The sequence below is a fragment of the Xiphophorus maculatus genome, chromosome 8 (genome assembly GCF_002775205.1).
Source record: "Xiphophorus maculatus strain JP 163 A chromosome 8, X_maculatus-5.0-male, whole genome shotgun sequence".
NCBI classification, from domain to species: Eukaryota; Metazoa; Chordata; class Actinopteri; order Cyprinodontiformes; family Poeciliidae; genus Xiphophorus; species Xiphophorus maculatus.
In genome coordinates, this window is record NC_036450.1 from 16,236,642 (window position 1) to 16,511,367 (window position 274,726).

Here is a 274,726-nt window from a genome sequence, read left to right on the forward strand (position 1 = left end):
GTAAAGCTCCTGTAAAACTACATGAGGTAGAAAAATCCCATGTAGTATGTCAGATATAAATGGGATATTCTACGAAAAAAAGATTTTGCCCAGTACAACAAAACTGCTTTTAGTTTTCAGACATACCTTTTGTCAGAGGTTTTTGTCTGACATATTAATTTGTAATATAATATAATATAATATAATATAATATAATATAATATAATATAATATAATATAATATAATATAATATAATATAATATAATATAATATAATTGTAACGGTCCGACCAGTAAGGCACCAGGACAAAGGCATATATAAAATAATATTTTCTATTTGTTTTTCCAAAATTCTTCACAAAACATCAAATCTCAAAACTATAACAAAATGGGCCCAAAAGAAATCAACTAAGGCATACCTAACCCAGGATAACAAACCAAAAACTGACCTCACACAATGAACACACTGGGAAATTTATACACAAATGCTAGCCTACACAAACGAGGAGGGGTGGGAGATGAGACAAAGACAAACAATGCATAAACATAAATAAGTAATTCAAACCAACACATTTTGACTACAAAACAACTGTAAAAACAAAGCAACCTAACACCAAAAATGTTTTAGCAGTTATGTTAGTAATAGGGAGAGAGGCAGGTTCTTTAACATCAAGTCTCCTGCTTCCAGCAGCCTGATGGTTTGTTCCACTTCCTGGTTTGCCTTTCAACCAGTCCTCTCACTCAGCCAGTCCTTCAAACTCAGCAAAACAAAATAGTTAATTCAAATAAACAAAAGGAGTTTACTAAATGTGTGCACCCATAACAGTAAACAACCTAATGCAATAAACACAAAAGAGGGAAATTCTAAATATATTGTGTGAAAACATTTAAATAAATACTAACACTGGGGAAAAGATGGAGGAACCTCCACAATAATGCTATAAAATGCATGGCAGAAAAAAATTACCTATGCTATATAACAAAGCTGAGCTGAAACTGCCCCACATTTTGCACATCCTCTCACATGAGTGCCTTTTTAGTTGTGTGGTCATGGAGTCTATTCTGAGTCACAGAAACATTATGTTGCACAGAATGATGTGGTAGTGCAATGTCACACCTTCATTCAAAAGATCCGTATTGAGAACTTGATCTTCTTTTCTATTCCTCTGGATTTTACCCTGATTCCCAGGACTAGGGCAGAAAAGACAGATGGAACATAAAGATAAGACTCAGAAATCCTTTCATTCACCACCATGTTAGAAATAGGAAATCAATTCACTCCTATTACCCATCCCTTTCAGAAACAACAAAACCAGAAAATATAAAGTTGATCATATGCCTTAGAATTTTTCAATGCAGTGAAAAACATTCACCCTCTTGCACATTTATTCTGCTTTTGCTGTTCAATTAAAGAATTTTAATATTATGATGAAAAAGATGAAAAAAATACATTTATCATTTTTCAAACAATGATTTTAATGAGGGTGTAAAAAAAGCTGCCATATGTGAAAAATAAAACCTAGTAACTGCTTATGAAAGCCCTGGCATCAAAAAAAGATTTATGGTAATAATTGTAATGTGATGCACACCCTCCAAAGGTACAGTCTTTGTCTCTTCAGTCCACTGAATATTTTGTATGTCAGGGTTTATCAGGGTAATTTATATATTAATATGGGTTAGCGATACTGTTATTTTTGGACAGCAGTGGTTTGCGCCTCAGAGCTGTCCTCTGAGGGCCACTTTTTAGCCAAGTCAGTTTTTTATTGATGATTTTTAAACATTAGTCTTAACTGAGGCAAGTGAGGTCTGCAGCACTTTAGTTGTCCTCAAGTGCTTTTTGACCTTGAGGATGAGTCGTCTGGATGAGTCATGTACAGTCCAGGGCTAGGAGTCAAACCTGAGACAGAGACTGAGATAGTTTTTGTAGATGATGCACCTGCTGAACCACTAAGCCACTCAGCACCACACAATTACTTTTTCTTTCAAGGACAAATTAGTTTGGATATTTTTTTTTTCTCTTTCAATAAATTAATCATAATTTATTAATTGCATATTTGTTGTTTTATATGTTGTCTTTGTCTGGTATTAAAAGGATCCAAAACATTTAAGAGTAACAAAAGCAGAAAGAAAAAAATGAACAACAAAAAAAACCTTGGAACTTTGTAAGGCAGGGAATACTTTTTCACAGCATTGTGGCAGCATCCAGGTGTGAACAAATAAATCATGCATAGCATTTTGCAAGCCTTCCTAAGCACAGATTGGAAGATGACTTAGGTTTGACCCCTAACAGTTTCCCACAAGGTGAGCATGCCCTCTCTACCATGTTCATCCCGTAGCCCCATACATCAGCACTGACACTGGAAAATTAATGTCAGAGAGATCCATAGCTCAGTAGTGCCGCTGATGGCATCTTGCTCAGTGGTCAGACACGGTAAAGATCAGCAAAGTTCATCCTTGCCACCGCATTCAAATTAAAGGATAGATGATATAAAGCTTCCCAGTCTTTGACTGCTCTTGTCAATAACGTTAAACGCTGATGTTACATTCTCCCCCCAAGTTGTTTTACCATTATATAGCACTTTATTTTTTCAACTTTATTCTTAAACATGTCATGTATGTTCAAGGTCACTCCTGAAACTCTTGGATCATCCCTGCATTAAAAATGAACCCAGATGAATGGTGATGATGATAACATCTTAGCATTTTGCATATGAGGAACTTGCAGTGCGAGGTTAGGAAAACTAAAGCAATAATATTCGCAATTCTTGGCGCTCCCACACTCCCACCCCTCCATTTTAATTATGGTGTCATTAATAAGACATTACGGATGGGTCTTAAAGAGAAACACTTTATCATGTAACGTGATGGGTTGCAAACACGATGAAGCGATTAAAAGCTAATGTTTTGTTAATGATCATTACCATTCAAGAATTCAGCAGCACAGTGCTCCTCACTGTGGTCCATTCTGGACAGTTATTCAGATGAGTACAATGTTTAAAAGGTTTTCATATTTATCCTATTCGTATACATATAATTTTCTTTTAATTCATAATTTGCACATAATTTGTAATATGTTCTATTTTGCCGCCATGCATTTGATTATTTTCTTAGTGTAGTGCAGGACTACTAGGACTTTGTACTATTTGAATGGATTCTGTATGTTATTGCCATTTTTTATTTCAACTTTTGCATAATTTTTAAATTACACAAATGGCATTGCTTTGCATGCTGTAGGCACAATGTACCTATTTCATTTGCATTAATTTAGTTTTATTTATTTTGCAATAACCAAAAAAAACATAAAATTACACTTGGTGTAGAGATCTTCTCGCAATTCCTTTAGAGCATAATATTGTTATAGTAGCTGCGTTTCTATTGACTACAGTACACAAATTAGAATTACAAAAATAAATTTGCTGAATTCAAAAATGTCAATTCTGAAAAAACTCCTGTTTTTTAATTTTTACACTAAAATGATGTGGGTTTTTTTGACTGTCTCGAAATTTGTGTATTTGTGTAACCACTTTTCATGAGTCATGTGATCAACAGCTGGGTGTTACTACTGGTGGAAAGCATGAAGATGATTACAGAATATTATAGGAGGATGATCATATTGCATCTGTTGGATGAACAAACGTATTCATGTGACTTTAACTGCGTTTCTTATTTAACCATTCAAAAATGGTTAAATTATTCTTGAATTACAAAATTGCAATTTGTCTGCATTTGCGGAATATCTGCAAAGTTTTGCCCACATTTGTAAAGGAAACACAGCTATAAAGATAAAAACAACTACGGAGTAACAAAGAGAAAATTTCTGTGAAAAAAACAGTGTACAGTGGACTTAATATCTACTGTATTGCAGTTATGGATGATTTTAGAAAGGATGTTAGTTAGAATGCTAAAGTGATAAATGTTACTGTCCAGCAAATACTATGAAACAATGACTTCTATTAAATGGTGGAAGCATAAGCCCAAACTTTTGCAGAGTGGAGAATACATTTACATACAGTGATTCCCTTTTCACAGTGGAAAAAAGATCAAAATAAATCCAGAATAAAGAAATAGGCTTTAGTGCAGGAATTTTAATTTATTATCAATTTTCCCTAAACCACACTAGCCAAATTGAAATAGAGATTAATCGTACAAGGCTAATCTATTCACACTGATAACTGTTAGTCTTTTACATTGTTACATTGTTAAAAGAAACTGATGTTTATCAGATCCTGAGATAATTTTGGAAGGATATTTTTGACAACTGAAAATTTATCAAAATTACTGGAGCTCATTAAATTAGTTGATTTCCTTTCTTAAATCTGGCCTGTGATTATGTTTCGACCATCTCCTCCCAACTCTTAGGGAAGGTAATCCTGATATGACAGGATATCAGGATTATCTGATACCTGATAACCTGATTTCCAGAATATTCCAGAACTGAAATATTCTGAAATGATTTTCAAAATGTTTCACAAATAAAAAGAAACTGTGCAGTGCATTTGCCACTTTTGCTGCATCTAGAGTTTTCCGGTATTTCCCAGACAGGTCGACAGTGGCTTTGCCTGTTTGAAGTCCCATTCCATTTATCTCAGTTGTTGTGTCCTTGTGCAAAACACTTCAGTAACCCTGCCTTCTGGTGGTCACAAGACCCAATGGTGCCAGTGCATGGCAACCTCACCTCTGTCAGATCTGCCCCAGGTCAGATCTGTAAGCCTTACCTAATCTGGAGCAAGATGGGGTTTCAGATAAGTAATCAAGCACATGTAAGAGTAGCACGTCTGTACTAATCAGTTAAAAGCATGATCATAAACGATATCTATGGATAACTAAATGCTTATGTGGCCTTAAAGTTTGCTTTATGTTCACTTAAATTTATCGATATTTACTGATATTGCTGGACTATAAAAATGTGTTTTTTGTAGAGTATCCTTGTGGGGGTGTATGTTTGTGTGTATGCGTGAATGGGTGTCTTCTAATGCATTTCAACTCAGTATCAGCCTTTTATCCCCCTTATTATTCCTTTAAAATGTGCTCAAAAGTCAGCTGGATCAATAAGGTGTCCACAACGTCTGATTAACACTAACCCATTGAAATAAAATGTGTGGCCTGATTACTGACGACTAGCCCCTCAAACTGACATACATTATGTGCTGTAAGAAACAAGTATGTGGCATGCTTAGGAAAGGAGGCAGAATAGGCAACGTTCCAGCCTGCAGTAACCTTGATGACACCCTTCATTACTATGTGCAGGCTGACATCCTGACAGCAGCATGCAGCACCAGATGGAGGGGAGGGACACAGCACCATTCTCTACCTCTGCTGGGCCTTGCTAGATTGGCATCTGGAAGGAAGCTTGAAAGGTAAAGAAAGGAAGAGGACAGCGGTCTCTTTCATGCACAGCTTGACCAGTGCTGCTCTGGCTCAGCTCTGCAAGGCTGCCCTCGTCCTTGTGCTTCCACAGCAGGACGTCTAAACTTTGGCTTAACCTTGCCGTATGAAAGACCTTATCCTTCTACTCTTTATGGAGTAGTAGAACTATCCCCCTAAGCCCTGTACAGTTTATAAACACCCCCCACAGAAACATTAACATCACCAAGCTCCATTCATTTAAATATTAGATCAGTACACGCATTTGTTTTTTTGATAATTGCTGCTAAAAAAATGTCTTTGAATTCTTTAATAAGACAAAGAAAGCTGTCCAACAGTTCCAGTGTGGTTAAAAAAATACAGTCGTTGTGGACTGATCAAAGCTGGCATTGCCAGCATGTCCCCTTTAAGGACATTGGCAGTTAGCACAGGGCCGCCCAGCCTCTTTGTCTTTCTGGCAGCCCTTTGATGAGAGCCCCTCGGGTGATTCACTCTTACTTACAGACGTGCACAGGGCTGTTAAGAATTGGATCAAAACAGATTGAGCAGAGGCTGAATGCTCAGCAAGGAAGAACAGAGAAGGGGATTAAAAATGGGAGATAGATGGAGGGGATAGTGACGTAGTTTGTTTTAAAAAAAAGTGAAATGGAACATGGGACAGGAGGGAGGGTGGCTGAAAACATTGATATACAAAGTCCCATTTAGCGGTTTATTGTTGTCGAAGGAAAAGACAAAAGGTCACTGTATTTGATGGCCTTTTTGTCCTCGGGTGGCTGACGTGGAGTATGCAATTAACTTGTCAATTTGGGCAGTGAATCAGTCATGCTCATCACTGCGTGGCTACATATCAGATATAAATGCAGATGAATCCCTGCCCTACTTTTACTCAGTCCTAACAGTTTTACAAGCACTTCACCAGTCTCTATTACATTATTATATTGCTGAATGAGTGATGCTCGTTTCTGGGGTTAGATGTCATGACTTTGTAAAATAAATGCTTCAATTAAGATAATTTGAATATCTTTCTAAGATTTTCTTGATAATAATAACCATTGTAGCTTTTTCTTATAAAACACATCTGTGTATCTTAGTGGTGAAGAAGTAAATAGTCTTCAACTATTCACAAAGAAATGTAATAAGTGAAATTAGCAACTGCAAAGTATTTACAGTAATTTTGTTTTTGACCCACATAACTGACAATGAAGCACTCTGTCTATTTCATTTATCTTTAAAAGAAAAGGTATTTTATTTCTATCTTAAAACTGCATATTCATTTAAGTTTTTTCACCATTGCTTATTTTTTTCACATTTGCTTATTAGGTCTACTGTATTTATTTCAATTCAATCAATTCAGTTCAATTTATGTAAATGGCATGAATAGTACATGTTGTTTGAAGGTTATGAAAACAACCTTTTCTGTTAATAAATGATAAATAATGATAACTCAACTTTACATAACATGAAAAGTGCCATGCTGACAGCAAATTAGGAACAAAACTGTTCCTGAGAAAACATATTTCAATGTTTTTAACATGTGCAATGTTTCAAGATTATGTACGTTATGAATCTTCATCTCGTTTTTCAAATAACATTACATTACTGCTATATGATAAGGATTTTAGTCATCAGAGTAACTGACGTTTCTCAGCATTCCCCATTCTATTTTACTACTACTACTGTATAGATTTTTAAGATGCATTAATGGATTTTATTTTAGTACCATGGAGTAGAAGGTTATTGATATGTGTGGTCAAACACACACAGACTCCATCAATTAGATAGATTTTTGAAGTCACATGTTATGGAAAACTTTTTCCTGGCAATAGCTGCCTGCAATTGGTTATGCAATGTACATTCCTGGAAAGGAGCAGAATCAAATTAATCAAGAAGATGAGGATAAAAAGCTTCAAAATCAGACTTTAAGCTCTTTTGTGAGGTCAGTTTACTATAGATCAGCAGTGTCCAAAGTGGCCTGATGGTCATGACACAAATTTAACCCATCCATCGCAGCTGATGGGTAGAGATGGAGACTTTCTATTTGTAATCAGGGTAAAATTATTACGAAGATTATTTTTTTACAGAGGAAAATGTGAAGAGTAACACAAAGGATTTGTCTTTTTATAACCAAGTTTGAATGATAAATGGAATCAAATGTATCCAAAAACTTTGCTAAAAAGCTGAGTTTAAAACACCCAAATTTTATTTAACTTATTAAATTCAATTAAATATAGAAATATTTTTGAAGGAAAGTGACCAGAACCCTGTTCTTATATGGATAAAAAAAATTTCAGTCAAAAGAAAAGAGATGCATTTTTCTTTTAATATAGCAAACATGCAAAATCTTTATTTTTTATTTTTTTATTTTTGGATTTATATCCCTTTCCTGCAAAAGAAAAGGATGACTATACTTGACTGATTTTAGTGTTATATCATTTTTTTCTAACCCGTGTGTTCTTTTGACTTGATGATTTTGGCCCATGTGACAAAACGTTCCTGGTCTCTGTTATAGACCATGAAGAATGCTTTTATTTTAAATCTGTTAGGTTAGTTTTTTGAATAGGGTTTCATGTTCACTTCTAATATTTTAGTTTTTCATCACAGGAACATCTATTTTAAAATTGTTGGTTTGTTTCTAGACCTTTTATTGGATTTCAGGGTCATGTTTTGTGTTTTAATTCAAGAGAAGACTTAGAAAACTGTGACGAAGCTGAAATTTTGCTGATTTTACAAACACGAGACCAGCTGTTTTCCCATCATTGCAGAGTAAGCAGTCCCTTAGTATTTTTGGTGGAGTTGGTGTGAGGCATATAAGCAGACTTCGCAGTTGACTGGGCCCTCCTGCAGGCCTGGGACCCCCAAAATACTTGAATCTACAAAGGGCAGGTTTGCAAATGAATGCTTTTTATCAATGCATCACTAATATTAATATGGTGATTTCACATTCTGTTACCTTAGTCTAATCTTTATGAACCTGCTCTAGGTGTGTCAAGACTTATGAAAACAACTATCCACAAGTACAGTTTTGTTTTCCTTCTTGGTGCACTGGAGCATGCTTTGTCTATTAAAGATGCCAATTAATGTGCATATATTAACATATCAACGAACAACACTTCTAGTGTATGTTTCTCTTAACATTTTGGAGTCATATTATTTTCTTGTGGATGCTTGTGATCAAACGGTCTTAAATGCAACGAGCATAGTTGTAAGTAGGCCCCCAAAATAAATCTTAAGGCCTGGTATGTTACACATCTGAAATTGAAAAACCATGTAAACAAAATGAAATAACTTTGCTGCTTACATATAGATAGAAACAAAATTAGCATTCTTTCTGCTTTTGCTATGTTTGTCCACATTATGGTATGTCATTGTATCATTATGGGCAGCAGCACTGGATCCTGGCCATTAGTGCTGCAGCAAGAGGCACATATTAGACCTGCTGAATTTAGTGGCAGATGGCAAAACTGTGTGCTCTCCCAAGGGGTGGCAGCCAGCTGGCTTCTTTGCCTCTGTGACTAGGGTGAGCAATAAAGTTGCTACTTTATGTACATAGAAATGATTATATGGCAAAGTTTTTTTTTCCTGCTTCCTTCTGTGCACTTATTGTACAATGAGTCATGTCATAAATTTGCCAGATGGAACCTCATTTTGCATAGTTTTCTATTGTACATTAATGTTGTTTAATATGTGGCATATCTCAGTGATATGGGAGGTCAAGTGCATCAAGTGATTGGCATTTGAAAAATGTCTCGTGAAATGGTTGAGAAAAAACATTGAACAATAAGAATTAAATTGGTAAGTGGGAAAACCTGAAAAAAAAACATAACAATGACTGTGTGATTCATTTGAATGCCTTTCTCTTCATATTGCTTGCTCTGAATAGGAGGCTGTGACTAAGCCAGTTGCAAAATATTTGTGTCCAGGCCTGTGAAGCACTATTTTTAAACTGTCTGTTACTAAAGATTTAGACATTTTATGAAATTCACTCTTACTGTGTCATTTAATGTTTGATAATGATTTTCATGATTTATTGATAAGCCTTGTACAAATAATAGAATGTGCTAAATGGAAAGTCATAAAGAACAAAGTTTTGAAGTACTTGCTATCTAACTAACTAACTAACTAACTAACTAACTAACTAACTAACTAACTAACTAACTAACTAACTAACTAACTAACTGGGCAGTAGGTGGAAGTTGAAGCAGTCCAGGACAGATTAACAGTCCATGACATCAATGACAGACCTAATGGCAATTGAGTGACATGTAATAAGTTATTTGATGTATATTCAGAATATCTGAGAACACAGATTTGCATTTTTCAGGAAAATTTCAATGGGGTTATATCATCATATCTCCTTCATTTAGAAGGGTGAAATTAAAATAATAGATTTTCTTTCACCGGCCTTGTGTCCAGAATCTCCATTGTGACCAAGTGCTTGTCCCAAGCCATTCCAGTATCACTGTGGGTCTTGGCTTAGGTCCAGATGTCTTACTGTTTGATGCAGAAGCACCCTTTAATTGACTGTGGAAGTATGTCAGCTGGTAACCCACTTGTGCCTGAACCTAGATTGAGAAAGGCTTCTTTACGGTCTATGAAATATACAAACAGCAGCCCGTTACTTGAAAGTTTACATGCTACATGTATTTGCAGCTGTAAATAACCAATTCTTCCATTCAATGGATGAACATTCCAACATTGAGGGCTGTGATATATTTATGGCATGATTTTGTGTGTCGCCACTCTGCTTCCTCAGCAGTCAGCTATGCAGTGTTTCTTCCACAGGGAACCATTTATATTCTTTAATACATTATAGAAGGTCATGATTTTCTCTATAAAAAAACCTGAAAAAACCTTGGATGCAATGCATAAAGTCTAAAATAAAGATAGTTTTCTTGGAACAATAAAGGCTGCAAACTCATATGTCATTGCTGTCTAACCTGAGCTCACCCAACCAGAATGTTAATGTGTTGTGGGGAGAAACCAGATTACTGGAAGTAAACCTACACATTCAAAGGGGGGAATAAGCAACTTCACATAGATGTCTGAGATTTAAATCAACACTTTCCACAGTGAACCAGCTAACAAACTTTTAATTACTTTTTATTAGATTAAGCAATAAATATTACCCTTTACAATAAGATTTCCCACTGTCAAAACACAGCTAAAAGTCCAATGATAGAGATCTTCTCTCAAGCAGGGCTTAGCCACAAAGCAGTAGTGTTCTATTTGTGCCTGTTAAGCCTGGATTGCTGGTTCATTCATACTGATTGTATTTGCTACTAAGTGCATATACACAAGCTCAAAGTATTAACTATTCTTGTATGACATGAATTACCAGAAATAATAATTTTAAGAGCAGTGAAGTGTTTTATTTTAAGGGTCCATTAGAAGATAATTAAGAGTTGACCTGTAACATTAAAAAACTATAAAGGAAGTCAAAGAGCTTGACATAAAATTAGCACTTTTTCAAATTGAACTGCCAACTAAACATTTTTGCAAGTCTGTAAATGTATGAATGTATGAAAATTAGATCATGAATTTGCTCTCATCCTGACACACTTCCTATTGTCTTCATATGACATACATCTGTGATATAACCACAGTCTAATTATTTGTTCTTCAACTCATAATATGTTTTCCCTAATATTCTCCTCGGTGGCAGGCAAAATAAGGCCAAAGGTATTCCCATTGATTAGTGTCTTGTGAACTTGGCACCTTTCTACAACAAGGTGAGCATGCCATCCCATTGAATTAATTAATTACCATTTGTCATTTGGGAACCATTTAAATTTGTAAAATTGTGCCTGGGCCAGGCGAGGTTAATTGGGCATTTAGCTCTCAGAGCTCCCCTCAGCACCCACGAGGAGCTGGTTCCTAAAACAGAAACAGGCTCCTAATAGAGATGACACAGTGACCCTAGCAATAGAAAACATGAAGTTTCACATCTGATCTTACCAGCCTGTTACTGATAAATGCTTATGAATCCATCTTTATAATCTCATTCCATCCTGCATTTCTTGTTAAGATGGAAGCGAGAATGCTGGAGACGTTACTGACTCGTGTTTTGTAACTGTGGTCATGTTCCATGTGTGTTTGTCTTTGCCCTGACAGAGACAGATGGACTGGGAGCCACCATATTTACCAGAGGAAGCGGTTTATAGAATACTGTCAGGGGAGAGCGAGTAGTTTCTGAAATACAGCTTTCAAGTCACAATCATCAATCTCTGCACTGCTTGTCTGAATCAAGCAAGCTAGAGAGCTAGTTTATTTGTGATTTTTAAGAGAGGAGTTATGCTATGCTATTCTAGGACCTTTGAGACACAAAGACAAAAAAAGGCCCTAGAGTAACCTCACAACAACTAAAGGAAAAGTAAAACTAACATAAATTAGTATGTAGGTAGTATGTCACTTTCTGTCAATTACATAGTAAAAATAGGACAATAAAATTGGTGGCACTGTGTTATTGAAATGCCTTTTAAGATTGTCAGGAAAAGTTATTTGAATACCATTTTATGTTAGACTCCTGTGCACATTTGCTGTACTTTTGATTGAAATATCATTTAGAAATCATAGAAATACCTTGAAGGCATTGATAGATAGATAGCTAGATAGCTAGATAGCTAGCTAGATAGCTAGCTAGATAGCTAGCTAGATAGATAGATAGATAGATAGATAGATAGATAGATAGATAGATAGATAGATAGATAGATAGATAGATAGATAGATAGATAGATAGATAGATAGATAGATAGATAGATAGATAGATAGATAGATAGATAGATAGATAGATAGATAGATAGATAGATAGATATGTGGTGGTGTGTGTTGGTGTGCGTGTAAAATTTCTAAGGCTTTGGCCAAAATAAGTGTATATTTGCGAGTATTTCAGTGTTTCTTATTCTGAAGACCTACTTTGATATATCATTTCATCTTTCCCTTGTAAATTTGTGATCCATTTTTCCACCTGAAGGCCACCATAAATAACTCCAGCTGAACAAAAGCACATCTTGATTTCAAAAAAATGTGTATCTCGTGTACAAAACTGCATCAAGGTGTTTCAAGTCATTTTCCTTCGACTCTGAGCTCTCTGACAGCATTTTGCCGCAGAAATACTTTATTCTCTTATTTTTTTGTGTGTGACCTGTCACAATATTCACTCTGTAGAATACCCTTAACGTCAGCACTCATACATTTCTGTCATCCACAGCTGTTAACAAGATTCAAGAATAACAACAGCCTTAAGGTGTTTACGGTGTAGTGTCTTCAATTATCAGGAGAGCTACCTGCCAGGTTGTGTCTAATTCCTTGCAAGGCGAGAGTGTACACTAACAAGTGTGTTTATTCCTGTCAGCTGTTTTTCTGCCCAGAGGAAAGCACAAACTTAGGCTCACCTGTTCTCTGTTAATAGGCTTTATTTATTTGACATTAATTTAACTTAGACTGCCTTGTTCCCCACTTATCCGTTATTACACTTTCAGTCATTCAGGGTTTTTTTCCCTTTAAGTGGAGACTTTGGGGTTTTGTGAACTTAATGGAATTAGTTTGTCATCTTTATATATTTTCTTGACTTTACAGTAGAATCCATACCTGAAAGCTGTGCTGTTAAAAACAGGAATCATGAAAAACCCAAATGAGCCTGAAAAAAAAGAAACATGCAAGCCTTATATAAATAAAAAAAATTAAAAAAAACCCAGCAAGTTCTAACACCAGGATATACAGTTATACTCTACAATTATAAAACAGAAGAACGAAGCTGAACCATACCTTGTTGGAAGCAAAAACTTAAATAAATGAGAAAAGTATTTAGTACTGTACAAATTATTTTGATTACTTCAGGTGTGTTATTGTCCTCTAAATACACTCGATTTATTTATGATTCTGCTCTACCTGGACTCACCCAATACACAGTGCTTCCTTACTTTCACTGAGTGGTGTAAGATTTTGTAGAATTTTAATCACATCTGACAGTGCTGATGCAAGGACAGCACTTTATGAGTGCTGTCTTCTTGCAGTTTTCTTTAGGCACCAGTCTGTTTTTTTGTGTCAACTGCTGTTTGGTAATTAACTGGCATCTAACACTCTTGCTTGAGCTGATGTGGGAAGAGAGGTAGCAGGCTGTGTTGATTCAGATTAGACATTGCTGTGTACTCATTTTAGTAGTCAGGAAAAGTTTGCATTCCAAACTTGCTAAGACCATGTCTTATCGAAAAGTAGGGGATTAGTGTGAAAACTGCTTAATGACCATCATAAAGCCATTCAGGGCATGAGTCTTTGCATTCAGCTAATTCTGTTACTCCTACAGTCCTATGAAAGACTTCTCAGCATATTTGCCAAGTGATATCAGCTGAAGTATACTTTATAGACATAGCTTGCAATACATTGTACAAAAATATATTTTTAGTGAAGTACTAAATCATGTTAGTTCTTCAATTTCTATAGAGAAATTGAAAATAAGTTTTCATTTCTCTACAGTGAATCACTTTTTGCAGGTGACATGTTACAGTTTTCAATTTTTTTGGAAAGTATTTGTGTTTTTTTGCTTTTTAAGAAAGATGGCAGTTTTGACTCCTCCATGAGTATGTAAACAATAGATGTGAAAAAAATATACTGGATGAATAAAAGCTAAGAAAATAAAACTGTGCAGAGAAAAGAGAAAATAGAAGATTGAAATAGTCCATCTTAAATTCTTTCTCTAGGCACTAGTTCAGCCCTTAAAACTAATCTCTATTATTTTTTTCATTCCATATAATAATCCCTTTATGGTTCAGAAAAGCTTAGAATTATCTCCACACCTTTGACGCATTTTGCTAAGGACTGTATTATGTAAAATAGTCCCATGTTTCCCCTCTGCTGGATGTATCTTGTCTTTTGTACAAGCCGTCTGTGAATAAGACTGGTCTGTTGCTCTGAGAGAGGGAGAAAATAACCCTTATGACATTTCCCAATTTGCAAATCCTGGCACTATCTCCTCCTCAACCATTCTTCTAGAGTTTTGAGGCTTTGACAAGGTTTCTATGACTGAGTGCAAAAACTGCTGATCTGTTCATAGTCAGACTATTTTTGGGTTGGTTTCACAATAACTATTTGACTCATGGGCTTCCATGGGTTAGATTCTCCAGTCTACAGTTGAAACCAGACGTTTGCATATAATGTATAAAAATATTATTTTTTTCAATAACATTAAATTAGACTTCTTTTCCATTACTTTAGGTCAGTTCAGTTTATTAAAATCATAAACTGAACTGTGAAAGTGAAAGCACTGGAAAAATTGGGAAACATTTGTCTTGAATGTAATCAACAAAATAAGACAACTTTGGTAGCAAACTTCCTTTTGATATATATATTTTTTTCTCTTCCTGCTGCACAGAATAAAGTGAGGCAACCTTATCCCTATCTTTATCAAAATTCTTACTAAATAACCGATTAAATTCAACTATCCAGTCTCTCTAAGTTCAAGTTCTGACAAATATCAATTCAGCCAATAGATACAAGGTATTTATTAGATTGTTCCCCAGAAAACTGAGAGAAAACCTAAGGTCTGCTGACCATAGAGTGATGCATAACCTTGGTTTCATCTTCTTTATTCTCTCTAATCCTACTTTATCCTTTACATGGATTTTGGGGAAAGCTGGTAATTATCCCAACGATAATTGGCCAAGAGATGGGGTACACGCTGGACAATTTAGAGATCTTTGTGCTTATTCTATTTATTGGAAGAAAGCAAAAACTTTGCAACATTTCATACAGATAGGTAAGAAAGTGTGCTTCAAGATTAATGTAACTTTTATGACTGTTGCAAACCGCCAGCTGTATGTAGAATTTACTCTATTGGATGGGCAGATCAGAGGGATGTACTACCTTGTTATATAAGAAACAAAGCATCAAACCAGCAATGTTGCTTTACCAAACACTTTGTGTAAAGGTCAGTTCCTTGATTCAATTTGTGCCTAATACAGAATTGGATGGATGGACACAAACTGCTTTTAGATTACACCCTTAAGACATTTGGCTAGTAACATAATTTAAATAGAATATGTGTATTTATGAAGATCAACAGATGCTATACATCTTTGTCCTAATCAAACATAAAATTTGTTGACTTTCCTTTCTAATGATCTAATTCAACAATCTAGGCCACTCACCATATCTTTAAGATTAAATGTTTTCCAAATTTAAAAATGCAACAGTCCTTCAAATGTTCTTTTTTTTCTTTGCAAGGCTGAGAAAAGCTCAAACTTACACAACAACTTAAGCTTTACTTTTGACATGACTCTTTTCATTTTACAAGATGTTGTATGCCTTTTGCATACGACACAAATTGGGCATTAAATGATTACAAAAATAAATACAACAGTGAGGCTGTTTCAGTAGGGAAGTCTAACTCCATCTTGTCTCAACAAGCTGGATCAGTTATAAACCCTTTAGAACTGTTTCTGTCTTGTCTTGAATGAATTTTTTCTGAGTCACAAAGTTACACCATCTTTTGAAAAAGTTTATTTATACAATAGAAAAGTAACTCGTTCTATAAAAATGAAAAATTGGGTCGAATGATAAACACAGGAATTAGAACATGGTCGTCAATAGGGCCCTGCAGACCAACAGCAATTCCCAGTGACAGTTCCACTTTTACCCATTTCTTAGAGCACTTTGACCTACCTTAAAAATTGTATGGTACTGTGAACTTTAAATGTGTTTAGAGCAAAAGATTATGGATATGTAGCTTAGTTGTCTTTGAGCAGAATCTGTATAATGGGGTGGTAGTTAGGCTGGTAGCAATAGCAAGAGCAAGGCAGTTTTCAGTCTAAATCCGTGTACACCTGGGCCCTTCTGTGCAGAGTTTGGAAGTTCTCTCTTTCCATACAGTGCTGTGAACAAGTACTTAGATTTCACCCTCAAACAAATTGCATTGTAAATATAAAAATGCAGCTTTCAGGTGTTGGTTTTATTACTGGTCAGTCAACCCGGCACTGTGATAAAAGCTAACCAAGTCAACCCGGGGCTATGTTGACCTTATCACTAGTCGTGCCACCCTTTGCAAAACTGATTGCAATCAAATCTTTGCAAAAATTGTCAGTCTTTTGCATCAATTTAGAGGAATTATTGCTCATTCTTTTTTGTAGAACAGGTTTAAACCATTAATGACTTATAGACATTTCACAAAGTCTATATAAAGATTTTGACAAAGTTACTCCAAAATCTTCAAATTATTGATCTTGAGCAATTCACATGCACTTGCTGGCATGCTTTGGGTCATTGTCCAGTAGCATAACTCAAGTGCATCTTATCTTTTGGCCAGGAACTGATGGCTAGACTTCATCCCATTAAACTGTCATCTCAAAATTTTGTGAAACATTTTAATGAGAAAATAAATACATTTTATTGATTACTCAATCATATTATCACTGAGTCATATTATTGAGCTCCCCTTCACCAGTACAGGAAAATGTATTGAGAAACATTAGAATTTTATGTTGAGGTCTCTCTAAAAGATTTAATAGAAAAAATGTAATTAGTCTGTCAGTATAAATGCAGCAAATAAAAGCATATATATGAATGGATTTGATCATTATCAGCAGCTATTCAAAATAATATCACATATATATTCTAACTATAACTATTCTTATTTTCACAAATTTGCACTCAAAAAACAAGCAGATCATCAATTCAATTGTGAAGATTAGCCTGGATTTGAATAACATTGCTGATATCATGGCAAAGCCACACTCTGTTATGAACATCTGCATCATGGCATTTACATGACAGCTAATTTACTATTTACTACTACCTAAATATCTCTAAAGGCCAGTTATATCCCCCACTTATAACAGTACATCTTTACTGGATTGCATTAATTGGAGCCTAAATAAAACTTGCATACCAGTGAGATGGGATTTTGTGGCATCTGTGAGAACCAGGCTTTCTCTGCAGAGACCTCCGCCCACAGTCCACATGGCCAAAATGATCTTCTGCCAATGCTGTAGAACCAAGGATACATCTATAATTGTTTTGTCAATCCTTACAATAAATGGAGCCGTTTTCACAAAAAACTCAAAGAAAATCCTGGGAGAGCATGCACATATTACACAAAAAGTCATCTGCCAAGATCAGAAGCTCTTTAAGCATTGATGCAACAGTGCAAAGAAAATGACACTACCTAGTGCTCTGATGTATGTCTACTTAAATGCATTTCTGTCAGTTTATTTTCTGCAATCTTAAACACAAGATGATACAACTAAATCCATTTTAATAACCCATTAAAACACACTTTTCAACATGTGTAAAGTTAAAGCATTTCTAAGGAAATACCTAAAATCATAAATTAAAGAGCAGTTTACTTGTTCCAAATTTCAGACTTATTTCTTGTTCACACATTGGCGTAATTTGATAGCACTTATGGGATGGTCATAACTTGTCTTTACATGGGGTACTGCAGTGCGGTCTCAATGATAAAGTATGGAATTTTATTGATATAAATTTATGCAATAGTTTTAGGACCATTGGAAAAACAAAATCTGAGTTTAATTGCACAATTTATACTTCTCCTCAGAATTCTGACATCAGTCTCAAAATTCTGGCCATAATTCTAGATGCTATCAGCTCCAATGACAGCTAAGTGAGTTATGGAGAAGAAGACCTAACCTTTTGCAGAAACATGTCAGATTTAAGAGACTTTTTTAATGTGACCAATGGCTCTTGGAAGATGCAGTTTAGTTAATGGAAGAAAGGCAGAACTCCAATAACTTGTTAGCATAATACTTGCACTACATTGACGAAAAAAAACCATATAAATAACTGGTTGGCCAGGGACTAAATAAAAAAAAGTAAAGTTAAAGCATGTTAATTATTCAACAGAAGAAAAGGTTGTGGTCAGAGAATGGATTTTGCTCTTACTGACCTTGCCACCACAATAATAGTAGGTGATTTTTTAAAAATAAATGTCTTAAATGTATAATGCCTTATGTACTAAACACCAGTAGATTCTACAAAAGGAAACTGTACAAACAAGCCTTTCACTTCTTATTAAATATAACATTTTAATGAGAAATAGATTATTATATGAAACATTCATTTAAAATTAGCTGATATAATAATCCCAACATAAAGGCAAAATAATTACATAGGCAAGTTATTAGGTGTAAAAAATGCTCAGACATAATCATGGATACATGTACAATAAGCAACACTGTGGTAGCAAAATGCCATACAAGTAAATGTGCTTGTCTTATGGACCTTGCAAGTGGCTTAAACTAAATTGCAGTATACAGTTTATCATATAAAACAGTCATAGATGGTCATGAGTCTAATCAGTTATATAAGACATGGCTGCCCTGTATTTTGTGCTAATGTACTTGGAGGGCATTTTTTGAAATAATCTTTGCATTTCCTTTTAGTATTGATAATTTATCATAGTGTTACTGTAACACAGTGCCGTTACTGTGATAGAGATCCTATTTACACATACATTGTACAACAGGGGACAAAAATATGAACCATCCCGTTGAGATATCTGTTGGCTTGGTCTTGTAATCAATCCCCCCCTCATGCACAAGCCTCCTTTTAAGGTGTACTCTTCTGAAGAAGTTGAAACCAATATATTTGACCTACATTTATGATCCTAATAATGAAACTAAGTTATTCTCCTTTTTTTGTAAAATGTACGTTTTTCAGCTCTTACCATATTAAAGGGATCGATAACAGGCACTTAATAATAATAACAAAAATGATAATAATAATTTTGTAACAGTTTATTTGGATAGTCCAATACTGAATACTTAATAAATGTTGGATGCATTTTTGTGGCCAATTAGTCTGCTTGTTTTACTTTTTACTGTGTCTCAGTGTTGATACTTCTGTGTAAATGGATCATCTTTACCTTCTCATTGCTTTATACAGTGAATGCAATTTCACAATTTAGCTTTTTATGTCAGAATTAGGTTTTAAAGCTTGGGGCGCCAGGGAAGTGAAATGCAATGTTCGACCATGATTGCCGCACTGGTCACAGCATTTTGCAGACATGTTGAGCCTTTGAACATACATCTACAGTAAAACTACAATGGAGACAATAGCTTAACATGCATAAGCACCAAGTAATACCACAACACATGTACTTTCAATGTATGGCATTGTAGCAGCATTGTTATGGTTGTTTCTTTACATAACCAAGTAACCGACAATCAGTGGTGATTATACTAAGCTATTCACGCTCCAGGGAGTTTATTCAAGAGATGCCGCAAACCTTCTTTTTTGTGTGAAGTCACTAATGCGCTCAAGAAAGCAGGTGTAACATGGAAATATATCAACTGAGACACAGTGTTTCTTTTCCATTGGCTTGCAAAAAATGAGAAATACTGGAAGTGTCCAAAAAAGAGCCAATAATAAGCTAAACTTTTTAGAACTAAGAAGTCTTGTCTTAAACCTTACCTAATAGCTTTTTGAATGAGATAATCCAGGTTACTGTTTGCTAATATGAAGGAACAAATCCTAACTCTCATCTTTTCAAGGAAATTAATAATGTTGAGATTTGTTGCCTAACAGTTACCAAGCAATTCTTGATCTAAAGTAGAAAGAGGGCTTAAAGACAGACAGACAGCAGGGAAAACAAAAAACACAGACTATTAAATAAATAAAAAATGTGAAATTATGATGACACCAAACCAGAAATGACTGCATTACATTAATTCTAGAAGCTCATCCAGATAGATCAAGAAAAAGCTGGTTTTGTGTTTCAAAATGTATTGAAATCGACTGAAATTGGAGCTCCCAAAACCAATTTTATTAAATGTTTTTGTGATTCCAATTTCATTGTTGCTTGCATCAAGTCCTTCACAACACAGGATGATTTGCACATCTACGTCTTAAAATGTTTCCTAAAAATTTGTCTCACAACAATAACAGCAGTTATTGGTAAAGAACACAAGAAAATACATCACAAAAAATACACATCATGATATTAACATACATTAAATTAACGACGCAACAAAAAACTAATACATAGGGTTTACCAGAAAAAAAAAAAAAAGATCTTTTAAAAAATATATGAGTAGGTATTTTTTTTAAAGCCAACACATTTTACTCCATAAGCTCATTTGTGTTTCAGGGGACAGCAATATATAATATATTTTTTTATGTGACACTTTGTAAAAGAAAATATTGGATTCATACAACATACCAAGTTTGTTTTTGCAGTGAAGATTTAGTGAATGAGTCCACTTGCAAATATTAATCACATCATTGTGTTTCAGTATTGGATTACCAAAATAAAATGTGACCATGAAATACATAGGTAGTGTTTTATGTTTAAGACTGAGTGTGTTGAACACAGTTGCAGTTCTTTTTATACCTCCAGCAACATGCAGAAAATGTCAAACTTCTTAACTCAAAACAAAAAGAGAAATTTTTACATGTGGTCATAAAAAGCTTACAGAGTAACACTTTCAAAAGGTATTATAAGCTTTAATATAAGATTTTCTTCTTTTTTCCTGCAGCACAAAATACAAGTTCAATGGCTTTAACGACACAATTTCACTCAACATGTTATGTCTCCACTCATCATATTCCTTTTTGCTGTGCTCTTGTCTGAAATCTTCTGAGAGAGTTGAACAAAGACATATAAATGGAACAGGTACAGGGTGAACTTCATGACTTACTGTATGTCTACCTCAGGGAAGTGTATGGCTTTAGGTTGTCTTGCAAATGTGGCTGAATGATGAATGTTTACATTTTGCTCTCAGTGCTGAAAAGCTCCACAGATCAGCAATCACAACATGTACATTTTGCAAAGCTGTACAAAATAGCATTGATTGTTATAATCTTCAGACCACAATATTGCATTCACGCACCAGGAGGTATACTGCCTTGTGAAAAAAAAACAAACAAAAAAAAACACACAGCTGGAATTTCATACACGGTGGGGGAGAAAAGCGTTCAAAATGCAAGATTCAGCAGAGTCTTGGGTCAGTCTCAAGTGACACATTCAATTAACAAACGGCATTAAGCGTTAAGCCAAAAAAAAAAAAAAAGAGGTTTACAGACACACTCGCATACATTCACCCACACATATGTATATATAAACAGCTGGCTTTTGTTTTCAACATGACTATCCATTACTGCCCTGCTGTGTGCCTCGTGTATCAGAACAATGACAGTGTTAAATACCTTTCTAAAAGCAATGCAGATTCACTGTGGGTTCTGAAACGTAAGAAATGTGATGACTACTTACTCACTAGAGCTTTAAATTTCTTACAATGTATAAACATTTTAATACTAAACTGTTTGTTATGTTTGAAATACTTTGCCCAGTAGGTGAAATAAACTTATATCTGGTCTGCCATTGTGTTTTCTGTACCTTTAAAAATGTAATCTTTTTTTCTCAAGAAAGAATGGCAGTATCAGATGCAACCTTTGATCCCTTATGTTATAATCAAGGCCTCCTTTTCATCCAGTACATAGATATACTTGTTTTTTTTCACTTTCTCTTTTTAAGGTTCTTTAAGGGAATTACAGACATGCTGGGACAAGTATGATACAGTCCATACAGTGTTTCCATTGATCTTTTTTTTTTTTTTTAATCTGCCAGAAAAGCTTTTCATCACTGCCTCTTTCTCTTTTTTAAGAATTATACTTACAAAGTTAATATTACATCAAAAGGCAGAAAAGGTCAAAAAAGAAAAGAGAAAAAATAAGACTAACATCCCCTCATAGTTAATTAGTTGGGTGTTTCTCTGTTGCTTACCGTCCTTAACATTAATGTTTTACTCAACAAAGTTTTGCAGTCAGGTGGTCTGATTGTTTGAGTATTTCTGTGCTGTACATGTCCAAGGCATGGTTCACTCGAATCATCTCGCTGTTGTTGAGCTTCAGCCTATGCTTCAGCATACAAGAGAAAAGGTCCAGCTGTGGTTTGCCGGGTGCAGAAGGGGGGGCTAAGCGATTAATCCGATCCCTAATGTCCAGCAGCAGTAGCATCACAGATGAGGACGAGTAGAACTGAGTTCCTTGTGTATATGACTGGTTAACCTGCTGCACGGCGCTTCGCAGCAGGTCAGCGTTAAACCGCAGGCTGTAACCAAACACCTGGATATCGGAGATCTTTATGTAGATCTGCCGCTTGTTGGGGTCTGCGAGATCCACTGGACCCTGTCCCGTGTCATTACGGAGCCCAGTCGGAACCTTAGCACGGCTGCGCAGGTAAATGTGCACAGTCTCAAAGAAGGTCTTCCACCTGTTACCCAGCAGGAGAGTCCAGTTGAAGCACTGTGAGTTCTGCAGTCGAACTTTTTCCCATCGTGGGTAACCGTGTTCACCAAAGGGCATGCTCCAGCCTTCTGAGTGGCTGCCACTGAATGGGTTAACATAAACAAAGAACATGGGATCAATGCTGCTGTTTCGCATCTGACAGATTTTCATTGACAAACCGATGATCATGTGGAGGTAGTCCATCCGATTTTTGTTACTTTTCAGAGTCAGGGACATACGCTTGCGCCATCGTGGGTCAAAGAACGTCTCCAGTCGGATCTCGTTGCTGATGAAAGTGGTGTGTATGTACAACCGTGAATCCATTTTCTGCAGCAAGTATTTCAGCTCCAGGTCCTGAAAGTCCAGATCAGTTTCAAAACTGATGAACTGCTCGCTGCGTTCTGAGTCCACATTCTGCGGCTCACAGCGGCCACGGTACAACTTGTAGCCTTTGTTGCAGGAGCCACATTGTGAGATGTTGGCCAGGCTACACATGGCACAGCTGTTGTTGCCGCCTATGACACACGGGATGGGTCGCTGACACAGAGTTGCACCTGTGTGGCACACACATGCCTTTTGGCTCTCCAGGAAGGTCCCCCAGAACCCATTCTCATTGCAATACAGAAAGGACTGAACCCTGTTGAGCCACTGCATCACAGATCTGGAGTGACAGAAGGAAAAAAAGAACAAAACCATGAACAGCGAGTAAAATTTTGATTAGGTCAGATATGTGTTTCTGTTTTGGTTGTTGTTTAGTTTTGTTTTTGTGAAATGGCTGCTCTATATATAACACTCAGCATAAAGTTTGGAAGAAAAAATATGATGTCCCTCAAGGGAAAATAATTGCATTACGATAGGAAGCATTAATTGCTATTCTTATCTAGTGTATTCTTTCCCTCCCTCAAGGCATCTAGCCTTGTCATCTTGACAGTGCTGTAACTTCTTTTCTGACTAGAGGAGGTGACTTTTTCAGAGAGGCTGACAAGTGAAGGTTAGTTTATATATTATTGAAGTTTTGTATAATAACTCTGACGTTTGACACTGCATTCTGAGCAGGGCAAGTAAAACCAAAGTCTAAAATATAGTTTCATTTGAAAATACACAGAACCACATATTGCTTTTTGCCGTTTTTTGATCATACTGAAAGGCAAATGAAAATCCGTTCTCTGGTTCTTATTTTCTTATTGCAGACTGAGAATTGGAGAAGTGTTGGGTATTATGCTTTCTTCAAGGCAATCAGAAAAAACCTTATAGATGTTAAACAGTTTTAAAAATGCATTATTTTTTCAAAAGTGTTGAAAATACGCTTTCATTTCATGAACATGTCTCGTCAAGGCAAATACATTGACAGCAATGGTTGTTTTTATCAAAAAAGGAACTTAATGAAATTCTAAGACAAATTAATTATTGATCCCCAGCAATGCCAACATATTCTTGATGTTGGCATGATCTATGTAGATTTATATTTTTTAGAGTTCGAACACTAGAAAAAAATAATGATTTCCAGTGAGGTTTATTTTTTAGAAAGCTTAATTTAATTTGGGATAATTCTTCATTAGTTCCTTTGTGTCTGTGCTGTACCACTGGCTAGCTCTGTTAGCTCATCTTTGTTTACTGACATTTCCTTCATATAGGGTCAGAGATACAATTCAATGTTTAATCAGTTATGTCCATTTGCTTGTGTTTCTCTGTATGTGTATCTGTTTTTCTAAAGGCATTAAAAACTTTTGGCAACTTTATCTTACAGCTTTTTTTTCTGTCAATAAAATTTCAACTTATAAATGTTCTGTTCTTTGCCAAGTTCTACATTTGATTAAGCTTACATTCAAGTGTACAAATCACACACCACAGACTATTGTGTCAACAATATTTATACTCACACTCAGCTCAAATGTACTTATTATTTAAGGTATATTAAAGAATGAAAATGTAGCAGGGTGTATATCAGAAAATAATGTAATAGTGGCTGAAAATGTAACACATGCCAGGAGAATAATTCTTTTTTGTCCTTTTAATAGTAACAAAGCTAATAAAACAATAATGCATCAGAGATATTATAATGTGGCAATAGGAAAGTCATATTTTATCCATCATGTTAAATGGTAATACATTTTTCACTAGTAAACACATTACTAATATAGAAATAAAAGTGATTAAACCATCACCAATAATGGCGTAACACAGAAACAGGACTACATAACTTGGAAATTAAAAATCCTAGTTTTTTATGGATTTTGCTAATCAAATATGGGTATCTTAATCTTCCTGTTAATTCATTAAGGGTATTGTGAGTGACGACATAGGAAGATATTCAACAAAACCTTTAATTTAAATATTGGGGCTTTGTGGAGATAATTCAGTAATTGCATGTAAGGGAAATGTAGATATTACATTATTTTTATGCCACACCATTATTATAATAACGCAACCAATGGTTATTACATCATCTGTGGGCCAATTACTTTATGATATTAATGGCATGTTATTATTTTATTACATATACATTTGCAAAATGATTGTTATTGGTCAATGTCTAAGCAAACAAATAATAATAATAATAATAAAAAAAAGCTCATGGTTTGAGCAAAAGTTGTTAGACTGACAGGAAAGAATTCTTGTTTGACACAAACCTTTCTGTGTCCGTTTTTGCAGTGGACATTTTTATTGATTCTAAGTTGTTATAAAGAGTGAAAAATGATCTGATGAAAAAGAAATGCAATCAAAAATAAATCTTTGTTATCCCTTTTGGCCCTATGACAAACTGAAATACTATAATTATATCTGTAAGCTCAGGAAAAGCATTAATGAGGACACGGCAGCTGTTATAAATCTGTCATTTTGATTGGATTAGAACAGAATGTTTGCTTTAAAAGGAAATGGTGCTTGGCATCCTCCTTCTTGTCTTAATCGTGGCTGACTTTCAGAAAACACATGCTAACAGCATTGGCTTGCTTTAATAGGGACTTCACAGGTCAAATTATTCAGTTATTGAATCACCAAGAACTTCAAGAAGAGAGTTTGGAGCTGCGAAATATGACTTATGAACACTGATTTTACATATTTATTAAAACTGTCACTATTTGCTGATACATGATATGAGACACATGATCTGTGAAAAAAAATCAAGTTCCTCTGCCTCCCCCATGTGGTCCTACAGCCACTCGGTCAGAAACAACCAATCAGAGTCAGGAGGAGGGTCTTAGCACTTTTGTCTTGCAATCTCAAAGCTGGGGTTTTGATTCCTTCCACATGTCGATGTGCCCCTTGACAGATGGGAAGGAAATTTGGGGTTGCCTACTGATCTCCAAATCAGTGTATGAATCTGTGCACATTTGTCAAATCGATTGGTTGAATGTGGCTCTATGAGTGTTTAGTATGACCACTAGCATTTCTAGACATAAAAATGCTTTTTCCTATGATTGGCATTTCTAGAAATGCTTTTCTTTGAGTAGAAGCATTTTCAATGAGTCCTGTGACATACCAAAAATAAAGCATTCAGAGATCATTCATTTGTTAGGTACCTCTCATCCAAGAGAATGGGACTTTTCTAATTTTTCCCCAAAACACTGTCATGAATAAGTGGGGATGAAAACAAAATGATGAATGGCTCTATAGTGATAATAAGAAAATGTATCTTACATTCATTTAATTGAAAAATACAAATGATCTAAGATATGTTTACTGAAAACCTACCTACAAAGGACTTATGATATGTGCCATGTTAAGTAGAATTTATGACTCTTTTGTTGTATGGAGGCTGAGGTATTAAAACGGGTTTTACCCTGGACATGAATAATTAAACCGAGCATATAAACTGGATGCAAATTACTTGGCTCGGAATGATGCAACTCCATATCTGTCACTATTAATCATTTACTTGAAGATTCCTAAGTTCATTGTACCTGAAGCAAGCTACTAATAAAGAAAATGCACTTGTAAATCTATTTAGGGGTTCCACTCTGAGTGATCACAACAAGAATTTATGATAGTTGTAATGAATGAAAACATAGACCGGAGCTATGGTAAACTTTCTATGTGTAGCTTTAATTATAGCTACCCAATAATACACTACCTTCCTTACATCAAGTGAAATATATTTACTTGCTGACTGTAACTTTCTTGAAATGGGATAGCAAATAGTCAAAATTCTAAGCTGTAATTTTGGATAGTTTGCTCTGTGTCATTGTGCCTAAATAAATACAACAATGAAGTTCCTCTTTTATTATCATGAATCCATTTTGCAATTAAACTAAAAGCTGCGAGGGACCTGAGTGATCTCCTGAGTGATCTTTTGGCCCATTAGTACGAATACATGTCTGTGCAAGAAAATTAAATAAAACCTGCTTCTTTGAAGTTTCATTAAGCCCAACTACATATTACAGTACTTCTATTTTTAACTAAGGTATGAATATGCTGTTTATTTGCTCAATATACAATGCCCCAAGCACTGAAACACCATTAAGTAAGTTCCCTTGGCAACACAGCATAACAGCAGCTTTTACTATTCTGTTTTCTCATCTAATTTTCTCCTGCAGAACATTGCAACACTTACACAAATGCAACTCAAGACCGCCTAAAAAGCATTGGGTTCTTATGTCTTTTGTGTATGACATACTTATATTTGCCACCAAGACAATGACATTGACATTCTCTTCTTATCTCAGTAGCATCAAGCCATTAGCCCTTTGGAGGGTTCAAGTGTGTGGTCATGTGCATCTTTTAAAATTTCAATATGTACAGTAGAAGTGTTGTAGAGGTTAATAGGAATGCAAGTGAGTTCACATGTATAACTGTCAATTTTACATGGTTCCCATGAGGACGTCCACTATTCCTAACTTGTTTATTAGACAGGTATAGTTCCAGAGACTGTCTTGTAGGTGATGCAACATGTAATAAAAGGCCTCTCTGCAGTGTCTTTATTTAAAGGTTGGAAAGTCTCTTACCATAGGAATGCAGAATATCTCAAATCCCCAATTAACATAACATTACAGCATATTTTCAAGTAAAATTTTAATGCATGTATATTTTATATATAATGTATGTCACTGATTTCGTTGCTGTCCTTATTAAGGGATATATGTAAAAATTGGAATAATTCAAATGACCTGATATTGGAGGGTATGTAGCTAATGTGTATCAGGTCAGCTGCCTTAACAATTTTTGATTTTTATTTTATTTTTATCATGTTCTTCAATGTTAGAGGTTCACCTTCATTTTCTTGGTATTTGTGTGTTCCCACAATAGTTTGCTGAAACGTTTGGTATGTCTCCTGGCAGAACAGTTGCAACTGAAGCAGGTTTGTAGGTCTTCATATGCACACCGATCTCTGCCCACAGATTTTGAATGAGACTGAGATTTGAGCTTTGTAATGGCAATAGCTAAGAAAACTTTCTAGCTGTTGATATCTCATGATCCTGCCATCTTCTGTGCTTCACAACTAGGATGGTGTTCCAAGGCTTGTAAGTTTTTCCCTTTTTCCTTCAATTGTAACGATTGCCTTTATGAACAAAAACTTCAGGACACAAGACATGTTTACAGAGTTTGTTTTTTGCATTTTTCAACTATAATCTGTCTCTATTATGTTCATTGATGGAGACAATATTTATTCCTTTTTGAGTGTCTGTCATGGCTACTTATAATTAGCTCCAAAACAATTAATGTCAGAATAGTTTCTGAGGAGGAGGTTCTCGGCACACTAAAAATAAAAAGGACTCGCAGAGGGGTTTCTGGTTCAACTTATAAAAGTAACAGAAATATTCTCCAGGTTGACTTCATACAAAATTCAAATATAAACTTTATTTTGTGATACAAAAATTGTTTGAGTTCTCACTCCATCACTGCGTAACAATCAGACCAAGCAGAGCAGAGCAAAATTATTTCTTTTCTTCTTAATCACAGCAGGAGGTTGACCTGACTAGGAAGAGGCTCTAAGCAAAAAATAAATAAGCAATAGCGCATCTACCATCTGTAATCATGGGCATCATTTTGGATCAATAATAACATCATTTAGTAAATAGGTCATTTGTTAAATACTTAATAGGCTCCAACAGCGGCCTTCAGGTTTTTGTGTGTGTCTGGAAGGATTGTCTCTGGTTTTAAGTCTTTTTGCAACTTCATAGTGATTTTCTTTGGGACTGCTGTTAATTTAGCTCTATCCGTCTTCTCTTCAACTCTGATCATCTTGCATCACTGATGCACAAAAACATTCCTAAAGAATCCTAAGGATTTCTTTCAACAATAATCCGTGCCACTCTCCTGCTGTATAGGGATAATATTTGTCTTGTTAACAGGCTCCCTCACCTAAGCTTTGGAGCTTAGCACCTCCTCCAGACATACAGTACTTTGTCATTATTTTATCAGGTCACATTTATTTGCTGCTTTGTGTTGCTCTGCCACATAACGATTGACTAAAATAATGGTTGTAACATGAAAATATAAAACAAAAGTTTAAGAGGTAAACATACCCTTGTGGGCTGATATGTACTGAATACGTTTTGCTTACAGCTACCTGTTACAGGCTGCAGAGGTAAGGCATGAGACTTAGAGCCTTTACTGGTAATAGAAGAGCACTTTATTTCAGTAAGAGAGAAAGGTAAAGATGAGAGCTGATTTTAAAAGATTTATGGCATGACTGCCAAGCTAAACTCGCATAGTAGGTGAAAAAGCCTTTACACAGCTTTCTAGCATTGCATCTTTGAAACAGTCATAAAGGTTCAAATACCTATGTTCTAAAATGAACAATGAAAAATGAACATGGGGAGTTTGAGTCTGAGGGGAAATTGCATTGTGCACAACAACAGCAACTCCCCTGCAGAACATATATGAGACCTTAAATATACATGATGAAATCAAATAAATACACCATCTGATGCAAAGCTGTTTCACACAGACAAACAAATAAACAAGCTGCTCTTATTTCCTGTGCCATCAGGCACTCTCGATGTTTACTCCATGGAAGAGGAAGCACACACTGCAGTTCTTTGATAACACTTCAGAACAGACCCTATGCCAACTCTCACACAAATGTGGGTGTGATCCTTTCTGTCAGGGACTGAAGACAGTGGCTGATTTTCAGGCCACTTAAATTAATATTTTACATATTCTTTTCCCTTTTTTATGGCAACATAACTAATGCTGGACAGTTTTTGCTGGCATTTCATTTGGCACTCCCCATTTTGTGTTTTTTTGCATTGTGTTTTTTGATTTGTGAGAGCAGATTGGGGAAATTCCTGGCAGTTCCTGACGCTATGGCACATCAGCAGCAAGGCTCTTAAGCTGCAACTGCAGTACGTGGTGACAGATGTGTGCAATGACCTAACAAGAAAACTCCCACAGCTACATTTTCTTTTAAGACTGCTAAGTGAAATAACAAGAGTAAGCTGAAGCGTTTTGTGCATGTGCAAGTCTCAGCACTAAATAGATTTGATATAAAGTAAAAGCACAACCTTGAAGAAAAAATATATTAGGAATTGCATGTTTGATTTCCATGCTATACTGAAATACAAAAAAGTATCTCCGGCGATATTATTTTCTTAAAAAATAAATATATAAACACTAAATCTTTGGTTTAGTAAATCCCCATGGATATTATTTTTACTCACCTCTCTCTTGGCATTTGGTGGCTGGGATTGTGAAGACAGCGGATGCTGAGGCTGAATAGCTTGCGGGCGGTGCGCTGGATTTTGAGCCGCTGGATCTCCAGGGAACTCTGAAGGAGTCTGTAACGGGCCTGCAGGTCCCAGTCGCTGCCCCACAAAAGATGCACACTGCTGATGGGCAAAAAATGAGTGGACGGGAGTCTCTTCAGGAATGACTTGAACTCATCTAGAGAACAGTGGAGGGACAAGATGGGACAAAACAAAATGTAACGCAGGATAAAGACTGAAATTAAACAGAAGTAATTTGTAGCCAGATGAAGACAAATTTACTGACGCAAAACATTTAACGATGACTAGTCCTCATTACACAGTCTCTTATAAATCGGCCAGAGTCCTGAGTCCTCTCTTTTGCACTTTATTCTTTAGTATAACCCTAACGTATTAAGGTTTAGGGACTGACATGACATAGGAAGAAGTTGCTGAACAATTTTATTGTTGATTTAGCAGTATGTTTTTAATATTTAGTGATGTTTTCTTCTGCATCTTTGGTTTGAAAACTTAAGGCTGATTCTGTTGTTCAAGTGCAGAACTGGAAGTAGTAATCATCCTCTCCTCTCCTCTCAGTTCTTGGGTACCAAGATTACTGCCCCCACAATTTTTCAGCCAGCCTTAGTGATTGTCCAAGTGGTTATCATCAAGCCTAAGATAAAATGTTCTTGTTTCCTCTTGAGACCACTGTTTTATTTTGTTAATTTCTTAGCAACAATTGATTTAAGATGTTTCTTAAAATTTCTTTAAATACAACCAAAATCGTTTTATTCCTGTTCAGATTTTGATATACTAATATTAAATGATTCAGAAAAGCTTTAATATGAACTAAAGGATTTTAATCTTGAATAAATGGAAATAATTTATATCCTAAATGCTGGCTCATCAAGACTGAGTTGAAGATGTTTGCCAAATACAATAAGAACTGTTCTAATCCTGTTCAAAATCTGAAATGTTAAAATGAAATGTTTTTTTTCAAATGTAATATTTTCTAAATACATTTAATCTTGAATACTAAAAGCACAAGTTAAAATAGCTCAACAATGCCAGCAATATTTAATGGATCATTTAAAGAAGAGACAAAACACCAGAAATCTCATATCATTAGACTTTTACAGTTAAGGTGATGTAAAAATGTAAACCTAAAAACAAACGTACGGAATGAATAAGAACACTGTTTAGCAGAAATGCAAACCACAACAAGCTTTGGCACACTCAGAACATAGATCCACATTTTCAAGAAATGCACCTGCAAAACATGCTGGCACTCTCCTAGACCTGTCCTCAAGACATTTTAACAGTATTAACCAGAGTAAAGAGGTCTTTTTCAGTCTCAGCTGTGAAATGTCAGAAATTCCTCCACCTTCCTCCCTGGCATGTCAGAACTCAGATTTCCCTTTTTCTTCAAAGGAGCCAGGATCCATCTCCTCCTCCTGTTTTGAACTTGCCACAAACCTCCACCCAGCTTTCAGAGAGATGACATAAACCTTCTTTAATTCCTTCCTGAACAAATCTGAGCAACACCAGCACCTAGCATTCAGAACTCTGTCAACATGAAAAAAAGAAGCTACATTATCATATTGTGCCCCAGTGGCAGATATGCAAACCCTTTTATACAAGCTTCAAAGAATTCAAGTATCATTTTCCTTTACACAGCAACCAAATAGTTCACATGGTGGTTCTTATCTGAACCCACCCAGCACACCTTGTCGAAAGATTAGAACTCATAATTTAACTTTTCCCTCGTTTTATATCAACGTTTGCTCACATCAGCTACAAATATTTGAACTGAAAGTTTTTTAACCAGCCAGATGCCACTTTATAGTGGCAGCCACCAGTTTGCTGGCACCTCTGGCAAAGGTGTAGATAAAGCCTTCAAAAAAGCTCATATTAGAGTAGAAAAATATCACCCTGAAAATTTTAGAGGATACCAGTTTTTGAGTATATTTATTTAGTAGGAAAAAAAAAATCATATTTACAAATGTTTGTTTTTCAAAAAATAGAAATCGTTTCAAATCTCTTAGTACTTTCTACAATCCCCTCTACAATCAAAAGATTGTCTGTCTGTCTGTTGCATGCTTTGCAGTAGTTAACTAGTTTCATTGCTCTTCTCATGAGCATCTCACAAACTGAGACAGACCTTAGCTGTGATTACTGTTATAACCATAACGCAACGTGTGAGTGTGAATGCAGTGCGTGTCTTTTTGTAATAACGGGAGAGACAATTCAACTAATACTAACAGCATGCAGCAATTTAGCATGCACTGTGAACTGGCACAGTATGCACAACGAACGTGTTGTCACTGGAGAAACTGGGCTACTCCTGTGAAGCAATGGTGGGATGTCTGTCATATCTAATAATTCCCTTTTAAAATCATTGAGACATTTAAAGCCTAAACAGAAATGTGAATATTGTTGTCAACGTTATTGATTGATTTTTTGTTTTTTAAAGATTAGTTGCCAAAGAGCAATATATACTTTCATATACCACAAAATAATATCACACCAGCTTTATCCCAAGCAACTGCTAGTATATTAGTGAGCCTCAGACCACACAGTTAGCCAGAGCAGCAGCCGCAGCTTTCCTCACAGCCAGGGAATTTACACAGTCAAAGCTCTTGCCTTGTGATAGGATTACCAAGCAATGGATGTGTCATGTCCAGTGTGAGATCATCTTATTTCTGAACCTAAAGAACATATCCCTATAGAGGCAGTGTTGAAACAACTGACTATTGATTCTCAGAAATGTAATAAATGTTGCTACAATGCAATGCAAATTAATTTCTAAAACTCTACATCTTTTATCTTTGCTGTCCTCATTCATGTCACTTTGTTGAACATTAACATATACGTATGTGTATATGTGTCTCAAAGAGTTTACACTAGGAACCCCTTCAATTCACAATGATATTTAACTTATTAATCAAACAGAGTTAGACATAAGTGGTGCCTTGGAGCAGCTATACTCTTAAAGCTAATATTTACATTCTTTTTACAATGTCCACATTTGACATGTATTTCCATCACTTTTTGTTGAAAACAGAAGCCTCTACAGGATAACCCTTTTTCTGCATCTTTTGCATCTTATGTGCATGGGTTTTTTTTCATACTTAAAAAGATCTCACAAAAATAAAAAAATAAAAATGCCTGTAAAAGGAATAACAAACAGACTTCAAGTCTTTTGATAGTCACAGAGGTGAGTCAGGTTAAACTATTTTGTAGAAGTTTTCAGCTTACCAGAGTTTTCAAAATCTTTATAAGAGGCTGCCCAGGACTCAGACATCACCAGCAGGGTGTTTTCCATGATCTGGATGTCAGTGATGGGACAGTTGCACTGGGGATAGTCATCAGCACACTGACAGATGCACTGGTTGTTGTGGCACACATATTCACCCTCTCCGTTGCACATGATGTAGCTCAGAGCTGACTGGACAAATTTCTCCTGCAGGTATTCTGGGAATATGACCTGAAGGCCTGAAACAAAAAAGCAAAGTTTTGCTTGAAAAATGCCTACAACATCCATTCTTCTTTCTTTTTTTTCCCCAACAATATACTAGATACATGATTGAGAAAACAATAATCTTTGTTTAACTCAAAGAAACCGAAAATAATTTCTGTTTCTTTGAAACAGAACATTTGAGAATAAATACAAATGTTCTGTTTGTATTTATTCTTTTGTTTGTATTTATTGTGAAATTATATGTAAACATTTTGTTGTATTTAAATAGTAAAGAAAAAAGAATAAATCAGAAATAAATAAATAAATAAATAAATAATATGTAATCAGGTCATGTTAATATTTTGTGTTATATGGTAATGTGTAAGCAAAATTTTCTACAAAGGATAGCAGCATTTATACACAGGAAAAAAGTTAGTTTGGTAGTCAGGGTTTAAAAGATCTGAGGTCCTTACCAGGTCTTCTGGTGACCCGTAAGAATAATCACTGTAAATACCCAACTGAACCACAAGGGCCCTACAGAAGTAATGTACCCCATCCTGACAAAGCAGGACATAGGGAATTTTACACCTCATAAAAATTGGTGTAATTTTTATATGTCGTAACATAAATACCAACATAGGTAACATAAAAAATGAGGTTGTATCAAAAGAACAGAAATACTACAAAGGCATCACTGCAGAAAATCCTTCCCAAAATTTTGTTTATATATTCATGTTTATGCCTATAAAACACATTTTTAGCATGCAGAACTACACAAATTTAAGATGGGACAACCACATTCTTTATATAGAAAATACTTTTTCAGTTTTATTGAAGTAATATAAAAAAGAAACTGTTTCATGCAATTTAAATATTGGGATTATGCTTTTCTCCACAAACTGGCCTGTTTTGAAATCAATAATTTTGAGCATAATTTGATGGTTGAAGTTCTGATTTCCCCAGACCTGGGACAACTCCCGTACTTGCCATCCCTCCGATCATGTCTATGTTTTAAGCAGTTGACCATTTTATTTTTCCTGAAGTACGCAAATAATTAATCTCTTTTCTTTGAGCCGCTTATGGTGAATCACGTATAATGTGACAAGGAATGGGAAAGCCTGATGCTGGCTTTGACATATTTAGCTGATATTTTTGTAATAGTCTAATTTGTGATTTAAAGATTCATTTAAAGTTTCAGAGTTCTAGCTATTCATTCTTCAGTATCAATGACAAACTTTTAATAATTCTTAGACTCCCAGCCAATCCATATCCCTTTGGGGATCTCACCGAATTAAAGCTTGGACATTTTGCAGTTCAGGCTTCCACTTCAGTTCAGACCGGAAAAAATAAATCCCTTACTCTACAAGCCACTGGATTGGAAAAGAACTAAATAGATTTTTCCTTCTCATATGAAACAACATCTTGGCGAGACCGTATTTTCTTAATAGCTTTTCCTTGAAGACAAACTGTGCTTCAGTACAAAACATATGCAACCAGGAACTAGGACACAACATGTTATTGAATGATGAATAATTACATTATTCCTCCTGCTCACAATTTATTTTCACCTTCGGGTGAAAGGCGGAATCCACTTATGCAAAGTCAACTTAATGTGGCTAAAATGAAAGGAAAAGTAAGCATATAATTTCATATTGTACACATGAATCATTTTCCGGGTGTTGTCAAAGAGTCAAATGGTATCTCATTATGCATTTGCATGCAGCAATTAATCCTCCTTATTTTCACCCACAAACAAACGTTGAACATTACTGTGGGTAATTCAGAAACAGATAAAAGCCGTAATGGTTTGGATCTGAAACAGAACACTTCAATAGTCATCATCATGATGACAGCCTCTGAAGAGAAGTAACATAGTGCGCTTTGGTTGTTCATGGAAAAAAAAAAAATGTTTTGTATTTATTCTCCAAGCTTGGATAAAGACAGTCTTTATTTAAATCTGTTCATGAGATCAAATCAGACTACTCAAAGGAATTCTTCCACTTGCAGCTATTCAAACACAGTCCCTACACCTTGCACCAAAAGTCTACAATGCATACCTCTTTTTTGCATAATCTCTTCTATTCCCCACACCTCATCAGAAGCCCTGCCCATCAGTGATGAAGGGAACAGAAGGAAGCAGGGATGGAGCAAGTAAAGAGGATGGATAGATCATGTCTGACCACAAAAGAGTTTGGTTGCCCAGGGCTTTTTCTCCATCAGGCTTGTCTGGATCCAATATTCATTTAGCTTGATGTATTCCTGGGCTTGAAACTTTAATGTGATTTGTGGGAAAATCCAGATGGCAAGTTCACGGATCAACGCTGCTCCCTGACAGTGCTGGTGCCAGCGGCCGCCTGCACAATAACACCGATTGCCTCAGTGCTCCCCCAACGCCACGATCACTCCCACCACGAGACCCTCCCCCATTTCCTTATCTGTATAACTACACTGCATACCCCAGCTCTACCAATGCACACATATACTGTCTTTTTCATATTGGTGCATTAGTGCTGAAGAATTGAAGAAGAAACCATTTGAGAGTCTGACATTCAGCTCAACTCTATTGGTCTTGCAATCTCTTGTATTTCACTCTCCTTTGCTCTCCGTGTTTCTGTCCATTCTCTTCCTTTGCGTCTATCTTTGCCTCTCACTCTGTCTTTGTACACATCTTCTACTGTCTTACTTCATTATAGTCACTGTTACTCCTACCACACACATCCATGTGCCCCCTGACTCCCCCCATCATCCTTTGGCTTCCATTCACTCCATCAATCACACTCTTCATTCCTGTTTCTTCACCTCTTCTGCTCTCCCCTTCATTTTCTCCTGCTGAGTGTGCATTCAGATATCAGAAAATTCATGCCCTGTGTTGCCCTGTCTGCTACTATGCAGAAATGATGTCACGTAATAAAAGTAAATCTATCAACATTTGTTAGAGCATTGTCAAAATGAGCAAAAGTATGGGAGCCCACAGGCTACAAATAAAGAGAGAAACCAATCAGATATAAAAACATTTATCTTGTGACTTAGCAAGCTTTTCTAGGTTAGCGCAATAACACGTGACACAATTGAAAATGATTGAACCATAAAGCTAGTTTATTGGATTATGAGTCAGGCATGTGTTGGGGGAAACACTAGATACTGGAGTATAGGTGTTACACTTACCGTCATTTAAGAGGAGATGATGAAATGAAAGGTACATATTGCAGCAGCTTTGCTGCTATTTGATAACCTCCAACTTCATGCTCTGTCAGTGCAAATAATTCTCTTCAATACAGATGCCTAGCTTGCTCTAAATAAATAGTGCTGCAAAATGGCACATAATCATATTGCATATAAGCTGATAGATTTTGCTTCTCATATTTTGATGGATATAGGCCCACAAACGTTCTATGAATGCTAAAAACGAATGGTGACTTTGCCTTTTCATTATGTCTCTTTCATGTGTGCTTTTTCTTCTTTTTTTTAACATAGTGACATATAGGGAGTGTAGGCCACAACTGAGGCTTGTAACTGCTTTGGCAAGCATTTGCCTACTTACTGGAATGCCATGCTCCGCCTCATAAGTTACAGTTTCATTAAAGATTAATTGACCATTGTGTAGCTGCAATTTCACAAAATAATCATTACTTAATCCACTGGTGCAATAAAGTGCGTTACCTCAATGGGGGCATTAAATTACCACAGGAGGTTATTGTTGCAGCTATAATACCATTCCAAAAAGCTTTGGACAAAAGAGACTCCTAAGTTCACGGTTGCACAGGCTTTCTTGTTGATAATACATCCTTGATGTGAAAGGGGAACATAATTTAAAATGTTGCTGTGTTTGCCAGTTTTCACATACAGACTCCTTGTCTTTACGTATGAGGTAGAAGTGCAGCTGAAAAAGCTATTTATCCACTTTTCTTTTTTTTTGTATAGAGTGTGAGGTGTGTGTATTGGGCCAGACAAAGGATAACATGTTCCACTGGAGCTGTTCTGAGCTCTCAGAATACGTTTGCATTTTTTAAAGTTCAGAATGAGCTGTACTTAGCATTCAAACAGATAATGTGTGGTGTGTCAGTGCAGAGTAGATTATCGTAGATTATCATAAGTGCTCTAAGCACTCGAGTAAGCAGAAGCGTGTGTTGTCAAACAGGACTGTTGACTCACAATTTAGTATTAGTTTTATTTGAAAATCCCTGTGGAACAGGAAGTTTTATTGTTGGAATAATATTTTTTATTTCTTTTTGTAAAATGTCCTGTTTAGTTTTAGAATTTTTATAGAATCCTTGTATACCTTGTGGGAGCAGGGCAGCAGAAATAGATGCACACAGCATCTTGCAAAAGTATTCATACCCTTGTTTTCACATTTTGTTTGTTGCAATCAGTTGTGATTTATGTGATAAAAATAAAGTAACATTAATGCAAAGTGAAAGGAACATTCATAATATATGTAGATCTTATTTTTATATATATGCAGAAAATAAACTGAAATGCATGGCTTGTAGTTTGCTTTTTTTAATCGGTCTCTCTGATTTTACCTTTTGTTGCAGTAATAACAGCAAACATAAATATGTGCTTGATCTAAACTAGAGATGTTCTAAGTGCAGTCTACCATTCAGAGCCATAGGAATAATTTTGTGTTGCCCTTGACTGCAGCTTAAGAATGGTACAAATCGGCCACCCAGAAAAGATAGTTGATGTAGATGGAAGCGTTTTGTGATTATTATTATTACTATTACTTTTGATGACAATTTTATGACACATTTCTACAATCTTAAAAATAAAATGTGATACAGCACAGCCACTGATTTAACTTGGGTGAATACAGTGAGGGTTTGCGAAGACAGTTGTCTTTTTGTTGCTGAAAATAGACTAAGTTTATTTTCTAGATCAATAAAATGGAAAAAAAAAACCCATCCAGTTCGAAAAGTTAGAAAACTGCAAACCTTCCATTGACTGAGACAAATGTCTGAGGGTATTTTTCAGACCAACAATAATTTCCTTTTATTGACTTTGTTTCATCTAAATACGGCATGTTTAATGTATTGCTGTGCTGGAGTTGTACCTTAAGAAATAATCAAAAAGCTTAAGAACAGAAACAATTTTATAATAGCACATTTAGACAATTAGTCTATCACAAAGGCACAATTTTTCTAATTCTCTTAGTCAAATAAATAAAAAAATAAGACAAAGCAATTTACTTTGCATGAATTAAAACTTAATTGCCAAAAAACGTATTTCTGAAAAAAAATAATAAAGAAAATTAAAATAAAATGTCTCAACCTATATGTTCTCTTTGATTCCAGTCAAAAACACAGCAATGGCTTTGTCCTGTCAATAGGTGGCAACAACATCGGCATCAATTCCATCAAAATTCAACAAATGAAAATCTTGAGATCTAAATCGTGCTTTCTCAGACAGTTTATGCTTTTATTCCAGTCATTAATTCCGTAAGTCTGAAAAGTTTTTCAAATGTTTTTTTTTTTCCATTTAAATTTAAGTGTCTATTAACAATAGGCACAAACTGTGCGAAAAACATCAGTAAGGTGAAATACCAAGATTATTGCAGATAAAAACACTGATATAGCTAATATTCACCTACTGTAGGATACACATTCTTCTTTTGCTCATGTTTAAGCACATACAGCAACATACAGTGTCATTGTAAGTTACGAAGACAAGACAACAATAAACTGAAAAGGTGCCAAAAGACAAATCTGCTTTAGACTGGAGAACACTTAAAAAGATGATATAGATGCCTGCCAGTTTGGAAGCAAACTAAAACAAATTAGGCATGGTTTAAAACTTTTGCACCATACTTCAGCTTTTGTCTTGATGAAACTGAGCTTATATATTTTTATCTTGCAGGTGTAGCAATCACAGTAAGAGCATAAATTACCTAGGAAATAATCTTGGCATTCGGTTTGCTGTGTTTGCCGTATAAAAACAAAATGCTGAAATTGCATGTTGGAACAAATGTGATTGTGAAGGGCAGGAGAAGTAGAGAGGTAAATGAGACCTCCATGGCGCTGAATCATTACCTGATATTTTGCACCCTGAAAACAAAGATATACATGTTGAGTTATAGTAAAATAAGTGAATGATTACTTTTATTCCTCTTTACAAAATGTGGTGCCCCGCTATGTGGCAAATCACGTTTTTGGACTTCTAAACAATAATGCAGGTTTCAAGAAGTAATGTTAAATTCACAAATTGCAGCTTCACTCAGTATTAGCTGTATTGAAAAACAATGCTTTGGTGTATAGTGGGAAATGTGATTGCCTTTGGCTGCTCATTCAGTGTTCAAGCTGTTCCGTCATGTGTTGCCATGTGTCCCCTCACAGCAGTAGCGGTAGACCTCGACTGGCAAGATTATTGTACTTGTCTCACAATAGGCACACAGACTGAAACCATGCACCCACATGCACACACGTAGATCCACAGCCTCCGTGAGCTATTGCAGAAATCACATGTTTTACAAGAAGCCCAGAGAGGGGGGGAGGAGAGACATATGACAGGCTCTGACATTTCCATTTGAGCTAGAACAGACACAACTGTCCTCAAAGTGTCACTGTGTGCTTTATGCACATCTCAGATCAAAAGCCCAGAGTTATCACAGAGAAGATATCACATATTCGTAAAAGCAGTATTAGTGTTTATCTTCACGCTTTGATCAAAATGGACAGAACTTAATTCTAAACAAAGTCTTGCACATTAACTTAAATAGATGCAACTGCAGTTTAAACTGTATTGTAACCTGAATGTGAAACCCTTTTAAAATACAAGTTTTAATTCCTCCAGGATATTCAAAGTGGTAATGAAAGCCACTCGACATGAAAAAAAAGAATTATTAAATTTCTCATTTAAAAATTGGAAATAAAGAAATTACTTTAGATACAGGAAAATATTGTGAAGAAATCACAAACAGAGGAGGGAAAAACGTGTGATATGTGATCAAGCTGGTCCAAGTGTAAATTAAAGATGTCCTCATGTACAGGGGTTTTCATCATATTAGAGAAATATTTTAAAAAATAATGTGCTGAAAACTCTATGTGCTTCCCACATGTAAGGAGGATAGTATCCACCATTGAAAAAAAAAACAAAAAAAAAAGAAAACAGAGATTTAAAGATCAGATTTTTTTTGGTGCCAGACTTTCATCAAACCTTCCTCCGGGAAATATATTTCAATACTTAGAATTGGTCTTAGAGTATTTTTCTGATGTCACCAATCATGGTCACTTTATTTCAAATTGATCATCTCGGCAATCTTTTTTTTTTCAAAATACATAAAAACTAGCAAATTCTTAAAATGTATTTCTTTGCAAGATCATGTGTGAAGAACAGCTAACTAACTAAATAAACCCTATGTGAAGTGAGTATATTTACAGGACAGTCAAAAAAATATATTAATGTTAATCTCATTTATAAATGTAAGACAATGTTGCTGAGGCTGTGCATCTTGAAAATCCTGGATAGGTACAAAATATGTAGCCTAAAGGTGAACTTGTTTCTATAAACAGAATGCTTGTCATTTCAAAGTGTCAAAATCTACAAAACAACTAAATTCATTTTAGCTTAGTTGTTTGATAAGCTTTCAAATAAGTTTTTCTTTCTAAGAGAACACTTTAGGAAAGAACATGGACGTTGATAAAATGCCTGGGTTTATTTTTTTTCCCTCACCCAATATTTGCTCTTCATGTTTTGCATCAAATATTTTGTCGTCAGTAAATAATTCTCTGCTAACCAAAAGCTTTTTGTTTACTGATACTCCCGTCTGCACATCAAATCCTCAACAAGTCCATCACAGAAACACCCAATTGATTTGTCTGTTTGTTTTACTTTCCCAAACTGTTTACAGCATTTTTCACTCTGAAAAAAGGGACATGCATTGAGGAACATAGCAATGAGTATCTAATTCATCACTCTCTGCATGACTCGTCAGGGCCAGTTAATTTATTTTCACTTTCCCACTTTGAAAACTGTTGGCTCAGGCTATTCTAACATATTCATAAATCTTCCAAGATAGGCTCATGGCTCTTCCAAGATAGGCTCTTGAGGAGACTGGAAAAAGAGAAAAGAGAAAAGCAGGCGTTGGAGATTGAAAGAGGCAAATTAGTTTGCTTTTGTTTTGGTGCTAATTTATGACAGCCACACTAAGGGTGATAGGGTCCTCACAGGGTAATGACTTGTGGAGGTTCTGGGGCCTTTTATCTTTCCGTGCTGGAGCTAATATATGTAACCAATTTGCAAATCATCACCTCCAATACACAGTTGGTCTGTTACTTCTGAAAAAAAGTGTAAATAAATATGTTTTAACATTCTGATATAAAATACCTCAAGTAACAGCTAAAACGTATTTCCCTACAGATGCCACAAAATTACACCTCAGGTAACAAGAAAAAATAAAAATGAAACTCCTTTTGTGTTTAATCTCTAAAAAATAGGCTTTTATAAAGAGTTTTACAAACCCATGAAAATCCCGACCATTTAACCGTGTGCTAATACCCTCTCTCAACTGATTCCCAGTCCTCAATAAGCTATTTTTACTTGTAGGTCTCAGTGGAGACTGAAAGTGAGAATCCAGCCAAATGCAATATCATCAGGTTTCTAAGCTTTAGCCTGAAGAAAGGACAAACAAAGAACAAATTAATACGGGGGAGTAAAAGTTTATCTAATTCCCAACAGCTGTAAAGCTAAATTGTGCAGATCTTTCATTTGGATCAAATGAAGCAGAATAAACAAGCTAGAAAATGTTAAAAAAGAACAACAACAGAAAAAAAACAAAAAACAAATACAATCATCTACATGACTAATTCAGGGAAATTACTTACTATCCATTTAAGTTATATATGTGAGGGAAGTTTAGACTTGCAAAATAATCAAAGACCAGTGTAATTTTAAACAGTATGACATGCACTCCAAAATGGCATTACATACATCCAAACTGTGAAAATATGCCTTAGTAGGATTTACAGGAACTTACAAAAGTATTCACACCCCTTGAACTGTTCTGAATTTGGTCATATTGCAACAGTAACGTTTTGTCAGTGTTATTTTAATTGCATGTAATTGTATGTAATTTTTCATGATGTAATACATCAAGGGAAATTGGTACATAATTGTGAAATAGAAAGAAAATGCTACATTAAGCTCAAGTCAGATTGGATAGTGTGTTACTGAACAGCAAACTTCAAACTTCAAGCCTAACCACAGTTTCTCTGTTGGATTTTGGTCTGGAGTTTGAGTTATTTCAATACATGAATAAGCTTTTATCAAAAACTTTTCAATTTAGCTAAGCATATGTTTGGGGTCAGTGTTCTGACAAGAGATAAACCCTGATTACAAGTCTTAGACTCTAATAGGTTTCTTCTTATTGCCCTGTATTTATTTCAATCAGTCTTATAAAATGTGAACTTCTCCGTTCTTGAGAAAAAAAAAATCCTCTCCAAGACATTTTACGGCCATCATCATGTATCACCATGGGGGCTGTTTGTTCCTGGTAATTTGCAGTGCTGGGTTTCCTCTGCACAACATTTTGCCCCCATTTGACCAAAGCATTTTCTTACACATGCATTCTGTGTCTCCCATATGGTTTGTGGTAACCTTTAAATTGGGACTTTTTTATGGCTTTCTTTCAGTAATGGCTTCCTTCTTTTCACTCTTTCATAAAGGAAAGATTTGTGGAGTACATGACTCCACGAAAAAGAAAGAAAAAAAAAAGATTCTCCTGCCTGAGCTGTTGAACTTTGCAGTTCCTCCAGATTTTCCACAAGCCTCTTCACTGCTCAGCTAGCCTCTCTGATTAATGCTTCCCCTCCCCAGCAGATCAGCTTAGGTGGACGGTTAGGTCTTGGAGTGTTTGCCATTCTGGTGTACTGTTTCCTTTTCGAGGTGATGGATTGCACAGTACTTTGTGAGATGTTCAAAACCACAAACTTCTTCAAATCTTTAAACCTTATGAATTGACCTGTCGGTTATCTTCCTCAGTGTTTACTAACATCTGCTTTTGTACCTAGATTAAATTATATAGATTCTTACTAATTATGTGTTGTCTGGAGGCAATAAGCTGCACTGTATGATATTGAGGGAGGAGAGAAAAAAAGAGAGTTGAATGCTATGCATGCTAGATTTTTTGGAAAATCCTATATCATATTTTTTCCATTTCACTATATGCCACTTTGTGTTGATCCTTCACAAAAAACAAACAACAACAACAAACTAGTAAAACAAATGGAAGCTTGTGGTTATAAGACTAATATGACAAAAGTATGGGGACTGTGGATATTTTCCAAACTTTAATGCATTATGTTGAGAATAAATAATGCTATGTTTTTCCTTTGTGGAGAATTAGCCATTCTCCATGCTGAATTCTTGATGCATGAGGTCAAAGAAGAGTCAGTGAGTTGAATTCATGAATTCCATTTATTAATACCAAAATACAGCTGGTCCATTATGACCTCCTACCTTTAAGAGCTAACAGACCAAAATGGAGCCCAAGAACAGATCTCCTTTGTTAGCCTCCATCTAAGTTACGCCCCAAAGAGGGCCTTACCTAGGTCCTACTATCCTGTAATCTTTGAGGGTGTTTCCTAACATGTCATTTCTTTTAGCTTTAGCAACTAGCTAACAGAGACAGAAGGAAAACACATAACTATTTATTCTCAACACCTTCTATTTCTCTTAGCTAAAGCTAAAGCTAAATTAAATGACATGTTAGGAAACACCCTCAAAGTTAAGGTTAAGGGATAGGACACACTAGGGAATGCCCTCTTTAGAGCATAGCTTAGATAGAGGCTAACAAAGGAGCTGTTCTTGGGTGCCATGTTGTCCTGCTAACTCCTAAAGGTAGCATGAGGAATGGACCAGCTGTATTTTGGAATTAATAAATGGGATTCATAAATTCAACTCGATGACTCTTCTTCAACCTTATACATCAAGAACTTAGCATGAATAAATTCTTCACAATTAATAGATTAAATACTGCTAAATCTTACAGCAGTGTTTGTGATGCTGTCAAGGACAAAAAAATGGGAGTAGGGGGATGGGTGAGGGTAAGTAGCACAAGGAATATTTGCCAAACATTTGACATACCAAAGCCATGATACAAAGGAGTAATATCTGATTTTAGGTTGTTAGGTTGTTCACTTGATGTCAGAAACCACTACAACATTCTAAACTAAATCTAGTGCGGTAATGTGGAATATATGATTTTATTGAGCAGTATGTGCATTTTTGCTTTTATTGTGGTGTCAGAGTTCAGCATGTATTTTTACTGTTGTAGTGTATTTAATTATGGTGGTAACATTGGTTAGGGCACAATTTCCAAGACAAATTTCCCCTATGGACGGAACAAAGAATACATTTATCATCTACATCTATCTATGTAAAAGCAAAGAGAATATCTAGGCAGCATCAGATTCACTGTGTTATCTGCATCTCACAGTACCACCAACTCAAAAACAAAACCACAGGGGTGAGAACAAAGGAAACACATTCTCCTTTCATAAAACTTGTGTATGTGGGAGAGAGGATAGTCAAATATCTAAAGAAAACTACATTTAGAAAGTTGCTTATTTCTTGCCTTTTAATTCAAAGTCCTGTCTGTGGTATTTCCACACCAAATTCCATCACAGTGAGGACAGAAAAGCTTGATCATAGTGAGCATTAGTAAATACTTCACACTATAGCTCTAGAGTCTTATGTGGGTATGGCGGTGAACAAACTGCAGCAAAAATTATAATAATAAAAAAAATATATAATGACAATAATAATAAATCAAACTAGCTAAGAGAAACACCATGATTAAATGTTTAATTACTGGAACAAATCTAGGGACATTTTCTATTAGTGCATCCTTGTTGTAACTCATGTGATTTTAACATACCAATAAGATCTTATAACTGAGCAATTAAAAAGACTAGATTTATTATATTTCAAGTTTTCATTTTTTGCAGTCCATAAAGAATGAGCATCAGTATTAAACTAAAACAAAAAACAACAAAAAAAAACACAATTAAGTTCTGTAAATTAAAGCAACCAGAGAATGCTGTTGCAAAAGCTTTAAGCAGATAAAATAGTCTGAGAAGTGTCACCATGGAAACTTCATGTGATTATGATTAAAAGTGTGGCTCTAAGCATTGACAAGAAGAAATGCATTAGTATCTGATTCAGCACACCAAAATGGTCAAAATACTTTTGTGTCTGTCAACTTTAAGTTGAAGTGTGGGTCTATACATCAAGGAACTGACTGGTTGGAACGCAGCCTATTCTCACTTTCTCTTTTGCAGTCTCTCACCAGTGTTAACGGAGGAGCTCGACTGCTGGGTAGAAGGCTTAAAAATCTTAAATCAGTCAGGAAACTTTGTCAAACTTGGTCTGAAAAGCATCTATGAATCTCATAGTCTCATTTCTTAGCAAAGTGCTGGAGGCAAAAGCCTACATCAGGGTGAAAAGAATCAGAAACTCTCCTCAAACAGGGTAGCAAGGTATCACTCTGGTTGTCATAGACCTAAATGGTAGGAGAAGAGAAGCAAATAAAACAAAAACAAGAGAATAGAGAAGAAAGGAAAGAAATATAATGATCAGTCACAATGGAACTTATTAGTGACTAACCGTGCCTCGAGGATTCCTCAAGCAGAAAAAGAAAACTGCATAAACTAAATATTATTCTTCAATAGCTGTTTCATAAAGTTGACTGCAAAAGGAGACTATTAAATTTTTTTTCTTACTGTTTACCTGAACAATGAGGTCAAACAAGCATATTTTTAAAGACCAGAATGGTTATGAATAAAACAAGGAGATTGGTTATGAATAATAAAGTAATTTAATTTCATTATTTATTCTAACCTCCAAATTTCAGTAGCCTTTTACTGCATATGTCAGCAACACTCATAACAAAACTCATACTGTGATGCTTTCTGGTGAACTTTTTAGGGTGGGGTGGGACAAACTTGAACATTTCGTTCTGCAGTGCAAAACCGCTTTTTAAAATTACAATAACTATCATAAATCCACACAAATCTGTTAAAGAATGAATGTGGCTAGATGAGCGTATAAAGGTCAGAGAACAAGGTAGCAATTTTACAGCTTGATTGTATCTTTTCAGAAATTTAAAAAGGTAACATGTTTCAAGTAGATTAGTTAAAATATATATTTTATTGGAATAAAAAGTAGCTGAAGACTGCTGTCTGAATTTTAAATTTGTCCCACATCATTTGGGTATGATCAATTCTATACATAAGCCATGAGTGGCCCTAAATACTAGTTAAATAATTTTTTTGTATAATCAGAAAATATGTAAATCCTCAAAGGTGCAGACAGAGTCTCTATAGAAATTAAAAGGCAGGTATTTAATATTGAAATAGAAGTATTAGAAGCTGTTAGTTTTAAGAGTTCATGTTCATGCATGACCGATTTGATTTAATATGCCAAACCACAAGTTGAAACAAATGTATGTATTTGGTAGGTCACAAATAAATTTTCACTATATGAAGTGAACTATTTTTATAATAAGTGCAAATATTAATAATAAATATCATAAAATAGAACATCAGAATTTTGGTCCTATAAATTCAGGTATATTCATTGAATGCTTCTTAATCTTTCTCCATGTTTTCGTCTTCTTATCATTACTGTTTTTTTTACTACTACTACTACTACATATTTGCCAAATGTGTCATATTTACCAAATATGACACATTTAGTCATCCATATAAAAACACAATTTCACATTAGAAACTGCTGCTGGTGATCTGTGATCATCCACACTGGCCAGATGTGACTCCTCCCTGCAGTTTAAATGCCAAAAGTTAGCATTTTAGCTAATTGTCTGGTAAAAGGTCAATAGGCATTTGTAAATGAGACACATGGCGGGTGTTCATTAGAAGTGCTGAGAGCTGCTAGAGCTTATTAGAGTAGCACAGGGTCCAGCCATTTCGGTCTCTCTCAAGGGAAAGTCTATAAAGTCCATTTATGCTCTGTAGTCAAAGAGGACAATGCTGTCAAAGCTGTTATTTCTTGGCATTGGTTATAAAGACCAGTCAGGGGCCACAATAAACCTGTTAGTGTTTTTGTATGAATGAAATGTAGTCAAGAAGGGAGCACTGTGAAGTCCAGAGGTAGTTCCAAATTTTTAAGTATTATCTTATTTGCAAATTTTTTTAAAGTTTACTTTGTTCTGTGCAAAACATTCAAACACCAGCCTGTCAGTGTAGCTCTTAAATGGAACAATTGATTTTTTTTATCTTGAGCCAATTTCTTCTCAGCTATTCATCAGTTTAAGTGGAGGCAGTGAAAATAGTCTCTGTAATTGTAACATCGGACCCAATGTTTTCAAGAATGCTTTGTGCGATATAAAAGAAGGCACTTGTTTGGTCTACTGAATAAATGTTGTATTGATTCAGGTGATAGGAGAAGCTAAAGTGACCTATTATCTTAGTTGTTTTTAAAATATAGCTCAACAAAAGAACACACATCCTGACATTCACTTAAAAATCTAAAAGTGCAAAACAAATACTCTAGATGTTTAAAAATATTTGTGAACTAGCAAAGCTATTATTTCTTCCTGAAACAATCCATCTAAAACATTTTGCTTACATTAAATCCTAACTCTCTTTTTATTTGTAGAGAACATGCACATGTTATCTCATTAGTTATCCTGGTGAATTGTAGAGCTTTTGATAGAAATGTCAAAATTCATTATATTTATCACCACAAAGAGTGTTCATGTCTGACACAGTTGAGGTCACTTTTTTTCCACAATCTAGTTTTGAATTCATGATGTTACATAAAGGGGCAAACTAGAATTAGAAATGGAAATAAAATTTTATTACAATATTGTGTGGTATTTGTTGTAATATTGATAAAACAGTAACAAATATCTAAACATTTATCAGTCTTTGATTATTTGTAGTGCTGTGATTGTATGTCACTGAATGTAGCTTAAGACCATCAGACAAAAATATTGCTCCTAAAAACAAAATGTATACATAATCAAAAAAGCCTGTCTTAGTATACCAGTTACATTGGAAACTGCAACTGTGCTTCTAAGCTGCTCCAATTAATTCACTTTATTCATGTATTTAATTATAGAACCAATAGTGGAAAAAACAACTAAAAGTAACAATTCCAGCCACAACAATAACCAGTGCTAAATGTATAGCTTCAAATCATAACGTAGACATAGCAGTTTAATCAGAGGATATGCCTCACAAAGAGATAAAATGAAGACCAGCACTTATATCTACCTTAATGCCAAAGTGAGAACTGTACGGTGATTTTAATGACTAGAAGTAATTAGAAATCTATTTGGCAGCAAAAACCTTAAAAGCTCTTCAGTGTTTATATACCTCTTCATCGGTGGTGTGAAGTGTATTACTTTGAAGAGCACTATTATCGTTCAGCAAGTTACACCATCAGCTGTGTTTGTAATTAATGACAGGAATAATTGCTCTTAAAAACGCATTTTAAGGAAATCTCTTATCGTTCATCCTTGCACCTCGGTAACAAGCAGATTTTGGCTCAAGTAGAAAATCCTTAGCTGGAAACCAACTCATAAAGCTTTTCCTTTCTGTTACGGGTATTATCACAGAGTAAAAAAAAAAGCTTTCCTTACTCTGTCATCTGTCAGCTGGGTGCCAAAAATTCTTCAACGTATAATGCTAATAGATTTGACGCTGGACAATAAAGCTTTTTCTCTTTTTTTTCAATTTTTATGAAAAAAAAAAACTAAAAAAAAAATTGAGTGCTTAGAATAAGAGGCACTCAAGGACCTAAAAGTGCTTTTTGACAAACCGCATTGGAGTAAAACTAGGAGGCGTGTGGATTAAAGAGAAGTCTCTGTGATTCTAGAACTGGTGTTAATATGTATGTAAACTTAACTACACAAATAGATCAATCATTGCTGTTAAAATCTGTCATTCCTTTCCCTCTAAGTGCCTGTCACTGCATGTGATTGTTTTTCTTGTGATTTCTGTTCTGATTGTGTCAGTGTTAAAAGGGACAGTGTGACGTAAAAATCAGCTTTTTGAACTTTACATCATCATCATCACTTGATTATTCTAAAATATGGCACTATGCAAAATTACATTATACTGCCCCTTTAAAATTTTTTGAGAAGAACATACTAATGAGTAAAAGTCGCTGCTTAAATTTTGCTACAGTCGGTGAGCCGAATGCGATTTTTTTACTTTCCAACGTAGACCATCTTTGACAGTGACTTACATAATATGCTCATTGGATAAACTCCTACAAATCAGAATGTGGTTCGGAATTAATAGGACAGGCAATGTTTTACACTGATTGCATACACCACACCTATATATGGAATTTCAGTTCTGAAACGAACAAACTGTTTGGTACTTGGGCCTGTCTTTGATCAGCGCTTTAAGGAAGACTTAGGAACACAATCACATTAGAACACGAACAGACATCTATAACCAGAAAATTGTACTGCAATCCCCCAGAGGGGATTCGGGAGCAAATCTATTCCAAACCCAGTGCCAATTAAAAAGTGCATTGGCATTCAATTCTTCAACAACCACAAACCATTTTCATACGTCATGTGTAACCATAGATCTCCTTTAATTTTAACAGGCTCCTGCCCTCTTATGTCCAACATCCTTGGAAAGCATGGGGATGTATTTGATTTGTTTACCTTGCAGATGAAGCTTGCTCTCAGGGCTCTGCAGGAGGATCGAGCTAACTGAGTCCAAATTGTCATAGCTGCTGCATCCCAGCGGCCCTGTCCGTGTCTCTGTCACCTGCAAGAGAATTAGGAGTTTAATGAAAGCCACATTACAAGGAAATGTAGGTGTAAGTGTCTGCCTATATATTACACCCAATGAGTAGAAACGCTTTCATCTTCAGCAGACATGCTGTCATCAGGTTATGTAGCATTTTTCTCACTTCCCTCTATGTTGCAGCAATGTATTTCAAGTCAAAAAAAGAAACGATCACAAGACTACCCAGCCATTAACAATGTCAGCTTTTTATTACTGCCGTCAGCGAATAACATAACAGTTATTAGATGCTTTTTTCTTTTAGAGAGCCTTTCATACATGCTAATTACACTACATTCATACAAGTAAATTTGTACCCCATGGCCTGCACACAAAAGAGCTTTGATTGTGCAGTTTTACCATATAGTTTAAAGCTTCTACAACCAAAGGGATTTTTTAAACCACTCTTAATGCCTTCACCTACTCATTTCTAAAAAGAAGTCTCAATTGCGAATTTAAGTAACAGCTGATTTACACATAACATTCTTAATTCAGATGGCACAAATCTGATATTGGTCGCTGTGGCCAGAAACGCAAAAAAAAAACAGGGCAGGATAACAACCAATAAAACTACAAAAAACTGCCAATATGTAGCATTAGTGATTTGTGCATGAATGGTATCCATTTTTTAGACTGACAAAATTCTGAAAATTAATTAAAAAAAAATAAATACTTGAGAAAATAGACAGGGAGAGATAACAGTAGACCCAGAAAAATAAATGTATTACTGACACAAATTCTGAATCAGAATAATATCTTTGTGTTGTAATAAGAATCATATTTTGTAAAAAATTAAGGTCACTTTTCAAAGAAAGTAAAAACAATAACAAACATCAAGAAACATCATATGTATCAGAAATTAATTTTGGGAAAGTCAGTCCCTTGTGATGCACAAAATCCTGCATTAAGGTGATTAAACTCGATACATCACAAGCCAAGCTCCCATTTTCCTTTATAAGGGTATGAAAATATGTGACGAAACATATCTTATGTGCTACTCATAGATAAGCAGCACAAAACTGCACTGCCCTAGACATGAACTCATACAGTCAGACTGAAGTAGAAACGTGACTGATGTTTGATCTGTTATTGAATGTAATGCTTGTGTTATAGCACAATAATATAGTAAATTATTGTAATTTTTTTTTCAATTATGACAGTGCTTTATTATGTTTGCCTTTACATAAAACACTAGAATAACTAGTATAACGGTTAATAATAACTTGCCAATACTTTTAGAAACGTCAGAAATATACAGCTATTTATTATTTAAAAGTGTTGATGGCTGAGTTGCAGTCATTTGGGGATTCCTTTATTTTTTATAACATCCATCAAAATAGACCAGAAAAACCAACTTTATCTTCACCATCATCACAACATTTGACCTCAGTAACTTTAGTAAGCAGCTCTACACTCTGTGTGTGTGTGAGAGAGGGAAAAGCAAGAGACAGGGAGGGAGGGAGAAGAGAGGGAGAGAAAAGAAAAAAGTAAGAGAGAGTGAGAGAGAGAAGCTGAAGTGGGATGCCATTTTTTCTGCCTTTATTGCTGATACTGTACCAGATGGTGGGCTGACAAGCAAGAAATTAGACAGATGTATATCTTACCCTTGGCATCAGGCGATCAGGAGGAGGGATTGATGAGGAGGTGTGGATACAGTTGACAGACAGGGCTAAAACTCGCTCGGAGTAATATATAATTATAGTATTCAATCCATTTGGACTTGAATAAATCCTTCACCATTTTTTTTCTTATCTTTTTCCACATGAAACAGCAGAAATAAAGAAACTCAACATTTCACTCGATCATTTGTGATTTACAAAGAATAACTAAATGCAGGGTAAAGGATACACCACTAAACTTGGACTGGTAAGGATAGCTGCATTATTGCAATATAATATTTACTGTCATGCTGGATAAAAAAATAAAAGCTGAATCTTTAATGAAAACCGATAGCATGTGGCTAAAATATTCTTAAAACAAATAAGTGTTGTCTGGTGCAAATGAAATATAGATAAGATGAAGAATGACATCAAAGTCTGACTGTTTCTTACAGAAGCTTTTGGTTTGATTATTTGCAAAGAATATTGCTGCAATGTTCTGCTTCCTGATCTTCTCTGCTATAGTTACTCTAAAATTATATTGTCTGAACACTTATAGAGACCAGCAAAAGGATTCACATCACTGCAACTCCAAAGTCTCTGCACTGGCTCTGTCTTTGTTTTGGAAATGATTTTCAGATTCCTTCAAATCTGACTTAATTTAGTTGTCTCATTTTTTTAAAATTCCACTTCTAAGTTTGACTTTAAGTAGTACTTGAATTCCTGAAACGTTGGGCATTATCTAAAGTTGAATGAAAGGAAGAACAAAATATTTTCAAATCACAAGAGCAATTTTTTTTCATAACAAATCCTAGAAAATATAACTAATGTTTGAACTGTGAAACTTTACAATTTTATTAATGAAACTATCATTTCAGATTTGATGTTTCTTTTAAGTCTCATAATAGTTGGAACAGAGGCAACAAATGGCTGGAAAAGTATAAAAGGATTTATATGTGAGAACAAATAAACTAGTTAAGTTAACTCATATCAGGTATGCAGGAGAGTGGAATAACTAGCTAATGCATTTTATTATTAGTTACATACAGTCCTACACTACAGAGTGAAGTTCACTCAGTGAACAGCATCTACAGAGAAATTTCTTTGAGAATTTTCATTTTAAATTAAGCACAGACAAAGCCATCTTTACGGATTAAAGACTAGTGGTTGTAATCTGAATGACCGTAGGAGAACAGTGTGTGGCACTTGTCTTTTCCTTCCCTAGCACACGCTGTGCAGTGCATCAGATTATGAAAATGGAGTTAAACGCAATAAAAATAAAAGGAGCAATCAAAGGATTGAAGTGGGCCGAGTGGGACTTAAAGGATTTGGATTATTGAGCAGAACACAACAGTGGAATCCCACCAGGCTGGGAATGTATCACAGCACACAGTCAAAAATCACAGTTCTGGAACGTTCCCTTTAATTGTCATCTGCCATCAGGACTACCATCTAACTGGGTAAATAAGAGATAATGCACATGAGATCTAAAGTTTTCTTCAATATATTCAACTGTCTTTTTCCCAAAAGCCCACAATGTTAGAAAACTTTCTTCATTTATGTAAACTTTTCAGTCATAGAACAAAAAAAAAATTCAAATAAACCCTCTGGGCACTTAGTGTCTATATTTGAATGGGAAAGAGAAAATAGATTACTTTGCTTACATCTATGACTATGTATCCCATATGGGCCATTGTTTCTGGTGCACTAGTTAATCAATTTGACCTCTAGCCCAATTACCAGTTGCATCCCTACATCTCACAATGCATAAATTCTAAACATCAGAAAGTTACAGCAAAAATGAACATATTATACTTTAGGAGAAATTAGCCTGATTGACCAAATCTGTTTATCCATATAAGAAGTAACGAATAGCACATGATTTCTACATTACATCTTCTGCTACATTTCACAAAAACATGCTAAGAGACATAGCCTCTATTAAAAGTTCAATTACAACTCTCTTTAGGATTTAAATGTTGAGATGTAAACTCAGAAGGTGAAATGTGAATGCAATGGCCGCCTAATGAGGCATGAACACAGAGCAGAATAAATGATTTGATGTAGTGCGGCATAGATATAAAATTACATTGTTCTAACACGGTAAGGAAACAAGCATAGACCTTTGCTATATATATATTTGAGTGTAGGTGTGCAGTTTACGTACGTGCACCCTACACACGAACATATAGGAGTGAGAGAAAGAATTTTTCTAACTTATTTTATTGGACATTACCCTTACCCTTGGTTGAATATGTACTGAATGTTCAGTGTGCAAAGACAAACAAACCAAACTAATTACAGCAGCATGCAAAAAAACTCATTATTTTTGCAAGTACCCATGTGCTTGTCATGGAAGTGGTATCTTCTTACTTGTGTTTTTAAAAATATCCTTCACAAGATGTGTTCTCTGAAACCAAGCCTCACATGACGCTTTGTGTCTAAGTTGTAATTATACTTGAAAGACCCATAAGGATAAAAAACAAACTGATTTGTTATTGTACAATAACAAAGAGAAGGAATGAAGGCAATGAGATAGATGAGAGGGACTGGGACGAATACCATGAGGTTCAACTGTCTCCATTACACATCTCCTCTGCTGTGCCTCTCCTAATCTGCCCGTCACCTGCCATTTTCTTAATGACTTGCTATTTATGGCAACATAGAAAATGAAAAGGCTTGCTCTTCAGTAGTTCTCCTATCCTGGTCGTGGAAAACCTCTGAGGACATTTTTTCTCTTCAATAATTCAGAAATAGTGCATTTGGCGCCGGTGTTCCTGCCAGTCTCACAAGGAGGTGGCGCTGTAGGGACGTAGAGGTAATGAGGATAAATTTTATGTAAATCAGATTTTTTACAAAGTTAATTGTTACAAAAAAAATGTCTAATTACAACTGTGGTACATTCAAGTTTTAAAGCTAAAGCAGCACTGCACATTAAATATATTTAGATTTTCTTAGTACATAAAATTACAAATAAAATGCTTCAAACTTTGTAACTGTTTTTTTTTTTTTAGAAATCTGGGTCATACTGCATACATGTTACATATTTAACCTTGCATGAGATTCACTAGACTGGAGCATGAAATAAGAGATAAGATCATTGGCTGTGGTTGGCACACCACTACCATCCACAGCACTGCAGCATCATCAGGAAGTATGCATATTGATTGCTAGTGTAAATCTGCCCAGTGTGACTGTATGAATAGGTGACCTTGTGGTGGTTGCAGCAAGCATATCCTCCACTCATGGGGAAAGCACACTTATTTACTATCACACATCATGCATGAATGGAAACAACCATACACAGTCAGCCGCACACTCACATACATGCTGACATGGTCATGAAAGCAAGCAGGCTCCCGTGGACAAACAGCCCAGTTAATTCCTCATCATACTTTTTCCGGCATCATCATACATTCCTGCAGAAAAACACTCAGTCGTAAAATTGACATTTTCTTTCCATTACAACACTTCATTGAGTATCTTATTTCATTCCTAAATGACCCGACCCGCTGGAGTCCTAGCTTGAAGCATTCAAGTTCAGCCGCACAGAGACAACAACCATATGTCATTTATTTCTATCAGCAAGGGATGGTATTGTTCACAGCAGGAGAAGCTGCATCTTTCTACATACAATAAAAATGTGCCAAAATTAACAGAAAAATGTGTTTGGACTTTTCTTTAATAAGAGTTGAAATACAATATTTAAAGCAGTATATTGTATATCAATATGACCATTGTGTCAAAGGAGTTCTGTGATTTATTTATTTTTCTGTTTAGTGAAAGAGACTTTCACCAAACAGTGAAAGTCTCTTTCTCACCCCACATGTATCCTGTCCTTTCTCTTTACACAGTAACCCCAGGCCAGTTTGAAAGCTGCTTGTTTGTCTGAGTATATGCAAGTTTGTGTGCATTAAAAAAAACAGAACAGAGAAGGACGCAATCAAAGTGAAAAATATTATTTGTTTCCTTTCATAGTAATATAATTATTATATAATGTGAGTAGTCTGTAGGAAACATTTTAAGTCTGAAATACTTGATTCATTAAGGTTGCTAATGTGCACAGAGTCAGTCATCAAGTCAGTCCATTTATAGGAGGACAGCAGGATGTTATAGGGAGGACAGAATTTTTAGATAGCAGTCCACTTCTGCTGAAATCACATCTCAAACTTAGCACTCTGGACATTACTGGTCATTATATAATTTCATTCAATAATAAAATAAGTACTCCTTAGTCATCAATTTTTATATAAGAACTTGAAAATGTTATATAACGAGTTTTCATCATTTTAATTGCTGCAGCTTGCACGGTATGCTAAACCTGTTGGATACCAACAGCAAACAGATAACTGTTTGCATATCTTTTTGATAAAAAATATAGTGCTTGTAAATGAGGACAATTATTATGAGAGTCGGCACAGTTGCCTGATGTCATCAAAGACTGATTGTTGCATACCCCGCTGTCTGTCCTGATGTTCACATAGTTGTCTACTGCCTCATTAGTAGTCAAATAAAGACACAATTAGTCATCTAAACCTGGCAGTCATTTTATTTTACAATACATTATTCAGATTTTGCTATGTAGGAATTATATTTGAATCATGCAATTCAACATTAGCATTTTGACTCATCTTTAACCTTTATTTTGTTTGGGATTGAAACTTGGTGACTTCACTTGTACATTAAACAAAATTTTGACTGACCTCGTAATATACAACCGTCATCTAAATATGCACATTTTTGTATTCAAATAGTTTTTTATTACTATGAGGTAATATTTCAATTTTAAGGGTTGTGTTCTTAGTTGTAAGTCGAACATCATCAAACTTTACAAAAATAAAGGCTTGAAAACATTGGCTCGAATGAAATCCATGTAATGTATTTAATGTTTTTCACTTAGTAAAATGTAAATATAAATTCATTTTACAATAATATTCAAATTTATTGAAGACAATGGCAATCCATGTATAAATTTTAATAGAATATACAACAAAATAACCACTTCAAAAGGGACAGTGCTGATTTTTTGGACATTTTTTAAATAAGACTCTGCCCATTTTTGAAAATAACATGCTGAAATCACTTTGGAGTTGCTTTGATTTTTACACTTCTTATGTAGCAACTGTACTGTTGAAATTGTTCTGTAAATATGTGTAGCCCCAGATATTTTTGTCCAAACAAGCGTACGTTTTTATGGTTGATTATGATTACACTAATCAGCTCTAAATTATTACAATAAGAAAATATTTGACAAATCTTGCACACCATCGTACAGGAGTGGAGTAGAAACGGGTGGGCCCTGTCATATTGCATGACAAGGTAAGCATTATAGTCAACAAGTAGGCTTTCTTTCCATCATTATTTAGTTCTACCATCTGTCACTCAACATTTCATTTGCAGTGTATACTTCAGAAACTTGGCTATCCAAAGTTGACCACAAAAGTTTTTATATTAAGCTGGCTTATTTTTATTCTTCAGATCAACCGCTAATACTTAAAACCAATAAAAGACATACAAACTTGTACTGATGAATTGACTGGTTAAACCAGTATCATCATACATTATATTATATTATATTATATTATATTATATTATATTTTCTATTGTATTATGTTACACAGCTAAAAGCAGGTCTTTAGTCAGACCAGTTTAGCAGAAAGACCTAATTGTTTTGACCCCACTTGTTTGGTTACTAGGCTACCACATGTTGCTACAAACAACCCCAACATATTGTCCAGTATTAACTGTGCTCATAAGGTTACCCATGCATTATAGTGAACAAAAATGCCCACAAAACAGCACAGGCTGCCTTTTGAACTGTTAGCTAATAACAAGCCAGATGGTCCTTCTCCCATGTTAATTTGACATAATTGCTGGTATCTAAACTGGCCTCGGGTCTAAAATTAATATTCATTGTAGATGTATTTTATAAAAGAAAGCCAATATATTTCAGTACAAGTTGCCAGCATGAACAATAGTGAATACTATTATAGAATTTAGTTAGAATTGTAGTTTTTATCATTTAAATCTTAAAACACATCTAAACTAGTGGTAGATCTGCCTTCAACTAACTTATTTGCAGACAGAAAATGTCTGAAACATTTTTATTGACCAATAGGTTTTCTTTATTTATTTTTCCTTTTCGACTGATTGGACGTTTGCACTCCAAAGCAGGTTTCACCGACATACCAAATCAATAGTGAAGGAGAAAAGGCCCTGTTCTCTGTGTTTATAGATCTGTGCTTTCTGATGGACTCTGCCTCCTCTGTACATTCTGATCATCGTCTGTCTGTTGCCAACGTGACTGGTGGGATGGTGTTGCCTTTGTTACAGTTCACATATACTATTCATTATTCAAGTATTTGTGTTCCACATTCCAGATGTATTTAAGCATAATGATACTGCATTCAAAAAGACCATTTAATTTCACTGTATAGATTATTGCAAAAAGAACTGAAAAGGAATAAAATAATGGTTGGCAGATACTATTGTTATTACAGTACAACACAAATATTACCTCTATTGCAAGTCTGAACCAGAGTCGTCTTGGAGTTTACATGATGTTTCTACAGTCACGTCTGCACACAGTCATGGACTTTTGCTACTTCTTTTGTTTGCTAGTGCACATTTTTCTGACATTCATAAAAAACCTTAGATGAGCATCGTTTTCAAAAAACAAACAAACAAAAAAAATAAATAAAAAAGCTCATGTAGTTCTCTAAGTCAGAAGGTAGATGTTCTCTCTGGGGAAGACCACCCCAGGTCTTCTGGGGTGCATCTGGAACAGAGTGTGACAAATGCCCTACTTTTTTCAACAAGCACACAACTTATGTGATGAGATTATGGTAGTTCATTCTCTTGATGGCAGTATTAGGATTAGGATACTAGATCCTGAGTGGCAAATCCTTGTCGCAGAACCAGTCACCTATCCTTAAGGTGAAACCCATAAACACCTGTTTTCTTGTCATCAAATAATTTGAAAGTCTGTCTATGCTGGTCTCAAATCAGTGTACCAATAATGTCTAAATCAAGCTGGCAGGAATTGAAGCAATTGATTAATTCCCCCCATGGTGATGGAACTTCAAGATAAAGTCCCTTCTTTTACTGCTCAAGCTGCAATAAAAAGGATTTCACTATGCAATTAAAACAAACAATCTACGAGCTCTACAACAAAAACTACAGTGGCCTAACCAGACCATTTCAATGTAGAGATTGCTTTGTGTTGAGCTCTCAGTAAAATATACAGTAGCTTATAGTTTTCAAATAGAGACCATTCTGCAGTGGGATCTTATTGGAATAAGACTGACAACTCTGTAGAAGCACACACACCTCCAAATTGTAAATAAGATGGTTGACTATAGGATTTGTTTTTCAGTATAGATATGATCTAGATGTAAAACTGTATTAATTGGCAGGGAAGGCTGGTGTGAAGAACTGCAGTGTCAAAATTGGTTTCACACTGGATATAGGTTTTCTTGATGTGCCATATCTCAAACATGTTTGAATACTCATGGAGGTCCTGGAGACCCATGTTTGAAAGATACCCATCTTAAAGTAAAACCAATATTCTTCAACATTTTTACATGAACAGAAATGTTCCGTTATGTGTTTGAAGAAAAACACCTTTTAAATCCTCTGAAGGCTAAATATTTCCATGATAAGAACATAGAAAGTTTATCTCGTATAACATTTACTAACTTCCCCCTTCACTTCTCACTGATGCATTTTAAGGTCTATTCTGAGTGCAGGCAAGGCCCCATTTCTTCACATATGCTATAGCTCCATCAGTTTTGATGAACAGGCACAGAGTCCACTCTGCTTTGCAGTGACATGTGCGTCAGTGCGTGTGCCGCATCGAGGCTCTGTCTTCCCAACACCACTTGCCTTGCTTTCCCTAGAAACTGACTCAGCAGCAGTCGCTGTCAGGTCTGCTTAATTTTGTCATGCTTGACTTCCTGCTACCTGAAGTCTCATCTGCCAAAGCCCCTTAATCCACTTGTCACTCAAAACAACAAAAAGCTGGAAAGGTGCTCCCTAAATGAAGACAGGGTTGTTAAGCTTTGGTGGGGTGAGCATTGCGTGTACTTGCAATTGTTTTGCAGGTGTGCAAGCACAGATATGCGACAACGTCGATGAGTTTTTTTTTTTTTTTTTACTTTTATTTGATTAAGTTGAGACCCACATTTTTATAGAAAAGGTTTTACTATGTCCCCTACAGAGTTTTGTTGTGATCTTGAAAAACAGAAGCATTGAATTTATGTTAAAATTTTGGTTATAATTCAAATTTTTGCACAAAATATAATTTATTGATGCAACTTTGTAAAGTCCACTATAAAGTGTTTTCAATGATTATATGTAGTATAATAAGGCAAACAGGCGTAATCCTTGGCATGTTTCAAATTTCTGTTAGTTCAGTTAGAAATTTTATCAATATTGAGATTACGTTTTCCTCTCATAAATTAATTTAATGTAATTTTCAAATACTAACAATTGACAAACATATGTTGTCAATCTGTAATTAATCAATTATATGTTGGTTGGGTTGCTTGTCCTGGAATGGGACATCACAAATATGCTCCAACTCTGATGCATTGTGGGAAAAATATATTAGTGTGTCTTTCAAAAGTGTCTGTCATACTGCCCCATTTTCACGGATGGAGAAAAAAAAATTCCACAGGTTGGGCGTTTTTGTAAATACATGCAAAACTAAACAACTACGATCAGCAAAGCTTGAAATTAACAGCAGCCAGCTTTTTCTAGAGTAGGTGTCATTTAACTTTGGGCAGATGACACAATTCTACCTGCAGCTGTGTTGGCTGAGGCTGCTTTACTCTCCATACACACCTTCAGTAGTATTTTGGCTTTGCTTGATATCATCTTTTCCGTGTTGTCTCTCCTTCTTAGAAAGAAAATAAATAATTATGATTATCTTCACTCTTATTCTCAACACAGTTTTTATGTCAAATTCTAAATGTGTTATTATGTTTAGCTCTCAAGATTTTATCCAGAAGCATGTTTTTTGTTGTTGTTCTTTTCTAGTATTAGAACAATTTAAATCAGAACATTACTGCTAGGTGGGTAAAGGGTAGAAAATAGGAAGATATATTTTCAGGTGTTAGATAACAAATGTAAATTGACCAGGCATGACATTATGACCAGTACAGTGAAAGTATGTCTTTATTAAAGCATCTATTTGTAGTATATGTATATAGGGCTACATGTGAAGACCGTATCCTGATACTGGCTAAGTATAAAGATCTGAACGGGTTTGACAAGCTATGATGACTCAAAAACTGGGTCAGACCAACTCCACAACTCAGGTCTTGAAGCATGGTCACAATAGCCATCTTTTAATACATAATATTATGTATTTCTAATATAAAAAAGGCATATACAGTATATATATACACACACACACACATACACCGCTACTTGTTATGCCTCATACTGTACATGCTAGTTATGTATGAGGCTGCATAGATACAGACAAGTCATAGTCATAATATTATGCCTTATTGTCATCATTGCTATTATGCAGACTTGCTAATCAAGTTAACTGCCAAATATGAGAAGTAGTTATATACTCTCATGTTCACTTTAATGTTGTTCATGTATTTATTAATTATTTTTGTTTAAATGCATGTGTTTGTTTTAGCAATCTAATAGATTCAATGTCAAGGAAACATGGATCATAATAAGGTCACAGAAGACAAGGAATGTTATGACATTGCCATAACATCCCTAAATATTATACAAGAATATTAATATTAAAAGAAAGACATTAATTTATACTTGCAGTAGACCTTAAAAATGTAAGCTTGTCATTTTAATCTACAACTCTTAAAAAGTACGGTACATAAAAGGTGCTTAAGTGTAGAATTATTTTTTTATACTATTTAACACCATCCTTCTTTGTGCAAATCAAGAATGACCAATTGGCTTAATTACTGAAACATGGTCAGAAAGGAGGGATCTTTCTAAAGGCCATTTGGTTGTGGTTGATAATATTGCTCAATGGTATTAATATTTAATTGCTCTAGTTTCTAGCTCCATTGCCTCAGTGTCTGCAGACAAATCAGTCAGTGAGTGACTTCATTGCTCAAAATGTTTCAAGCAGAAGTCCCACCTAAATACAAAACATGAATATTATAATGATAAAAGTAAATTAACCTGGTATTTAATCTCACCAATTCTGCTTTAGGAAGACAGAAGTACCACTGAATTAAAAATATGTAAACAAATGAAATTCTGAAATATTTAACTCTTTTACCATGGAAATGTTTGACACTTTTTTCAGTTTTTTTTTTTTTTTTTTTTGGAGGGAGTTGAGGGGCCTCAGTTTAATTTATCATGTTCTGACAGCACAAGTAAGGTGTCAATTTGACTAATCTGACATATTTCTATGTCCTTGACCAGCAATCTGTTATAATTACCACTCATCAACTCAACCACAACAAATTATGCAGGTCAAAATAGTAATAGTAATAGTAATGAAATGTCTTACAGCAGGGGCCACTTTAAAAAGGTCGTGGATCAGGTCGTATGAAACTTGCTTTTCAAAATGGCTTTTCCCTAGGTGTCATGAAAAACAAGTTAGGATCATTACATTTTTATATTGTTTTTGCCATTTTTTTTAATTCCTTTTTTGTGCAAATGTGCGTTATTAGGCTAATGAAAAAGCACTATGGCTAGTAAAAGCAAAATTTCCAATCTTGAACAAAAGTACCCTATGTAACTATGTTCTCAACATAATTCATACAAACAAATTATGTTTTTCTGTGAATTCTGTTTTTCAGTCATTGTATCATAATTGTATCATGTTAATGGTGCAGTTATGATGCAATGGTAAAAATATACATTGCATGGTATATTAATGGTAAAAATATACAAACCTTGATGGCATTTGTGGAGATCTGGATCTCATGCAACTTCCTCATTGTACCATCACGGTCAATAAAGTAGGATGATGCCAGCTGATGGAGGGCTTCCACATTCTGCGTAGCATTAACCAGCTTTCTGTCCAGCTTGTTCTTGGCCAGATACATGGTCAGAGCCTCTTCCCCTATAAGTAATAAATATTAATTTGATGAGTTCTATGCAGCTTTGATTTTTGTTAAAAGTTTGCTTATATAGCAAATGCGAAAGGATTGAAAACATTTCAATTTATTAAATGTTACCATGTCTATAACCTGCAAAAAGAGTTCTTAACACAATATATAAGTCTGAAATTAGAGTATCCAGGCAAGCAGTTTATCTTGAGAAATTGGATGTCCCAGTTTTCCAGAAAGTCCCTATATTTGCTGTTCGTCTCCATCTGGCGCATTTTCATATACGTACCTGGATTTACGGCCATTGAAATCGCATTATTTTCAAGAAAAGAAAATTATTCTCACTTTGACACCATGGGGCTTTTCTACTGAATGTAAACCAATATCTTGATTTTTTTTTTCTTCTTCTTCCAACTAGTCATTAAGGCAGTAGACAAAGAGCAAATACACAAACACAATGTAAGAGAAGAGACTATGCGTATTTATTCAAGGCAAAAACAGTTTGAAAATGAGGTAATGTCAGAAAGGGATCTGCAGCATGTGGGATTATAAGCACATGGTTTAGGTTCTGTGACTTGCAGAAAAGACTGCATCACCATCATTATGATATTGCATCATGGGCTGTGCCAATCATTTACTAATGTGCTTGCACCAGTGTGACTAGTATTACGTATTAGCATGGTTAAATCACATTAATGAGCTCGAGTTGATATAATAAAGCTGTGGTGGGAAGTGCAGAAGATCATTTCTCTGTTTTGTTTTTCTCTCATTACTGCAATATATTTTTATTCCAACACATATGCTTCAAATCACAAAAATATCAGTGTAGAAAAAGGCATGAAGTCATAAAAAATACACACTTTGCCACAAAGTACTTTGTTGTTCTCCCACAGTCTAATAAAACCAAATCAAACACCTAGGATAAGGCATCCATAATGAAAGAAAAAAAAAAGTTTTCATTGTTGTAACTGTCTATTGCATGTGTTGCAGATAACGGTCTGTGTTTCTGTTTTTGGTTTGTTCAACAAATGGGTGGTTGCATTTTGGGATCACCTTAGCCTGGTGTTCCCAGTATAAAAGCTTAGAGTGGAAATTTCTGAATCCTAACACACCAACCAACTGCTTTGTTTATTTTTCTCATGCAACACTTTACCCACCAGTGTTTGGCTCATGCCTGTACTTACATGCTACTGATTAACAGACTGGCACACTTCATGACATTATTTAGGTTTATTTAATTAAGTCAAAGTTAACAATCCTGTATCTATGACAACTATAACAATATATATCAAATCATATAAAATGTTTTGTGAGACTCTGCCTTAAATATGAACTTCTATTTTTTATCACAGTGAATGCAGTGAGGTCACACGAACAATGTGAAATAATTAATATATGGCATCACAAAAAATTATCTGTTATTCTATATCCATTTACATGACACAATGGGACAGTGCTCAACACCTCTTTGGTTACTCATATGTTTTACTCTTTGACCTTTAACATGTAAACAACAATTTAAACAAGATCAGACTGCCTTAAAATTACAGCAAGGCAAACCTTATGGCTGGGTCTTGTTCAACATTCTGTCACATAGGTTTTCTAAATAATTATTTAGCCCCAAGAAATGAATTGGAATTGGTCACTTAACTGCCTGTGACCGTGACTAAGGGCAAGTAACAGTCAGGGCAAATGTCTCACGCCTGGTTACAACCACTGAGGATATGAAGGCCAATTCTGATGATGCCATGCTCTCTCTCTCCCTCAGGGGTTTGCAAAGTTACTTACACACAGTTGACTTACACTACATAACAAGAGTAATGCTCCAATATAAAGTCCTTCATCTGCCATTTTGTATCTGTATTGCAACTTAGTGTGGCACTTACCTTATACCATAAAGGTTTTGTAGGTCATGCTGCTGAAACTGCAAGCTTATAACAAATTTAGCTTTAAAAATCATGTGAGTGCATCTTTCTGTAAGTAATACCTTGTTACATTATTACTCCGCACCTCAGAGACACTGTGCCAGAAACAATTAGTGCATGCAGAGCTTGTGTGTTTGTAGCTGAAAGGCATTTAAAGGCAATGCTCTTTCCTTTCCTTTTTTTTTTTTTTTACCTCAAATCAACAAAAGGTTGTATTTGTGTGTGCAGCAGCATTAGCAAAGTATGCATCTTTTTTGTGGATCCACGTTAAGGTCAGTAACTGCCAGAGGAGGAAATGAGATTTTAAGGTAACCTGATGGCAAGGTAGGACTCTATTATCCGTAATTGGCACAAATCCTGTGGGTCATTTTAATGGGCAACATTAAATTATATTGCTTTATAATGTCACATCTAGGAAACAGGCTAATGAAATTACATTTTCTTAAACCACCAACGTGCACAAAGACTATACATACTGAGCACCAAATTGTCATCAAACTGTTATTATCACGGAATACATTATTGCTGGTTTCAATTTATCAAATGAGAACAATTCCTTTTTTTTTCTTTTTTTTTTCAGAAATACAAAAGTAAGGTAAAAACCTCACCACCAAAAATAATTCAGTATTTATTGGCAGTAATAGGATGTAAATAACATGATTTAATGTATAAACTTTACCGTAAACTGCTGAACTCTCGATTAAATACTTAACATACATGTCAGCGCTTATTTGAACTGTACCTGATTTGTTACAGTCTCATATAACACATACTTTAAAAGTCTGGGTGTTATTTGCGTATAAATTATATAATGTTCAGTCCTGGTGTGTCAAAAAACAAACAAAAACACTAAAATACTAACTGTTTTAAGGCATAATAAAATAACACACGATTAAAGCCCTTATTCCATATTTGAACTATAGACTCTGACTTCAGTTGCCAAAATTAATTTTGATTGCAATTCTTTTGGCTTAGTACTGAAAAATGATAACTCTTTCATTAAAAAATTTATGATAATTGGCCCAGCTGCAGGGAGAACATTTACTTCAAAATTTACTAGAGAACAGGGTTCCCACTGGTGCACAGAGTGGGCCGGCACACACAAGTTTTAGATTTGAGCTAATTCTAATTAACACAGCTGTAACATCAGGCAGACTTAAGGCTCCCACATGCTTGTGCATACTGTGCATATTCTGTAAGCCGGGTGGACTCTGCACATCAACAAGAAATGTTAATAAATATTAAAGGCAGCCCAATAGATTTAACTAACTAAAAAGGAGGAATAAATAAGTGCACATTTTCCTTTCAAAATTAACTTAAATGGGTAGCATTATGTATGTATTTCACATGTGCCACACTGGTAGGATTATTCTTAGGAACTGATAGAGTTTGAAGCAAAAATTCCAAATTTTATCAAAATAAATCAAAAGAGTCAACATAAAACAATTTACCATTAAGCCTAGTAATTCCATGCAGCCCAATAAATCATGAATTTAAACTAGTAGCCTGAGAAATAGAAGACATGTAACAGAGCAACAGTGTGAGCCTGATGAACAGACAAACTACCGATGGAATAACAAAAGACAGGGCAATAGACAGAAACACACACAGGGGCTGGCAAGACACACTAAACAATTAAACCCCAACAGGCAGAGACAGGCACAAACCAAAGTTGAACAATGTGTAAAAGCTGAACCCGACCTACTCTCAAAGGAGAAATATTTATAAAAAAAAATAAAAGAGAGAGAGAGAAAGAAACATTTGAATACCACCAAAATCAAGGAGCGTATATGGATTTACCAGAACAAGCAAAACTAAAATTCCCAAGCTACTAACTTTGGCAAAATGAGGCATACAGCATAAGAAATAAACTATCTAAATTAAGTTCTAACTGAGGGGTTTAAAAACTAATTTGCATAGCTCCTAAAAAAGTTAACCCTTAAGCCAACCTCATTTCAATTTATTCCTTAGTTTAATTAGGCAGGGACTAGTATTGGATGTCAACAAATAAACACTTCAAAGTTTGTAGCCATGGCTAGTTTGCAATAGTTGTCCACTGTTATTTGGTGTAGAGTGCTCTGTTGCTTTTCCTTTCCTACCTTTCTTTGACTCTGCATCTCATCTTTAAAGTGGCCAAAATAAATTTGCTCTAAAGACAGAAATAAGTATATTGGCATAAAGGTCAATCTCTTAAAAAATGCCCTTTCTGTTTTCAAAGGACCAAAATCCAACAGAAAATGTAAGAGCATGTTTCTTAACTGCACATGTTAACAAATGAGTTGTGCTATGTAGGAAGAGTTTGTTTAAACAAGATATCAGCCTCAGCATCACTAAATGATCAGCTTAACGCTTTCCAATATACATTTGAAGCTTTGTGTTCTATAAGCAGAATTCATTGACAATCAGTTACCTCTTTTGTGGTGCAATGTCCAAAAGTCATGAATCCACTGAAGCAAAAGAACTTCAGTGGAATTTATGAAACGCTTTAAGCAAAACAACAGATCAAAAACTTCCATATTGAGATTGCCATATTGAAATCCTAGAAAATGGAATAATAAGTACAAGAAAGAACAACACACCAGATGAAGCCATTAATATTAAAGACTCCTTCACCTACAACTTGTCCACTTCTCACAAAAAGTCACAAGAAAATAGCATTTTTTTTTCCATAGTCCTTCACTCCAATAAAGAATGATTGATTTGGTTACATGACAATGCAGCTATCACAAAGGTATATCCAAATAAGATAATATCATAGATAATATTGAGCTAAGCAAGCAAAACATTATTTTTTTAGTGGCAAAGTAAGGGAAAATGATGACAGCTTTCTAGAAATTGGTTCCAGATTAGAGGATCATCAAAACCAAATGTTGCTTCTCCATGTTTAGTTCTGATTCTGGGGATGCAGAGTAGACTAGAACCTGAAGACCTGAGTGGTCTGGAAGGTTGATACAATTGTGACAGGTTTTTTTATATGTTTTGGTGTCATTTCATTTACTGATTTATAAACTAGCAAGAGAATGTCTCGTCTCTGAACCATAGGAAATCAGTGCAGAGAAGAGTAACTGATTTAGCTCTGGATTGTTAGTACCAAATCATATAATGTCAAACAAAATAGACTTCCGATATGAACCACAACAATATGTGTTCTAGAATTCCTTGGCATTAGGAAAATTGTAAAAAGAAGCTGGGGCCCTAAATTGGTAGTTTGTTATCTGCAACAAGTCATGCTTAGAATAGGTTCCGTTTGGACAAGTTGTAAAAACCTAAATAACTGTAGACTGGTTGTAAATGATATCTAAAGAAAAAGTAACAGCAGTGTAAAGCAGTGTTATATAGTAACGAAGTAAAAATACTTCACTACTTTACTTAAGTATATTTTGGAGTACTTCATACTTTCCTCGAGTATGAAAATTTTTGATGACTTTCACTTTTACTTCACTATATTTCCGAACTTAATTGCGTACTTTTACTCCAATACATTTTCAATGTGTGGTTTAGTTACTCGTTACAAAAAAGCGAGAGAGAGAAACGCAAGTGTTTTGACCCCACCTACTGATTAGCAAGTAGCAAGCAGGCTACCGAACAAAGTCGGTAGCCTGCTTGCCTGGGCTTGTTCATCACCACCAATAGGATACACCTGTTTCGCTTCTCCCATTAAACACAAAGCAAGTCTCGCAATCAGCAGCAGCCACATGGAGGAGGAGACGGAGACCACAACGACTGCAACTACGTCGGACACGGCTCCAGGGGAACCACCAGCTGGTGACGAGAGCCCATGGCCTTATTTAAACACAATATACTCTTTCGTGGGTGTTAAAGATTCGTCGTACCGCATGTAGTGTATGTTATTCCTGCCCGAAGATGTGGAAATTCTATCTTACAAAAACTCCCCGTCCAACTTGAAGAAACACATCGAGGTAACGTCTTATGAAATGCTTATAAAATGCTTATAATCCTGTTTCAGTAACTATAGCTTGGTCACTAGGCACTACTGTATTGTGAAACGTTGACCATAAATGAACTTTGTTTGGCATTGTTTCAGTTCCACACGTGGTGTATTTAGCTTAGGCTTAATGTTGACTGTATCAGGCTACCTAGACTCCTCTGTTCAAGGGGGGATAGAAGCCATAGCGATAGCAATTTAGACTAAATTTAACGAATATAGGAAAGGCATGCAAGTTCAAAACCAGGTTTACAGATGCCAATAAGCTGCATTTCCCTCCCAATTCTTTTTTTCTTTTGCATAATGACCAGTTGTGTGCACCACCTACTGACTGTAGCATTGACTGATTCACTGATTTGTGAAGTAGAGTAATCGTAACAGCTCTTTTTCTTCATGTGGGCCGCATTTTCTGTACTATTTATTTTTCTCATTTTCAGCACTGACCTTACTTGAAGGGAAAACTTAAGGCTTACAAAAACTTTGTATTTTCTGTCCTGGAGGGTTTACTAAGAAGCTGGTTCAGTTGTAAAGCAGGTTAAGTTAACCTTGTGCTATAGGTAAAGCACCTAATTTTCTTAACTAAATGATGCCTGCAGGTATATCTATTAGCAGGTTTAATTTTGCCTGCACTTGGTTGTGTACATTATTTTAAATGTATTTGACAAGTTTACCAAAATATAAAAAATGTCATTCAAACTGCATTTGCCTTGTTTTACTTTTTACTTGTACTTTTCATTACATTACTTGAGTACATCCATTTTTACAGTAATTTCCATACTTAAATACAAGAAGTTTCAGATACTTTAAGACTTTAACTCAAATAACATTTCAGTCAGTGACTTGGACTTTTACCAAAGTCATATTTTGGAGAGGTACTTATACTTTTACTTGACTCTGAGATTTCAGTACTTTATACAACACTGGTGTAAAGATCTATATCACAGCTATAGCATCAACTGTCACAAGGTTTTTCATAAAGAAGTTGCTTTAGGACAGGACATTGACCGTCAGAACATTTCTGTCATTCTTCAAATTGAGATTATGCAGAAAGCTTTTTGCTGCAGGTAGGACACTGTTAGGCCATAATTAAACATGCCTATGGCTTATGCCATAGGCATGGCTCAGGCTTTAACAAATTGCTCGTGTTCAAGCTATTTAAACAGAGGCGTGCTTGTAGTGGACTTCATGGAATTCAAAAGTAAAGTAATTCAGAGAGTTTTATTGTTTTTTTTTCTGCTTTGGAAACTGGATATACAATATTAGGTTGAAACATCATCTGACACTGAAGTGCAAATAGGTGTTCAGTGGAGAAATACCAGAGCCATAATGCACCACAGGGCTAAAACTTGAGAATAATTTTTAAAAATACCTAAATTATTATGGTTTTCTTTTCAACCACAGCATCCTTTTTCATCTTCTTGTATTGCATCTTTTATGTGTTTCCTGTCTCTCTTTACATTTAACCTCTGGCTCGTCTCCTCTGCCTCTGGATTTTTGCCATGTTCCCTTTAACCTTGGGGCCTTTTGTTTCAAGTTATGTGTCAGCACACTTTTATCTCAGCCTTTACAGATGCTCAATAAAGGACACCGCTATACAAAACAAAAATGCACATGCAGGATGAGCGATAAAGTTAGAGGAGGCTATTCTCTCTTTAACAACCTGCACTTTGTGGTCTCATGAGTCACATAATTGAAGGGGAAGAAATGAATTGTCCTTCTCCAGGGTAACTTAAAAGTTGATTGGTCAGTTGTCAAGAACCCCATTAGAAGTCCTCCTTCCTTTGAAGTAAATAGAAATGAATGCATCCTTTTTTTTCTTAATTTGCTTTAATGCTTTTTTATTTACATAGGAAATAATAAAGAAAATAATTAATTATGGTGCATAGAGTAGTACATTTATAAATTCAATGGTCACACTACCATCTTAATTCCAGTAGCCCTAAAGAGATAACTAAATTCAAAATCTCATTAAAGCATGTTTTAGAGCTATTCAAATGTGATTTCAGGTCAGTCATTTTTCATCTTTTGGATATTTTGGAAACATATAATGAAAGCAGATGTACCTTGAGGTCATTTAAATAATGCAAGAGAACCATAAAAAACAAATGCTGCATTACCCAGAATGGTAAAAAAAAAAAAAAATGCATGTGAATGAACAGTTGTACCTGTAACTAACTGTTTGGTGCTGCACTTGGTGATTTTGGGGGGTTTTCTTGAGTACTCTGGTTTCCTACCATGTTTCATAGTTATTCTTCAGTATGCCTAACTATGAGTGTATCCTTAAATTGTTGATGAATTGGCAACCCATGTAGGATGTACTCCACACCTTCTCTTGACATCTACTGATGTCCAGCCTTCTTGCAACTCCGAACAGGACTAAGCTGTTATGGAATGAATTGATAACCCTCCTCTGCTTCAGCACCCTGTTAATACCCATGTGCAGTTAGCTGAAAAGATTTAGTTAGATTAGTCTATTATTGACTATTCTACATCCCTCAGTGATTGACACAATTTCTACTGGGCTCCATAGCAGTAGGCTAGGGCCAGATCAAATGTTCCAAACAGAATCAAATATATTTTCCTTCAATCTCCTGTTGCTGCGTCTTATCTTAGAACAACCTGTTCTGTTCACAGTGAATGTTTTGGCAAATGACTGTTTGAACAGTTTTACTGGCAACTGAAGAGCAACACAACAGTTCCAAGAAAAGTAATCATACTTCCACTCCAAAACAGAAAAAGATTACCAAAAATGGCACAACTCAGATATAGAGTGGTAAACAAAACAAAACAAAAAACCTAAATCAGATAACCTGTTGCATCAAATAACCCAGACAGAAAAAGATAAAAACAATACATATGCTTTTTTCAGGATGCAGAAAAAATTGTGTTTCATTTGAACACATTCCACTCTTTCCAAACAATATCAGCTTTTATCTGCACGGTCTTAGTTGAACAGTTTCCCTACTGTTTGTAATTTTCTTTCAATTCAAAATATTTTATTTCTCCCAAAAGGAAATTAAATATTGTCATAACTTATATAATCCAAATATCTTCAAAGAGTCATTGTGGATGGTGATGCTATGGGTAGGCAGGATTACTGGTAACGGACAACCTTGCACCAAATCTAAAGAGGCCGCAGACTGCTATATGACAACAACATGATTGTCATGACATGCTCAATACAGAAGAGAAACACCATTTCACAGTAACACACCCTGGGTGACATCATTAATTGTTACCAAGCACTGCTAATTTACTTCATTTTGCTTTGCCACTCCTCTTTAAATCTCAGTGTAGCAGTATGATTAGAAAGGCAGAGAGATGGTGGAATGGGGGAACATAATCTTTTCCTATTATGACTGTTGAAATACTGTAGTTGGTTTGAACTTCCTGTTCTCTGTTATTTGGTCCTGACCTGCATCCAGGAGAGGCCCATTTTCAACTCCTTTGAGATCATACTTCTGGTATTATTTGAGCATTTGAGATGCTAATCAGCTGCTACCAGTTGTACAAATAATAGCGTATTGCCAGGTTATACATCATAACAACTCGGTGAAAGTAAAAAAAAAAAAATGTATGAGCAAAACTCTTTTCAGCTGCAAAACATCCAAACCCAGAGAGAACAATCTCTTTCTCAGCAAATCACACAAAAATGGGAAGCAAACACAAAATAGTGATGAACCTTGTCAAGAGTGACTGGTGTACCAAAACTATTCTCAAGCCAGTATCAACAACTCATCCAAGAGGAGGTAACAAAGAACCCATAACAACATCTAAAGCACTGCAGACCCCATGTCCTTCAATTAAGAAAAGTGTTTATGATCCAATAAAAAGAAAAAGCAGGCCCAAATGCTATTCATGTGAAAACCATCTGACCTAAAATAATTTAAAAAATGGTCTAAAGCTGCTCTGTTGCTTCATGCTTCATGAACAGGGCTACTTTTCATAACTGATGGGTAAAAGAAATATGTTCGATACTGGAAAATCCTGAAGAAAACATTCACCCATCAGCTTATGATCTTAAGCTTAAATGTATTTAAGTTATTAAAAACATGATTGAGTCAAAGTTTTTTGTCAATTTAGATTTAGATGTGTGGTGAGACCTGAAAAAGACATTCTTGTTTAAAAACGGTTCAGTGTGGCTGAGTTATAACAATAACACAAAGAGGGATGAGTCAAAATTAATTTGAAGTGGGAAAAGGAACTGACTTTGCAAGCGCTTAAGGGCATTTTAGTTTTTAGGATGGTACAATCAATTAGATATAGGGGACAGTTACATTTTCAGATAGAGCTAAGTTAGTTTGGAAAGATTTGTTTTTGTCTGACAATCAAAATTTCATAATGTTTAGAAACGTTTACATATTATTATGAAAAGAAAAAGTGAAGAACTCTGTAAGTAGGCAAAGAGTTTTTACAGCACTATGAGTGTATGTCTTTTAGTCCAACAAGCTGATCATGTGAAAGTTGTATAAGCTTCTGCAGCATTTACGAGCATCTCAGACTGGATTGTTGAGAAATGTGACAGTTTTTTTTAACTAATGACATTACATGTCATAGCATTTTTATCCCGTTTAGATACAAGTAAAACTACAAATATAAGTGTGATATCAAACCGAAGCTCCTAACTATGCAAATATCATAGTGTATTAATGTCAAGTAAGTCCCCATTGAAACGAGTCTTCAAGAGAAAAAGGTTGCTGCTTTTTCTGAGCACTGACAGTATATTTCGAAGACCTTTGGGGGGGTAATTATCATAACTTCCTAAAGCAATTTTACCTTTTGAAACATTTTATCTTCCATATACCATATGTGAGTTCTATTCAAATGAGCCATCAAGAGATGTGTTTTCAAATGCAACATTTTACTGCAGTCTGTGCACAGTGTATGTGGCATACTTTGCATTGTGTAGAGATAATAATATTTAAATTTTACAATAAAATGCACACTGAGCAGGTTAAACTTAGTCCTAAAACTGAGCCTGAAATGCACGTAAACATGTTGACATATAAATGATTAAAACTTCTCTCACAGCAATTGAGGACAAAGATCTGCAGTACATTATGTGCACTTACAGCTGAATCAGAACCGTTCTGTTTTTGTCATTTAAAATAATGGAGTCCTTCAACAGCCAGGCCTCTATATAAATGGTTGAGGTTATAGCTTTTAAAAAAGTGTGAAGGGTACATTTGCATTCATCTTAAGCTGTGAGGAATACATTTTTTCCAAGTCTGCCCCTCATACATTTAAAATAAGTTTTTCACTTCAAGGCATAGAAATGTTGTTTTGCTTTGGATTTATTTTATTTTATTTTTGAGTTTCCTACAGAGACCAAGTGAAGGAAAACACAAATGTTCACTTAACTTTAAGAAGAGACAAGTAAAGTTGTACATAATTGGAAGATCATTCTAAGAGTTATTTCTTTGCAGAAATGTATACAACCACTGGTTATAAATGACCATGGTCCATCCAAACACAAAAATGAATAACATTTTACTGATTGAACAGCTTTATCAAGATTGTGAGTGATTCTTTTTTGTATGCGTGTGTTTTCAGAACTGTACTAGCATCATTTGTACTCAAAAAGCTACTTTCTCGTCACAAGTCATAGGCGATACCTTTCTTAGCTAAACAAATAGATAAACACAATGTTGGCAATATCACAATGTCAAAGGAATGGGCAACAATAAAACACATGTCATTGTGTCTTCAAGCACTATACTTGGCATGCCAATGATGTAAGTGACCATTCTGAAAGACACTTAAATGATTTATCCTGATCTGATGAGTAGTTAAAAGATACATATTGAAATAGGGGTAAATGAGTAATATATGACTTAATACATTTTAAACAGATCGTTAAATCTTGCCCTAATTGACTGCTACAATGCAGTGAACCCTCACTATATCATGGTTCACCTTTCACGATCTCGCTGCTTCATGGATTTGCATTGTGCATTGTGTTCTGCATTCTGATTGGCTAAACAGTCTCTCCGCTTCTTCTCTACCTGTGGGTCGATAACGTTGCGGTTTAATATGTACACATACGTAAAACAGCTTGCCAAATTTAAGTTTGCAAATTCTCTTGCAATTTCAAGTTTCTCTAAAACCCATAATATTGACAAAACGTTCTGCACCAACAAAGGCCCTTGCGGTCGGGCCCAAAAGTCAAAGGAAGATCCTAAAAAGAGCGACAACAACTACCGATAACTATGTTCTTCTCTCAAAAAAAAAACAGACCTGCACCGCGGGCATTAGAAGAAAAAAACGCTACAGAGCTGATGCAGCAGCTCAGTCAGAAGAGCAGTGAAATACACGTGACTCACTATTTTTCCTACTGTACTTTGTATTTTTTTTTTCATAATCATTTTTCATTTTCTCACATTCTAATCCAATTACTCGGGTCACGGTGGGGCGGTGCTGATCTCCGCAATTTGAAGCCTTCAGTTCATATTGATGATTAAAATTATTATTTTACAGTACAGTAGTCATTTGTAAAAAAAAAAAAAAAAACATTTATACAGTACTTTTATTTGTTAAACAAATGCTTGGGCCTGTAAAAAGGTTTTGTTCTTTGGTTTCAATGTATTATGGAGTATTTCATTGTATAATAATTGCAAAAAAAACAAAGGTTACTACTTCACGGATTTCGCCAATCGCGGGTTCTTTTTGGAACGTAACCCCCGCGATAAACGAGGGTTCACTGTATATTAATATTTTTTTTCACAAACCAGTATTTTGTTAATTGTGACAGCAGCAAAATGAAGTCAAAGTGATGTTTAATTCCAAATATTGGCAGATGTGATGGTATAAAAAAACTTATCAATTTTACTTTAGTTATTTTATCTTTTTACATTTTGTCTCTCTTTTTTGAGTGCATTCCTTAAGATTTTACTTTTAAATTGTTGGGAGTTTTTTGTATACTATATTAACACTACTTGTCTTCTATCACATCTAATAAGTCATTCTCCTCAAAACCATCTTTACCAAGAATTAGACTCTAAGATACTTTTTATATATGTATGCATTACAGTGAGAAAAATAGTGCATGAAGTATTCTGAATATTTGCAGAAAGTCATTGATTTTGCAATTTAGACCCAAGATATTTTACACAGTCTAACAGTCTATCCTATATACAATTACACAATGCAGACAGAGCTTAAAAAAAAGAGTGGTTTATCTTGATAATCACATCTTTTAAATGCAGTTGCCAAAGTAATCGCTGTTAGCTGCCTTCATGCATCATCCTCAGAGCCCAAGATAAGATAAGAGATTAAATTTAGCCTTGGATAACTGAGATGCTTAACTTTTGTATCAAAATAAAACTATGCCCATCTATCAAAATAATTTATTGTATTCCACATTGATCCAGCTATTGGCATACTTGCCAACATGCCTGAACAGGCAGGATTTGGAAACTAAACTGTTTATTTCATGACAAGGTAAAATTTTGCTGTTGGTCTATAAAGCAATAAATGTTCGTACACTGAAATACATTTCTCAGTTTCTTGTCAAATTTGTTTCATGTGGTCTCCTCAGGCTTTAAAAACCATGCTTATGAAGTGTTTCCAGAACCGGATCTTTTGGGACAGCATTTTATTTCTATCCTCCTCTGCTCTGGGACAAACTCCCTCAAACTCTAACATATTCAGAAACAATTAGTTGCTGAATTGAAACTGAAAACGTTATTCTTTTTCTGCATTTTTTTTCTCACTTATTAACTATTTGACTGGTCACTGATAAGTAATGAAGCATAACTTATAAGATTATATTACATTTCAACACTTATTTCTGTCTATGTAATGCTTTTAGAATCTTTTTTGTTTTACAAATATTATACCTTAATTTAAATAAATCACTATGTATTGATATATGCATGATTAGTTGCTAGTGCTTAAATTATAATGAACTTCATTGTTCATATAAATATATTTTGCATTTCTTTAATTTAATTATTTATTTCAAACTGTTATTTTAAAATTAAATAAAACAAGTAACCAATGTGACAAGAGAAAGGATGTGCATAACCAAGAACAAAATAATTAGCTTACCACTAATTTTCTCTTTTAAAAGGAGTAGGTAGAAGTGAACTCTTATTTAATCACCCCATTTTATGCATAGTGCATTCAGATGATTTTGGTTATTGATGAACAATATAAAAATAAAGTTAGAACTGACTTTTCAACACAATAATAAATAGCTACTAATTTTATATTTCTTCGTATATCAATTACAATGTAAAACACATTGAGCCTCAGTTTTTATGAATGCCTTGAAAATGTTAGAAAGCCAGCGGTGTTAGAATACAATGTGGTGCAGCACTATGCCGTCTTTGTGTCCCAGTCTTTTGTGAACTAGAATGATTCATAGGTCAATTTTAAGTGGCTTAAACAAAATTGCTAAAAATATGTACAGGGGCTTGAGAACATGGGGAAAAAACAGCTAGAGTTGCTAGTAGGACTGTATACTGCAGACAGATGCCAGATACTATGCTGCCCAAGAAAAACAAAAAAAGTACGTAGTATATATATATATATATATATATATATATATATATATTTATTTTTTTTCTTTTTAGGGCTGTGATTAATCTGAAGATCTTCATGTGTTAATAATTCACAGCGGCACATTTTGGGCTCAAAAGGAGGAGCTTGCCCAGGACACAATTCCTGCAGGAACCACAACTGCATATATTGCAAACTTACCAGGTTAGGCATAATGACTAATCGTGATTAATCACAGTGCCAGAGTGTGATTAATTTGAGTATATTTTTTAATCGATTGACAGCATTAATATAATACGACAGTATGATGCACTAAAGTTTTGTTTTTCTGTTATAAAATATGCATTTACCTGTAGTCATGTTTTTTAAATGTGTATATGATCTGACCTCCAGGTCATAAAATTGTTTGTCTCAAGCGTACACTGACAAATTGGATTCACATGCACAAGTTTTGGATATGTTTAAATTAACACCAAACCATAGAATTTAAAAGTGCATACTTTTTTGCTACATGAAACCTTGCACTTAAAGCAGATTATACTGTCTGTTTAGGATGACTGTAGGTGAGGATTTCTGCTAATTTTCCATGCTCTCATGTGATTTGCTGCAGTTTGGTTTCTCAGCAACTTGGAGCAATAAATTGCCTTCAAACTAATTAAATGAGCTTCACTGACAATGATGCAGTTAGAAAAAAATATTCAGCAGAGCAAGGTCGCATTTACTCAGGCTAATCAAACAGGGATAAAGCATTTTTTTACGTTTATTTGTAGGCATTTATGTTTACTATTTTAGTTTTCAAAAAATTTCCAAGACTCACCTATTATTTTTTTTCCCCAGATAACCTGTACAAAACATGCAAATGTGGAATAGAAAAGTCAATCCCCCACCAAGCACCCATTATTAGTTAAAGTATTTTTTTATTTTTATCATATGAAAAATATGCATTTCCTCTATGTAAACACATACACACAAACCACAAACCCCATGGGAAGAGCATTTAGGTAATTGTGGGAATACTTTTAATCCTTGCCCTGAATAATTCAAACAAGTAAAAATCTCTTACCTCCTAGGGTGGCTGAGATGAGAATGTGGGTTCCATATTTCTTAATGATAGTATCAATAAACTGCTGAGTGGTGGGTCTTCGGCCCAGCAAGCGTACGCTGCGCTGGAACTCAGGCATGAGTGGCACGGGGTTCCGGATGAGGTCCCTTCTCTCGATAGCAGTATTTCTCACCTTCCAACGTGCAAATTCCCTGATGAGTTAAAAGAAAAACAACTGCTCTCATGTATATTGTCTAGTATGTTCACACACAAAAACATTGATTTGAATTAAATATTAAACAAAAAGACTAAAGAACTATACCTTGCATTTTTAAAATGTTTTGTAGTAATTTGTGTTTTCTTTGTTTCATATCACTTTTTAAAATTGATGCTGCTTTTGTTGTAATATGACCATCATTCTGCCGTATTTAACAGGATGTGCTTTCATAAAAAAAATCTCAATAGCATTCTCTATTATGCATGCCTATTCTGTTACAACAATAAACCAGACAAGCCTATTAGCATTTTAGCAGAGTATCAAAAAACTGAGGGCAAAATTGCTCCCTGATCTGCTGTTTCTTTACATAATGCATTGTAAAAATATATTGTATTTTGCAGAAAGAAACTTTCAAATAGTGCTGCAAAAGTTCTTTTGTGGAGTTTTATAATGTTTGCTGCCAAATTCCCACGACACATGTGGGTAACACTTTTTTAAGTGCACATTAGACATCGTTCAGTGTGAAAGTTAAGAAAAAATACCATGATTTTTAACTGAACATTTTTGAAAACTATACATTACTTTTTTTCCATTTCACAATTATTAATCAGTGTTTGCTATTGCTGTGATGGATGGGTGACCGGTCCAGGGTGTACCCTGTCTCTTGACAGCTGGAGATAGGCACCAGCACCCCTCCCAACCACTATGGGATAAAGGTGTAAGAAAATGGATGGATGAATGTTTGCTGTTCTATCACATAAAATCTCAGTAAAATATCTTAAACTTACTGTTTGTGACATGACATAATGGGAAAAAATGTAATTTATTGTGCTCATAACCAACCAACCATCCAATTTGTTACAAAATTGTCCAAAACTGTGACTTTGTCAAAATAGACCTGTCTGAGGAAGTTAGATTGTTTTGTTGCTTTTTTGTGGTAAATTACATTTTCATTTAAGTTATACAAAGGTACTGGAAAACGTAATTCACTAATTATTGATGGATCAATAGGTGAATGGATCAGAATTGGTATTATGATTTTATATCGCATATTTTGAGAAATTGAGGAATGATTTATTTTTTTTTGTGTGTGTGGGGGTGAATAGGCGTGTGTGTGTGAATGATAAGATTAATTATGGCAAGTGTCTGACCTTAAAGTGCATTCAAATCTCCGCTGGATAGGAAACATCCAAAGGGCATCATATCTATAACTTAATCCTAAAAGCCTGCTCTAATTAAAATCTGAGCTGTGTTTATTAAATAAATAGGTAAACCCACTCTATAAAAAGAAAAGCAAACCCCACAAACAAATGGAAATGAAAAATATATAATAAAAATGCACATGTGCAGATGCTGGATTTATTCCAAGCTGCTTTTTAAGAAGATTTTCCAATTTGTTTAGCTGGGTTTTAATAGCCCTAAAATATATTTTTTATCAGTCTTAGGAAAGATGAAATGGATGATTGTTTCCTTTCTGCCTTACAGCAGAAAAAAAAAAAAAAACAACAACTGTGCAAGCACAAACTAAGTTCTTTGTAGGCCAAATGTAGAGATGCTGCTCAATCAGTCAATCAACCAATCAAACAAGAAAAACAGAGAATGACAGATGTATGGCTATGCATTATATACATTGGATCCTTGTCTAATTGTTTAGATTTGAATATATCTGTTTGGTTGTCTTTATATGAAATCAGTTGCCCTGTAATGATTATGTTCTGAATTTTCACTGCTACAATGCCCTAATCTGATGTTTGAAACAGACAGAACAAACTGTCTTGAAGGTGTTTTTTTGTTATTTAAACAGTGGTTTTAAAGGTTGAGATACTCCAGTTCTCATACTGAAATTTAATTTGAGACCATACTTCAGCTCAGAAAGGCACCAAAACAGACCCAATCAAAGATATGTTGACCTGAGAGGTTAACCTCTCGGAGTTTTTCCTGATTTAGACAGTGTAGCTGAAGTAAACTCCTGCTTAACACAAACTACACAAATTATTTCACAGTAGTGTGTCTCCTGAGATATATGCACGGAGGTGCTAGTCCTTGTCTATCCCATTTCGTGCGCTTAATGTTCAAACAGCATCCACCTTTCCTTGAACGAATGCAAGGTACATTTTAATAATTTATTGCACATGTGTCAAACTCAAGGCCCGCGGGCCACATGTGGCCCGCTACGTCATTTTATGTGGCCCTCTCCCCCCCACCACCGTTTTACAGCCCCATTGATTGACTTAAAATAGGTTTTGAGCACGAATTGACTACAAACTACATCTCCCATAATGCCTTCCGATTCTTACCAGCCAACATTACGGCTTCTCGCCACTAGAGTGCAGCAGAGTCACCTCAAGCTGATTATTAATTTTCCCAGCGAATAAAACTGAAGCATCGACAAGCTAACAAGCTAAAGAGCGAAGTTCCAAGATGTTTCAATCGAGGACTTTTACCGTCTCCTGCCCCCTGATTTGATGCCACAGCTTCGACTCCATGCAGCTCGTGTTTTTTGTCCATGTTTGGAAGCACCTATCTGAGCGAATAGATGTTTTCAATAATGAATTTAAACAAGACCAAGACCAGATCGTGCATTACTGACGAAAACCTACACGCCATTTTGCGGATTGCAACAGCACAAGAACTAAAACCGGACATCGACGAACTGACCAGGGGAAAACGGTGCCAGACATCCGGCCAGAAAACATTGGTAAGCACGAACAAACTAAATTTAAATAGAATGAATGTATAACCAAAACTCAGTATACTGGAATATGCATATAGTTTATTGATTTTGCTTGTTTTGTGTTTATTTACACAACACAACACAATGAGGATGTGTGTGAGTTGGTGACAAGGTGAAGAGGATCAGCTTTGTGTTCAAGGACAGGCAACATCACCTCATTGTTTTGTTCTTATGTGAAATACATGTTGGTTGTGTAATAAATAACGAAAAGGTTTTGTGAATGAAGTTGAGAGTTAATATCAAAACTTGTTTTTATTCTTTGTCTGCTTATCTTTAAAGCAGACAAAGAATAATTTTCCCAGCGAATAAAACTGAAACATCGACAAGCTAACAAGCTAAAGAGCGAAGTTTAGCTTAGCATATTTTTAAACTGCTCAGTTTAAAAAATATTGTAATTTTTAAACTGAGCAGTAATTTTACATCCATGCAAACTCAAATGTAATATTTAAAACTTGAATACATAAAATCAGTTATTTAACAATGTGAGGTGTTGTTTAATTTATTTTTAACATTGTATTTTCATACATTTATGCTAGGGTTGCCCAAGTCTAGTTTTCCAGACCTATCACTCTGCAACTTTAGATGTTCTTTCTCTAACACACCTGGATCATTGACTCATTCATAGGCCTCTAAAGAACCGAGTTGCTGCTAATGAGGGAAGTCAACTTTTTGTCTGGGGTATGTTTTAGCAGGGACGCATCTAAAAGTTGCAGTCTGGAGGACTGCACTTGGGCATTCCTGATTTATACTGTCAATGTGGCCCGTTGAGGGTGGCCAATATGCTGAAGTGGCCCTTGGTGAAATTGAGTTTGACACCCCTGATCTATTGTTTTGAATCTGCTTTCTGTTTTAGTACGAAACTGCATGTGAACCTAGGGTGCACCCTAATCTCCCACTATGAGTTTTCTTGTGTTGTTTTTGTTAGTAATTATCCATGTTTCGTATTATATTATTGCAGGTTTGCTTTTACCCATGAATCACAATATGCTATATGTCCTGGCACAAGGTGGGTAATATGTGGCTATCATATTGTGGCAGCATTTGTTTTGTCAAATGGGGTCTGTCCTCATGGGAGTAAAGAATAACTTTGATGATTTGGGTGATCTCTAGGATTAATCTTTTGAGAATGTATTAGACAGAAACTATTTTTGTCAGGAAATCTCGGTTGTTGAAAATTATTCAAACAGTTTTGCACATGTTTTGTTTTTGTCTTAACTTGTGTATTCTGTTAGTGCGTGTAACCAGGGAATGTTTTTCCATTTGTCTAAATTCACTTTTATTTATTTAAAGATTTATTTAAAAAAAAAAGACCTTCACTTCTCCCTGTTACTTGGTCTCTGACACTAACAACAAACTTGAAAATAAATACAAAATAAGGTAAAATCATCGTCTATTAGAATTAATTAAAATGTTTAGATACTTAAATTGCAATTTTTTTATAATGAAAATGTCTAAGAATATTACCTACTAGCATAAGCTAAAGCTAATGTTAGCCACAAAGTTTAAAGGAAGTAAAACTCACCATCGTGTCTGTGAAAGTATAAGGAGGCGTACATCTTAAAACCCTTCTCCAGCTTACTTGTTGGGGCTTTGGATCGAGGTGCATCATTAATTGTTACCTGGCTTAGGCAAGCCCTGCAAGCATCTAGTTAGTAAAATGCCATTTTCAATAGACTGGAAACGACCAAGCCGCTTATCCCCGAACGCGGAAGCCGACGTGCAAAGAGCCCATAGACAGCTGCTGCTGTTATGGCAGCTGCTCACCGGGCTAGGTGGGAGACGCTGTCCGTCGCTGTCGCAGGTAGGCTTCTAGGCGTTTGTAAGCCTCTAGCAAATGTTTGTATTGCTGCCTCTCACTGATATGCCTCTCAACTTTTAGATGTGTGATTGTGGAACAAAACATTCACACGGTTTGACAAGTGGGAACTGGCGTTTGTTTGTTTGTTTGTTTGGGAGCTAGCATGCTAGCGCTAGCCTCCTGGTGATTGTTTGGGCTCTGTCAGTGTAAACCAGTGCTTCTCAATTCCAGTCCTCAGCCCCCCCTGCTCTGCATGTTTTAGATGTGCCTCTATTCCAGAACAGCTGATTCAAATGATTGCATGACCATCAAGTGCTGCAGAAACCTGTTAATCACCCAAAGATTCAATCCAGGTGTGTAACAGAAGGGAAACACCTAAAACATGCAGGGCAGGGGGGCCTGAGGACTGGAATTGAGAAACGCTGGTGTAAACTAACTTGAAATGAGCATGTTTTGTTACCTTGAGGCATTTAAACTGAAAATACTTTAAATGGTAAAACACTATTTATATTGTATGCTAAAGTGAAATATTTAGCATACAATAGGAATAGAAATTTAAAAATGAATATTGTGTACTCACATGAGTTTAATTCTCTCTATAATATAAACTTATTTACTATAGTGACGATAAGAAAGAAAAGACATGTATATGTATAATATAGAATGATGTTTGATATTGACAAAACCCAGGGTTGATTATCAGGCCTGTTTTACACAGGCCAGGTTCCTGTTTCAGATCCAGTTCCAGATCCTTGATTCAGATTGTCTGTTGCCAAGTGGACCAGACTGGCGAGCTAAACCATACATCCACTCAAGAGAAACGTCACATCCTGTCAACTCCTTCCAATCTGGTAGGAGGCATTCAAGCCCACAACCACACTTTCATCCTCACTCTGGACTGAACCGAACTGAATTGGATCTTTTACCATCATAACGCTCACCTCCGTCAAGGAGCTGAACCTGTTAAATATTGCCTTGGTTAAAGGGGGCTGGAGGGTTTATCTCGGGGATTTCATGAGCTATTTGAAGAACTTGTCTGTATACAGTATATTGTAAATATAATTTAATACATTTCACTAATTTTGCGCTAGTTTGTTGTCTGTGTGTTTTTACAAATTACACACAGATTTGTAAAATCGACCAGCAGTCAAATCAGATTTTTCTGATCTGATTTCATTATTTACTCACTCATAATTGGTCATTTTAATATCCATATAAATAATACATTACATGCGTTGTACTCTTTTTTTTTTTTGTTTTATGAAAAGTTTTTTACATTTTCTACAACTTAATCTGTTTAAATAGAAATGCCCCAAACTAATACTAGTTGTCAACTTGGAGTCCCAAACACTGCTTTGTTTGTAATGAACAGTATGGGAATCCCTGGGATAACTTACAAGGGCTGGTTGTAGCTCTAATGTCATTACCAGCTGCAGAATCTGTCTGTTTTTGTGTGCCCAATTTGATGATCCAAAATCTGTGATTCTCTATCAGTTGTGTTTTTTGCCCCTTTACATTAACATTCAACATGAAAGTGCAACTGCAGCTGCTGCAACACATATTTCTGCCTGCAATTGTGCCTTGATCAGTTTACATGATTCAACATTTCCAGCAGTTCAATTAGAGCAGTGACTTTCAAAGCTTTTTAAAGAACTCCTTATTTAGTCTTTCCTGCATTTTTTTAAATGCCTACTTGATTAGCTGTCAGTTAATTTAAATATGTAACAAGTTGAAATATCAATGTCTTGCGTAAAAACAGCGTGAACATGCTAATATTAGCTTTGTAAAGGCCTGATAACTATAAACAGTGTATTGTCAGAAAAAAAAAAATAAAGCTATTAGTGTTTCAAGTAAACAGAGAAGTGTTTTGCAAACACAATGCTACTATGCCATAATGTGTAGTGAGATACTTTGTTGATTTGAATAAAGTCTGGCATTAAGTTTAATGTCTTAAATGAATCATTGGCATTTGGAACAAAAATTACTGATAGAAGGTAGGCTGTCAGTAGTTTTATTTTTAAATTTTTTGTCTAATTTTTGTTTCATGGTAACAAGGCCATTTCATGCTTTTAAAATAACACCATAAATTGGCAGCTCAAAGAAAACCTATAGACCGCAACAGAGTGTTTTACAACATATACATCTCAAGCTTTGCTCACAAATAGGTATCTGCCCTCAAATTGACTGGCTCTTAGTTTTTGGGGTTTTTTGACACACATTCACCAGTATGCCTGACTGTGTGTGACCTGAGCTTGTCTTGATTGCAGCATTTTTTATTACTCTATTCAGCACTCTTGATTAGTCTTAAAAGTACCATTTCTTTCTTCCAGTGGACTGTTAAACACACAACTTTACAATGCTACCAAGAATTTACTGAAAATATCCTGACAACCTTCTCAAGTGACAAGACATTTGTCTGCATTTACGTAGTAGAGTACTGCCATTGACTGGTAAGAAGTGAACGTGATGCAGCCAGAGAGAGAGAGAAATTATGGATAAAAGTACTCTGGACTATCATGTCAGATGTATGTGTAATGAGGTGATGAGGAAAACAACTAAACTGCATGCAGAAAGACAGGAGTCAGGGAGGTGATTCAATAAAACATTAGAAATAAAACCGTGGGTATAAACGTAAACCGAGAGAGAAGAAAACTAACAAAGAAGTAATGAGTATATCAGACATGCTTTCTATGTGCAATGAAGCAAGATTTACATCAAGTTGAGAATCAGTCATCACAAATGTGGTTCTATTTGAGCCATGCTAAATCACTATTGTAACACAAGCTGAATACGTAACCTGACCCAGACACTGTTATGAGTTTATCGCTTTAGTTTAAATTGTCTGTAAAAGGTACATCAATTCATTTTTGAATTTTTTTGACACACTACAGACTTAAACTCTGGCAGAAATACTACTTCCTCTATCATTCCGCAGATGTTTTATTTATGAGTGACCGGACAACTTGTGACACCGATTGTCTTCTTCTTAAATTAAGCAATGATTGAAGTTTCCACTGATGGATATTTAGTTTTTCTATTACATTATGTGTACAATACATATTGCAATTTTTTTTTGTGTGTGTGTGTGAAACAACAAGCAATATACCTCTTTTTGTTTGCGAGCTGCGAGTCAAAGCATAACCACATTGGTAGTACCTGGTATTTCTGAGCAGAAATACGCAGTTCAATTCAATTTTAAAAATACAAGGGTTTTCTTATCTCGGTCAGAATTAAGTGAAGTTTTATTTTTTTATCTAAAATTGAAAAACTAATACATTTGTGTAAAACAAGTATTTGCTTCCTTACAACTATATTTTAATTATCCTTTTTTTAAATTAAACTTAAATGTTTCAGATTATCGGACTCATTTTAATATTAGAGGAACATACCCTGGGTAAATACAAAAGGCAGGTTTCAAGCAATGATTTTATTCATTATGAAAAAAACAGCCTCGCCCTATGTGAAAAATTCTAAGCACATGAGTAAGTTGTATTACATATTACATTAAAACAAGATGTGCAAGATTGTGTTAAAAGTCATAAGGTGAAATAGGAATTTTAACTAGTGCTTTGAAATGATCATGTCAGTTTCTTAACGGATTGACAGTTATTGAAAAATGGAATATTGAAATTAAACGAAAACACTCATTCAAAGACGATAAAATATAGATCGCCACAACTAGAATGACTTTCTATTTTTTACCGGATTTAACATGCAGTTTTTTTAAGATTGTTGGAGATTATTAGATGTCTCTCATGTATGAGCAGCATAAATATTATGGTAGATCAGGTCTCATTTTTACTTCCAACATATCCTGCATATCCTGATCTTGCTTCTGGTCTTGTTCCGTAACTGCTTTTGGTACAAGTCTCAGACAGCTGTTATTTCAGAAACTGTAGCGAGTGTTTAAACTGAGAGACCTTTGAGATACTTAGGTTCACAACAAATGTAGTATTTATCTATTTTCACTTTGCTCACACCACCTACACTGTGCTCATCTCTACTTTCATTTTTCTTCTCTTTGATATCAATTTATTGTCACTGAGAAACTCTCATGGTCCGGTCACTTCAATTGTTGTAAGGAAAGATACGTGGCCGCCAAATGGACTTGAGCCCTTCTGGCCTAAATAGAGCATGTCAGCAGATGGAACATGTGGCATGATTCAGTGCTTTACTTCATAGCTCCAAGACCACTTTAATGACCCATCAAGTAAGTTAGGAGTAGATAAATGGCATTACGCTCCATAGATGAGAGATAGGAACAGAAGTGATTATCTCTTTATGATATTTAAGTATCTATAGTGGGAGGTCAGGACTATTATGTTTGTCTGCAAAAAAGTGCTTTTAACCTTCTTATTATTTCAATTACATGGATGACAGCCATAAAAAAATAACAGACAATGTCAGATTTTTTCTGAATATGTCAGTGAGTCAAACATGACATGCTATTCAGCTTTTCCTCCAAATATCCTTTAGTTGGAAGTCCATGGTTAGAGAAATGGAAAAGTTTATGTATTTATCAAAGACGGTAGATTGCCTTTAGGTTTCACGGTAAAGCGCCATTCAATTTAGTTTCCATCATACCAACTGTAAATCTGTTATAAGTTTAATTGTTAGTTTAGTCATTTTTAGTGTTCTCAATTGATTGAAACATTTAATCAGGCCTTGTGATTAATCACGATTAATCACAACTGTATAATGTATTGCCATTGCACACTAATGGCAGTACAACGTAAAAAAAGAAAACAAGTATCGTCTTAATTATAAAACGAATCAATTAAATGGATAAAATGATGCAACAGATTCAACTTAAATAAATTGTTTAAGCTTCAAATGACAAAAAGGCATTTAAGTATCTGCAGTGGGAGGTTAGGTCCCACTACAGATTTTCTTAAACATTTTCATGAAACATTTTCATAAAATGTTTAAGAAAATGTTTTGTTGCTTCAAACCAAATAGCTCAGTTTTCCAGGTTTTCTTTTTCAAGGTTTAAAAGAAGCCCTTTGAGATCTTAAGATGTAAATAACATTATAAATAAAATACATTATTATTACTATTATTATTAAGTCAGTTGGCAGAAGATAATTCACTGTAACAATAAATAGGATTTACTATACTGCCTTTGTTGTCCATTGCAATGTTTTTTGGGGTTTTTTTTGGTTTTGTTTTAAAGTATTTTTCGGCAGTAGTGGACATTATGCTTTGAACTCACTAATCATCCACAGGAGAGAAACTTTTTGGTCAAAATAATGCAATTAATCTGAAATATTAACGCATTCAACGTTTTAGATTAACTGCATGCATTAAAACATTAATATTGACAGCACTACTAATTTTACTACACAGAAGACCAGTGAATTTATGATGCGTGCCTGAATGACTTGCATTAGGATTACCCTAAGTTGATTACTTAATATTTGAGAAAAAGTTAATCAGGAAATAACAAATGTTTAAGCCAATTTAATCTTAAATTCTGAATGCAGTAATATTGTGATGCATTTGTGTTTAGCATAGGTGACTATGATGATTTGAATGGAAAAAGAGACCAAGCTTTGTTACTATGAAAGCCCTAGCTTTAGTCTCATCACACATTGCTAACCTATTAATTTGGCTTTGTACTACGTCCCGCAGGCAAGAGAAAAAGCAAAGGGAGCAGACTGAGGCAGAATCAGAAACAGAGAGAGAGGAAAAAAAAGAAAAATAGGATCAAACAGCCTGGCTGGCAATGAACTTGGAACTGGAGAGCTGGAGCACATGGCAACAAAGACATCTTGGCAAAGAGCACTGGCTATGTACAGATAGCATAATAGAAATACATTCACGAAAAAAGAAAAAGTCTCCTTTGTTTTTGGTCTTTTTGGGGGGGTTTTCATGCACCTTTTTCCAAATAGTTCTGAGGCTTTCTTTGTTTTTTTTTGGGTTTTTTTCCTAACTCCGTACAACCCTCAAAAATCAAACAGTGGTTAGCTGATCCATGGCTTGGACCAAGCTGTAATTTTCTAATCAGTTAACCAACTTCAAAACGATGCCTCCCACTTATTGTGTGGTCTGCATATTGTGTGCAGACCACGCAATATGCCAAGGTTCTCTCAAATAAATACGATACTGTGTTCCTATTATTATTAGTTTGACATTTGCCTTGCATCACAGAAATATTGCTTACAGATACGTACAGACAGAGACATATACTGCCATAATCATGTCTGTGCACAGCAGAGGGTAGTTTTGTTTCACTCACTGGTATTAATTTCCATCCTGTATCCTGTTGTATATGCTTTGGAGAGAATTGATTGGTGGGCTCTGTGATCCATTAAAAGAACAAAAAAAAAAAAACAGTTAATTTTAATTCTACTTTTATTTTTTTTATTGTGTATTGTTGACTTTTTGGCTATTGCATTATTTTTTTGTGAAGCACTTCTTGATTTTTTATAAAACTATGCAATTTGAGTCATACTATTACTATGATTTATTGTCAGTTCTATATGTACTGAGTATTTCCAATGTATGTATAGCCTAAAAATATAATACTATTGATTTAAAGGCTTTTAAGGCAGGAACAAGGAAATTGTGATATTTCAACTGACATCAAGAAAGGACAAGCAATGGCAATTAAAACGACAAGAAAAAAAAAGTTAAAGTTAGAAACAAATCCACACCAACCTGGAAAAACAATAATTACTGCAGATATTTTAATTTCCTCTAATTACAGGAACATACTTATATTTCTTTCTCGTTATTTTTCCTTTCATGCTATTTACGTCTTTGTTTCTTCTATGTAGTAAGTAGGGATGCACGTACTGCAGAGGCTGCAGAGCAAAGAAAAACATGTGGGGTAAAGGGAAAGTCCAGATGTAGCAGGTAAGGCTAGAATGAAAGTAGGACGGGGTTGGAACAGCATGTCTGAAAGATGAATTTCTTGAAGAGACAACAGAAAAAAATGAGTGACCACATCAATCAGGTTAAAGGGTAAAGAGGCTGGGAATCCTATCAGTTTAACAAGGAATACATTGGTATTTTGTATAAAGGTTTTTTGGGGGGGGGGTTTAAGCTGCTATATGTAATTTTTTGAAAAAAAAAAGAAGTTTTTATATATTTATAAATACTGCTACTACCTGTGAAAAGCTCCACTGCGTCCTCCCAGCGCTCCTGCTGTCATCTGCAGAAATGCACCGTTCAGTCAGAAGCAACCAATCAGAGCCAGGCAAGGGGTCTCAGCTCTGTCAATCAAGCTCACGTACGGCTGCTCGCACCCTTCCCCTTGTTCTCTGCTACACTACAGCAAGGTCACACACCAGAGTCAGTCCTGACTGCTCAGGCTAGTAAATGCGACCAGTGATGATGGTGGATAAACAGTTTTCCTGAAACAATATTTGTCTGCCATTAGCACACTGATAACACGAGCAACAGATACACGAAGGGGGTTGACAGTGCTAAGATACTCCTGTCTCTGATTGGTTGTTTCTGACCGGGAACCGTGTACTTATGCAAAAGTAACCCTGGGAGGAGCTTGATTTCTTTTCACTGATTATCTCTCCTATGCACAACATGGTGACAGTTTTAACTAGTATGTTAAAAAAAAAAAAACTGATTTTTGAAAAATTACATACGGGAGTTTTAATGGTAGATTTTTTGCTTTATTTTACTTTATTTTATTGTTTTTTCTTTGAAGAAATAAATTAAATTATTAATCTTTTGGTATGTCCCTTAAAACCACCATCTCATCAGTTTTTCTTCTAGTGTTTGTCTCAGCATAGTTTAGTCAGAAAAGAAAAACATGCACAGTGTCTGCTAAATGTCTACACAATCAAACATCCAACTTTTATCTCTTAAGCATAGTAATATTAAAGTGGATTTTTTTTTAGAAGAGATTATTTGATGTTAGAAATGTATTGGTCTATAATCAAAAATAGTGGAGAGGGGCTTAAAGCTCATTAATTTCTTTCTCTCTACACTGAACTGGGATTCAGTTGATTTATTCAAAGAGAAGTGTACTGACTGTATAAACAGGACAGAAACATATGACATAAAATCAGTGCAAAACTTATGCCATTTTAATCTCTACCTTAACAAGAGCAGATTAGATGATTGTGCAACAATTTACAATTGTGTGATAAAGTATTTGCCTCCTTACATCTTTCATCTTATGATTTTTACATGCGTTGGATAATCATATACATATATCTAAATAAAATGAAAATACTTCACTAGGAAGGTAATAAATCATAATTTTATCCATGAAGCTAATATATCAACATGGCCCTATATTTAAAAAGTAATTGCTCCCCATAAATCTAATAACTGTGAGCTACTGACCATGAAGAACACGTTTTTAGATTTAAAACGATGCAAATTCAACATAGGTATGCACCATATTCAACTAAACTAAAAATAAAATAAAAACACATTTAACAAAATAGACAACTGCAACACGGTATGGTCCTGACTGTTTCCCCTTTAATCGAAACTAAAAAATACACAAACAACTGTATGTCATGCTGATGAACTTCAAACTGGTGTCATTTAAGTGTGGTGATAAGGAAAATATAAACTTATGCACCACAATCTGCTGATTAACCCCTTAACTGTCTCGAGGACAGCAGTATACTCATGGACCCATTGGATAATAAGTAGGCATTTTTGAGGTGACTATTAATTTGCATTTAAATTGTATTAAAATATATTTTTTTAACTATTAGCGTGAACATTCTTTCTTACAGGTTGAAAGGGACCACAACATGTTTTCATTTTCTTGTTTCCATTGAAACATCTGCAAAACAGATTTGAAAAATGGCTTCCTCAAACTGTGATGAATTAAAGCACAAACATTTTTAGACTTTCCTCTTTTTTGAAGTATTGCATCATTCAAAGAGAGGCGAAATATGAAGCACGGAACTTGCTTCTAAATAGCCAGTCATCTTATTTATGTCATTTTAAAAAAAGTGATTTTAAATGCGTACAAATTTTAAAGGTTCACATCTCATTACACTGCATGCCTCAATAATTGCAGCTTGATTACACCATCAAATTTGACTAAACACTACATGCTCAGAGAAAATTCATGAAAATGTAAGAATTTTTGCTTTAAGTGGCAATTCTTTGATATGTAGTCCTCCTGCTACTCTTAAATGATGATGTAAACTATTCTAAAATCATCCATGAGCTACAACTACAGAAATTACAGCAGAGTTGAGTCACCATCTTTCTGACTTAAAACTGTGTAAAAATAATTTGGTTTTAAGCTTCACAAATGCACATGGAGTACAGATGTATGTGAGATTGATTCTCCTTGCCCTCTAAGCTGTGTGGGATTGGGGACTTGTGCTCATCTACAAGTGAAATTGCACTGCCAACATACAGCTTTACATATATTTATCCAGATTTGTTATTCCTTAGATTTTTAAACCTGCCAACTGAGTTTGTATTCATTCTCACACTATAAGTTTAGATTGTAAATTGTTCAAAAAATGGATCTAGTTCAGTGACTGCACTTTTCCACAATTACTCATTTTCAAGAAAAAAACCCCTCAAGGAATAAAATGCCTCATTTCTTATGGAAATGGTGTATGAAACTGGAAAATTTTTAGTGTTGTTTTGTCATTGATAGTGATAAGGCATAACATTACAAACACCTTTACTATTAAGCAATCAGCAAATAGCGAATGACTGCGTATCTGCCTTTCAGAATTATTTGTTTATTACTGTATATAGTGACCAATGCAGACAATGAACACCCCAGAAAGCATCATTTAGTCATATTTACCCCAAACATGCTTATATAATCAAGCTGGTCCATTTTTCTGCATTTAGCACATCCTCTTTGAGGTCAAAATGTGTCTTCCTAATAGTGGGCTTTGAAAAGGTATTTACTCTCTTTTGTATTTGCTGTTTTTCGTCTTAAAAGTTTTAGATAATAAAACAAATTTTAATCAAACAAAAAAAAAAGACTGATTAAAAACAAAACCTATTCTCCCCTTTATTTGGGTGCAGAATACTGTCCTTATGTCAAAAAATATTGCTCCCTGAATGCTACACCTGTTTGTGCCTCTACTGGTGGCAGCTGCAATTAGTTATTTTTACATCACTGTGGAATTGTTTTAATTCAGTTATATAGGAGGGATTTTGAGAATCAGAAGGCAGTTTACGCCATGCTACAGCATCTGAATTGGATTCAATGCCAGACTTTGACCAGACCGTTGAAAAGTTTATTTGATGGTTTGGTAGATTTCTGACATATAACCAGAGTGGGCTTCAATTTAAGATGAGTAACTTTTAGATGAACAAAATATGAAAGTGATCTGAAATATCCAAGTGTCATAATAAAGTAAAACTAAAGACAATTGTTTCATAATCTTATCTCCCTAATAGGTGCCAAAAATAAAGAGATAATCAGTGTTACAATTTGCCTGTCAGTGGTCATAATACCATCTCTAATTGGTGAAGAGCTGGAGTGGTTATGAAGCACTGCTGTTATTATTTTTTCCTAATTTGGCAGCTGAGCTGACTTGTTTAAAACAAAGAAAAGGTATCCAGGTAAAAATTATGTTTTTAATATACTGAGTACCAAAATCTTCATATGGTATCCTTTGAATAGAGTTAGTGATTTATCCCAACAGTATCACATTTGTAGATGAAACTAGAATAACAATTATTATTGTTTTTATTTTTGTTATACATTTTACTAGCTTTAAGTGGAATAAAAAGTTGCCGGTATTATATTTCTAGCAACAGTACTGTTACAAATGTGATTTTTACCACATGGAGACACGTCAGGATCTACCAGGGCGGCACTTGAGTTCCTGTTGCATTTGACTGTGAACACTTTGATAGTTCTACAGGAGAGCACACAGAAATAGGAATCAAAGTATTGTAAGCTGTTTAAGGCACTGACAGGCTTGCTTTTTAAATCATTTTCTGATGTCATTTATGAGCTACCCAGGAACATGTTGTCAGAGACCTGTGCCAATTCCACTATTCACCTCATTAATTAGGGATATTCTTCCATCAAAATGTGCCTTTCTTCCCTCTGTACTTCTATACCTCGACTCTGAATGTCTGTCATGCTCTCACAGGGTGTTTTAATCTGGGCTCCATCATCAGGATAAACTAAGTGCACCTGCAGTGACACTCAGTATGATGGTCTTATCTTGCCACTGTCAGACTCTGAGGGAATATTCACTGACTGTCTAAAAAAATGTGGTCTAATTGAAGCAGACACCATCCAGCCCCGGAGGTGTTAAGACATGCAGTAGTGATATTTTTTTATTCATTATGGTTACATGCAGCTCCATTATTTTTGAAACATATTTCAACTTACAACAATGTAGAAGCATTCTAAGTAATCATAAAGAACAATAACAATAACATGCAATTGACTGTTGTCTTGCGCTGTTAGTATTTTGGTACTTCATTTATAAATACTGCACATATGCTCTAAGCAGATAGCAACAAAGTTTGCTACAGCAGGGCACCTAAGATAGTTGAGTTGATTCATCCACTCACTGCAAATGCATTATAGTCGCACCTGCTTATTTAAAATTAAGTCTTTTGTATATTGTGGACGGAAATTTAATCACAGTTTTAATACATTATGCGTTAAAATCAATCAATCACTTCTATGTTGCTATTTCAGTTGAAAATATTATACATAATAAAACCGCAGTAATTGAGTTAGCTATCTCTAACCTGGAGGTGGAAAAGAGTTCACATTTTTAGGAAGTGCAGTCTGAGGCAGGCCTAGTCATTTTTGATTTTGATTTATGAGATGAAATTTTTACGTGTTACTGAAAAACAAGACGGGTATCTGCAGGAGACAGACTATATGTGTTCAAAACACCAAATTATTTAGTTGAATTATTTAATTATTTTGTTTAAGGGTTTCTTAGGTAAAAGAGGCTGCACTAAGCAGCTATACAACAGCTACAGAATCTATACCAGCTTTGCTTTATTTTAGTGAAGCTAACCAAAGAAAATCAAACCCTCAACAAAACGTAGCTGTCCCAAATCTGAAAATTACCACAAATACCTGACAAAAAGCATATGTTCCTACCAATCAACATTTGGATTAACACTGTTCCTTACTAGCCAGAAAGTCAAATAATGTGTTGTGTTTTGTCATTGATAGACAATGGCTATTTTATTCAAAGCTTTTTTGTCACTTTCTATTTGCACTAAGAATGTGACACCAAAATATTTTGATTAGTTTGTGAAGTATAGCTATTTGAAAAAACAACAGAGAGGATAGAATGTGAACAGCTTAATTGTGAGCATCTTATCCTTTTCCAGCTGTTTTGGGGTAAATAAAACAAACAATGAAACAGATGTTCCAGGAGTTACAGATTAATTGACTTTAGCTTGTAGGAACAACACAGCTCTCCTGCTAAACGTTATTAAGCTCAACTACAACTTACGGGATATGTTAAAAAGGTTAGCAAAAGCTAATACATTGAAAACATGAACTAATTCATTGTCTATTTACATTTTATTAAATAGTAATTTACACACACACACACACATTACGAGGATTATTCATTAGAGAATAGCTGTAATTTCTGTATTTTTCTAACCAAAACCATTTCTCCATGTTTTTCTGTGACACCCTTACAATGTGTATAAGCATCTATGATTGAAGCTGGCCAAGTTTTAAGTACACGGTGAGACTTTTATCTAATCTTGTTAATTCCCACATGAATCGCTTTGCATAGTGATTTTGTGTTGCCGGATGATGTTGACTAATTGTATCTCTATAAAATTCTGTAGATGTGCCCATTCAAAACAGCACTGCATGATCTTATGTCCTTACATTTGCTATCTTCCAGAGACAAAGAATGAATGTTATGACATCTATGCCAATTTTCAGCCCAGCAGGATTTACGCATAGATGTACTGCAATGTGGAGACTGCCTTCCACATATACTGAAGTCATGAAATGAAATATCTCCTATTTGTTCATGTTCATGTTCACAACCCAGCGGCCTTTCTTAAAAGTTCATAGTTCTGAAAGAAGTCTTGCCTTACTGGCCTACATTACCTGCTCCATAAATGAGTAATGTTGGCACAAATTTTATCTCTTGAACCTTTAAGTCAATGCATAGATGCACAACTGTAACATATATTGACTACAAGTCAAACAGTTGCAGATCCAGAGGTGAGCAAGTTATACTGTGTCTCTGTCATCTAAATACAGTAAGCAGAGACTATGAACACCACATACCCCTAGTGGATAATATAACATAGTTCATATGTGCAGGTTTATATTCCCTGGAGTGGAATAATAGGATTTATTTCTTCAGGAAAGAATTGTGTTCCAATAGGGCATCAGTGTTATGTCAGAGCCTGATGGAAAGTTAGGGGAAAAACAAAAGGAATATTGGGAGGAGATGAGGGATACAGGACTTTCTTGGTAATGAGGGGATAAAGCCTAGTGATAAATCAAATAGACAGAGATACAATTGAAATCCTGCAAAGAAATTCAATCCCACAATATCACTGAAAATATTATGAAATGAATCTTAATCTTATGCTCCAGTGCTCAGTGAAGAGCTATGCAGGAAGAGGTGTGATATTAACGGCGATGTTCCTTGTGCTTCTTGTATTCACTTCAATTTATTGGTCTGATATGAGCAGTTTGTTTCTTAACCTGGAGAATAAAGTAATAAAGTATTTTACAAAATTTTAACAAAGTGACATAATTTCTTAAAGTATTTTTGAAAAATTATATGGGATGAGAGACTGTTTTGGCTGCTGTAGCTCCATGTTTGTTTGTGTAATGGGAATGGGTTTGATTGAGATCATACACAGGTTTTGAATTCTGTCAAAACATTTGACAAAATCCCAAGCAAGATAAGTTTTTGAAGCAAGATGTTGTCAGCCATATTAATAACAAATAAGATCAAAGCAGGGAGAAAATATGCAAGCGTTAGTGTAGTGCTTTGACTTCAGAAGAAAATATTGTCAGCAGAAGCAATATGTGAGTTTATTGAAGCCTTTACATGTTGTGTCAAAAAAAAAGTGCATTTTAGATTATTATGACCTAGTCAGCTTGTGCTGTTGTAACATATTTTGGTCTCATGTAAAACTCTTTTCTTGCTGTTAGGTGAAACAGATACAGTGTAGCATGACTGTCTATCTGTTAGACAGTCATGCTAGGTAAATGCATAAAGTGAGACACAATTGCAATAAAAATGTGGAGCCTGTACTACTAACGAAATGTAGTTTGTTGTCTAAAACAAAGGACCTTATTGCTTGAAATTGTATTTTGTTGTTGAGTTTTTGAAGGCAAACACTAGAAACTGGTCAGTTCTTAATATTAATTATTGATTACAATCTCAAACATTTTAGATAATCTATGCCTATTTAATGATACTAATAAATGAACATTGCTAAAAATCAAGAGTTTTTCAAATAAACTGCCAACTGTTCATAGAACTTACTTTAAGTTAGAGTAAAGGGCTAATGCACCGCATAGATATAATGCATGCAGTTAATGCATTCAAATATGCTTCACTACAGTAGCTTAGACCTACAACTGAGTTATTCTTTGGATTTCCATATGTGAGAAATTTACACTGAACCAGTGAAAATATGCATGACACAAGATGCCTCATCTATATTCAGATGGAAGCATCTACAATACTTTTACCGTTAATGGGAGCATATCAGAAAATGGAACTTGATTGCATCTGATTGCTGGCTTAATTGTTAGGGTTCTTTGTAACTGTGATGAAATAGTTAAATGAAAATTCATCTAATCAAAAACAATCTTCTAATTCACTTTAATCTTAGAAATTTGATAGAATACGGAGCCGGAAGCTAGTGAATGGGTGGTTGACACAAGCATTTGTTTGAATCTAATTAGCTGTGTAATGTGAGAAACTGTACTGTTGATGAACTAGGCCAAGGATGAGTCTGAGGACTGGAAGGCAACTCTCATGGAGTCAGTACAATAACTAACATAATAAGACTCTGACCTTTACGCACATCTAAGTGACACTTTTACAAAGTCATAAGATTATAAAAACAAAGTCTAGTTAAACAATCAAATTGGAAATTAAATTTGAAGTATTTACATCTGATGGATAATATTAGTTAATTTCTTGTTTGTTGCATCAAATGATGCTATAAATTTCAGTCATATACCAAAACAAGAGACGTACATAAGGTTTTCACCTTCTCCATATAGCACAGGTATCAAACTCCAGTCCTCATGGGCCGGTGTCCTGCAGTTTTTAGATGTGCCACAGGTACAAAACACTGGAATGAGATGGCTTAATTACCTCCTCCTTGTGTAGATCAGTTCTCCAGAGCCTTGCTAATGACCTAATTATTCTATTCAGGTGTAATGCAGCAGAGGCAAATCTAAAAGTTGCAGGACAGCTGCCCTTCAGGATTGGAGTTTGACACCCCTGGCATATAGTGTAATAATTAAAACAAATTATTTTTTTCCAAAATAGTTGCTCCCTTTTTCTGCCAATGACACTTATCTCATTTTATGTTTCATACAAAAATGTCAAAATATCATAATCTGAGCGTTTTGTTGACACAGATAAACATAAGACATTAGTACTGTCAGCTTGTCAGGTGAAATGCAACACAAACAACACACTAAGACTCTAAAGAGGCTTTAGGAGGATATTTACATCTTAGACAGCTTTGGAAAGTTCTCTTACAAATATTTGTTCACATTTAAGAAAGATAAGTAAGAAAAGCAAGAAAAAAAAAAAATCAGTTTGTAAACTTAATGAACAATATTTTTTTTAAAATATATATCTTTTTTGGATTTCTCTATAAAATAATTTTGTATTTTAGCTTATCTCACCATCAGGTTTGCTGGTATCAAGTAATTTCTACTTGTGACATCTAAGTTCTTATGAATGTATTAGTTTGCTTATTAAACACACACAAAAATACAAAATTCAAACAAGACATTACTTGACAAAATTTTATATCTATATTGTAGACATAGAATTACCAGTTTATGATGAGATTCTGAAAATACAACAGATATTTGAGCAACAGCATTAGTACAGACTTTTTCTTGCACTGCTCCTCCTGCTTTTGTGTGTAATTACATAATCCATAAAGACATAACACCATATTTAACTCACTGGCTACCAGCATTAATCATAATCACTTTATTTTTGTATTGACAGTGTTTAATTCCAGAAAGAGGAACTACCATCCCACTATTATACTTATTGCCATTATATTCAAGTATCATCTTGATCAAATTAGATCAAGGAAACCCTGCAGCAGGCAGACATTTATTTCTATTTGAGCATTTAATGTAGACAGATATTTGTGTAGCTGTCATTAAATATACTGTAAGAGTAAGAAGGAAGGAAACTATCCATTCTAGGGTTTAACAGTGTAAATGGTCTGGTCTTTATGATGTTTTGTGTATTTTCTAATCAAAGTACACAAAACCACACACCACAGATGCCATGGTGTTTATGAGGCAAATATGCAAAATTCAGGGGAATAAACAAATCCCCAAAACCCTAGATTCAAACTAAATTGGTAAAAGTATAGAATTTAAAGTAAGCGTACTTTCTTTTTACTATGACAATATAAAAGTTAAATAACTAACTGTATCTATATTTTGAAAATAAATTACATAACTTTATGGTAGTTGTGTGTGTGGGTTTCCTTTCAGGTCTCTAAATAAACAAAACATAATTATCTAAAACAGAAAAAAATGTACAAATGTATTCTTTTTTAAATCAAATATCTTTATAATTTATTGATTAGTATAACAAACTCATAATTTGTTTAATGAAATAACTCATGCTTGTATTGTCCAAACTTAAGAAATACATTTTGTTTAAACAGGAAAAGAAATGAAGTTAAAGATGTTCAAATGCTCCGGGCAAGAAACAGAATTATGACTATCTGTAAGTTTCTTCTCTGTGTCTCCTTTCAGACATGCTAACCTCACATGTCAGTACACTTCGTTGCAGACAATTCTCCTGTGAAATCAAATCACACCCGGACTGGTAGATAACATGGCTCAGGCATGCACAAGTCAGTAGTAATCTATAATACCACTGCTGCTTCACTGCTTCAAGTCTGAAAATAAGAAACATGTCATTACTTGTTAAACCTACTTATCAGAACTTTGCTGTGTAAGCCCCCTGAGATCAAAACAACCTCACTGAGGATATCATACTGGCTAACTCGGTGTTCTCTTTCTAAAGCAATCGTTGAAATACAACATTTTAGAAAAAAAGAAAACTTGGAAGAGCTCGTTAAAACTTTTCTTTTGTATATAAATATTGTTGAGTTTGTATTTTATTGGCCACACATTTTCCAAATGTTCCATTTTAAATAAACATTGGATAATGTTTAGTTTTGCAGAGGTTTTGCCTTACAAACATAACATAATTGGTGGTCTGTTTCTAAAATATAACCCTCTATACTTGCAAAAATAATTAACACATTCAAGTTGACAGAAAATCTTAAAACAACTATGTTATCTTAATTTGCTTCTTAAAATTTGTCTTATATAAGTACCACTTTCTGCTTGCTAAACTCTCTTCTCCATTGGTCTGCTTTAGTCAGTTCTCCCCCAGTCCGCCCTGGCCAGATTCGTCTCCATTTGCAGATCTTGCATGGTTCATTCCCATTTTCGTAACCATTTCAGGGGTAGTACAAGCTTTTGTATTGCACAAAAGCAATTTGATTGACATCAGACTGCATTTGTGGATTGGCTTGTGAATTACATCACTAAATGAGTGAACAACAACATCTCAACCACTGTCATGGACTGGTGGATATGGCGTCTGCAATCCACAGAGCTGCTCAGTGTGGAGGAGCGCAATTATGAGCATCATCAGGAGCACATACATCTACTTTTTAAGTGGAGTAACTGTGATTTCACAGCCCTGAAAGCACCACGTCTCCCGCAAGAATGGGCATTCTGTTGAAGTGTTTTTTTTGTTGTTGTTTTTTTGCAGCTTGCAGTTTGCGCTGGCTGGTGGGAGACACCAAAACTACATGACATTAGTTTGGAGTGAAATGTTTTTATGCTTTCTTTAGAGTTTTTTTCTTAATAATATTCATGTATGATTGTTAGTAGTGTGCATCTTTTGATGTTTAAGACACTATTAAGTGACACAACATAAATGGATTTGAAAGTATTGCAAATTAATCAGCAAATCCTAATTGTTGCCATGTGTGGGCCAGCAGTTAATTTCTAATAGACAACATTAATCATACAGGTGTTTTTGAGTCGCTCGTAATAACAGTCTCATTGTCCACAACATTATTTTAAGCTTCAATATTAATAATTGATATTTTTTGTTGTCTGTCTTTTAAGACGAAATGAAATATCTTGGTTGATTTGAAGTCATCTAAACCACAACCTTGAGGTTCTCCATTGCAGAGTTCTGCTGCAAACATAATTGGAGCTTCAACCACAATTCATGTGCACTCAAGCCTCCCCCATCTTCTTACATATATTCACTCCCACAATAGTGACGAACACACACTACTGGAGAGACACTCAACTTGGCTTGAACCTAACCAAACATTAACTTGTGTGAGTTTTGACAATGGCTAAGGGGCTTAAGTGTTTGGTAATGCCACACTTAACTACATTATCCTCCACTGTTAGGTTAAATGCCCCATATAAACTGTATTTATTCTGAAGGGCTCAGGGCCTGCTAAGCTTTAACCTGAAACAAAATATTCCTTGGAAATATTACATTTGAGCACACCATCTATGAAACAAGCATACTGTGAATGAGTGCTAATCTTTAGCCTACATTGTAATCAACAGAAAAATGTCAGCTAATGGTTTTATTGAATATTACAAAAGGTCTTAATTGGTAATAAGTGCACTCGAGTATCTGTTGTCATCATAGTCGCCATCTTTTTGTTGTTTTAAAAAAAAAACAGTAATTATTTTGATGGGATGTGTTATATTTACTAAGTAGCTTGGATCACCACATCACTGAACTGATCATGAAAGACATGGCTGCTCTACTATCTCCTCCAAGGAGCTTGTTGCTTTTGTGATGACGTTGCAATCAGTCTCAGGGGAGAGTGGCTCAGGCGTCCCACACAGTGAATTAGTCACTACTTAACCCTGACAGTTTCTTCTAGCCTCCTGCTTCTCTACTAATTACCTTCTCTTCCTTGCCAGTAATTAAGTCATCCCACAACAAGGGCTTTTTATCGCCACATTGTAAATGGTAGAGGAAAGTGGCATGAAATGTTACCCTGGATAACCTCTTGTTGACTCTTCGTAACCTACACCTGGGAAATACAGATCTAGACACAGGTTTGTCCTGTTCAGCTGTGTTACCCTTAAGTGTTTGAATGATGTAAATTGAATTAAGTAAATGGAAATCAAAAGAAATATAGTTCAAATTCAAAGTTCTTTTTAGTAGTTGCCAATTTTACAAACAATATTTGCTATTTCAAAGGCAGGAAACATCTTAGGGTTGCTGAACTTTAACTCATAAGTTTAAATGAGTGTCTAACTACCAGTTTGGAAGTTGTTTCCGCTGTGAGACATTAAGTTTTGTTTGTGACTTAAAATATTTTTATAAACAACTAACAAGGGGGATTAAATTTTTTTAAAGTTTGGTGCAAAGTATGCATGTGTATATTTTTCTTTTGGCTTTTCCATTTAAATTCCAAGTAAATTCACCAAATGAGCAGAGGAAAATAACTACATGGAGAATAAAAATGGGATAAAATTTTCTTCCAGTGGCCACTAAGCAATTGCCAAGAAATAACAAATGAAAAACCTACGATTTAGCAACAGCTATGGAAATATAAACACATAACCTTTTTGTGTGCAAGGTTATTCCTGTTTATGTATTTGTGACTCATTTAAACCACCATAGTTTTCTGTGTTCTGCATTACCTTGAGTTTGACCTCAAAACTGGCTTACCTGTCAGTATCAGCAATCTTTGCTTTTATTCCAAACTCATTGGACCCTCTAACCTCTTGTCACTAAAACTTAGATATATTTTCTTCATTATAGACTTTAAGCACAGTCCTGCCTCGCTGCCTGATGGCATACCGAACCCCTCAGTGTCTCTGTCCTCTTTCTTCAGTCTGTTTCATCCTTCCTGAAATCCCGACTGCATTGCTCCTTTCCTTCCTTTTGGCTGGAGCCTCCTGAATTAAACATTCCCCTGGTCGTTCCTTAGCAATTCTGCCAAGTATATCAAATCATCCTCTCCGCTCTCTATCCATTACAAATGGCTCAGTCAAACTAAAGCTAGACCCGAGTCTGCAGACTCTGACAAATTTTACATCTTGGTCTTGATTATTTTTGTATTCACATATTTTGTTATTTATGTTCTGGATGATAAGCTGCAAGGCTGCAAAGAAAGACACATCTGGGCATACCACAAGAGGTAAATGTATGCAAGGATTTTAAAATAAAACAAAAGGAGATATGGTGAAAGAAGCCAGAAATATTCTTAAAATCAGAGTTACCTCTAACATGGTATACGATTAAGACTAATATTTAAACATTTATTTTACAAAACTGATAGCAAACTCTTGCATCACAGAATCCTTCAGCAGAAATCAAGAATATTTTTTTACTGTACAACTTGACCAGAACATTGATCCACTATCATTCCTTTCCCAGTCTTAGGAAAAACAACTTTTAGTTGACTTGGATAATTGACTTTTGACTTCATAGTCATAGTTTCTTAGTAATCGTTCTTTTTTGTTTGTTTGAAAATGACGACACTACTGCTAAAATAGTGTAGCAATTCTATCAACCCACAAACATTGATCCAAGGTCATCTTTTCCATCAATTCTTCCTTGGTGAATGTACCAGACCCAGCTCCAGAGGATTCGCATATTAGCTCATACTTTGTAGAAATCTACGTAGCTAATATTTCTCTGAAATAAATCTATTCAGGAGCAGTAATAGTTCACACTATTAATCAAGTAAAAGTAAAAAGTAAAACTGTTACTGAAAAAGTTACTGAAATATGACCAATCTCAGAGATAACAAAATTGCAACTTACAACCTCCATACTGGCATGGATTAATAACTAGTTACTATTTAGCTAAATTATCTGCATTTGACATCATAACTTATTAGGCTTGTTTGGAAAAAAAACCTTGCAAAATTTAGTTTAGAAAAACATATGATGACATTTTGACAACGGATTAAATAATTGTAATGTCTAAAAATAGTGTGGGGGACAGAGGAAACATCAGACACAGCTGATTTTTTTCCAGGCAATGGCCCTGGATGCCCCCCATGCCTGCCCATGCCACCGGGGTTGTACTGTACCCAGTGACATGGGCGGTTGCAACACAACTTTTTGAGCCAAGTATACAATTTTTCAGGGGATTCCTTGGCTTCCTTGGTTTTTTTTTTTATAAGAGTGGGATTATTTCTCTGTGAATTTCATGCTTTTCCAATACAGCGGCGTTCACTTTATCATAGTTCACTGTATTCAATGGATTCATGGCAACAAGAGCACTTTTGGCCTTTCCAGAAAGCAATGGAATCAACTGAACAGCCCACTATTGTTGTGGCCAATTATAGACTTTAGCCTCAGCGAGTGGGAATAAAACAAATGAAACAGCGAGTAGTTGCTCAGCGAGTGGGAATAAAATGGTTAATGTCATCAGTCTCTTCCAGTTTTTGCAGCAGGAAGGCACTGCAAAAAACTGGCCAATATTCTGCTTGTATTGGAGGCTGAATAGACCTGGCAGATTCCAGATCCAGCTTGAGTAACTTGATGATTCAGCATTCTGTATTTTTATTTTTGCATTGTAGCTTCCTTTTCTTGTTTTTTTTTTTATTTATTTTTTCTTGTCCATCTGTAGGTGCACAAAACTCTCAAACATCCTTGGCAAAGGGACAAAACTCAACACATGAGCTAAGGGTAGTTCCATTATCAAAACCCTTTGCAACAGCACCTTCAGGAGTTGTTGTGCTGATATTTTGACTTTGGTTTTGTCCTTATAGCCAAACATCTCTTTGCTCTCAGGATATTGATCCTGAAATCCCACAGTGTGTGTGTTGGTTTGATTTCTTGTATCTAGCCCAAAAGTAGCTTAACACGACACCTGATCCATTTGCAGATAAAACCTAAAAGTTTAAGACATGAAACTATATAAATGAATACAGTGTAAAAAAAAAAAAGTAAAGAAAAACATAGTAGAAACACATAGGAAAGAAACAGGCAAACAAGCAGTGTCATATGTAGTCAGTCTTAAACATGTACTAAAATGGCATCAGAGATTTTCAATCACTGATGGGAGCTGAAGGCAACCAAGTGATGAATTGAGATATGGTGCCCAAATTCGAATGAGCACATCCCTTAATGGGATATTGAAAGTGGGTCAAACAATTCTAGGGAAAGCTTTTCAAAAGAACTTTTTGCTTGGTTGTTTTCTATTCATTCTAATTTTAAAACAATCTGTGATGTTTAGGTCAGATAAAAACTGTATTGATCCCTTGAAGAGGTTCCCACTGGGAAATTTAGATTCTAGCAGAAGGTCTATAATAAAATGCATACACATAGTATGCCTGTATCCATAAATTGACACATGCGTAGACGCATAAATAAACAAACAATAGCAGATTTTTTCAAAATAATGTAATTTTCCAAATTTTTAACAAATATATTGCTGTCAAAAAGCAATAAATGCATTTTTATTAGTCTACCTCACACACACAAACTGAAAATATTTCTTAACATTTGCTGCTATGTCTGCCAAACTAAATCTTGATAATGCTTCTGAGCTTCAGAAACTATTTTTAGAACAATACTTTGGCTGTGTAATCAACAAATGTAACATTAATGGCACTTTCTGTAGAGAAGCACTTCTTGTATAAGTGAGAAACACAAACATACACGGAAGGGAAAGAAAACAGAACTTAAGTTTGAACATTTCTGCTTTCGTGTAAAATCAAAAACCAGCTCTCCTGGATAAAAGCTTTTTGAGAACTATTAAAATTGCACCAATAATGTTGATGTGTTTCTCCTAAAGCAGTCTTCTTGGTGTCATTTGGTAATGGAATGTGCAAGCAATTTCAAAAAGCTTTGAGCCGGTAATATAGGATAATGATAACTAGCACCATTCTGTGACTTTGCAATTATCTGAAACAGAACAGCTCAATTTCTTTCTTTTTTAATGAGCTTCCTTCTGCTTCTTGGCTCACACATTAACCTTTCATACTTGTATTTTATATATATATATATATATATATTTTTTTTTTATTCTGAGTCCAAAAGATGGAACACTTCTGAACTATTTCCCTGAGCATATTGGTTTAGTTTCAAGCTCGTGTTCAAAACCTTTCTGAGGTTTTGATGAGCCCTCGTTCAATGATCAGTGTGTTCTCTTTCTCTATTCATTCACATCTGCATTTCTTTTCAAAGTGAGATCAATCAGTGCTACGTATTTTCATAAATATTTTTTATTCTAAATAACAACCCTCATCTTGCTTTTTTGATTACAGTGAAATGCTGATTTGGGGCCTTTAAAATGCATTAATGGCTACCAGATTTGCATTTATATTGGATTTTTGCTCAGGCAGACAAGAACCTGAGATAGAGTTTTGCAAACAAAGACCAAACAGAAAGCACGCATCATCTGAAACACATTCAACCCCATAATAGAGTACAAGCAAAAGAACGACAGATGCTAGTGTGAGCAATACAGGCCACCAAATTTTTCACTCTGAGAAAAACACACACCTTATTCAGATCAAATCTGACACAATGATGATATGCAGGTTGAGGTGAAAGTAGCTATATTGTGACTGATGAACACTATATCAAGATACATGAAAGATAAAAAAAAGAATGTGACATGGAGATTGAAATCAAATGGAATAGAGTAGTTACAATTACTCCCACAAAAATAGTAAAAAAAAGTTATTTAAGTGAGAAATTTAGAGAGAAGAAAAGTAGTGCTTTGCAGTCTCCCTTTCCCCCCAGAAGTGAGAGTGACATTTTCAGACTTCTACACAAAATACTGGAACCTTTTAATTCAGCCCTTATTCGTTAAACAGGCACATTGCCAATGTTATTAAAGATGGGGCAGATTTGTTTGCCGCTGATCAAGTTGGCATTGTCCATACGTCGTTCCTCGGGGGTAATCTTTCTTGATAAGTGAACCCAAAAGGAATGGATTCTTTGTCTCTATGCGAATCTGATTCAACCACTTGCCACCACTAAATCATTGAGGCAGTGAAAACCCCTGGGGAAATTTACAAAGCGATTCAGTCCTCATTGGTTGTTAGACGAGAGCATGGCGGCACAATCATGCACCAGGGAAGACTGAGGGTATGTATGATTTCATTCCAACCAAACTCCACACCAGCTGATGTCACAGATTTCTTACCCTTCAATGCACTCTTACCCTTCAACACATCTTGAACCCTTCAATGGTTCAGGATGTATTAATCTTTCAAATGAACTGGTGGCCGAGCTTTGAAGAAAAATCCTTTAAGGATTGCTTACTTGGAAATTAAACTCATGTTCATCTTAAAACAGTTTTTATTTGCTTTACCAGGGAACATTGACTGTCATGATTGCCAAGAGTTTTCCTAGGAGCTACACAGTTGGAGAGATAAATTTAGTGCTACAATATAAACAAAATAAAAGTCCAATCTTGTCTGTAAAGTGCATTTGATGAGTGCTTTATAGACCAGATAGGGGAGATTAGACCACAGATTCTTTAATCTGATTATGTAAATAACAAATCGATTAGAGCAATCAGCAAATGTATGTGGAAGTGTCTCAAAATGCCAAACCTTTCAGTGCATGGTGCTTTTGTTTGAACTGCAGTTTGTACCATAGGAACTAGTGTTGACATGGGTAAGACAAATTACATCGATGAGGGTGACTGGCACTTACAGCAAGATAATGTCTCCATGGCAAGCAAAGCAAAATTAGATGATAATCTTATAGGTGAAGTGGATTGTTTGCCTTATTGATATCAGTTGGATCAGAAACCAAACTGGAAATTGCAGTCTAATTCTATCTCCATAGTGTTAAACAGTATGTAAATGCATTGTTTACTAGTCGTGCAACAGCCTCAAGATACAAAGTCCAGTATAGATCAGGGGCTGTGGCAAGTTGCTAAGAAATATGGGGAAAAAAAAGAAACAAAGTTCAAAACAAGGTGGAGAAAGAACTGTCACAGCATAAGGAAATTTATATTCTCACTGTTTCATTCCTATGTACGTCTGAGATACCAGTCTAAAGTGGGATTAAGAAAACATTGTTCTGAGAAGAAGAGGTTTTAGTCGTTTAGTTTTATACATCCGATTGATTTAAACTGTGTAGTGGATTCTTTTTCAGACTCAGAGCTGCATAGTGGCACACTTGTTAACACTGTTGCCTTGCAGCAAGAACATCCTCTGTTTCATGCCCAACAAGGTTAGGCAAATGTGTCTTTCTCAGTTGCTCTTAGGTGTGTGTGCGTTTGTGTACATGTTGTCTACATGAGTATGCATGCATGCATGGTTGTCTTTCCTGTGTCTCTGTGTTGTCCTTTGATGAATTGATGACCTGACCTTGGTGTACAGTAATATTTGAAAAGTTTGAATATTACTGAAAATTGTATTTATTCCAGTAACTTAAATTACTAAGTGACACACACTATATAGATTCCTTTCACAAGAACTGATGTTTTCAAGCCTTTGTTGCTATTAATTGTGATGTATTTCTCCTTACAGTTGATGAAAATATGACTTTTAATTTTATAATATTATACCAAACCAACAAAAATATTTTGTTTCATTACAGAAATGTGGGCTTAGTAAAACGTAAATATCAGCTTAAAGGTACTTTTAATCAGACTTTAACTCTAAATCTGATCCCATCTAAAGACAAATAACGTATTAAATATGAACAGAAATTACAAGTATTTTGTTCACAATGCTTTTGTTCATGCTCTTTATTGACCATCCAAACAAACATATGTTTGTAAAATTTTGCATGCAAGTAATTTCTATTTTAGAAAAATCAATTTTGTGACTTATAAAATGTTCTAAATTAAGCACTGAACTGTTTCACTTCAATTAATCCAAAAACTGCTGTTGCTGTTTTCTGTTATCCTGTTTTATGTGGACATAACACTGAGGAAATGAAGCAGATTGATATGGACCTTCAAGTCATGTTCTATGATTGTTTTCATTGATATAACCCTGTTTTCCATGGTGCTTTTGCAGTAAGATGAATGGTGTGGAATTCACAATGTGGTACTTTGTAAGGACTGAATAGCTTCTTACTTTTTAGAAGACATATTATTTAGAACATACACTTTATGAGTACTTCAAGTAGTCAAATAATCATTTGGTAAATAAATCAGAAAGTTTGTTGAAGTGTTGTTAGTTCAAAGATTCAGCCAGGTTGAGAAAGTCATAATTAATGCAAACACAGCATTTCCATGGTAAGATGAGATAAAGTGTTATTAGGGAATTGAGGCAACATTTGTTATTTGACATAGTCAAAAACATGCCTGGCCTAACTGGAGATCATATTGTATATGCCACAGAGAGAAAAGCCCCATATGGCAATGCTGGAGCATTATTTAGTTAAAGTGGCATATTTTTAATTCCCATTGAAATGCAATGTAGGAATATTTCTGAGAATTGTTCAGCAAGGTGTGCTGAGCAGTGGATACATGGTGTCATTGTTTAATATAATCAGCTATGGTCTGCTTAATAAGTTCATGTCTACATGGCAGGTGATTTTCTCCCATGTGGGTATGTCACTGCGACTGTTTGCTAAATGGTTTTAGTCACTTCGACACAATAAAATGTTTTCAACAGGTTCATCAAATGGCATCTGAGCGCCAACATATCCGTTAGTACTGCTTGTGCCAGAAGTCGGCAAGAAGTGGGACAGTAGTTAGGATTTCAGCAGCATCAGTTTGCTACTGGTGACATAGATGTGACAGACAGAGAAATGAGGGCAATTGACTTTAACATTGTGGCCAAATGGGAAAGAAGGAGGGCACACCTTTAGACAGATCATGCATCCACTTCAGGGCAACACAGAGGCACGCAGGACAGACAAACACACTTTGTGTGGCCAATTTACTTAGCAGGCATTTTTTGATGATGGAAAGAAGTGAATGGAACCCAGAGTAGGTATTTTTCAAAATCTTTTTTTAATGTGGACCGAACTCTGAATGCACAAAACTAAAAATCTGTAAATATTTCACTTAAACCTTCATCCCAAAAGTGGGGTCTTTGTGTGTTTGTCTTGCAGACTGTAATTATGCAGTTACACCTTTTGCTCATTTAAAATACACCAGAAATGTTACAAATTTTCTGAGGAAAAAGACTAAAACTACTATTGTAGAAAAATACTTAATACTAATAGTAACGGCAAAGAAATGTTGATGTTTTGTCTTTTCTTGGCAATTTTTCGGGTACTAAAAATGTGTTGTCTAAATAATTATAATTATACTTTTTTAATGTGGATAAAAATTGCAAGTTTAGTACTTCATATAGCCTTTTAGATGTCATTAAATAATTGCTTTGCACCTTACCTCTATATAAAGTGCGCTATAATTTTATTCCACATGCCTTACATACTACCAGTTTTGTCGGTTCATGCTAAAGTATTACTCACAGGTACATTATTGGCACAGATATCATGGTTTGTTATCTCTTAACACACATGTGTCAAACTCAAGGCCCGCGGGCCACATGTGGCCCGCTACGTCATTTTATGTGGCCCTCTCCCCCCCCACCACCGTTTTACAGCCCCACTGATTGACTTCAAATAGGTTTTGAGCATGAATTGACTACAAACTACATCTCCCATAATGCCTTCCGATTCTTACCAGCCAACATTACGGCTTCTCGCCACTAGAGTGCAGCAGAGTCACCTCAAGCTGATTATTAATTTTCCCAGCGAATAAAACTGAAACATCGACAAGCTAACAAGCTAAAGAGCGAAGTTCCAAGATGTTTCAATCGAGGACTTTTACCGTCTCCTGCCCCCTGATTTGATGCCACAGCTTCGACTCCATGCAGCTTGTGTTTTTTGTCCATGTTTGGAAGCACCTATCTGTGCGAACAGATGTTTTCAATAATGAATTTAAACAAGACCAAGACCAGATCGCGCATTACTGACGAAAACCTACACGCCGTTTTGCGGATTTCCACAGAATAGAACTAAAACCAGACATGGACGAACTGACCAGGGGAAAACATTGGTGAGCACGAACAAACTAAATTTAAATAGAATTAATGTAAAACCAAAACTCAGTATACTGGAATATGTATATAGTTTATTGAATTTGCTTGTGTTTTGTGTTTATTTACATAACACAATGAGGATGTGTGTGAGTTGGTGACAAGGTGAAGAGGATCAGCGTTGTGTTCAAGGACAGGCAACATCACCTAATTGTTTTGTTCTTATGTGAAATACATGTTTGTTGTGTAATAAATAACGAACAAGTTTTGTGAATGAAGTTGAGAGTTAATATCAAAACTTGTTTTTATTCTTTGTCTGCTTATCTTTAACGCAGACAAAGATTAATTTTCCCAGCGAATAAAACTGAAACATCGACAAGCTAACGAGCTAAAGAGCAAAGTTTAGCTGAGCAGTTTAAAAATACTGTAATTTTTAAACTGAGCAGTAATTTTACATCCATGCAAACTCAAATGTAATAATTAAAACTTGAATACATAAAATCAGTTATTTAACAATATGAGGTGTTGTTTAATTTATTTTTAACATTGTATTTTCATACATTTATGCTAGGGTTGCCCAAGTCTAGTTTTCCAGACCTATCACTCTGCAACTTTAGATGCGTTCCTTCTCTAACACACCTGGATCATTGACTCATTCATAGGCCTCTACAGAACTGAGTTGCTGCTAATGAGGGAAGTCAACCTTTTGTCTGGGGTACGTTTTAGCAGGGACGCATCTAAAAGTTGCAGTCTGGAGGACTGCACTTGGGCATTCCTGATTTATACTGTCAATGTGGCCCGTTGAGGGTGGCCAATATGCTGAAGTGGCCCTTGGTGAAATTGAGTTTGACACCCCTGTCTTAACACAAAAATTTACTCAAAGAACTGATTGATTTAGAAGAACTAAAGAGGTAATTATATTTTAGTATGTTTTCAATGCATAAAACATCCTCTGACTGATGCATGAAAAGTCATTATGGATTAATTAAAATAACTGAATATTTATTATTTTTTTATCATAATTTTTTATCTGTATTTAGCATCTTTTAATTCCCTTTTGCTCATTATTTTTTTGCTAAACACCAGCTGTGTATAGAGGAATAAGATTTATCCAGGATAATAGTAACTGTACCGAGAGTTTGTCATTCTGCTCAAAAGATTTCATAGGACCAAAACACACTGTGTCTAAATATAAAAGTGTGCGTAATAGGTTAAATCTATACACAGTTCAGCTTTTTGCAACTATATGCTCTTAAAATAGATAAACCATTAAAACAGACATTCTCCTAAAAAGCATGAGTGGCATCAGCACGCAGGCTAAAAGTGAACTCACCTATAAATTTTATATCTGGTTGTAAATCCTTGGCGGAATCTTTCCACAAAGGACAGATAGCTCCGAGAGTGGTGGAAAGGTCCACGGTCAGAGATGAGCCAGTCATATTGCTTGGTGACATGTTGTTCAGCAGCCAACAGGTCCTGGCGGGTAGACTGAACTGTTATATGGTCCCATATAAACAGGAAGCAGATGACCTCAATAAACCTCCAGTTCATGCTTTTTCTTAAGCCGCTCTCTGTTCATTCTCGCTCCATTATGTGGAGACCTGATGGGATAGAAAAGAAGGAAGGGAGAGAAGGGTTGGGGTAGGGATGCACAAAAAAAGAGCTGTTATATGACAAAGTCTATTTTAGCAGTACAAGAAGGTCCAAGAGTTAGGTTAATTGTCTCCTGCTGAACAAATAAAATAGTGCCCTTGTCACTGTCGCTTTACTGTGACATGAAGTGTGCTTATTTTTTTGACTTTCTCATATTGTTCAGCAAATATTCTTGTCTGCAGTATTCAGAAAGTGTGCGTCGCTGCATACAATGGCTGTTACTCTTTTGCAGATCAGTATGTGGTTCACCCTCAGCTATCAGGCTGTCTGTTTGTAATTGGTGTCATGATAAGCTCTGACAAGGTTAGAGGACGGCTTTATGATATGTTATGACACTCTACAGCCACTAATGTGGAAAAAACCCATCTCCCCTTACTCAGTGGTGTCAATTACTGCTGGAGGAAACGTTCATCTTTTGACATTGTTGTTGAACCTATCCATGCCTGGATTGGCCAACTAGCATACAACCCAGAAAATATTTTAGTATGTGTTTAATACCAACTAAAAAGTAATAATAATAATAATATTCTTTAAACACTTTGCCACTCAATGGAATCTCACAAGTTGTTCAAGTTAAACTGTGACAAAGAGAAAGTACACATCTAATAATGATATGTCGCAGATAAAAGATTTTCATCATTAATAACATTCTAGTTCTAAGGCCCCTGGGCGCAGAACAACACTGCATGTTATTAAGTGCTGCTGGTTGCATAAGATGCTCCAATTTTTATGGCTTATTAGACAATAAAACATCATAAAAGAGCAAGAAAAATTTGATGAAGCTAATCTTTCTGTTAAGTACAAGAGGAATTGTTGGCATATTGATGGAGAAGATCCCCTTTCGTCACATCACAAAATTGATTAAATTAATTCAAAATGTGATTATGTATGACAGATTTAGCAGAGTGCTACAGTACCATCACTACCTAATAATAAAATAAACATACAGGTTTACCTTTCAATCATACTCCTACATTTTTTTTTCTTTCTCCCCTCCAGGGCTCTCATGTCCCTTATGTGAAAGTAGGCTGACAGAAAAGGGGGAAGGAGAGGGAGGAAGACGTACGGCAAATATTGCAGGCCGCGTCGAGGACTCAAGGCCTCCAAACGTGGGTTGCGCTATCCCCTACGCCACGACAGCACGCCCCCATACTCCTACATTTAAAACAAAATTACGTTCTTAATCTGAATTATTTAAATTTGGCTCTCATAAAATATCAATTGATAGATTAAGTAAATATGAACCCATCAGTAATTCTAAAACTAACTTATTTAAAATTAGTTGCATTAACACAGTACAGTATGTGTTTGTACTTTAAAACAGTGAAACATTACAATGCTTTTTTTTGCATCTTAGTATCACATAATAAATGGAGAAAAAAAACGGAACAAAAAACTGAATACCAATGATAATTTTACTTCAATATCCATTTGGGTCAGTGTTAAAAAACCTTTAATGTGCTTGGTACGCTATTAAGACTTGTTTTTCAATTTAAGGACTGAGTACAGACTGTTTTGAAAGCTAAGCCAACCTGATGCTCTAGATTGATTTGTAAAACACAGCCGTCTGGCAAAACATTTTTAGAAACTTTGGAACAGGGCAGGCACTTAAGAAATAATATTGGCAGGTGAGAGAATGAACAGTTTTACTATCACCATCAATTAATGTTTGACACTTAAATTTCAGCCAATGCGGTCAATAAAGTGGTGTTGGTTGCTAACATTACATTCTTGCCAAAAGCACTTAGGGGAAATGTACAAACCATCTTTTTCCACAGAGTGTTACTGTTTGGACTTCACACACAAAACATGCTCTCTGTATCTAAGATTAGTGGAGTAGGTACATCTACACTGATCTTTTCAAAAACCATTAAGACATAAATAAAAGCTTTTGCAGATAGATAACCCAGAGCAAAAAAGCCCCTACACATATGACTGAAAGGGGCCTAATAAGAAGCAACAACACTAAGTTACTGAAAGATATAAGCAGCCAACACCAGCCGTTGTGGCAATTAACAAACAAAAATGTAAATGAAAAGAAACAACCTAAGAATGTTAATTGCAACATAGAAGTAAAAAGTTTTTACTTCTATGTAAAAACATAGAAGTTAAATGAGTCTTTGCAAAAGACTCATTGTGTCTTTTGCAAAGCCACAATGAGTCGGATGGAGCGTGAATTGAACCGGCAGCCCACCAATTTTGGGATGAACTCCTATCACCGGAGAAGTGGTCCATTGCTTTCAAACAATTACATTGACTATTGTTTTGACTTAACTGTCAGAAATCTGATGTGAAGCACATGGTTGTAGCTGGTTTATAGTAAATCGATATTCTTTCCACTTCTGGTTCAGAAATATGTCTGTATCTTAAGCTACCATTGAATTTTGCAACCAGGTTGTGAAGGTTTTGAGGGAGCAAAATCTTGAAATGGAGATATGTCACATTCAATATCCTGGTAATGAAACATCTTTTTATAGGCCATTGATTCACACTAAACCAGCTGATATTAATATGCTTTGATGGGGGCAGGATCTCTGTATTTGTTTATGAGGCAGACAGCCGGTCTCCACTTCGGACCAGACTTAAAAGTTTTCTCTTTGATGGAGCTTATGGTTACAGTGACTTCAGTTACTATTGCTATTTTTTTTGCAACAAAAAGTTTTATGTTCTCTTTCAACAGATGATATAGTTTTCCCTTTTAACCATTTCTCTCTCTTGGATAAATTACCAGAAAGCACCATCACTGCCCCTAACTGTATGTTGTTGTTTTTTTTTACTACTGAGTCTGCATAGCTCTGTTATCTGCTCAGGCAGGACAAGGGATTGCAGCACAGAGTCTGTGACTTGTTGCAGTTAGTTGGTTTTATGGAAATCCAGCCAAATGCAATGTAATACACAAAACACTTTTTTCTTTTTTCTCTTGCCAATTGGCATAGTAAAGCATTGACTTCATTATAATTATGACTGTGATATATGTAATTGATTTTAATCTAGCTAAATGACTGGTTTGATTGGTCAACATACTTCTGCATATGCATTGCATTTGTTCTGCGTATTTGGCTTGAGATGGTATTTGCTGTAAATCACCTAACAGAATCAATTGCTTTGCTTTCTAAATACTGTCAGATTTTGGTGAGTTTATGCCTTTTTTGGGACCTCCTAATCCTGTTTCCAGTGCTAATTTTATGTCATTCCACTTTTTACACAAAACTTTATTATAGAACGTCTTCTGGCTGATTTCTTTGGGAGGTGATAATTGCTTGGGTTACTGACATTTGGTGTTATGTACACCAGCCAATTTAATTGCTAAGTAAAAGTCTTTACACTGACTCCCTATAGCTCAGAGAATGGACTTTAAAATACTTCAGTTAGTTAATAAATCACTGAACAGTTTAGCACCAAAATACATTAAAGTCATCTTGTTGTTTGTCAACATAACCAGACCACTCAGGTCTTTTGGTTCTGGTCTGTTTTGTATCCCCATAATCAGAATCAAACATGGAGAAGCAGCAGTCAGTTTCTATGTCCTTCAAATCTGGATCACACCTCAAGAAAACTACAAAACAGCTGGAACTCTGATCTCCTTTAAATCAAGACTTAAAACCCACCTGTTTAGAGTTGTCTTTGATTATCGGTAAGTGGAACATTGATCAATATATTTGATGTATATTTACTTCATTATTTTCATGATGGCATTTGGAAAAACTTGACTTGACTCAAATATGTGACAAGTTAATTGACAAAACAAAAGAGGTGTTGCACAGGTGTTGATTAAAAGAATTAGTGATGTGTTATAAAACAATATTCCTTTTGTCTGCACAAAGAAAAAGAGAAAAAAAACCTTATAACTATAACGAATGTATTTTTCTTGTCTAACAAGATGTCCCAATTAGAGAAAAGATTGGCAGATGATCAAAATGGATATAGTTCTAATAGACTGCTTATAAAAAATGAGAACCCCCTTTTCCCTAAATCAATTCACTTTAGCAAAAAAGCACTGTCCATAACAAGCTGGATGATGGACTATTTTGGGGTTGGAACCATGTGGTGCATAAAAGCAGCAGCAGAGCTAGAAATGGGCAGGCATTAGAAATCAAAAACATTTTTCTTTTCCAGTTAACAGATAGATTCAACTCCAAGAGCCTCTTGCAGTTTAAATGAGGAAGCTTCCAAGAGATGCAGTGAAGCTTTTAGTACACAACACAAGTTTCTTATGAAAACTAAATGTCCAAATGCAGGAAGTGCTGAGTCACAGTGAAGAAATTTGTCTGTACAGTAAATAGGATACTGAGGGTGGACTATAGTTAATTGGTTTGGGAGACAACAATAAATCTGATAAATAGCCGTTAGCCAAGTCATTTGAGAACTGTTCAATGTAGGAAGCCGTCCTGTGCTGCCACAGGCAGAGACAGCAACTATGGCTGAAAATCAAGGAGATGGTTTAAAATGTGTATGGGGGCAGTAACTGCTATGTCTCTCTTTTATACTGAGGAAATAACCTTCCATATAAGTTAGAAATTCAACTCTATAGTAGAAAAAGACACTGACAATATTTGGCATTTATTGCTAAATGAATTTGGGGTTTTTTTTGTTGTTTTTTTTTGTTAGAAAATTGTTGAAATGACTACGATCTAAAATGGGCTACAAGTAATTTCCCCAACATATTTCTGCTGACTGCGAGTATGATTAATGTTTTTCAGTGTTTTTCAATTTAAAGCTGATATAAAATTTGTGGAGGGTGGTAGAGATCAGGGTGACGGTATAGAAGCCTTCTAACACTTGGAGTTTATCACCAACAATAAATAGTCAAAATACCAATTGAAATGTGGAAAGCTGGTCAGCAATTGTGAGGAACATTTGATTGAAATTATTTTTGGCATTCAGATTTATTATACCTGTCTCATTTCCAATAAGAGCCAAAATTGTTGCTCACACTCTCCCCCTTCTCTCTGCTACACTCCACGAATGCTCAGGCTAGTTAGCAAGTTAGGATAATGCAGGATGAACAGGTTTCCTGTTATGGGAAGTTGTTGTCATTAGAACATTGATCAGTGTGTACACGGGCATGACTGACAGCACAAATACCTTCCTCGTGCCTCTGTTTCTGATCGGGAGCAGTGTGTTTCTGTAAAAGACAATAGTAGACATAGGACAAGGTGGAGGAGCTTGATTTTTTTTTCACACGTCATCTGCCTCGTTCCATTCTATCACAACATAGTAACACTTTCAACAAATATGTAAATAACTTTTTTTTTTCATAGAAGTTACACAATGCAGCTTTAAGTACATCTGATGTAGTAGTTGTTTTATGGTCATCTTAGCTTTGTTTCTTAATTTTCTTCCAGTGCTAGTCTAGTCTTCTCTTAAAGTAACCACAGAGAACAATTTCAAAATATGTGTGTGTTTTACATATATACTTCTGGGGGCGCTACATTTGCTATGACAATTTGTGTTTGTGTATGTCTGTTTTTTGTTACTTGAGCATATATGTCATTTTCTGAGCAAATGAGAAAAGAAGAGAAGAAGGCAGAGAGAGTGGATCACATTTACCCTTGAATAAGCAGGGTAAAAAAGGGAGGATGTCTGCTTCAGAAAATCAGCAGGCAGGACAAGGGAGGCTTGTTTTCTCCATCCTCTTTTTAAACAGCCTTATTCATGCCGCAACTCCTCCTTCAGTCTGGTTCTTTCAAGGGGATTCAATCTCCATTCTGGTCTTGTCACCTGCTTTGCCAATCAATTCCCTTCTCCCCTGTGTGGGGGCCTAAGTGTTCCTCTTTATTCTGAAAAGTTCATAAGAATGGAGAGGCTTGTTCTGCTTATTTGTATTCTAAATCCCGGAGAGGCAAGGGTTCGGGAAGAAGTGAAGCTTTTTATGGGGAGACAGGTAGTCTTGAGGGAATTGCAACAGACTATACTATATTTCCATATGCTTTCCAATCTTGATTTATGGACGTGGATACCAATATGTATTATTTATACTCTACAATATTTGTCAAAGGAACTGTATGGATGTGAGCAGATGGAGTTCTCTCTGAACTGTTATCAGCACAGCTGCCTCAGAGTGGATTTATTTCCCAGTGATACTGGTATAATGCACGAAGTGAAGCAAAACCTTTGACGTAACGTTATGGATGGTTGGCAGTCTCAAAATGAATTTGTACTCCTCTGGGATATTTTGACACACTTCATATTAATATGACCTCGAGGGGACCAAAGGGTTTTTGTGAGATACATGCCAGATTCATGGAGAGGGTTTGACAGAATGAGGGGAGAGCTGGGTTGCATCTAAATATGCTAGGACACATCTGAATCCAAAGAATTTTTACTGCTCAGGTTACAGTTATGTCTAGAAATGCACGGTAACGGTCTGCCACTTCCAATTGCTAGACAGCAACAGGAATATGTAGGCTGGCTGTAGCTAATTCCATTTGCAGTGGATTCTCTCCCTGACCAACTATCTCGCCTTGGTTGTCTTGTTTCTTGGGGGGGGGGAAGGCTGCAGTGGCACCCTGACCTTCAGAAAACATGGCTGAGCAAGCAACGCTCTGTTTGATAATTAAATTCTCTGGTTGGTCAGCAACCAATCAGCTTAGCTCAGGAATCAATGGCTGATTTTTAAAGCGCAAACTAATTCACTAATGGTCAGTTATTCCAATTTACCTGCTTGCTGAATTATTGTATCCAAACCTATTCTGGTTGTGGGAGAATCAATGAAATGCAGAGGAAGAGAGAAAGAGAGAGGAGGCAGATGGGAGTCGGTTGCATCTGTCATGTGAAGCGGTGCAAGGAGAGTGCTCCGAGGTTGATTTAATAGCTGCCCGGTTGAACAGAGGCAATGCAGGGGCGGTTTATGAGATGGTTCTAAACAGGAGTTGTCTATGTCATAAAGCAAACTAATTAATAAGGTTTCAGCGTAAGCAAAGACTTAATAGTTGAGGTCCAAGGTTTGTTTTCTGCGTGACTCAGAAAGATTATTCACACTGGCTAAGCAAAGGGCAATTAAATTTAGCATGAAATAAAAATGGAATTAACTTCTAAGGCAGTGGACTTGGCAAAAAAAAGACCTATGTGACAAGGGATCTTTTTTAATTTTAATGTACATGCTTAACCTTTTCATTAACATGCCAATGGAAACCAAGAGATTATCACGACAAACACTTTATATATTTTACTCTCAAAGTAAAAGTGCACAGTTTGCTCCTGTCTTCATTTCGTTCAGAGAAAGTGTGCAAAGAGCTGATAGGAGAAACACAACATCCTCAGCCGGCATCACAGCTCTGCACCAAAGAGAGTGAAATGCAAGGTAGCACCAGGCAGCCATTAGTCACCACATCCGCCACTGCTGCTGTTGGCTACAGTGGCAGGGGAAAAGATGAAGATTGATCATTTGTCAACATGCAAATTGGCTTTCAAGTGCTTTCTCTAATTACTCTGTGGTTTTATTGATGAGAAACCAGCCACTGCTTCCCTTCGATTTACCTTGCAGGGCAAAGTCTTTGTTTTGAATACATCATCCCACACCTATCTTTCAGAAGCCTTTAGAAGGGTCAAATGAAATGAGGCAAAATCTTCCAGCCTCAACAGAGTTTACATCATAACTCATTTTACAACATTTCAAGGTAACAATGTAGGACTAAATGTAAAAAAATATATACATATATAAATATAATCCCCTCGCTGGTCACACTGAAAATTTACCCACAAAACTCTGTGAAATGAAACAGGCCTTGAATAAGAGTAGGTGGGAAGATGTAAATGACACTGTTCGCACAGAAGCAGCTCCTTGCTCATGCATGTAAATGTCAAGTGATGTTATCTACTGTATGGTTCTCGATGACAGGATCCAAAAGGTCTGCGCCAAAGACAAGCTTGGACAAGTATCTCTCTGAGGAAAGTCAGAATTGGTAAGTACACACTCTGTAAAGTAATTCAAGCTTTTTTCTCATTCAGTTCAGTTAAAGAAAAAAAAAAAGATTCTACTACCCAGCTCACCTCAGACCTTATTGAAGAATTGTTTGATAAATAATTACCAGCAGAATTAAACATGCCTATCCGCCTTCCACTTCTCTCTATTCTGTGACTTTTTCTTGTCATAATTGCCTGTGTCTGTAAAATTGTTTTATTCAAATCACACCATCAGTGCCACAGAGGGTGTGAAGAAGTGTTGCAAGGCTGGTGCACATGGTTTACGTAATTGCATATTATTTTAGGAAGACATATGTGAGGAAATCTCATGCTATCAAGGTGAGAGTGTGATTTTCTTATCCTGTTTCAGTGAAGGCAGTGAGGATTCTGCTGGGAAAACACATGGTACTTGTTTTCTCATGCTGGATTTCACCAGTGTTTACACAATATGATGCTTGCACAACACAGTATGTCTTACCCAAACTCATCCCAGCCGTCTTGCTTTGTGAACGACTGTCACTTCCTCCTGACAGATGTGTAATTAAAAAAAAAACCCATAAATACAGTAAAAAGTGTTTTGCAAGATTTTCCTATTTAAAGCTGCTCTCCTTAACCCTTTGCACTAGACTTCATTATGTTTTTTTCACATTTCTGAAGGATACTCACTGACATATACATAACATCTGCTGTTCTCTCAGGAGAGTAGCCCACTGGCATTATGCAAAAAGAGTTTCTTTCCTTACTTTTTCCCAGCTGCAGTGGGTTATTTTTGTTTGCTTTTGCAATCCTTATTAGCTCCCTGAATTCTGATGCAATGCCATCTCTTAAAATACTGACCTCGTTTTCATCTAAATATGAAGCTTTCGCTCTGTTTATCCTCTTACAAACAAATAAGCAACGCCACTTTGGTTAGAGTCTCTGGACAACCACCTGGCTCTTCTGCAATGGAAGAAGCAGGACATAAAGGGAGCGGTCTCTAATCCTACTGTTTCTAATTTAAAGCCTCAAGTTTGTGAAATGCATGAATCAGAAAAAATCTGCAGAGATACGGAGCAGATGGTGGAAATTTAATAAAAAGAGAGAGAGAGGGAGAAAGTGTTCCTTTCAGCCCAATTCAATGCAGATTAAGCATCACAAAGCTTAACTGTTCTGTATTACTATGTTTTGTGACTGTACTGACCAAGATATCAGAGTTGAAAAGATGGTGTGTTCTCAGCCAAATTCAATCTCACACATAATCCATCAATAGAGATGCATTTATCTATTACTGCATTTAACATTACAAACCACAGAATGAAGCATTTTTATTTGCTTTCTTCACCCAAATTTGTAATGTAAGAATCCTCTGTGTTGCACCAAAAATGTTTTTGCAACACTGCTTAAGCAATGACATGAAATCCTACAATTTATCAGCATGCACTACAGGAACATAACAATAAAGGGATTTAGGCCTATGTAAAGTTACTCTTTTTAATCCAAAGAAATATATTTTGTGAACTTTAGGAATTAAACATGTTTTGTTCAAATAAGGATTTTTTTGTGTGTTATAGAAAACAAAATGTAGCAAACGTGTGCACATAAATTGATCTATGAGTACTTCAAATATTACAAGAACTGTTATAAGGCTGCAAGAGTGAGCATTTTTAGTCAAAAAGACTCTTCTTTTTCTGGTCTGTATTTTGTGCCTCTTTTTGGGAGGTTATCGTTTGCAAAAATGAGTCCTTGATTTAGGTTATTTCAGCCAACATGTTCCTATTCCCTGTGTTAACTTTGAAAATAGAGTGCTCTTGACCTCTTGTCTTTGAAATTCTTTCACTGTCGCTGAATTTCTCACTTAACGGTCCTCTTTTTAATGCTGCTGCTCAGAGGCTTTTGCCACAAGGCTAGGATCTCTATTCCCCTTTCTTTAGTAGTTCGCCTCTCCCTGTCAGAAGCGGAGGCAAACTTGTATGTAAGTCTTGTACGACTTTCATCTCTGGACAAGAATTTAGCTCATCTGTTCAAATATGCTCCAAATGAAACCCCAATGCATGATTTTTGATTGCAGCTTTTCCTTACTTGCTGAATAATTCACAAATCAATTCTTTCAAACTTCTGCTAGGAGCCCCAGAGCAACAGGGGTGATTTTTGAGGGTCTTCTTCAAATGTTTGCATTCAAAAAGGCAGCAAATGTCACATTGTGATTCAAATTTTAATGAGGCTGTTTAGGTGTAAGCTATGTTTGCCCTCTTTAGTATAAGGTCTGCCTATTCTAATTTAAATGTTGACTAAAATGTAGAATTTATAATAAGTTGTAGTTATTATCATAATCATGATCATATATGGTTGCAGAAAAGCTATGAAACTATTTTATTTTCCCTAAGAACGACAGTGAAAGTAGTCGTACACAAGTAGTAAAACGTTTCACTTTTACAATCACACAATGTTTTCTTTTTCTCTGAGCAGGGTCTTAAAGAAATTGAAATGGGAAGAAAGCCTTTTGATTTTGTCAAAAAAGTGTCACATCATTAAACATTTAAAAATGAGATAAAATGCACTTTTGTGGCAAAAATTATTCTAGTGTAGATATGACAAACAGAAGAAAGGAAAACAATACATTTGACCTAATTTTAACTTTACTTTTCAGTTAGTAGAGTAGACCAAAGAATTGAGACCATAACTCTAATCAGAGAAATCTATTGTCATCGGAAGCAAGAAGTGTTAATTATGACTTTTGATACATTGTGAAAATGAACAAATTCATGAACCAGAAAAGGTTAAAATAACTTTGAAGTTGTCACTTGGCAGAAAGAAAAATCTGTCAATTGTGAGTCCAATCACATTGTAACAAGGTTCTCAAACAAAAGCACTGAGTGTGGAGATTGATTTGTGGTTCTGTGCATTTTATTTGGATGTAAATTCACTTTGTCTAACAAATAAGCAGCTAGCATCATTTAAAGGTCAAGTTGTGCACGTGATGGATGCTCTCAATTCAGTGAATACTTTGTCTGCAATTTACCAAAAAGAATGGAAGTGAGTGTCGACACAAATTGGGGCTGTTGGGTCCTCATGTTAGCATATGTTCTGGACTATTCAATCACAGGTAGAAAGCAATCAATACCTAGGATGGATTGAAGGCGCTTTCACATCCTATCCATCAACCCATTTTCAGAACTAGTTTGGATACATGAAAACAACCATGACTGAATTTGTTTATCATTCCTCTTGCAAATCTATCCTGTGCTGCATTCATGGAACCCCTACTAAACTAATGATCTTTACTTTTGGGAAACTTTAGAGACCACTGCGGTGTGATTCCTTTCCCAGTTTCCCGCCAAAAAGGTTTAAGACAAAATTATTCACATCTACCACTAATTTCAAATAATGCAACTGATGCTAACTGAAATATAGCAAATTCAATAAATATTTTCTTATCATTTTAAACATTTCCTAGGATTGGATTTTTGAGAACCATAACAGCAAAATTAAAGATTACTTTGTCGCACTCAATGACAGGATTAATAGGAGACTCAGTTATGTGATTTTGTTTTCCTTGTTATTGGTAATAGCTGTGCATGCTGTTTTCATTTTATTTTAAAATACTTTGAGTACCAACACTATAACAAACATGAAAACTTAATCATACAGTTCACATAATAAATACAAATGCATGTCATTTTTATGTACGACATGCATATGTAAAAATGCATATGATAACTTTTTTCAAACTGTTTTACTTCTTTCTATTGTTCCTGTGGGTACAACCAATGTTGAAACATTTATGTAATATGTGATTAGACAAAAATGCATCTGCTTAGATCATGGTTACTGTGCATATAAAAACTGCTATGTTGTTTGTTGGGTTGTATGATACTAGAGTGCTAATTGGCTAGATTTAGTCGAACATTAGTCAAATGGTTTGGAGAAGAAACCAGAAGGGACCTTGTTATTCTTCAGAGACCTTTGTTTTAAACTGTCTAGCAACCTGATTTGACTTCACTTAGATGTAGAAAATTGATTTATGGCAGTTTGGTGAAAAATGTTTTATTTTAACATAATTGCTTGTTTTAGAATCAGAGTTATAAGTTATTATTTTCAAACTATTCTTTCTATTCTCATTCAACATAGCTTTGAATGCACATATCTGTATCCCTCTTTTTGTGTGAAAATCCGGTACAATCAGGTATATTGTGTAAAACCATGAACTACCAGAGGCTTTATTGCTGCTTTTTGTTACACAGCGTATCGCCCAGCTTTTGGTCAGCAACATAAACTTAATTGGATTGTTTTTAACGCTGCAGTTTGTATAGCGTGTGACACAGATGAATGCTTTTTAAAAAAAAATAAAGCAGCTATCTGATATCCGACATTCAAAGGTCCCCGAGGAGCACATTTATCTACAGCTGTCTGCCTGTGGTTGGATCAAGAAGATGCATGTTAGCATCAGGTTTAAAAAGCCACACTGAGTCTGGTGGGATAAAGGAGTTAACCAGGAGGGCACTGATAGGTGCTCTCCTTTTAAAAGAGAAGGAGGGGATTTTTGGCCTATAGTATTTAACAAGATGAAGGAAGGCGAGGGTTTGAATTTCAAACCGATAATGGAAGAAAGGGGGAGAGAAAAGACTGAAGCTAAAAGGCGTGGCTTAGGAGTAATGAAAGCAGAAGTAGCCTGAGGTGAAAGAATTAAAAACGAAAAGGTCCCCTCTATTAAACTTTCCTAAGCTCAATTACAGTGATAAAAGACTTCTATGATGAACCATTTGAACAAAGAACATTGAAACAGAACATCAAAGCAAAAGTACATTTTGCAGAATATTGCTTGAACTCCATAACACACTGAAAAACAGAATGTGAAGTCAGTCTGGTTTTCTTCTCCAAATGTGATCTGTATTCCCCTGTAGTGTTTCTACACTGTAGGCAGACTCCACTGAGGGCTGGCCAAAGGCTACTACCACTGCATTTTTCCCCTCACCCCTGTGAATCTGCTTTGTTGCTTCTTCTCTTGCCCTACATTGGTGTCTTGTTTGGTGTGCTGAGTATACAAAAGCACCAGAGAGGATTCTGCTAAAGTCAGCCTCACCTGCACTGGCCTCTCTATCATTAGAACTTACATCAGTAAGGCACCACTGAGGTCTACTGGGATGGTATACAAGCATGTTCTTTTCAAGAATTTGTGCAACGGTATAAGGGTGTACTTGTATTTGTCCCCTATAATAAAATCAATACTTTTCTGTTTGAGAGTAAGCAATTCAGGAAAAAAAGTTAAGCATGAGCAAGCACATATTGGTTTTGAGCTGTGCTTTATGTCAGTTTTGATTTATAATGATAGATGTTTAAGAATTGTGTTTTTAACCACACTTTTCTCAATGTTAGGTTGCATGTTCTGTTTAGAGCTTCTACAAGTACAACATTATTAGAAACAACATTATTAGAAACTCCAAGCTTGTATTTACATATTCTTTGTTAACCGTAGGCCAATTCAGTTCAAATTAGATTAACTTAACTATTTTAGATTTTAAACAAACAATTAAAAAATAAACTACAAAGTAATATCAATCCCTCTTTATTTAGGAGTTAGTGGATAGCTCAGATCAAATATTAACTTTAGCTTATATAGCTATTTGTTGTGTCCAACACAAACTGTTTACAGTGTTAGAAAAACCCAGCAGCGGCCATACCTCACTTTGTCTTGGCATACAATAAGCAATAGAAAACTCCTTTGGCAACGACTAATGGGTTTCCTGAGAGTTTGTTGTGCCCCTTCGGCTGTGCCGCGCTGGATCATGAGTTTTATTGTCTACATCAAGGCAAGGCAATGCAAGACAAGTTCATTGTGCTTTGCATAATGAAAACATAAAAAAACAAGCAACAAACATTACATTTTCTCAAATGTAGAGTGACCAAATGTCCTCTTTTCCCGAGACATGTCCATTTTTCATGTTTTGTCCGGGGCATCAGGGGTCTCTCTGTGATTGATGAAAATTTCCAGGTTTTGATCATTTTTCAGGGGACAAATAGCCATACTTAAATTGACTGGAGTTACACGCAAAATACGAGACCCTTTTTTAAGTGTTTATGAGGTCCAATAAAAATTATGCATTAACAAAATCTCTGTTCTTTAGGTAAGAATCAAACCAGTCCAACCCATCTCTTCAGTCACATAACTAGACTACAATGGTAAACAGTGTCAAATGCTGCACTGACATCCAAAGCAGCACTATGGTTCAGCCTGTATTTATGTGGATGTCATTGAACACTTTGGCAAGAGCAGCCTCATAAGTGTGGTGAGCACAGACACAGAACTCAAAAACATCAAAGCAGGAATAACACCTGATAAGAGTGATGAGTTTAGTGTTTGAATTTGATCAAACACAATTACAGGCAGAAGGTTGTTGAAGAAAAATATGGGTGAAGCTGTTGAGACAGCAGGAGGAGGTGTTTAATCTGTATACAATATCAAATAATGCCACTGGGGATGAGTTAGTCATATGATGGTAAATTCTGGTTAAAAATTCTGAATAATTGAATGTTTAACTCTTGGATGATAGCTTTTTCTGAAATATATATATATATATATATATATTTGTAAAGTATTACAACCCACATCCAAGAAGACATATCGCATTTTTATCAAATTGTGTTTCAGAAATTGCTATAATTTTCTATCACAAGAGATGCAGGAAAACAAAGTGTCAAGAGTGACAATAATTTGGTTTGGTTGTGTTTAGCCTAGAATAACAGAACTGCACCTGCAGCAGATCATTGCCAGTCAGCTGGAGGGAGTCTACTACCTCCTCCAGTCTACTACTGGAGGAGTAGACTGGAGGTCTACTCCAGTCTACTCAACTATAGTTAATCAACTCAACTGTATATCCAACTAACCAGATGAAATTGTGTTTTTTGTTCAAAAAAGCACACCCTTTTTTGTTTTTTGCAAAGTTATCACACTGAAAATATCACACCATTCCTTGCCTACACGCAAGACATTTAATTTATTTAGGAATGACTTCTTCTTAAAAAGTTTAATTTGAGGACCAACAACCATGCCACAGATTAAACAACGACCATTAAAAATAGTTTGACCCTCACTGTCCTTCAGGACTCTAGCAGAACTTTCACATTGTCTCCATAATTCCCACAGTGTAAAGTAACATATGCTACTACAGGTTCACAATAGCTTTCTATTTACAGAGGCTGATTAAATAATGCATGAGATACTTCTGTGTGTACAGTGAACAGTGTGTCTCTTCTCCCATGCAGTCAGCACACCATCAGCACTTTGATTTAAACACCAATCTGAGTGAAACACAAATCATTTCCCTGTCTGGCTCAGACATGCTTGTCAGATTTTGTTGGGCTTTCTTATGCGAAAATTGCATCTCAGCATAACAAATAGGCCCACTGTGCTAATCTGTGATTCTGTGATTATTCATAGTTCACACAGTTACACTATTATGCTGTGCGTCTGACTCCGTCCGTTCTTGTCTAAAGAAAACCATTTAAGGTGGATCAAAATAAAATTTTGGCACTCAGTGTTTTTATGTAACTCCAATATGCAGAGAGGACTGTTAATGGAGTGAGGCGCCAAACTGGCACAACATTGGCAGCACTGCACTCAATTGAGAAAACAAATTATTCATGTTAAGAGACTCAGTCAGTGTACTTCCATTGGCTCTGCATTTTGATGGAAGGCAAAAAGTGTATCACACATTCAAGTGTTTGAAAAGAGAACAAACTGATGTGTCTTCATTCATAGACATAAAAAGGGAATTCAATCCCTTTGGGGTTTTTGGGTCTAAGAGTCAAAAGAGACATACACTTACAAAGACCCTCACACTGTTTTGGCTGTCAGACTGAACATACGTTAAATGCTGATGTTACCTTTGCTTGTATTTCCATCATTTGATTTATATTATATGATGAGTAATTATATATTATAACGTATAATTACACTCAACATTGCCTGGATTGTGTTTGACTCTGCACAAAGCAAGCCTACGGGGAACAGTAAGAAGGTCTGCTTTACAACTGAATTTCACATTATTACACTTGTTTTAGTTCATCTCAGAAGGCAAATTATCCACATGTCCTTTGGCAAGACTTTTCTTTTTTTATATTCAAAAAAAAAAGATGTTGAGCTCCTCTCCCCTCCCTTAACCCCACTTTTCTACAGAACCTCTGGAGTTTTGAAAACGAGTTCTGTAATTGTCCTCACTCCCTCAGCCTTCATCTCGTGTCGACCCCTCACTCATGTATTCCCATACTCCATCTTTCTGTCACCCCAGCTCCCCTAAAGGAGGATCAAGAGAGAGGCCCCTTTCCAATTTCTCGCCGCCTCTAATAGGCACTTTTCTGTGTTACATGATCACCGGGTGTCAAGATTAAAGAATGGCTACTGCTTCCAAGGGCAGACATGGATGGGAGACAGAGAAAATAGCACTCCATAATTACTGATAAATCGAGCTCCCCCCCCTCTTTCCACTTTGTCCCTATCCACCTGGCCCTGGTGTCAATGCGAGAGGCTGAGCAAGTTAAACTGAGGAAAAGGAGTTGACCACGCCAGGCACTTTTTGTACTGCTGATGTAGCAGTTAAGTTCAGGCAATTCAGGGCCAATTGAGTGACTTGGAGCTTTTATTCACCCTCTGTTTGTTCCTACTTTCAAGTGGAATATACAGTCCCAGACACAAGGAGCAGCTGTAGCCGGAGCACAAACGGCTCACAGCGCAGCAAAACTACATTCTGGTAAACTCTGTAGCAAAGACAGGGAGGCACTTTTTTCTTTCTTTGATCTCTTACAGGGTTATAACCTTTCTGAGAAAGCATAGCAAGCATCCCTGTCCACTAGACACCACACAAGTGCAATGTAAGAGACAGTGGTGGATTAAAAAGAAAGAGAGGGGGCAGGGAAGCAGCTGGAGGGGTCTCTTCTCTCCACCAGGCAATTGTGATAGGTTGCCAAGTGGCAGACCACTGCCATTGTTCATTAATAATCCAAACAGCCACAGTGGAAAACAACATGATGTGAATTGAGTCCAACAGAGCATGAAAGAGTCTTCTGCAGGAACATGCGTTAGTTCTGTCGCCTCACAGGAAATAATCTGAATATTTAGTTCAGTCAGTGGGTGATAATGAAACCCTGGACATTACAATCACCCACAGTCCTTCTATAGAATGCTTCATCTTATTGTGTAGATGGGCTCAATCCACCCCAACTAATGGGCCATGAGTATAAACTTTATTGTCCTGATAATGATACAGAAAAGTCATTTCTCTTGATTTATAGCAAATGAAAGTGTGTCCCGGTTTACCATTATCTGCTTGGGAGGGGGATTATTTTGTTTTACTCCACTTCATCAGGAGCAAATGAGTACTAACAATTTCCAGAAAGTATCACGGTGGTGGGGCCATTAATGGCCATTTTATCCAGACTCCCTGGTTCAGCAAATTTAATGTGCCGTCTAAGGCCAGGTAGATGTAGGCCCTCTATATCATAGAGAACAGATCAATTAATATTTTGTAGTGGCCTTTTTCAGATCACACCAAAATCAGCTAAGTCCACACTTACAAAATAAACTAACAAAATAATTCAGATTGTATGCCTAACCAAATAGCAACATCTGCAATTGAAATTAGGTACACATACTAAGTGACACTGTATTTGAGAGAAAAAAATAGAATCAACTCCATCTACTCTGTTTTACTGTTTGCTTGCTGGATGGCCCTAAATTGCTTAGGAGCATAAATTGATAAATTGTTGCCTGGTTAAAATGTAGCTACATTAATATAAAAGTACAGCTGGATTGTAAATTTTTGCCTTGCTCTAACCTTCTTCATTACTATTGATTTTAAGCCATATAAAAATAAATTGTGTTGTAGATCTGAAATATATAATAGTAAAAAAAAAAACTGCAGCTTTCCTCCAACATAAATCTTTGACTGCATAGTGTTAAGAAATGTTCTTGTTCATAGAACATATAGATGGAAAAGTTGAAACATAAATAAAAGCAAGAATTCTCATTTTTAGCACTGCAAATGTGAAACATCTCCTATTGTTTATTTTTATAAGTTTGTCTTTTGCTTTAAGCACTTCTTCTTATACCCAGACCTTTGAAGATTGTTCTGACAGTTGATCTAACCTTTTTTTTCCTCCAAACTGTCCCTGCTGTTTAGGATTGATCTTAAATTACTAAGACAGCCAGTCCTCTCAGTAGACGAAAATAATATCTGTGCCAAATTCCTGAAAATGAAATTGACATTTTTCAAGGAGAATGCCCTCTACTGCATTTCTAAACTGCAATGGATCTGGATTTATAAAGAAATGAAAGCAAGTGTTGATTTCATTGATATTACATTTGAGTTATCATAATGAGCACAAAAAAGACAACAGGGTAATGTGTGCCTTTCTGATCTCAGTTTAGTTGGTTTCTTGCAATTAAAACCTGCTTTCTTAGTTCACTTGCAATGTCAGCAGACAATGCAAGTGTAAATGAGTAGGGATAATTTTTAATATCCAACTTTTAATGCTTTTACTTAGATAATACGTATGTGTTAATTGAAATGCTTTCAAATACATTTTGCCACAATCAGAAAACAATGAGTTGAGGAGATTGGAAACATAAGGCAAGAGCCGGGGGTATGACTTGAAACTCAGATCCTCAGTTGGAATCAAATGAGGAAATGATATGACTCTGTTCCAAGCACAACCATTAGCTATAGACTGTACTTCAGCCTATCTTCACATTTGTCACCTGCTACTTTCATAGTCATTAAAGAGCATTAGATCAGCTCAGATGTACTGTTCCGCAAAGGGACTGTTGCTTTGAGCATGCATTTTCTGACTCTTGTTCAAAGTGCAGTTTAAAGAACTTCAAGCCATCTACAATGGAAGCTGCTCTGCAAAATAGTTGCCTCTGGGTAGTCCCTTGTTTGTACATTTCAAAATGTGCACTACAAATGATAGACTATGGTTTGCATACAGTGCAATTTATTCGTGTCTAAATCATAAACACAGAACATAAAGATCACTAAAACGGAAGGCAATGAAAGCAGTATTTTATGTTTGAGATGATGTTTTATTCATTCACATTTTTTATATATATATTCTTCATCCTGAGGCTGAACTAGTTTACATTCAGCAAGAACTTGAAGAATGTTACAATCTGTGAGATTAACTTATCTTTAAAACTCAAGTAGCCCTGGAAATGTAGCTACATTCAAAGAAGTAAAAAAGTTAAATATTAAAGTGCTTTTTCTTTTTTTATTTAAAAGTGTACAATGTTGTTGGACTTACAAGTAGACATGAAGCTGATCAAATAAAGAAAGAGAATGAAAGAAAGTTGAAGGTATATGACTACATAGCAAAAGCTCTGAAAGTCCTAAAGGCTTCGAATGCAATGCCCAGCGATCACAGGTATAAAGAAATCTCTGGTCAATCAATGTTTCTCAAGCTACATATGACAGGATGTGGCGCTTAAGTAGACAAGCTCACATACAAGGAATGCTAATGGGCTCCTGGTTCACCCACTGGGAAATGCCGGACTGGCATTAGTGAACATGAGGCATCTATGTTTAGAATGCTAATTAATATACATGTCTGCTGTTGTGGCAGATTTTCAGCCGGAGCCATTTAAAATATGCTCTATGTGCAAGAGACACACACGGATATAGACACAGGCAAGGTCAGGTACATAAAAAGGGGGGAAAAAAAATCTATAGGTGGGTACTTTTGTGAAAGTGCTGTGTCAGGTCATTTCATGTGCTACTTTTGGAGTCACAAGCGCAACGCCTTTAACAGCACCAAAGCTGTTGAGGTATAAGTATGCAGTACTAATCAGGCACATTTCCCACAAATTATGCCCCATTTTGCTTAGCTGGTTAGATCTGTGGCAGAAGACACTGCTGCTCTGAGAAAGCGTTTCTTTAACAGATCAGGAAAAGAAACAAAACAATTGTTTCTGCATTGAAACATCCAAAACATCACCCGCCATTTACTTTTATTCACATAGACAATAACAAATTATTAATATAAGGTTAAATATTAAAATACATTTTACTCATTCATTGCTTTGAAGTTCTTCTTCTCTTAGCTTGTCAGTTATATTTATCACTAACTTTTCATTTTCCAAGACATTTAGTCAAAGAAATGAAAAAGCTGCTTCTTCCTTACTGTTTTTTGTTTTTTTTTTGTACTACACTTCATCTTCAACTTGTGCAGATTTAGGGTCTTATCTCTGGGATTACTGAAGACTTTGAAAAAGGAATCAGCTTTCCTTCGTGTAAATAACTCTCCTGTTGACATGGTTATGTAAGGCTACAAATGTTATAAATGCCAGAATTACAAGAAAAGATAGCTTGAACAGCACAACATTCCCAGTAATGTTTTATAAGTACTGAGCAATAAAGAAAAAAAACTAACACAAAACATTAGTAGAGCTGCTGTAATTGAACTTAAAATGTTTATGAATCAGTGTAGTATTTTTTAACAGTTTTTGATCTAGATTATAACTGACGCTGAAGAACAGACGATAATATATAGCATGTTTTGAAGGAGAAACTATCTGGCCAATTGTTAAGGAGACAGAAAGATGACCAACCTGACAAAGCGAGGATGCTTCAAAATGCCAGAAAAATGGAGAGCGGGCAGTGAAGCAGTAGCTTTGTCCTGGTCTGCAGAAAAAAAAATCTACACTTTCTTTTTTTTCACTGCTAATGTTTGTCCCTTTTGTAACTGTATAGGTAACTTGTATCTGAGAGCACACAAGCAACATGTACACCCACAGACTGACTTAAAGATTTAGCTGGATGTTCTTTCATTGCTATAAATTAACGCCTATAAATAAATTTACAACTACACTCATCCAAAATGATCTAAAAAGCCAAGGAAAACATTTTGGGGGGATGAATGTGTCCTTGCCACCACATTGAAGCTTCTTCTGGAATCTGCAATATTATTTCGACTCCAGTTTGAATCTGATTAGTCGTTTGCAGCTTTGCCGATTGCTACTGCCCTAAACAGCAATATAGGTCACTAATGTTGGGAGCCCCTGGCATTGACCAACAGTCCTCTGAGTCACCCGCATCACATCGGCCATGGGTCAGTTTATGCCTCCAAACTTGCTAAAAAATAACTTCTAAGCTGCTTAATATTTCAAAATTGGAGCATACTGTATGTGATAAAAATAGCCCACTTCACATTTTCATCCAAGCGGCATATAATAAATCCCAGATGATCTGAAATACTACAGAAAAAGTGGCTTCATTATTAAGAAATAATTAGGGGCACCAAATATGTTCCAGTAGCAAGTACTCCACACTTCTTAGTCATCATAGGGAAACCTGGAAAGAGTAATACTTTCTCTGCAAGAGTCCTAATTAAAAATTTTCAGCCAGATTATCTTCCCATGATTTTTCACATTTTAAAGATGCCAGTTTCTGTAAAGACTGTTAAGTGAAAATAAAAAAAATAATTTAAAAAAAACTCTTCTTGACTTGTAAAAATGAGAGGAAAATTTGACAATTGTACTAATGAGTTGATTATGACCCCACTCCATGTTATACTGGAGTCTTAACAACTTTGTTGGATCAATACATTTACGGAGGGGAAATTAGTTGTTCTGCAGGACTTATAAATTTCTGTATTTTCTTTGTATGAGTTCACTGTCTGTGGCATTTTAAAGAAAGTACTACTTGTTTACCTGACAGCTAGAAAATCAAGACAAGTTCAGATTGTCTCTACTGAATATTAGAAAGTGAAACTTAACTTTTGACATGCTGTTCTATTATGTAAATAAAAACTTAAAAATATGCATTACTCGTTTAAATTATTTCATTGTCTTCTTAAAATATCTGTCACATTTAATATCAGAAGCCTTTGAGGTTTAATTAAAAATAATTTTCAATCTAAAGCTGCTACGGGTGTCAGTTTTCACTGAAGAAAATGCTTTTATATTAAAATTTAGCATTTCCATTTCCCACATTTTCCTTCAGTGTCCAGTCAAATAATTTGTATTACTAGTCATAGATTCAGTCTTGAGTTTGTTGCTAAACAAATGCAGCTTATGCCACTTTTTAATGCGTTTTTTTTTTTGTTAGTTTGGTTTTTTTCTAGTTACATCTGGAATCAGTGACTTTCACAGAGAAGAGGAAAACTGAGACTGCTGGTAATTCTCTCTGCCTCATTACCATAGACCCTCTCTCACATTATAAAGTCCAGTCAACTGATACATTGTTAATATTAGGATAATAATAAATGCACCTTTAGCAACATCCTAATTATGTACTTGTCAAATATTAATATATTGCTAGAGAGCTCTTAAAAAAATACAAAGATAACATTTTTGTTGGCACAGTTTTGTTGAAACATGCAGGTTACACACATCAAGGAAAAAGCTTTAAACAAGTATTAAATATACTTATTCTGTACTAGAAAGAAAATCTGACTTTAAAAACGTTAAATATCAAAGTTGAACTTCACTGACAATAGTGAAGAGATTTCTTTTTTTGTACGCAGTATGTCAAAAGCAATTTGTATAAGAGTGGATAAACATTTTTATTGCTTTAGTAAGGACGAGAACCAAAGAAGAGGAAAACAAGATACAGTCCTGTCTATAATTGTCCACCAGGGCAAACCCCAGAACATCAAGACATCATACTCCCTGTTGTAAAGCGAGGTGAAATTATTCCAATAAGTGCATAACTAGTGCTGTCACTAAGCCAGCAAAACCAAGGAGGTGTCAGGCAAGATAAATGACTGTAGTTACTTCTGTGTTGTGAGCGTTATCATATTTGAGCACTAATGACTTGAGTTTCCTGGCAGTACATAATAGGTCCGGGAGGCAGAGGCTCAGTTTAGTGTCAGTTTTCAGTCCAGTGTCTCCATACCTGGCAAGTATCAAGAGTTGGGTAAAGATATGTGAGCGTGTTTCCCTAATGTAAGTCTCCCAAAAGCACAAAGGATTCAAATACAAGAAAGACCTTGTGAGTTTTTTTTTTTGTTTTTTTTAATAAATCACCCACTGATACATTTTTAGCAAAGTAATCATGCTGGAGCAGTCAGCCTTCTGTGTGAAGCACAGGTGTGCACAAATCTTAAGAAGGCATACTTACCAACGACTACCTTAGCATATTTTATAGCATTTTCTTCTGACTTTTCAGTACTTCTTTTCTGTCAGACTTTTAGACATAACAATTTAAATATATTGTCTAAAAATGAACATGCATGCCAGTCAGAATAAGGAGATTTGTTTAGCTCCAACTGCTTGGATTGGTTCATTCACAAATATTCAAACTGAAAGCAGCTGGTGTAAATGAAAAATAGGACATGGTGAAGAACTAGAGATATTAAATTTTCAAGCTGCTGATATTATACAGTTATAATTGTTGTGATTTTTGAGTCTGTTTTAAGTATGCATGAAGCTTCACACATACTTTGGCTTTGCAAAGCACTTAATTGGCTTATTCCTTAATAACAAAAACATGGCTGCCTTTTAAAAAATGAATATTACTTCACAGTTCTATTCAAATGAGGATTTTCTTTGGGACCTGCAACGAAAAATAAACCACAGACTTTCCTTGAAATTTGCCAAATTATCCTTAACATGGGTAAAATCTTGTATTGACCAAAAATTTAATTATTCACTTGTACTCATTTTATAAAGGCTTTAATTAAGAGCCTTGAGATAAGAACATTTTTTATTAACAATACAAAGCACTGTTTGACCCATGTGGTCTCATACAGCTGTCAGCTGTAGCACAGGTGAAATGGTATCCAAAGGAGGTCAACTAAATCAGTTGCCTTTCTAAAATATTATGGACATGCCGCTATTAGAGAGTTTATGTCAGGTGTCATAGTTTGTTTCTAATAAAAAACAGATATCTTTCCAAAACGCTTGGGGAGTAGCCTGCTGGCCGCCACAGCTGCATCCGGCACCCAATGAAAAACAGCGACGCACCAACACAAGAATACTAAGATAGACGGAGAGACACAGAAAGAGGTTGACATCGGTGCTAGACATGTCTTGTTACCAAACTATTTTAAAGTTTGTTTACGCTGTTGTTTGAAAAAAAAAATTAAGATTGAAAAGACAGCATGTGCAGAATATTTACCATGACTTTCAAAGGAATAAAACCTCCTTGAACTTTTACATACTTTACCATTACATAACCACAAATATCAGTGAATATTGGGGAAAATCTCTGTGATACATTAATACATAGTACTGCATGTTTGTTAAATGGAACAAAAACTGTACACACTTTATTTATTTTATATTACAAGTAAACATTTTGAAAGCATAGAATATATTTGTAACAAGCCATAGACATTACAGTTTTAAACTCCCCTTAGCAACAACAGCAGCAAGTAAGACTAAATTGTAGAGCCTCTGTATACAACAGTTTTCAAGTCTACAGATTCTTAAGTAGAACTTAAGTCTGGACTTTGATGAGATCAGAACAAATTTATTCTACCCAGGTTTCCTGATGCTGCCACCACAGTGTTTTGTGGTGCTTTTGTTGGAATGTGTAATTCAGGTTGTTCTATGTAAATTCTCTGACACTCTTTAGCATTTTGTATGTAGCCCAAACAGCTCAATGGGTTGTTGGGGCATGACATATTGTTCCAAATGTCTGTTTGGTTCCTACATGACTTGTGACAAAATGTAATCATTGCTGTTGGGTTTCTTTAAACAATTACCTTCTAATTCCCACAATTCCATAAAAGGCCTAATTTGAAACATGACTCGTATTTGTCCTATCAACAGATTATCTCACATGAGCTGTGAGTCTGTGCAGCTCTTGCACTTATACTGAGATTAAATTGAGTCTATGTGGAGTTACAAATAAGTTAACTTTACAAAGTAATTGACTACACTGGATTTAACTTTCAGGTATCAGAGAAAAGGCATCAGAAAATACATTTGTGCCACTCTTTTCAGAATTATATTTGTAAAACATTTAAAACCATGTGTCGTTTTCCTCCCACGTGATGACCACAAGTTACCATGTCTGAGTCTCCAATCACAATCATTGCATGAGAAAAAATGTGGAGAAGATTTTAGTTGTACGATACTTTTGCAATACACTGTAGGTAAAATTCTGCTGTAGTGTAGTTATTTTTCACAGCAACATGGTTTGAAAACATTTTCTCTGTGAAAGAATTTGAAAGAACTACTGCTGCTACATGCTCTCATCTCAGCCTCTGGAAGCATGATCAACATGGGGTCATCTAAAGCCATGACACAAATATAGCTTTAAGCTACTGCTGGCATTTTCATTTTGGAAATGTGATTTAGACAGCTTTCCTTTTGGGAGTGATTACACGTTGCCAGCATTTTACCATTGGAAAGGCCACCAAATTGAATGAAGCATGCTGGATAAGGCAGCTTTTCTTCTGAAATTTCAGCTGCCAGAAGGTTTACTTATTTATTTTTATGTATTTTGCACTGCATATGTGGAAAAGAGGGCAGGACAAGAGAAAATTGACCTGCACTCACAAATATAATTTCAAACACTGGCTTAACATTTTTAGTTAAACTCAAACAAATGCCCCCTGCTTTAAAGTTGCATTTTAGGTCACACTTGCCCATATTAATGCAGCTCTCCTAAGAGAGTATCATTAAGTATCATCCAAAATGTCAGATAGAAATTGCAGCAATTGCAGATAAAGCTTCCGGGCTTATTTCAAACAAAAGCTGGTTCTCTAATTTCATAGAGTTGCTATCAGTATCATCCAGAGTTATCTTGCCCCTGGCCACATAATGACAGACGGTGTAAAAGAGCAGGAGCTCCCCTCGCAGTTAGCGGGCGGAACAGCAATCAGAGCAAGTTGATGGAACGGCAACTTTGCCTCACCGATGACAGGCTCACACGCACAAGGCAACAACAACAAATTCGTGTACGTGCTCTAAAGCTCGGGACAGGCCAGAACTGACAAAGAGGCAGAGATTTTACTTAATTTCAAGCTTTAAACACCAAATAAGATGGAGGTTGCAGATTAATAATAATGACAACATGACTCCCATTGATTTTTTTATACACAAGATGTTAGCCTTAGGTGATGGAGAGCGCAGTTTCTTGAGTGAAGTGATCAGCAAAAGCCACTATAGAGTGCATTCGGGATATGATTGCACAGAAACGGTGTTGCCGACTGCTCGGTGATCCGCAGGCCCGATCAAACACCTCCATTCACAATGTTACCTTTGTAATTTTTGTCTACTGAAGCGGCATTACATGCAAGCCTTAAATATGAGATCCCTGTTCCATGCCCTTTTATAACGGCGATTTCACAGCATCACCTCCACGAGATGCTGCCCCGCAACATCGCAGTGGAGAGCGCACGTAATTTGTAAGACAAACTCATTTGCATAAGCTTCGGAGATGAGCGCTTTATAAGAGTGTGAGACTTGTCTACGTTTTATTATTTACCCGATGGATATTCGTCGACATTCTGCCCGGGCGGAGCTTGGCAGGACTTGTAGGGCGAATATTTAAAGGTAGCTTCACCAAGAGGGAGACAGAAAAAAAAAAAAAAAAAAAGAGAAAAGAAAATTTCCTCCATCCTGTAAAAGGACACCACCGACCACCCCAGTAACATGCTGACCACGCAACATCGCCATAATTGTGCCACAGTGTAGCCCTGCCTACCCAACCACAACCTCGTGGTCAGACGATGTGCAGAAAATATATGTATAAAAATGACGCCGTCGTGTTATGTGAGAGGTCCAAGTCGGAAGAACCGCACTTACCTAAAACTGACTCTCCCCTCTTTGCTGTATTTGTGCTCCAAGATTTCTTAGTTCTCTAGCCAACAACTTCTGCTGGAGCATATGTATCCAGGGCTCATGCTGGTGGCTCACTCGGTGATGTTGGATTGCGGATGATTTGGCAATCCTTCTCATGCTCAAGAGGAAAAAATCCGTCGTTTCTGCGTGGTCTCTGGCATTGGCGCGCTGAATGTATAAAAGTGCTGAAGTCCGTCGGGAGGGCAAGGGGGAAAAGGGAGCTAGAGTAGTGATATTTATGTCGACGTGTTTGAAACTGTTCTGTTCTCTCTTTTTTTTTTCTCACCGTAGGAGCCGTTTGCGGGCGGAGAGGTGTGGGATGGATATCTAGAGAGGGAGGCTGGGATTCACAGACTGAGGGCGAGAAAGGGGAGGTACAAAGAAGCCAGTATGGTATTGTAGAGGACGGTCATGGCAGACAGTAAGGGGTGGGTCCGGACTCTGTTAGACAGAGGGGCAATGGTTCTGAAGGTTGATGCGTCGTGACTTGTTTTGAGAAAATAGTAAACATTACTAAATAACACGTAATAGATAGTTTAGTCATTTAAAAAATAAGACAATTGTGTGACATTAAAGCTTATGAAACTTAGGAAATTTTCAGTAAATTTGAGGCTTAAATAAAGTAAAAAGTTATCAATCTCTAAAAGAAAAACTCTCAGTACACATAAAAGAAAAAGATAGTCACTAAATATAGTTTCAAAATGTAATTTCTATACTTACAAATACTGTTAAAATTGAGATTTTAGGACATTTCTCAAAAACAAGCAAAAGCGTAGCTGTCCGTGGTGCTGAAATAATCTGTCATTGACATTAAGCTGCTGTGCGCGATTTCAGGACTCAGACTGACATTGAGCTGTCCATTGTGCTGAATTTTCAGTCTGAGATGTTTTTCAGATCCAGCTATATACACACAGTGACCACAGTGTTGAAATCTACTTACCCTGTATGACGTCAATGGTGATATTTAGGTCTATACACCAAAAAGTTTTAACAGCTGAATAAGTGGATATCTCGTTTCCATGGCACTTTCATGAAGATTGTGGTAGTAACACTGCAAAATGTAAAAAATGAAATAAAATTAAAAAAGGAAGAGGCATTAATAATTTTGCAAAACACTATGATTATGAATCAACATAATTATCACTCTGTTTGAATTCCACCAAAATGTTTGATGTAAAATCAATTCAAGTGTAATATTTTGTCATCAATCCACCCTGAAAAAAAGTACAGTTTAAAAGAGACCATATCATTTTAACAAAGCATATCCCACATAAATAACATAATATGGAAATGTAATATGTGTAAACTCCCTCTCCAAGCAGAAGAAACCACCACAAAAGTTACAGACACTATTTCCAAGGTAATCAGAAGTTTGATATATGACTTGTGTCCCTCTGTTTTGGCGATTAGTTTGTGTGCATGTGTGTGTATGTATTAAATAACTAATATCAACCATTATATTGGTTATTTCCAGTATTTAGAGGCAAAACCTAATTATTTATGCAGAAGAAGGCACTTTTACATCATAAATCGATTTTGACATCGTAGCATTCATTCCCAGACAGATGTGCAACTCACTAGCTGTTCAATGGTCCACATGCAGTCAAGTGCTTGACACATCTTGACATACCGATGGCCGGAGAGCATGTTGTGAGCAATATTCCATAGAACTCAATGAGGCCAAATGGATAAATGGTGCCATTACGGTCATTTGCCTGAAAGTGGTGGTGACACGTAGCAAGTTTCTTTTGAAGCCAAGGAAATTAAACGTCACAGGGATCACTGAATTTGCTGCATTTAATAATTCTATTAGTTGTAACTTTTACTATGAAATCATCCTTTTCTTTTGTTGAAATACTGTTCATGTGGATTTTTTCTTTCATGACACATTATTATTATTATTATTATTATCATCATCAATAATATTAATACTAATAATATACATTATTAGTAAACGATCATCAAAAGCCCTTCCTTCCTTAGTTAGGACCAGATAACCTATATTCCTCTAGAAACCAAGGTGCTTGAGGAATAATAATACTAATATTATTAGTATTACTAATACTAATAATATTATTATTATTATTATTATTATTATTATTATTATTATTATTATTATTATTATTATTATTATTATTATTATTATTATTATTATAAAGCAAATAAAGTAATGCAAATCAGAAAATACAGCTTATTTTTGTGTTACTATTGCTGGTACAGCAGCTTAAAGGGTATAAATTTAGTGATATGTAGGTGTTTTGGTCAAGATGACCATGGTGACTCATGGGTGATACTGTTTCACCAGGCATATATTAATAAGAGTAGGCTACTTTATATATTCACATCCTTGAGTGACAATTGTGTGTTGGAGGACGCATGATCCACAGATTTCTCTGGTCTAAAATGTTTTATGTTTTAATGTTTTAGGAGTGGAAAAAAGTAACAAGCTCTCTATCCCCTGTTTTCTAGTCACCAACTATAAGTGAATCACTATGTATGTCTCTGTAGTAGAGAGAAATACTCTCAATCTCCGATGCAACAACTCATTGCATTCTCTTGTTTTGTAGTTCTGGCTGCAAAAGTTGCAGCAAAATGTTGCCTCACTTTTGCACTCTGATAACCCAACCCTTAATTGCAAAATTTTAGTGATTCGAATTGCTAAAATTAGTTTATGTTAATAATATTCTTTTTTTTTAAAAATGTATTCAATTTTATTTTTGTAAACATGAAACCTGAAGCTTTAAGATGGAAAACCACCTATTTAATCTAAATAGCCTGACTTTTAAGAAAACTAAACACCTTCTGCACAGCTACCAACCACATATTATGGGCTCAAGATCTTTCATTCTTTTTGTTTGTGCTTCCTCCTTGTTCGTGATGAAGCAGAACCTGTAGGCAAACACACTTCTTGGACATTCGGCAAGGTGGGAGCTGACGACAAAATGAGCTGTTCTCTTGTTCTGACTCGACATTGCTATCAGACTAATAAATTTGAGGACCGCTTGCCTCAGGCTGTGCCAGCAGACCAGAATCCCTGATATATATGAGACCCTTTTTGGTGAAGTTGTAAAAAGGCTTATATCAAACTGAAGCTCAGTAAAAATTAAGGCCTGTTTTCAACTATATTTTCTCATATCAGGCTGGCATTTGTAATGTCAATTTATTTCTTTCTATTTCTTCTTGATTGGTGTAGTGAATTTAATTTCCTTTTTAATGATGAATTGGTGATGTGGTATTACTCACATTCTCTTTGTATTATTTATTTTACCTGTTCTCTAAAATACAGACCTCAAGTCAATATTGTTTGGAAGTTATAGTAAAAATTCAAATTCTCAATGTATGCATTTAATGATTTTGTAATTTTTTAAGCAATCTTAAAGTCAAATGTCTTGACTAGTGTTTTTTGTGAATTTTAAATGAATAAAGTTAAATACTCTTATCCCATGTTTTTCTATATATGGTAAGTCTGGGGATTTAATAGGATGCTATACAGATACAAATATTAAATAAAGAATATATATTGAACATTCAATTACATAGCTTGAAAGTAATGCAAGTGTTGAATTACTTAACATGTTTATTTTGCTTTGATAGGATGAATCTTTATTAAATGCTATGTGATGGGACTTTACCTAAATGACTTTTATGACCCATAAAAGTGGGTCATAGTTGTGATCTATTTCTTTATTCACATGTTCTAAGATAGTAAGAATCACAACAATTTTCTTGATTAAAATTTCAAAAGAAGTGAAATAAATGACAATATTTAAATACAATATTTAAATATTGTATTTCAATCAAATTGAATAATGTACAGTTGATCTGAACTATTCTCTCTAACTATATATTTAGAACTGTTATCTAGTCTGGAAGCAAACGTCTGCTTTTTACTCCAGTCCTGCATTTTGTTCCATCCATTATTCTATCATATCTTAACAACTTCCCTTTCTTACATCTGAAAAGTAAACTACCGTAATACTATAATACTTTATTGTTGGTAATGCTTCCATGCATACTTGACCTACAGTATGTTCAAGTCATTGTATGAGCATTAGGACAATCAGTCTGGAACATAAGATGCACAATGTATGGTACTCTAAAACCATTCAATTGTCTTGGACTTATGTCTTTCATTGTTAATTATGTAATGTTAGAAATATAATGGTGAAACTGTTGCAGCCTCTAACACTGTCTGTTAACTGAAATATACATAGAAGGTTAAATACAATAACTACTAAAAACATGTAAAAAGTTTCTAAACTTATATGTGGACAAAACTGTTACAAAAAATTATCTCAGACCAGCTGTCACCTTATTTTGCAGGATTTAAAGCTACTAAGTGTTGAATTACTTAAGGGTAAAATAAAGGATGTTGGTTAAAGACAGTCAAGCCATCATAGCCAGTAAATGACTGAACAAGCCAGCAATCCTGTCATTACAGAGATCGATAAGGCAGAACCCCCAGGAACAAACTATGTTCACACCCACGAGGGTGACGTCATGACCAGTGCTTGGAAGGTGAATGTCTGAAGCAAGGTGGTTAGATGAAAAATGGACAAAGCACCTCTGCCCAGCATGTCAAATTAGGAGTTACCATCAAAGCATTCATCTTCCACATTTGACAGGATCATACTCTTGGGAAGAGCTGCTGCAAGTAAATACATTTAATACTTACCAGAAAGACACTTTGATCAGCATGCTGTAAGTCAACTCTGTGCCACTTGAATGGCATAGGAAGAAAGCTCATTTGTTGAATTATTATTTTCTTGTCTTCAGCACTCACAAGAAGGATGAGGTCTGATGGGATGTAGAGCGAAGGTTTTGCGACAAACCTGTGCAATGTGATTCCACAAAATGCTGACACCACTGTCCTCTCACCAGTCAGTGCTAACAGTGGGTGGGTGAAAAGAAGAGCAATGACTTCTGGAGGCCTGACATGTTGGTGTGCAATACCATTTGGCAAAATTCACCTTCAAGCTGTATGCCCCAGGATTCAGGACTAAAGACGACTCTAATGTCTGTGTCAGCAGTGTGGGTGGTGACAGTGACAGTGAAGGAGCCTCTAACTGAGTGGATAATTTAAATTGGAATGCTCTTTCCATTTCTTTTGGAAAATCGGGCTATCTGAGAAAAAAGTTTCTCTCTGTCCTTTTTTGGGATGTTTGCTTAGTTTGCCTTATGGTGACTGACCATCTTCAGTTCTTAACTCACAAACAAAATGTAGGACCTTCAGGTTAGCAAGGGAAAAATGTACTGAATCCCCAACAGATAAGCTCTGCATGTCACAAAATATTTTTTGTAACATTAAGATCCAGTTTAAACATGAAGTGTACATACACAAAATAATAATAATAAAAAAAACATACTTACATCAGTTTCCCTCACAGTTTGAACTTAAATCAGACCAGATTTATTTTGTTTTGGGTCAGCTAGATTTACCAATTTTTCTATTGGCTAATTACCACAACAACGAGGGAAATAGGTAAGAAATGTCTTTATTTGTTTTCAAAATCCAAGGTTTATATACAGAATGATTATAATCTCTTTAAGCAAGTACAGAAAGCCAAGATGAAGCTGTAATGCTTTAGAAAAGTCTTAAGTGATTAATCTGGGTTGATTGGAGGCACACCTCTGGGTATATTTTACAGTCACACCTTGAATACACTGTCTTCTTGCTTGACTGTCCAGACCAGAAAAGTCAAAAGATGTCTGCTGAGGTATCAAAAAGATAAGACAATTCTGGTTAATCCTTGGGAATAATTTCCAGGTGCTTGAAGGTACCATGTCCATCTGTTCAAGCACAATACACAGGGACATAAATGAGGAGAGTGTCCAACCGTAATACTGCTCAGTAAAGAGAAGAGTTCTATGTCTAAGAGATTAACATGATTTTGTATGAAACGTGCAAATCGACCCCAGAACAAACGCCAAGTACCTTGAGAAGATGCGGTGATAAAACAGTATCATTATCCACAGTGAAATATATCTTTCATTGACATGAGTTGAAAGGTATTTCAGCGAGGAGGAAGCCATTACTCCAAAAGAATCATAAAAAATCAGATTGTAGTTTGCAAAAACACACAGAAAAAAATCCCTTCATCTATGGTGATGTCCTGTGAGTAAAACTGTTTGACCATAATGACCATTGCTACATTTGAAGAAATTAGTTTGACAGCTGTAAGCTTGTGAACACCATCCCAACTGTGAAGCAGCATCATGTTGTGGAACTGTTTTGCTGCAAGATAAAATGAGATAAAGTAAGGTATTTAAGCTGTCATGGCAGAAAGTAGATGGGGAAAAAAGAGGAACAGAAATGAAACATAACAGAATAAAAAGCAGCAGAATAGGGAAAAAAAACATAATAAAAGCTAAACTATAAATATAAATATAAAAAACAGCAAACTATTATGAGATGCTTGTGGAAGGACACCCAAAATGTTTCACCCAAGTCATGCAGGTCAAACACAGTGCTAGAATATACTGAGGAAATGCAGGTAGATGTCTTATTTTGAAGAAATGGATAAGTAAATCTCTGACTTGCTATTCTTCCTGTTATTGGGGTGTGACAGTGAGAAAAAAAAGTAAGAGTGTCTTTTTATTCTGTGCATGTAAACATCTGGTTTGAACTGTGAGTGGTGAAGAAAGGTGAGCTTTCTCACCAAGTGTTTGGTGTAAATATTTGTCCAGAGTGGAAAATAATATTTGTGTTAGTGCCTGAGTGCTAAGGAAATACAACATTCTTCTAGGCATTATGTCATCTCACCCTATTTAAAGGAGCTGGTCCAAAAGACTGTCAGCCATGATGAATATTTGAAATGGTTTCTGTCCAGAGCTGACTTGTGGCATATGCTGCGCAGGTGCCTGCCCAGAGACACTAATTGCTGGATAAGCTCTGATGCAACCACAAGAAAAATTAATACAGAGATGAATAAGATATAAATAGTATAAATAAAATAAAATTATAAAATAGCAAATAATTTGATTGTGTCAGGAAACCAGCTGCTGTGTTTCATGTGGGCTCTCCTAACACTATGTGAAGGTCTCCACCTGAGGGCGCCAAGTAGACCGCCTGCAGTACTGGGTTCATTTTCTGCAGGTGTACAGCTGCTCACCTGAGAATCATCAGGTTTATCTCACCCTGTTTAAAAGCAGCTGGTAACCAGTCATTTGATGTTTGATTGTTAATCATTGTGGTAACTCCAAGCCCTCCAGCGTATCTTTTGGATGCCCGTGAGCCTTACTCTGAATAACTCTCCTTGTGTTTTTCCATGTGAATATTTTTGCTGTACCTGCCCATGATTCTTCCTGAATTCACTGCTGTCAGATGAAAAATATGCAAGAAACGCTTGGCTCATGGTTCATCAACTTGTAACCTTAAGGTCCTTCATCCTGAATGTCATCCATACTGCCTATCTGCCCTCCTTTGGTCCTTCAGCAATTTACCTTCAGGTTCTCCAACCCTGTCGTCCTCCTCACCACCAGCTCACCTGCAAAGACCACCATCAGTCCACACAAGTCAACAACTGCAGAATCCACTTCCCCCTCCTCTCACTAATCTTTATCATTAGCCCTTTACTCTATAGAACTTCTAGTTCTTTTCCAATGTCCCTGCAGTAAGTCATCTATAACAGAGCTCTGTTCCCCATGTTTCCATTCATCCCTGCATAAACAGAATGGAACATTTCTTTTGTAAATAAACATAATTTATTAGATTCATTTCTCCTGAGTTTCTTGTATGTGGGTCAGAAGCCTAAACAAAACAATGACTATTTCTCACATTGTTATTGTTGATTAAGTAGAAAAGCATGAATTTAACTGAAATAGTGAACTTTTTTTGCTCCCTTTTAAATATTCTCAAACATAGCTGTCAGATATTCTTGAACTTTGTCTTTATTGCTGGTTAGGATTAGAGTTGCTCTACATTTTTAATAGTAAGATATTGCTAAAATAGTTTGTACTTTTCAATTGTAGGTCTGCGCTTGTCATACTATATGCTGAGGGTCTGATTTTCTTAGTCTACCTTTATTTCAAGTGATGTTGCTTTGTGCTTGTGTGGTTACTGGAGCTGCTGTGTAATTAAGCGAAGTGCAACATTTACAAATCTAAGCTTGACTAGGCAGCAGCAGAAAAGGAAGACATCTGAAGAGCTCCATTACCATCGTTGTGTTCAAAAACAGAAGGACTGATGCATCCCCAAATGGGTATCAATGTTATTGCTCTATTCCAGGAGTGCCCACCCCTGCTCTATTCTATGCTACTTTGCTTTCAGTTTCAGACCACTATGCATTTAGCTACCATAATCATGGACCAACCCAAAGACTTGAATTCACACCACAGAATTAGTTGTGTTGGTAGTGGAGTATTCATATGTGGATGCATTCTGGAGCTGCTTTTGCCAGTCTCTACTACAAACTCATTTTTACTTTGACACAATTGTGCACAAAAGTGAACTATTTGACAGCATAGTAAAAAACTGAGAACACTCTTAAGTACATTTTATGAGAAATATGCTACAACTCACCGCTAACATTTAACATATTAGTTAGAATGTGTTCCTGAATGTACAATATTGCTAAAGTTTATAACTTGCAGCAGACTGTGTGTATAGAATATCACTGTCAACTAAAAATATACAGTGGAGATTTGACTCCATTATCTGCACAGCGTAGCCACAATAATTGGACCATATTCAACACCAGCACAATACCCTTACAGGTGCTAAATTTATCTGGACTGTAATAATTTCACATCCGCCTCCTTGTTAGAAGCCAATAGGTTGAATTTTCCTTCCAGGTGCCCAGAAGACTGTTACAGCGTGCTAGATTGACAACTTACTAATGGCTGATCTCTAAGGCTTATAGGCCACATAGATGTTTCTACCCAGTGTTAGTACACGCACTTGCACAGGCCTGTCACATTGTACCCAAACCTCTCACTGACAGGGCTATGAAGATAGAGACATGTGTCCAAATAGCCAGGAGGTCCATCAGTCAACCGGATTTTTCTCTCGCTGGACATAAAACAGGGGGTCAAGTGGAAGACACACAGATGAATGAAGATGGCATCCTTCTAGTCTCTCTTTTTTCCTAAAGTTTTCTCAACAAGAGGACAGTCAGAGAGTCAAATTCAAACATCTGAGACACAACAAATATTTTACGGCAATATTGAGGACACATTCCGAACGATAGACAGTCAGACAACAGCAGAACTGGTATCCTAATTATCACTATGAAGACCTAATTTAGCAGGCAGACATGGTGTGCTAGTAATTCATTAGGTTTTTCAAGTTTATGTGGGGGTTAGCATTTCATGGTGACTCACCTTGTGCAACCGGCCAATTAAGATATATTACAGAATCTAATTTTGGTTTTAATTTGTGCCTTTGATCGTTGCAATCGGTTTGGGTTACATACTGTATTTCAGGAAGTGTGGTGGGGGATGAGAGGAGTTCGTTGTGTTGTCTTGTTCTTAACTTCATTATTCTTTTTTTCAACTTTTTATCTGATTGGTTTGCATTTTTCATTTGCTTTCGAAGTTCGTTCTTGTTAATTTCCCCCCCATTGTTTAACATAACCAGACACACAATAAATATATCAGCTTTCTTTGTTTTCTGCTGAACTCTAGTTTCAGCCACCATTGTGTTTTGTTGTCTGGTTATCGTTTGTCCCAGGGTGTCATTAATTTATTGGGTTTATTTTTTTCTTCTTGGATCCTTTCTTTCCAGTGCATTTGTCTTGTTAAGAAAGTTCTTTGAGTATCAACCTCCCTCTAGAGCTGAAACTGCATTGATTTTCTTCTCTGCACCTTGCTTTGCTTTCTTAACTGTAAATGAAGCACTACAACCTAAGGTGAAAAAAACAAAAAAGAATAGCTGCATTAATGATAAGATTTATTAATGAATTTCAATTTGATCCTCATATTCAGTATCAAATTCTAATTAAGTTTAGCCTAGCTTTTAATTAAAGTGCTATAAGTCACTGGAGTTCCAAAGTCTTTAAAACTTGCTGTGATTATATGTCAAAAGTTTTATGTGTGAGACAAGCAATGAGGCACATACAGTGATCCATTATGAAGGTTGTCACAGGTAATCTCACCACATGTGGCAATGTTGTTACCAGTATGTGGGTAGCTGCTCAGCATGCACTTACCGTATTTCTAATTGCCCATCTGGCATAAAAGCAAAGCATTGAACATACTGTGGTTACACAACATCACAGTGTTTATCAGAGCATTAAATACATTTTATGAATAATTTGAAAGTATTATTTTAAATAATTTGCCAGGGTGTTTGAATGATTTTCTAAATTTTGTAGCATGTGAAAATACGTCATTAATTATTTCCAACTATCTTCATCTCTATTCATACTATTTATTTATGAACAAAGAGACAGTAAATCATAGTTGGATCTTGTGTACCTGTTTGATGTGATTCAGGGATTCAGGTGGACTTATTCCTGTCCAGCTGACATTGGATGATAAAAAAAAGTGCACTTTGTTTGCTACCACAACGAGCCATGCAACAATCAGCAGATCTTCAAAGCACAAACCATGAGCACTAAGAAAAATAGGCAGAGTGAAAAAAATATACAAGGGGATGTTTTATTTGACAAAAAACACCTGAAATTATGAACAAAAATAAAGAATTGATTTTATGAAATGTTCTACCACTAAGGCAACCTTAACATTCTTGTCTCATGTAACATTGGCACTATGTGACAGGGATCATGAAACTACATAATTTCAATCATGTTAATAAATGTACAAAGACAGGACATTTTGTTGTTTTCTTCATCCAGCCATTGTCTACACAGGGAAGTTGCTATAAAGGTGTTTCTGACTCAGTTACACCTCGTCAGATTGTTAAGCACAAGTACTAATGGATTCAGTCACACATCAGAACCCTCTTATATCCAGCTCTCTCCAATTGATCCAAAACATATGATGCAAAATTCATCCATATACACCTTTATGTGGATGTGAATCACATTCTTTACATCAGACATATATAGTTTTTTTTTCAATCATGCACACACAGCTGCAGGTACACCTCCAAAATTCTTCAGTTCAGGTATACAGATTTTGTTCTACAACTCACAAAAGTATGAAACTTCTGCCCTAATATTTTTTCTCCATCTAGAACAAACACGGTTTTCATCATATGTTTTATGAACACAAACAGACAGCAAATGCAATCGCACACACATGTTGATGTGAGACGCAAATATTGCTTTACAAGTCACTTTTTTTTTTGTGGTGCACTGCTATTTTGCACCATTTGTACATATTTGCATAATGCATGGAGCAGAACTGTGACCTGAAGGTAACTGCAACAGAGGGTGCCGATTGCAATTAAAGCCTTTTGTGATAAGTATTATTCATTTACTATTAAGAGAACCTTGTCTTGGAACCTGCATAAATACAGTGATTGTTGACATAGTTTGAACAAAGTTATATGACAAGGAGGTCTTCTGCAATCCCAATGATCAATGCACCAGGCGAAAGTCTTGGACAAACAGTCGTTCATTCTGTTGCAGATGTCAGGGAGCGTGATATGATCCAAATACCAGAAAGGTCTCAGTAACTGCTTGACTGATTATGAACAAATGGATGAAGGATTTGTGATAATATGATCTGCAACTTGTTGAAGATGAACTTAAAATAAATGGAAACAAATATTGCTGGTAAAAATAATTCTTAGATCCAATGTAGGAGTTTCTTTTGAAACTATGAAAAACCTTGTTATAATGTGAACAAGACAATCACTGAATAGACTATGATCATATGATAATTGAGTTTTTAATAATGTGGTATTTTTGTTCAAGTATTATTTTAAATATTTAAATCAACTTACAAAGTATTTAAATCAAATAAGAACATTTCTTCATAAAGTCAAATGAAAGGCAAACATTATGGGTGCCACTTGTTGCAATAATAATTGGATGAAAGAGTCACAACAACACTTCTACTAGTACCGTAGTAAAATAAATGGAATCAAATTTCTTACATCAGACATAACTATGGCCAAAATCTCATAGCAATGACAGATGAAAGGGCATCAGCTGTAACCATGGTGCCACAAACATTTCCTTACACCCTGAAAAGTGTTGTTCATTTTTTTTTTTTACCAGTTTGCTGCCAGGTAAGTGACAAGCTTTTAAAATTATCCATACTTCCTTTCCTCTTTCTATATTATAATACAGATTTCCACCATAGCATTTAGTTCTACATGACACGAAGTGTTACATTTCATGAAGTAGCGAACACAAAATCAATACAACTGCCCATTTTGGTTAGGAGCTGATGCCGCCAACTGACTGCAGACACATTTTAGATTACAGCTCAAGTGAGATCAGTATCAACTAGGACACCTTCCTTGCAGTCTTGCCCACCCTCCACATTAAGGCGATGAGGAGTGCCGAGGGAACTTGTGTTAGAGGTCATTTGCTTCTATGTATTCTTCTTCAATGTAGACTTATCTCTGTGTTGTCATCATCTACTGAGATCCTCTCCCAGGTGGATGAAAGAGTAGTGGGTCTGAAAGAAGCAAAGGTAAATGTTTATAAACAACAAATACTGGCTCAGTTGACCATAAAAAGGCTTATGCTGCTGTGAGTCAAGGACAAACCTTAGAAATAAGTTATTTTACTCTGATAAGGGTTTGAAGACATGAAAACCTTTGCTTGGGTTTTGTTAAGGCACAAGCCATTAGACCACTGGCAGCGAGGCATGCTGGAATTAGGTCTGGAAGCTTTTTTCATGCAAATACCACACAGAGAAAATTATGTTCCACTTTGTAAAACCAACACTTACAGAAATATAATAAATTACCGTTAATTAGACTGCTGCATCTTGAGTTAAACTTATCTAACTTATATGTAACTTTAAATTGATAATACATCCATTTCTTTCCAGAGCTCAGTAAAAGCCACCAGGATGTCGCTGGTTCATAAAATGTGGACATTTCTTTCACTAATTTAGAGATAATGAACAGTCAAAAAATACATTTCTATTTCTTTATACTGAAAAGGCTACAAAAAAGACACATGATTCAGAAAATATAAGCTGATTGAGAAAATGAAAGACTGACACATTGAGAGATAAGGTTAGAGATACAGTAGAGGTGCAGGAATGAGTGGCAACTTTTTGTCAGCAGGTCTGAACCCTATCCCACTCACAACAAACTGTTAGGAGGTGCATTGCTAAACTGATTCCATTTTCTTTAAATACAGAGGATAGGAATTGCACCCCCCCCCCCCCCCCATTGGCAACCTACACCAAAGAGTAAATGACCTGCATATGTACAACATTTAGTCCAGAGGACCCCAAAGCACCTTACACTACATTCAGTCATTCACCCATTCATGTACACCCCCACACGCCAATGGTTGAATGCTACCACATTGTAGCCACAGTTGCCCTTGGGCAGACTGATGGAAGCAAGGCTACCATGCACCGTCGCCACCAGGCCCTCTGATCACCACCAGCAAGCCAAGGACACAATGACGGGGATAGATGGAGTATGGGTTTGAACTGGCAACCCACCGGTTACACGATGAAACTCCTCCCACCGTCGTCCCTGTAAACCATGCGATCTTTACATTACTGGTGGACAGTTATTCATGATGGTATGCGCTTTGTTTTCTGAATCGCTGTTGGGGAACATACTCGGCTTGGAAAACAGAACAATACAAGAAGTGATGCGAATCTGAGGTAGAAGTAATTACAAATTCCCACCATTTCTCCCACCTCCTGTATTTTTTATTTCACCTCAGCCAGCACATGTAAACACGGACAAAAACAATTATTCTTCCTGTCCAAAAACCGCTCATCTGCATTGTACCACCTGGAATCAAAGATAAACTCACTAATCCCACGCGGACTCATCTGGAAAAACACTGACATCCTACAAAACAATAATATGACAAACTTCTCAGGCTGGAAGTGTGAATGAAGTAAATATCTGTAACATATATTTGAAGGAGTAGACTTTATCTCATTCAGCAAATTAAATACATAATACAGGATCAACAAGAGTATTTTTTAGAATATCAACAAATTAAATGTATAGTAAATGTATAGTACTGATTAGATGTGTAAAATGCATTAGTGAATAAATAATGGATACTTATCAATTTAATTTCAGTTAAATCTTTTTTATGTGTCTCAACTTGTTAGCTGCTTTAACAACAAAGTTTTGTTTTTGACTCTAGTTGCAGTTTTTCTCGCAAGAAATGTTCATACCGGTCATTCAGAAAAGGTTCCTTTACATTCAGAAATTAATATATGTACTGTATTGAATTTATGGTCCATTAACACAAGTTCCATGAAACTTCCCATTGCTTCAGGATGAACATTACTGTGAGGAAGAGGTCCAGGTTTATTCTGATCTCAAATTACTATTTAAAATTTGTCTGCAGCAAGTTGAAGACATCACCTGATAAGCAAAATTTGCTAGTATATTGATTTTGTGTTCTTTACTCCTTGAAACTGGACATTTCATGTGATATAGAACTACTACAAATAGTACGATAGAAACTAGCAATACAAATAGGGAGAAGGAGGGAATTATGACGGAAATTACTAACTTGTCACTTTCCTGAGCAGCAAACTAGTAAAAGATGTTGTGTCAACAGGAGATGAGAGATTTGGTCCAGCATCTACACTATTTAAAACTCATGTAAAGGATGTGATTGCAAATACTAAAAAAGTTTTCTTGTTATGCCTCCAATCACTGCAACAAATATTACTGATGTGTCTCCTTCTTTTGAGAAATATGTACACATTTGATTAAAATCATTTGTAAGTTGATTTACGAATACTGCAATAATTTTACAAATTAGCAAAAAAGACTTAGGAAAACACCTAATTTAAATTGCTTACAAATTCATAAGATCATAGTCTATTCAGTAATTGCCCTCATCACCTTTTGAAAAGGCTTCTTACATGTAATTTCTGTCTTGAGGAGTACGGGGTTATTTATACATAAATCAACTCACTTTGCACCCAATAACTGCTGGATCAACCACAAAACTACAGAAACTGGATTCAATAATAAGTTATAAAATAAGTAATTACTAAAACAATATTTTCTGATAACGATACTTTGACTATAAACCTGAGTGTCTGAATAGCTCAGGTGACGTACAGCATAATGAGACACACTAACATTTATTACATAAAATCTCCTACTGAAGCAGGCCAATTAAATAATCTGAAAACTGCTGACTGTTGGGACTTGTGCTCTTATTGCTCTCGGCAAACCATACAATTTAAACACAAAAAAAAGGTTTTGTTTGTTTCAGACTCCAGACAGAAGACAAGAACAAACACATGCAATAGGATTACAATGTGAAAGAAAACAAAGCAGCCTTGAGAGCAGTTGTTCACTCTAAATAATTAAGCAGTGATTAGGATGTGGCCAAAGGCTGTCTGGTGGGTTCAGTAGCCTGCTGCAGGCTGGTCTGAAGCTTTCTGTTTGGAATACATGCGTTGTTCCAGTGAGCAGTGACGAACTCACTTACCACCCACTTTTCCATTTTCCACTTGACAGCAACTCTTACAGTCCTTGCTATTCTCTTTTCCCTCCTAATTCTATCTCTATAGTATACATTTATATTTCCATTCCTTTTCAGATTAGATTTTGCTCCACTGCTTTCTGCATGTGTGAAATAGGCACTCATCATTTATATATTTTGCGTAGCAGTGTGAGGACTTGCATCTCTAAGCTTTGGACTCTTTGAAGTCTATTACACTGAGGAAATGCTATTCTCACATTGACTTGATAATCTCAAAATTTCCTACACTGTTGTTTTATTTGTTAAAGCTCAATTCATTATTTTCTCTGCATATGATCCTGGCCGCTTCTTTCTAAAATAAGTGGTTTTCCTAATGGAATGCTAATTTAGGTGTAATTATATTTTAATCACCCGAAGCAAAAGTGGTCCTTGTAGCATTCAGATTCTTGTGGCGTCACAAACATTAGTGACAGTTAGTTTTAATTTTTATGACCATTTTGGTTGTTGTGCATATTCAATATGACTGAAAACACTACGTACACCTGTCTTATTTGAAATCCCAGCATGAAGGCAATCAGTAGAAATGCATTAGAGAGGAAAAACAGAGTGCAAGTGTGGACAGAAAAATATGATTTAGTTGTAAAACTAATAAAAAAGTAAAAGTAAAGGATAGCTGAAAATATGCAACATTTGCATATTAAATAAAAGAATGTATTAGTTTGTGTATTAAAGATTTTGTGAGAACGCTCTTAATAGTGTAAAGGAAAATTGTGAAAAGAAGTATAAACATGTACAAAGCGAGTTTCAAACAGCCTGGTGTCAACAAAAAAGAAAACTCTTTTTTTAGACTCTATAAAATTCTCTTTAAAATTCTATCAGGGTGTCCCTTCCACTTTGCGCCTTACAGATGAAAAAGAAGTACAACGTAAACCACCTTTCTTTTCATTATATTTGGCTTTTAAGAACTCATATTTTCTCTTCATCTCGAGGAGTCTTGATTAAGAGCTCTTCATGCCATCTGAAGGTCTGTTTAAGGCTGTCTGTGATTTTAAGTTATTTCCATTCAGCTCTTGTCGCTGGCTATATTTACATGTTGTGCATTAGAGAAAAAAAGAGGAAGTCCAGCCATTGATTATGTCCTGTATTTTTATTTAGTTTTTATTTTGTTCAACATGTTGGTGGCTGAAATCTAAGGAAGCCAAAGTGCAACATTCAAGGATTTAATGATTCAAGGATTTTTATTGTCAGACATGTTCACATTTGGATGTTTATGGTACGGAAGTCATTAATTCATCAACGCAGTTTCAAAATTTCATCTGTGTCCACACACATCTTGGCCAAGCTATTAGTAATTCTGATATACCAATATGTGTGTATAGTATATCTAAAAAAGGTATCTTGGGAAATTGTCCTAGTGTTATCTAAAGAACTGGAGCAATTTGTGTCCATATGGCAAACCCGTGTCTAAAGATCTAATTTTACAACTCGACAACTCGTCCTTTTCTATGATGCCATTCATGGATAATCACATCTATTTAATGCCTTCAGCTAATGACCTTTTTGTGCGTAAACTCTTTATTTGACAGACTTTCTACAGCTTAAAGGTGATGTCTTACAGCTTATTTTCACAATATAACAAAGAGAAAAGTGTCACAGTTCTGGGCTATTTTATCTGTGTTTATGACAAAAAGTGAAAAAAATATTCTAAAATATTCTAAAATGTAATCTTAATAATCCATCAACTGGGATCATGGAAACACTCACTTGGAATCTACCATATTGAATATGATATAATGCCAAGGTATGTCTGGTAAATTGTTTGCTAAAGCAACATTATGTGCTGCGATTATCAAAATTCTAGTTTGTGTGAAGATGGTCATGCAGCAAAGCCACTGTTTTGTTTTCTGCATGAAAAGATGTTAGCTCAAAGCACCATAAGCAGCTGAATCACAGAGTCAGGGAAGTTAATATGAAGCCAGAATCAAAAGTAAAAATATCACTCTTGCATTGCGCACATGTCTGCATTTGAAGGTATATTTAAACTTATCCAGAAAAAAACAAAAAACAAAAAAAAAAACACACAAGAACATAAAATGTAGCAGTGATGTAGCTATTTTAAGATGGCATATGGGTCTGTTGACCACGATCCATCATTACTATAATGAGTAATACAGTATAACTCATTATATGACCCCACCTAGTCAAAAGACCTTTTCAGGAGTTGTTCATTGAGCTCCTCCATGATTAGAAAATCTCTATATTTTCTGTACGTGATCAAAAGATTATTCTAGTATTTATTAATACCACAAATAGATGTGGTATTAATGTGCATATGATTTGTGCACATTAAAGTGCATATGATTTGTTCTTCATATGAAGAACAAACAATAATATACTAGAGCCACTGTTTCAAAGCACTTTTGAGAGTCTCATTGAACTTGAGAACTGCTAAACGTCTCTCAATTACTTCAAAAGTAATAAAAGAAAATATCAAATTTATTGCTGACTATCTTTCTTATAAATGTTTATCCAGTTCCACAATAGGTTAGTGCAATATCCTCTTGGCAACCATTGGCACTGGGTTGGAAAATCGTGCAACTGTGTCTTAAAAAATAAAAAAAGCCTTGCTTCATAAATTTCTGAAAGTATTAGTACTTAAGAAAGATTACAGTTAAGTTGCACTTTGAAGAATATATGTCCATTTCTGAGTAGTGGGTGTATACTGAGATAACTCCAAAATAGTTTATTTGAAAAAACTATTTGTGGAAAACGTAAAGAAACACGGAAAACTCGGCAGCTCCTCAAAAGGATATCTGTGTGCCACTCTGTAGCTTCTTTCTGAAATGTGTGTATGCTCATAAGTATTAAAAAAGGGAAACAAATCCAAAATTTCATTTAAAAAAAATAGATAAATGACAGCCCTTAATTTGTTGTTTAAGGCTCTAGTTTTTTATTCAGGAACACTTGATAATGCTTTGTAAATGTAGAAATATCTGAAGCAAATGTCTGAAGGAGAGCGAATTTACACCAGAGAGAAAACAACATGTCATAAATATTGACATCTCACTGTGACAGCTGCAAACTACAAAGTTCCTGTCTGTAACCCCTCAGCAAACACCAACAAAGACAGCGACTAAAATACACACTCACTCTCACAATCACCTTTTTGTGTCAACAGAGGATTCTGAGTGATGCTGAAAAGCTTGTACAGTAAAGAAAGCAACACTTTGTCTTCTAGGGGAAAATACTACCACAAAGCAATGCAGGATTTGGTTTCCTGGGACCTGATTGAGCATCATGGTACTCCTGCAGCTCACTGTGTCAGGAATCTGGACCGTGAAATGGTGCAGAAAATAAACAAAAAGGGTTTTGCATGATGATGAGAATATTGGGGTGACAGTAAAACAGCATGGGAGCAAATCATTTTTGCTGTTTGTAATTGTAATTTTTTTGTGTCTGTCATTGTTGAGTGTGAATTTGCAAAATAGCAAGCTAGGTGAATTCATGTCACGAGCAACTGTAGAAATATTCTTGTTTTCCAACCGTTCTTTCACCAAAGCTTTGCCTTTTTGCTTAATGCATTAGCAACATTAAACATAATTTATTTGTTTGAGGGTCTCTAAGGCGAAACAACTAAGGCAAGCGCTTAATTGTTAGTGTTAGGATGAAAGCCCAATTTAATAAGCAACTGGGATGGGTCTGAAGTCGGTAAGGCCATGAGTGGTCAAATCTCTTCATCACAGGTGCTGATCTTCCTCCAGCCTTAATGTAATTAGTGTGGCTCTCTTCTGCCTGTGCTGGCCTTTAGTTGTTTGATAAATGTAATTAGATAAAATGCTAAACCCCTGCTAGTCTGAAAAATGTGACAAGAAAGTCACTACCATTAACAAAGTGCCTGAAAATATGTTCAGTCGACTTCTTGTTTAGCAGTACACACATCGCACACACACACACACACACACACACACACGCACACACACACACACACACACACACACACACACACACACACACACACACACACACACACACACACACACACACACACACACACACACACACATTCAAATGTTAAGCAAATAAAAATATAAAATATTGTATTTTTATTTGATCTAAGCTTTGAAAAGAATTTTTTCTTAGCTTAAGGCAGCATGTTCTCGAGATTACTTTAATGCTTTGAGACAATCTAGCTCCACATTGCATTAATTAAAAATAACACACAAAAACTTTAAACGTCCCCACTCATTTGTAAATCGATGTAATACATGTATGTTCTCTTTGGTTTTGCAAATGCCCTAGGGTGCACATAATTGCAATTCTCTCCATAAAAGTGTGCAGCTTGTGGCTTATCTGTTCAGCATGAACTACAGTATATTGGCAGTAGAACTGCTCAATCTTGTTCAGAATATAGGTTCCCTTCTCTCCTAGCTATTTCATTTATCCTCACAGCTGGTGCCAAATTCTGATATTTGATTTGACTAAATTCCAAAATGTTCAAGATTAACATTTTTCTTATTACTGTTTTTAATGGCTTGACAGTTGCTGGTAAGTTACAGTAGCATAACCATCTTCTTGTACCAGTGAGATTATGTTTACTCTCAACAGACTCTTTCTAGAATAGGAAAATCAAACATGAATAACATCAATAGTTTATAATCTATTTTATATGACACCAATTCTAAAATCTGCACAAAATCAAAGTGTTTCTCTAGATCTGCTGAGGTGGAGTTTATGCTCTGAAGCAGCATTATAAATAGTACATGTAAGGTACAATAAAGAGACTATAAACTATAAACTATAAAGAGAAAACCTTTCCCCCTTTTTAATTCAAAACTGTATCTGTTATTACCAATATGTTTGTAGATCATGTATTTATGACTGTCCACATATTTTTGCTTGTTTGTTTTTCACTTTTTCCTGGACTTATACGTTACCAGAGCCATTTGCTGTCATTACTTTGGCATACGCTTTGATTATATCCGGCATAAAAAAGTACTCCTTGGCCAATTTCTTTGTGTTTTAGTTTCTGCTTTCTGTGCTCTCCAGACTCACTTCCTTTCCACTGTCACCACATGCTTCCTCAGGATGAAGGATTGCTGCAGAGTACTGATGGAGATCTAATGCCTTGTAGTGAATCAGAAGACTCATATTGAGTGCGAGCCAGATCGCCACCTTTTCTTCCCACCAAGCAGCTCTCTGAAAGGAGCCAAACTTCCTTTAACTACTGCAGAATCTACATCTTAAGAGAACTGGCCAGGCTTCATTGGGGGTATAAATACATTTCATTTTCTTCATTCTTGTTTTACCACATGCACAAAAAAAATTCATTCAGCTATTTATTTATGTGTTTATTTAGTTATTTGTTTTTTTTTATTTATTTAGTAGGGAGAGATACAAATAGATAAACTGAGTGAAAATGCAGTACCATGCTTGAATCATGATGCTGATAGCATCAACTCATAAACATATGAAAACTCTGGTGAAATTCATCAACGTTTGATTTTTTTTAAAAGACCACAGTAAAGACCAAGCACATCACAATCACTCTAGAAAACAGTTATGTGCAACTGTGCATTTAAGAAATATTCCAGAAATATACCCAGGCACCAAACTTGAAGAGTTTTTTTTTTCCTTTCTTCACTAAAAATATGTAGCTGTCTGGTTTCATTGGGAGCTATATCAGCATGCACAAACCAGATGAAGCATTCAGGAAGTCAGCAAAGACAGTCAATTTAGTCTTAAAGTAAAACATCCTGCAGGATGTGCAGACTCAACTCTAAATCACATCACTGAATTAAGATATCCATGGCACTGTAAAATAAAGTTAGCAGAATTTCTTCATTAAGAATTTTTATCAGTAGAAAAATGAAGCTGCTACAATACACTGCGAATATTTTACTACATTTTTAAAGAGGCATGATCCTGGAACACGGTGTACAGCTTAAATTTTGTTGTTCTGAGAGCAGAAGATATGTCCCAGGTCTTTTCTGTTGAGGAATAAAAATGTTTTTCTTCAGATTTAAAGGCATTTTTCATCATTGGTATAACTTTTCTGTTTCAGTTCTGTTCAGGCTTGATTTTCCCCTATGCTTAGATAGCAGTGCAATTTCCTCATTGTTGGTTAGTTGGTTGTGAGAGATGGACTCCAGTTTGAATCTTGAGTCGCACTTAAGTCAGCAAAAATAAAAAGATCTCAGGCTTGTCTTAGACTTGTGCCATAAAGATGAGAGACTTTACGTGGACTCCTGGTCTGAGCCTTGGATTATAATAAAAGTTTGTATCTCATGTAATGAGATGCAAACCAATGTGTGTTAATGACTGCAGCAGCATGTTTTACTGTAAAAGGATGTGCTTGATTATTAACCAGCCAATTGGTGGATTATAGGCTGTTAATGACTCATAGCAATCTGTTCCTGTTAGCTATGGCTTCATAATAATGACCACATGAATGTCTCTCTAAATGGACACTGACTTTGGAGAGTTTCACATCAAAATTAAATGTAACTTTGAAATTCCCTGGTTAAGCTAGTAGCAACATTACAATGGCACTTCTGACTAAATGTCAAAATAAAAGCATGTTTATTACCTTTGTTACAGCAAAAATGCGTACGAAGTAGATTTTATGCCATGCTTGATTAATTTTTCAAAATCGTATAATTTAGACAGATTTTTGAATTCCCAGTAAATGTTTAAAAATATTTGTTAACAGATATTAAAAACTGAAAGATAATTATCAAACATTTATGTGTTTTTTTAGGCCTAATGACAAACATTACCAATTTGGATCTGCATTGATGCAAATCTTGAAATTGATTTTATTTCAATTTGTAGAGCATTGACTTAGACTTGCTCCTCAAAGACGTAAGATTTTACTTGGAAAAAATTACTTATGAATATATCCTTTGGATGTCATTGCTTGATACTGAAATGGGAAGCAAAGCCTTTTGTAACTCAACATAGAAACTTTTTCAACACTTTTCAAAAAGATGCTTGGGTCTACCAGTTATTAGTCTTTATATACAGCTTTTCAGCAGTGTCATCAGTAGACGTGGCATTAATGACACACAGAAAAGACAGTCAATGACACAAAGCTCTAAATTGATGGTTAAGATTACACCCGGAGAAAGAAACTCAAATCTTTGATCACTGTGAATTAGATCAAAACCTGGTGTCACATTTAATTCACACTCAAGTTTCACAAACTAAACCTGAGTTTTATAATCTGAAGAACTTTACCAGGCCGATGCAGAGGTTCTACCTCCATTTTTTACAACTTGTAGAATAGATAAATGTAATTTTCAGTTTTGTGGTCTTCATAAAAGAACTACAGCTTCATTACACTTTGAAATTCAGCAACTAGAATGCTAACAAGGACCACAAAGCATAATGACCCCACGAAGTATAACAAAAATTCCAAAGCATACCAAAGCAACTTAATTCAAATGAGAAATACACTGAAACTACTGTATAATGATGATTTTGGACAAAGGGAAATTATAATGAATGATTTTTATGCCTTCTATAATTGGGTGAAATATTCTGTAGAAGAAAACAATAGAAACATTTAGGTGACTAATTTTACATCTTCCGACTGTAAGTCACAGGGGCTTGTCATTTCGCTTGCAATAAAAAATTTATTTGTATGTCCTAAATCCAAGAGGGATATGGTATGCTTAAAGCATTCCTTGAGGATTTGCTTTGCTAGTTGGATAATTTGACTGTGCTGTTTCACAATATCCAACAGTAATAGCTGAGGCTAAACATGAGGTGAGGGATTCAATTAAAGGGATCCATATTATAAAATAGTTTCTCAAAAGACATCAACGCTTCACAAAAATGATGTAGAAAAAATGGTGTGAAAAAAATTATATTTAAAGTCTGTAATCATGTTTTCTTTCACTTCTTTTTTTATATTTGGCAAAGATTTAATCTATGTGTATTTTATTATCTAACTCCAGTACACAAATGATTCTTTGAAAAACAAAAATACCATAATCCACCGCACTGCTACAAAAGAAGAAACTCTAGGCATCACTTGGTCCCTTTCTCTCTGTTTTTTGATTAGTTTGTCCTTTTTTAAGTCTTTAGAGTTAATTTATGTCTTCACGTAAAATAACACCTTTTTCAGCTCCTTTACGTGGAGCACTGCACAGCAACGATATCACTAACAAGCAGATGTTACGACAGGGTCTTGAGGCCATTTGGTTTTCAGTGAGTTCTTAAGAACAGCAGATCAATTTCCATTCAACATGTAACATTCAAAAACGTGGCATTTAAAACGTTTTAACACCATCAGGATGGAAAGCCTGAGAATATCGGATATCAATAGGACCTATCTCATGAGAGGCATGCTTAAACTATTTACAGCGTCAGTTTTATTGAGGGTGATAGCTGTCTTAGGTCTTTGAAGTAAGAATACACAGGATGAAATTTTCCTGAAGGGTTGAGAATGAAAATATCAGGAAATTCTGAATTTGTGTAAGCTATAATTTTCATCACTGAGAGCCAAAAAAAATGCTTAATTTGACTTTTATCATTTTTATATGTTAAATTAATTTCTTAATATCAATGACACAACATTTAGTACAAGGTTCATAAAATGCTTCAACAGTAGCTTTATCGCTGTAATAGATTAGATGTTTCAAGGGAAAAGTGTCTAAAGCCTGATTTGCATGTCTTATTTTTTGCTGTGGTATATCTCATCCTTCAAAGCCTTTGTGCTACCTGCTTAGAAGAAAGGCAAATATACCATCCTTGGTATACTTTTCACAAACGTAGGAAGTTGTATCTTTGTCACCTGTGTTTGTGTTTGGAGAATTTGAACCGTGAGTGAAGATGTTGTCCACAAAGTACACACAACCAACCTGGGTAAATGTTTAAAAGATATTTCTTTGCTCACAACAACGTCCAAGCAAGTAGTTTTAAACTTATATGTTATTACTGTAATTGCATCACCTGACTTCTTGGAACTGTCTACACAGCATCCCCTTCGGTCAGGAGGCAAAGGGATTCTCTCCCTCACCATTTCAATATACTTTTGAATCTAGTTATTAGTTTTTGCATCAGCAAGAAATATTGGTGGATTTGAAGTCATCTGCAATCAAGCTATTGTTTATTGTACAGGCATATGTGACAACACTTTTAAAGACAACCATTCTGCTTGTGTTATATTCTTAATATAAAACTACCATATAGGTTTCAAGTAAGACTCTTACAATACTCTTTGACAGTGTTGTTTTCTGCCTTCTCAAACTTTTAGCAGGAGCCCCTTCAACTTATTGACTGGAGCACAACATTCCCATTTACCTTTGGTGACAGAAGCAATAGATTTATAAGATCCATCCTGTGCTCAAGGCTTACTACAGACACAGTTCATCTTTTGGGGAAGCGTGTTTTTGGTTCATGCATGACAGATGGAACCCCAGGGCCTCCTCAGAAACTGCTGCACCATAGAACAATAGTCAGATTTTTTTTTCTCTTTTGCAGTATTCAATAGATGCGGTTGTTTTATTATTGAACTACTGTCAGCCATTTACATTTGAAGAGAATCTAGTAGTGTCTGTGTCACTGTGGATGAGATTTATGGGGTCATAAGTTGGTCAAAGGAGGATATTCAGACCACAGATATTAAAACATGAAAGCTAAGTACTACATGTGAATTTCACCCTAAATTCAGAGTCTAAAGGTTATGAAGTAAGTGCTCAGAATCACTATCCCACATGAACATATCTAAGCTTCAGGAATACATCATGAAGATGGACCAAAAGTATAAAGTCTCAATTAATTTTCCAGACAATAGAAGCAAAATGAATCATTGTGGGAGGAAAAAACCCTTTGTGACTTTGAGACCCTCTGGGATTTTCATCAAAATCTCAGGTGCATGCTATTCAAAGTTGTCCCAGAAACAGCTCGGCATCTCACAGCAGGGTGTAAGATACTGGTAGGAATGGAATATGTGGAACCCCATAACTATTTTGCCTCGTCTGAAACATATTGAAACATTGGTGGAAAACACAACCTGGAAACCCTATGTTTAAAGTGGGAATCACTTTCCAAGGCGATGGAGAATAACCCAGGTAAGGTGGTGTGGGACATCGAAATATAAACCAACAAAACAGCAACAACAACCGGTCTATGTGATCATTGATAATCAGCAGATAACCGTTGTTGTAATCATCCCAAATTATGGAGAAAAGAGCTTGAGAAATTGGAGAAATACAAAGGGCTCGGGGGTAAGCTACAGAGAGCATGGAAGGTAAAAACCATTAATAAAAAAGAACCATCTGGGCAAATCATTTCTGCAGAATTACAGACCAACATCCAACCTTCCATTCATCAGAAAAATAATTTAAAAAGCTGTGTTTTAACAGTTAAAAGGTTTCCTATGATAAGCAACTACTTTTATTGTTTTCAGTCTTGTTTCTGTGCTCACCACAGTACTGAGACTGCCATCGTCAAAGCGTTCAATAGCATCCACATAAATACAGACTGGTAAAGAACCACAGGGCTGGTTCTGTTAGACTTCAGCTCAGCATTTGACACTATTCACAATGATATATTGCTCAAACTACTGGAGAGCTGGGTAGGACTCTCTTGTCCAGGAGTCAATTGGTTCAAATCTTATAATTATGAATATAGAGATTTATTTGTTTTTCTCTCTTTTCTCTTTCATAAAACCCAGAAAAAGAAAGCTAATGAGAGAGAACAAGAGAGAGATATGTTGGTTATTTATTATGGATGCAATATTGCCTGCAAAAGTCATAAATTAGAATATTTGTCCAAATTAAAGATATTTGTCTTTTGCATATGTTTAGGTATGTGTTTTTTCTGAGCAATAAATTTGCTATCAATTAAAAAAAACAACAAGGCTATAATTTTGAACATTTCATGTCATACAGAAATGTGTTGGGTTTAAAAGCGATATTTTTAAGTCTTGTTCTTATTGTAGTAAAGCAATTTTGTATTGACAAAACATTTCTACAAAAACAAAAAAGTTGTTAGCATATTGTAAATTATGAACATGTTTGGAGTTTTCAAAGAGGCTCTATTGATTATTTTTGTTCACTAATAGCAAAATGCGTTGATTTCTATAATGTGCATTATTCTCCCCAGCACACCCACTGTGAAGTTTAAAAAGATTTGGTTCAACAATCACATCTAAAGTGACTTTGAATATTTTTTAATTAAACCATTTAATAAATTCTGATGATAAAAATGTGCCATTTTCAAAAGTGAAGTAAGGATTTACTACCTGTTGAGTTAAAGTCATTGAACCTTTTGACCCTTGTATTTTAAAATATTCCAACCCTTTCCCACGCAGGATTATTTGAAATTTGAGCGACTGTTTTAATTATCATTTTGTTGCATAAGTCCATAAAAGGATTGTTTGTGCTTTATTCACATGCTTTTTTTTTTTCAATTTCAGTGAAAAAGGTATAAAGCCATCTAAAAACTGCTGCCCACAACAACACAAATGGCAGCACTTGAGTAACTGCTAATTGAAATACAGGCTGTTATTTTAGTTTTTTTTCCCCGTTCAACTCATTTATTATTTTATATAAATAAAATATATGTATTCACAGTCTTTAAAAAAAATAGAGGTGGGGACGGTTTGTTAATAGGTTGCATGTAGAACAAATTTATCTTGGTGACTCTGTTTCGCATCTTTTGTTGAACAGAGAAAAGTTATATTGTGACAGAGCCTTTAGTGCATTTAGTGTTAAGGAGGAAACAATCTATCTAATAGGTAGGTGGGTTTTTTATGTTATCTTTTTTTTATTTTTGGGGGCTGAAAGCATGACAGTGAAGATATATGTCCACAGAATCTATCTCTTATTATGACAGATAGCAACTGTATTCATTTCACAGGAGAAAATAGGAATCAATGTGTACTGAGAATTCTAAAAGTGTTTCTTATTTTTCTTATTTATGTTATGTATTCTTTTAGACACCCTAGAGAGCAAGTGGTGTGACGGCTGCAGTGCTAATGTATTTCCACAAGAAACAACCATCCAAACTGTTGCTTCTGCCCACTGAGCAAGATCTTTCCACCATATGTTTATCCGGAGCATTTTATTTTATTTTTTTTCATCATTTACCCCCTGCCTCCCTTCTTCTACATGCAACTTCAAAAGATCTTGAGGTGACAAAACCAAGTCCAGAAACAATTCATTATTGCTCTTGCAGATAAGGAGTGGTAGTCAGACAGACATCAGTTTCAGCCAGATCATCTTACAGTTAAAGATCTTCTTAAAATGTTGAAGAGTTTTTACTTGAAAAGCAACTGTCTACAGTACAAATGACATTTGTTCCAGTTTATTTAATGTATTTCAGAAATGTCAGAAATGGGGAATGTTTGCCTTTTACAAAATAACATTGCTGTTGAATGTTTAATATTTCACACTCTGAATACATATACCTCATGTCACTTACTATTTCTGCACAATTTTCTGGTCTACCCTTTAGATAATTCCACATGACCTTTTACATACTGGCAAACCTTACACTCTTAGTAATATAGCCCATAAACTTTAAAATCACTTACCAGATGGGAAACTCATCAAGCCGACCTTGCTTTCATAATGCCACAAGAGGAGCAGCAATTTGTAGATATGAATTAAAAAAATGATTTCACATTAGCAATCATCTATGGATATGTTTGGTTGCCTTGGGGAATGCAGAGGAAAAATATGATTACATGCCATATTTGGGACTTCAGTCAAGTTTTAATTGAAGGAAAACTGCCATTTAATTAACAATTGACCAAAAGGAAATGAGTTTTATTGATTTGTTTGCGAAGGGAAAACATTCATCTTTGCATTTGCAGCTAGGTAGCTGAGTCCTTGGAGGAAATGGACAGATATTGAGTTGTTTGTGGACACATTTTAGTACTTTAACACTTGATGACAAAAAACAACTGCAGACATACACCTTCTTAAATGAAATGTGGTATGAAAAAAAGAGACTGTAATTGCTGATTTCATAATATCTGCTGAAGTTAAAATGATACCTCATTTTGTGTGGCATACATAAACTACATGGTATATATATACAGTACATACATATGATAACGGATTTTATAAGAAAGATGCCCTTTTGGAGTTAATAAAGCTCAAAGCATGCTTCAATATTCTTTTGATTTTTAAGACCTGACAATTCCAATCTGAGTACAAAATTACCTGTAAACAAAACACTTTAAAAATGGTAAGAGTTTGAACACCAACAGTCTCAAGACAATCAAATATATTGTGTCAAAATATAAGAAAAATAAAGGAAATAAACCTTTGATTTTTGTTTTCTCTTGGAGTAGTTCTAACAAAAGTCATTGCCAGATAAAAGTCTTTGAGTGCCTGAAAAGTCACAAATGAGCACAAGATATTTTTCACACAAAGAAATCCTGCTGTCAGTGGGAACAGTAGAGGAAAAAAAATCAGTATAGTGATAATAGTACAAAATATTACAATTTCTTCTCCCACACTCTTGTTTCAGATCAAAAGACACATTTTAAAATCATGCAAAGATAACCAGAGCAAATACAAAAAGCACATTTTTAAACTAAGATGTGTTTAAGGAGAAAAACTATGCAAACTTACCTGGTCGTGTGTGGAAAAAAGTAAGAGGTTTTTATATTAATGTTATTCCAGACCTTGATCACTCAAAAATCTTAATTTTGCATGTTTTGTGCCACTTGGAATTAGACCTGTTGGTGTTTTAATAATTGTCATAGTTTACATCTGACTGAAAATATGATCACAAACAAATTGCTGGACATTTTTATTTAGGATTTTTGCTGAGGAGCAGAATTGAAGGCTATGACAAGTTGCCACTGCCATAAAGCTAGACCAGACCACATGACGGTCATCATAGAGTTTAGGTGTTGGTACAAGTTGTTTTTTTTTTCTTTTTTCAAGAGGCTGTGTAGTTTTGCATCAAATTGAATGTGATGCATAACTTTCAAAAGTTAATCTTCTTCCACCAGTGAGCAGAAATGTTCTAAAGGTTTTGGGAATCATCAAGATGAGACCAACATTTCTTATTTTTGATAAGTGATTGAATCATCCTGAAGCTGTTGCTTGAACAAAGTTTACCTATTTCTTTCTTGCACTGACAAAAAATAAATGAAAATTGCTAATTAATTTTTGGGACATAATTTCTCTCTGCTCCCTTGTGCTCACAAATTATAACACTGTCTTTGTGTATTTAATTGCAAATGTTCCTAAAACGGAAAAGAAGATACTGGTTGCATGGTGTACAACAATTATTTTTGATTAGGGATTTTTAACATTATTTAAAAAAATAATAATAATTAAAAAAAAAAAATAATAATAATAATATAAAAAAATATTTCTAACAGGAAGATGATACAGATAAAGTTAAAGTTTAAAAAGTGTTTTTATTTTGGTTTTTTTATGTACATTGTATTATTTTTTAAATTGTCTTTGGTGCAGCACCCAGGGACCAAGTGTGAAGAAATTATGAAATATGTGAGCTGCAGTTGCATCTGCCTCACAGATCAAAAGCTGCTTTGGCATACAGAACAATGGGGAGAAAACATTCAACAATACCTAATCAGAGGCAGACATCATGACAAATAATGATCTTTGTGAGAATGAGCTACATGCCACTTGACCATTGCTTGTTATTACACCTGAATTGGTGAATTAAATGTTAAGTGGCAACCGGTTGAACAAGATGCAAGGAAAGGGAATGTTACAAAGTGGAATAAAGACTTAATACTGAAATGCATCATGATGGACGGAGCATGCATTGACTGTCTTACCCTGAAGCCTGGGGCTGTCTTACAACAGCATTGAGCCTAATACCAACAGAAGCAGGGTTGTGCAGCAAGGCATCATTACTAAGCCTCATTTAAGAGTGAGCAAGGCAGCTTTCCTGACAAGGAATGGGTTTAATGTTTTGGTAGAGCCAATTGAAAGTCCTAACTGTAAATCACTACAAGTAGAAAGGTGGCTGTTAATGTTAATTCAATATTTGGAAGCGTGGACGAACTGAATGGCTTTGTTCACATTCCTAAAACTACAGACAGACTGCAATTCTAAAATAGCCACAAAAATCAACATAATCGTTCTAAACTTCTCCTTCTGTTCGCTGATTCACCTGGTTGAAATTCTACTCATTTAGCAGAAATCCAGCTAAATGAGGGAAGGGGTAGGCAGAGAAGTGAAAAGAGATTCAAATCAAGCAGAATTGCATAGTAAGACAATGGCCAGGATAATTTAGAAATGGAGTGATAAAAGTGGGGTGGTAAAACAATACAAAGGTACTGTACATCGACTTCAACAATAATTTTAGAAAATCAAATTTTGCTTCCCATCTGGGGAAGATTATGAAGCAATTTCCCAACAATTTAGTGGCAATTGTTCTTCATTCAGAAAGATTTTTCATAAGTGGAAAAAGATTTAATGTTCCTGCCATTCTCAGGTGTAAACTTTACCACATTCTCTTATTGGAGTTGGACTGTGTATTGGCAAGACAAAAACACAAATTCAATCCAGGCCCTACATTTTGATCTAGTAGTCCAAGTTGCCATGTTAAATACTAAAGATCTTGATAGTACAATCTGAATAAGATTAAACGTTTACTTCTTGCTGTTTTAGGGTTTCCAAGTGAGTTTGTGATTAAGAATTGAATGAAGAAACAGCACTGGTTAGCTTGCACACAAAAAACTGAGTTCAGCTCGCATCAACTCATCCGCTCTTAAGGATGTACAGTAATTACAATGCTACACTTCATAGATATAAATCCAGACATGCACTGAAGCAGTTTTGCATAGTTGTCTACAGTGTTCCTTTGTTATTCATGCTGTTTGCTGGGTTACAGCAGTCCATGAAAAGCATTTATCTGATGTTTCTGACATCCAGCTACAGTCATAGTTTGATAACATTTGGTGGTGTAAGTAATAAAGAAGCTAGCTAACACTTTTTTGTTTTTTGTATAGCATTATCACTCAATACTAACTTCCTTTATTGCTCTGTTGCTTTGAAAGTCAGCTGGCAGCCTCAGAGTGTTGATGCAGAAAGTAAGGTTTGTAATATCACTTTGCAGTGTGTAATTAGGTCACGAGAGATTGTGTAAAGTCTTACTTTGTTGATCCTTCAAGAAAACCGCTGAAGGTATTACGAACAGGCCACAGAAATGGAGTTGAAAGTATTGAGTGTAGTGATGGGACTTTTAAAAATCTTTTCCAAGATCCACGTTATTGAGTCATTGCTACAGAATTTTTTTCTATTGTTTGTCGAATACTAGTTTTTTTAAAACTATGTCAAAAGTTGAAATGTACTTTATCTGAGTGAATAAAAGCACTTAAAATACCAAGAGTTTTAAACACTCATGCTTGCTTTTTTTTTACTTCTACATTAAAACTATCAGTATAAATGTGAAATGATAAAATGTAAATACATGTTTATTTCATTCTTCTATCTCTTCTGTCCACACACTGTAGAGCTCCTTCTGGTTTTTATTTTCATATATTCTTGTGATTGAACCACTTTTTGCTGCACGCCTTTACTGCCTTTGTATATGAAAAAAAAAATAAACTAAATTTGCTCAATCTTTTTCTTGGAAAATCGCTCAAGCTCAGTCAGATTAGACAGAGTTCTCATGTCTGTTAGTTGAGCGGACCCAAATGTAGCAAGTGTATACATTGAATGAGGTTTGTAGTAACATTTAATAATAAAAATAAATAAATAAACAAGCTTACAGAAAAAAAAACACATAAAGACAAAGAGGAACACAAACCAAAAATCTGGCGGGAAAAGATCACATGGAACAAACAGGAAGAATCACAGGAGCAGATGTGAACGATGACGGGACTCCACGAGAGGTTCTGAAGAGTAGTAACTGAGAACAGGGTGCTTCAATACTAGGGAAGTTCAATGCTGAACCAAAGACCTGGGCTGATGAGCTACAGTAAGTGATTGCAGGTGTGAGTGGAGGGAGCATGAAGCAGACTGAGGAGACGAAGATAGAAAGTTGCACAGGATGTGAGGGAGAGTTCACAGGTTAACAGGAAATACATGTAACACAAAAGAAACCTTATAAAACTAGAGTAACAAAGATCGATTATAAACAAGAAATAAAGATAACTAGAAACACTATCAAACTATCAAAAACAGCTAAACAACCCAGAATCACAACAAGATTATCTTTAAACAACAATGCTGTGACCAATGCCAGAGATTTTCAACTGGATTCAAGTCTAGGCTATAATTGAGCCATTCCAACACATGAATATGCCTCCATCTTAACTCTTCTAGAGTAGCTCTGTTTATATGTTAAATATTGTTTTCAACTGTGAGGTTAACCTCCACATCAGTCTCAAGTCATGTGTGCCTTCTAAGAGGTACTCTTCCATGATTGCCTTGCATTTAGCTCCATCTGTCTTCCCATTAACTCTGATCAGCTTTGCTTTCCATTCAAAAAGAAAGGCAGGTCATTGTGTATTCAGGAAGATGGCCAATGTTTTTTTTTCTGCCACACACAGCATGCATGTTTGCATGTTAACCATTCAATTTTGGTCTTCTTCTTAAACTTGTTTGTGGTGTAACTTTCACGGCTAACATCAAGCTATAAATGACACTTCATATGGATTTTACTTATAACACAGGGCATAACTGATGGAGGTCTTGTTTATTACAGTTGCATACATGAATTGTGGATCTTTGCAACTTCTGCATGGTTATCATGGAGCTAATGGCTGGTTCTCTGACTAAAAGTCTTTTTGTAATAGTTGTGCTATGCTTTTCCATTTTCAAATGGCGAATTGAACAATGCTGTGTGTTATTTGTTCATAGCTTGGGATACTGTCTCCTAAGACTGCTTTACATTTTGAACTGCAATCTGTAAACTTGCAGTTTACAGATTGCATTTTATGGTCTTTCTGTTGTTGTTTTTTTTCCCCCCAATAAAGATATGCTACATTTTAAACCAACACAGATTCTTTTGAGTCCTCTCCTTTGTGAAATACCTTTCCTGGAAAATTAATTGGGTCCACAGTTGGTCGCTCCAGCTCCACTTCCCACGGACAACTGCTTGAGCACTCACAACCATTCTTCTGTGCTTCTTCTGAAAACGCAGTACACTCCTGATAGCCTCACGTTGCTGCTCACTGCCATGATCAATATCTCCTCCTCTAAAGCCAAATCTACCGCCAGTATATGTAAGTTTCTGAACCTTTTGTATTATCATTTTTCAGTTCATCTAACTTTTCTCCTGTCTTTTGTGGACACTGACCTGAATGATTTGCCAAATTCCACTGTATATAATTGCAACTTTTTAAAGTGTGAATAAACAATTTGCCTTTCCATTACACTGCTTTCAGGAAAATCTACATAGTCTGAGAGAGCTAAATACACATACTTGCCACAGTTTTAAGATTATTAATTGTAAAAGAATTTGAAAACCATCTCTCCTCTTCTTTTTATTTAACGATATTGCACTACTGTTTGGTGATGTGTCACACAACATTAAAATAAAATAGAAAGAAGTACTATGAGCAAGTTTAAGATGGATACATTTGCAATCTACTGTATGAACATGTTGAATGTTAAACAGTTCCTTTTTCTTCTTTTTTTAACCAATTCTTAAACTTAACTTCCATATTGAATTATGTTTTTGTGCAATATTACGAAGAACACACAAGTTTAAAAGCCAGAGCTTGTTCTCAACAACATCATTAAACTAGTTGACAAAACTGAATCTGCAGCAAGTAAAGGTAAAGCAGTTTCAACATTTGAAGAAGAAGAGTGTGACATTTGAGAAAACCACTTTATTTCTTTATTGCTTCGCGCGCACATGCAGCACGGCTTCTTGTTAGAGGGTTGCTGGGTGGGAGGTGCATGTGGTTCATTCCAGATCTCTTGTGTGGGTGGAGGAGCATGTCTGGAGTGTAAAGCAGTGCCAAGGCTGTAACTCATAGCAGTGGTACACAAATTGTTATATGACAAACCACAGCTCATACACCCAACTACAGACAATGACACCCATGACACAGATTGACCCTCCACATTTTCTTGAACACATGTATTGTCTTGGTCATGTTTATGTGTTGAAATGCCAGATTTCTTTTTTTTTATTTTATTTATTTATTTTTTGTCCACCAGGACATAATGTCTAAATTATCACAGTCAAAATTGTAATGCTATTTTTACATTCTGTGGCTTCCACTCTGGAATTTGTCTTTGATTTGTTTTATTCCCTGCTAATTTCTCTTTAAGTTACATCACGCTTTTGGGGTGCAAAATAATTAAAAGGTTTTAATAAAATATTTAATGTATTTTGTAATCTTACTAATTTTCATTATCAAATTACCCTCTATTTCACCAAATTCAGCAGTAAAAAGAAAAAAAAATCAATGAGGACTAAATGTAACAACAAAATGTTAAATTCAAGTGAATTTAGCAAGTATTTGGGTCTGCCTAAGAAATGGCTTCAAAACAGAATGTGCATTTTCTCTCTGTATGTATATCATATAGATCAGGGGTGGGCACTCCTGGTCCTCGAGGGCCGGTGTCCTGCAACTCTTAGATGTCTCCCTGGTCCAACACACCTGAATCCAACAGCTGAATCTCCTCCTAAGTGCGGTCAAGTTCTCCAGAGTCCTGTTAACGACCTCATTATTTGACTCAGGTGTGTTGAAGTAGAGATGCATCTAAAAGTTGCAGGACACCGGCCCTCGAGGACCAGGAGTGCCCACCCCTGATATAGATGTACCTGCATGTTTGTCTTTTTATGTATGAATGACTGCTCATTTATGCAAGTGCACACACTTGCATAAATGAGCAGTCATTCATCAGCTTTGTTTTTCAGCTTCATGAATAATGTCAGTGTGTATGCAAATAGTTGATGTCCATAGAACAGCTTGGAAGATTCCTGAACTGCAAGTCATAGCTAAGCAACAACAACAAAAATATTCCAAACCTTATGTCCTTATCTAATTATTTAAACTGTGGCTGTTGCCAATGTAACAACTAACATGCATGTGTATGAAAATGTTTAGCCTTTATCTTAAGTCAAACTTTTAGGAGTTTTCAAAAATCTATCTACATACAACACTTTTCTATTGAATGTTAATGTGAAAGTTGTGTTCTTACTTATGGAAGAGTTGCATTGTTTTTTGAAAATGATTTTTATGTCGAAATGAAAGATATACAAATCTTTCATTTGCATATGTATATATGTAAACAGTAACATTTTTCAAATTATTAATATATTATTTTTAAGAATTAGGTGCCAAAACAGAGATTAAATTGTTCTGATTTTCAGGGCTTCAGACTGAAGGGTATTAAAAATGGAAATGATGCCATTGTGAAAATCATTGTGTAAAAAAGCATTTTTTACACAATGATACTGACAGTTCTCTTGCTGATATTTATGTGTCTGAGTTTTTAGTTGGGTTTCACTAAGGCAAAAGAGAAAAGCATTTAAGAAATATTAAAAAGTCAAAATCTCAAATTTTTAACAAAAATTATGCAGTAGTTGGTTCATCCTTTCAACAAAAAAATAAATAAATAAATAAAACAATACAGCATGTTTAATTTTTTTTCTGTGCTGGTTTGAGAGACATTAGTGGAAATTATTTGAGTTGCATAAACATGCTTGAAGAAACCTCATTATTGAAGGACCTATGCAAATTTGAAGGCAACATATCTCATTCAGATGAAATCCTTTTGCATAGAGTCTATTTATATGATAATTTCATGATTTAGTTATAAAGGTTCTAACATTTTTAATGAATTCCAGGTTTAAGTTATCACTAATATTTAGTTTTTATATTAACTTGAAACTTATAGAAAACTTGATAATCAAAAGCAAATTTTGTAACTAAATACTTTAGGACATCTTTGGAAGTATTAAAAAGGAAATCAAAGAAAACATGGGCCTTTATTCATACAGCCTTAAAGGCTAGATTTGCTATTCTCCATTTCATCACTTACCTTATTGCTTACCTTATTTCTACTTTATATTCAATCAAACATTCCTCTTTTTTCTGTTCTCTTTTGGTGAGACTACGTGGGCACAAAGTGGTGGGGTTCATCAATATGAGCCTCTATCTGCCTTGGTGATAACAAGGTGCTACCGATGAGACAATCAGAGCACCTTCATGTGCATCCATGCTCTCATTTACATAACTTAAAACTTTTCCTTCAGACAGTAAGCTCTCACTGGTCATACGCACTGCAAGTCAAATGGATTTCCATCACTATGTCTGTTACTTAGAGAGCAGACATTCTCTTTAAACCAACATATGATCTAGGGTGCATTTTTGCTTTATTTAATTTTTAGTCTCAAATTATTGTATACACTGGAATGATCCCATAATCTAGGGCAAATGAGTAAACATCCTGCACCTATGAAAGCTTGCTATTATTGTATATTTAAAAATAATACAAAAGCTTCATTCAACCCATCTAGAGCCCTGGAGGTGGCATTTGACCAAAAACATAAAAATAGCCAATAACTGGTATCACAGCGGTAGCACTGTTAGCAAATAGAAACAAGAATACAAAAAAGAAGAAATTGGAGCACTTATAAATCAAAAAAGAAAATTTAACGTGCCACACACTCAAAAGCAAACAAAACAGCAAACACAGTGTCTCATCTGTCCCTTGGGTGTACAATTTCTGGGCTCATCACTGTCTCTCAGCACATGAAAACAATAGTTTGATATGAAACTGGATCAGGCCTTACAGAGAGGTTTGTTACTGCAGATTATTGCTTTGCAAACACTGTAATTTATGCAGTTATGAAAGTTATAAATTGGGTTATATGCTACATTTTTGTTTGGTTGCAGCAAAGGCAATTTTTAGATTATTCTTATGCAGTCTACATACATTCGAAAGTCTGTAATGTATAAAAATAAAAATACAAAACAAAAAGATGTAAGAGAAATAAATGCACCTGCCCTACAGACAGGTGTTTGTCACGACTGATTCTCCAGATAAAGATGTTATACTTTTGATAGAGAGAGAGGTTTAGGAGAGAATATTTCAACTAAGAAGTTCTTGGCAATGTGAACATCATTTCCTAAAAGTCTTAAAAAAAAATCTGACAACCGAAGTTGATGCAATATCAGATTAAAGTAATAAAAGACGGATGTGAGCCCTGAGCTCTCAAATCCCACGTTTTCCTTCATACTCCACTTTGAATCATCAGAAAAGGGGCAAAAAATAAATGGATTGAATCATGGGATCCCTGACAGATGTACAGGGCACAGGGTTACCCAGTAGCAGTCATAATTAGGTTGCATAATTGCACAGATAATGATTTAGTCTGCCTTCAAGTCAAAGCAATCCATGATACAGTGCAGAATGAGCTTTGTCATCTCCTAGCCTTACAACAAATTACAACAAACAAGGTTGTGCCAAAGCATCATCAGACTGGTGGGTGATATGTTCCCTGCAGTTACAGCAGAATTTTGAACATAAAAATGAATTGCCAAATCTCTGAAAGTTTAGAACTCATCATATAAACCATTCAGTGGTAATTTGGAGATCTCTGTAAATCCGTCTTTATAGGTAAAATTAATCAAAGTAGTAACTGTAGTGGTAGTAACAGTTGTCAGTGTGCCTGAATTTTATAGTTCATTGAAAACAGAGCAGCACAACTAAACAAAAAGAGCTGATGTCAAAATATACAAGAAAGAAGAAATGTGTGTGCAGGAGAAAGATTGCGTAAGGTCATTAGCACACTGGCTGCATCAAACCCACAGGCTGCAGAGTATCTGTAGATCCATCAAAGTCAATATCCCTGCCAAGATAACCTGGCAATAAGCTCCTTCGCTCTGACTATGACTGTGGTGAAAATGGTGATGAGTTGGTAAATTTCCCTACAAATGGGCTATTGGCAGTTGTTAAAATTTATACTGCCGACTTGCTGGTTCTTGGCAACTGTACTTAGAATTTAAGCCCCCTGCAGAGACAGTCTGAGACTTTTCTTAGTAATCTTAGGTTCATAGTTCTATATATCATTCCTCAGGGCTTTGCTTCTGCAGAGCCCAGGGATAATGTATTCTTAATTTACTGCTATTGACAGTGACTCTGTTTGGTTCTGTTAAAATAATTGTATAAACCAATAGTAGATGAAAATTATTTCAGCAAGCAGTCTTCAACTTGCTTGTAATTGATGCAGTGTTTCATTCACAATACATGGTGTGGTGGTCTTTCATAACTGTGTTCTAACAAGCATCGCGTGTGACATCAGTGACAGCAACCATGCATTCTCTGTTCTCATGAAGACACACAGAGAAGCTAGAGGCTCCCCTGTGGACACAGTTGTTGGTTCTGCTTCTGACAGTGGATGTATCACAATAAAATATACTCTCATCTTGCAGGGCATTCTGTTCATGTTTAGGCTACACGGGATGTAAGCAGACAACCAAGAGATGCGGTACGGCTCAGTCTGTTACCTTCATTGTGTTAGACTTACCGTCAGAACTAATCTCCAACAACATTATAAACAACATTTCTTAATGTTTTTGTAGGTTAAATTAAAGATGTATGTTTGTAAACATCTTGACAAAATTGAGAAATAGACCTAATTGATGTCTACTAAATAAAAAAGCAGTGAAAGCCTGTATAGATATCATTAACTACAAAAGATTGGTCTCTGCCAATATTCGAGGTGGTGCAGGCATGGGGTTAAACTAATGATGCAATGCCTGAGGCACACTGACAGCTCTGCTGTTAGGGGCCAGGCTTGGAATCCTGGCTGTTGATCCGTCCAGCTAACAGACACCGACTTCTTCTAAAACAAGGCTTTGTGTGCTTGTTGATTATGGAGACCAGCTTTTTGACACATAGAAATCCATACACAGATGTTTGAGACCCCCACACCATGTCACACTGAAGCAGTCCAAGGGGATCTTGCCCATAAATTGACATCTTTTCTTTTCTCCGTAAACAACAAACTCCTTTTCTTCAGTGTTATTAAAGCAAGCATAATTTTTTGTTCGTATGAACTGAACTACATTAATGAAATAGATTTTCCATTTATTCTTGATCTTATTTTAAATTATCTTTCCAAATTAATTTTGAAGTTGATTTTTGTCTGGTGTGTATTTATGTTGCACCCTTAAAAAGAACAAAAAAACTCACATATTTTCACTTTTGTGCAACTTTATTAAACAAAATGCACTGTTCGAGCATACAGCATATGTATTTTTTTTTCTTTCCGTATATATTCAAAGGTCATAAACTTTTTACTCCCATCATGCATTGTGTCCTTCTTAAAGGGGTATTATCATGACAGCAATCTATGAAATGAAAAAAAAAAAAAAAAAGGTAGTTTGAGCACATATTTAGTCGTAAGCCAAATTAATTGTTCTAATTACATACTAAATCAAATGAATCTTCCCCAATAAGATAATTATACCTATTAATTTAACATTATCACATTCTTAACATATTTCCAGGGCTCTACATTTACAACACTCATGCCAGGACATGCACAGCTAGAAACTAGGTGCTGCCCTGTTTCCTCTGGACAAAAAGGTGCCCTTCTGAATATTATTTTTCTTAATCTTTTTACAGTGTAGTGTGTGGCACAAGATGGCATTTCTGAACAGAAAAGTCTATATTCAGTGCTCCACATTTTTGTAATTAAACAACAAGACTCCCCCCACACTCACACAAATGTGAGGTGCCTTGCCAAGGGCTTCTCTCAAACATGCAAAGTGGAGAAGTAGGCACAACGGTGTGCTGCACTGTGTTCGCTTACGTAACTCTTTGAGCAAAAGTCAAGTGTCTGGTTTTTAACTAGTAAATTTTTTTTAAGTTTGTTCACAAATTTGTGCTTGAAAAATGAAGGGATGTCATTGCAAAGTCCTTGTTAAGATAGAAAATCGTGTGTTGGGGGGAGATTGACACATTCTAAGGATGATTTTCCTAACATGTACTGTGTTGTGGGGACTGACTGCAAAGTCCAGGGCTAATGTGTTTGTCATGTTTAGGACTTTGAATTTATGACTCTGATGCAGGAAAACGCTGCAACGTGAGAGGTAAGGTTAAGAATTAGCTTAATTGCAGAGTTCGAATAATGACCTGATGTTTCAGAGAGCCGTTGATCTTGTACAGCACTCCAGGGAAAGTGCTAAAAGGATGGATGCATTATAAGAGCTCAAGAGGATAAAACTAGAGTTAAAGTGCAGAATAATATATACTTGTTGCATATTACCTACTCAGGGGAAATTTTGTTGATCCTGGGTTGGCTGAAATAGTCAGTAGACAGGTAAGTGGTGAGTGAATAATTTATGTATCTTTATATTGGCTGATTTAAGTAAACTGCTGTGAAGAGAGGTGAGGATGTCAAGTAATTATTGTAGTGGAGATTTAAGATTTAAGAATCATTCCACTGGATGCTGCTCAACATAAGGAGGAAGTTTGATGTTTAGGAAATAATAGATCAGTAACATAAAATTACTAAATATCACAGCAACAAAGAAAGCTGGGTTGCCTGTTATGCTGCAGCTTGAAGAAGACTGCAGCTGAATGAGCAATGGCAACAGAAACAATCTTTTCTTTGGAAAAGAATAGCACAACAGAAAAAGAGGGCAAAGACAACACTGGAAAACAACAATCGCATGAGGATGACAGTACATGCAGCTTTATTGCACAAAGGGAAAGTTTTTGCAAGAAAATAAGCAGGCAGCAGATTGAAAGTTTTGCAACAACAGATAAAACCGGCATAACATTCACAAAGTGAACACAAACATGATCAATACCCAAAGAAATGTACATGGTCAAAACAAAACCAAACAGCTGTCCTCATAAGTTTTTGGAGACATTTTTCAATTCCATTTTCAAATCAGTAATCTTATTTTATTAAAAGACTTGCTCTATATACCACTCCTCCAAAACATATCCCGTGATAAGCGGATAGAAAAATTAATAGGATTTTATGCACTAGGGTGATAAGAGATTTCTTGTCAGAGACATACACAAAGAGTATTATATGATAAGAGGTAAGATGACAAAGCTAAACACCCAGCACAAGTTGCCAAAGAATCAAACAATGAAGTGAGATCCATTCCTTGCTGCTTCTAAATGAGACTTTAAAAGCAATACTGAGTTGGTGAACCGTATCTGAAAGGTGCATTCTGCGATGATCCTCATGAAAGCTCTAAGCTTTGTCCCATAAGGAGAACTTATATTGATGCCGTACGCTGCAGAGCCATTTTTAAAGAGAAAAAAAAAAACGTTATTCGTTCGGACTCAAAAGGGGTGACAGTAAACTGAAAATAAAATGCTTTTCCTTTAAGTCTTGAAATAGCAAGTTTTGTTTAAAAGCATTTGCATTGGAGTGTGCACACCACATTTCTCAACTCCTTTTGAGTGTTAAAGTCTTGAGCTGAATATTTTTTTTGTCTGTATTTCTTCTTGGGAGATCAGTGTGTTTAGATTTTGTATCTTGATAAAATACCAACATCATAAGACATTTATTCTACATATGGGAATTCAGTCATTATGAATTACTGTTGCTTCTTCTCCTCTCAGTTGGATGGTTTAGTGTTTCTTTCATGATTTTCTTGCTGACTAAACAAAAGCTTACTCTGGGCATCAGCGGGTTTTAAATACCTTCTTAATGGAGAGAAATGCTTCCAGCAGAGAGAAGAAAAGAATATCAAGCAAGGGACTATTGTTATCCTCTGTATGGCTAGAGTGTCAGAAATGCTACAATTATAGGGATTGTGTCCAAATATATCTTGCATACACAACTGAACTTGAAGTACTATCATGTAAAGTAGACTAAACAGTTGCACTACAGTCAGAGGACACTACATATAGAATTTAGCTCCAAATGACAAGACTGCATGCAAAGGATACATCTATTGTTATGTAATTAGAGATCAGCTGAACTTTTCTAAAATTTGTCAAATTAAAATAATAGGCATCACTGAGTTTATTTTTATTTAGCCCCCAACATATTAATATGGTTTAATCTATACTGCTGTAGTTCTGTTAGAAAGATGGCTGTTCTCTCAGAAACACAGTGAATTTCATGATTGTAACACAAGACATGAATTTTTATTTTTTTATACATGCACTGTATTCAAAGTAAAAGAGACAGGATCTGACAAAATTCAGTGCACGCAATTTCTGATTTTCTATATAAAATGAAGTCCTGAACTTGATGCTGTGGGGATTTGAAAAGGCAGTGACGGGTCATTTCTGAATGACCTGGCTCAATGAAACTGGCTTTTAGTAGCATTAGGGCGGAGCCTTCTGCCACTCACTGTAGTGGGTAAATTACAGCGGTACACACTCAGCTTAGCTGAGAATTCATACAGTTAGGGGTGGGACTGAACTTAAATCTGTCATATTACAAACAACATCACATAAACACAAAGTAAGGTTACCATTATGTTGAATTATGTAGGGAGTAGATGTGCAAAAATGGTAATAGTAGTGTTACAGGCTAAGTACAAGAAAACAAGGAACCAGATTCAAATGCAAGCATGTCAGGGAAAAAGAAGTAGTTAGAAAGATGAAAAAAAGTAACATCTGGCTGGACTTCCTTAATGATGGGGTGTGCAAAGCCAATTGCAAAACATTTAATCACAAACTATTAAAAAACATTTGTGTAATATACTATTTACAATTGCTAAATTATGGTAAAAAATAAATGATTCAATGACCCAAAAGGAGATTTAAGAAACATCTTTACAAAGAAAACAAAGTAAAAAACTAGAATGTTTGAATGTTAATGTCCTACAAAATGTCAAATACAATGATCATTAAGCTACTTAAAATATAAACTTCTATAATAAATGAAAAAAATAGAACACTGTATCCTTGTAAAACACAGAAATGTTGAGCTTTCTGTTGCCTGACAAAAGTATTCAAAAGAGCTACAATTTCTTCAAATGTATGCCACTATCCCATAATTTACTCTGAAAACTTTTTTGTAGATGCTTGATTGTTTTTACTTTGTCATAGTCGTTTAATCACCATAGATAATATTCCATGAGAGAACTTATAAAGTGTAACCAGGACGAAGTGTAATTCAGTGTGTGACAACGCTGCTTTCTATAGAGCACCATGTTCTAGCCCAAAAAGGCAAGAGTTTCAGATATATATAAAAGCACTCAATAATACACCACCTCAATTTTTTTCTTCCTTTTACCACTTCAGAGAGAGTTTTCTGAGAAGCACCCTTGCTCACTTCAGTGATAACAATAGTGTGCCAGGCGCACATCAGCACCTTGGATCTCGATAACACAAACGCATGCTGTAGACAGCAAAAAATGAAAGGAGATAGGCAGACAATTGTGTACACATATTAGTGTGAAAAGTGACTTATAAGCACATGACCTGCTTTGCTTTAATGTGCGTTATGTCTCACCAGCATGCCCTAGTGTTATCATTTTCCACTGCTTGATGATGATACAAAACAATTCAAATGAGTACAAGTAAAAAAAAAATCCAATTAATCAAGACTTGAGAGAAAAAGAGGCTCAATTTAATCTCCCAAAGGAGGATACTTCATGTACCTCATTGAAGCATGTCAGAGTTCAGGGGTTTAAAGGATTGTCGAGCAGGCTTACTGCATCTGGACAGAGACAGTTATTGAGTTCACTTGTCCTTGGGGTCGGACAAGGGCTTACGTGCAAATCATGAAAGTGACAAATGCAGTTATCCCTGATTGTGTTCTTTAGTGCCTGGTTTTATGACAAAAAAGGAAAGGAAAAAAGGAAACAAAGTAAGAAGATTAAGTAATTTATCTATATTCAAGATCTTTGATTTGAAACCGTAATTTGCTAAATAAGTGATTAAGTTCTACCAAAACGAGCGTATAGTATATAAGTTTTTTAATTGACTATATTTGACTTTGGAGATTGAACAAAGCATCCTTAATATGAAACAGTGATGACAGTTTCAGATACATTTTAACTCTGATATCAGGAGATTTTATATTAGCTTTATTATAAAACATGTTTTGCTTTTTGAGTCAATTTTTTTCAAACTGTATTTTACCTTGTACCCATTTGAGGCACATGCTCTCTATCACTTTATTTTCAGAAAATCTTTTTTGCATTTCTTTATCTATTTGGCCATCAACAAGCAGCTAAGAATATGTGTTTCTCACAGTGCAAAGATAAATCTTGGTTGTCCTTCAGGTAAATGTAACTTTAGTCAAATTTATTTGACATTCATTTCGGTTTGCTTTGTTCACTTTCAGTCTATTGTTTGATCAAGCAAATAAAGTGTCCCTGCCGCAGTAATAGAGTGACCAGATGCACTTGAATTTTTGTTCACATCTGATTTTTTTCTGTATTTTTTATGGTTCCTGATGAATTATGTTCTCGTTCACCACAGGTACAAATAAAAAAAATACATGTTTTTTTTTTATTAGAAAAAAAAAGACTTTGAAATATATTCAGTGATTTTATATTTATTTTTAAATTGCTATGCAAACTTCAAAATGTTGCCAATGTTATGATTTGGTTTATTCGTAGAAAAACAAAGATCTCTCTGATGTTTTTTCTTTAGTTTGCTAGGTCAGACAAATATCATCTATCAACCTAAAGAGGTCAGACCCTCTCCATTGCTACACTCTCCTGCACTTTATTGTCTTATGTGTTTGTGCTTTCTGGTTCAGTTGTTTAATTTGCAACAGCTATCTCCACACTTTTATTATGAAAAAAAGGTTATGTGAAACCTATAAAATGAACTCCGCAGTTTTTCTTATTCCAGTACAACTAAAGTGTTTTCTTTTCTTTTTGCTTCACCACCTCTACTTTTTAAGACTTTCTTTTATGTTTAAAATTCATAAATCCCTATCGTTTATTCACTTTCTGTTCCCACCTTGGGAGAGAGAAGAGACAAATGTCAATAAAAGGGTATACCTCTGCTGAGAAGTTGGCGCAAACTGCCAAGGAAAGGATTTCAATGGACGGTAGCACAGGGAATACTGCTGATGCAAGCGAGAGTAGAAACTAACATAGCGTAATGACAAAACAAAATATACTGCAAAAGGGTGGAAGCCTGTAAACATAAATCCAAAAACATGAGGCGGTGCAGAGCTTACATCTTGACAAGAAGTGCAAAATGCAAATAAAGAAAAGGACCTAAAAAATTACAACAGAGAAGCCTGGAATGATGATTGTACAAGAAAGTAAATGGAGAAATGTGTACAGCACTATACTTTACATGCCAGAAATGGCAACTCCAGTCGCACTTAAGTCACAAAAATAAAATACTTCAGATCTGAATTAATCTTATGCCTTAAAGACCTTAAATTTGACTTGGACTTCAGGGCTGAGACTCGATTCTTAGAAACAGTTTTTGTCTTATGTAGTAAAGAGTGAAAGGAAGCCATTATGTGAGCTACAGAGTCAAGCTGCTGCACATGTTTTACTGCGAAAGGATGAGTTTGATAATTACCCAGTGGCTTTTGTGGGTTACTATGTAGTTAATGACTCATGGCAATCTGTTCATGTCAGCTAGCTTCATAATATTGAACACACAAATGTCTTTACAAAGTAACAGTGTATTAATTGACAAAATAAACATAACTTATTCAGTAACACTTTAGTTGACTGGTTGTGAATAAGACTGTCATGACAGCGTCATAAATATGACATAACACTTGTCATGAACATGAGTAAGTCTTCATGAATATTTAAAACTTTTGTTATAAAGTGTCATACGACACTTTTAGTACAAAGTTGACATTATTCAAAATGTCTTTGTTATGACAACTTGACATTAACCAAGAAATTGTGATCTGACATAAAATTGTTATAAAAGTATTACTGAGTCCTTGTATAAAAAGAAGGCCACTGTTGACCAAATTTAATATTACTCAAAAATCCATGCATGTCCAGTGCTTTCTTTGTCAAGGTGCACAGCTGCTTTATTAAATGTTAGTGTTGTGAGTGCCTCCCGGGAAGGAGAGTGTTGCCATTAAGGGGGTGGTTATGCGAGCTGCAGCTGAATTATACATTTACAGAGTGGAATTGTTTTGCCATGCAGATATAAAAAACAGATCTAGAGAGTGCCTGTGCCTGTGTCTGCAATGAATTCCCGTTTATATCAGACACATAGTCTTTAGGACAGCAAGATATATTGTTAAAGAATTGCAGGAATTTTGCACAGGTTCCCAGAACAGAACAGTGCACACTGGTGAAGGCAGCTCAAATAACAACACAATCATCACTGAATGGTATTTCTTGGATCAATAATGCCAGACTGTGCAGGATCAAGGACAACAACAGATTCCTAGGTGTGCCCCATCTTTCATCAGCACCAAAGCCCTCTTTGTGAGCACAGAGTTCCATGGCTAAACGGTGGACACAATGAACAGTCACGATTAAGCCGTGCTCCCAGAGAGTCCAGGCAACAGTGGTAAAACAAATCCTCATTAGTCACCTGGTTTTGCTGTATTACCTAGAGCTATACTGTCTGCACATGCTTTGAATATATTTGCACTGCACTCACATGTGAGCCATGTTTAAAAAAATATATGTATAATTATGTTAATCACTCATACACAAGTGTACCCTGCTACGCAGAGCTTCATCGCATTAAGGCTATGCTATCTATCATCTGCTTAGTTTTGGCCTTAACTGGCCTCTGTGACAAGCTTGTTGGAATATATTTTATGTAAGCAGTGTGGGAGGTTTACATATTATCAAACTGCTTTCATGGCCTCTAGTTCATCTCCTTGCTTGTTTATCTGTTTATCCCTTGCCATTACTGTAATTAGGTCTTTGTACCAGAAGCCACAGCAGTCGTAACAAGAGCTCAGAACAGCATGTGAAGGCAGAATGATGTTAAATAGAACAAAAGCAAAATGGACTGTGTACAGCACAATCTCTGAAGAGAAATAAGTCAGGGCCCTGGCAGCACTGAATGCTGTAATTGCTGCCTTCAAAGAGCCCCTGCTTCGCCAGGACACAATGGAATGACCTTTTTGTGATTGTGAACCTCTATTAATGGTGAACTATGGTGGCCAGTGCCATGTCTTCTTCCTCATGTGCTGTGCTACAGTGTTTCTAATTATGTCATTCACTTATTTTTTATTTTATTTTTTTTATAGAATTGCTGTTTTCTAATAATGTTTTGAAGGAAACAAATCTTTGTTCTTGCATATTGCTGTTTATGCTGTGTCCTTGAGTGGTATAGAGGAGTACACTCCCTGGCTATCAGCTAGTAGATACACCATCTGGCTGCTTCTTAAAGTGTGACAGTTTTTGACATAATTTCTTAATTGCTTATTTGATGGGGTGCGGGGGGAGGTTGTTTTTGTGTGTTGCAATAATTCACATTATTCACTTTCATAGGTATGTTTGAGAGGGATAAAGTTGCTGTAACATGGGAAGCAGACTGCATTGTGAAATGGAATGCTCTTAATAAATGTCATGTTGACTAGATATTAGATGACAAAAGCTTTAAGAAGGATAAAACTGTTGCTTTTTTCTTTGGAGAAAATTCAAAATTTCTACCATAGCAACATCAGTAATGCATACTGAGGCCTAACAACATCTGCCACTGCTGCTTCAGAGCAAGTCTTCGGTGAAAACCTTACATGTGCACGCCGTCCTACTGAATGTTTGCATGCTCTCCTCATGCAGGTCTACGCTGTTAGGCCCTAGCACATTGGAGTCACTAATTGTTTAACAATAACCAATCAACATACTAAGCTACATATAATGTTAAGGTTGATAAGATTATACATACAAACTAAATTATCTACCAAAATTCATGATGTAGTATTTCTATGGAAAGCAGGGAACGAGAACAGAATAAAAACAAGAACCAGGAACAAAAAGCAAGTAGAGTATCAACAGGAAAGTAACCATTACATGGAGGGATTAAACAGAAGGAACCAGCAAGGAATGTGAGCATGAGAAGAGTTTAAATACTGTGAGAATGAATGCTGGGACAAAAGACCTGGTGTCGCAGCCTTCGGTTCCTAAAAAGCAAAAATAAACTCCAATAAAGGCTGTGGGTGGTAACGGGTGGTTTGGGCTTTGTACGCACTTTTACTCATTCATTTATTGTTAAAGTTGAAATAAAAAGTCTTGTAACTTAGTTGAAATAAAAAAAAATAGTCTCGATTTAATGTTCAACTGTTCCAGTGTTCAAGTGTTCAAGTGGTCAAAAAATCATTCTACCAAAGCCTCCCGTCCACACCAGACATTCACCAAACAATCCACCAAACAATCCACCAAACAATCCACCCCGCACCCGGTGTGTTCTTAATCGCTCAAATTGGTGGGCGGGTCTAACAATTAACAATGTAATCTAAATAATTCCAAATATAAAAATGAATTGCAAATTTTGAATCTAAATTAACTTAAATATATTTCCACTACACAAAGAACAAAACAAAATTGGTAAAAATTATAATCTACAAAACTTTTACATAAATGGCCACGACATCCCGGCCCCTAATTCATGTACAAGAATTACATCTAACATCTGCATAAGTGGCCATTAATAAATGCAAAATTAATATCATTAGCAGACTTAGCTCTTCAACAATATTTTCTATTAACAAATACTTCATTTTAAACATTAACTTATGCAGTATACAATTTTTTTTTTTTTTTTTTTTAAGTTCATATGTCTTCTTAGTGAAAAAATTAAAAAAGGTAAAAACAGTCAATGTTCCATGACTTCCACGTTCTTCTATTGTCCATGTGCATGGTCTGTGTGTGTATAAAAGTGTAGGTAGTAGAATGAGATGTTCAGCATGTCAGTAAATGAGTATCAGTGTAAATGTAGAGCCAGAGGTTCCAGAACTTAGCTCAGTTGGAGACAAACATTTGCTGTCGTCTTTACACAGCCTCCAGCAGGAGACATATCTTGTTGATCGGCTTCTCCAGCTCATTTGTTTTCGTCTTGACTCGAACACGTCGAACCAATCCACTTGCATCTGCCATGGTTTCTGTGATGCGTCCAATAGGCCAAGAATTTCTTGGTGCAGCCTCGTCAACAACAAGCACCACATCATCAATGGCAAAGTTCCTGCGAGTCTTGTTCCATTTCCGTCGCTCTTGCAACATAGGGAGATATTCTTTCACCCACCGTTTCCAGAACAGGTCCACAATGTATTGGGCTTGCCTCCAACATCTCCGCATGTACAGGTCCTCCTTTTTGAACAAACCTGGTGGCAGCACAGGCTTACCTTTTAACTGGAGCAAATGATTTGGAGTAAGAGCCTCTAAATCATTGGGATCTTCAGAAGAAGGTGTAATCGGGCGATCATTTAATATAGCCTCTACTTCACATAAAACTGTGTGCAAGCCTTCATCATCTAGTACTTGCTGGTTTGTGATGGAGCACAGTATTTTCTTTATTTCCTGCACCAGGCGCTCCCATACACCACCATGATGGGCTCCATAAGGAGGGTTAAAAGTCCACTTTATGCCATCTTGTGCTAAGCATTTTTGGTGGAAAATGGTGGAAGATCAGTTGAGATTCTGTCAATAGGAAGATCTGACATTTTTTGCTCACCTGGCTTTTGTCGTTGCCTTTGACACACCATGCAGTCTCTGATGATCTTTCTGGCTGCTGAATTAGCATGAGGGATCCAGTACTGTCGTCGAAGGGTAGAAAGCATGTGATTTCTTCCTCTGTGTCCAACCTTTTCATGGATATGTTGAAGAATGAGCTTTGAAACATGACTTCCTTTAGGCAATATTGCAGGATGTTTTGTTTCTTCAGGTAAGGCTGCTTTGCTCAGTCTGCCTCCCACTCTCAACACACCATCATTAACAACAGGATCAAGCTTGTACAGATGACTTGACTTCTTCACTGCACCAGAGCTCAGAGCAGCCATTTCATTGCTATAGTGTTTTCTCTGCACAACTCTCACTATGGCTTCCTCTGCCTTGGACAGATCATCAGTTGTGAGCTGAACATCTGTTTTATTGTCCTGTTTATCACACATTTGATTTCCACAGTGTGCAGTTAGCAACTTCTTTGTTTGTAGCATTTCTTTTAGTTTCAGGAGCCATGCTACACATCTTTTTAGCTTTGTCCAACTGGAAAAGTACATTAGCAGCTTGGTGGTGGGACACACTTCTTCCAGCACAGCTGCACATGTCAGGACTTGATCTTTAACCTCTGGATCAGCTTCCAAATGGACAGGTAATTCTTTAATCACTGCTGGCCATTGGATCTCAGGTTTTATGAGGAATTCTGGCCCACTGATCCAGGTGGAAGACTTTAAAAAAGAGCCAACCTTCATGCCTCGAGAGGCTGCATCAGCTGGATTCAACTTTGAGCTGATGTATCTCCACTGAGTAACCTTTGTAAGATCACGAATGGTGGAAACTCTATTAGCTACATAAGTTTTGAACCGTGTTGTTGTGTTTGCAATGTACTGCAGGACGGTTGTGCTATCAGACCAAAAGACTGATTCACTCAGATTGAGTCCAAGTTGAACTAACAGCATTTTGTCCAGACATACAGCTAAAACTGCAGCAGCAAGTTCAAGTCGTGGTATAGTGATTTGTTTTAATGGTACTACCCTTGCTTTACCAATAACAAAGGTAACGCACACTTCCTGTTTGCTATTAGTTAGCCTAAGATAAGACACGGCACCAAACCCAGTTTCACTGGCATCACAAAAGTGATGCAGTTGTGCACTTCTTATTTCCCCAAATCTTTTGGGTGTGATGCATCTTCTGACACTAAAGTTGTCAAGAAGAACTAAATCTTTGATCCATTTTTTCCAAACTTGTGCCATTTCTGGTGGAATTGTCTCATCCCAGCCAAACTTCAGTTTACATAAATGTTGAAGAATCTGTTTAGCAGGGAGAATAACTGGAGCTAAGAAACCCAAAGGGTCATAAATAGAGCTGACAATGGACAAAATACCACGTCTTGTTAGTGGTTTGTGCTTGTTTACAATGCTAAAGGTGAAAACATCCTGGTCAACATCCCATTGTACCCCCAGGGCTCTTTCAGTGGGAAGCTGGTCCCGGCTAAGATCTAGCATCCTTACACCTGTTGCTCTGTTTTCCTCAGGGATCTGCGAGAGGACAGAGCGCTCACTACACACCCATTTATTGAGCCTAAATCCCCCCTTGGCACACACCTCAGTGAGCTGTTGATAAAGAGAAATGGCCTGCTCAACTGTCTGTACAGACCTGAGACAGTCATCTACATAGAAGCTGTGTCTGATTGTATTAATAACCTCTTCTGGGTACAGATGTTGGTTGTCATCAGCAGTCTTTAAAAGTGCATATGTGGCACAACTAGGGGAAGAGACTGCACCAAAAATATGGACCAACATTCTATGTTCAACAAGCTCTTTTGTGATGTCACCGTGGGGCCACCAGAGAAAACGTAAGTAATTTACATGTTCCTGAGCAACTTTGACTTGGTGGAACATCCCTTTAATGTCCGTCATGAGGGCTATTGGACCTTGCCGAAAACGAATGAGTACACCTAATAAGGTGCTAGTCAAATCTGGTCCCTGTAACAGCTCTTTGTTCAGTGATGTTCCAGCAAACATTGCAGCACAATCATAAACAACCCGCAGTGTTTTCTTACGGGGGTGGTAGACCCCATGATGAGGTACGTACCACACCTTTCCTTCCTCATGTTCCATTTGATCTTGTGGTACAATTTCTGAATGCCCTTCCACACTAACATTATGCATAAATTCTTTGTACTCTTCAAAGAATAACTTATCCTTCTGAAATCGTTTTAACAGACATTGCGCCCTCTGCTGGGCCACCTGTTTGTTGTTGGGCATTTTTACTTCAGGATTACGAAAGGGTAACTTCAGGTAATAATGACCATCTTTAAGCACCGCTGACTCTGACATGATATCCATGAACTGTTTGTCTTCTACAGACATTTCAGTTCGCTCATTGCACTTGTGCTCTATAAAATCCTGATTATACTGACTGACCAGCATTTCTTCCAAACTGCTTATTGAGATACGGTTCACCTGAATAGAATTAGCAACATGTCCATTTCCTTCACTACCCTGATTGAGTGGACCATTAACAACCCAACCAAGGCGTGTTAGCACAGCATAAGGCCCACTACCTTCACTGTTAACTACTTTCCAAGGTTCCAATGCTTTGGGAGAATTTACACCAATGAGCAGCCCAATGCCAGCATCTATTGGTGTCAACTCAACAACTTTCAGATAAGACCATTTTCTTAAGTCTTCTTCTTTAGGGATGTTTTCTTTAGTGACAGGAATGGACTGTTGAGTATAAACATCAGGCAACTTCAAGTACTCATGTTCTTTTAAAGCAGCTACTTCCAAACCAGATAATCTATAGCTACTTGCGGGTTTTTCCTGACCCATGGTTTTTAGCATGATTTCCACTTTCTTTCCAGATGCATTTAACTGCATCATCAAAGCCTCTGTACAAAATGTTGCAGAGCTGCCTGGATCTAGAAAGGCATAAGTCTCCACAATCTTTGTCCCCTTTTCCAACTTTACTTTTACTGGGACGACTGACAGAACACACTCATTAGACCCGGCCCCAGTGTAGCTACCAACATTCAAAGATACAAGAGCATTTGAGATTGGTGACTCTTTACCCTCAGCCTTAAATGCTTGGTACTGCTGCTCTGTTGGTTTAATATGCAGAACAGTAGGGTGACTTTTATTACAGGTGAGGCATGTTAGACGTTGTGGACAGGTCTTACTCATATGTCCCTTCTGTAAGCAACCAAAGCATAAACCTTTACTTTTAAGGAATGTCACCTTTTCTTTGTTGGCTTTCTGCTTAAATGAGTCGCATTTTTCCATGCAATGATTTCCATCACAAAATAAGCACCGAGCTTGAACCAGCTTTGTAACCTCATGGTTAAACTGGACCTGTTTGTCATTGTTCTGTTTAGAAACCACAGCAACAGAAGTGGCAAAACTGCTGCTTTTAGTTTTAAAAGGAACCTTTGATGGTTTTAAAGCCATCTTTTCTTTTGCAGTTTGACCTTCTCCATAAACAGGATCTAATGCAGCTTTTGTTTGTTTTTCCAGAAAATCAAGAAGATCTTTAAACTTTGCTCTACGATCATACTTTTCTGCTATGTCAACCACAATTAGTCGCCATGTATCACGAAGTCTAAATGGCAACTTTGAAACAAGAATTCTCATATTGGTTGAGTTTTCAAGCTCTTCAATAAACCCAGCTTCATCCATTGTGTTGAAACAACTTCTTAAAAAGAATGTATAAGCTCTTAAAGCTGCAGCATCATCAGACTTTAAGACTGACCAATTCAGAGCTTTGTCTATAAATGCAGATGTTATTTTTGATCTGTTACCGAAGTTCCACTCAAGCTGTCTTTTTGCTTCCAAGTAAGCAGTTTGTGGACTCATGTGCATACAACTTCTCACTAAAGCTCTAGGCTGACCTGTGGTAAACTGTTCTAAGTAATAAAGCTTGTCCTGCATGTTATCTGTCTTAGTTTCTATTCCTTGCTCAAATGCCTTAAGAAAGGACCTAAAATGCAAAGGATCTCCACTAAAAACAGGGATTTCTACAGATGGCAGGAGTGACAGTCTTTGTTGTTTTACAAGCATCTCAGTGATTTCATTCTGCTTCATCATAATCTCTGTTAATGCACTACTATGAACATCAACCTGAGAAGATATTTGTCTTGGGCTTTCCCCTTCTGGTTTCACTTTTAATGTTTCATTAATAGGTGTATCTTGGGGCATTGGCAAAGGTACAAGAGTAGACAATTGTTTCTGTGTTCTTGGAGCCTTTTGAGCTGTAGCAGCGGGTATGAACTCAGTAGATATCGCAGAAACTGATGTATCCTGATTTATGACACCAGAGCTGGAAACATGACTTTTCTGATCTTGCGTAGAGTTGTAGATTTTCATCTTTGCATCCGCCTTCACCAGCTTGGTTCTCAAAACCAATGCTTCTTTTCTTGTTTTTAACTGAAGTTCTTCCAGCTCAAGCGCATGTTTTTCTTGCAGCGCATCCACCTCCGCTTTCAGAGCGGCTCTTTCCACCTCGGCTTCCATCAGCGCCATTGAAGCCGCACGGGAACTTTTACTCCGCGAACTAGAAGCCTTACTCACTATACTGGGCGCTGTGCTGACTGGTTTAGCTGCGGACCCAGATAGCCTTTCAGAGTCTTTGCCGACCGTTTGTTGCGCAGTCTGTGAGACGCTGTCATCCGGCTCAACGTTACGGTGATGAGATGCCGCCTTTGATTCAACGTTCAAAGCTGAACATACTTCGCTCTTCTGTGCATCTCGATCGCCATCCATCCAATTTTCGATGTCATCCAAGAACTCTTTAAAACTGATCAGCTTTGGTTCGTACCAATCGCCGTGATCAGTTTCTTTTTCTTCATCGCTAAGCAGCCTTTGAACTGAAGATTGCAAGTCCATAAACTCCGCTAAATAATTATTAAAAGTTTTCATATGCTCCTCTATGGAGGTTTTTGATTCTCCCGCATCAATTAAAGCATGAATGTCATTTCTTTTTCTTGTCAGCACGCTGAGCTTGGCTCTGCGCCTTTTAATTAAATTAAAGAGTTCTTTTTCCTTTTGAAATCCTTCATCTTGTTCATCCATTTTCAACACAAATTTCGTTTCTCCAAATCCAAAGGAAAATTGTCCAAAACAAACTTTTCACTTTGCAGTTCAGGCTCTGCTCTTTCCAACAAAGCACCGCATTTACTCACGAACTTTGCGTCTTCTCCAAGTCCATTACGTGAAGATTCAGTCCTCCAAGTTCGATCATCCAAACGTTCCAAGCCAGTCCAAGAAAAATAAAAATATAATGATTTTTTGACTTAAATGTCGCAGCCTTCGGTTCCTAAAAAGCAAAAATAAACTCCAATAAAGGCTGTGGGTGGTAACGGGTGGTTTGGGCTTTGTACGCACTTTTACTCATTCATTTATTGTTAAAGTTGAAATAAAAAGTCTTGTAACTTAGTTGAAATAAAAAAAAATAGTCTCGATTTAATGTTCAACTGTTCCAGTGTTCAAGTGTTCAAGTGGTCAAAAAATCATTCTACCAAAGCCTCCCGTCCACACCAGACATTCACCAAACAATCCACCAAACAATCCACCAAACAATCCACCCCGCACCCGGTGTGTTCTTAATCGCTCAAATTGGTGGGCGGGTCTAACAATTAACAATGTAATCTAAATAATTCCAAATATAAAAATGAATTGCAAATTTTGAATCTAAATTAACTTAAATATATTTCCACTACACAAAGAACAAAACAAAATTGGTAAAAATTATAATCTACAAAACTTTTACATAAATGGCCACGACACCTGGGTTGGTAAGCTAATGGGTTGCAGATGTGGGGGGAGAGAGCAGATGGCAGGCTGAGAAGAAAGAGAGAGAAACTCTGGAATTTACTTAGATCTCTTTAATTTTTGTGGAAAGACAACTATTACACTTATTAAAGTTCTATAACATTGTTTTGCAATAGCTCCAACCCCAAGGATTCAGTGTCATCTAATGTTGGAACTCATCGCTCTTTGTTGCGATGAGTTCAAAGAGCGCAACTCATCGCTCTTTGAATGGAACCAAATCTTCAGGGTCCTTTGTCTTCAAAGAACCGTTCAAATGATCTACTTTTGAAAATGTGCATTTTTCTTAGATCAAGCATTTTTATCCCTAATATGGTTTTATATTAATTTGAAGAAACCTGTTTTTATGAGTGAAATTCACAAAAGAAGCTAAATCAGATGAAATAGGTAACACTTATATTAATTCAAAAGGTGCAAAATATTAAAATATTTTGTGTTGAAAGTACAGAATGGTGTAAACAGAACAAAAGAGTGGTGTTCAGTGTACAAAATGAATAGAACAGGTTGCTTCATAGGTGTTTACTGATACATTTGTGTCCCTCTTTTCCTTCATCAGACATTGGCTGGTATGATAAAGACCTCTGATATTCTGTTTCAAATTCAACACATTGTTCTTATCTGTTTTATTTGGGAAATCTGTTTTTTAATGAAAGACAACATCAAATACGGTTATATTTATTTTCTTGTGTGAGTGTACATAAATTGGCAGTGAGAATTATAAAACTGTGCGAGACATGCAATCAAAAATCTGCCGGCAGTTCCATTTGGCACATATGGTGCCCTTTTTTCCACTTGAGCGCCTGCCACCCAAAATGTGTGTATGTAAATTGTTTTGTATATTGCAGCAATATACAAAACAACATGCAATCAGCAGCTCTTCAAAGAAACAGTGGGTTTAGCCATTCAAAATGCATTAGACCAAAGTTTAGGATGAGCTTTGAGTACATGCCGTCGTCAGCTTGTTATGTAACAAGCAGCCGAAACACATTCTATTACTGCCCTTATTAAATCCTAAGATTCTAGTTTTCCCCCCCTTTTTTTGCAATTCTTTATTCAGGAGATCACATAAACAGGCCACAATGCTGCATTTTAAATCGGGAGCTTAAACCTTGAGGAATTCTTTTGAAACACATATTCTGAGAGTGCATGCCCGTAAACTGACAGACGTCTGTGACAAGAAACAAATACTAACCAATAGTTCACTTCTAGGGAACGCCTTAGGCACCTGCAGACCAAGTTATTAGGCGCACACCAGAGACCTATTTTTCACCAATTTTCAGTCCAACCCTCAAGTTTTGGACATGCTTTTTGTCTCCAACATTAGACATGTGGAAGTAAATTACAAATATCATTTTAACAACCGATATTTGTTAAAATTGCAACTTTCATGCTTGAAAGCTGCAACCTACTATCCTGTTATCCAGAGATCAAGCCCCCACCCAATGGACCATCAAGGATGAGCTGGTATAGGCAATGGATATATGTGTTGATGATGATGATGATGATGATGATGATGATGATGATGATGATAATGATGATGTTGATGATGATGGTGATGATGATTATCATTAAAACAGAATAGCAATCTATAGATCCACATTCTAATAAAGTAATAACACTGTATTTTCACATCTAAATTATATATATATATATATATATATATATATATATATATATATATATATATATATATATATATATATATATATATATATATATATATATATAATTCATTGTGCAAGCCCTAACATGAATTTGTACTGTCTGCAATCTTTATATGCCTTCCCTTTTGCAGCTGCTGCTTATGTGCACTCAGTGCATGAGTGGATTTAATCCAAATAGCATGGCTCCCCCCTACCACCAGTCACCCCTCTATTTTCAGAGCATTACGTGAGCAGCATTGATGGAACATCCCCAGACACTGCCCTGGGTTTCTTATTCAGAAGGTATAAGATCTCTAAGTAACCATCTATCAAAAAATCCGGGGTCCAAAACCAGTTCTAATTGTGCTCAGACTCTCAGCTGGCCATTGCCAGTGCAGCATCAGATTAAGTGAGTATGACCAAGCTATTGAATTCCCATGCTCTGTTTTGCAAGTTGTAGTGCCCTGCTGAATATGATTTCTTTTTTTGTTTGCTTTTACCCACTCAGCCCTTCTTTGTCTTTCTCTCTTGTCCCCTTACGCTTCCTCTCTCACGTTTGCTTTATTATTGTGTATTGCTATATTTTATCCTGTCCTTTTTTTCCCTTGTTGAGCTTGGGTACATGAAAGCAGTCTAACTCACTAGTCTCAGCCACCGTGTTCGACATGCTTGTTTGTCATGGATTCCTCTCAAAAAGTAAGAAGAAGGACGGCAGACTGGGTTGCTCAGGGCAACAAGGCTCTCCTTGGGTATGGTGACTTGAGTCATGGGATACATTTGTCTTTATGTCTGTCATAAGTGCTTTCAAGTGCTATTAGAGAGGCCCGTGGCTACACAGGCAGAATAATCAAGTTACTTTTTTAAATGGTATTAAATGTACTTTTACAAATGTTCATAGAGAAGCCTAAAATTTGTTATACCAACAAAAATTGACCTTAAACTTTTTCAATATCAAAGTTTCAAAATGTCATTGTTTCAAGCTAAATTGTATGGATTTCTTTGAGATAAATATATTGCCTTATACAGCACCTGCACATTGACAGTGGAACAAGCTTCCTTTGGTTTTATATCTTTTTGAGAGTCTTGACTCATTTTAAAAGCTGATGACATTGTTATTCAAACTCCCTTTCACTTAAGATCTTTTTAAATATTATGATATTTGCTTTTAATTATTTCTACTTTTCAATTTGCTCTGCATTTCATTAATGTTTTAATTTTAATCAGTGAAAAAAGGTTGCTTAAACAGGGGACACTAATCCTTATTTCCATGCATATAATTTAAAAATAAAGTATAAGCACTTTGAATAGTAGTGTAAAACCCAAATAACAGAATACATGTATTAACATTATCTCTTTTCTTTCAGAAGTGAGCAATTATGATTGCAAATAGTAAAAAATGATGAAGGGATAACAGCATTCATGGCGAACTTTGCTGTGGGGAACTAGATGTAGCATGGAAGTGTACAAGAGGGAGGGTGTGAGCATCGAGTACATGAGGTGATTGATAGTGCTAAGACTCTCATCCTGGCTCTGATTGGATGTTTCTGACCTTGCAGTGTATTTCTGCAGATGGCAGTATAACCATAGGGAAGAGGCAAATGAACTCAATTTTTCTACAGATTATGTATCACATATCATATACAGTATATGTACAGTATATATATATATATATATATATATATATATATATATATATATATATATATATATATATATATATATATATATATATATATATATATATATATATATGGGTGTGTGTGTGTTTTAATAGAAGTCCCCTACTGCAGCTTTAAGTGTAATAATTAAGAACAGGGAGTCTAAAACATTACTGAGAAGAAATTTTGATCCATTCTTCACTGCAGATCTGTTTCAAGTCATTGACACTGAAATGTACTTAAACATGAACCGTCACTGATCTGGATTTTAATCCAAATGCCTGTCTTCTACAGGTGTTCCATTGCGAAGCATCCTATAAAAGTGAAACTACTCAAATCAAGCAATTCCAAAGTCTTACTTTTCAATAGTGTTGGCAGTTGCCTATAAGCAATATTTCCACTATATGTACATTGTTCAGTAATTTAGACATTTAATGTTAATATCACTCGGAGGTGTAATTGCACCTTTTGCTCTAGCAGTTCTGGCTGCCTTTTCAACATTCTCCTTTTACCTTGATGCTATTTTGCCACTGTCACTGGCGCATGCATACTCATTCTTCTTTGCATTCAGCCTTCCCATATGTCTCTCTCTTGATCCCTCCAGCAATTTTCCACATCTTTTTACCTCCCACTTTGCATCTTTCAGGTGTCCTTTTCCCTCAGGTTTGCTTTTCCTTCTCTTCTACTTTGAGAAGTGTCATAAAATGGAAATCTAATTTCAGTTTCTCCTGGGCTTCCTTTCGCACTGTACTTTGTACATAACAGAGTATTTGACCACCTTTTCCTTTCTGCTTTTCCACCCTTCCCTCACTTTTATTCTGAGTGAAGCAAGACACAGCCATGAACTGTTCAAACAAAATGCTAATGGTCTGCTGATGGATCACTGCCTTCTATAACGTCGCCTAATGGTTGGCAAGCTACAAAGACTGCAGAGGTGTTTAGGCATATCAATGAATCTAAGTCCTAGTTTAACACTGTTTTATTGGTTCACCTGCTTCATTTTGACTGAATGGCTGCTTTTGCTGTTTAAACATTGGATCCAAAGAAAAAACAAAACAGTGTGAGCAACATTTATCAGCTTAATTCTATAAAACACATTTATCATGGCAATTTTATAGTTGACATTATGGCATATTTTAGCCATACATAAAATCAAAGGAAGTTAGTGCTATAACAGGAAGAAGTTGGTTAAACATAAAGACATTCTTGGAAATGGCCTAACAGACAGTGCTGATGGACGATTCCAAAGCATACGTCTGCCAAGTTCCATGTGAAATATGTTTTGTAAAATAGGATTAGTGTAACATGAGTGGCTGTCTAACAAATGTGTAATGTCTGTTGGTTAACACAAATGACTCACAGCTACAAGGCCAATTACTTAAAGATGCTTTATTATGTATTTTTGCAGAGACATAGTTCCATTTAGTAGCACAATCCCATAACTATGTTACCTCCAGTTGTTATAAAAAAGTTTATTGCTCACTTAAAAGAAATGCAACTTTGCAACTTGACACCTTTAAATTTGCCTTTACCTCTTTAAGACGATCCTGGTAGTTCCGACACGCCGCCTTCAGCATGAGATCACAACAATGCCTCTCTGTTTACAACTCTTTTTAGGAATGTTGAACAGACAATTAGTTTGTATGACAAGCTTAGCTGACTCGTAGTGGTACCAGGTGTTTGCTAACAGCTGCTGCCTATAGTTTGGTGGATCTTAGAGAGAAAGTTGACTGGGAAGAAGATGCTTTGTGATGTGGAAGCTTGGTTGGAGACTGCAGCTTAAAGGAGCAGCATTAGGTAAATAGGCAGGGCTTTGTATGAACAAGCTTTGGGTAAGCAAGCGGCCATGAATGATTCAAAAATATATCATGTATCAAAGAATCAAAGCAACACTCCATGTATGTTTTTGATGAGGGAATAACATTGTAACACAATATACAGGTTAAAAAAAAATGTACTTTACATAACCTCCCTCCATTTTAATCTCAATTGGGTCAGCAGCTTGAATGTAATGAAGATCAGGGCTGGGGAATAGCTAGTTACATTTAATGTTATTACCTAAGTTAATAACAAAATAAGAATAACTGTTATGTATTAAAGTTACATAAAATACCGTATAAAATATAGTTACTTATGAAAATATAACAATTTGTCTCTCATCAAGTTACTGTATCTTCTGTGAAAAAGAAAGCCTGTATGTTTATTACCATTTAGTTGTTTTTATGCTTTTTTTCTTGTACCTTTTTGATGTCGAGGCTGGTGCTGACAGGTTTAAATCAATGTCAGACTTTCAGCAAATACATAATGGAATGCTTTACAAGCTACATAATGCATCCAGTCCCTCCATCTCCTGTGTTTGACTGGCAGCCACCGGGACACGTCCAGCAGACATCAAGAATAGGGAGCACCATTTAATGGTATTACAAGATTCAACTTTGCTGGATAAACGAGAGTAAGACGAGTGAAACAAGAAGGGTTTGTTAAAAGTTAAAGTTTAAAGGTCTCTAAAGAATGTATTGATGGCATACTATGGTGAGAGGATAGAGTGTTCAGAAGATCTAACAGTTCATTGAAAACTATATCTATAACCTGCATGCACCAAAAAGTGCAACAGACAATGCTAAATAGGACTGTTTCTTAGTAATATTAAGCAACTGTTCAAGGGATTCTTGGGTGTTTGGATTTTAGCTTGTGGATTTTGTCATGGATTATTTATGGTTCATAGTTTTTGCATCATTAGTTCTTTCTGGTAGGCCATTTTCTGGTATTCTCTTTTCTGAATAGTTTCTCTGAGTTTCTGTTGGTGTGTTAGTTTATTTTCTTTGTCTTATTCTAGTTTAAGTCTTTTCATATTCTGTCAATGTCTTTTACTCCTCATTAGGTTTTGTCATGACAGTTCATGCCTATTTTCATAGTTTAATATTTAGCCCTGATTTTTTTTCCCTTTGGGTTATTCTGGTCATGTTTTAGAAATAAACCTTCATTCATGTCAATCCATTGTGGTATGTGCACTTTGACTCGCCAACACCCACCACAACACTTTGCAAATGTCACAGAGTATAAATCACATGCAAAAAGCAACATAAAGATGTCATATGTTTATATAAGACACATATATAAACATATATATGTTTATATATGTGTCGTCATCCCCCATTTCCACATCTTCTTGTAACCTCTGCACCATTTTGTCTGTACAACATTTTGGTAGACTAAAACATTGCATCAGAATTTCCTGTTTTTACAAAATACATCAGGACATGTCAATCGACTAAAATATCACAAGAGTATCTCTTTTATTTGAAAAATACATGGGTAGCTGATATTGATAGGCATAAGTACCTTACTAGAATTTTCCTTTTTCGTATTCAGTGATGGCACAGAAAACAAACAGAAACCAAAATCTCTAATTTACATAAATTAAAACAAAAACATCTACAAATGAGTTCTCTTTTAATATTTTCTTTTTTTTTTTTGCTCTTGCATAATGTGTGAATATCTTTTGATTTGGCACAATCAAAATTTCATAGGTCCCACTGTGCCTCCAAAACAAAGAAAATGTCAAATAGGTTGGCCAATCAACACACTCAATGAACATTTAAGGACTCTGAACAGCTTTGTTAAATAGAAACACTTTGGCACAAAGTTGAACCTGCAATCCACTATAACTATAAAGCTAAAGCAATCTAGTAACAGTAATCTAGTATTTGACAGTCTCATAAAACAATCAGATAATCTTCAGTTTCTGTAATCATCGCATTTCTCCACTCTGTTTTATTTTATTTTGTTTTAAAGCTGACAGATATGTGTGGAGTATACTTACACACATGCAAAAATAGTGTTTTCTTCTTTTTTGAAGTTTTCTACATGAAAACTGCGCAATTCAATTTCATTCTAACTTGAAACAATACCAATTTGTTAATCTTAGAAAGTCTATCTGTCACTGTTAACACTGGTACAGGGATGTCTTTTGGTGGAAACACTGCACATTTTTACAAGTTTTACTCCTCCTGACTCCCAAAAATGTATGTCAAAGGTTTAATTTGGAGAGATATGAATGGAGAGGCAGAAGATTTGTTGCAAGCATATGTGCAGAGATTTGAAAAATGTTCGCTACAAGGTCTTCTGGCTAGGATATTGCTTTTGATGAAACCTTGGGTGCTACATGCATACAGCTATCCATTTTCAAGCCAGGTGTCCAAGTAAGCAATGCTCTACACAAGTCACCCATATTAACCCAGACATATTTTCTTCTGAAACTTCTTCCACACTCTTGTGCCAAAGAAAATCATGGTTTTCTACACCCCCTCAAGCACACAGTTTTCTGTATGGAGGCTCACTTAATATTTCTTCAGTGCTCAAACAATCGCATGCTCTCCTCAGCACAGAAATGTCTGGACTGCTGTGTCCCTCTTGTTTATGTTTGCACTTCTTTTTTTACTTTAGTTACTTTGCTTAAATTTATAAAGCGTAAACAGAACATCAGAAAAACTAAGGAACGAAATTATAACCAAAATTGAAAAAAAACAAAAAACAATTAGTTAAACAACTTTTTTTTTTCTATTGCACACATCACTTGCAAGTCAGATGTTCAGCTGAGCTGTTTCTTGTAAATGACTTGATGTGTGTGCAAAGTATAGCCACTTTATTTAGTGAATACATTATGCAAAGATGAGGATACAAATAGTCAGCAGAAAGGCCTTTCAAGCCAACCATTTACACGACCCAACAGGTGGGTCATTTTCTGTGCTGCATCACAGTCAAACATCACAAGATGGGGCTGCTTGAGATGAAACAGAAGGTGCTGTGATTCATGATGAACTTGTTGTAAAATACATAAGTATGCAGGCCCAGGTTGTGCTGTAAACAGAAGAGAGCTCCTACCCAAGGTGGACACTGCTTTGAAAGCCATTTCTCAGCATTATCGATTCATGCTCGGCCCGGTGAACTGAATTACATTCGATCCAATTTAGTTCCCCACCGTTTCTCCTCTGCAGAACAGGAGCCTTATTTGCATGTAGCTGCTGTTCAAAAATGGCAGGCAAAGACAGGTGAACTGGGTAAAAAAGGTTCATATGGTTACAAATCCAAATGTTATGCCATGCATATTTTATACATCCACCCTAGATGGTAACAAGATGTTTAAAAAGCACCAGTCACATATATACATAACATGAGCTCCAATTAGCAAATGCAGTCTTGTACCATACATCACACTCACCTCACACTGCTGTTTGTCTGCTTTAGATTGTGTAATTGCATTGTGGCACAGAGTAACTACTGCAGTGTTGGCATCTCTGGAGTTAAATATACCTGGCAAAACCAGGTATGTTCTAACAGGACAGCAGGTTTATTAATGATTACCTTCAGCAGGTGCCTCACATTGTATCCTCTGACCTTTTCCACTGAAGAAAACAGTCAATGGACTGCAACAGCGCCCAGTCAGATGTCCTTCCTCCTCCTCCTCCTTAAACCCCATAACTGTATGGTTGAACCAAACAACCTTAAACATGTGGCTTTAAAATTAAGATTTGAGGCTGTTTGACCTAGACAATTATGTTGATGGGGAAAAAAAAAAAAATTAGTGGAAGTATAATTCAAACACTGCATTTTCATGTTTTTTCTTCAACCTCTGCTCTCCTTTCTGTTAATTTTGTCATAGTTAAAATTGTAAAAGCATGCTGTTTCATCCCCCCAAAAAGACATAAAAAGCAACACGTAGAGTAAAAATCTGTTAAAAAATGATCATGTATCTTGACCAGCATTCTTATAAGGCTTTTTTTGAAAAATGTTTTGAATTGAATCCTCCAGAAATGCTCAATAAAGAACAAATAAATTCCTACTTCAACTTGTAGCTTCTTTCACATTCAAACTATTCACTCATTCTTGCATATGCTACATCCTCTGACAGCAAAATCTAATTAATTGTTTAACATTGGCTTATTAACGTAATACTTAGTCAAAAGGGAGTTATCTCACCTCTGTTCTTCCCTGGAGAGAGGTGCATTTTTTATTATTACCGTTTCTTGGTTTCTAAAAGATTTCATAGTGTGCCACTATCCCTACTGCTTCAGCCTTTGTTCCTGTTTGAAGATCATGACAGGCTATAGCCTCAATCCTCCTTCTGGGAAAGCAGCAGGACATTCCTCAGATGGATACGCTTTAAAGGGCTGTATTGGTTAGGGCTTTGATTGAATAATGAAGCTTCTATTACTCTTTCTATTATTCTCAAAATCTATTTGAGCTGTGGCACATTAGCAGAATTGGCAAGCAGTGTCTAAAATACATGTGTTTCGTACTTTTTTTAAAAAAGTATCAAATGCAAGATAAATATCACAATACATTTTTTTCAAAAATAATATAGCTTCTTTATTTGGTTTGCAATGCAAGAAAGAAGAAAATGGATATGTGTGTGTGAAAGACTTGAGATGCAACAGAGAACTTCTTGATGACTGAATTTATATATATATATATATATATATATATATATATATATATATATATATATATATATATATATATATGTCACTTTGCTTGTGGATGTCTGACCTTGAAACTAAGCAGTTTTTTCATGCCAGAAAGGTTTTGGCAGAACCTTCACATATGGCATAATTTCTTTACAGGATGCACACCACACATCCTGTATTTTTCATAGTATTTTGACACAATTGTTGACAAAAACATTATACATTTTCTTAATTTGAAAAAACACATGCATGTTAATGTGGCAGGTTTTGGTGATGTAATCAAAGTAGACAATGATAAATTATTGCAAAACATTTTCCACATGTTTTACGCATTCTGGAGACACAGTAGATACTTTCCAGAATACCTGTTGAACAACGCAGCAAACTTCTTTAAGTACATCAGGATGAATTCAAACACAGAGTTTTCTTTACAGTACATATAATTTTACAGTATTGTATTTATTCTAGTGGTTTACAAAATGTCATTTGCTAAAACAGTGTGTTTATGCAAGTTTATAGTGAATTTGGGGCACTCACTTCAAGATTAACCTAAGAAAATAATAGCACCATTATCAACCATTTGTTGACTATCAGGTTGATAGAATAACTATTACATTGACATTGGTGATTTGTACTTTTGTGTAAGCTCATGGTAGATATTTGGAAGGATGGTATAAATCATGGAAAAAGTAATAATACATATGTTTTGTAACAAAGCCTTTTTCAGTTTGGCAGTTGTGACATTAAATCTTTATGGTGAGGTGTCAGAAATATCTATAAAGCATAATGGTGCAGCTGAGAAAGTTTTTCACCAAATACTAAATACTTACCAAATTGGAAAAGTCCCTTTGGTATTAAGACATTAAGAGTAATAAAATGCTAGGAGAAATACATTTCTGTTCATAAAACATGAAGAAAAGATTTGCATGAATTTCCAGTATAGGCTATGAGAAAAGGAGCTGAGCTGGGGCCAGACTTTTCAAATCCACACCAATCCATTCAACTCTGCGATGTTAACTTGCTCAACTTTATTCACAATGTTCAAAGTGCATCTCTGGCCTTGGAGACTTTCAGAAGACAAGTTGAAAAGTTAAAATCCATGTTGAAAACAGACATGTTAATGGAGCTTTAAAGGCATTTGTTCTTGCAGTAAAGAAAAATGGACATAAATGGTTTCATGATTAAGATCAAAAAGGTAAACAGCGAAATCATCCAGGTTGGCATCTAGGCCCTGAAGCAAGACGACAAGTTAATAACCAGCTTTTCTTATTTTATGATACTACTTTAATCATGGTATACTACAACATTCATTTGTCTGCACAACCTGTGGTGCTTTTGTTTGATTTGTTTGTTGTCCAAGCCACCATAAAATGCCTCATAGACCAAGTCCTGAGTTACAAATTGCATGTGCTACATTGTATCTAAATAGTACTAAGATCCTTAGAGACATCTCAGAGAACCCTATGCAGGACATAGCTGCTGTCAAAAAGAACATGAACCAAATGGAAACACATCAATACCTCAGAAAACAAATAGTGAATTATTTTAGAACTTCTAGGTAAGAATGAAGCACAAAAGTAAGACGGTGATTAAAAAGACTAGCAAAGCACCATATTTCCATATTTCCCTGGGTGCAAGGAAAAAGAGAAATACTCCTAAAACTTCTGTTATTTTTTTCTTTGCAATGCCTGTGTTCTAATTGGAATTCATTTTCTTGTCTTATTTAAGGTTTACACACCCACACATAACCACATGGAAAAAGAAGCAGACATAAAGGAAAAACAGAAAGTGAAGATGGGTTTAACCTTTTTCTAGGATTCACCGTGTGTGGGAGGATTCACTGTATGTGGAGTATTACTTGTCTTGGAGTGAAGCGTGGTACAATGTAGGAATAATTCCTGGGCAAATCCAGCTTCTGTTACTACCTTTGGTTAAGTAACAGTGAAACTTCTAGCCGGCTGTCAGCAGCATAGTTCCAATCTATACAGTAAAGTTGGAGGTTCCAGTAAAGAAGCCCAAGAAATATTTTTTATATTTTATTTAAATTTAGATTTTTTTTTTTTCTAATAGCACAAGCTATTAGATGTTTGTGCTATTAGATGTTGTACATACAATACAGTATACAGTGTATACTGTATTGTACGTACAATACAGTATACACTATCAAATCTTTAAACATTGCACCTAGCAGCCAATATTTCTCAATATACTGCTTATTGATTCTTTTTACAAAATAAGTAGCTATAAAAGTTATTCCAGAAAATTGTTTCAGGGGGTAGTTTTATCAAGCTTAAATGTGAAATATCATCTGTTTCCAGGAAAGAAACTACTACATTCTAAATTGTCCTGCTTTTTACTTTAAGCCCAATAGACACTCAAACAAGAAATCTTGAGGCATTATTGCTCACTGCGCCACCCTGTGTTTATGGCTCAAGTTGATTTTTTGCAGAAACATGCCATTTTAAACATTTAAAAACAATTTAATTATTTTCATGTCTAGTCGTTTTTTTTTTGTTTTTAATAAGGTTGTTAAATCATTAGGATTCTGAAAACTGAGTGCATGCTAATGTTTTCAGGCTGCTGAAACAGCCAGTGGCTTAAATATGATTGATAAATTTCCTCTGTGAAGGCAACATAGCCCCACAGTGGCAAATATGGAAATAAGTGGAAAGGAAAACACAAATGTAAATTGGTGAAAGCAGTAAGTGTAGCTTTAGATAAAACCCTGACTGCCTGCAACGGCAAGAGTCTCCGTGCACAGAATGCTGAGCACAACTGTCGCCTTGTAAACAAAGCTTCGGTTATTTAGTTTCAGTTGGCTTAATTAGAATGAATGAGGGGGGCTTGTGCAAAGAGGACATTTTTTGTCGGCAGAGGAAGAGAGGACTTGGCCACTGTGGCTGGAAAGCTGGACAGTGTGATAAAGTTACTAGCGGGTGGCGTGTACCAGTTGGACAATGACAAACGGAGCCGCAAGCCAAAAGAACAACCATAATGAATTTAGCTGAACAACATACATGTTAATGTCCACTCAAATGGAATTATTATGATTATGCTCCACATTTCCTCAATGCACCAAAGAGATAGGAAGAATGTTTGCGTGTGCTGCAAGCAGGAAAAGAAGATGTCTCTCAGTGTGTTTGTGAAAGTGATTAGTGTGTTTGTTCTTGAAAAATAATATTTAGCATTTAGGTCCTGCTGAATCCTTTCACCATATGTTTTCGTATCTTGGGGGAAGAAAATATTGGTTGGAATACAGTTTTAAGCCAATATGCTGCATATTTTGTTTTGTATTTCCTAGGCACAGTTTCAAAGCCTTAAATATTTTAAACAAAATTTGGGTTTTAAATTTACTGTGGATTTTCTGCAATCCACACAGTCAAAATTATACAAACATTTCCAAATGAGTGCATACAAACCGACTACATTTGAAAACAATAATGTCTGAGTACATTTTCCTTGCCAAATTGTAGAGAAACTACACTATTTTTGCACTGGTCAACAAACTCTTGGCATAATTTAAAGAGGATGTTCGATCAATCTTATGTGAAAATACAGAGTTTCTTTAGACTGATCCCAACCTTAAACCACAAACGTATTTTAGCATTTTCAGCTGGTTTGAGGTCCAGATGATTTAAAAACATTTTTTAGTGTTTTTTCAGGTCCTACTGGAAAACCAATTTCACCTATTACGCTGTTGGATGTGAAGTCAACTAATTTAGAGGTAGTCCTCTTTTTTACTATTAAACAAACACTTCTCACAAGTTCAAATAAATGCATTCATGACTGGAGGTCATGTTTTTTAACTGCTCTATTTTAAGGAGAGAATGGGAAGGTCACACTCAAGTTTGGACCCTGCCTGGGCTGCTCAATGATGATCATTTTCAAAAAAAAAATGATCATCATCAATTATTCTCCCATGGGTATTAATAATTTTGGGCTTAACTTTATATGTGTATTGTGAGCAAAACTATAGATAATCATGCATTGCATGATTTAGTTTGGAATGAGAAATGCATTTTTCTTTCCTTTCCCAAACCTGTTTGAGTGTAACCTCTGTTCTTGGGAGCTCTATCGTAGTTAAAAATCTGAAATGCTTTGACCCCCAGTATTGCCTTGAGCCACACTATTGCACCAGATGAAATCACTGCTTGTGCAAATTCAGACACTAGGTGAGAAACAGCTCCACAAACCAATTACAGTTCATTTTATCAAATTTACTTTCCAGCAATATTTTAGCACAGACTGATTTTTCAATTTTGTTTCTCTTGATGTAATGTGTTCAGAAATAAACACCCATTCCTCTCCGATGCATTTAGCATGGGTCGACCATAAAAACATCATGGAAGACGTGGGAACAACAAATGTTGGATTTTGAAATGTCCATCACATCCGCGTGTACTCGTTGACATGACACATCGAGGATGAGCCGTCCTGTAAACGGGGAAGAGGTGATAATCAACGGTTTTGTTGGTCAAAATTGGAACCAAACCTCAATTAGGTTTCTGTCACTCTGAGTCTTGTCAGTCACAGCACAATGGATGAGTATTTTTTCATTCAATCTTAAGCATATCTGGCCCAAACACATTAAACAAATTGTGATTTTAATTTGTATTTGCTATGCACTGCCTCCCTCCATTAGTTAGATACACATACAGCAAAAAGAGAGAGTTTTCACTCTGATGTGTTCAAACATCAACAAGTCTCCCATATTGACTTTGTGTCACTACGACTTGGCCTTTTGTTTCGGTGGGGATGGCCTGTCAGTGCGATGGCAGTAGAACCACCGAGGATTTCTTGGAGGGAAGACTGAAAGGGAAAGGTCATGGTGAATAAAAGGCTTTTAATCCGAGTACCTCGTGTCATACGCTCTGGGAATATCAAAGTCATCCCATTACTACTGAGGTCAGAGCAGGGCAACATCCTTGTTTGCCCACTTCTCTCTTCTGTGTTTGTGATGCCTACAAGGCCAAGGTTGGTGAGTCCTAGGAAAAGGTTAAAACCATCTTCACTGTCTTTTTGCCTAGGTCTATGGTTGTGTGGGTGTATGAACGTTAAATAAGTCAAGAAATTGTATTGTGATTACTGCACAGGCATTTTGAGGTTAAATTTTGTACAGAAAAAAATAAAATGTGTAAAGAAAATGAAGCACATTTTGTTATCCTTTGCAATATGGATGAATGATGTTATGCAATTTTTTTCAAATCCTCTATTTTAATTGTTATTTTTTGCAAAAATCTGTTAGAACTGTGCTATAATTTTTGGGAAGATTTATAATTTTTTCCTATTGTATATTTCATTGTTTTGCTGACTATTTTGTATTATTTTGCTGATATCTGAATATTTCATATTTACGAAAATTGGAGAAAAAAAAATTCTAATTTTGTGTAAATACGTTAGGACAATAAAGAATCTCATTTTTCCTTAAAAAAGCTGGAAAAAAAGTTTCCAGCAAATGTTTTGAAAATAATGCAAACCCTTAAATAAGTCACTATGGTTTTCTAAAGGTGTTGATCTCAAGATCGAATGCTCTTGTTAAACAACTGGAATGACGTGTTTGTCTTATAGTGCTAGTGGAGATAGATTGCAGGCCTTTATTTTGGAAGCTCTGGTAGACTAGAGGAAGGCTTGCCAGTCCATTAAGTGTGAGGTGGAATCACGTTTTCCACAACACTGCCCCAGAGCATCCATCATGTCACACTTCTTCAACGGTTCAGCTCCTGAGACACTGTGATCCAAACATAAATTTAGAACCACACAGGAAAAGAAAACAATGCACAAGGAAATGTATGAGGGATATGTTTATGTTCCAAATGTCAAATACTACAGTGGTGAATTTGATGTCACATATTCCACTGGTCCTATTAAAATGCTTTTTTGTCATTTGTTTGCATGCAAGTTAATAATGACGAGGAGGTTAATCTGTGTAGCTGAAGGAGCGTTTATTTACTAATGACAGCAATGAACTGAAGTTTGAAAAAAAAAATGTGCATAGGTTGCTTTCACGTGACGTCACATACATACAAGAGAGTGGAATGCAAATGGAGAGCAGGCAGTGAATTCGCTGAGGATCTACCATTAGAAAAAAAATCCCATATTTTGTGCAATTTATGGCTGCTCCAATTGCTCTAATAAAGAAAATGGAAAGGTTTATTACTGAGTGCTAAAGGTTGCCGTTCATAAATGTGAAACATGTAAAAAAAACTCACAGAACAACGGTGTAAAAGGGGGATGTTAAATCCACTTCTGCTGTTAGGAGGAGTAGCGTCTGTTAATGACAGTGTCTTCAGCGACCACTTTGTCAACACAAAGTTAGGTATTCAACTTGTTTTTTGTGACTCTTTACCAATAGGCAGTCAGTATGTGCTTGCATACTTACAATTACTTGTTTAGCTACAATTAGCCTAATATGAACTTCATCTGGACTTTTTAGGCTGTCCCTGTTCTTTGGGTATCGATGAGTTGATAGGCTGGGGTCCAACAGTCAATATAGATCATCAATAATAATACCTCAAAACAGAGTTATCTCTTCAGAGAGCAGAAAACAAAGCTAAAAGAAGAAAAACAAAGGTGGTTGAGATGTGCTGAGGCTATGTTGGGTCACGTCCACCATGTTTGTTAATTTATTTTTCGCCATCTTTGTCTTGAAACTGGATCTAAAGCTATACAATATGGAATCTCTGAAACGGTTGCCTTCATTGAAATGTACTTCCTGCTGAAATCGTGTCACGTTCGTGCGTCATCAAAATCATGTGACTAACACCCAGCTATTAAACCTTTAGTTTATATTCAACATATGCATAGGTAATTAGCTAAATTAAGTTACGGATTTGCAACCTGAAATCCTCCCTGTGGACTCCCCTAAAGGGGCCAAACAGAACACCTTTGGTGAAGCACAATGTTTCATTAGGAAAAATATTTCCCATTTTACTTCTGTATTTTTATTTGCGTTGCATCAGTTGCTCACTATTGTAACCCAGAGAAATTCCTTTAGCAACTGTCTTCAAGGAATAACATTTTCTCCAAGAATAATCACCCATTTTATTATCATCAAGCAGCAGCTGCATTGTTACTTTGTCATTGTATGCAATCTGGAGAACAGCGTTGGGAAATGCCATATGGTGAGCAAAAGCCAAATGAAAATTTGTGGCTTGTCATAGTGTATGTGTTTTGCAGAATACAGGCAGAGAGGTAAAATGAAATGTTTTAATCATGGAAATAAAGACTTTAAAATATGAGACAGAAAGTTCTTGCTTCTAGCGTAGTCTGAGCTTTCCCCCTTGGATTGGATTCTATCCAGTAGAGTTTTTTAGACAAATCAGCAAACAAAAGGAAAAATTGTGAACAATGACATCCATTTTCTGCCCTGTTTTAGGATTGTAGTCTGCTTGTAGTTTTAGCAATGGCAGAAGAGGAAGTGAACAAAGCTCTTCAGTCTATGTTTGCCACGCTTCCAAATATTGAATTAGCATTAATAGCCACCTCGTCCAGCTCAGCAACTCTTCACAGTGAAGGATGGTTGTTTTTGTAAAGTGACTTGATACAATGATCAACGACTTGCTATACAATTAAACTTAACTAAATTAAATTGAATTGAGAAACCAGCAAAAGTTGTAGAGAGTTATTGTACTGGGTGATGGCATGTGGCAGGAAAGTTTAAAACTAGAGAATAAGCTAAGATTCACAAACAGAACACATTTAAAAAGCTAAAAACAGACTAATTGATCCCTAAGACATGACCCAAAGACAATAGAGAACAAAGAGCGATGAACTGCTATGGAAAAACCCAAAAGACAGTCATAAAGACCTCAAACACAAATGGAAACCAAAATACAGGAAGAAATGGGTCATGTCATGGCTAGTATAAATGTATGAATCAATTATCAACATATTTTGGTGGAAATATGTTCCACCGTTTTTGTGTCACACATTGATTTTTCCATGTCTTTAATATAAAACATCAGCTGAATTCGAAAAGTTTGGGTTTTCAGAGGACAAGTTGATGCGTTCAACTTGACGAAACATTGGGTTTCAGGTTATTCTGCTATGCAGTAATACTGCCCGTGCATATTGGAGAGTCCGTGTCCTTCTCAGATGAAAAACAAGCTATTAACCATTCACTACAAAATGTGTTCATTTCATCCCTGGGCAGAGGTATGACAGATTAAAATGGTTTATTTAATTTCAGTTGTAGAGTTGATTTTCAAGCACAGAGAAAAAAACATGTCTAGTGTATTTTATTTAAAACAAACAACGACACAAAAATGGAAAATATACACTCTTAAGAAAAAGGTTGAGATGCTGTATGAACTATTGAGATTTTTAATATTAAGTAAGAAGGATTCAGTGATGTGTTGTCTTAAATTATAGACTGTAAAGTGCTTATAAACTGACCTGCAAGTTCAGACATTTTCTGTTAAAACAGAATAACAAAAGGGTTCCTACTTTCTTTATAGTCTAGTGTGCTTTGTGAGGAATGCTTCATTTACATCAAAGGGTATAGCTCACTATTTCAATTCATCTTTGCTAAAATACAACTCTTGTGAAAGCGTGTGTTTGGATGCTAAGTATCTATATAGCGCAGTGTGACCGACCATGAAAACACTTTAAGGTTAAATTAGATTTTGAGAGGCGTTTGAGACCAGTCCATGACGTCTGACTTAGAAATGGATGCAGATGATTAATACAGACATGACACATAAGATTGTGTGTGTGTCTTTAAAAGGTCCTCCACTGTTAATATCAAACAGAAAAAATACACAGCTCTCCTGTTATAAAAGACTTGCTATGATTGTTCTTTTTACCTGCAGGATATTTGCTTTAGATTATATTAGCTGATTACATTTCTGGTTGCTGCACCAAGTGAATGATTGCAACTGAGTGGTGCTATGGAAAATCCTTTCTGTCTACAACACAGTGGGCAGATAAGGTAAGAGGTGGGAACAATATTGGGGAATTTCTCAGTCATCCTTTTGCCATCTTTCTGTTCTTGTATTTTTTTGAATAAAGTATAAAATTACAAATGGTAATAAATCCTGTGATCTAGCCTTTTCTGTACAACACACTGTCACTTTTTTGTCTGTATGTTATGCAAGAATACCAGATGTTAACTGTGTGGACTAGGAATTTATTAAATTGAAGATAATGTTTAGTTTTTTTTACATTTGTATGAAAACTGCTTTTCTTACATGACTGAAGGTCACCATTACCTTCTACTTGCAATGCATTTTTGCAGTTCATCAAGTTAAGCTATACTTGAAGTCTCACTATAATACTGCAAATGAAAGAGTTTCTGTATCTGTGGTGCTGCAAGGCTGAAACTTGATTTTAAACTTAAAAATTGGTAAGCATTGAATTACTGGCTGTGCTTGAAATTAAATATATATTTCTAATGAATAATGATACTTTCATCTATCTTCATTGCTGTTTTATGAATGAATTATGGTATCCTGCATGTATGCAACGGGTCCTTTTTTTGGAGCATTGACATTACCCGTGCACCAAGCATGTATAGGCAAACCTTTAGTCATAAATAATGAACTGAGTCAGTGTTACACTGGGATAGAATTTTGCAAGCATAGTGGTAAAATAAGTTAGAAACATAAATCTGTATCCCATTACAAAAAAGAGTCCATTTTCCCTCCTTGTTTTACTTGATTTTACTAAGACAATTTAGACAAACAATAGACTGATAGAGTCTATCTAACTATCTAGCCATGTGAGCTTAGTGTGATGCTCAGGAGGAGAGCGGAAGATGGAATGTCCTGTCAGTCTGTTAGTTCCCTAAACCACATAGCAAAATCCCTAATTTAGGCACATTTTGATCAGATGGACCCCGTCTCTTAGGACTGGGGTTTAATATACTATATTTAGTCATGAGTAGCTTACTTTAGATCTTGTAGAAATGACCCCGTTCAAGCACAATGTACAATGAATCAAAGTAACCCATATTTGCTTTTTCATGTGTGGGATTCCAAGCAGCATGGACTAAGTATCCAGATGCAGCACGACACAAAAGAAATAGAAATCTGGTTTTTGGTGCTTAGTAATGTAACAAGTGAGGGGTATATTCTTCTTAAAATGGGAAGGCTCAGTCTCACACACTAATGTTTTGTGAAGCACCTATAACTTCCATTATGGTACACGTTCACTGTGATTTGTCCATGTCAGAATATTTATTGTCCATCCGGTGTTGCTTTAATTTTTTTGCCAAGATCTTGTTCTAATGATGGAATACTCTGACTACTGGTTAAAGCCTTCTACAGCTCATCTCACAAATGTTCAACGGGGTTAAGGTCTGGATCCTATGATGTCTAAGCCATGAGTAAAATTTATGTCTCTTGCTCTTGAACCACTCGCCTGGAACATTAGCTGGAGATAGGCACCAGCACCCCTCCTGACCCCACTAGGGACAAGGGTGCTAGAAAATGAATGGATGGATGGATGGATGGATGGATGGATGGATGGATGTTCTTGAACCACAGTTTCACCATTTTATCAGATGAATCCTTGTTATGTTGGAATATGCATGTGTCATCAGGGAAGAAAGAAATCAATCTTTGGCCTTCCTTGGTCATTCAAGATTTACATAGTCAGCTGACCTCATTGTTTGGAAATATAATAGTGCCAAACTTTAGAGCTGACCAACTGCAGCAACCCCAGAGAATCCCTTGAGTTTCCTTTGCATTGTGCATGTGGAAATGCTTTTACTTTCCCAAATTTTGTTTGGCTTTAGTGGCCTTTATTGAACAGTCAATTGTCAGGAAACAAAGCGGAAAGAGAAGAGGAAGACATTCAGCAAACTGGGAATCAAACCCAGCACAACAGCTTCGAGGACTGTAGCCTCTGCTCAGGGGTGCATGTGGTCTACGAGCTGAGCCTCACAGCACCCTACTATTCACTGTTAAGACATTATTTTGGCTAGGCAGTGTATTACAGATGTGTGCCATGACACAAGAAGATGACCAAAATTATTTTCTGCTAGTTACAGTGATGATGAGGTTTTCTGTTTTCTGTTGCTTATTTGCATGTCCAGTCAATTGGAATGGACAGCACCCTGTAGTGCCCTGTTGTACACCCAGGGAAGTGCATGTTGTACTTCACAGGAGAAAATGTTGTGTTACCTTGGTGGGTGGTTGATGACTCTAAACTTAACATCTTCATTACTTGACAGCGATGACAGGACTTTCTATATTCAAATAGTAACTCATGGAGGAGGTGGAGGAGTCTGAATGTTTCACAGATTATCTGTCTCATACCATATTGTCTCAATATAGTGAAAGTTTTAACAAATAAGCAAAAAACAGATTTTTTATAAAAGTTACATACTGCAGCTTCAAGATCCAGTGTAGAAAACACAATAGTTTCCACCATGTCATTATTTTCTTTAAAAAGTTATAAACTAATCTTGTGAAAAAACTGTTTTTCAATAAAATACAGTATGTGAATTGTTAAAACTTTTTTTTTTTTACCTTGACAGCATGTAATTTAAACAAGAAATTGTAATGATACATAGAATCGGCATATGCCTGAGAGACTCTGGCACCCCAGCCTGACCTCCTACATCACGAGAACAGCAGAGCATTTTAAAAGGTTACTGTATTTCAACAGAGCAGCAAAAAGCTTCTGGCAACATGACAACAGTGTTAGATGTGCCACTTCCTGTGCCACAATCACCCTGGTTTCATGAAATCGCATGGAAAGCCAGCACTTGTTGCACTATCTTCACTGTCAGAAGCCCCACAGATCAGAAATTCTCATTATTTCTTTTGTAATTATCTCTTTTTTACAGCTTGCCTTAGGTCTTGCATCTTAAATTAGGCAAGTGCGGATAGTGCTGTTGGTGAAAATTCGAGATGGCAGGTGTGCTATATCCAACCACTCTCAGTAGCAGTGCACATGCAGTCTGATATAACACAAAGTGACAGTTAAATAAAAACAAATAATTTTCCCTTATAAAAGTACTCAATGGCTAAATAATTATTTTATGTGTGCTATTAAGGGTTTTCTACATGTGCACATAGCACATTTATGGTCTTTTAAAACCCATCTTTAGCACCTATCAAAGTTATCTTCTCAAAGATACTACCAATCACGTCACATTACTACATAACTTTCATTTACGATAAGAGTAAATTTAGAGTATTTGCCCTTTTCATGTCAGATTGGGTGATAGTGATAATAAAATTTTATGTTGCTCCATTTAATAAATGGCTACTCAACATTATGAGTCCATGATGATTTACCAGCAAATTTGGGACAAGTAATAAATTTCTTAATACTTCAAACAGTTGTACAGACTTTTGAATCGGCTAATAGACCAAAATTGTCCTACCCCTGGTTAATTGAGATTTTGAGATTATTTTTACTCAACTAAGATATTTGTTTCTAATTGGAAATTAGACAAGAGTCTGTCAGAGTATTAAAATGGACAGATGTATCAGATTAGAAAAACTCATACTTTATCTGTTTTAAATTGCATTTTAAAAAAATGTATGCTCCTTCAGATCAATCAGTCATCAGCTGACAGATTAGCCCTTCTATACGCTTTAAACACTGACAACTATGTTGACTTTCCTCTTCCTTTTTCCTGGAAATACTCCACAAACTGTAGACTGAAATACACGAGACCCAGTTTATTTATGATATAATTCTGTGCTACAGCAAACCTTTTAAATATCTTACAGGAGATGTATACCTAATTTCTTTGCTAGGTTATCCAATTTAGAGAAAACCCAATACTCTTAACTAAGACACCAAACCTCTACTATAACCTGCATTTAAAAGTGACTTTAGTTTAAAATTGAATGTGGTTTCAAATCCTGTAGTTACATTGCTTTAAAATATAGCCAAGATGTCAAATGACGGTCTCTACCTTGATAAATAATTGAATGCAGAAGCTATTTTGCATTTATGTCTGGTAGAATTTTAAAATGTAAATGTAGAGAGGTAGGTATACCCTGTGAGGCAGGGAATGGAGGTGAGCCTGAGCCCAGGCTTCAGAGGATATGTCTGCCATGTTGTGCTTGATTAATTGCACCACAGGCTCACTCATCAAGTGTAATAAAATATGAAGGCATAAGTCAGAACGCATTCCATATCTCTGACAGGTATTCAGGTCTTCAGGCTAAGTTTCTCATAACCAGTCTAGGGGTCTACTATCTTGCTCCTCCTTTTAAGGAATGTGAAATAAACTGTGACCTGTATCACCCAAATTAAAATTCTAAATTTTATATTGTTTTCAGCAAAATATAAGTAAAAAAAATTTTTTTTTTAGTTAAATTAAAAAAGAACGAGTCTATCCTCTTGCATTAGATTAACACGTAAACCTTCAAATTAGATGCTTGTCAATAATTCCACAAGAACTAGACTGTAGCTTTGTTTTCACACGATCCAACTATAAATAAAACAGTTTGAAAAAATTACCTAGAATATCTATCTTCCTGGCTCCAAAACCAGCTTCTTAGAAGAACATTACAAAGTTCTTATGTTGTAGCTTTGACTCACTTGGACCAGTTGTGTTTTAAGACATCTTTGAGAAAGAAAGCAATGAAGGAACTTTTTATAACTTGTACCTTCAGCCCATGCCATAAAATGTTGTCAAATCTTCAGTATATTAAGTGGAACATTTTTTTCATTTGACTCATCTTTTAAACAAGTTTTCTCTGCAGTTTCATTATAATTTTTTTATTTCATCTTATTGAAATACAATTATTTTGGTAACTTTACAAGAAATTATGATATTGTATTGATTTCCTCTCCACGTGGTACTAATGAATAATTATTAATATTGCTACTGGGTATATTAGTTGTCTTAGGACTTAAGTGGACCCAAATATGGAAATATGAAACAGCTCCTATTAATAATCTGTACACAAATATGCAATGGTGTCAAGTGCTGTGTGTAGATAGTGCAAGGATGTGCTAATGAGAAAGTTGTAACAGAGCATAAGGCTTTCTCCCTCATACTACATTCTAAATAATTACCATGTTAAACATGTTAGTTTATATGGGATCCATGCTACATACACACTCCACTTGTAAACTTTTTATGAATTAATTGGCAGATTGAATGGATCACTTTATTCACATTAGTATTGTTTTAAGAACAAAAGGATAAAAAAATAATAATGTCAGTGTCAACTTTACTTTAAATTGCTTTATGATTAAAGATGAAGTTAGTTACAAAAAACTTGTGCTCATCAGTGTCCTGTAAATGTTATCCTGCAATTTGGTAAAATCTAGAGTTCTTTACCATAATGCAGGTTTAATGAAATCTGTATAGCAACATAGTAAATCTGAGGCTCTCTTCTACTTGGTGAATGGTGAAAAGGCCCGTATTTCACCAAAAAAATATTATCCTTTATCCAATCATCCATTGTGAATGACTGCTTTTCTTCAGTTGTCTGTAACAGTTTATTTTAAGATTTTAACTGTGGTTCAACTATCCATGATAATTACTTTGGTCTTAAAAAATAACCTTTGTTATTGTTTCTCTTCTTATGCAGTGGATGGCTATGTTGCTTTCAACTTGTTATGCTTTTCTCTCTTTCCTCATCTGCCTATATACTATGCTGCATTCTCACAACATTAAGTCAGGACAGTTGACTGGAAAACAAATCTGTCATCACATAAATGAAGTTAACTCTCTTCAAGCACTGATGCTAACTGTGTGAGCTCAGTATGATCAGTACTAACTACATACACAACATCCAACTGAATGACTTAGCTGTCTTGATGCTAATGGTTTCTGTGAAATTTCAAGCCTTACTAGGCTTGTAAATTATATAATTGCTTAATTATTTAGAAATTAAGCATTAAGACTAATTTTTCTTTGCCCTATTTTTATTTCTGAGAATGCAACCTAAAGTCATTAATAACTTAAATTACATATGGTATTAGTTTGATGAAGGCACAAAGAGTTACCTAATCCTCGCCACATTACGTAGCATGATGTTTAAAAATGTTATAAATATTTTAGGGACCTCATTTAAGATGTTCCTTTTTGCAGACCTCTGTCTTTCTGTGTTTTAATTAAACTCATGCAAACTTCATTATATTTTCACCAACATCAATATTTCAGCAGAAAATGACCTGAATTTTAATTACCACGAGTGTGGTCTGAATAGTACAGTGAAAAAAGCAATTTATTCAATAGTCTTTAAGATATAAGAATCAAATCTTATGACAGCCTGAATTACGAAAATGCCTATTGCTTAGATTCTGTAGAAAGATACCACATCCAGTTTAGCAAAACAAAATCAGTTGTGGGGACTTCACACTGACTTCCATTAATTTCTACAGCCTAACCTTTACCCTATTCCTAACCCTAACTCTAACCATCACATACCTAAACTTACCTTAACCTTTACCCTAAACCTAACCATCACAGACCTAACCACTAACCCAAAAACAATTTCCCTCATTGGGACCAAGAAAATGTCCCCACAAGGAGCAATGGTCCTCATAACCCCACATTGTAGACAGAAATATGTTCCCATAAGGATATGAAAACCTAGAACACAGAAACACACATGCACTAGCATTAGTTAGCTAGAATCAAATGAGTAAATGAGGACACAAAGAACAGGCTGAACAGCGTAACAGCGTACAAGAAAATAGTCAAACACATGAACATATCTGTGACAGGGAAAATTGAAATAGAAAAAAAAAACACTGTTATTAAGACTTCAAAGTTTAGCCAAAATACAAGACAAAACTCTAAGATAGAAGAAAAGAAAAAAAGATGGAAGAAAGCCAACTTATAGGCATAAATGAAACATTGAACCATAACTGAAGGTGCGAAACAGACATTACAAACATTGTTTGGGGAAAAAATATTCACCTTGCCAAAAGATTTAAAGAAAATAACATTATCTTAGTATGCAAAAAATTATAATTTTTCAATTGAACATGCTACAGTTACTTAAATAAGTCAATCAATACATGCAATATTTAGAAATAAATATTTCCTTTCCTTACAAACCTACCTACGAAATGTTCAGGTGTCAATGCGAACAACCTACTTATCAGACATCATTTGTTGTGTTTAATCTATCCTCTATAAGTTATTTGATGTTTTAGGGGTACAAAGTGCTTAAAAAGGCCTTCTCTATATTGCACTGAACATAAAATCTTTAGTATGTAAAAGTTGGACATTGTAGGATCACATAGCTGCTGGAGATATGTTTTGAATGACAGAAAAATGTATCCAAACTAATTTATCTAAAAATATGACATTAATATAAGATCATTTGACTTAAGAACTGGCAAAAGAGCCAGACTGGGTATCATATATATTTCTAAAAGAAAAAAAATTGAGATGAGAATGCTTGACATTTAGTAGTTAGACTGCTTGTAGTCTATACGTTAGTGGGTAGATACCTGTGGAAATGTCCTAGAATGTCTTTTTAGTTGATTTATTGCCTCCACTTTGTTCCCGACCTGTACGTCACTCCTGATAAAAGAATCTGATAAGCATGAGACAGCGTACGGGTGCAAAATGCAAACAAAAGCCTATCTTATCCTATTTAGTATCTTATCCTCCTTCATTATTTCAGATCCCTCCTATCTACTAACAATGCTGTGCCATCAGTACCTCTACTTAGCTAATGGAAAATAATCACATAATGATAGAATATATCATGCAGATGAAACCCATCACTTAACACTGTAACTTACAACATATCTGATAATTAGAGGGTCATGTTCTCTGACCTGTTGTCAGTTGTACCTTTGTATCCCTCCTGAGTAGGAACATAATGTTCTGACTTTAACCCTGTCTCTCTATTCGCTGTTTCTACTAGAAGTTTGGCACTCGTGCATTTGCTTAAGAGTCAGAGCAGAATGTGCTAAATTCTGTGAAAATGAATGTAAACAGTTCTCCTGTTGTAATGCATCTTAATGGCTAAAAGACCGTCTAAATGATCAAGCCTTTTAGTGAAATCAGATTTAATCCTAATTGGACGACGAGCACAGTGTGGATTCCCTCAGGATAGTGATGTGCATAGGATGGTGAAATAACAAGTGGACATAATATTAGAGTGTACACTAGTGAGAAGTAAATGTACAACAAATACAGTCATGTTAGAGATCAAAAGGCTCAGGCTTTTCTTTGTCAAGAAGATTTCAGGTTTGTCAGGATGGGATTTGAAGTGTTAAGAGAATTGAAACTGGAATACAGCTCTTATTTGGAAAATGTAAAATGATTTATTTATTTTTGCAATACCATTTGCCATTTAAATATTGTAAGGAAACCACTATTTTAACTAAAGAAAGAAGTACGCAATACTATTAAAATTTCTGTGCAACGGTTCTTGTTTCAGGTCAAGGTTCTGCATCTCTAATAGGTCACACTGTTACATCTTACACACATAATATGTATGTATAGTTGTCCACATATATAATGTGGACAACTATACATTCAATACAAGACTTCTTTTGCATAAATATACATATATGTATGTCTACATAAACATATATGTACATCTAAATATACATATAAATATATATTTAGTTCTCTTTTTGTTAAAAGAAAACTTGCATAACTACGTAAACCCATACATTCCGATGCTGTCCAGTTCCATGAAGTTGCAAATAACACAAAAATCCTCAGCTGTGTTCTTTGAACACCGTTAACCAACTCAGCCAATTTCAAGCAAAAGTGTTAATCAAGAAAAATGTTCTCTAATAGATCAGTATAAGAAGGTAAATGAGCGAGCAATGGGATGAGAAAACGGTAATGTGTTGTGGCACTAGGCAGAGATCCAAATCAGAAGAGAAACGAAACACAATACCTGTAAAGTTGTTAGCAGTAAGCAATTACACATCAGCTGGATCACCAGACCACAAGAGAAAATACACAGCAGTGCCTTCTGGGGCATTATCAGAGTGAGATTAAAAGACACGTAAGTTAAACAGATATTATGGTTTGTGTGGATTATGTAATTGTCTTATGCAAAAATGTTGCTATATCTCTAAAATTAAAGAAAAAACATATCACAAATGGTACTGCAGACACCTGGACAACTATACATTCAATACAAGACTTATGCATGGTTAACTTTGTCAGAGGTCAACGTAATGCCTAAAATGTAGCTCAGATATGTGGCTTTCATGTGAAGTATGAGGACACCTTACTAAATACCTTGGGAAATAAAAAAAAATCCCATTAAGCTGCAGAAGACAGAACAATTTTCAGTCTAGCTGTTGTATTTACCCAATCAATATACTTAACAGTCAGGTCTTTGCTCTCTCACATGAGAATTTGTGTTAAGCCTACACCTACCACACTTTAAAACTGAATGGCTAGATATTGTTCCAGGATGTCTAATTTCAAGTTGCAATTTATTGAAATATCCTTTATTAACCCTAGAGCCATTTCTGATGTTGAAAGAGTTGAAAACATTTTTTTTCATAATCACATTTTTAGTCGTACTTTTTGCAGTTTAGAAATTATGAGTGAGTTGGAGCATACTACAGGAGACGTCAAGCATACTTTCCCCCTTAGAAATTTCTTCTGTTTTTGCCATTTTCTTATATTTTGCAATTGCAAGTTTTATGTCATCAAACAAATTTCTGGATAAAGGCTTAAATCTAATTCAGATACTGTAGTACGACCTTAAACTCATGAACAAGCATGTTCATGCATGAACATGTACTGTATACTTGCATATTTTTGTTCCAGCATGGCTAAAACAAAAATATTTCTGAAAAACAGAAAACTAGCAATGATCAATTTCAAAGGATAATAGGTCAAAATTCCTCTGTGGTGAAGCTAAAGACTCACTGCCAGCTACCCCAAGGTGTTGACGTCAGTTGTTGCTAAATGTGGCGCAATTAATTGAGTTTCAGGGTGACTTACTTTTTCACATAGAGACTTTTTTTTCTTGAAAAATGCTTATACATTTACTCGGGTTATCTTTATTCACTTTTTAACTCATTTTTATGACCTCACAAAAGAAAAAAAAAGAAAAAAACATAAACGAACAAAAACAGAATAAATCTGTAAGTGGTAAACCACTCTTCACAGTATTGCATATTAGACAAGTACCGTCCAAAGTAATTCATGAAATTCTGGTGTCTGCATGTTGTAAATGTTTCCTTGGTTCATTACACCTGAATCAATTGAATAGTTCATTATAAGCCTCTGTAGAATGTGATGGCATACAGAATATGCTATTTCCACTACTTGAATCCATTTGAACTGTGTTGAGACAGGGACACTTCAAAAACATCCAGCATTCCAGCCCCTTGAAGATTGAAATCAAATGCCACTGACCTAGAAGATCACCAGTACGTCAGACACTAATCACATATTTATTTCCCAAAATATACGTTGTATTGATACTTTATTCAGGGATCTTCCTGCTGTGAGAATTACAGATTAAAATATCTCTCAAATGACTAAAAACAGGGTGACACAGTACAGACAATTTTCCAAATCTGATATTCCATTATTTTTCAACTAAATACGACTGTCACTCTGATTTAAATATTTGTCATTCATGTGGAATTGAGATGTTGTTTGTAGTTTCACTTTCACCGCCCAAGGATAGAGTCTTTTATATATTTTAAAAAGGAATTTATTCTTAGAAACAATAGGAATATATATATATATATATATATATATATATATATATATGCATCCTGATGTGCCATTGAAGAAATATTGAAGTACATATTCCAAACCCAAAACATATAGATCCCATTTCAAAAGTATATGACTTATTTAAACTGGCATGTGTTGAGGAATTTTGATTGACTTAGTATTAAATTAATATGAGATTGGTAAATATCCAGTCATAATAACATGTTGTGTTAAACAAAATCAAGTGCCACTGCTATTCTTGCCAGGATATGTGATTAGGCCTAGAGTTTTCCATACACCTTGCAGATTTAGATTTAAAATTATTCACATTTAGCCAAGCTATTTGGTTATGAAAGGAAAAAAAGACAGCAATGTGTCATGAAAATGTTTTAAAAGTAACATCATAATTGCAAAATGTCAATAATAGTTAATAAGTTTTTTTATATATATATATATACAGTATATATAATTGACTTTACAGCAATCAAACATTCCAATAATTGCTTACCAGCTTATTTGCATAGCCCTTATTTGTGTGTCTTTGAGGCTGAAAGGCATTGCTGCCAGCCGGAAGAAACATGTTGGTCAAATTAAAATATTTCTTTAAACATTGATCTGCCAAGGGTATGAATAATATTTGCTTTTCTTGTACAAATATGTTGTCTTGAATTGGCACACTGAACAGTTATTTGATTACAGAAAAGAAGAATGCAAAGCAAAGAGGTCAACATGAAGGAAACAAATAAAAAATAAAAAAAACATTGTGCTGTTTTGCCTCTGATGTGTTTTAGCCAAACATCATCTTGAGAGGCGACTGCATTTTCAAGGAATGGGATTTGCTTGGGGCACACTGCACTGCCTATAAGTTAGAGGATTACCAAGGACCAGGCTGTGGATAGTCAGTGAGGTGTGGGTAAGTATGTTGATACTTGCGAGAAAGTGAATGTCTGTGTGGGGGGTGAAGGATGAGGACAGGGGCAAAGCCTGTGCACAGCCTTGAAGAGTGTAAACAACCTTGTGTGCAGCACAGCACCTCGGGGCGTGAAAGTCTGAGTGAGAGAGTGCTTACTGTGGGTAGCTTCACATGTAGTTTCCTGAATTCGACATGCCCCTGAGGCTTTATCAGCTTTATATCAAACTGGGCTTACAGATTTGTTAATCTGATTTTAAAAAACGAATTAAACACACATATTGGATAGTTACAATCAAGTAGCTGTCAATGTTGAAACAACAAATTTTTACCCACATGGCTTTCATTTTTTAACACTTTATTGCAGTATTGCTCTTTTAATAATATATCAGGAAAATCTCATTGTCTTGTTCTGTTTATGAGTAACACAATCCCTCTTGTTGCAGAAAACCAGATAAAAGAAATGCACCCTCTGGAGGAAGCCTCCAGAACTCCTTTCTCAATGTAATGAGAGAGAAGGGGCATTGCCATGCTTCTGTACATATACAGATAGCTTTGAAATTTTGATTCCACTGAACACACCTGTTTGACAAAAAAACAAACAAAGAAAAAAACTTTTCTTTAAAAATGTTATATAGAAAACGGAGAATTGAATAAAAATGCTAGATTAATTGTAACATTTTAAAAATAAAATTAGCCATGTATTTCATGACCAAATTATAAAATATCTTCAGAAGAAGTGTAATATTTTTTATAGCACTTGTTTAAAATAAGCTTCACAAAAAATGAAGAGTTGGCTCTAATTCCCTCACATACCATATTATTTTTTCCAAGTTATCGTAACTAAATGTGGCATATAGTTTTCATATTGCTTAATTGGCTAAACACAAAAATCCTTCTTCATCCTTCATCGACAAAGAAGCAGACAAGCTGTGATCTACAGCAATGGGGGGGAAAAACTCCTTGGAAAGATATTTTTCTTTAGGAAATATATTCATTGAACCTGGAGCCTAGTATAACACTGACATGTGTTTCCTTATTTACATACAAACACAAATACTTCATGAGACCATTACCCCCCCAACTCCACACCTTGATTTTACAAGAAAAGAGCTGTGATGGCAGGTTTTGCCCCCAGGCTATTGTTGGATCCTGTACGCATAGCCCAAATAACACTCTTCACAAAGCATACTTTTTGCAGACAAGAACAGATTTCTACACTGAGATGCGAACCGTTCAGCATACACCCAGGCACAAACACAAACAACGTCTGCTTCTCTCTGCTGAGTGGCTCCATGGTCCTATTTTGGAGAATGAGACCTTCTACAAACATTTCTTGGGTGCGTGTCATTGCTCTATTCCAAACAAACACTGATGTAATAATTAGCTTTGTTTTTTTTTAAAAGTTTCTAATTATAATGTCTAGCTTTATGTAAGACATAACTGTATTTTAATCTTACACTCCACAGCACTCTGTGTATTAAATTTGTGGTAAACCAAAACTCACATTTAAGTCACAGCATTTTCTTGTAAAGTAAAATGGCTGGCTCCCTCATTCAATTTTAAAATATTGTTTAGCCATAAACAAACTACTTTGTCCACTTGCAATAATTACATAAAAATATTGTAAATTCGCAACACACAATTCATTGAGTGGAGAGCCTGGACATTTGTGAGAAGCATTTCTTTTTAGAATTTACTCTAACTTAGTTCCAATGTTGTGTATACTGTGCCATTCTTTATCTTTCTTTCTCTCCCCACACACCAGTAAGCTGTTTCTAATCAGCCATCTCTCTCTTGTTCCCTAATCAAGCTCCTCAGTATATGTATTACTCACACTCAGTCATTCCTTGCTGGTTTCTCCTGCTTATTTCCATTACTTCTTTGCTTCTTCCTGGTTTCCTAGTTCCCCATTGTTGTTTTATCCTGACTTGCTTCAGTGTTCCTGGTTTTGTAAGTTGTCAGTTTTATTATTAAAGAAAATTCAACATGATCTATACTCCCAATTCCTGTCTGCAATTTGGTCTGTCCACAAACTCACTGTCCATGACAAAAGGAAGCAATCATTCATCAATAGCCAAAATCCCAGACTTCCTGTTCAAAACAAAAAAGCAAAGCGTAATGCAAGGGGCTGGTTTTTACCAGGCTACCTCTAACGATGTCAATACTTCATTCTTGAAAACTAAGAGAAATGCCCTGTACAGTAGTTCTTAAAAAAAGTCATATATTGATGCTAATGGAGATTATATATAGGACTGGAACTGTCTACGTAGGAACCTCACTGTCAGAACAGGCCTTTGTAAATCCCATTGCAGTTGTATCAGACACAAGGAAATAAATACATGTGCTGTTGTAGTGATTATTGAATAATATTTCTTGAACCTCTTGGGAAATTATAGCTTGGATGTGTTGTATCATTTAATGTCTGTGTTTTTATTGATGATAGGAACATTTTAGAGCTTGGCTGCTCTATCAATCTCCAATATGGTCTTGCCAAGTTTGCTGATTCACACATGTGCATAACTCTCATGGTTACACACTATATTAAAGGGTAAATAAAAAAAACTGAAATATCTCTCAAATTTGCTTTATTAGGATGATTTTAGAAACAAAGTCTCTGGGAAGAACAACAACATAAAAAATTAATTACCAAACTTCATTCTCAACAAATTAAACCACTTAAAACAGTAAAAAGTTGCCCACATGAGCACAAAGATAACACTTCAGGGTTAACAAGTGGATGAATTGACATTCTGTCTATTTTCACTGTTGTGACAGATACAAGGGTTGCTTTAACCCAGGCAGTTTGCACATTCCCTATCCTATCATATCAAAACGTATGTCAGTTCTGCAAATAAGGGAGGAACCGTATATTGATAACAGTGTGCTGAATATTCATCTGGAATGTATTAAGTGGTGAGACATCCTGTCTTCAGAACTGACAACCCCACTACACGGTCTGAAGATAATACCATGAACACAATACAATGTCAACATGTCAGTCCACAGATTTGTTATGTTTTTGGTTCACAGAGGACTTGGAGGACAAAGGTCAAGCAGGGTGAAACTGCAATGTGACCAGTATGTGATGTGACATGCATTGTCTCAAATCACTGGAATAAAAAGTCAAATGTTTTGAAATACAAAGAGATGCATCTTGTGCCCTGTTTGAATTGTCTCAAGAAACACACTAGGTTATGGAATGATTCAAAGAAAGACTATCATATAGCACATACAAAAACAAAAAAATTGTAATACATGCAAGTTAACCTCTCACCATATTGCACAAATTCTCAAGTGGCAATTTGTACTGGCCCTCTTTGTTTCTGTCTCAAAAAAAAAAAAATGCACATGTGTATAAAGGAGAGAAGTATGCTACACATATCCCAAAACTGGTTTGGAACAGGTCTGAGAATGAAGCTGAACAAGAATAAATAAAACAGGATATTTTTATAGAGCCAATATTATGCTGTTGGACATGAGTTGTTCATTTTGACCTCAAACTAATATTGAAAATATACCTATTTAGATTAGAAACAGGTGAAAATATATATATATGTATTTTTTTTTACATTTTCAAATGCCGTTAGAGCAGTTAAAAGAACTAATAAAATATGTCAATGCACATACGGAGGGACGTAGAAATGCTAATATTAATCATGCTATAGAGTCTGAAAGGTCTGTATTCAGAGCTGACTTAAATAAGAGATTAAAAGATACATTCAACCATTTATATGAAAAATATATGTATATATTTATATGTCAATCAAATTTAGAGAAGCAATTTTTTGTGATTATAAATTAATTGTAAATGTCTTCTATAGCGCTTTATCAAGTCCAGAGGACCCCAAAGCTCCTCCCACTACATTCAGTCATTCACCCATTCAGCATGAATGTGTGAATATTAGTTTTTATAACATACAATATTATTCTGCTCTTATGTATTATTGTGCAATAACTATTACAACAAGGACGACCTTTGAAACTAAATGACATTTGTAAATGTGAATACTGAGTCTTTCAAAGGGTTGAACAGCCTTTTGATAGAGAGGCAAAATAAGTCTAAATGAATGGCAGGTTAAGGTATAACTGTTATCAAGGTTGTTTCACTTTGCAAAGCAAAAACAAAATCATGCTTCATTCAGTTTGCTTTTCAAACTGAATGAAGCATGATTCATAAACGTCCTGTTTAGTCCAACGAAAATCTTTTCAACACAATAATGCCTACAAAACAGAAAGGACAATTGAGAATAGCTATATTCTGAAAAAAGGAAAATCAATACAAGGAAAGAGGGCATAATAATGATCAAATCTTGGTTTTTAAATCTGTACAACAAAAAGAAATCTATAAGGTTAACAGTGTAATGAAAATCATAACACAAGACTTGTTTTCATCATACGAAGGTCTGTTCCACAGACCTAAAACGTGCACAGTAGGTTGGTAAGTACTGGTGAAGAACTGGTGTTACTGGTGACAATGGGTATTGTGCAAATGAAAACTACTGAAATTTAACTTCAACACTATTGGGGGAAGGGGGTACTCCACCTGGAAGAAAGAGCTGGATGAGTGTTAAACAGTAAGATGCAACAGTGTGATGCCTGGAAATCGAAATGTAGTAACTTGGTGAATCTCTACAAACACTACTCAGCTCTGAATACAAGAATACATATTGGAAAATGGTACTCCACAATAAAATAGTGATGCATTCTCAGCTCATGTAAGTAAAAAATCCATGTTATCTACATTAAGTGTCTTCTTTTATCATTTAGTTTTGCTGATTTATCACTAAATGTAGTTCAAATCTAATCTGAAATGAGTGCTATGGAAAAACAATATGATGACACTTATTTATCCACTGGATAACAAGACAATGGCATCATAAGTTTATTTTGTGAGCTACAAATGACCCATAGGGCCACTTTAGGGTTTTAATATGGTAGCAAGAAATGACAGTAAATTAAAAAGGAAACAAAAAACAATAACTTCACTACAGAAACCTAGTTTTAAGTTTTACCTTAGCTCCAGATTTCTACTCAATAAGAGGTAGCAATAAAACCATGGTCCATGGACTGCAAATTAGTCTAACATCATACAAGGAAGTATTCCTTTGTCTATTTGGAAATGCCAATACACAGAACGTCAGATCCCTTGATGCTGTTGATGAATTTCTTTGGACTGACCTAGTACATAATCCGTCATATTTTTGTTTCTTAAATGTTCGCATAACATCTTTTCATCTGCTTTTCAAAGCTTGTCTTTGGACCGGTTTGTCTCCTGGATAACTATTATTGTGCTCCCATCACACAAGCACAATTCATTGGAAAGAATGTTGTGAATTTCCTGTTAGCTCTTGAGGGGATATGGTTTGTTTTTCCTGTTGCTGGGAGCCAATTTTTTTTTTTTCCGTTTTTGGCCTCTGTAACATCCTGGCTGAGGAATTTGAATTTACAGAGAGGCTACAAAGGAAAGCATTAAAAACTAATATCAAAACTTCGGTTACTCATCATTCATCCTTTCTCCACATCCAACTACAGTCTCCCAGATCAAACCCACTTTGGACATGGTATGTCAAATACCATCAATTGTGCTTTTAAAACAACAATTTAAACAGAGCAGGGTATAAAGAAATGCTTTTTTAAGGACTGATGCAACAAAAAGCTTGAAACCCATCAAGATGACACAGAAGGGATGGTGGCCTGCTAGTATAACCTATAATGATCTTATGCCATGCTGCTAGTCGGTGTGCTTTGAGTGCTTCCGATGCTAGCATTCGCGCTGCTATTCTCGGAGGGTGATGTGTTGGAAGAAACAGGTTGTCGCTTTGCTCTTGAACAGGGACATCCTAAAAAAGAAAGCAGATGCTGATTAGAACCTGATCACAATAATGAAAAAAAGAAAATCATGAAGAACAGCTATACTTCTTACCAGGAAAACTGGCAGCAGTTGACCTCATGTCAAGTCCAGCTGGGTACCCTGAGTTTAATTCAATGAGACCATGTTAAATCTAGGCTTATTCGGTTGGGTCATTTGACAAATTGAAACACAATATCCAAAGAAAAGAAATATGGAGAACAGCAGTGAACCTCTACCCTCATGGCTAAGGATAAAAATTTTACAAGTATTACAATAAATAAATACCTATGGGAAGATAACAGTAATCAATCTTTATTCTTTATAGGAAGAAGAAGCATTTTATAAAAGCAGCAGCTAGTTGATGCTTTTGTTTTCAGATAATGGTAAAGATCATTACAAGAATCAAAAATGCTGCAAATAAAAGCATGCACATGTTTTTCTTTACCCTTTCTTGAATGGAAAATATTTGGGTAATCATCTTTTTGGCATAATTATGCAGTATTAGACCATTTGTGGATGTTAAAATGTAGGTGTTAAATGTGGGAAACATTGTTATCTGAGCTAGTGAGAATATATTGAATAAAAGTGCCCCAGGTTTATGTAATCGTTTTTACACAGTTTATAATTAGCAAAGGATATAAAATAGAACATGCATTTACCTGTTTTAATCTTGATAAACCACAATGCTCCAATAAGTAACACTCCAATCAGGAATCCTCCAAAAGCAATTCCAAGAACACCTAACAGGCCAAAATCAAAGCATGGCTGATCTGAAAGTTCACAAAGCAAAAAACAAAAAAAACAGTGCAATAAACCTTTAATTAAAGAACAGCAATTGAATATGATCAAATTGTGTTGTACTAAATGTAAAGCTACACAATATGGGAGGTTTAGTTTACAATTACATCATGCCTTGTAGTATGAAATGGATCACTCAGAGTGTAATGCTAAATCTTTCAATTCTTCCCTTTTTGTTTGAAATTACAACCAAATTTCAAACCTACAACCTGATTTGGTTGTAAGTTTTTGCATCTTTTTATATTTGGAAACAACTGGCCAGCAAAATTGGTAACGACTGCTGGACAGTTTATTTAACATAGTTAAATATAGCTCAGTTGGCATTTTTATGTCATCGTCCCCCTAAATTTTATTGCACATATGACGCAATGGTGGCCATTGCAGTTCAAATTTTAAAATGGATTTAAAAAATAATTGTATTTCAATGAGGTTATAATTAGACGTTAGTAGCGGCATGTTAGCAAGTATAAACCTAGTTTGTCTGTGTTCAATTTAAGGTCAGTTCATTATTAGAAATTGGTATGCCCCAATACCACTTCTAAAAAGATTGACTTATAGTGTAAAGGCAAAGGCTCTCCAACAAAATGGAAAACATATATATATATATATATATATATGAAAATCTATAGTGATATCTTTGCAGAGTAGTTATTTTTTAGGTGCAAGCTGTACATTGGGAAAAACTAGGAAAGCATAGCATATAGTTACTGAAAATTGCTCAGGCATCTGAATCTAGGCTTTACACTGGAAAGCCATTCTCACTTTATAGCTGTTTTATTATGATAAAACCCTGACTATATTTTCTTGAGAGGAACATCAATTTTGCCTTTCCATCAAATATTTTTCAACCCTATCACCTCTATAAATGAATAATGAATTAAGGGCTTTCATTTTTGTGTATTAAAAAAAAAAGATCTTGGATGTTCCTGAAACCTTTTGTATTACTCTCTAGTTCTTTTCATCAATTTTAACACTAAGAGAGGTTTAGTGTTTCACATGTTTGCGTGTCTGACTGAGAGGAATCGATTTTAAAATTCTAATTTGCAATAGCACCATGTAAGCTGTCAGAAATCTCCAGCAAAGGAGAGACACAATGCTTGTTCTGAATTGTATAACAATAGAGACAGTGTGCAAACAGATGCTTTTTTCCTCTCTACTTGGCTTGCTACCTGTAAAGATCTTCTCCAAAGCAACCAGAACATTTCTAAGAAACTAATCATCACCTGCACACGAGTTTCTCTCACCTGCCTCTGCAGCCTCCTGTTTCCTGCTGAAACAAGCTAAGTTAAGTTTTGTAATAGGATTCATAACTCAACTCATCTGTTGTTTAATCTGACTTAAAGGGGTACACATGGGACAGAACAAGCTGTTTTTGTTGAAACATAAACAATGGGTGAATTTAAACTGAAGCACTGAGGAAAGTATGATGGAGTGAGATAATGGAATCACTTGTTTCTATTAGTAGAAAATCTTCAGGTAAAAATAAAAGCACTCTGAAGCATCTAAAATATACACACTATGTTGTTTATTTAACATTTGTGTATTAATCGCAAAGCATAAAGCTGCTTCTATTCAAACAGAAACTCTGATAGTCAACCTTAAATTACTCTCAGGGCACTGAAACAGTGACATCTGGTGGCCTTAAATACTGACTGCATTCCAACCTCGTTTGTTGGTTTTAAATTACAAAGGAACATTCCTTGTCTCTGAATTGGGAAGAAACATCACAGCATCTTGAGACAGCCTTCCTCAGAGACTTGTTTTCTCCAATCACTGGCAGTGTTAGTTTGTATAAGTGAGCCTTTGACAGCAAAGCTGAATAAACAGTTGCAGGAAACAGAAGCTGCAGTGCAGGTGGGGAAGTATGGAGGGACATCAGGCCTGCGCCATGACTCCCTGCCCCTGGTATGAACACTAGCAAACAGGAAGGATTACTGAATGGAGCAGTCACTGCCGCTTGATAAAGACTTGGAAAACAATGTCGCCTGCTAGTTATGCTTATTTATAGTAATTATTCTATCGCTGTCATAATAAACTGAACTTCATGAAAAGGTTTGTCAGACTTACATAGTTTGAAGAAAAAGTTGTTTTTTGTTTCTTCACAATTTTGACACCTTCAGTGACATGTAGTAAACAAATTAATCGATTTCATCTGAATTCTGCAGCCAAACTCGAATAAGTGTGAAGAGAATGGTGGCACATGTGGTTTGTATTTAAAAGACAGTGTAGTTACTAAGTTCATTCTGAAATATGGGCTTGTGTGAAAGTACATGCCCACACAATTCTGAGAGCTTCTGTTAGGATATCTTCTTTTAAATTTAACAAGGTGCGTAAAATGTGTGAAGAGAGCTAATGACTAAAGGAACAAGTGAACCAACAAATTAATTTAGAAAACTGATTTGTTTTTCCAAGAAAAACTTTATGAATTATAATGAAACAGAAGAACTAACAAAAAAAAAAAAGATTGACTACAGCATCTGGAAGGTTATTTGCAATGAGCCATATTGCTGATAAAACAGAGAGTGCTATATTACTGAACTGCTACAAATTTAGGCTAAATAGCACAACATTAATTTCCTTAATATTTTCAGTCACAGATTTTGCTTCTCTCATTTTGAGAGAAACACATCCTTCTTTGAGACAAAAATGTTCATCAGTCTTTCAGTGGCTCAAAGCTCACCAATGTGTCTGGACATCAGAATAGTCAGACTTTTTGGAAGCACAAAGGACTTTAGCCCACCCCCCGGCTGCCACTGTTTCCCCTGAGGGCTGTTACGTGTGATGGTGGCCACAAGGTCAGCCTGCAGACCTTCCTAAAGGACGAGGCCCTGCCCTACAGCCGCTCACTGGCTTCATTGAATATCCTGTGTTCGCTGCTATGACAATCACCCAGGCAGCATTGTGTGTGTGCTACAAGCAATTAAAGGAAAAAACTTCAGCACATAGTATTACTCAATTACTAACTGACTGACTGACTGACTAGCAGTTTAGTCCAGGGGGCATGAAAGGCAAATTAAATGTTATTATTATTTGTGTAGGAGTTTGACAAGTTTGTTACTATGAAACAAACAACTATGAAACATTTTTCAGATAATTTATGAAAATCAAGGTAATAAAAAATAAATTAATAACAGCAATAACAATAATAATAACAATAATAATAATAATAATAATAATAATAATAATAATAATAATAATAATAATAATAATAATAATAATAATAATAATAATAATAATAGTAATAATAATAACAGTAATAAACTTCTCTCACCCTGTGGTTGGCATGACTGCACAACCTCCAGATTCTCCTCTGCTGTCCTCACTTTATCCTCACAGATCTGTGGGTATTATAAAAATAAATAAATAAATAATAAAAACAAATTCCCTTTTTCAGGAAATGAGCTGAAAAACTTTTTCAGCAAATGTGACTAGACAGTATTGTATACTACTTGGACAATCACCATAGACAGACTAGGGATAATAATAAAACAACTAAGTACAACATTTTGCATTGAGCACATCAATAATACAATGTCATTGCTATAACGCTGCTTTTCACTTGCAAAGTTGAAAACCAAAAATACCCACAAAGACAAAGCAGAATACTGAAGGAGTGAACAAAAAATAAGGGCAAAGCAAATAAAAGGAGAATCCACCTGGGATTTCCACAGGTACCAGGCTCCAGGCAAAGCTTGTGAAATATTTCCCTCAACGTATGAAAAAATAATCATTTATGATTATGGTAATATTTTCAATAATTTCTCAGACCCTAAAAAAAGATTATTCAAGACACTTTAGATGTAAATACCTCTAAGCTGAAATTGAGATATTCATGCATAATATGCTAAATGTTTTGTGCCTCTGCTTTCATTTAAAACACCTGAAAATATATATTTTGCCGAAAAGCCATTGTGAAATACCCACCTCAGTCTGATATGACTGGTCAGAGGAACATAGCTTGACAGAGCATCGTAGAACCCATGTGCTGGATGTCCCCTCTGGCATCTGATCTAAGGAGAAGCTGAGCCGAGCACTGTTGTGACAGGGGTCTACAGTGCAGGACTCTAAGATGATCGGGAGCTCTTTCTCTGCAGAGGATGAGGCCTTTGGCCTCATGCTGCAGCCAATCACCTTGAGGGCCATTTTCATGTCACCTATAGTGTATGTTGATATCTATAAGGAACAAAGAAGATATTAAATAAACTGCAGGGAAGCAACACAACTTTCAATAAAATGTAAGCAAGAGTTGCTTTTAGCAATCTGCAGCACTTTAGAAATGTCATTTTGTGATCTCCTGGATGAGTCGTCTAAGTACTCTTAAAGTAATTTTGGTATCCTTACCCTCCTGATTATATTTACTTCTGTTCCATGTTTTCCATTTGCAGCAATGGGAAAAATGGCATTAAAACAAATGGCGTTACTAATGACAGTAGTTTTTTTAGTAATGAGTAAGCTAACAAATTACTTTTTCTATCTTTACAATGGTCTTTCCGTTGCGTAAAAATGTGACAGATTACTTTGATTCAGCACAGAGAAGGTGAAAGCACTAGACTTGGAGCTAAGGGTAAGAAGAATGTGCTACTGATCGGCTGAGGAAGAGTAAAGTAGACGTAAATTAATCATAACATCACATTGTTCAACGAAAATAGTCCACAAGAATGACGATGTGGCTGCTAGCAGGCGCAGACTAAACCCAGGTGAAACTAAAATAAGCCTGGCATATTAAGCAGATGGAGTGACCCTGTCTAAGCAGAGCGAAGCTTTATTTCACTTATACAATGTAGCCACAACAATAGTGTACAGAGTCTTCGCTATACACTATTGCTGAGAGTTTAGTTATTGATTCTGTTTTGTGAGAAACATTAGAATATGTATTTTAAAATCCTAGTAATGCCCTGGGTGAAGGCATTGAAACCCCTTCCACGTTGATAGATGTTAAAATGAGTTGATGACTGTTTCTCATTTGTTATTTCTTGATTATGCATATCTAACAATAATCCAGTTTGGACAAGAAGTGTAGTTAAACTAAAAATATGAGTTTATTTACCGTTAATAAATTATTTGATAATGGTGGCAATGGCTTTTTCACATTGTGCATCAATATTTGAAAACTGCATATTTTTTGTTTGATACTAACATTTTGTTCAATGATCTGAAACATAAAAGACTTAAAAGAACCAAAAACAGATAAAATATGTAAATTACATAAAAAAAATAGGATATCAATACATTTTCACAATGATACATGATTGGTCAAATTTTATATGGTCAATTGCTCAGTGATTACAAAGTAGCAACCTGTCGTGACATTTTAGGAATGATATTCAGCCGATGGTTACACTGTAAAAAAAAAAACATCTCTAATGTACAGTAAAATACCAGCAGCTGTTTTATCACAAACATAAGTTAAAATTCTGGCAACCACAGAATTTTAGCGCATAAATACAGATTTTACCTCCACAGCTACCAGTATTTAACTGTAAATTAGAGACTTTTTTTTTCTTAACAGGGTCATGTTTGCTGCTTTTCATTCACTGTCATAACTGGACTGTTTGCTAAAATATCAAGGTTGGTGCTAAGTTTATCACACTGATGATCTCTGCAATTTCAATTAATTTGTGAGTGTATTTGTAAAACACAACTATTAAAATAGAAAAATAATACATGACATGAGTGGGAAAATGTGGCTTGTAAAATACTGTGATTTGGGTCATCAGAAAAATCGTTAACAAAAATCCTTACCAGTGCGTAGATTCTCTTGTTAGTCTGCAGTCTGGTTAGAGGGTCTAAGGGAAAGCGATAATCTGGGGATGTGTACAGATGGATGTTCAGAAGCATCTGATTTGGGGCATCAGTTGTTTTGGGAATCATGCTTTTTGCCATTTCTTCTCTGACTGAAGGAAATTGCTCTAAAAATAAAACAAAAGCAACATTTACAATGTCTGTCAATAGTGCAGCACTGGCTTCCCAGCTTTGTGCATCTATTTTCTGTATTTCTTTACAGCTTATTTTTCTCTGATAAGAAAGAAAACCAAAAGTCATACCTGGTAAACTGTGTTGTTTTTCAATCACTAGAGAAATGGCTGATGCATCCAGTGTTATTTCACTGTAGCTGGTGAAATAACTGACTTTAAAATATTCCAAAGCCATTTTCTGTACAACCTCTGCTTTGTCACCTCTCACTGCACCATTATATTTAGGTAGTGTAAGTTTGTTTGGGAAAGCTTGTATCTGGATGTCGTTGTTAGACTATAGGAAAAGAAGACAATAAAAATCAATTCTTAATAATATATTACAACAAGTACTTGACAAGTGCCGAATAATAAAAGGAACTTCAGAAATCCTAGAAATTGTTCACTAATACAATCAACTTGATTGTTTTGAGTCAGACAGAAATTTGTTTTAGAATAAATTCCATTATACTGACATTTTCTAAAGGAATACACATAACATGGAAACTTACGCCAAGCTTCACAAAGCCCGTGTTGAGGAAGGTCCATGTGGTGCCCTGAGGACCTCTCAGGAAGAAAGAAATGCCCTGAGTTTTAACGAGCAAGGATACATTGCTGCCATGTGGAGAAAAAAAAAGGATTATGAAAAAATATTTGGTAAAAATTGAGGATCATAAAATTCTGTTTCTTAAAAATATAAAGGTTACCGAACAGGAGAACTATCTGGAATATTTATGACATGAATCTCCTCATGGTCTGGGTTTTGTGATTTCAGTGTACAAGACGTGATCTTATCTGGCACCATGTCAATCTTCATAAAGTGCTTTTCTGAGATGTCTTCATTGTTAAGTACACAATCCATAGGACCAGCTGTAGGCATGTTTTTAGGTTCAGTTCCTACAAACAAACAAATCACAGCTCATTATTAAACATTGAATAATACAGCATTTTATTGGAAAGTTAAGTTTAAAACATAGGCACTGTGCAAAGTAATGAGAAAGTTGATGGTTACCACAAAGCAATAAACTAAATCTATTTAAAAGTGTTACTGAGGTTAGTAGCAGGTCTTAATGAGAGTGTTGTTCAGGTAAAAGGTTTCAGACAAGGTTGTTAAATTTGATTAGGCACTTTACAGTGTGGACAAGAAAAAAAAAACATTCTTAGTCTTATTTCCTTTTAACCCTTGTAAGGTGTTCATAATTTGATTAACTTTGGGGGGTGGGGGATCTTTTTAATCTTCAATATCCTTTTTACTATGTGATGTTTCTTTCTCTGCTCTGCTGGCTGTTCTTTTTTTTGTTAAATAACATGGCATAGTATTAAAGTGTAATCTGTATAGTTACATAAATTTGATTACGTATGTCAGGCTGTATATGAATATTTGTGCCGTATGTCTGAAAAGTTACTGCTTTACAAAGCAAATGTAATAAAAATAGATTTGTAGCCAACACACATGTATTGTTTAGGACCCAGCTTGATGCATTAGTGTTTGATTTAACCATTAAACACATAATGTAATGAGGACAAAAAATGGGAGATTTACTTGCAGTTACCTTCATACAGGTGAACATGTGGTAGTAATACCATTGATCCCTGTTGTATTCAGCTGTTTATGAGGTCAGCCACAGACATATCTGTCTATTACATTTTTCCAAACTCCGTTTGGGTTTTGGAAATGAACTAACTTATTTTTCTCCCTCTAAATGCTCTGGTTACATAACGCATAGTTACTGCATGTTCCCCACTGATAACATTTAACTTTTCTTACCAATTATTTTCCACAGTATCTCTATGACGACAGCGCATTTGTAATAATAAACTCCGACACTTTGTCGGAGGCAAAGCGATTCAGTTCATCCTGTTAAGGGGCGTTTCACTTTAGAACAAATTGCAATTACTGATTGGACTGTTGCTGACAAACACACTTGATAGAGTGACATGTGGCGTTATACAATTTTGAGGATCTTCTTAATCAAGTATTCATGTCGTCCATGAAAGAGACAAACTCTAAGGTCGCAAGGGAACCCGAGGTTACTTTCACAAACATTGTTGAGGTGGTTAGGAATCAGTCTGGTGATTTTCCCTCGAGATGCTGACTACTCTACCTTTTTACCTGCGGAGTGACAGACCCAAATTCTGGTGCCAGTCTGGATCTTTGGTAGTGAGTTGTCAGCAACATTTCTTTATTTGGTTTTTAATGCTGCGCTGTGGGTTTTTTATATGTCCTAGGATTATACAATTCATGTGTATGCACTGGACAAATTTCTTGACAAGCCTCTGCAATGGCAAGAAAAGCTCTTTGTAAACCCAAGCAAAGTTAAACAACATTTTTCTTACCTTGTGCTTCAATTAGTGTGATTTTTTGGGGATTTTTAACCGTAGTGAATGAAGTCACACCCTCAAATTTTTGCTCTGCCCACTTGATCAGCTCCTCGTTTTGATGGGGGATTTCTTCTTTGTGGATATTGTTCTGATGTGGACTATACAGTGTAATTGTGGAATTATTTACCTGTAAAACACAAAACAAATACAGCATTTCATTAACTGCAAAAGCACAGGGGTGGATCAATGCCTTTCTTCTCATCATGTTCCTTTGTCATTCTCATCCACTCCTTTTTCTTATCCTTCACTAAACTCCCCCTCTATTCTCTGAGCGGGGCTATGAAAAAGAAATGTTTATTATGGTTAAGTGTCCACGAGTCGAGTTGCACAACCTCTTTGGAGCCAAGGTCTTTCCTTTGCTTCCTGAGTGGGGCCAGGAAATGGGACCTTTTTTAGCTTTGTGCGTCACTATAGTCGGCTGGAATCTGGCTCCATACAAGGTATAAATATACATCCATCTCATTGACTAGACACTGTTGTTTCCTTGTCTGGATGAATGGGAAGCAAAGAAGTTTGCATGTTAGGTTTCATGGATTAGTGAACAGCAGCAGAAATGTAGTGTGGGTAGTGTCTAAGTTGGACTTATGCTTCCAGAATGCTGAGAGCAGCAATGCTTTCCTAGTGTTACAAGTATCTCAGTGCATTAAAAAATCTCTTTCAACTAAATAATAAAATTCTGAGTTGCTTCTCTTTTGTTCAAGGGTTTGAAATGCATAATGCATATTAGATCCTACCTCAACAACTACAACCTCCTCAGTCTGTTATTCCACAGATGCTTGGAGAATGGATTCCAAGGGCTAAAAATGTTTTTGTCTCTTAGGCGGAAATTTGTTAAGAATTAAAAAGATGTTTAATGAAACACTCGTAATGTCACTGAATTATCCTTTAAGTTATAATGAATTGTCTATTTTCTAAATTTCTAGAAATCTTTATCCTGGCCTGCGGATGCGGGTTTGTGTGCATGCCTTTGCGTCCCAAATTCAGAGCAAATGTTGTAAGTCGAGTATGCCAGAGGGAGTCGTATCTCTTTCTACATAAATATTTGATTGATAAGATCAAAAATAGTGTGGAAAGAAACTGAAAACATTAAAAAGCAGGAGAGGAATTTACAACAGAAACAAGCAGATGGAGGAGTTGTCAAAACGAAGACATGAAGAAAAAGGTAAAGAGCCTAATGTCATGGAAATTTAATCACATTAGTGTCAGCAATATTCTACATGCTACCAGAGATTTTGAAAGCAATAGCCAGAAACAGTACCGGTGTCTAATGGGAATGACAGAAACAACTGATCTTTTAATTATTTCGTATTAGTCATGAGTAATGTTTTGTACATGTTCGGTTCCACGTGACAGGCCACATAAAAACTGATTTACTTATAACACACAAGTGTAAGAGTCCAATAATATTTCCCATAAAGAATGAAATGACAATAACTCACTTTGACAACCACTGAACTGTTATTTACAGAAAACACGACTGCTCACAAGTCTTCGCAAAAAGCCACTATCCTACTGGCTTTTTAAACAACCTTGAGTGTCAGCGGCAGCCTCGGGAGGCCAAGAGGAGCTGTGACACTGAGACATGCTGTCAAGCTGTTGACGTACTTTCTCGGATGCTGAACAGATGTTTATTCTCTTACAATGCAATCTGCTGCAAAGCGTTATTATCCCCCAGTGATAGAGCTCATCTCACAACAACATCCTGCCGTCACAGGGAATGTTGTCCAGGCTCCTGACAGGACACGATACAGGATGTGGTACCATGCTGCTGTCAGCATATCAGTAATTGTTGACACGCCTGCAAGTGTGTCATCACATTGATTGGACAGCTGTTATTCCACTTAATTTACACATGTGTGATGTCTTCAGTATGTCTGCACAATGTTCACAATACTAGGAAATATTTTCAAGACTGCGAGAGCTTTTGTAAACGCACAAAGAGCGAATGAGGACAAACTGCTGAAACTTCAAAGTAAAGTATACCATTCTGAAAGCAAATGTGGCTTAATGTTAGTTTTTAAAAGACTGAAGAGATCATAAGATATGTCTACTGCGTCTTGCAGAGTCTTCAGGCTTCCTGTTAAAAAGGTGTTTTCCCTTCCACTCTCACTACATGTATGCTTAGGATGAAGGATTGCAGCAAATGTGAGCAAGTGTCCAACATTGGTACATACTCATCCAGGAGGAGTGACTGCTGTAAGTCAGAGACTCGATGAAATCTGCTGGGTTTCTGGAAATGGAAACTTTTCTAGCCGTTTAAATAAATAATAACCTGAATTTGGCAGGCTTGTTTGATAATTAGGATGGATTCGGAACGTATCTCTCTGTATGATTTGAAGAAATGTCCTTTTCAGTGTCCTGAGACAACATGTATAGTTTGCTGTCACTATATAAATAAACTGAACTAAAAGTTATAGTATCGTTTAACGTTTAAACATTCCCGTCATTATCAGACTAGAATTCACCAGTAAAACTCTTTATTTGTTTTGCAGTGTTATTTCATTCATTACACATACATCTGATTATTTTGGCAGTTCAATTCATGGACTTTTTTTAATACGTGATCAGTGTATAAAAGTCTGAAACTACATTTACTGGTATATTAATTTTACAGTCAATTCCATCACCCCCACTAGTTACTGGCTACTTGTTGGTTTTATAGTGTGGATAATAAAAGCACTAAAACAAAAACTGCTTCTCACAGAGCAAGACTTTGAGAAAATCAAAGTGGTCTCAGTCTTCCAAAAGAGTACTGCACAGCTGTGTCATTTTTACAGTATGCAAAGCAGCTGGCACTGGACTTTAACACAGGAAAAAACTCCCACAGTAATGAAATAAAGGACATTCATGCAGTATTAGTGTTTCAACAACAGCATAATATTTGCTAAAAAGACCCACATGATCTACAGTCCAAAGCAAAAGTATTCACACTTTTGTGAATACTTTTGAGTAATGATTCAACAAACCATTATTGAATGTGTTCATATAATGGTTTAGACCTATGTATATTCATGTGTTAGAATAGTCTAAAAAAGACTTCCTCTGTCCAGTCAGAAATGTCAAATTATTTTGCAAAAAAGAATGCAAAATATTTCGATCTGTAGATGTGCAAAGCTGGTGAAGACGTACGACTATTGACATTTGGCTGTAACTGAAGTGAAAGGGGGTCCCACAACATATCATGGGGACAGGATACAATTACATATCACACTTTTTAGTAAAAGTTTACCTCCACCTTCGAATATACACTGATTTGGGCTGGTTTTTGACATAAAGCACAAATAGAATAAAGTCTGTGGTCGTAAAAAGCTTTGGTTAAAATAGATTTTTTGAGAAACACAAATAAATCAACAGATATTACATGCTGAAATATTTCCAAAAGAAATACAAACATGACTCTACTTATAGAAAGTACATATAGAAAAACTCAGGGGTGCTACTCACATAAACGTTCACGCCTTCGCAGGGGTCGTAGTAAACATAAGCCGTTTTTGAGGATGAAATGATAAGGATCACTGGTTTTGAAATGTTCATCTGAAGACTGAAGAATGAAGTATCCTGGCAAGACAAAAATAGACAGCGACACATTTCAGTTCATTTGAGTTTTTATAATTGTAATATCAAAGCACACAATTACATGCTTCTTGTTAAAGTTATTAGAATTCAAATTCTGCTCAGCTTTAAATATGTGTGTGTATTTTTTTTTTCTTTTTGCTACATCAGAATTTTACTTCTTTTTTTTTATAAACCTCTCCCTTATTTGCAAACCTCCCGATCTGCCCTTAAATTACCAGACATCAAGTTGACAGCATCGAGGGGACATATTGTGCTTGCTGCGCCAAGTTTAAAAATATCCCCCAACGGTAGTTTAATTCGGTAAAAGTTTGATTCCTTTTCTCTGTGACTACAAATCAGTGAGGGAAGTGACAATCCCTCCTGGTTTTCGCAGCTGAGCTCTGAAATGTCACCATTCCACATGCTTCTCCGCCGAAAAAGCCATGCCAGTCATCTGAGAAGGGCTTATATTTGGTGGAGGCATGAAAGCTTTCTTTCCTGTCTGCGTTTGTATTGATGCAGACGTAAAATGAGGTAATGCAGCTTTGCGGTGTTATTACACCTCTGTGTTGTACAAAGGGGGAAAAGGTAATTATTTTCCTTGTTGTGCAATGAGCTGTAATTTTTTATAATTTATGTAATGTGCAGCCAAAGTATTGGCAAAACGCAAGCATTTGTAGTCATCATTTGTGAGATGATAGTGAAAACTTCTATGTTTTCACTATCATTTCATATATTTCAACCAGTCTTCCCATATACAGTATGTCTAATCTCATCAGAATTGTGCAGAATATAAAACTCCTTAACATAATTTACCACATAATGTAATGTCTCATCAGCTATATTTTATCCATTGTAACATAATGGTGATGTGATTTGCTAATCACCACTACCGTCACTCTATGAATCAGCCTTAATTACTATGCTCCACATGTGCGTGGGGTAAAGCTGGAACTGCTGAGTTTTATGGATGCAAATGGCGCTGAGTGGTGGCGGAATAATAAATTGGAGTTTAGAGATATATATTTCCAATCCAACTTAACACCAATAAATCCGTGTTCTAATTACTTTTACTTCTTTAAGAGCCAAAAGATAATTGGATTTAGGAGAAGTGAAAGATTTGGGTTTTTATTTCTTTTCTGTTCATTTGTAATCAGTTCAACATTAAATCTCAGCTTGACGGAAAAGGGGAAGTTTAAAAAAAATCCTGGAAAGCATCTCATCAGAGTGATGTTTTTGTTTTTTTTTTAAATAAAGAAGTTACTTTCAGAAATTGAAATGTTTCCCTTTGTCCGCCTTTGATAAATTTAAATACCTAAAGTTCCACTTTTTGAAAATATGTTTATTGTAAGACAAGGACTGTTGTTCAGACAATCAACACATTGAAGACACAGCATGAATCCCTTCTACTGAATTTATTTACTCGCTGCCTGACATCGCCAGAGCAGAAACTAAGACAATTGTTACGACCCCAAGCTGGAGCTACACAGATTTTTAGGCGCCTGCAGAGCAAATTAGGCCTAAGGAGACTGAAGTCAAATTGCCTGTGAGCCAGACACAGATGCATTTTTTTTGCATCTGTTTGCAAGCTGAGAGTTAACAGACGGAAGGAGGTGTTATCCTGCATGCATACAGACATACACTAACAGTGTTTTGTGCATAGTGGAACTGGAGTAATGAGTGCATCTAATTAATGGTTTCAGTTTCCTCTGCGGGAAAAAAAAGAAGGCTGTGCATATGTCAGCGTTTGCTCCTGAATTTATGAACATCTTGGTCACTTATAAAAGCAGATTGTCGTCACTGTTTTCCCCTCAGACGGTCTGAAACCATTACATAGCTCAAACTGGAAATGTAGATGCGTTGCATAAAAAAGGCACATGATTCTATGCAGTGGTTGATATTAAGTCAAACATATTTTTTAGAATCAGTTTAAAATATATGATTAGTACAGTAGCAGTTAGAACAATGAGAAAGAGAAATTTGTTTTATGAAAAAAGTGCATTGCTTTCTTTAAATGATGTCATGACAACATGTTCTTTTTTTGAAAGATGAAGCCAATTCAAGAAATATTCATATGGAATCTCAAATTTGAAGGGAAATGAGATATAAGTGAAACACTTCAGTAAAGTAACAAAATACGAAAAAGAAATAAATTAACCAAAATATTTTACATTGTTTGAAAACATACTTTGACAGATTAGCTTTCTTTTGGGGCACTGGAGCATGAAACCTTAAAATATTTCCATGTGCCAACACCTACACATGGATAATGCATAGGATGCAGCGTGAACATGGCCGAGAGTCAGAGGTAATCATGTTTTGATAGAATACTGTGCAGAATATTTATTATAGCCAAAGATGACAGATAGATTGCCCTAAAGAGTTACTGAAAAGAAAGAAAACCTCAGTTGTTATTTAAACATGAGTCTGAGCTAAAGAGTTGTGTGGTGCAGCAGCGCGGCATCAGCCAAGAAATACCTCTGAGGATTTACTTCAGTCACGTTACATCTGCATGCAGTAAATGAATGAATGGCATTTCCTGCAGAGCCACTGCACCTCATACAGAGACACCTCGGTGATGTTTTCTTTAAATACTCCTTTCTAATGAGCTTCATTGTTTTTCAGCCTAGTTTTGTGACTTTGTTCTTGAACTTTGACCCAGATCGCTCACCTTTTGCTGCTTTTGTTCCTAAGCTTTCAGGATACAATTGTTTTTCTCTGAATCTTTTCTCTTTTTTTGTCAAGGGCCTTTGCTGATGCAGTTTCCAGTTATTCTTTTGGCTCTCTCTCCCCTAAGTTGTGTCGGCTCCATTGGTCTAGTCTCGGCCTGGTGCCAAGACACCAAGCCAGTGTGTGACATCAATGGGTCCAGCACACAGGCAGCACCACCCAGGAAATTCTGCTGGTTTGTGCAGCCGCTTGATGCTCCTGCTATAATTCAGCAGTGTGGTCAGACTGTGATAGTCAAATGTCTCGGGTGGGTTGTAAATCAATAAGAAAATAAAAGGATGAGGAAAGAGGTGATAAGGAACTCTAAAGGACAAAGAAATGTGCAGGGAGAGTAAAACTCCCTGCTGACTGTACAGTTTTCACCATTTTTTTGTGTGTATACTGCATTTTTTTTTCTTTTTTCAAAAGATTAATTAAGAGTTTTCTGTAAAAACATCTTATGACTAATTTATTATATATTTCTCTTGATAAAACATCCACTCCAAAGACAAATCCATTCATCCATCCATCCATCCATCAAGGCCAAATGACTCCTATAATTTCAACGTTGGAGTATAGCCCCTAAAATATATTTGATAAAATGAGATACTTCTTAGAGAAGAAGTTGTTAGCTGTTGCCAATTCATTGTACCTAAACAGATGACATGTCAATATGTCACTGTAGTGCTGCTGAAAAAAAAGAAAAATCTGCCCCTTCACAGATTTAGGGGATTGAACCATAAACATCTGCTTAATCACAGTCAATAAACGGTTCAAGAACTGAAGAGGCAGAGTCACCAATGTGTCCCAGAAAGTCTTACTTCTGAAGAAGGATTTTGCTCAGTTACCTTTCAAAATTACTAAAATGGGGTTGGATTTACTCATAACGGGGAAATCATGGAATAGGATTCAGTTTTAGTCCCATTTGAGAAAAAGATATGATAGCTCTCTATTATGTCCTCTGCATTACTAGGACTTTTTCGTTGTTAAAACTATATTAAATATTGAAACTAAGTTGGGAAATAAACTTTGTATGGACCTATCATTCATGCTTACAGCCAAAGTAGTTACTGTAAAATGCAATGCCTAGCTTGCCACACTGATTATAAACTGCAGGACTTTTTTAGTTAAGAAATAATCTTTCAGGTTTTCCAAGAAGCATCTGAGGGAAAGATCCCTGCAATGATTTAACAGATAAAATGGATTAATGAGATTACACAGTATTGCACCATCATAGTCAAAATGAAGAGAGCTACTTCAATCCGTGTGAGAAAACTGAATATAAATCCTGAAAAACTAAACTAAAAATACCAAACAGCAGTTTAACAAAGGTTAAATGGAAGTCCCATATATAGTACAAACAACTCGCTGATAAAGGAATGAATAATGTGAGCTGACCGACAGCACCGGGCAGTGAAAAATGTGCTCTAGCAGAGCAATAACTGCACATAGATTAAAAGTTTTCTGAAGTAAGTTCTCAATGTCATTCTTTAAAGAATTGCTTAAAAATCAAATTGCCCCAGTGTGCTGTCAACACTTATTTTGTGTCTTTTTACTTTAGCAGGGAAATCTTTTATTTTTTTTAAATGCAGTCAAATTAAGTCAACTATCAGTTGAAGAGGCCAGAGAAACGCTGGCGCATTGGGAAAATCTGTAGTCATTTCTAGTGTCTGAAAAATGTCTCCACTATCTGTCTGATAGCGCTGGATATGGAGTGAAACTCTGTGTGTTATATTTTATGATGTCAGGGCATAGTTTGTGGACTCATTTCAACATGAGGATTAGTTTGTGTGCAGCATATCGAGTCAAATTCACAGTCAAATGTGTTTGAACAAAAGCATGTTTCATTATAATTCAGTAATTTTTTCATCTTACAGCCTTGGTCTGCAGTTTAGCTGCAGCAGCTTCCCTATAAGCTCCATTATTAGCATTCATTTTATTCCTCCTGGGCAACATCAAGCTGTCAGTGTTGAGTTTATCAGCTTATCACATCGCATGGCTCAGCTGCTCATTTTGAACTGGAATAAACCTCTGCACATAATACAGAGCCACATATTTGACCAAGAGCAGACTAATTCAACAAAAGTTATCCTTGATTACATCTGAGCTCATTATGTTGTGACAGCGAACCAAAATGCACCAAGTCAAGAAGCAGTTATTAACCTTGTAGGTCACTGTGCATTTGTGAACAACAAAAGGCTTGTGTGTCTTTTCTTTATACATCAAAAGTCCAACAATTCTGTGACGGTGTCAAGAGGAATCTACGAAGTGTCATAAAATTTTTTTTAAAAAGTTATGTGACTATAAATTTCAAAGCAACCTCGGTTTCCATGACACCTGAGGCACAGGCTTATTGCCTTCATCCCACGCCGCATTGATGCAATAATTCATGCAAAATGAGGACAAACTAAGTATAGAATGCATATTCTGTGTTCTACATGGAAATACTTTTCCAACAGGTCTGCATTAAAAATTATTTTTCTATGCCGTGACAATTGTCCAAGACGCTGAATTTTGACTCTTCATTGGCTGTTCAAAATGAAAAGAAATACACTTAAACTAAGGTTTAAATATATCCCCTGTGTGTGTAATGGACCTAATTAATATCTGAGTTTAGCTTTTTTTACTGAATAACAGAAATAGATTACATTTTAAGGAGATATCTCAATATGACGACATAGAGACATATTGAGATGTCCCTATATTATTAATTAATAATATTATTAATATTATGTTAATGTCTTGGATGCCATGTAATATGCAACAAAATGTACTGATAACTTTTGTGCTTACTGTACTTGGGGTACTCTTTTAAAAAGAATTGTAAAGGATGTGAAATGTTTTCCCTATCTGTCCATTTATTTCAGACTGCCAAGGATATAAACAAACTTCAAGTGTGTTGTATTTCTATGTATTTTAATAATGCAATGGAAAAAGCTGAAACCACTTACATCAAGGTTTATTGAGAGAATGAGGGGAAAAGGGAGTGGGTATTACGGCATATGTGTCTCCATGCTGGAACAATGTGGAAGTGGGTCATTACTGATACTGGTTTTAATACACATAGTTTTTATTTTGCGGTTGGACTTAGTGAAACAGAGGACAACATTGTTGACATGTAGCAAGAATGTTCTTGATTCTGCCTGAGTTTGTTTCTCTTCTATGGGTTTACATGTTTGCATAGATTCTCTCAGGGTATCCCTGCATCCTTCCTAAAGCGTGACTTTTAGATCTATTGTTCTCACTAAGCCTCTTTCATGTGGGCATGTTTGACAATCTGACCAATGACTGACTACCAAAAAAAAAGGTTTGCGTAAATACTCTTATTCTAACACTCTCCATAGTTCCGCTTGTACAAGCCGAGTACAGGCAAGTCTTTCAGAGATTTCAGACTAACAAAAATGAAGTTAGTCTGACACACGCTACTTTTTTTAAATAAAAGATCTTGTTCATTTATCTTTATTTTGTGGTAACAATATTCATGTCTCATTACAGCTGAGGTAAACAGAAGAAAATGTCTTCTTTGCCAGTATTTTTGTTTTTATTTTAATCCTAAAATGATTTTATTTAATTTCATTTTTAAGATGAAAAAAAAGTTTCAATTAAATATTTGGAATTTTAAAATTAAATACAATTTTTTCATTTTATTTATTTTTTACTTTGCTGTTTGGATGAAAACACGCAATCCGATTTGCCAGAACACAAATCGGCTTAAGCTGCAGCAACTATAGATTTATTTTTTTCTGACGCAACGTTTCAGTATAGCAATAATAATCTTGCATTCACCTGCTGACTGAATTTTAAATCTATTTCACAGATTGACTGAGCTGTTTATAAGACCTTTCTCCCGAAAATACTGCAATGGTGTATTTGCATTCTGCTCATGGTAGCTTAATGGTTGACTTGTTTGGATTTGCTCATATGTAATCTCAGTTTTGTACAACTCAGACAGTCTTACCCTGGTCCACATCAGGTTGAGGATGTGGACCTCCGCTTTGTCTCCTCTGACAAAATCGGTCCAACAGCCCATCAGCATCTCTCTCACGTAGCTCTCCTGTTGTTGTTGCGGTCCGCATGTCTGAATTGATGCTGAAAGAAATCAAATGTAAATGATCATGCAGTGTCAGCAGTATTTTTTCTACTTTTTTTGTCTCCCGCATAAAAACAGAACTCATTGTATTCTCTTGTCAAGATTTTCACTCCATCTACAACGGTGCTGTCACATTTTGGCATACCGACTGAATGAAAAGCTGGGTGTATGAAAGCCAGAAAGCTATCATTTAACAGAAAGATCAGCCCCTCTGTATTATAGATCCCCTGCCTGGAAAGAGCTAAAATTGTTATTAATCATCCTGAAAGCTTTTCCCTGGTTTCAGCGTATGGATGTTAAATGTGTGGGTAGGACTACATTGTTTAAAAACATATCAGCCGCTCCACGTTTATCAGACACGTCAGGACTCTGAGCCGCAGTCATCCATCAAGACTGCTCACTTGGCTCACTGCTATGAGGCTGCTGTTTAACCTGAGGATCCATGTCTCTGGAGGCTGAATTAATCGGGCCGAGGCTGTGCGGTCATGGGTGAGGTTGGTTATAAATGCTTGCTGTTTGACCTGGGCAATGTGTGTGTGTATTCTATTGTGTTAAATTAGAGTGAGTGTGTGAGTGCGCTCCAATCTGTCCGAGGTTGTCAGGGACAAAATCTCCAGCAAGCTATTTTTCTTTTCAGAGTTTGGTGTAAAAGAGCAAAGTGATTTTTTAAAAAATTTTTTTAATCCAAATGAATCAACTCTACAGTGCTGCTTTGTCCTGCTTCTATTGCTAACGAGAGATTGTAGGAATAGTACTGAGAGAGTCACAGACATAAAAATCTGAAATGTGTGGTACATTTTCATGTCACCTCCTTTACTCTGAAGAACCTAAATCATAAACAGTACAAGGTGTCTTTAGAAGTTACATATTTAATAACTATAGATCACTTAAGTGCAAATAAAGCCACAAAGCAATACCTAAGCCCTGAACAGAGCTTAGTTTAATCCGTCCAAAAACAGATCAGAGAATAAGACACAATTGGAAATTTAACAAGACATGAATTTACCAAAGAGAAAAAGAAAAGCAAATGTTTGGACTAAGATTCTCTGTTGAGAGGAGGAATTAAATTTTTTTTTGGCTCATCTGCAAAATGTCATCTGTGAGGTAAAACTTAAAATTATTTGAACACAGCGTTCCCATTCTGGCAGAATCTGGCTGTGGAAATGCTTTTCTACAGCAGGGGATAGGAAGATGGATGGGGCTAAACGAATACCGTTTTAGAAAGATATATGGTAAAAGGTATAAAAAAAATTAAAAAAACTATAGATGGCAAAAATTTTAGTCTTTGAATGTGGAAAGCTGGGATGTGCATGAGCCCAAACGCCATGCAGCTATAATTGCACCCAAGTGGGTTGAAATGTGATATTTTACATTGATGTATGCCATTTTCTTTTTTTTTTTTTTTTGTTTTCCATTTACTAAAAAAAGTTGGAAAGTTTCTGTGTTGGGCCATAACACAAGATAGAAATAAAACACATTGGTGTTGGTAATTATATCCTGAAAACGTCTGGAAAAATTACAAGGGTAAATGAACATCAGGTATATCTGACTGTAGTAGGCTCCAGTGACTCTGTTGTTGAAATTCTTCACCACATCAGCTAGTTCAGTAGGAAATGTTGCATGACAGACCGCATCACTGGCTTCTATGATATATTTGGACTGTTAACCCAGACGGACACTATCCATCAGGGAGAGGGGATGTAGAGAAAAGCTCTGTTAAAGGCAACTTGTAAAGATTGGAACTTAAACCGGATGCCCCTTATTTAGAAAACACTAATGAGAAGACTTGGCTGAGGCAATAGCATCACTATCAACAGGAGGTAGATTGAGACAAATTGGGACAGAAAGCAATAAACAAGAAAATGAGTCACATAAGAAAATTTTTCCCACAGTAGCTCAAACAGGTTAATTGCTTAATCATTTGACTTATCATTAAAATGACATGCTTTAATTATTATTTGACAAACATCTCTCCTTGTCAAAAAGAACAATGTTCTTTCCAAACGATATGGACTCACTATTTAAATTGAGGTCAGAGCTCAATTTAAATACTACAATGTTTCAGAGTAAGAACAATAAAAGACTCCAAGTTTCTATATATTTCCAAATCCTTCTTCTGAAATATTATAAGATTTACTTTCAGTTCTGTATTTTCTGCCCCCCTTTAAACCGTTATTAGTCAATCATCCTTCCTTTATGGTACTGGGTATTGTAGTGCAGATATTTTTGCTTTCTTGAATGGTCTAAAAATTATGCATGAATGCAGTATTTTCAGAAAAAGTTACTGTCATCAACAAATAAAACAAGAGATGCAACAGACAACTCCCTTTTCTTAGAAGTCTACCAAAACATAGTCCTGGCTCTTCACACTCAACAAAGCAATCAGTTGTCTAAAATTTTTGTCCTATATAAAACCAATTTTAACATAACTAAAAAAAGTTGTTGATGTATAGCAACTAGACATGCACTGCAAAAAATTGTCTGGGGACCTTAATTAGACACAGATCCTGATCATTTGACTAACATTACTATTAAAAAATAAGTGTTTTAAATTGCATATTTCACATTATGGATGGGATTTTAAAATTGTTTCCCCCATCTCGCTCAAGAAATAATTCCCTCCTTTATACACAGTTTATTTATTGTTTAATTTAAACACCTATTTTCAACCACTAGAAGGTTAGGGTTGGGAAAGGTTGCATCAGTTGTTGGATTATGGTTTAGTACTGTGAACAGCAGTTTTTGCTGAAAATCAAGACTGAGGATCATCTGTGCCCATTTGCCTTCTGCCTTCTCTGCTCTTGCCATAGAGGTCAAGGCTCGCTTCCTGTTATTCTGGCCTTCTGCATTAATGTCTGTTACTCAATATCCACATCCATTAAGTTATTTCTCTCTTGTTCTGCTGTGACAGAGTCAACGGCCCATGACTGTCACCCGAGGTCCCGGTATAAATCACACTGACTGAGTAACAACGTTTGTGGGTGTGTGTATGTGTGTGTCACTTTTGCCTTTTTACGAGTCACCATAGGATATGAAGCACATTCATTTAGCTCCCTTGACCCCGGAAATGCCAATGGTTTTGCTAAGCTGTTTCCTGGTAAATGAGGTATAGAAGAGCCATTCCATCGTCTGTCCCCTTTATCTACTTATATCAGTCCCCATCATTTCCCATTCCATGAGAAGATGTGTTTATGGATGTCAGTGTTTTCCATCTAGATGTTAAGTATCTTGTGTAAATGTGAATAAAAACATTAAGGAGGACAGAAAATGAACTTGATTCATAAAATAAAGTTGGATTCAAAGCATCACTTTAAAAGATACTCCCTTTTCATTAGATTGGACACTAATGATTGGATACAAAATAAAAGCCTTAAAGTAAAGTGAGTGAAAGCTCATAAAAGAGTATAAAAAATATAAAGCATGTTTGCATAAAAAAAAAAATAATAATAAATTGCATGATTTTCTGGAACACTTTCAAATCCATTAGTGAAATGAGGCAGGAGTAAGGGGGGTTATGAAAATCCCATCTGATCATATACTTGTTCAAGAGTGTTGACCTATGTTTTTCTAACCTCTGATACGTTCTTTAAGGACACAGAAGACTGCTTGACGAAATTACAAACATCTGTTTTCTGTTTTTGCTCAATTGTGCACAGTACCATTAGGCTCTTATTGCAGCTGCGGCCGTCATAGGACATCTCCAGGTCGACTTGTCATTAACTCGTTTCAGTCTGCAAGTCTTTGTTTTGTTAAAGTGCTGTGTTTTACTTTGTCTGATAAATGATTTGGATGTGTACAGAAAAAAATACCCCGCAATGCGATGATGAACATTGCATTGCAGCTGAACTGCAGCCAGTGGCTGTGCTGGTGCTTCCTAATGGGGTTATTTAACATCAACCAAAAAGAAATCTAAGCTAAGCTAAATCATTGAAAATCTTTGCCTATTTGATAACAGTGCTATGACTTAAATCCATTTTGTTACCATTTCTGTTTGTCAAAAATAATAATAAAAAAGTTGTTTGCTGCTTCTTGTGTAAAGATGGGACCTCCTTTGGCAAACAGTAATGTGTTTGAATGTGCAGAGAGGTATGCAAAATGTGTATTTTTATTTTGTTACCCTGAATACTTCAAGAAATATGCTTAGAAATATATGAAAAAATAGAGATGTATTATCGGGATTTAATGAATAAAGCCAAAAATAAAACACTTTTGATTAAACTAAGTAGAATATCTAAGCAAAAAAGCCTGAGTGTGAAGACAAGACTAAGTCTAACACATACATTGCTCTTGATAAACTCCATAATACTTTTAGAAGTTTTAGAATCAGAACAATACAAGATGCAAAGTTTCTACATATTTCCAAATCTTTCTTACAGTTCTGCTTTTTCTGCTCCCTTAAAACCCTTATTAGTCAGTCATCATTCTTTTATGATATTGGTTGTTGTAGTACAGATATTTTGCTTTGTTGAATGTTCTAAAAAGTATGCATGATGGCAGCATTTTCAGAGGTCGGAGATATAAAAAATAACTGAGTTATCAACAAATAAAATAAGGGATGTGACAGACAACTCCCTTTTCTTAGAGGTCTACTAAATTAATCCTGGTTCCTCACACTCAAAGGTTTTCAAGAGATGTGGTTAAAGCTTCAGTGTTTTCAGGGTCAGTGAGGTGTTTAAGAATGAAGTCAAAGAAAGTAGGACATGTTCAATAAGCTATTCTAATGGTAGTTGTATTTTCTGTGTGGACATATTGGTCTATGAATCAGATTCACCTTGGAATCTGTTTGTCATTGTGCGGCTTTGTCTTTTTCACAGCTTTGTTGACTGACTTCAGCAGCCAACTTGAAGACTGAAGGGAGCGAAACAAAACTGCTCTGTTTAATTCTTCTGAGCTTTCAATTTCTGTTATAAAACACACTGGATTTGGAAGTGTTGACAACCTTTTGTAAATGTCAGACTTAAGGCCTTCACATACCTTCCAGTCGCTGTGAACATGAGCTGGTTGGACCTGGCAGACAAGCGACCGTATTTGTACTATTTTTAGCTCAGCTGAAGAACCACCTGCCAATTAAAGATACACAGTTTTCACAGCAATCCTTTAGGGGGTAATAATGTACTGGTTTATATACAGTAATGCTGTGTATAAAGATCTGAAAGACATAGATAAGAAAATGAATGCAACTTTTGTGTCCTCATAATGAACATTATATTATCTCTAGAGAGAGAAAAAAAACATTCCTTACTGTTTTTTTCTTTTTTCTTTCCTTTTTTTTAAATACATGCACTGCTGTTCATATGCTTCTTATATTATGACGTGTCGTTTTCAATGTCTGCCAAGTGTTTGGCACCATACTCTGAGAGAGAGGATTATTGTCTCTGTTGGCGCACACTGTCAGCACAGTCACATAAATCTGGCTGCATCCAAACATCTGCAGAGAGTCCTAGTGGACCATAAATGGCAGGTAATAATGACAAAACTCTCATCACACCAGATTCTCAATGAAGTGGGCATGAAATGGGCTGAGAAGTATAAATTAAGCATTAAGGTAATGTTCTACATTCTCCAGGGATCACAGGCTGTTGTTCAGAGTAAGGAATGATAACCAGGCTTGTTGTGCTAATTGCTACTTAATGATGCCGAGGAAAGCTTAAAATATCACATTAATTTTAATCTGGTTTGTTTTAAAATAAATAGTAAAACCCTATTATGCTTTCTCACATACATAGTGTGACATGATCTTTAAATCTAATATAAATAATTAATTACATCCTGAGGGCAGAAAAATGAGAACAAAAATTCTGAATATAATATTCTTTAAAAAAAAATGAAATTGACTAGCCTACTAAAAACCAACTCCTTGTACTACACTTTGCTTCATACAGCAAAGGATGAAGCATGAGCTTCTGGGCTGTTGGCTATTGAGAAACGATTGCTACCTGGAGGGGTGGACTGCGTAGAAGTTTTAAATTTTACCCAATTGCTAATGTTTGCCCATGACATATGTAAGTTCAACCGGAAATTGCCTGTGCTGTAAAGAAGTGTCCTCCACTACTAATAGAGAAATGCTAATCTGAATGAGGCGGTTGTTAATGTTAATTCAATATTAGGAAGCGTGGCCAACACTGACTGAACGGTTTTGTTGCTAAAACTACAGGCAGACTGCAATTATAAAATAGCGCAGAAAATCAACATCATCATCATCATCAATCACAACTTCTCCTTCTGTTCACTGATTGGACCTTTCAAAAATCAGCCGCAGATGATCCGAGTCAAGGGGAGAGAGCCCAACACAGAGGGACTGTGCTGGAAGTGAGAACAGTTTTTGACCCGATTTGCACAGGAAGGCAATGGCCAGGCAAGAAATTGACTGAAATCAATATAATCTGGTCAAAGCATTGCAGAAATTGGAGACTGGACTTTTGCAGATAATTTCTGATAAGTGCATATCCCCCTGCAGCTTGGTGTTTAATTTTTATGACATCACTGGGGGGAAAAAAAGTAATTGCCAACAGTTTAGCGAGTGAATTAAGACCTACAGACGTTAAAGCTGGACCGCACAGCAGCTTTTTATGAGGAATGAGAGGGAAGAAGAAATGAGGGGGAAACCCTGATAGCGAACAGCGTCAAGACCAACTGTCTCCTGTGGTCTCCGGGGACGGAGTAAACTGTTTGTGTCCAGGGTTGGGCGACAGAGTCATGACGGCAAAAGAGGAGGGAGGGCGGCAGTCCTATCAGAGTTAGTTGAAGAGGAAAAGGGGAGCTTCAAGGCTGCCTCAAGTTTCTCTCTTGACTCCACACACGCAAACCTACGTACACACACACATACACACACCTATTGTCCCAGCGTTTCCGCAGCTGTAGATTGAGGCCTGACCATCCACAGGAAGGTAAACAAGCTCTTATCAGTGCTCTGCAGGGGCATAAACTGTCCCCTGGCCTCTAACCTCTACATACTACACATTACACACGCCATACAACACACAAGCTTCCTGACCGTGTCACCGTCATATTCTTATTCCTAAAGCTCTGTCAGAAAAAAAAGAAATGCTTATTAGTCTTGTCAGTTTAATGGCTTATGATGATTGTGCATGTATCTTTGGGCCAAGTCCTGCTACCAGTGTTTACTGGAGAGGAACTGAGGATGTGAGAGCTGTTCTGGAGACAGGCTGTCTTCACACTAGCACTGTTTACACCTCTGGGAGCCATTTGTCCGTCGACTCATCGTTGAACTCTAGCAACTGGCATTGTTGGCCTCACTTTACATCTCGTCTGCTGCTAGTATTTAGCCATTTCAGCTTTATCGAATAAGATTATCAGTGGGGACAATTTAGAGAGAGAAACGAAAAGAGATATGTTCCTGTGGTAACGCGCATAAATCATCTATTATATTCCAAGCACCATCAGTTTCAGGGGAATGTGTATCTCCTATATTGGCTCATGTGGTAGACGTTTTCCACAGTATAGTGAAAGAACACAGGCAAAACAACAATTAATCATCTTACGATTTAAGTGGTGGGAAGACAGACTAATTTAGAAAGTTTCATGCTAACTGTGTGCAGCAGAAGCAGACTGAGGCATTAGAAAACTCAGTGCACAGTGGCTGCTTCCAATCATTTGAGATTGATGTAGCTTTCGTTCAACATATGGTTCATGTTGAGCCAACATAGATTACCTTGTTTTCCATGACTGATTTCTGCCATCAAATATTAATGATTTCCTATATGATAGAGGCTTTATAATGAAGGCTTCAAGAAAGTGACAGCACACACCAATGTGTATCGCACAGAACTCCCTCTGCCTTCTTGAGCATAGAGGCTTTTGAATTATCTTACAGTAAGATTTATGAGACAGCTTCATGTTCATGATTTCATTTTTACTGTTTAACTAATGAAAGTGTCTGGACAAGAGAGAGAGTTCCAGCAAAACTGTTACTTTATTCCCTCAAGCATCTGTAAAAGGATTATTAATATCCAGAGTTTGACTGTTTGATATGATATAGTAATAGTGCATGAGCCGATATTAGAATAATCTGTCAAGCCTTTCTGACTAGTTTCCACATTGTGCTCCCTAACATATCACATAAATTGACGTGAATAAAGATGATACAGGGATGATTCTTCCATCACATCGTCCTTATACAGACTCATTGTAAGCAGACTCACAGACTTCAGAGAAGGACTTTTCAGATTTTTAAAAAACAGACAGACTAGTGTGGCACCTGAATCAACAGGAACCACCCAATAGTGCTTTCATAAATTGGTAGGCCTGCTTCAGTGAGTTCTCGATGGTTTAGATTGAATATAAAATGTGTAATTGTGAAATCTTAACATTTAGGGAGGGTTTAGAGCATGCTTAATGGAATTTGGGGAGGGAAAGCTATTTAATGTTGGGTTTTGTTGGATTTTGAGTTCATTTTCAAGGTTTATTTTCAGGGAAAGGCAGGTAGAAACATTTTGAATCTTAAACTAACTCAGACCTTCACCATAACCAAATAATTTTTTTCTTTCTTCTCTTTATTTTCCATTGTCACAAGGACCCCTCTGACTCTTAGTGGCTTTATCACAAAAATCCTCATATAGACAGTCTATCAAATTGATATATACCCACAGTTATGCCCAGCATTATTCATATAGACTGATTTAGGTTTATAATAATCTTTTAAATTTACCAACATGTTTCTTCTGACTCAAAGTAATGTTAACATTTTGGAGCGGCACAGGCATGATCCTGAAGTGACTTTGTTATTGAGTCTGCAACGGGAGCTCAATATTAGAGTGTTCTTTAATGGCTTTGCAACCTCAAAGATTTAATGATCATCTTCATCAAAGAAACTGTCAAAATGCCGGTTGAACATTTTTAAGAAGAGTTTGATTGCTACGATGCCAATAAAAGCTTGATAATAAAGACAAATAAATGATACTGTTGAATAATATGTAAATAAACCCAAGTAAATGTATTAAATTTTTTAATTGTACTTTTTTTGCATTGTTTTAGTGTGAACTGCAGGTTCACTGTCTGAGCAGACTGCTCAACTAAAAGGGTTGCTAGCATCAACTTTACAATGAGTAACAGCAAAAAGCATTTCACCATGTGCAATAAGCATGTTTTTCCTGATTTAGTTTATCTTAGTTTTATTCTTCCGCTTTTTCTTAGTAAATCGTTTTGTGTCCAAGGTCGGTGTAGATCCAAGTGTGCTCATTTTTCAATTTGTACGTGTTAATGCTTTTCCCTCAGCTGCTCAGTTCGGAGCCTAGCTGCATTGTAACATCTAACTGGTTTCCATCTCACTAATCTCATCTCCAGCTGTTAGATGTCACTTTCCTTATGTCCTGGTCAGCTCCTCTAGACACCTGTAATCCACTTTCCTGTCCTTCTGGGCCTGTCCACAGATAGTGAGTAGTTTATCCAGCCACTGGCAAAGCAATACAACTTTGTTCTCAAGTCGTATTGCTTGAGAACGAATGAAAATGTGCATTATTTTATATCTGACATATTGGCAATTTTAACTTTATTGTAATTTCTGATTGAAAATATATCACTGTCAAAGAAAGCATGTATGCATGGTACTTATAGCAATTATAAGTGTATGCAGTTTGTTTAATGATATCAACACTGCACAGAGTGATACTGTCATAATAAATTTGTATCATATTGTGCCTGCATAAGTATTGTATCTTTAATAACTGATGTATTAGAAAATTTTAACAGCAATAGCTTCCATGTTTGGTGTTTTGAATATAAATAATTAAATCTTCTCATGCATTTTTGTTTTTCTATTCTTGTGTAAATTTTACAAAACTGTCAAATGTTTTTCCTCAAGGTTTTCATACCGTACGATTTCCATACCAGTGCATCCCGACGGTAAATTAATGTGTTTGATTAAAAAGGCATACCTGGGGGAGAGAAAAACTCTGCAATGATACCAACAGCACACAGAATCAAAAATGAATTGTATGCACAAAATGAATTTCACCAACAAAAATATTCTGACGAGGAAGTGACAAAAATCTCAATGACAGAAAGCCTTGAAGCTCTGGTTGCGAATAAAATGGACTGATAGGTCACATCATCATGTGCATTTAACCTGATTTAAAGTCCAAGAACTATTTAAAGGAGCCCATATTAATTCCAGAGGCAACTATCAGAGGTCATGACACTTTGTATAAGTAAAAACTGAAAGCCATATAACGCATGTATAGAAATTGCACCTGAGAAATCATGTCTGTTAAAGAAATGTACAAATTTGGATTGACCATTTCTAATGTGTGAATAGTCCTTAACAATATGAATATAACAGCATAACTGTGTGTATAAGCATAAGTTCACATGAAGGCCATGCACTGACAAACTGCCTCCTGGATAACACCCAGGGGACTGAGAACACACGCTTAGAACTGAATTTTCTTTTGTATTGATTTTCAGCATTATCATTTTGGTTTTTTGAAACCCAACATCACCTCTAATTTCTGTAATGTCTCTCAAATGGAAATTAGTGGTTTTGTTAAATGTAGGAGTATTTAGAGAAGCTGATTTAAACATATTACCAGATACTAATTGTAATTGAATTTAAATCACGCAAAAAAACACAGGACACAGACTCTTTGTCCATGCAAAATCCCGCTTTGCATGGATGCTAATTGAAAACGCATTTTTATGTGTTTTCAATTAGCTCACCCATCAGTAATGCTCCTTTAAATGTCTTTTCTAATAAGCATGAGCTGCACATTTCCAGTGTTTGTGTGTACCTCTGGGTTTGAACAGGTCAGATGGACATTCAGATAAGGATACATAACTCCATGCCTTATCTTCACAGACAGCGGGCATGTTGACATGGGCACAAGTGGCCGCCATGCAGACGACGTATTTATCTCAATCTCTCCAAATGAGCCATTCAATTCACATGCAGGAGCACAATAAAAGACCTGCACCCACGGGTTGAAGATATGGAAATTAACTCATTAACCGCATTAAGGTGAAATCAAACAATTCGGTGAACTATGGGTCAATATATCTGCTTTTCATAAACCACATGAGGTCTGCTTCAGTTCCAAGAAGTTATGATGTTAAAGTAATTTTGTGCCAAACAGTTGTATATCTCATTTTTTACTACTTTTTCTGATTCCACTATCTAAGGATTATTTTTAACACTCACTAAGAGACGTTTTTTATTATTTATTTATATGTATAGTATTAATACCCACCCAGTCATGTTAGAATTATCTTTAAAAAAATTTATCTCAAAAACATTTGCAAAAAAAAAAAAAAGAACAGAAGGTTGGTGAGGCTTCCTCACACTGCCTTTTTTTTTGTATTCAAACAGTGGAAAAGAAAGGCAGTCAGAAATGGATTGTTATTCGGGAGGGGCATAACATTGTAGGAGATTGAAATCGGTCTGAGGCAGCGACAAGTGGTCGCGTCTCCCTGCCACCCAGTCTGACTGCAGGCTGAGCTGGCTCACTACAGTCAAACAGGGGAAGTCGACTGTTTTGACTCACAAAGTCATTTTTAACAGCTCGACTTCTGAGAAACCTATGTCAGCTTTCTTTATTTTTCTTTGTTTCTTTGTCAATTGTAGACAGCCAAAATGTCCTGTGTTGTGTCAGGTTTTATTATTCATTTGTCTGATTACTCTTTAATTGTCACTTTTTGTGATTTAATATTTTCATTTGGCCCCAATGTCTGACACTCTTTTAATACTTGTCTTGTCCTGTTTCCTAAATGTCTTTTTTTCTCTATTTCCTTCTTTCCTCCTAAATCTTTCCACTTATCTGCTCTTTGACAGTCACAAAGATTTGACCCCCCACTCCCTCACTGTCTCCATGAATAAGCCTTTATGAACTCTCTTATCTCTGTTTGTGTGTCTGTCTAGCCCTGCGTCTCTCTTTTGGTCCATTTTCAGACTCAAATCTCCTCAACTCTCACCCCCCCTCCAGCGGCAGACTAATCACTTTTGTACTTTTCCCTCAGTCCGTGGCAGGAGACTCAGGGGTTGGCAAAAATGCAGCAGGAGGTCTGGCAGTTAGCATCATGAAGCCTGTGTCCCTCTGGGAAAGCTGCTGCAGCAGGGGGTATGTTCAACACTATTTCCTAGCCAGGAAACGCTGCACACACAGTGCATAATCACAAAGTCTTCAGTCGGACGCAAAGATAATTGTAAATCTGTCCAACTGCCACAGCTAGCTTTTATGATAGTGATTATTGTGCTTAGTCTGAAAAACATAATCGGAAAATTGTCTGCTACGGAGGTGGCATGCGGCTGGTTTCCATGTAACAGTAAACCAGTAAATCCGAACATCACCCAACTCCTTGCACTGGTAGAGTAAAAACACAAACTAGAAAATTTAGATTTAAGCTGCTTTTGGTGAAACTGCAATAATTTGCATGTTACTCTTTAGAAGCTTCCTCAAGTTTGAGCAAGAATATTTTAAGATATTTGCAGGGTTATTTTACTTTCACATTTGGATATTTATAGTGCAGTATATATTATTGGAGAAAATACTGAGCTGCACTGTGCAAGGATGTGTCTAAAGTCAGAGAATAGACTTTAAATATTTGTGTTAGTTTAGAGCTTAGAAACACAGAATATTAAAGATCTGCTATTGTATCAACCTTCCAAACCTCAACACACAGGCAGTCATATAACAATAACTAATGCTAAAAAAATAATTTGACAATTATTTCCTGATAATCAGGTAGTGCCCCGACTGGTACTTTCGATCAAAATTACTAATTTTGTAAATATCTGCTTCGTCACTGATTAGTTATTCTTCATAGCCAAACTAAATAGACACTAAGATCACTTCTTAATCCATTTTCTCTTAAAAACAAAATTACGTATCAAATCAGCTGTAAAGACGGAGTGTGAACACACACCACTGCTGAAATGTGATCATTGGTCTGTGTAATCTAATACTTATAAAGCAATTGTTTACTGAAGATATCAGATATGTTGTGACCTAAATAGAAATAAATCTGCTGGCTAAAGCCTGTAAGACTATTAAAATATGGACACTTTTGACAAAATTAGTCCCATAGGGAGACAGTGTAGTGAAGCTAAGACCTGCCGATTAATGGCTGTTTTATTGAAGCCTTGCAAAAATCTACTCCGAGATTACGGATAGGTTGCTAACAAGAAGAGAGAAATCGGACTCATTTGAGCATAAAGGAACATATTCAGGTTTAAGAGGGAAAAGAGTGGTCTTTACTGGACTGTAACCACACAAGCTCAGGCTTATTTTTATTGGTCAGTTTACTGATTGAGAGATAGCGTTTGAAAATCATTACTACTCTATTGAGCACAGTCATACTCAATAGAAAAATGTGTTCATGATGAATCTCAGTTGTCAGACTAATAGTACTTTTTGTAACTAATAACTTTCAGCCAAGTTTTTAACATACTTTTAATTAAGTCTACATTTCTGCATTAAAAATTGTTTTGTGCTGGTTTAATGTAATATTCCAAACTTAAATGTCTACTGCAGCTCTCATAATTAACAGAAATAAAGACTTGGGGAAAAAAAAAACATCAGTCTATGTGTAATTAATCAAGATGTGTCGCTCTTGGGGAGTTTAGTTACTAAAATAAATTAACTTTTCAATGACATTTAATTTTTTAAAAATATGTCCCACATTTATTACACAAAATAGGATCCAAATCCCCATCCTTCAGTGGAGTGTTAGGGTAAAGTTAACTGTGAATTTAAGAGTAGCTGTTGCTTATAGTCCTGCGTCATAGCTGACGGCATGGTCGGACATATAAAATGATTACAAAAACCTAAAGCAGGCCTGAGCTGAAGGAAAACACATTGGCCAATGTGTTTTGGTTTGGCCAAGTACGTTATGGGATTTGTGGTGGGCTGCAGGCTATTTTTGATTTACTTTAAGTTTTTTCTGTGTTTACTTCTTTTCAGCAGCTTTTCACAACATCTGTTTTTAGTCACAGTTAGAGCTGACCGGGTTTTCATTCAAAAAGAAAAAAAAAAAACCTTAAAATATGTTGCACGTGCTCAGAATTAATTTCCATATTCGTTATCAGTCTGGAAAAATATCATTTTGAGAGGACGTGCCTGGCTGCGGTGTGACACAGCTCACGCTTTTGAAACCAAAAAAAGTAGCATTAAGCCCAGGAGACATGTCTGAAAAATGACAAACTCATTTGACACAAAAAAAAAAGACGAATACACAATGAACGAGATGCAGCATCTCGTCTCATCAATGTTTTGATTAATGTCTCAGAAACCCAGAGCACAATATTAGAATATACTGCTGTAACAATGTTCCAGCTCCCCTTGGGTCTTCACCTAAAGCTGCTCTGGCAGATGCACAAATAAGGAGAAAAGAAGATCCCTAGAGCCTCATTTAAGAAAGGAAAAAACGGATATTGGGTTCAGAACTATGTGTCGTACAGGCAATTAGGACTGAACTAAACAGTTCCTTGCAAACTGCAGCACCAGAAAGCGAGACTGATCTCCTGCAGTGAAACTACATAAGGTCAAACTCTCCACAGGTTTGCCAGTTGGCTAAAGTACAACACTGTATCCATGCCTCCAGCACCACGCTGAGAGGCTGCTTAGTACCTAAGTAAATACTGTGATTTGTAATACAGCAGGTCAGTACTGGAGCCAGATTGTCTATGCAGTCTTGGTTTACTAAAAGAAAAAATTTAACAGCCTTGTGTCTACTTTATGTTTCTCCAAAAAGAATGATGAAAATGTCACTTTATTTATTTATTTTTGGTTTGTTTGCTTTTCTGGTATGTGTAAAGACCTTTGAATGTGGGCGCAAAATATCCAGCACTTGCAACTTCAAGCAAAACTAAAAGAAATAAAAATAAAAATCCAAGACATTTGTTGTGGGAAGAGTGAATGTCAAAGTACATTAAATAGTGACAGTGTGTTTGTTGTTATGACATTTACACATTCACTGACAAGAGTAGGCATCTGTTATTCTTTTAATAAAAATGTTGGTAAATCAGATGCAGTTTGTCAAGGACTAAAATGAAACAGTGACATTAAATGCAACAAAAGTGAAAATGTGAACTTTTTCACAATTTGTCGCATTATCACCTTCCATCTATTTATCTACCAGCATTTCATGTATAGAGACTGAAAAAGTTACCCATTTGTTAACCATTTTAGGATTTAGGTCTGTAAAGTCGTTCTTTCTGGTCTCGCTTTCTGGTGCTGCAATAGTCATCTTAAAAGCGATGAGTCCAAGACGAAGAACTAAAGTGGAAAAATAAGTTTCTGGGTTTTTATTATCTGATGCTGAGGCAGTCTTCAACATAAACTTTGTCCACAAATAATATCTGTCCATGAATTTAAAGTGCAAGTAAACACTGTAAATTTGCTGTTTGTTCAATCTAAAATTTACTGAGCAGATCTGGAACATTGCAAAATGTTAGGTCTAGTTGTATTATTGATATGGTTGTGAGTGTTGGACATTAATCTCACTGTTGGAAAATACATGGTAGCATGATTCAGAGCAGACTTAGAAGCTTGATTTTTGCTCACTGGGTTAGGTAAGGTTTCGTTATCTTCAATACCTTGTGGGGATTACTGGTTTGAATCTGTTACGGTCAGTCAGCCGCAGCAGGCGGGCTGATGGATGAGGGGCAACTGGGAAGGATTACATTAAATCAGTATCCACATGTTTTCTTGTGTCTTTGGACAAATTTAGAGAAAATGTTCTCTAAGCAATAAAACCAACAAATGTTTCCCCTAAGGTGACAGTAAAGGATCCTATTTGGAACGAGACTAATTCTACTAAGACGTCTTTCATGTGTAATTATTCACAAGGAACTCTTTTGTGCATTGTTTGCCTCTACAAATTGATGGACAACTACAGAAGGCACTTTTATCTGCTTAGAATAAGATGACGTCAAAGAAGGGAACAAATCAAGATTAATATCTGGCTTTGAACTTTAGTTTGACAGAACTATCACTCAAAGGTTCAACGTTGACTAAATATACTGGCCTTTTGCCTAAAGTTTCAGGCTGCTTTATTTCCATAAATGAAAGACTTAGATAAGAAAGTCTTTAGATGTAAAAGGTGAGAGAAATAAATATTAGCCGGTAAGACTTACAGGAGGCTGCAAGGGCGATGCACAGAAGCAGACTGGATCTCATCAGGTATCCCTCCATCGCTTAAAGTTTTCTGTAAAATCGGGATCTCAGTCTCTGCAGTGTGAAGGTGCTCGGTCAGTGGTTCAAGTGTCCTTGTCCGGTGGCAGGGAGACAATGACTGTGGCAGTGAAAGAACAGATAATTGGAGTCTTAGTAGGTGGAAAGGTCAGGAGGAAAAGAAATGAAGGAACCAATAGAGAAATGTGGTAATTTATGAGATGTCTCCAAGTGTCGCAGTCCCATTGTATTAGGACTGTGTCATGCTAATGTTGCAATACAAAAATAGTCTCTGTTGCAAAAATAAAACATGATTTATAATTGATAAGAACAATAGAAGAGTACATTTCTCCCTCTTAAAAAATTCCAAGTATGTGTCCATCAAAAACAAAACCAAATTTGAACAATGAAGCTGTGAAAGTAGACAGGTCACTGGTCTTTTAAACAGTGTGGTCAACAGGAATTTACTCAGAAGACAGCGAGGCAACATTTCTGCCCATCTTCCCAATGCACAATCAGGGTCTGAACCCAGAGGTTATCTGCTGGTCACTGAATGTCTGGCAAACTCTTTCAGGAAGCATCGTTGTCTTTAAATAATACCACAATGCCGAGATCAGATAAGAAGGAGACTGTACTTGTTATATAATTCATATAGAGAGGAAAGGAAGAGTCTGTGTAAACTGTTTATGTAGTTCCAAGGAAAACAGAAAGCCTCGTTACTTCCCCGAACATCACACTGTAAGACTGAAATAAAAGAAACTAAAAAGAAAAACTGAAGCACTGAACTGCTAATATAGAAACTATTTAAGAGTGTTTTTGTTGGTTGAACTAAGCCCTGATGGTAAACCTTTTGAGCCGCAGTTGGGACTTTCAGAGAATATCTAACGTATAGCTTCCCACCTTTTTGATCAACAGGTTTCTGTTCTATTTTAACAAATAAAATATCTGACAATCCCAAGAAATGACCTGCAGATACATGACCCCAGTAAATTGCTTTGATATATAATAAAATGGACTGGCGCAGAGTCAAGGAAGAAAAAAAAAACTGGCTTCTGCTCTCTAAGCTTTCAGGGAAAATAACAGCAGAGAGGAAGAATGAAAGCAAACAAATCAAAACTTACTGTTTTGAAATAGGTGGCTCTCTTGAATAATAGTTAGGCTTTTTAATCCACTGGTGGGAATGTGGCTGCATTCAGCAAAGTGACGATGTGTGGACTTTCCAAAGTTTTTGTTTCTGCCGGGGCGGTACTGACTGACTTCTGTACCCCTCCCACAGGATCCCTTTTTTTTTTTTTTTTTTTGTCTAACTGTTGCTTCTGAGAACAGAAACATATGCTGAGTCCTTGTGAACAGAAGGGAATGTTTAAAGAAGAGAGAGAAGAAAAACTAATTCCCTTCAGTTCATATAATGATCAAGAGATGAGACAGCAAGCAGAACAATCCTCTCATTCCCTCTGAATACAATCAAGTTTGAAAGAATAGGTTGTTTGGTGTCAACAAAATTAAATATAATGGGATTTTCTAACACATAAGGTACATCAGTGAGTCACAGAGGTTTTATTTGGCAAGAGCTGGGCATCCGTCCTCTAAACTAGTAATAGTTATTGTTGTTACAAATGTCTCATCAATTTCCTTTTAAGGTACGTAAATTAGTTAGAATTTTACTAAGGATAAAAGTCTTTTAAAAAAATTATGTAGCTTCATGTTATTAAAGCTAAATGAAATTGGTTAATGAGCTTCATTAACCAATTTCAAGATAGACAGACAGACAGACAGACAGACATTCTGCAGCAATTACTGCCAACAAACAACGAAATTTCTCATCAGCCAGCAGTTGAGAAATCTGCTGCCATTAACTGCATTAATGTTTGCAGATAATGCAGACATTAACTGCATCACTTTCCACCCTTCAAACCTGACTTTCTCAGGTTTGAAGGGTGGCATCTCTACTCTGCAATTCTCAGATCGTCCTGTAAAAGTTTTGTGCTGAATTAATTTAATCTGAGGTTACTGAGGGCGTTCTTGAGTGAGTAGATATTATTGCTCAACATAATCTATTTATATTCTTAGGAGACCCATAACGAGTGACTGAGAATGAGCCTTCTGACAATATGTTTAGCTCCAGGTTTTCTTTATATCCTTGAGACTTTATTGTGTCCAGCACAGATTCAACTTGGCCAATGCTGTGAGAAATCATCTCCAAAACATCATGTATCTTCTCCCTGAGATGTTGGACTTTCCTTCCTCAAAGCATAGCTTCAACATGACTGGCCAAAAAGCTCTGTTTTTGTTTCATCAGCTCAAAGGGTATTCTTTCAGATCCTTTAGGGCTTGCCAACATGTTTTTTGCCTTCTCCAGTCTGTCTGTTTTGTGTTTTTCTGTCAGTGGTGGAGCCCTCCCGGATCTTGAACTTCTTCCATGGAGCCCAGTATGATTTGAAATGTAATGTATGTCGCAATCAGCATATTAAGTATTTTGGCCTTGGAGTTCTGAAATGGCTTTAGGTGACTCTTTTTTTATCTACCATCTGCACCTTCAATCTGATCAACTGGATTGCTTACACAGTCCATTGAATGCTATATCTTCTGATAGCATTAGTAACTACAGTCACAGATAAATGAATCTGTTTGGAAATGGATTTTAGTCTTTACTTGTATTATGGATATCTATATATTCTTCTTTCTGAGGTCCTCAGAGAGTTTTTACTTTTCCTTTCACTGCAAATACTTCTAAAATGTGAGGATTAAGTCTCTTTAGGGGTAGCACATATCTGCCCATACATTTTCACCATATCACTCTGCAATAAAAAAGCTAAGTATTCATAATTCTGTTTGTTTATTTTGCCAAATACTAAAGGCGGACAAGTGTACATTAAACCTTAACTGCATCACTTTTTATGACATATTAATTATTCTGTAATAAGCTGTCAGGGTACCAAGAAATTTGTATGCATCTATAGGCTTTAAAAATGACTAGCGACATTCTGCTACACTGCAAGAAAGCTGCCTCACATTACACTGTAAGCCATAACAATAATAATGTCAGCTGCAACCTCATTTAACAGCCTGTGGCAAGTTTGTATTATAATGATCTCCTGTTGCCACCTCTCATGTTACAGTGTGAAATTATTGGTTGGATGTTGACAAAAGGGTTGAGCTTTTTTTTCGTCTACATGCTTTTTCTCAAAATAATTCCTCCAATCTTCTGCCCCCAGCAACTATGATTAGATTATGCTAAAATCTGGACTCTTTTTTGCAGTCTGTTCTTTTATTGCTTCTGTTCCATCAGTTCTCATTTCTGGCACTCTATTGTCCTCAGACCCACATGTGATCTTGTAATTTTGAAGTGAGTTTTTGTATCCCTCAGGCAAGCATTTTCTGTGTAATTACAAAGCTATTATAGAAAATTACACACCTATTATCAGTTAAAGGTCATTGCCATATTTTATGGTCTATACTTGCAATTCATAAGCCACAGATATTAGTGAGTCCATTAGTGAAAATGGGTTAGCAGGTATTGCTGCCGATTTTTTCTTCTTTTTTTTTTTTTTACATACAAAATTATCTACTGACTCACAGCTTTCAGTTCTAGACAGAAATAAAATTCTGAAAAAATATATATTTTGCAGCCATACCACTGCAGGTCTAAATTGTAGAAGATAATTAAGAGTCGTTCCATCAGGCAAAAATTATAGTGTTTTTGAACATGGATCAATTAATATTATAAAGTGACAGGATCAGAAGAGGAAAGGTCAGAGTGAATAAGATTATTTGCTTTCAGAACAGATCATTTCATCACAGAATTATAGAAGAGCAGAGGAACTAATTTTTTTTTCACAAATCATCCATCTCAGATACTGTCAGCAGATAGTGACCGTTTTAACAAATATGTAAAAAAAAAAAAAGATATTTTTTAAAGTAAAAGTTACCTACTTCAGCATTAATATTTGTGTTATTTGAAAATGTCTAACAATAGGGTTAGACCAAGGGTTTTTATTATGATTCAGTGGGACATAAGCCAATACAAAAATGTTAATGATCAAGTGAAAGGGAATGCAATTTTTTTCCAGTAAAAGTCAACTAAGTGGGGCGTGCCATGGTGGCGTAGCGGTTAGCGCGACCCGTATTTGGAGGCCTTCAGTCCTCGACGCGGCCGTCGCGGGTTCGACTCCCGGACCCGACGACATTTGCCGCATGTCTTCCCCCCTCTCCTTCCCCGTTTCCTGTCAGCCTACTATCATATAAGGGACATTAGAGCCCACAAAAGAGCCCCTGGAGGGGTAAAAAAAAAAAAAAAGTCTACTAAGTGTATTTTGCATTTGTGTTGAGCCCCTTCTATTTTGACACCCACAAATAAAACCCAATGCAATCCTGGCCACGCATTTTATACATGGAAAATTTACTCTTCACAATTCTGCACCATTTTGTATTCTGCCACATTAGAATAAAGAAAAACAAACATTTGTCCTGGTGACAAAATGTGGAAAAGCTTAAGAGAATGAATATGTTTTGAAGGCCTTGCATCTTTGATCTGCACGGTTTTTGTTTTTTTTTTTTGTTTGTTTTATTTTTATTTTTCTGATGCAACAAAAAGCTTGGAGTTCTCAGGGAGCAATGTTTTTCTTTGTGCTGCTTCACCATCACAGAAAAAAAGCTGCAAAAGGGTAGACAAAACATCCTTTCCACTATGAAAGGACTCGGAGAAGTCATATTCCCATTGAGTCAACTCCACACACAAAGCATTTAGTTGAGGAGAAAACTGAATAAAAGATAAACACGGAAATATTTAACGAGTCTCCAAGAATATTTATAATATGACTGGGTCTCCAGGTTTCAGCGGTTGGCCCGAAAGGAGACAGTCTCAGAGGTGACAACCAGCATGGTGGAGCACATCTCTGAGGACACCAGTGCTGTTGTCACACCTCTGATTATGTCATTTGAAAGCACAACCCGAAACAGAACTGTGCCAACTCTTTGTCAGTATGCATTCAGTGGGGGACCGCGGCAATCTAAGAGCATCCGATTTAGACGTTAAAATGTGACAAATAGCAACGTAAAGTTATTCAGAGAGTCCTGTGTTTTCAGCCTAGATGATATGTTACGTCTTAACGCCGCAAATCTGACCTCATTCTATCAAGCAGCTTGTTCAAACAAATTCACATGAGACCTAACCCTAAGAGGGGGCAGTTTTGTTCTACTTGTATTCCTGTCCAAAGTATCTGGTACATAAATGTCTGCATTCGTCACGTAGCTCACTTGGCTTACATTTAGCTGATGAGCAATATGTCAGGGTTGGAATTCACCTCTGTTCCTCACCAAAGGACATTTTTAAAGCAGCTCAATACTTCAGTGGCATTCCCTTTCACTGGAGCCCTCCCTCCCCCCTCTCAGCCTCCTCTCCCCAGTAGTACTTTTTCAATAACAGGAAACAATCGGCCGCCGTCTTTCATCACAAGCTGACGTTGGTTCCCGCACGGTGCCACTAGGTCTCTATGCTGCCAGCCAGCCAGCCAGCCAGCACACAGCCAGTCTACAGCAGAGCTGAGAGAGAATAAAGAGTCTGTGTCGGCTTCCTCGTTTCCTTATCGTCCTCTTAGGCGGTGGGGGATGAAGGGGTGGAGGGGTCTCACGCTTGGGCTTTCACTGGAAGTACCCCAGATTGACACAAGTGGAAAGAAGCCTATCACCATTACAAAGTCATTTAATGTGCCTCTCCAGTCTTCCAAAGAGACTAAATGATAAGGCGCTTGTTGCAGAGTAGTCTCGTTTGTGAATATCCATCTCATTTTTGAAAGCAGTTGACAGTTTTTCGCTGGGATTAAAGTCAGATTTTAGTTACGTGATGGGTGGAGGCATTCCATCACAGAAAATGACAGATTGATGATGTTAAATCAGTCCTGTGTTGATAACCAAACAGAGACCCCAAATGAAAACCCCGAGATAATGAATCTTGACGTATACATTCAGCTAAAAGCTCTTGTTTTAAATAGACTATGTGGGTGGTTCTGTTCCAACCTGTCCTGATTTCTTGTTTTCATCTACAGTTACTTTACTGCAAATCAAAACAAATCCTGAACATGCTTACTATGAAATTCTTCGACATAAAATAATCACCTGCAGCAAATTAACCCTTAACTGTAGTGCTATTTCAAAAGCAACACTGCATGCATGAAGCACGTTTCCGAAGCTGAAACAAAATGCACCAAATATGCTTCATGTACATGACTTTTTGCTGCTGATATCCGTCACAGTAAGCTTTATAAGTACATCTTTTTGGTGAATTATAAATGTAGATTATTGGAGTGCTTACTCAGCTTTAAGAGTCAGACTTCTCTGAGATATGTGCCTCATCAGATGACAGTCATGCTTTAATAAATTCAATACATAAATATTCAATATATTCAATGTCTTTAAAATATGCACAAAACATTACTTCAGTTTTTCATCTCGTCAAACCGTAAGATTTTTAGGTGGGAGAGTGGGGCATCTAAAATGCATTTGTCAAGGATTTTACAAAAAGGCTGTAATCCGAATGTGTTCAGTGATAAATAAATAAATCTAGTCTGATGAACAACATCATAAAATATTACTCTTTTTTTTCCTTTTAAAGGGCAATCAAAACATTATCACATGAAATTTCTATCTAACCCACAGGAAGGGTCAGTATCTTTACTCTAATCCTGAATTGGCAATAAGCTAATCCTTTTAAATTTGTTCATGTTGCCTGACTAATTCAAATATTAAAAATATTTTTTTTTTGTTCCTCAATTTCCCGTTCCATTGTTTTGTATTTTACTTGTAGGCTTTAACTATTTGAGCCCCTTAACGAAGTTCAGATGAAGCAAAGATTTGAGTATGATTTCTGACGAAAGCAAAACTGAAGTTCAATATTCAGAAATTGAATCACTTTGTTTGTCTTTGCATGTCAGCCTCCTGTGGTATGCAATATATTTTTCAGAGCTTAACATCAAAAAAAGGAGACTGAAGGGAACTAAAGATAAGGGTGGTTGCAAGGAGGCCTTTCATTCTCAAAGATTTAGGCTAATCATCAAATCACTAAATCTTGCATCATAAAATGTTTTGATTTTCCACTATTACTGTAATTTTTCTTTTCATTTGATTACTGATATGGTTCTAAAGAAATTCATGCCATTTCAAAATACAATGTAAAATAAAAACTTTACCCTCTATTTTCCCTTCATTTACTCCTTTTGCATTGCTTTATTTTTTGAGACGTCTGCTTCGTTTCCTTTTCATATTTCAGCATACGCTCTCTTTTGGCGCCTCAGGTGGCTACTTAAGGAACTGCGGTTTAAGTGTTCCACAATACAAACTATAAGACCTGAAAGTTGTGGATTTCTGTGGATGTTTCCCCATGAAATTTTAATGAACTATCAATCCCTTGTCCTCCTTTCTGAAAGCAGAGTTCTCATCTCATTTCACCAGCAGTTTGGTCAGTGTAATATTGATATAATAAATAGTTTAC

The 274,726-nt window shown here is 35.8% G+C and overlaps 2 protein-coding genes across 4 annotated transcripts; both read right to left on the reverse strand.

Moving 5' to 3' along the window:
• Positions 1 to 20,102: 20,102 nt before the first annotated feature.
• brinp1 (BMP/retinoic acid inducible neural specific 1) lies at positions 20,103 to 140,044 on the reverse strand. Its single transcript, XM_005810052.2, has 8 exons — positions 139,674 to 140,044; positions 112,725 to 112,992; positions 78,509 to 78,699; positions 62,917 to 63,086; positions 50,303 to 50,408; positions 33,462 to 33,698; positions 30,180 to 30,402; positions 20,103 to 23,239 (listed from the first exon to the last, which is right to left on the reverse strand). Exons 2-8 carry the CDS (start codon positions 112,940 to 112,942, stop codon positions 22,099 to 22,101), a joined length of 2,286 nt encoding a protein of 761 aa, XP_005810109.1. The 5' UTR covers positions 112,943 to 112,992; positions 139,674 to 140,044; the 3' UTR covers positions 20,103 to 22,098.
• Positions 140,045 to 228,351: 88,307 nt separating this feature from the next.
• LOC102216869 (transforming growth factor beta receptor type 3-like) lies at positions 228,352 to 268,465 on the reverse strand. 3 transcript variants are annotated; one of them, XM_023338484.1, is made up of 14 exons: positions 268,362 to 268,465; positions 267,204 to 267,361; positions 250,988 to 251,118; positions 244,210 to 244,323; positions 240,721 to 240,892; positions 239,091 to 239,280; positions 238,896 to 238,998; positions 238,477 to 238,681; positions 238,175 to 238,341; positions 236,357 to 236,605; positions 235,704 to 235,770; positions 232,294 to 232,374; positions 231,707 to 231,754; positions 228,352 to 231,623 (listed from the first exon to the last, which is right to left on the reverse strand). In XM_023338484.1, the coding sequence occupies exons 2-14, from the start codon at positions 267,259 to 267,261 to the stop codon at positions 231,502 to 231,504; spliced, it is 1,707 nt and encodes a 568-aa protein (XP_023194252.1). In that variant the 5' UTR covers positions 267,262 to 267,361; positions 268,362 to 268,465; the 3' UTR covers positions 228,352 to 231,501. The 3 variants fall into 3 exon arrangements, with proteins under 3 accessions (XP_023194252.1, XP_023194250.1, XP_023194251.1); XM_023338482.1 differs by having other exon boundaries at positions 232,294 to 232,404; XM_023338483.1 differs by having other exon boundaries at positions 232,294 to 232,404; positions 267,204 to 267,392; positions 268,362 to 268,461.
• Positions 268,466 to 274,726: the final 6,261 nt, after the last annotated feature.

What these genes read in the sequence shown, in the direction of transcription:
- LOC102216869 (XM_023338482.1), bottom strand. Translation starts at nt 267,261, where the DNA reads ATGGAGGGATACCTGATGAGATCCAGTCTGCTTCTGTGCATCGCCCTT. An exon ending in CATCGCCCTTGCAGCCTCCT is followed by an intron (nt 251,119 to 267,203) that starts GTAAGTCTTACC and finishes GATTTCTTTCAG; the next exon opens with CATCAATTCAGACATGCGGA. An exon ending in CCAGATAGTTCTCCTGTTCG is followed by an intron (nt 238,999 to 239,090) that starts GTAACCTTTATA and finishes TCCACATGGCAG; the next exon opens with CAATGTATCCTTGCTCGTTA.
- brinp1 (XM_005810052.2), bottom strand. Translation starts at nt 112,942, where the DNA reads ATGAACTGGAGGTTTATTGAGGTCATCTGCTTCCTGTTTATATGGGAC. An exon ending in TCTCCACAAATGCCATCAAG is followed by an intron (nt 50,409 to 62,916) that starts GTTTGTATATTT and finishes ATTCTCTTGCAG; the next exon opens with GTGACAGAGACACGGACAGG. An exon ending in GAGCAAGCTTCATCTGCAAG is followed by an intron (nt 33,699 to 50,302) that starts GTAAACAAATCA and finishes TTTTTGTTTCAG; the next exon opens with GCCTTCAGGTCATATTCCCA.